The sequence below is a fragment of the Thamnophis sirtalis genome, unplaced genomic scaffold, assembly GCF_051295495.1.
Source record: "Thamnophis sirtalis isolate CommonGarterSnake01/CBP01778 unplaced genomic scaffold, rThaSir2_p1.2 scaffold_5, whole genome shotgun sequence".
Taxonomy (NCBI): domain Eukaryota; kingdom Metazoa; phylum Chordata; class Lepidosauria; order Squamata; family Natricidae; genus Thamnophis; species Thamnophis sirtalis.
Window position 1 is genome coordinate 72798969 of NW_028261385.1, and position 258687 is coordinate 73057655.

Below are 258687 nucleotides of genomic sequence, written 5' to 3' on the forward strand. Positions count from 1 at the left end.
TAGATGATAGATAGATAGATTGACAGACAGACAGACAGACAGACAGACAGACAGACAGACAGACAGACAGACAGACAGACAAATAGAACTAGTCATTTTTATTCTCAGATGTATGGATTACCAGCATTGTTTTTCATTGGGAACCTTTCTGCTTTTTTTAACAGCAATATCACCCTTCCCAGGAGGTGTCACTGTGTGGTTAAAAATGACATTTCTATAGGTAGGTGGAAAAAAATAAAGAGTAAGAAAGAAGTTTTCTGATTCTGGAATTGTTTAATAATATTTTTTTTCCAATAGGACCAACATTATTAAAATAGCATTAAAGTATACTGGAAAAATTAAAGGCTGAAACAATTCTTCTTAGTAGTTAAATAGTTTTTTTATATAAATTATTCTGGATTCTAGTCATTTGTTTGTTTGTTTATATCCCACCTTTATTATTGTTGTAATAAAAACGCACTCAGATTTTAAACATTTCAGAATAGATATTTATATAAATTGCATTTATAATAGAGGTAACTTACATTTGTAAATGAACATAATAGCTGACTCAGCTATATTAAATAGTCAATACTAGATACAGGACTTGTTTTTTTGCCAGCATAACGGATTCCCTTCCTATGCAATTTCCCATAATCACAAAAGTACTTCAAAATTGTGATTCTTAAAATTTAGAGGGTACACGAAACAGTGTAGGAAGAAAGCAGAAAACATCTCACGATATGTGAGATAACTGAAATGTCTCCTTGCACAATGCAGCATTCATATATGCCCATCAGGATATTAAGGACAAACCATGTTATGCAAGGTACAGAAAATAAGTGAGAAATAGTAGTTCAGCCAAATTAAGGCATGAGATAAGAAAAAGAAAAGGAAATATACCAATATTATTCACTATACCTCGCTATATCTTTCTATTCTTCCTAAATATTATTGTTTCTATCAGGGACCATTCTGTCCATATATCACTTTTAATGCACTTCCTTCGTTCAATTCACAATCTCTTCCGTTCCATCTAACCACAATTTCTTCTCCCCTTCACGCCATTCATTCTTTCTTTAAGTTTTGTGGTTTGATCATTTACTCTTTCTGACCAGATGATCTCTTGTGTCCTTCTTTCATGGTCACGCACTTGCATATTCAATCCATATACATTCTTGATCCAACCTCTTCTTGTTTTATCACACATACTTACTCATCTGATTCCCACTCCATTCAATTTACTTTTGTATTTCTCCTGAAGTCTCCAATTCTTATTTCCATATAAGAGAGATGACGCATGCTCACATATACAGCCGTTGTGCTTCTTTTAACAAACGTTCATTTACAAAAACTAAACTGCTTTAATTAAAAATATTGTGCTTTTGGGTTGTCCAAAGTACTTTTAAATCATAGCCCTAATGTATGTAAGAATTGATGAAGGATTCTGGATTCAACCTTTTATTTTATGCCCTTGTTGAACATATGGACAATCCTTATTAAAAGAGACTACCGGTACTTGCAGTTACAACAATGATAAAAAAAATAATTTTGCAACTAATCCTCAATGTGTACAACTTTTGTAGGTATTTAAAGCAGAGGAAAGCTGAAGTAAGATAGGAAGTGCAGTTGTGGTTTCACTTAATGACCACTTTGCAACCGAGTTGCCAGTGCCAATTGTGGTGGCTTAACATGGTGGTCACCTTAACATAGTGAAATTTTCCTAGATTTTGGCACTTTTGTTTTTGTAGTAATTGTTCTCTAGAACAGCAACCCCCCATAGACCCTTATGGCCCCCATCCTAGGTTTAAAATCTTTTGAAAATTTGGCTTTGTCCCTTGGACTTAGGATGGAGGGTGAACCTTTCTAAAATCTGATGTGCTATTCAGAAAATTTCTCTTCTGAAAGCACATCTTTCTTTCATTTTATAGTTCTTACTGTTCTTGATGTTGTATGTCAAGTTATAGAGTTGGGCAGCCTTCTAAATTAGGCAAACAAAATGTATTATAATGATGTTGATGGAGTCACCGAACCGGTAGGCATGAGCTTAAATGGACTCCAGAGGATGGTAGAGGACAGGAAGGCCTAGAGGAACATTGTCCATGGGGTCGTGATGGATCGGACACAACTTCGCAACTACCGTATTTTTCGGACTATAAAAAATGCACCGGTGTATAAGACGCACCAAGATTTCAAAGAGGTAAGTAAGAAAAAAAAGTTTTTGCCTTCCCTCAGCCCCAGCAGCACTCTGCAGACTTCAATAGGGCTGGGGCAAGGCAAAAACGCCCCCATTTTTGCTTTGTCCCAGCCCTGCTGAAGCCTGCAGAGCACTGCTGGTGGCTGAGGGAAGGCAAAAAAAGCCTTCGTTTTTGTGGGAAACGGCCCATTTCCCCCAAAAATGGAATGCGGGGGGAGGGGGACTTCAGGAGGCCAAAAATGGCTGTATTCAGTGTATAAGTTGCATCAACATTTCCACACTCTTTTATGTAGGAGGGGGAGGTGAGTCTTGTACTCCAAAAAATACAGTAACAACAACATGCTTATTTTCACAAAACTTTGGTAATATTCATTCATTATTTTTCTAATCCATAATAAAAATATTGACTAGACTAGACTAATTTATTGTCTTATTTAGAGCTCTGAAACTTCCTCATGATGTCCACTCCAAATAACAACGGGTCTAATCTAATCAAGAGAATTGGCTCAAGATCACATGGCTGGCTTTATGTCTAAGGGGAAACTAGATTTTATGTATTTCCTGGTTTCTAGCATGGTGCCTTAACCAGTCCCCAACATGGCTATCAATAGAGATTTAGCTAGAATTACATTGCCATGAGTCTGTTATTAACTTAGATTTTAGTGTTAGGTAACTAACCTTAAAAAATATCATTGAAAGTGAACATAATTGAATCAAGTCACATTTCAATAATCACCATGCCATCCATACATAGCAAGTTATTTCCTTAATTACTTTTGTGATACTTATGTATCTTTGTAAGTGTTAGGGTGTGAAAATACATGCAATTAACAGTATTAATTACAGGAAGCCGCAACATAACTCCAACAATGTAACAGTGTAATTCTGATAAAAACTACCCCCAAAATCACACAAAAAAGTTAAGCTTTAAAATTTGCCAATTTTTGTTTTGGTTGGCTGTTACGGAAAATAGAAAAAAAGGAAGGAAAAAAATCATTCAAATATGTTACTCAAAGGTGGTGCTAAGCAGTAAATTAAATGGGTTTAGTGAGAAGTCAGTTGGACCCAATGCCTTATGGAGAATTAGCAGTTCTCCTTTGGAAGATACAAGCTATTATTTTATTAATTTTAATTTTATTAATTTTAAATTGTTTTAGTAAAAGCATAACACTATTTTGATTTTAATTTATAATTTAGAGTGCAGTAAGAGCAATAGCACTTAAGACTTATATATTGCTTCACCATGATTTACAGCCCTTTCTATGCGGTTTACAGAGTCAGCCTATTGCTCCTAACACTCTGGGTTCTCATTTTACCAATCTCGGAAGGATGAAAGGCTGAGTCAACCTTGAGCTGGTGAAAATCAAACTGCCAAACTGCTGGCAGCCGGCAGTCAGCAGAAGTAACTTGCAGTATTGCATTCTAACCACTGCGTCACCACGGCTCCTTAGAAGGGACATTCCAAATCCTCCTAGGAATTAATTGCCCAATTCTTAGTGGTTGATTTCCTTTATCTACAGTGATACTACTATGGTTTCACACAAAATGTCAATAAAGTGAACCCAGACAGATGAATCATGCTCCCTGATCATATCTCCTTCTGGGAACAGTGAAAAGGGTTTTACCTACATCATAGGTTGACAGCACTATTCTTCGAAAAGAACAGTGATTCTCCTTCAAACAATACTTTTTGTTCTACTTTTGGCCCCTTGAACCAGGGAATATTAATAAGTATGACAATTGATTTGGGCAATATACCTCCCTATATTTCAGAGTATAAACGTAATTGGATTTCCAAATGTTCAATTTGGAAATAATAAACTTTAAATATTGTGCATGCTTTATGTGGACTGAAACAAATCATGTCGTGCTGTTAATTTTAAAATAGCTGCTCTTTTCTTGGAAAACAACTGTGAGAAAATACACCATGTATTTGTATCAGAGACTTACACTTTCTTCTGTAATCTATTGTTCAAAAATAGAAACGTTTCAAATATTTTTGTAACAAGAAAACAAATTTATTGATTTTAAAAGACAAGACACAATTTTGTTTTGAAAAACACAAGAAAGCTAGCCTGAGTTCAAGTCTGAAATATTCAGAAAAATCCTACTATCTTTAGTATGTTCCAGTCATTTGTTTAAACAACACACTAAAAGTTAATATATATTTTTATAATTATAAAAGTTCCCCAGTTATTGTACAGTACACAATACAAATTGCCCACAAACTATTATTTAGCTCTTGCCAATTTTGAGAGGACATGATATACTAAAAGATTTAGCATTTTCACAAAAATCACATCAGGAAATACGTATTTACAGAATCAATACATTATACAAAACCCATCACGTTATTCTGTAAAGATGTTTTCTTTAAATAATTAAAAAGTATATTCAACTGTAATCCAAAAACTTGAAAAGAACATTACATTATCTCACACATACAATCTACAAAAAAAGTTGCTTACCTCATTTACATTATATATCCAGTCAATTTAAAAATAAAAAGATCCAATAAGTTCTACTAGTGTTTCCTGCATTTCTGTGCTTGTGGGACTGAAAAGGATAATCTTCCACTTAACAAAATAAATGATGGCAATTAATCCACCCAGGAAAAAAAAAGAAGGAAAGTAAATATAAAATAAACACAAAAAAAGAACTATTAAAGTAAGAGAGCCCTGAGTGATAGTAAGGTTATTGATTGGTAAGAACTAAAATTAACCAATTAAATAGGCACAAACTTCCCAGGTTTTTAGAAAGGCACACAAAAGTTTTTTTTTTTTTAGTTTTATACCCTCACTAGTTAATTTTCAAAAAAAAAATCAGATTTCTAATGGAGAATCTATACTTTTTAAGGTTTAAGGGATAAGCCTGCTTTCATTAATTTGTTTTTCATATTCAACGTTGAAAATATTCCATATTGTTGTTTGAATTTCAGATGTGTACTCCAATCTAGATATAAATATAAAATTCTCAAGCTACCTGGAGTTTTGTACACAGGCAACTTTCACTTCCAGTAAATATATTCCTTCCTAAAAAGTCAAAATTAAACATGCACTTCAGTTTCCTGATTTAAAGATCTAGAACAATTTCTCTGTGCTGCTTTATTATTATTAATAATAATACTCTATTAAAGACTATGCAGGGGTGTTTTTGTGGTAAAAAAAGAGGAGTTGCTATTTAAATAGTATAGATGCTTTTTTTGGGGGGGTAACCTGATCATAAACGGGATTCACTAATTATGCAAAGATGCAGTCCAATTTGGGTCTGTGGATTAATCAGGCAAACTAACATTTGCCATGGAGTTTATTCCTGCAAGTCATGCTGGTCTGTCAATTGAACGGCAAATCACACAATCAAGTTACCTTATCCAGACCCTATCACGGTTAGAACAGATTCATTTCTTCGACTTCAAAATGCTACAGTGAGCACCCTAAAAGTACTCTGTTGTGTAATTTGTAATAATCTTCTCCAGATATATATATTTTTAATACACAAAGCTGCTCAGAAGCAGCTCTTAAACAAGTTGAAAGAGGCTACGGGGGTATGCAAGGTTTCTAACCAACCATGTATATTAGTGTGTTTTATGATAAATTATTAATTTAAATGAGCCATCCTTACCAATTATTACTCAGGGCTTCTAATCTCAACATAATTTAGTAAACAAAAGAAAAAGAAAGCTAAAAAGGCAAATAAAATTGTAGACAAAAATTCTTTAAAAACAAGGTATGTTATTTCTGCCAAAAGACCCTAGGTAGTCACTTTGAAAGTGGCTTCTAACTATTTAGTAAAATTGGTAACGTAAACTTAGTTCTACTGGCACACAGAATCACTAGCAGCAATGATCAATGCATGCAAACTGAGAAGCATTTACAGAAAATCATTAGGAATAAATTCATAAACCCTTTGAGTATTGCATTTATGTTTCATTGTACATTAATTTCAAGAGCTTGAAACAAAAGAAAGGTTTGCTTTTTTATTTTTTTGTCTTTGCATTGAACTAATGTCCAGTGTCTTTAAAATAAACATAGCGGGAGCATGGATCATTTACTGTTAACTGCTTGGGATCAATGCACTTGAATGCTGTACCATAGCATCTGCATTCTAAACTTACACAACTTGAGACCCACCAAATCAAATGCACAGTTGTGATCTAGGAGTTGCTACTTGTCAATTTACACAACTGCAATAATCCTGGGCAGGCAGCAAAACCAGAAGTTTTGTTCAGCCTAATTTGGGGTAGCATACATAACTTGTAGGCAGTTTCTGTCTTGGTTGGCTCCAAATCTGATCTAGAAAATGGTTTGATGTAGGCCTAATTCTTATATGTTTTAAAAATCCACTATATCACTTGTGGCTTATCTCAACCCGAACACTGCCTTAAATCTAGAATTCCATAAAAACATCCTTGTCTATGTTCAATAATAAACTTGGAAGTGGTAGATTATGCTAAAATAAAAGTATGATTCAACAGTTGCATGTGTAGTGGTAAGCCTGTCTGCGTACACACAAATAGCATGAGAACCTTACTAGAGGTTCTCATGCCATTTGAAAGGCAAGACACAACTTGCCTTTCAGTTGCAGAGAGTTTTGCAATAGAGTATCTAATTCACTTCCAAGTCCAGACAATTTTGTGACTATGGATACATACACGTCCTTTAGACTGCAGTCCTTGGCAACATCCAGTGGATGGTGGTAGATAACAATGGTTTAACTCCAAAGTTCAAGTCTTTGACATACAGGTTATATTTACATCTTTTGACACTAACTAATGATTTCTCAACTACCTGGAAATAATTTTTAAACAAACATTTAATTGTGAAATGTTTTCAAAGCCAACATCTTGGATCAAAAAACCTATAATGGTAGAAATACTTGCTTTTATAGGCAGTACATATTAGGGGAAGGAATCCTTTGGGCTTCCAGATGTTGTTGCACAACAGCTCCCACACATTTGGTCATCCAGGCCAATGGTGAGGGATGTCAGATATTGTGGCTCAGCTACCTGTGAACAAGCATATGTTCCCTACTCCTGGTAAAATGGCAGTGAATAAATTAAACTCAGATGCCTACCTCAAAGTATTTAATGCTGAGTGTTTGCAAGGAAATCAAAACACAGGAATCCTTAATAGATAATGCCTAGGATGGTTCACATTTACATTCAGATTATACAGGGAAATAATATGTTGTTTTATGGAAGGGGAGGTAGTCAGTGGTCTCTGGGTGAAGCACAAATCCTTGGGTTTCTTTGAAAATCAGACCTATATACTGAATCTGTTCTGGGGAGCGGGCATTGTGCGCTCAAACGATCTCAAGACTCTTAGAGATTCACATCAATTATATTTACTTACAATGCTCAAAGGGTTAATTCAAGGCATTACCATCAAAAGAATGTTCTAATACTAGAACTAAGCATTGAATTTATGCTTCTGTTCCAGTTTTTTTTAGTCACTAACAAATAACCTAGCAACAATACTAGAATTCCTTTTCCTTTAAACCATATACACAGAGACTGACCTGTAATGCAAGAATGAGGGCCCAGTTTTCAAAAACTGGTACTGCTTTCACAAATCAGCATTAAGTGTTCTCAAAGTGTTACATAGTGTTATTTGGCCTGTCAAATCTATGAAATGATTTAATATTTTGCTGAGAAATCATTTGAAAAAAGTGTTTCTAATGTTTGTGAATACCTCGTTTTTAAATTAAAGAAATTATATGTAGACCTATACATCCTCAGTACTGTTTCAATTGCTATCATCCATTGTGAACCAAATGTGGTCACATTGCACAGCAGTACTGTAGATTTTTTAATGGATAAATGATTTCTAAAGTAGTGTTATAATTACATGTCATAATACAAAAATAAGTACAAAGAAAAAAAATGCAGGACAGGACAAAAAGATTAAGGTGACAGCACCAAAGATTTTGCATTCCTGAAGAGATTATGAAAACTGGGCCCCGTTTCTGAATACAAATTTTCAATAGAATTATCAGTATTGATCACTGCATTACTTGTTCAAGAGCCAAAAAGTCTTAATTAATTTTAAAAAATAGTATTTAAAACAACTTTTTAAGACAAATTGTTCTCAAATATTATTAGTTCATTTTCTTGCAATGTTCCCCAAAGTGCTTCAATTAAGCTATTCCTCATTTTTTTTTGATGAGTACATATTCCTTGATTATTAAGATCATACTGGATTCATGGCATAATGTGAAACCATTTACGGAACCTTCAGTGAAAACTGTCTGGCATGGCATATCAAGTACAAAGAAGCTGCAACGAGAAGAAAAATTTGGGGAAGCCCTGGTATTTGTACAGAACACTAGGGCATTTGCATGGGATTATCTGAATCCCAGCCCTCATACATTTCATTTTGAAAAATGTATATAACACATAGGCACAAGTAGTACAGTGTCAGAATGCTATCTAAAGTGAGCTGGTTTATATTGAAGAGCTTCTGAAGATAATTCAAGTCAGTTGGCCATTTTGATTTATAATTCTTACTAGACAAAAAATATTTTAAAAATATTCAGGGACAAAGATGCACATGAACAATGATTATTCTGATTCATGATTAACAGAAGCTCTTCTAATGTTTTTTGTTATCTGTGTTGCTGACTTATTGGAGCATTTCGGAATATATTCTGGACACTGATAGGTTGTGAAGTTTCATTGTCTGTATGGTCCACAGCAGACCAGAATTCCAGGATATGATGTTAGATAACAATAAATATCAATCTTTTTGGCACATTGAATACAGTGATCAACTAGAAGGGGAGTGGTCTGGAAAATCTATCATAAAAATTTATAGCCCTGTCTCTCTCAGAAAAGTAAATTTGCATCATTTTCATTTTTCTGCATGAACAAATTCCAGTATTCAGGACAAAAGAAGATAGTGATACAGAAACACAGGTTTGTCATCCAGGAAGGATAGTATCAGTAAATAAATCATATTTAACATAGAACTTTAATAGACTCTCAAAAAAGATGCTGAAAAGTGTTTCTTTGTTTCTACATTTAATTTTACTGTATTTAAGTGTAAACATTTCATAATGCACAATGAGAGGGAGGAACTATCACAGCTTAGTTTTTAAAAAATTGGTGTGGGGTGTAGATGTGATGAATTTTGATGGGGAAAAATAAGAACATATTCCAATAGCAGAAAGAACAAAATTATAATGAAATGTATCAGCATGTTTAACCAAATGGCAGGAATTACTAGGCACAATACCTAGTTCGGCCCAATTTTGCAATTCTAAGCAATTCTTAAAGCTTAGTTTTGAAGTAGAAATAGTCAAATAAAAAAAAAAGTAAATATTTAGGTATTCTTGATATACGTAAAATCAAGGATGCAACCTGTATACTAAAAATATATCAAAAATTCCACCTGCTGTTCAAGCATTTGGTGATAATCTTGAAAATTGTCTTTCAAACAAACAATAAACAAGACACTAATATTTTATATAGGTCTTGCTATAAAACCTGTAAATCTTCTTTGTGCTTTCCTTCATTTTTGGTTTGTTTTGGTCAAACTAAGGAAAATCACATGTCTTTTAAACCAATAAAATGTGTAATGCATTCTAACTAGAACAGCTTCATGAGAATAAAAGGGAAACAACATATACTATGAATGAACCATTAAATAAAATAGCAGACTGACCCCCCCATCACCATATGCACTATTGAAACTATACGCTGCTTTTTTAAAAATGTTGCTTACGTTACTTTTTGAAATTAAAAGTAGATAAGGGTTTAGAAATATATATATATGCATATATATTTATATATAAGTATATAAATTCTTGTCTGGGAATTAGCTAATCTATTCTGTTGACCTTTGACACTGTTAAAGCTAGTTTGTTTTCCACCGTTTCCCCCCAATCCCACCCCACCCCAGAACATCTGATTAGTAATAAAGTGAAGTTCAGCTATAAATAAGAAAGAAAAAGGCTGTCACTCTAAGAGGGATAGTATATCTAATTTTCTTTTTAAAAAAAATCTTGATATCTGAAGTATGTAACCTGCCCTTACTGTTTAGGGAATCTGAAGGAAAGAGGGGAAGAAAGAAGAAAGAAAGAAGACAGGCACACTTTGTTGAATCAATGTAAGAGTTATTAACAAGAAAATCTTAGCTTCAGTTCTGTTTAAGGCACCATGTAATAGCCGAGGTACAATGATCCCTGATGTACATTCTTAAATGGCAATGGTCCATCTAGCCACCTATTCAAATTCTACGCAATTGGGAAATAAGTACAAGTGACATGTGCCAGTTTCACTGCCTTTAAAACATTTTATATAAAATGAAATCCACTTAAGAACCAGGAATTATTCTGAGCAAAATTACAATGCAGGTTGCTACATTCCTTGCATCCTATAAACTATCTTTAACAAGAGCAGCAGGTTGAACTATCATGAGGAAAAGGACATAGAATTAAAAAGTCATCTGAAAGGAATGGTTTCCTGCATGTCCAGTTCAGCATAAGTAGCACATACACTTTAAAGAAGGAATCAAGATGCTTTTTTTAAAAAAAACTTCAGTAGCCAACGTCCCCACTGAAGAGCAGAAAGCATCTGGGTAGTGGTCCCATATGTATAGGAGGTGCAGAACCCAGCAAATGCTTCTGTAACATGACCTCCACTCATTCAAAGATGGTCACGTTCTCACTGGAAATCAAAGATACGAATCTTGTAAAACTCTAATTAAAATGAATGGAGGTTTGCACAGAGTCAGTTTTTGGGCAGAATGTACCTGAAATCAGTAGTCTTATGAGAGAGGAGCTAGTATCCCAAAATTTGAAACTGATTTAAGGAAGCTTGAATTGTCCATAATGGTATCATCTGTACCTTTATTAAGTACACATTACCATGTGCTATCAGAGCTCTCATTTATCCTGCAAACAGTGAGAATCACTCTTCCTCTGAGAAAGAAGACAATCTATGTTCTCTAGAATTATAATAAATCTTCCAATATATCTGTTGAGCACTCTGAAATGTATCAAAATAGTTATTTTCCAGTTTTCTCCAACGAAAGCTGCCTTTTAATAATAATTCTAACGCAGCTGCTATCAAACGAGCGTACCTCCAGTGTAAATCAAAGAGGAAAATTCTTGATATTTCAGAGTGCAATTAATTAAAAACCCTATTTATACGAAATCACCATGACTAACAATTAACATTAAAATATTTTGTAAAAACTATGAAAAAAATTAAATTACTTTTAATTATAAAGAGGACAAAAACATTAACATTAATCTTCGCAAAAATGCTTCTTGACTTTTGAAACTAAGAAATTTTTTTATATTAAGCGGCCAGTGTAAAATGATTGTATTTACCTTCCCCACCCCACCCCAAATCTGACCAAATACATAGACCCATTCCATTTCACAACTCCAGCAAAAGTACAGATAAAATTTGACAATAGTCGACTTTCAGAAATCTTTTTTTTTTTTTGCATCCCTTCCATCCCCTATGATATGCCCAACATCAAGAGGGCTAATACAATCTGAAAAAAGAACTTTAAATATTTGTTAGACCGCAGTATATGTATTTCCAGTCGCACTACACTGTCTGATCGTTTGAGTAGCTGTGACAATGTGCTCATTGTGAAGAGGGTTCAAAAGGTTCTGCTGTACTCCAGTCTCAAGTACCGGTTGCAGGCAGCCCACCTGAAAGGCCTGGCTAATTTCAGTCTTCTCTCGCTTGGCTTGAGGTTCTCCAGAGTCATCCAGCTCTTCATCTATTTCACTTTCAACTTCACTGCCTTCATCTGCACAAATAAAATCACCATGAATCCTGCAATCTGAAAGAGCCATGTAACAATCAGATAGAAAGGCTTAACAACTCTAGCAAAGTGTCAAGTTACTGGAATTCTGTGTCCAAATCCAATCCTAGGTAAATTATGTATGTGCACTCCAACTTTCTCCTTATTAATTAGTCAGCCTTTGTATTTGTAGATGAATGCTTATTTCCCGGCAACATCTTAAGCTCCGATCTTTATATTTACTATGGAGGCTGCAAGTAAAGGAATCATCCCCTTTCTGTGACTAGAAATCGCGTGTTGTGTATATGGAAATGAATCCTTATGAGCCCAATTTTTTACCATGTTTTGTAACTACTTCTGTGGAGACTGTTCTCTTACTTCCATAATGGATCACTAGGACTTGAACCAGTGCACAAGTTCAATATTGTACATGTGGTCCTCATTTAACGGCCATTCAGTCTCAACATACAATGGCACTGAACAAGTGGTAATTACATTTGGACCTTAATACTTATAGCCGCCCCAGCATCCTCACAGTCACAAGATTGTGATTTTCAACTTTCTGTGCTGGCTCCTCACAAGGAAAGTTAATGGGAAAGTTTGCAGGGAGTCAGAAGTCATGGTCATGTGAAGTCCTTGCTCACAAAAAGCAACCAGGACCACCATCACTAAGTAATATGAACACATGTCTCAAAGGTGCTTGCCTTTTGAAAAAGCACTTTTGGGACAACCATGACCTGGATGACTGAAAATCTCCATAGAGAGTACGATCACATGGCTTTTTTTCCACTTTAAACTACACTGCTAACAATGGAGTTTCCAGTCCCAATTAGTGTTGCTAAGTGACAACTACCACTATCATACCAAATTCAGTTGAAATTTGTTCATGCTGTCAATAAATTAAATTGATATTATGTTTCATTGAGTGAAAGAACCTTTGTATAAGATGCTCTTCCTCAGAATCCCATTGACTGGATTCACGCATCATGCAAATCATAATGTGACTAGACTATGGGTTAGTATGTTATATGAGACCCTCATCAATTGCAGTTTACTTAATAAAACATAGATCAACTATAGTGATCACTGTAGTTCACTGTAATCTTTTTAAAAAGTCTCCCAACCTTCAAAGTAAGCTTTCAGATTAAGTAGAAATGCAAATGCAAAAGAATGAATAAGTTAAGAGAACAAGGAGTAGCATAGAAATCAAGTAAACAAATACATTTATAATTTCCTAGTCAATTTGAAGATATGTAGGATGTGTATACTAACCTTTGTCCATGGTCCCAGGAGACGCAGCATTTAAATCACCGAACTGTGGAAGAAAATCAAAATAGCAACTTTTAATACAATACATTATGCTAGCATTTTCCATAGTTAAATCCTCTGTGAAATCAAATCAGAACCATGTTTCCCAAGAAATATGACTACTTTTTATTCACAAATAGAATAATCTTTCAGATTATGCCATTCCGTGGAGGGGGGGGGGAAAGGGAGGTGTTTATGACAATTTGCTGCATCTAACTTGCCAAGGTAACCTCACCACAGCCAACTTGCTGCTGTGGCACAAGAGTTACACTAATATCAAAGAAATGGTAGAATAGAATCATTTAAAAAAGGATGCAAAAATAGGGACAAAATGAAATATGAATGACACAAAATAAAATATTTTTATTTCTTTATTTTAAATAATTAAATAAATTGCCCTGCGACTAGTTGGCCATGGCGAATTGCCCCGTGATGAGTTGGTCGCAGCAAGTTCTTTCCAGGATGGTTCAGGGATTTCTGGAAGTGAATCCTTCAAATTAAAAATAGTTTAGAACTTTTTCTTCACCACACACCCCCTCTTTAAATACCTTTTATGGAACTGGACCACCAAGACTTAACTCAAGGTACTCAAGATAACTCAACGCATTTAATGCTAACATTTTTTCCAAGCCTTTGCAGACCCCATGTGACAACATCATGGCTCCTGAGGGATTCATGGACCATAGTTTGGGAACCACTGGCTTAGAGTAGGTTGTAAACCACTGTTTTACATAAGCAATCTAGATTTGAAAGAGGCTTGATTCTTCTGAAATGCATATCCAGCTTCTGGTTTAAAAAGGAGACTAACAGGAATGGAACCAGAGCATTCTTAAGTTGGAAATCAATGACGTGGGCTCAGCTTTGGTCAACTCTAAATCATTTCTCCTAATTATTTGAGTTTCTTCCAAGGTGGCGCAGTGGTTAAATGCAGCACTGCAGGCTACTGCTAGATCAGCAGTTCAGCGGTTCAAATCTCACCGGCTCAGGGTTGACTCAGCCTTCCATCCTTCCGAGGTGGGTAAAATGAGGACCCAGATTGTTGGGGGCAATATGCTGACTCTCTGTAAACCGCTTAGAGAGGGCTGAAAGCCCTATGAAGCGGTATATAAGTCTACTGCTATTGCTATTGCTACTGCTCAGTCTCATGAAACTATTCTGTGCACTATGACAACAACAAAGCAATATGTATGTATGTATGTATGTATGTATGTATGTATATATGTGCGTGTGTGTGTGTGTGTGTGTATGTATAGGTGAAACTTGAAAAATTAGAATATCGTGCAAAAGTTCATTTATTTCAGTAATGCAACTTAAAAGGTAAAACTAATATATGAGATAGACTCATTACATGCAAAGTGAGATAGTTCAAGCCGTGATTTGTCATAATTGTGATGATTATGGCTTACAGCTCATGAAAACCCCAAATCCACAATCTCAGAAAATTAGAATATTGTGAATGAGCTAATTAAGCCACAACACCTGCAAAGGATTCCTGAGCCTTTAAATGGTCTCTCAGTCTGGTTCAGTAGGAATCACAATCATGGGAAAGACTGCTGACCTGACAGTTGTGCAGAAAACCATCATTGACACTCTCTATAAGGAGGGAAAGCCTCAAAAGGTAATTGCAAAAGAAGTTGGATGTTCCCAAAGTGCTGTATCAAAGCACATTAATAGAAAGTTATGTGGAGGGGAAAAGTGTGGACGAAAAAGGTGCACAAGGTACAGGGATGACCAAAGCCTGGAGAGGATTGTCAGGAAAAGGCCATTCAAAAGTGTTGGGGACTTTCGCAAGGAGTGGACTGAGGCTGGAGTCAGTGCATTAAGAGCCATCACACATAGACGGATCCTGGACATGGGCTTTAAATGTCGTATTCCTCTTGTCAAGCTGCTCCTGAACAACAAACAACATCAGAAGCTTCTTACCTAGGCTAAAGAAAAACAGACCTGGTCTGTTGCTCAGTGGTCCAAAGTCCTTTTTTCTGATAAGAGCAACTTTTGCATCTCATTTGGAAACTAAGGACCCAGAGTATGGAGGAAGAATGGAGCACACACTGCAAGATGCTTGAAGTCCAGTGTGAAGTTTCCACAGTCTGTGTTGATTTGGGGAGCCATGTCATCTGCTTGTGTTGATCCTCTGTGTTTCATTAAATCCAGGGTCAATGCAGCCGTCTACCAGGAATTTTGGAGCACTTCATGCTTCCTTCTGCAAACAAGCTTTATTTGACTTCATACTGCACACTGCCCAAAGCTCGAAAACCTGGTTCAATGACCGTGGGATTACTGTACTTGATTGGCCAGCAAACTCGCCTGACCTGAACCCCATAGAGAATCTACGGGGCATTGCCAAGAGAAAGATGAGAGAAATGAGACTGAACAATGCAGAAGAGCTGAAGGCCGCTATTGAAGAATCCTGGTCTTCCATAACACGTCAGCAGTGCCACAGGCTGATAGCTTCCATGCCACGCCGCATTGAAGCAGTAATTGCTGCAAAAGGGGCCCAAACCAAGTACTGAGTACATATGCACGCTTATACTTTTCAGAGGTCCGATGTTTTTATATACAATACTTGTTTTATTGATTGCATGTAATATTCTAATTTTCTGAGATTGTGGATTTGGGGTTTTCATGAGTTGTAAGAACTATCTTGCTTTGCATGTAATGAGTCTATCTCATATATTAATTTTACCTTTTAAGTTGCATTACTGAAATAAATGAACTTTTGCACGATATTCTAATTGTATATATATATATGTGTGTGAATGTGTGTATATATATGTGAGTGTGTATACATATACATATACATATACATATACATATACATATACATATACATATACCTATACCTATACCTATACCTATACCTATACCTATACCTATACCTATACCTATACCTATACCTATACCTATACCTATACCTATACCTATACCTATACCTATACCTATACCTATACCTATACCTATACATATACATATACATATACATATACATATACATATACATATATATATATATATATATATATATATATATATATATATATGTAGGTCTTTGGTTATTCGGGTTTTCTCCCGCGTAAAATTGGAGGTGTCTGGCGATGTTTCGACGAAGTCTCATTCGTCATCTTCAGGCTTCGTGCTTCCAGGAGCAATGTGAGATCTTGGCTGTTTCTTCCTTTTAACTGCCAGTGGGGGTTTGAGCTGATTGGGTGGGAGCTTGGCTGTGTTCTGATTGGGTGGAGGTGTGTTCTGATTGGTTGGGGGTTTGTGTTTCATGTAAGGATAGGAGGGGTTTAAAGTGGCTAATGGTGCAGTTGCAGTCTGGCTTTTGGTCCTTGGTTGTGCCTCATCACCAGTGTGGGTTTTTGTCTGCTTTCTTTGTGGATGTTTGGTGGTGACATCCTGTGTGGCTCTTGTGAGTGTGGGCCTGGTGTCATTCATCATGTTAGGGACTCGTTTATCAATAAGGGCAGGCTTCCAAATGGCTGGCAGGCGGGAGATATTGTCCCACCTGTTCATGCTGTGTCGCCAAGACACCTTCAATTTTATGTGGGAGAAAACCCGAATAACCAAAGACCTACATACTAACACCCGCGAAAAGCTCAGAACACACACACACACACATATGGATTTTCACGGGTGCAGGTATGCAGGCCTTGGAGTATTCAAGTCTTTTCCCGTGTAAGATTGAGAGTATCTTAAACGAGGTCCCACTCGCCATCTTCGCATCAGCCTGAAGATGGCAAGTGGGACCTCGTTGAAACATCACCAAGATACTCTCAATCTTACATGGGAAAAGACCCGAATATGCCAAGACCTGCAGTAGATTTTGTTTTCGTAGATTTTTACGGGTGTAGGTATGCTGGTCTTCTTGTATTCAGGTCTTTTCCCGTGTAAGATTGATATTGTCATGATAACGTTTCAGCGAGGTCTCACTCGCCATCTTCAGGCTAGTGTTTTCGGCTTCGTGTTTGTGTGAGTAAAGTGTGGTCAGAGTTGCCGCATTTCTATACATCTTGGTGGGGGTGTGGGGAGTGTTGGCTTTGTTTCAGTAAGAGGATTGATTGGTTGTGTGGTTGTATCATGATTGGTAGATTGGTGCTGGTTGGTGCTGGCTGTGTGTCCATTGTTGTTTCGTGTTGTAACAGCCTGGATGGTGGGTGGGGCTCGTTTGTGGACTAGGGCTGGTTTCCAGATGTCTGGTTGGCAGGAGGTATCATCATGTTTATTCATGTTGTGGGGGTGTTAATCTATTTCGATAGCTTCCATAATTATTCTCTTGTTGATGTATTCAGGTTTGGAGATTAATTTGGTTCCCACAAAATTAATTTCATGTCCTGTAGCTTTAAGGTGCTGGAAAAGGGAGGAAGTGCTTTCTTTTTTTCTTACTGCGTTCTTGTGTTCTGCAATGCATGCATTTATTCTCCTATTAGTCTGTCCTATGTATGTTGCAGGCCAGATTTTGCATGGTAATTCATAGACTCCTTGGTTTTCTAGCTGGATTTTGTCTTTGGGGTTTCTTAAAATGTTGGCTATTTTTTAGTCAGTGTTGAAGGCTGTCTCGATATTGTTTTCGTGGAGAATTTTGCTGATTTTATCTGTGGTGCCTTTGATGTAAGGGAGGAGGGTGATGCCCTCCTCATATTTATTTTCGTAGATTTTCAGGTCTTGGCGTATTTGGGTCTTTTCCCTTGTAAGATTGAGAGTATCTTGGCGACGTTTCGACGAGGTCCCACTCGCCATCTTCAGGCTGGTGCCTTTGGCTTAGTGCTTTGCAAGCAATGCATGATCGGAGCTGTCTTCTTTCTATAAATATTGGTGGGGATGTGTGGAGTGCTGGCTTTGTTGCTGTAAGTGGATTGGTTGCTGTGTTGTTGCATCTTGATTAGTTGATGGAGTTGATGTATGCAGATTAGTTGGCTGTTTCGTAACATCCTGTGTGGCTGAGGAACTAGCTGTGTGCCCATTAGTCTTTTGTGTTGTAACGACCTGGGTATTTGGCTGTGTGATGACATCCTGAGCTCTAGTGTACTGATATCTTGAATTCTGTGCTGCAACATCCTGGGAAGTTGGCTGCATTGTAATATCCTGAGACTTTGTATTGTAACCTCCTGAGTTCTGTGATGTAATGTCCTGGACAGATGGCTGTGATGTAACATCCAGGGCTTTGGTTTGGCTCCAGGTTTGCAGTCTGGCCATGTGTTCATGGCATGTGTCAGTTTGCTTTGTGTGGGGGTCAGAGGGGTGGGGGCAGCAGTTGGTGATGCCGTGGTTTGGCTTCTGGATGGTGATTGCATTTCGTCTATGGGATGGATTTGGGTTTGAGTCTGGTGGTGGCGTCCTGACGGCAGCTCTGATCACGCTTTGCTCGCACAAGCATGAAGCTGAAGGCACCAGCCTGAAGATGGTGAGTGGGACCTTGTCGAAACGTCGCCATGATACATTCAATCTTACAAGGGAAAAGACCAGAATATGCCAAGACCTGCATATATATATATATGTTGCATTTGTGCTGATAAATGTAACAAAGGCAACATAAAAAAATGGCTTTCTGCCTGGATAGCTCCTAGGGTGAATTTATTTTCATAATGCATACTCTTCATTTTGACTCAGAAAGCAAGATTAATGAAGTATATGAAGAAAGGATATTTATACATTCTTAACGTCTGTAGAAGATTAAACATAGTCAAATGTGTTGATGCTTCATATATGATATATTATTACTTTGTGCTCCCAAAAGGAACCATCACCTTTTCCCAAATTCTCTTGAAACAAGTTTATGTTGTAACAAAAATAAAAAACCTAAACATCATCTTCAATTAAAAAATGACAATTGGGTGACAGATTTTTTTTTACTAGGGATGAAATATTATTATTTGTTGTTTATTTATGTGGATATAAGACAATATGTTTAATTATTATTTTTTACTCTCTTTTGAGTATCAAACTGCTGGTAAAAAAACCAAGGAGAAAAGTTTGAATATTTGGCAATTCAGGAAGGTTACAAACTTAAAAAGAAGGACCATAGATTTCAGAAATGAGCATAAGATTGTAGAAATCTACACAGAATCTGAAAGGTAACTGCAAAATACTTGATTTAGTGTGAATAAATATAATCAGAATGTACAAACAAAAGAAAATGAATTTCTGCATGAGCTTTGTATAGATTCAGCTTAACTGAAACTTGATGACATCCATTATATCTAAATCTCAGATGAAAGGAATTTAATTATAACTGATCCACATTTACCTCCTAGAAAACACATTTACTTAATTAAGTATAACTTAATGAGATAATTACTACTTTTTGATGTTAAATTATCTGGTAAAGGATTCCAACTGTAGACTGACCTCTCCCATGACTGCAATAGGTGTCTCTCCTGTGGCTTGAGCAACTCGATGTTCAACTAAGTAAAACATATATTCATCATATAACAGACGGATCAGATGAAAAGAACCAAAGCTAGCAGCACTGCGTAGAGTTAAATCTCGAATCACCATTGAGCTATATTAAGATGAAAATACAAATGAAACACATTATCATCCAATAAATATGCCAGAAATTTCTGACACATCTAACATAATTCTAATGATTACATTATTTAAGCCAGGAGAGGACAATGGTTTTTTAAAAAGTAAAGTTAATTTTCTTGTCAGGAAAGAAAGGGGTGTTATACTACACGCTGAAGACTGGCCAAGCTAAAGCAAGTTGTAGGCAGGGTCATCCTTTTCTTTTCCATCTCCCTTTTTTCTCTGTCTCAAGATTTAGATAACTCTTGCCAGAAGTATAAACTAATTTCCCTAAATGGCTTTTAAACGTGACTAAGATCTATGTGAATCTAGGGCAGTAGTCTCCAACCTTGGCAACGTTAAGACCTGAGGACTTCAACTGGGAGTTGAAGTCCACAAGTCTTAATGTTGCCAAGGTTGGAGACCACTGATCTAGGGGAAGAAACTATGGCAACTTTGCTACCTGTGGACTTCAACTCCCAGAATTCTTGAGCCAAGGTGGTTGCCATAGTTGCCCACCCTTGTCCTAAGGAGAAGAGCCCCATGTGACCTCTTGATTATCCATCTCTTATTTAGGCATTACATTTAGAAGCACTTTAAAAATTATTATATAAATGGCTCATCATATACAGCTGGACTTAAGTAGCATTCTTATTATTGGTGGTGGACTGCATCTGTTTCTCTCCTTTCCCTTTAGAACGCAAATTCGGCTTATATGCAACAACAAATAAAATGAAAACATAACAAATTATATTTGTAAACTCAAAATATGCTTAAAATGTTTTCTGTCGGTGGCAGTAGCCCCTGAGGTTAGGATATTAGAAACTGGCTGAAGCAGGCTTCTAGGGTGGTCTTCACCTACTTTCTTTCTTCTTACTTTGGAGGCAATAGAAATGGGTTACTTTAAGCAAAGAACAGGATGAAAATATATTCTCACTAAGGTTTAATTAGAAAAGAAAGGAGTGGAAGGAAGAATGCATAAATCCAAGCTCCACTGCTGCTTATTGACACGACTTTCCCTCCCAACCCAATACTGCTTTTACTAGGGATATGATAAATTAACAAAGATATACAGCCTCATCTATTATCACTCATGGCTGAGAGCTATGATCCAGTTGGTATACATTCAAAAGCACATTGTATTTCTCTGTTACTTTAAAGCAGCTGTGTCTTTTCTTGAGACTGCATACCTGCTGCGTGATTCTGACAAAAGAAATGTTTAAAGACATGGCAAACAGGTGCTACATGCCCATTTCTATGCATTTCAGAGCACCTTTTGGCCTTTGAACTCAAAGCACTGCCCTACCCTACTGGACTGAGACAAAATATAACCTCTTTACTCAGGGCACTCACCTGTAGAAAGACCACTTTAACAGAAATTGGCGTGCTGCTTTAGGAAAACTAGGTCTTCCTTCATATGGTTTCAGTGCTTGCATCATTACATTGTCAAGCCAGGCAGCCCACTGCTCCAGAGTGCTCTGCTGCTGAAGAGTCATCTTGAAATCTGTTTCTAACCGTTGTACCATGTTGTCATCACACTGGCACACCCAGGAAGCCTGCTCCTGTACCAATTCAAAAAAAAGTTTAACAGAGGATCTTCAAGTGTCTGATTAAAATGTAAGTTAAAGGCACCTAGAAGGGAAAACAATGAGTAAAAAAAAGAGGGAAGAATAAGTACTCAGTGAACAAATCAAGGGATAGAGGACATCTGCATTTTCATCCAGATAATAAAATAACCCTCTGCATGTTATTGCTCTCCCATTGTGCATTGTCTGTGTGCATGCTTGTGTTCATCTGTGTACTAGGAAACTCTGGATAGGTTTTATCTCCTCCGCTTGAGGTGATGTGATTTGAAAAGACAAAGATGGCTTAGAACAGAGATGGGCAACTATGGCAACTTTTGAGCTATGGATTTGAAGTCCACAGGTATTAAAGTTGCCATAGTTCCCCATCCCTGGTTTAGAACAAAACAGCATTCCAAGCTCAATTACCTATCCCATAGGGATGCAAGGATGGATTTTTCCCCCCACTGGAATTGTTTTCTCAACAGATCCCAGCTCTCAATCTTATTCATTTTTCAGATTTGATTTTTTTCCAGCCACTTCTTTCCATACACTAAACCTGATCTAAATTTGTTTACTTTTTATTAAATCATTTGACTTGCAGATCCTATTACAAGCTCTCCTTCACATAATGCTTTCCCAACATTCTGTTGATTTGGAAAAGATTGAAAAAGGTTTCAAAGGTGGAACAGCCAAAGAAGAGGAGAAATGGAACTGCTGGACATTGGAATGTTTTAGTGGATGGGTTGCATTTTAAAAAATGGATCATTTCAAATGGGCTGCTAAACATTTCCTTAAAGCTTTGGCAGATATAGATAAATATAAGTCACAGATATATTAACATGGGTGTTAAGAAATACCCTTCATTGTCTACAAGTCAATAGGTGAAAAGCAGAATAGTTGGGGGGAGGGGGAGAGAATGAGTTACAGAAATCTCTCATGAATATTTTCTCGCAGAAACAAAAGATTACTGTGGCAGGTTTCCCCTAGACTGAAATTTTGCTGGCATCTTTAAAATTCAAATGCAAGGAGGGATTTTTAAATTTTAAAATTTATATTAGGTTTTTTTAATCCCACTTTTATTATTGTTTATAAATAACTCTAGACAGCAAACATATCTCCTTCCTCCCCCTATTTTCTCAAAAACAACAACAACCCTGTGGGGACTGAGAATAATGACTGGCCCAAAATTACCTGGCTGTCTTTCATGCATAAGGTGGGACTAGAACTCCCAGTCTCTTGCTTTCTAGCCTGATGCCTTAATGACTGGACCAAAGAATTACAAACAAAGCATCCATGTCATGTCATACCTGGACATTGGCAAAATCAACACGGTTGAGGTCATTGAGCATCTGGTTAATCTGAGAAGTGTTTTGCAAGACAGCTCGGGCTGCCTGAGCCAGATGATTAAGAGATGTGTATCTTCGCAGAGTCTGAGCAAAGGCACTTACAGCGGCAACCTGCGAAAAATGAAGAAAAAGGCCTGAGACTCCTATTCTCTTTTAAGGCTAGTGCTGGTTATAGCAACTTTTAAAAATAAATCATGTTTATTGAGAAATACACTTTATACCCAAACATTCCAATATTGCCTTATAAAGATATCTGATAAGAATATGATTTTTGGAGATGTGTGCACACATGATAACAATAATGTTAATAAAGCAAGTTAAATAAAAACAATATCCACAACAATATCTTCCCTGCACTGAATCCCTGGCTATCCTCCACACCCAAGCATACAAAGGAAACAACATCTTAGGATATTGTGGTACACAATTGTACCAGTTTGCTATGAAATATAAAGAATCTAAAGAATATGGCATTTATGCCATCTAGAATTCTTCAGTAAATATTTGTTAGATAGGCAAATCTCTCCTCAAAGACTACTACAGCAACATCAAAAGCTTTTACCAGTTAGATCACCACTTGAAGAAGTAGTTTAAAATACCATATTTTTCCATGTATAAGACACTCCTTTTCTTTAAAACATTTACTTGAAAATTGAGGTGCGTCTTATACACTGGAGCCCAGGAGAAGGCCACATATGCTAGATGAGCCTCTATCTTATATGCAGCTCTATCATTCCTCTCTATTGTAGTTGTTTCCTATATCACATTGACACGCTAGGTTTCATCTCTATTGTTCCTGTGATGTATTTCCTGTTCTTGTTGTAGTTCTCATTCTAACAAGATGGCGACTTCACAGTGATGGCTTATAGTGTGGTTACTACAAGAAACTACATGAAACATGGGGGTGTCTTATAGATGGAAAAATATGGTACCTTTTTTCACATATTCTTTGGTTGATTAGAATAAAACTGTATATTACAAGAGCAACTACAATACTTTGATTTTATGGTCTTGCATTCACATGCAAGTCCCAAATTTGCTTTCTCATCCAAGCAGCTTTTTCACTTCTTAAGAAGAACTGAAGAAGCTTCTTAGATGAGAAGCGAAATGTCTTCAAGAAAAAAAACAAAGTCTAGTTGTCTTTTGAAAAAGCACTTTGGGGACAACCATGACCTGGATGACTGAGAATCTCCATATTCACATGTAAGAGACAAAATCTCAGTTTGAATTTCTCCCTCAAATAATGGAAAAATCTCTTGTTTGGCAAATCCATCTGAACAATTTATGACAAATTATGCAAATTGTTAATTAGATAGATTCAGGTATAATGAAGAGTTTTAAAAATCCCCTTTCTGAAAGCAGTCTGCTAACCAGGGGTATTACTGTATTTTTAATGTTTATTATGCAAATATATTACATATATCACACTACATTTAGTGGAAAAATTATATTAGTACATTATTTCTTTCCCATGAACCATCTGGGGGAGGCCTCATGTGGACCACAAACTGGGAATTGGTGATTTAGATATGAGTAGATGAACTTTCTACAGCAAAATTTGAAGAACAGTATAGACTGGCAATATAAAATCAAAAGCAGATTCTATGCAATTTTAAAAAATGGTTCTTTTGTAGTGTCTTTTTTATAAACGAAACAGAGGAGGTAATGTTGAATTATTATTATTTGTAATACCTTTTTGTTGCAAATTATTTTGAAAGCAAGAGTAACTCTTTAGCTTACCTTGGTTTGAATCATTCTCTGGGGAATATTGTTCATGGCATTGGAAAGCCAACCTTCAAGGCTTTTTGCAAAATTGCGAATGGCTTGGGTCAAGGCACCTATGCATTAAAAGTAAGAACACAATAAATGAAAAAAAAGGTCAAGGCATGAATGTATTGACAGATCAATGTCCTTGAATATTACAACTAAATTGTAAAGGGAGAGAGCAAATGCTAATGCATGTTACTAATCAACACAGAAAAGAAATACCACATAATTATAATTATAAGTAACACTATTCTAGTACAACATAGCTATAGAACAGCAAATATTGAAGGCTGCAGTGACTGTTTTTACTGAGATGCTAATCGTGTGTCTATGCTGTGTAACTTTGGACTATAATCAGAAATTCTTAGTATAAAAGAGTATTTTGTCATATTGGACCCAATATCATCCTGAAAATGCGGGGTCATTTTTGCACTAAAATGTAGAACCCAAATCAGGATTAGTGACTTGTTAATTCTTCAATACACAAAGGAACACAAATGTGACAATCTTATTCTAGGCTATATATTACTTCAGGAAGGGATTTGATCCTGCTATTAAGTTAAAGTAAAAAATTGTTTGCTATTAACCGTTGCTGTGGTAGGAAATAAATGCTAATATTTGGAGGTGTTCTATAGCAATGTATTTTATTCTGTACTGCACATTATTATGCATCATAATTTGATCAACTGCGAAAAAAGAATTTGTTTGGTAAACTTTAGTTTTCACAATGCAGTGTCTTAAAATGTATTATTTGGTTTTAAAATGTAAGCATGAAAAGTAATGCTAAGCAGTCACTGAATGTTTAACTATTCTTTGAAAATAATATAGAGATTTTCATCCTATAACCCAATTCAAGAAGTTGTTTAGGTACATTGTAACGTTTTATGAGGAATGTGATCTTTCAGTATTTTTCTTTAAACAGCAAATCTTTACTCTATCCTCATCTATCTCAAATTTATGGATAACCTGAGATTTCTATTAGTGTATGATATATAGTGTTTATTTTTTTAAAAAAGCATTAGCTTCTTCGTTCCCCAATTCAGAGTCAATTGAGGCTTGTCTATTTAATAGCCACAACATACCGGCTGTTAGAAGGAAAAAAAGAAAGAAAAACCCAGGAATAGAGTATTCTGTGGGAAGATATGGCAAGCTAATGAGAATTGCAACCGATACAGCTTGCTTTGGTATTCCGGTATACGGAAACAAATTATATGATTTATGTAGTCAAATGGATTATGTTATTTACATAGTCAAAAGAGTATCAGACATACAAACACAGACAAAATTATAACCATGTTTTGGAGAAAACAAGCCTTCCAAAATTATAAAAATGCATTTAAAAATCCCAGGACTGGGGCAGAAGGGGACTTACTCTTTCTGATGGCCCAGTGGAGAAAACATGGACGACTGCCTAAACATCTGAATAGAAATACTGCAAGTCCCTCTGATATAATTCAGAAATCAGGAGGAAGCCAGTGGTACTTTTTCCAAGTAACAACTTTTACTAAAAGGCATAAGCTTTTGTGAGCTGCAGTTTACCCTTTATTATTGTTGTTGTTATTGAAAAAACTGCTACCAGACTCCTCCTGATTTTTTCCTCCTACCATAAATGGCCAAGGCTATCCTTTTCCATTTTAGCTGAGATGCCAATCTCCCTTTCCTGACTGCGGAGAGCTGGAGGATTCCCAAGATGGCTTTCAGAAGTACCAGAGAAATCTGGCCATGTGAAATGGCTTATACGAGCAAATAACCTGGCTACTTTCAAGACTCTATTACAGAAAGCATGAAAGCCACATTTCCTATATGCAGAAAATTACCTCTGTAAAATCATTGTTACATTGTCTTGGTGCCTTTTGTAGTAATACAAGATAAAAATAAAAGTTATAATATAAATTAAGAAGAGTAAATGTTTAATATTGTTTATACTAACAAAGACCATAGTTATTGCCCACAAAAACCATTCTTTAGAATAGTATGAATATTTCATAAGCTGAAAGCTTATTAATTTCCAGAGGTTTATCTGACATTTGATTTTAAACTGTAATAAATTGCAACATTAATGTGACGTATTTTCCTTTAAACCAAACTAGCTAAATGGATGGTTAGATTAGACTAGAGATTTCGAGATTATAAGAATAAACTACTTACCCTGGAATATAACATTAGAATAAAGTAGCAGCTGTACCATAATACTTTTATAAGGATTAATTAACAAGTTACAAAACAGCTGCTCATTCTTTAAAGGTACCAAAAATAATAAAATGCTTTATATAAACACATTACTAAAAATGTTCCAACTTTAAAATCAAACAGCAGAATTGGTAGAAAGATAATCAGGTAAGATAAAAAGGTAACAAGGTCAGGACCCATAAAATACTATTTTTAAAAATACAAAAAAAGTCCCTATAATAATTAATCATTTCAGAGGAGTCCCATTTCAAATCAATCAAAATAATTTTATTTCAGTCCCAAAAATACTTTTAGATTTATATGACATATAGAATATACTGGAACGGAATGGAATAGAGCAAAGCAGAACAGAACAAAATAGAATACTTTGTTTAGTGAAGTGTGATTAAAAACACAAGGAATTTGTCTCTGGTGCAGAACCACTCAGTGTACATACAAAGCAACACAACAACAACAACAACAACAATAATACCACCAATAAGAGGGGGTAGAAACGAAGATAAGAAGGTAGATGAGACAAATAAGAAGATAGACAGACAGTGATAATACAGGTAGTCCTCAACTGGCAACCATGATTGAGCCCCAATTTATGTTGCTAAGGAAACATTTGTTCAGTGAATCACTACAATGGTTAGGTTAGTAAGATGGTTGTTAAGTGAATCTGGCTTCCCGATTGACTGCTTGTCAGAAGGTCTCCAAAGATGATCAGGTGACTCTGGGATACCGAACCATAATAAATTATCATAAATATGAGTCAGTTGCCAAATGTTTGAATTTTGATCACATGACCATGGGAATGCTGCAACATAAGTGGGGAAAATGGTCACAGGTCACTTTTTTCAGTGCTGTTGTAACTTTGGATAGTCACTAAATGAACTGTTGTAAATCGAGGACTAATCCACTCAAGAATAGGGAAGGGAAGTTCTTGTTAGCTGTGGATAGCTCATTTTAGACAAACTTCAGTAGGCAGGACAAAGCCAACAAAATAGATTTGGGGGGGTGGGGTGTAGCCCATTCTCTCCTTCCTCCCTTGTTCAGATACTGAATAATAAGATAAGCCATAGAAAAAGAAACAAGATGGAACAACTGTTCAGAAATCGTCAGATTCTATAATCCCTCTGACTGTAGCTCTGTGTGGGATTGCACTGAGGGCTATTTTAATCTTGCAGGTCCTGCTAGTACTGCAGATGGAAAATGTGGCCAAGATGTTATTTGCCCAGCTGAATCTGAGGGCCAGCTCTGACCCTTTTGCATCAGGAGTTACTGGCAACAATAACTCCTGTCCTTGTAACCTTCCAGTTCAGATCGGATCGGGCAAACCAGTAGTGGCGGCGGGAGGCTCTGCCCACCCACCCGGATGCTTCTGTGCATGTGCAGAAGCAGTGAGCATGAGCGAACCAGTAGTGCCAGGATTTGCAACCCACCTCTGGTGTAAGCTACTACAGACATGACATTGTTCCACTGTGTTTGGAGTGTGTACCTCTCTTTATGGTACTGTCCTTGAAAGGCAATCTGGTAGGTTCAATTAGTCCAGAATGCCACTGCCTGGCTAGTACAGTGGAACAATGTCATGTCTGTAATAGCTTACACCAGAGGTGGGTTGCAAATCCTGGCGCTACTGGTTCGCTCATGCTCACTGCTTCTGCACATGCGCAGAAGCGTCCGGGTTGGTGGGCAGAGCCTCCCGCCGCCACTACTGGTTTGCTCGATCTGATCTGAACTGGAAGCAACCCATACCAGTTTCCAATATACTTCCAGATCCAGCTCAAGGTCCTCCTGGTTATAACCTGTGTAGCCCTTTATGATTTGGATCCTTGTTAGTTCTGAGACTGTTTGACTCAGGTAATAACTTTATATTCACTCTACTTGAGCCGAGATTCTCTTCCTGTGACAAATCAAGAGAGAGGAACAGCTTTCCCTCCCCTTCCTGCTCCTACCCCAGATAACAGTCCTTCAGGACAATGAGTACAGTTTAGTGGAAGCAGCTATGAAAGATGAAATCTGAAGCCACATGTGAGTTTTAATTTTTCCTGGTCACTGGTCAAATATTGCATATTTTTGCCCCTGATCAGAAGAGGTAGCAACAAGCAAATTAATGTCAAAATAAAATAACGAGTTACACTGGAGTGAAACATTGTGAAATGAAGAGTGATACAGCACAGATGGACTGATGCTAACTATATATAGCATTTGCAATCATAATTTCATTAGCAATAAATAAGAGAATATAATTCTGTTCTTGCATTAACAAAGATGACTTTTCCCCACAATATTGCTTTTCTACTGTCTTTTGTTTTTCTAATAGTTTTCACCAGCACAGCCATCACACCTCAGATTTTCCAAAACTAGTATTACACTGGCTACCTCCTACAGAATATATTGTTTAAAATTTGTGGTTTCTCCATGTTCATTTTGATACTCTATAATTTTCCTATCTTTTATTGTCTAGCACCCTATCAGTTCCTATAGAAGTTTCTGGTGTATTTAAAAGTCATCATCACCAACAACTTTGTTTCTAGCAAGGCATTTCTAAAATAAGAGTCTACTAACATTGACAAATATTTTGTTTAGAACAGGAATAGAGATATTTTTAAGCTACAAACTCATAAGCCCTCAAACAATATGACCAATGTTTAGAAGTTATAGGAATTGTAGTGCAAATCATTTTAAAGGCAGCAGAAATGTATGATTTGCCAATTTGAGGTAACCCCAAGTACAATTATTCTGTATACTAAGCAGTGCTCCTGACATAATATCAAAAGGTCACAACACTGGGGTACAATGTAGACTAGCCTCTTTGTGGTGCACCCTGAGCAATGTGACATTGTCACAGCTAAATAGTCTACATCCGTGATGGTGAAACCTATGGCACACCCGCCAGAGGTGGCACGCAAAGCCCTCTCTGTGGGCACACATGCCATCATCACTGGTTTCTGGTGCGCCAGCTGGTCTTCATGCCCGCCAGAGCACCGGAAACCTGAAGATCAGCTGGCCAGCACGCAAATGCACACCAGCCACCTGGTCTTCGGATTTTCGGCGTTCTGGTGCGCACACGCATTCCAGTTTGGGCACTCAGTGCCAAAAAGGTTCGGCATCACTGATCTACACATTCTGGCTGCAGTATCTCCCAGCAAGAAGCAGCAGCAAGAGTACCAAAAATAAAAACAGTGGTTAATGCTGTTTTTTATTACGCCATACAAAATAAAGGAAAATCACAACACTGTTTTTTCAACTGCAAAAATCCTTTACAAAAGAACCTTCAGAAAATAAGGAGTGTTTATGAAACATTGATTTTTTTATGATTAACACATTCCATATCTGCCACATCTTTTTCTGAGTGTGCGGAACTGCAACTGAAGTGTGCTGGGCTGTCTCTGCATGGATGGTAGATGGCTGTGCTTCTGAAAAGACATTACTATAGACATTACTGTTCGAATGATTCAAAAATGAATGTCTTATATGCCTTCCCCAGTCCTTTTAAAGGATGTGCACAATACAATCCTAGCACTCAAATATTCCTCAGTTTTATTTGAGAAAGCTTTCAAGAGAAATAGAACAAAACCAAAATAAAAATGGCCTTAATAATAAGGCTTGATGCTGTTAAAATGACTTAAATGTGCAATTTCAACTTGGTAAGTGTACTTTAAGATGGGAAAAGCATGAAAATCACTTTCTACCCTAGCAGATTCCTAAATGACACTTGTATTCATTTAAAGAAACATAAATTCAACTAAGTAGCTTTTGATTCTAATATTTTAAATGCCATACAGCCATCAATTGCCTGCCCAAATCTCCCCTGCTGAAAAAAATGGCTTCCAATCCTCCTAACTCTCGTGGCAACTCACATGTCACTGATCTTAGTTATCCCAAGAACTTATCAATTTTTTCCTTCTGTTTCCCCTCAATTATAAAGATGACAAGATTTAAAATACCATATTTTTCGGACTATAAGACGCCCTGGAGTATAAGACACAGAGGTAAATTTTAAAAAACGTTTTTGCCCTCCCTGACCCCCAGGAGCACTCTGCAGGCCTCCCAAATCCTCTGCACGCCCCAATTTTTGTGAAAAAGAGGCATGCAGAGAAATTGAAAGGCCTGCAAAGTGCTCCTGGGTGCCGGGGAGGGCAAAAATGTGACATGAGGGAGGTTCGGGAGGCCAAAAACGGGCGTGTTTTGTGCAAAAATGGGGCATGCAGAGAGTTTGGAAGGCCTGTAGAGTGCTCCTGGGGGCTTGGGAGGGCAAAAACAGCATTTTTTGTGAAAAACAGGCTCATTTTCACTTATTTTTGCCCTCCCCAACCCCCAGAATCACTTTGCAGGCATCCCAAGCTCTCTGCGCATCCATTTTTGCAAAAAATGGGATGCGTGGGGTGGGGTTTCAGGAGGCCAAAAATGCTGTATTCAGTGTATAAGATGCATCCACTTTCTCTTTTGGGGGGAAAAGGTGCATCTTATACTCTGAAAAATACAGTAATATCTCCAGCATGTTCCAATGAACTGCACCGTAGCTTATTGTCTATAGATTCTCCACTACAACCCTTGTTGATATCATTACTGCTATTTTAGAAACAAAGAAAGAAACAGATAATGACTTTTCTCTGCTATAAAAACATGGGCTTCCCATATCTGAATACATATCACAAACTAATGCAGCTACCATTCTTGATAGCAGGGATGAGTAAATACAGGGCCTACTTCCTCTACCCACCCCAAAATTTGAAATCAACGAAATGGCCCCAGTACAAAAGACAGAGATGCTTAGAATTGAAGTACCATTGTGCTCAGAAACATTTTTGAATGCTGAAAGAAATAGTGCTTATAATCCTGCAATTCTGTTGGCTACCCTAGTTTTTTTTAATTTTTGCAGTTTAATACAGAAAAGGGGATCATTTTATTGTTCCTATTGTTAAGCAATGGGTAGCCCAAAATTCTTCCAGACTCTCTTGAAAGCATAGAGATCTACTTAAAACTGTGCCTATAGACATCTCAGCAAACTATAAGTATGCTATATGCAAATCTCATATTTATGTAGCCTGATATTCCAACTCAAATAGATACATCATGCTTGTACTTTTGATCTAAGGCAACTTTGAACAGCTGACTGTATGTTTGAACCTCTGATGTCATTCAGAAGACTGTTAAAAGAAATGTTTTAATATGAGAAGAATCTTGCATAACTAAGTTATTACTTTCACCAATGAGAACTCTTAACAAATACCTGCTGATACGTTATTATGACTGAAGAGACTACGATCCTGTAAACCTTTTGATAGGAACTGAACCTTACATTTAATATTTTTAGATGAAGTCAATGGCTTCAAGGTTATGATAACCCTAAATAAAACACCTTTCATACTATTTTTCTTTTTAAATGCAACTGGGAAATTGTGAGTTCTAGTTCTGCCTAAAGCACGAAGCCAGCTGGGTGACGTGGGGCCAGTCATTTCTCTCAGCCCTAGGAAGGCGGCCATCGCAAATCACTTCTCAAACCTTGACAAGGAAATTGCAGGGACTAGTCGAGGCAGTTGCAAGGAGTCAACAATGACACAAACGTGCGCGCACACACAGAGACACACACACACACACACACACACACACACACACACAGACACAAGTATCAATTTAAAAATAAAATAAAATAATTTAAAATAAGTAAGAATTAAGTCCATTGAAAAATATAGGATCTGTTTAAAGCCTTTTAAAAAGCAAAAAATCACAGATGGCTCCCCTTCATTAACAGGAAAGTGCATTCTGGGGATCTGCTGAGACAGCTACAGCAAGACTTGACCTGATTTGCTATAAGAGAAGTCCCTTACAACACCAAATGATCTTCTTAAAATGATCTCAGGAAACAGAAAGGAGGTGAATTCTATTTGAGTGTTTCTTTCTAGAAGCTGGTCTTCTGCCGAATAGGGATTGCAAGGTAATAACCAGCGCCTCATGTCTTGCCTCAGTCATATAATATCATCTCCTTTTGTTCTTCAAGGAAAAGTCAGTCTGTTAAATTTTATACTACTTAAATTTTGCTCAAGGATTGTATCTGGCAATTGGGATGTTTTCTTTGGGAGGGGGGAGTGTTGAAACTACTCTTCCCTACTCTATGTTTTTTGACCAACTTCGGATTACTGACCACCATTAAAAAGAATGGTTTACTATCAGGACTTCAACTACCAAAGGGGAAGACATTAATATGGAATCACCCGTCTGAATTTTAGTATCTTATTCTGATTATTGTTATAAGGAACCTTCATATGAGACTTCAACATCAGATCAAAGTGTGCTCCTGCTGCTTGAATTATTCACTACTATATTTACCAGCGAGGAATATGGATTCCACTGTCCCCATATAATAATCTCTGAAGCAGAAGAGAATCTTGCATATGCAAGCCAAAAGAAATATTGCTGAAAGCAAGGCATATGGGGAGTTCGTTTAGTGACTTTTCGAAATTACAATGGCATGGAAAAAAGTGACTTATGGCTCTTTTTCACGCTTACAACCATTGCAGCATCCCCATGATTATGTGATCAAAATTTGAATGCTTGGCAACTAGTTCATATTTATGACAGTTGCAAAGTCCTGGGGTCATGGGATCACCTTTTTTTTCAAAAGTTTTTTTATTTTTAATCTCATATACATTTACAGATATACAATCTCATGGTTACCATTAACATTATGTATTAACAATTTCAAAAATTCATTTTTCCATATAAAAGTTAAAATATATAATCGGGAATTGCTTTGCTTAACATCCCATACATCTATTTTATTTTACCACAACCCTGCTTTCCTTTCCTTTTCTCCCTCCCTTCTTCTCTACCTTCTTCTTTCCCTTTTCTTCTTCCCTTTCCTCTCCCCCACTCCTCTCCTCTTCTTCTCCTTCATACCCTCTCTTCTACTCTGACTACCCCTCCCTACCTTCTCCTCCTTTTCTCTTTCTTCTTTCCCTCTCCTTTCCTCTCTTCTCCTCTCCTCTTCCTACCTTTCCTCTATTCCTTTCCTCTTTCTATTGTTGTGATTGCATATTTTCCTGTTCCATCTGGAATATTTTCGGGATGATGATCACCTTTTGAGAGCTTCTGACAGGCAAAGTCAATCGGGAAGCCAGGTTCACTTAACAAACGGGCTACTAAAATAACAGCGGCAGTGATTCACTTAACAACTGTGGCAAGAAAAATTAGTAAAATGGGGCAAAATTCACTTCACAAATGTCTCACTTAGCAACAGATTTTTTGTGTGGTCATATTGGGGTTGTAAGTCGAGGACTACCTCCAATGCAAGTGAGTGACTGAAGTAGAGAATGTAAGAAGCCACCCTTATCTCCTCTGCACCACAGAGTATGAAGAACAAATGGAGCCCCTTCAACTGGGGAACTCCATGCATTTTTCTAAGCTCGCATTCTTGGGGAGACAGAAATGAGAGTTGCGGTTTCCTCCTTTTCTACTTCAGTGCAGACTGTAACTTTCTACATTTAGAGGCAAGGAGAGGAGCTGGGGTAGTATGCTCTTATCCAGTGGGAAAATCCTCTAAAGTCTGCTACCAGTTCGGTGAGTCTGCTACCGAGCGTGCGCTTTGCGTGCATGAGGCGTGCCTACGCAGCCCTAAAAAGGAACATTTTGAAGCCTTCCAAGTCTGCAAAGGTAAATAGAATAGCGAGGGAGGGGAGAATCTGCTTTGCCACGCGATTTAGATTAGCTAGAAAGCAGGAAATCTAATGATTCTAGCTAATATAAATCATACGTCAGAAATACCAGTTTGCCCGAACCGGTAGCATTTCTTTTACTACCGATTTGGGCAAACTATTGGTTCGTATGAGCCAGTCCAAACCAGTAGCATTTCATCCCTGCTCTTATCCTGTTCCTCTTTCAATAGCAGCAAACTGGGTAGGATTAGAAGTCATAAGCGTTTCCTTATTTTACTCAATTAGCTTAGCGCTTATTAGTTTGACAAACATATACACCATGCACGTCATAATCATCTGAATTTTTAATCCTGACATTAACCATTTTTGAAATGTATTTTCTCCCCAGGGTACATATATACTCATATGTGTACACATAGATATATGTCTCATGCACAGATTTACTGAGGAGAAAATCTTCAGAATTAGTTTCAGCAAGAACTGGCAATCAAGCAGATATACAGGCAATCCTTGACTTAAAACCACAATTGAACCTAACATTTCTGCTGATAAGCAAGACAGTTGTTAAGTGAGTTTTACTTCATTTTACAACCTTTCTTGCCACAGTTGTTAAGTGAATTCCTGCAGTTGTTAAGTTAGTAAAACAGTTGTTAAGTGAATCTGGCTTTCCCATTGATTTTGCTTGTCAGAAGGTTGCAAAAGTTCCTCACATGACCCGGAGACACTGCAATCATTATAAATACATGCCAGTTACTAAGTATAACCTATATCACATATAGTAGATCTATATCACTTTTTCAATGCTCTTGTAACTTCAAAAGGTCACTAAACAGATGGTTGGATGTCAAAGACTACCTGCAGTAAGAAAGATGACTGTGATATAGATTTACAATATGTTGTCTCATTCTTCTTTTTCGATTTTTGGAGAACCATCTTAATTCATCTTACACTTCAGTAAATATGGTCAATTAATTATTTTATTAGAGCTACCATCATTTGAACTTCATGATTAATTTGGTTTTGTGTTCTGTATATGTGCATTTTATGAAAAGCACTCTTCCAAAAAGTTTAGCTCCCCTTGAAAGTCTGCTATATTCAGTCAACTATTCTCTGTTCTCATCTTGTTTAGATGCCAATTATGCTGGCCAAAGAGATCACCGAATGGGATTACTTAATCATTTAAGTAAAAGAGAACAGTCAAAGAGATATATCGTACTCGGGTTTGAGAAGCCAATGAAAAGGAAAGTGACCGAGACAATAACATTTTCCCTTCTCTTCCTCCTCCCCCCACTTTTACAATCATTGGTCTGAAATCCATTCTCTTAATCTGTAGTGATGCTCTTAAGCATCACTTTATGATATGATATCTGGATGACTTAATAATAGGCTAATTGTGGCTGCATAACACCAACAATGTAGCAAGAATGAAGGTATTGGTTTTGGATTATGGGAAACTAGTTTCAAGTCCCAACTCCACCACAGAATTCATTCTCAGTACAGCCAACCTAATAAGTTTATGTTGGGGGAACAAAATTAGGAGAAACACCATGTTCCCTATAACCCAGAGGTGTCAAACTCATGTTGTCATGGTGGCATCACATGACGTATTGGGACTTTCCTCCCCTTCATTAAACCGGGCATGGGCGTGGCCAGCACATGACACATCTGCCCTGCGGGCCAAAAGTTTGACAGCCCTGTTATAACCCATCTTTAGCTCCTTTCCTCCCTCCCTTTTTCTCTCTCTGTCTATAAAAATGAAGGATTTAAGTACAATGAATATTGGGGAGGAAAGGGGTGTCATGTCATATAATATTTCACTGATATCTGCAGGATCAATTTCAAAATATAACACAAAGGAACTGCATCTGGATTAGACAGTGCTTAAGGTGTAGAGTCTACAAAGTCTCAACATATCTTTCATACTCTTTAATATCTCTATGAAGCTGCTGGATGAAGTCACCTGGAGAAGGTGACTTAAAGAGGTCAATGAAACAAAGCTTCCTCTTTTGTCCTCAAATTCAGCAGTCAGAGTACACCAATAAACTGAATTGAATTTTGACAACATAGTTCTCAACAATTGGTAGTTTCTTGATAAATTACAAAACAAACAAATAACATAATGGGGAAAAATACCTGTTAATAGAACAGAATGAAAACATAAATCAAATTCTTGACTAATTTTAAATAACCAGGAAAAACTATCATCTGCAAATTGTTGTTGTTACTACAGTTAATATTCATTTAACCTCATAGATGTCATTCAGATTAATTTTTAGACCACAGCAAATGTTGGTATTTAGATTTCCAATGTTAAATAATGTTGTCTACTGCTTTCAGGGGTTAAAACAAGCAGAATTTCCAGGTGTTTGGTTACAGCAACTCTTCGTATTTTAGAACAATACAGAAGACATCATTGACATATGGACTGACTGTGATCCATAAAAACACATTATACGAAAAATAATAAGAATAGCAAGGTTTTATTCAGTCTCTTTCATAAGTGAAAATGGTGTACTCTCCTTCAAAGATGGATACACATTTTCTGAATGTTTGTTAACAATTACCATAGTAACATTTCTACTGGCTTCAAAAGAAAAATGCTTCATACGTTACAGATCCCTTGGAGAAACAAATGCATCTAACTGAATTACAAAATAATCATTCATAGAACACAATGAGTGTGCAATTACATCGATTTTTCCCCTCTCAAAACTATTGACTATTACTATTAATGGATGAAAATTCAATATTTATTATAGTGCTTAGATAATGTTTTATAATAGAAATATGTTTTGTTAAAAACCAGGGTAAATCAACTTTCTGAATGGAACAACAAATTACACTGCATTGGCCTAAATAATTGCCTCACTGAAAAAGAAACTTTCCTCTTAAATTTTTTTTTTCAACAATGGATGACTAATCAACCTGTAATATTGGAAGCAGATGTTGTATCAATGCTGCATTTTTAAAAGATTGAGAAACTAACAAAATTAAAGGTGAAAGAAAATATTAATGCTACATCTGTGGCAGGGTTGGGGTGGATTGAAATACTGAATTTAGATAAGTCACACCTTTTTCTGTAAGTATACTGACACAGATTTTGATATAACCATGCAAGGAGTGAAAGTACAGTTGTATCATTTGCCAATAATATACCAAAAAGCTTTCTTTTGGTGAGAAAGTACTACAGACACATTACACAGCTGGAGATTTACCACTATATATGCTAGCTGGTCTCCTAGTTGAAGTTGGAAAAATATAAAACAAATTTGACATAAAAAACCACAACTATTTGAATCCTCACATCTATTTCATAGACCAGGAAAAAAGTCAAGGAATATTTCTTTTGTTCCATAAAGCAAAGAATTTGCTTCATGGCACCCAAAAAACCCCAACCCCACAATTCAAATAATATCTGCTAGATGTTGAAATCTAGGTTTAAAAAGAGCCGTCAAACATTTATTACGGTATGGTGTATTTATTTATTATAGTATGGTGTGTTTTTCTACACTCCAGATAAAAAATGATTATACTCACACTATTTCTATAGCTTTGAAAATCACTCCTAACGGGTTCCTTGGGAGGTACAGTAGGGAAAAGATCACCAGTAGGAAAAAAAAAAAAATCCTTACAAGACGTCATCTATATTCAACTTACTAGGAATAGGTCTAAGGACGTCAGGAATGAGAATCTCCACCAAAGCCTGGTACATCACATGGTCACAGTTACACATCCATTTCAGAATTGACTCATTTTTGCACAGAGTTATCAGCTTTGCTTTCGGAAGTCGACTTTCTATTTCACTCAGATTGCTGGTGTGAACAAATGTATTAAATGAATAAATGAAAATGCATTTACATGAAGATTAAAAAAGAACAATGGATTTCAAAGCTTTTACAAATAAAACATTCGAGATGTCTGAAACACACTTAGTTGCCCTAAAGCGTTTTGTGCTGTAATGGCTGATACATGGCCTCCATAGTTTTAACCAAGGTGCACAGTTTTATGCAGCAGTGATAAGAATGGGCTTTGAATTTGGAATTATCCCATGAGAAAATAACTCCTATTCGCAGAAAATAAAGTGATATGCATACAACTATATGCTGCAGTCCTCATAATAAAATGAAACTTTTTATTTTAATAATTTAAAGGCCAGCATTCCTTTGGATGTAAAAGGTAGATTTTATTTTGTTTGTTTATAAACCGAATACCCAAGGTCTAAGGTAAATACTAACCTTGGCTCAGTGATAGTAGTGCCATCAGTTGTGGTTGAGGGAGAATAGCGCCAAAAAGTCTGCCACAATTTTTCTATTAGGCTAAACTGAAGGTTCACTACAACATCCAATATTGCCTGAAAATCCAAAGCAAATACCGGTTTGCATTTTGTCTTTATTTAATGATAAATACCATAGCTGCAGTTTATAAGAAAATAAACCCCAGCAAGCTCAGTGGGACTCATTTCCCAATAAAAATTTTTTGCACTGCACAATTATGCAGTAATTGGGTCATTTGATTGGTCATTTTCATAAACAGACTTATTACATGGCATTCAAAAGGATTATCCTTATAATAATTTCTGATATGAAGAAAAAATATATCCTGCCTTACACAGAAGTTCAGTAAAAATATAGACAGTAAATGACAATGGAAAAGCTGGCCTACATAAATTGAATGATGTCAGGTAAGTAATAATTTTAAAGGAGTTCCATAATTATCAACTGAGAAAGGAGACAGTGTTGATGTCTAAGTTGACACTGTCCACCTGTTAACAGTTGAGTGGTGTTTTAGACAGCAGAAGATGCTCTCCTCATAAAGTACAAAGTAATGCTGGAATCCATCATCTTCTGCAACAGAAATGAATAGCCTGATGTTATCCAGGTCTTTTGGATCATTCCCCAATCCTCTGGTAGTAGCTGTGCTTGATGTGCAAAGGTGAAAGTAAGTCCTAATAATAATAGCAATAGCACGCAGACTTATATACCACTTCACAGTGCTTTACCATCCTCTCTAAGTGGTTTACAGGGTCAGCATATTGCCCCCAACAATCAGGATCCTCATTTTACCCACCTCGGAAGGATGGAAGGCTGAGTCAACCTTGAGCTGGTGAGACTCTAACTGCCAAATTGCAGCTGGCAGTCAGCAGACGTAGCCTGCAGTACTGCATTCTAATCTCTGCACTACTATGGCTCCTGGTGATAGACTAATGGCATTGGGCTTCTCTCTCCCCATATTCTAGAATGTAAGCCAGGTCCCTGAACTATTCTCTAAATAATTCACGTTAAAATAATTGCTTCATCCAATAATCATATGCTTCAGATCTTTCAGCAGTGTTCAAGACAATTTTGTTTGCAACACTAATTTTGTTTCATATCTGGAGTCTTCCATTTTGCCACTGCTTAACCATGACTGATCTTTATGATGGCAGAACTTAACATAATGCAAAGAAGACTTTAAAAAGCAAAACCAGCTTTCTATTCTTTGGCTACACCCACAGCATTTTAGACATACAATACATATTATGTGAAGCATTATTTCACTTAGCAACATTTTCAGAAAACAGAAATGGGAAGGAATGGAGACAATTGGAATTTTGTATTTTATAAGAGAGACTCAAAGGTAAAATGACTTGTTTTGTAGAGTCCCTCTTCCTTACCTCACAGTGTTCTCGATAGAGACTCTGTAAAGACTTAATATCCTCAAAAGTAGTACCATCTGGCAGCGAAGAGATTTCAACTTCTCCAAACTCTGGAAGTGCTCGAGATGCATCTGTATCCATGACAACCCAATAGAAGAATTATATTGTGGACTGTGTCAATCATAATATAATTAAAAGAACAATGAATAATATTAAGAAATAAACACCCCAAAGGACTATGTGTTGAATTCAAAACCAAAAGCAGAAATATTTGGCAAGATGATGCATAATTTAATTTGTTTGCAATTTGAATTAAGAGTCTATAATTCTACATTAAATATTTTAAACAAAATAACCAAATTTGTTGAACATGTGCTGCATTCAGTGGAATAAAATAAATTTTGAAAGGGTATGATTTGAAACAGGAAATACAGAGTTAGAATATGTCAAAAGAGGGAAATGTTTCTCCTAATGTTCTATTACATTCTAACCTCTTTTAAATTCAGTCCATTGGAACTAGTCCAAATCTATTGGGAATTATAAAAAACATTTCTGCCTGCTATATATGTCCCAGTTTTCCAGGTATATGAACATTGGTCTTGTGCTATTCCTTTTTCCTCCAGTATAAACATATATAATTTCCCCCATTTTTCCTCATACAATTATGTTTTATATATAATTGATAATTTTCAATGACCTCATCTATCCCATTCTAAAGTATTTACATCTATTTGAAAGTGAAGCTAAAAGTGATTACATCACTTCAGATAAGGTCTAATCATTACAGAACAAAGCACAGCTTTTATTTCCCTTGAATTGAGAAACACATTCTAAAATTCACAGTTAAAAGTGCATTTGCTTAATTACTTCTCAATTGAGATACAGAAATAAAAGTGTCTTAAAGTCACCAATTGTAATCCTTTTAGTCTCTTCTTTATGCCTATTATCATATTTGCCTTAGTTAATGACTGCAAAATAAATGGATTTGATTTGAATGCATCTTAACAGTTGCCCTCAGCCAAACACAATAGCAGACTTGGTTTAGTAGAATTCCCATATATTTAACTAAATCCTCTCTAGCCAGGATGAATTTCTTCAGAGTTATTGCCTGCAATAACAGGTTCACTAAAATATTACTTCTGTGGCATGCCCAGTTTGTCAGATTCAATGCAACTGTAGAAAACCCTATCAATTCTTGAAAATATAGCCTCAAAGACAGGGAGCTTTAATTTCCTCAGGCAGTGCATTGTAGTTTGCCCTCTTCTCAAGTATAGCATCTTCTGACAGGACTACCTTATATCTCCATATGCCAGTTTTGGCTGAGCCAAAATATTCATCATTTCATTATCTCTTTCCCACTGCTTCTACATTTTATTAATGTGATAGATTTGACTCTTAAACTGTGAATTGCCCAACTGAAAAAAAATGCAATAGCCTTGAATGGTGGTGTTATGTGAAATTGATATTATTGATACTGATCAATAATTGTATATATGTATACATGTATGTGTGAGTGTACACACACAAATAGTGGTGAAGATTAATTGATTCAGAGAACAAATAATTCTGAAGTAATTCATGTTGCACGTATTTGTGCAAAGGCAATATTTTAGAAATAGCACTGAATATATCCTGTCTACCACTTGTTTTGTGTTTTTTAAACTATATTGGGACCATCTGATGCTACTAAGCTACTCTAGGAAAAGAACCTAGGAGTAGAGTTCAAAGGGGATCAGTCTAGAATCCTTACATAGCCACAACTGAACTAAGAAGTCCAACCTCTCTTGAATTCTGTTGCCCCTTATCTAACTCCAAATAGGTGCTAACCATTACTTGAGAAACTTTCTGTGCATAGGTTTTTAGCAATAAACCAGATTAATTGGACATCAGGACCTGAACTTTTGCTCCCAACAGCTTTAGATTTTACATTCCAGCCAGTGTAATCAGAAATGCTAGTACAGTTCAGCAACATCTAGAAATTCCCAGCCTTGCTTCAAATTAACATACCGTTTCCCTGAAAATAAGATAATAAGCCCAATCGGGCTTTTGAGCGCATGTGCTAAAATAAGCCCTCTCCCGAAAATAAGCCATCCCGAAAATATTGCAACACAGCAGCAGCCATGAGATGACCAGACTTGCTGCCTCCTGCACCTCAAAAATAAGACCTCCCCAAAAATAAGGCCAAGTGTTTATTGGGGGGAGAAAATAAGACCCTGTCTTATTTTTGGGAAAACACGGTATTTCAGAGGGTACAGTCATAGAATAGAGGAGTAAAACGGTCTTATTCTCCAGTATAACAACAAAAGGATGTCAGAAAATGCATTCAACCTACAAACCTAATGAAAAATTCAACATCTGTTTTGTTATCAAGTTGAAGCAATACTATTACATTCTCTAAAATAGTCCTATTAATTACAATGGATTATTGAAAAAAACATGCCCATTCTGTATTTTAGCTAAAGATGACCATGTTTCTTTTTCCACATACCTAAAAATTGTTGATGATGCTGACTTTGAGCTATCACAGTTTGTTCAACAGATGTGCCTGTTTGCTGACCACTTGTTGTAAAACCATCTGAGACTCCATCCACTTTCTGCATAGGTTTGTACCTGAAATATATTAAAGGCAACATAGGTAACATAGCATTTATAAGACTACTATAGGGTTTCTTCCCCAGAAAAATGACATATCTTCATATTGCTTTCAGAAATGTTTGTGATGCATTCCATGAAATAAGCAGTAAAAAGATAACTTCAGCTGTTCAGCATGTCAGCATTTGCTTTTCTTCTTTTAAATGTTTTATTCATTTTCATTTTCAATTTTGTACATTCACTTATATACTGGATATTGGTATTATAATCGTAAGAAAAACAAAAAACAAACAAACAAACAAACAAAAAAACAAACAAAAAAAAAAAAAACACCCCCAACCGAAAACCCCACCTATCACTTTCACACATCCCTTCTTCTCCCCCTCCAACTTTCCTTTCTCCCTCCAGCAATCACCCCTCCTACTTCCCTTTCCCCTCCTATCTTCCTTTCTCGCCTTTCTCACCCTCCTTCCCCTCTCATCCTCCTTACATTCCCCTCTTCCTCCCTCCCTACTTCTCCCTCTTCTTTCCCTCTACTTCTCACTGTGGTGCATTTCTCTATTCCTTACACCCAGAAAAAAAAAAAGGAAAAGAAAAAAGCAATAAGAAAAAAAAAAAAAAGAGAAAAATGAAAAGAAAAGATAAGGAACAGCAGTATACAAGTGTATTCTTCTATATATTGAAGCTATATCTCCACCCACCCACCCACCCCCAATAAACCCCCCTCCCTAACCCCCTCCGACTTCCCAGGTCACACGCCCGGCACAGTTCAGTACCATTCACCTTCAAAGTATCTTATTAACAATAATAATGAAAATAAAATAAAAAGAACACTCCGAAAAAGAAAACAAAAACAAAAAAGTAAATAAAGTAAAATTAAAAACTCTTTTGCATTATGCTCAGCCTCCCATTATTCTTCAAATTTTAAACAGTATAAATCATTCCATTTATATTTTGTCCTCGTCCCTTAGTTCTTTGATATTTACCCCGATCTTCCTATAGAGTCTCCAGATAGTCTTTCTTAAGCTTATATTCAAATATTAGTTTATACAAAAATCAATTTGTCTTCATATTTTCGCTGCTCATCTTCCTATCCTTCGTTTCACGTCTCTATTCCTCCCTAGCCCAGATTGCATAAGATTAGGATCTCGCTCTTCACTTTAAAATCCTGAGCTTTTTATATTATACTTCAGACTTGTAGATTCATAAAACATATGCCCAAAATTCATACCAGTTCGTTCAATCCCAAGATTCCTTCATCAATATCCCAATCCACCTTCCTTTCTGTTCCACACTCCATTCACCCCAAACCGCGATTCAAATAAATCTTAGTCCCCGCTATCCTCACAGAAAACACTTCGTGCGCAGTTCGGATTTAAACTCAAATAAATCTTGTAAAAGTCCCGTATCAGTACACAGCTTTACCATTTCATACCAAACAGAAATCCTAAAGTTTTAATCAGTCCAAAAGCTTAGAAAGTATTTTAAAAACATCACTGGGTCTGTATTCTTTACTCTTCTGTCCTTCCGGGAAGAAAAGGCAACCCTCTGCCTTATAACCACATGTCCCGCTGCTTTGAAGATATAACTGAATGCTCAGTTTCCGCTCTTCTGCCTCTCCAGTAGGGGGAGAGTAACTCCCTCCTTCTTGTAGTCAAATGAGTTGCTGCTTGTCTTTCCTTCACCTTGTTCTTCCGCATTTCCGGGTGAGTCAGGAAGCCCCGCCTTCAGAGTTTTATAATAAAAGTCCCAAGCTTCCGAAACAGAATTAATACGAAATCTTTGCTTTTCAAATGTAACTGTAATTCCAACTGGAGCCTCCCATTTATACTTTATTTGACGTTTTCTGAGTTCTTGGGTTAAAAAAGTATAACTTCTCCTTGCGTGGAGCATCTGAAGCGGAATATCTTTAAAGACGAGCAAATCGTGGTTCTCAATTCGGAGCCTGGTTTTATAAAACTTTTGTAAAATCGCATTTCTGGATTCTCTTGTGAAAAAATATATAATTATGTCTCTTGGAAGCTGTCGTTGCTCCGCCACATGCGAATTCTGGCGATAGATTTTTCGAATATTCCAATCCAAATTAAGTCCTGGGCCTCCCACCAGTTGGCTGAAAGTTTCTACAAAAGTCTGTTTCAAACTCTCTCCTTTCCTTTCAGGCAATCCTCTTACACGTATTGCAAACGCCTTTGTATTATAATTTATCATTGTAAGTTGTGTTTGATTATTAATAATCTCTTGTTGTAAAGCTTGAATATTAGAAGACAAATCAAGATTAGCCCTCTCCAAAGATTCCAATTTCGTCTCCATTACTTCAACATAATCTGTTAAAGTAGACGCGACTTCATACACATTCGCATTCATCTGGGCAATTTTGGCATGTATTTTATCGCATAAATCCAACACAAATTCTTGAATTTCTTTTCTAAAGCCATTAATTATTTGGGAGAGAAGCTCCTGTGTCAAGAAATCTCCAGTAGATGGCGTAGGAGACAAAGGCAGCGATTTAGGCACAAGGGGGGAGGGTTTTTTTGCCTGTTTAGACTTGGGAGGCATTATAGATAAAATCTGAGAATAGACAGATAAACAGTGTCTTCAGCTGGCCAGTTCTCAATAAATTATTTGTGGACTTTGCTCATTAATGAGTAGCGGTCTCCGGGGAAATAAAGCCAGTTAATTACGTCATCAATCACCAACACAGTAAAAACGCCATTTTGTGTCCCAATTGCGCAGAGAAGTTCAAAGGAAAAACAAGGCTGGTATTTAGATAGTTAAAAAAAAACACACACACACATCACAGAGGTGTGACCCGCTCGTATTATCTTAAAAGCAATTTGTCATAGTCCTGAGTGCGGGGGAGGCTGTCTAGTGCTGCAAAAAGGCAGCTGTAAAGAAATGGTTGGAGGAAAGCTCAGCTACGCTGGATCCATTCTCTGTTCGCAGCCCAAAAAAAAAAAAAAAAAAAAAGAAGAGGGCTATGAACTACGAATAAATCCTAACACCTGAGCTTCTGCCTGTCCCTTTCTGCCAGAAAGGGATGATATCTATTGATCTTAATTAGATATACAAACCAGATCTTTAAGAGGGGCTTCGTTGAGCTCCTCGTCGACAGGCTCCTCCCACAGGAAGCCCCAGCATTTGCTTTTCTATAGGTACCTCATGTAGCATGCGTGTAAGCTGGATGATTACAGATAACTTTGAATTCTTTTAACGTTATACGGTAAGCAAGTGGGTTATTAGATAATTATAGAATTGAATTAGCTTTAATTTTTCAGTGTGGGTTCAAATTGCACATATCAATTCCCAGCATCTTCCAGCTATTTATTTAAAATGAACAGCTTGCTACCCTTCATTATGTGGATTCTCTTAATTAATATAGTAGAGCAGATCCACAGTTTCACACCAGTGTCTTCCCCAAAAACACTTGGTTCTCTCCCTAGTTGTCAATTCATTTTCCACATGATCTGAAGAAGAGAAATAGCTACAGAAAGAAGCTCAGGAAGAAAGCTTGTTGAGAGGCCTGCTGGTCTTTTTTTTACATTCCATTTGGGACCATCAAGTTCTAACCAAGTTCAGCGAAATCCTATATTTCTCCATTCCTTCTTAAGGTAGCAACTACAGCCTTAGTTCCCTCTCAGCTAGAGTAGCATGCACATCTTCATGATAAATACAAGGAATCCAATCATTTGAGTTAATCAGCTACTAGGCAAACAAGAATATATTTAAAGTTCCACCTTTTATATTTCCTAGTTATTCCTTTAGCCCTTACCCGTTTAAAGGCATAATGGTATTGTGCAGTGTTAATGGCCTTTCACTATTCCTTGAGGAAGGTGAGCAGTGTAGAAGCATGAAATATAAACACATAAATAAAATTCCTAATTTTGCTTCTTTACCCAATTGGTTAGGCAGCTTTGGCAGCCAAAACACTTCAGTGGGAAAGCAGATATGTAGATTAAATGACCAATGAGAAATCAGTTTCTTTGGCAATGACTTCTCCAGTCCTCCATTCCCCCCCCCCCTTATTTGGAAGATCCTGATCTCACTATTCTATCACCTGCGAGGGAACGCTTTTCATGAACATCACAATATAGTTTTGTGGACATATGTAATGGGAAAATCCAAGTAAGTAGCAAAGAAATGCAGGAAAATAAATGAAGAAATAAATCCTAACAAAGGCAGAAATCTAATAGGTATAAAATGAATTCATAGTTCAGAGAAAGAAACCAGTATATTTTAAAGTGAGAAAGCACAGAAACAAAATCAATATATTGCTATAAGTGCTGTTTTAAATACAGTAGCTATAGTAGCTATGTTGACAATAACCCAGTTTCTATATCTGTCTATAGATAGTTAAAATGATAGTCATTTCATGGCAGCTTCAACTTGACTTCAAAAGCATAAATTGTACTCATTTCTTCAAGAGGTTGCCTTTTCTGGTTTAAATATTTCATTTGGTAATTCAAACCATAAATTTAACAATATCAAATCAAAGTAACAACTGTTTTAAGACTATACTTGTTTATTACAATAAAAATAATTCCAGAATTTATAGGAAATATTAAGAAAGTGTGTTATAGTAGTTTTGCAACCAAATACGGTAATACCAACCTTTAGTACTATAGAGTTGTAGATTAGAACTATTATTCCCATGTCTTTTGTGTTAGTGAGCATTTTGAAATTTGAAAAATTACAGCTATGGAATTGATCCCCTCCCTCCATACCAATTTTCTCTAACATACTTTTTCTTACTTCTTGTTTATCATCTTTTACTCTTCCTAGAAGCATGATACATCTTGGTCATATATTCAAAATGGTGGCCTAAAATATCCTTAACTCAGGTCTCAATCTGTGACTTTTTGTCTATCCAGTCCATGGTCCAAAGAATGATCTACATTCTTTCCATGAATCTGACTGGACTGGACTGGACTGGACTGGACTGGACTGGACTAGACTAGACTAGACTAATAGAGTTGGAAGGGGCCTTGGATGTCTTTTAGTCTGAACTCAAGCAACAGTAATGGAAGCAGTATTGCAATGCAAGCCTAATTCTTTTTTTACATGCATTATGGCATTACATTTATACCGAAATAAAATCTGCTGAACTAAAGTTTAAGCATGACTAACTTAGCTTGAATTTAAGCCTTCAAGTTTACAGGCAAAATAAATAAATAAATAAATGAAAACATTTCTACAAACATACTTAAGGCATAGTGTTATCTTGTCACAAATTCACATTCCATGCATGCATAATCATTTGCAGACTGATCATTCTTACAATGTCATATATATAGCTTACAGAGATACTCTACTAGTTATTGCAAAATAAATCAGTTGGTTTAAAAACTACACTCTAGGTCTGGATTGGACGCTAGGTCCAATCCAGACTTGCAAAATCTGAACTAATTGTGTTTTACCTTGGTTTCTTTACAAACTATTGATACGAAATTCAGCTTAATTTTTTTTATTTTACAAGTATGTATTTACTCACTTATTTTAGAAAGAGAATAGAAATAACTGGGTGATGATTTAGATCACAGATCTCAACCTGTGGTCTGTGGACCCCTGAGGGTCCCACAATGTTGTCACAGGGGGTCCGCGAAAGTTTGAAGAAATGTGATCATTTAAATCTTGAGTTAGGTCTTGGTGCACTGCCCATGGCTAAGGTGACCAGACGTCCCGATTTCAGCGGGACAGTTCCTCTTTTGAACAATTTGTCCCGCGTCCCGGGTTTTTAAAAAAAAGTCCCTTTTTTTTTTAAGTTACGAAAAAGCCTCCAGCCACCTTGAGGCTCTCCTAGCAACTGGGAGCGTATATTCTTTGAGCCAAGCGCATTCCTGCCCGCGCGTCCTTGGGATCTGTTGCCAATGGCTGAGGGAGGAAAAGACTTTACTCCATGTGGAGATTGCAGGTTTCCCTCACGGATTTTTTCTTCTTCTGTTGCTTTGAGCAGCCCTTCCCTCCCCCCTCTCTTTCTCTCTCTCTCTCGGAGCTGGCGGGCTGCCTCCGAGGCTGTCCAAGCCCCTCCCCATCCCCCCGGACTGCTGCTTCGCCTCGGCTGCTCGGGGCTTCTAAATTGGCATTGCGTGTTGTTTGGGGAGGGGATTACTGTGCCATAGAAACACAGCGTATGTCTCACATGGCTGATAACCTGGTCTCTATACAGAAGAGGTAATTTTAAAAACTTCGGAGCGAATCCAGAAAGAGGGGAGAAAGAGGCTGAAGGAGTGTTTGCACAGAAGGGGAATTTATAAACGGCCCAGGTGAATCCCGAGGAGGAGTGTGTGTGTGTGTGTGTGTGTGTGAGAGAGAGAGAGAGAGAGAGAGAGAGAGAGAGAGGCTGAACCTGTGCACAGGAGGGGGAATTTATAAACGGCCCAGTGAATTCAGAGGAGGTGTCTATGTGTGTGTATGTGTGTGCGTGTGCGTGTGCGTATGTGTGTGTGTGTGAGAGAGAGAGAGAGAGGCTGAAGGTGTGCACAGGAGGGGGAATTTATAAACGGCCCAGTGAATCCAGAGGAGGTGTGTATGTGTGTGCGTGTGTGTGTGTGAGAGAGAGAGAGAGAGAGAGGGAGAGGCTGAAGGTGTGCACAGGAGGGGTAATTTATAAACGGCCCAGTGAATCCAGAGGAGGGGTGTGTGTGTGAGAGAGTGAGTGAGTGAGTGAGTGAGTGAGTGAGTGAGTGTGAGAGTGAGAGTGAGAGTGAGAGTGAGAGAGAGAGAGAGAGAGAGAGAGAGAGAGAGAGAGAGAAGCTGAAGGTGTGCACAGGAGGGGGAATTTATAAATGGCCCAGTGAATCCAGAGGAGGAATGTGTGTCTGTGTGTCTGTGTGTGTGAGAGAGAGAGAGAGAAAGAGAGAGAGAGAGTCACTAAGGGTTGTAGCTTCTGATTCTTGATGAATGTATTCTATTTTATTTTTCTTATGTACACTGAGAGCATATTCACTAAAGACAAATTCCTTGTGTGTCCAATCACACTTGGCTAATAAACTATTCTATTCTATTCTATTCTATTCTACTCTATTCATTTCTATTTCAATTCTAATAAGTTTAGCTTCTCTCTCTTGAAAATGTAAGCTAGCATAAGGCATAATGCAAGCTAGCGTTAGCTTTCAAACAGTTCTTTTAGTGACCAAAGTTACAATGGTGTTGAAAAAAGTGACTGATGACCATTTTTCACACTTAGCAATGACCCCATATAATCGCCTTGTGTGACCTTTTGACAAAATATAAAAATTTTAATCACACACCCCACCCCCCCGTTGATGGTGTCCCTCTTTACCAATCTGAAAATCTGGTCACCTTACCCATGGCCTCAAAAGGTATTTAAAGGGGGTCCGTGGTAAAGAAAAGGTTAAGAACCACTGAAGAGCCATGGTGGTGCAATGGTTAGAATGCAGTACTGCAGGCTACTTCTGCTGACTGTCAGCTGACTGCAATTTGGCAGTTCAAATCTCACCAGGCTTAAGGTTGACTCAGCCTTCCATCCTTCCAAGGTGGGTAAAATGAGGACCCAGATTGTTGGGGCAATATGCTGACTCTGTAAACCGCTTAGAGAGGGTTGTAAAGCATTGTGAAGCAGTATATAAGTCAACGTGCTATTGCTATTGCTATTTAGATGATTAATCAGATATCTTTTTATGTTTAACAAAAATCTGTGGTTACTGTTAAACATGGAAAATGGCAACCTTCCTAGAAATGCTTTACTGCAAATGTTACAAGCTGTCCCTAGCTGCTTCTAAAAGATTCTTTGAAGAGAAGTTTATTACATGACAATTAAATCAACATGTTAAATGAATTATTTCAAAATCCAAATTTGTTGTGAAAGAGAGAGAGAAAAAGCAGGCTGCTCAGAAAATGCCCTGCATTTGTGCTACCGTCCTCCTGTCTCTTTAAGTCAGCCAGCACAGCAAAATTGGCTATGAAAGCTGAGTAGTTTTAAAAGAGGACAATTAGTGGTTTGGGGGGGGGGAGGAGGGGAAGGGAGGGGAGAGAGGAAAGGGTGTGTTTGTGTGTGGAACTAAAGCAGCCAGAAAGGTAATTTTCTGTAGCAGAATTCCCAAGGAGCAGTATTCCCAAGGAGTAGGAGGACTGATAAAAAATAGTAGGTGGAGAAGAAGTAGCAGCAGTAAGGAAAAGTGGAGTAGTGATGAGTAGTGAATACAGGTAGTCCTGGATTTACAACCACAATTGAGCCCAAAATTTATGTTGCCAAGCAAGACAATTGTTAAATGAATTTTGCCCCATTTTATGACTTTTCTTGCCACAGTTGTTAAGTGAATCACCAAAGTTAAATTATTAACATGATTGTTAAGTGACTCCGGCTTCCCTGTTGATTTTGCATAGCAAAAGGTGATCACGTGACTCAGGGACACTGCAACTGTCATAAATACATACCAGTTGCCAAGTATTTGAATGTTGATCACATGACCAGGGCGATCACTTTTTTCAAAGCCATTGTAACTTTGGTCACTAAATGAATGGTTGTAAATTGAGAACTGCCTATAGTAGTGTGTCAATGAGTGTGTACTGTGCTGACTCTTTTGTGTTTGAGTTGGATATACTTAAAAGAACCTATGTGTTGTGGCCTGCGGGTAGCTAGCGGAGTCGGGCAGTGGGAGGTTGGGGAGAAACATGGGCCAGTCCTGGGGGTTGAGGAAAGCTCAGACGAGGGCTCTGCGTCGGAGGCAGAGAGAGAGAGTTAGACCACAGTGAGGCAGAACAGCTGGAGCCTGTTCTCAGTGTGCGCATGCACAGAGCTGCCAGAAGACAAGAACAACTAAGAAAGCAGGGTCGACTTAGGAGTAAAGCCACACCTTGGAGATGATTGGCCCCTTCCATAGGAAACAAAAGAGGAACAAACGGAAAGTGGGCTTTTGCAGGAAACAATTCGTTCATTCAGTCAGTTCAAGGGTGGAAAGTTCTGTTTGTGACTTTAAGAAACTGTGCCAAGTTTGCCTTGCTTGCATTTGGAAATTAGTTATCTGGTAGCGTTCCAAACGAGATAAGGTGCGTGTGGATAAACATTCCTCTGAAAGACTGTTTACTAAGCCTTGCTAACTATGAATGAAAGGAATTCACAGCCATGTAAACAAAAGAGGTTTTGCAAAGACCAAGACTTTGCTTCTTGCTTTCTAAGGAAGCTTGGGTCAGAACACTATAACAAATTGGTGGCAGAAGTGAGATATCGAACAAAAAGACGGGATATCTATAAAAAGGTGGGGTATCGAAAATATGGTAGCAACCACAAAAATGGATATCTTTAAACTCAAAGAGTTCATTCAGCTCTCCATGAAAAGATAAACCCTTAGCTGCAAAAGTAACAGAGTTTGGTTCTTGCAGAGCTCAGACTTTGTAGGAAATAGCCAACACCCTGGCGGCAGAAACCAGACCTCTTACCAAAGCCCACACCAAACAGACATGGAGAAGGCAGAAGGGGCAGATTCTCCCTTGGAAGAGACAACTCCTTTGGTAGAGGCAGGTATCCACTATAGTTAATGCCTATAGTTAAACTAAATAAAGTAGATGAGCCAGAAATGGGACTAGGCTCAAATACAGTACTTGGGCCAATATCATTCTATTGTGATGATCCCATTGTAGCTTTGATCCAAACTAGTAACTATGGAAAAAAATATAATTACATTTGCACAAAATTAATTAACATGAAAATAATATCTACAGTAAATTCAAGGACAGCCTCTATTTAAAAACAAACTAACTGAGTAGAGCAGAGCAATAGTAAGTTAGGAGGCTTCAAAGATATGGTTGAAAGGATACTGCTTATAACCGTGAATTTTAAAACACATCACATATTACTATTTCTAAAGGATTTCAGACAGCACTGCAACAAATAACAGAAGAACCTGCCCCTTTTCCCAAACTGAATTAATGCTTTGTCAATGTTAATTCTTTTTCCAGTGCTGCTAAACAGAAGAAATGGAAAATGAAAACAGTACAGAGCAGCTGGGTTTGCTATTTTGGCTAATTTGTTCTAGTACAAAATATTTACTAACCTAACTACTGCAATCAATGGTCCTCTTAAGGAGCACAGAATAGACTGAAGCTTTTTGAGTATTCACCACTTAATTATAACAAAAAAGTGGCAGTCCAAAAAGAACAAATAAACTGAAATAATAAGCTGTTTTAAAAAATAAAGTCTTAGGAACACTGAGTCCCGGAGTCAGCATTCCTTAGAAAAAGGAGGATAATTGGGAGCTCATAACCAGAACATGCAAACAGAAATAGACTTTTATATGTAAAATTGTCACGATTGTATTGCACAAACACATTTAAGAGGATTATTTGGCTAACTGGGAGAGGTTGTGTGGTTTTTCCTGGTTGACTAGGATATGCACAATATATCCTCCCCTTCTGAGGCCCAGTTTGATGGAAAGAATACCTACAATTGCAGCCAACTAACTGGATGAAGTGATTAACAATTGGGCAGAATTTCTCAGCCAACAGTTCAGTCCCAGTCAAAGATCTGTACTGGGGTCAGGGCTTTTTCATTTGTCTATAAATTATCTTGATATGGGAGTATGCAATGAGCTACCCAAATCTGCAGAGGTCAGAGTGGCAAAAGCCCCCCAAAGGACCTCTTCAAACTCTATCAGTAATTAACCAAATGGCAATTCTAATTCAAGTGATGCACATTGGAGCAAAGACTTCAAGTATAAACTAATACAATTTGAACTGAATTTTAATTAAACGGGGGGAGGGGGGGGAATCTTGCCATCATGCTGGATAGCTCAATGCAAATGTCAGTTCAGAGTGTCGCAGCCAGGAAAAAGGCAAAATTCCAGTCTCAGAAAACATTTGGAAAGCGCCTGAAAATAGAACTGACAACATCGTGATGCTCATATAAAGCTACAATAAATCTGCGTCTGGAAAAGACACAAAACAAATGCAAAAGAACAATCAAAAGGATTGAGTGCTTTCTTATGAGAAAATTGTATTTTTATGGAATTTTTTAGCTTGTGGGGAATAAACAAGGATATGCTTGGAGCGTATAAAATTATGCATAGCATGGAGCACAGGGATATAATTTTCTCTGTCTTTCTTTTGAAATACTTGGGACGAGCTTATCTAGTGAAACTGAGGAGATTTAGAACAATCAAAAGTACTTTTTTCACACAGGGCTTGAATAGCCTCTGGAATTCTTGCAGAAAGGAGCACTGAAATATTTCTAGCAGGAAAAGAGTAGCAAGAAAAAAGTGTATCTCCATCTCCTACTTGCAATCACTCTAGATGTTTTTCCTACTCGCAAAACTGGGGTGGGCATGGCCTGCGCATGATGCATCTGGCCCGTGGGCCACCAGTTTGACACCCCTGCCCTAGAGGCATCTGAGGACAAAATAGAATCCTGGACTGGATGAACTTTGATGTGAACCAACAGGGCTATTCTTAATTTTTCATGCAACTGTTTCAGTGTTACATTCTGACTAAGTCACTTTTTCTTTGGTTAGACTGGTATCCTAAACCCGGAGTAGCATAATTTCTATATTCATTTAAAAACCGTCTCTTTCAATCTTCTAATCACATGAAAGATTTTGCCAAGATGAGAGGATTCCATTAAGATAAAATACTGAGAATGTTAAGAAATTCTTTTTATGGAAAGAATAGCATCATATATTATTATTGTAGTTGGTTGCACAATCAACCAGATATTTACACCAAATTTGGCATTTTTAATCCACCTATCAAGTCCTTCCCAAGAACCAGGGATAGTCAGATTAATATTATCAATTTCAAACAAGGCACATACTTCCTAAGCAGTAATATCTCCTTCAATTTAAACATATCTCTCAGTGACTCTATAACTATATAGAGTTGGTTTTTGGTTTTGTTTTTTTTTGCAACAATACACAAAGTTGGGGATAAAGGATTGCTAACACCTTGAAGATAGGCTCAGTTCAGTGGTGAGAAATGTAAGGAAAAAATAGATGCAAAGGAACAGAGCAGTAATGCTTGTGAGAAGAATCCAAATGCCCTTGATTAAGCATGAGCCAACAATGTGGCACTACTGCCAATAAAGTCAATGTAGTTTTGGGCTACATCAATGGAGGCACAGTGTCAAAATCACAGGAAGTGATAGTACCACTCTGCTCCACTGGTCAGACTGCACCAGGAATTCCATGTCCAGTTCTGATTGCTACAATATAGGTAGTAATCACTTAATAACCATTCATTAAGTTAGGTGCAAAAGGCCAACAGCTGCCTCAGCATGTCTTGTCAACAGCAGCAGAAGACGGCGAGATTTAGCTGGGAGCAGCAGAGGTAGGCAGTGCAAGACGGCCAACAGGGCAGAGATAGGAGGGAAGATAGGTGGGTGGGGCAACTGAAGTAGAGGCAACTGTGGCAGTGGGGGAAAAGCACGAGGTCCTTGCCTAACAACCGCAACTGGGATCACTGGACCAGCAGTTGCTAAGCAGTGCAGTCACATGCTATTTTGCTTAACAACTGCTTCATTTAAAGATAGAAATTCCAGGCCATTTAAGGTAGCTAAGCAAGGACTGTCTGTACATATCAAAAACATTCCACTTATCAAAATCCATGATTGGTAGTCCTGTCCCTCCAATTTATCTGTCATACAATTCAGATACTGCAATGTCCTCTCCCTACAAACATTGAAATCTACTAAATGCAAAGTACTTATTTTAAGAATACTTTACCTTTGTTTCTGCTGCATGGGTTGTTGTCTCATAGCCATATATTGCATGTCCTCTTGTAGTCGATTAAGAGGAGAGTCTGGCTTGACACGAATCCCATAGTAATGATATTTGGAATTCCCCCTTTGGGAAAAAGCAACCAACAATCAATAGACAACCACTGGGATGTTGTTGAAATAGCACAGATCCTGAGCTATGTTAGCATTAAGGCTGCTTCCAAAAAGGCAGTTATCAGAGCAATGGCTGATATTCCAATTCTCCCTTCTAAGCAAAACAAAAGGGAACAAGCAGAAGATACCATATCAGCACACACTCATACACATATCTGAGATTTATTTAGGTTACTAACACGCTTGCCTTTCATAGCCATCCAAACAAAGCTCCTGTTTGGGATTCCAACTACAGGTAGCTGGCCATGGTAATAAGTAATTCACATATTCTAACTGTACTACCATGGTACAGAGACCATTGAGCATATTCACTTCTCACGGGAACATTAAGAGAACATGAGAAAAGCAATACTAGATAAGTTTAGCATCCTGTTTCCATAGCAGCCAAAGAACTATCTACAGAGAAGCCATAATCTGAATGGTATATGAATGGTATAGAATATGAACATGAATATGAAGATAATATTTTTATCATTTATAGTTCTATATGAAGGCAATACTTTTTAACTTGCTTACTGTCCTGTTACAACTGACACTCAGAATGACTTGTAGTTATTAATAACTTATGGAATCCCTTGTTGGTTGTGTATAATATGCTGCATAATTCTGCATGTTGGCTGTCTGGATTTGTCATCTTGTTTATTTATTCTGGATTTTTCTTTATCCTATTATATTTTATCAGTTTTACCTGTACTGCAAGCTGCCCAGAGTCAATTTGGAGTCAGGTAGCACCAAAATAAATGGAATCAAATAAATAAATAAATGTACCCTCCATAAATTGATACAATGCTCTCTAGTACACAATGGGTCAATATTTTCTATAATCTATCTGCCCCATCACCATATCCTCTTTCCTATTCAGTCACCATCTATGGATAGCCTTAATCATCCAGATCATGGTTGTCCCAAAGATGCTTTTTACCAAAGGCAACTGGACTTTGTTTTATTTTTTCTTTGAAAACATTTTGCTTCTTATCCAAGAAGCTTCTCCAATTCTCATAGTCCATCACCGCTAGCTCGGGCATGTCTTGAAAATGTGGTTTTGTATGTCTGCAGTATTTCTGACCCTAAGTATATTTGAATGATTCAATTTCTGTTTACTACATCTGCAGATAGAGCCTTTCTATCATGCTTGAAGTTTATTTAAAACTATAATAACAGAAGCAGAGTTGAAAAGAATAGTTAGATCAAGATGATATTATCAATCCAAGATATTAGTACGACTACCTATTGGTAGCATAGCCAGAGAAGTTCTTAGACAAATTAATTCTTTTAAAGATGCATTTTACCCAAATAAAAACAAAAAGGATTCCAAAGAAGTGGGAAAAATACTTTATGAGGTATATGGAAAAGAATTATAAGACAAACATTTTTTAAAAAACAGTTTATATTTGTTGAAGAAAATTGAGTTGGGATGTAAATGAATTCTTCACATTCGTTGTTCTAGTTGCATCTGAATTGACCTGAATGACAAATGAAAAATAAACTAATCCCTAATTCTGGATAGTATACAGTGAAAGACATATAAGTAGTATGTAACAAAAAGTAATGACTCCCTAAAATTAGCACTCAGCCTCCAAAAGTAGAAAATGAAATAATGAAAAGCAGCGTATTATAGTCCTGACTTGCCTTAGAATCTGGCCTGGACCTCCATAGCTACTAAAACAATCATGATAAGGCAATGCCCAACCCTAACCAATACAGAAACATTTGGAGGGAGGCAAAGATTGAATGCCAATTTACAAAGTTTAAGACTTTGTATTTGTTATATAGAATTGCCATCAAAAACTTATTTATGTGGCTATATAAACTTGCACCAGTCTAGGAGGGGGTGGTGGTTAATCCAGGCCAGCAGAAAATATTTCTATTACAGGTGGTCCTCAATTTACAACCATTTGTTCAGGAACTGTTCAAAGTTACAACGGCACTGAAAAATATGACTTATGACTGTTTTTCAGACTTATGACTGTTGCAGCATTTCCACCGGGATGTTTGGCAACTGGCATGTATTTATGACAACTGCAGTGTCCCGGGATCATGTAATAGCCTTTTGCAGCCTTCTGACAAGCAAAATCCATGGGGAAGTCAGATTCACTTAACAGCCATGTTACTAACATAGCAACTGCAGTGATTCACTTTAAAATTGTGGCAAGAAAGGTCATAAAATGGGGCAAAATTCACTTAAGAAATGTTTCACTTAGCAGCATTGGGCTCTGTTGTGGTTGCAAGTTTAGGACTACCTGTAATTAGACAATTATTCTATATGTATTGGTAGAACATTATTATTAAAAGAATCAATAGGTGTGGATAGATCAGTTTTATAAGGAAGACATGTACAAAGTGACTCTCCAAGGATTTTTGTTTGTGACCACTGGAGTTAGGGGCAAGTAATGAGATTGCAATTTGTTTATATCAAATTATTCCTAAAGACTGAAGTAGCTGAATAAACTTAAAATAGCAGATGCAGTTTAATGTAATTAAATGTAACATGATCTACACTAGAGCATAAAACCCAAACCTCAAAAACATACTAATGTGCTTTGAACTAGCAGTAATTATCCCCCCCTTTGAGTTATGGGGAAAAGTTAAGTCAACTTTTAAAAAACTGCCAGGCAGCAATAAATCCTAAGTCACAAATCACTACAAAAGACTCTAAAAATTACATTTCCAATAAGTGAATCCATTGTGTAATGCAAACACTTTGGGGATATTGTGCACATTTTGAGCCACTAGGTCTCCAAAATAAAATAGTTGGAAAGCTGGTAAAGGTACATAAAGTGTCCCCAAATAATTAGATGTCTAAAATATTACACTACAGAAGACCATATTATCTGTAGCTTAGAAAAAGTTCATAAAGGGGAAATGAAAGTATGTTTAGGATAGAAAATGCAGACAATATGTTTCTCTCTTTCTCATATTACTCATCTGAGTTACATACTGAAAAAATATGCAATAACATTCAGGACAATTAAAAAGAAATACATTTTTATACAAGAAAAAAAAATTGCACCAATTTTTTTGAAAGTCTGTCCAAAAACAAATGCATGTAGCATACAGCTATCAATGACAATTATTCCCTAAGTGATTTTACTGCAATTGTAGACTCAATGCCATAAATACTATTTCCTCAAATTATAGTGGAAAAAGGCTATGAGACTTGTTGATCAGACTTTGATTTGACTTAATGAGATTCCTTTTATATGCTAATGTTGGCCTCAATGCATTACAGTTGCTCTTAGATGAAGTAATACTTATACCCCAAACCTTGATTTTCTTACACCAACCTGGTTCCCAATCTTCTGGTCCGTAGGCCCATGAAAATTGACCGTATTAGTTTTCCAAAAGAAGCAGCATTGACAGGGTCCAATTTATGCTCCTGACAGTGTCGCAGGTAATGGTTGTAGAGAGTGCTTCTGGGAAGGCTCACCCCTTCTGCTGTTTCATAGTTGTCTAAAAGCCATTGAAGCTATTTCAATTTTGGGACAAAGAAAAAAGAAGGCAAGTTCAAAGAACAATTAAGAGGCTTCATTAGAGATTAAATAATAGTTATTGTCTGAACTAGCTCCCTCTTCCAACTCCAAGATAATTCTTTCAAACTAAGTGTTTTCATTATAACGTCACAGATAATGGGAAAAAAGCAGAATCCACTTATGACCCCAGACAACACTAAATACTTCAACAAAATAACTGCAATTTCACTTAAAGTGAAATAATATATACTTAGAGAAAAAGTGTTAGCCCTTGAGAAAATGTGAGCAATACTGACGGTAGTTTATACAAGCCAAAAAGGAATGGTATTTATGAAGTGAATATAGTTCTATGTGGTATGGGATTAGCAAATTTAAGGTTATTGCACAATTTTACTGGAATAATAATTATATTTTGCTTTGCTAAAGAGCAAAATCTGTCCTAACATGTGATAAAGTATTTAATTTCTCTGAAAATTTCATTTGGCCCTATAAGCTATTTCTCTCAATGATTTTATTTATTTCACATGTGAAACAAGGCAGGTCTATGTTAATAATTGCATGTTAAGCAGTATATTTTACATACTTATGATATATATGGAGCAGAGTTCATTTATCAATGGAGAAAGCAAAAAAGTCAATTCCATAACATCTAAAATAGGCCACCTTTATGATGAGAGTGCAACAAAAAATATATTGTTTAATAAAAATCTCGTTAGCTATTTCATTGAAGCTATGCTATAGCTTTAATGAAATGGAACCGCTTAGAAAGGGTTAGGGTTCCTTGATTAAGCAAAACTCTAAATTTCCCAAAACTTTGAAAGTAAAAATGGCATGTCTTCAAATAGTACCCCCTCTTTCACATGACTCTGCAGAGTTACTGTAAAGATTCAGCTGACAACAGGTGGTTCTAGTGCATCTCTGTTTGGGATGTGACTGAATCATTTAATCACACTATCAAAAGAGACAAATAAAAATAACACATTTTGTAGCAACCTAGCCAGAATAAGGTGACATCTGAGTAAATCATGCACAGATGCAATAGAAAGCTTAGAGGTAGTATTAATTGCTGCTGCTGCTCTTGTTATTTCTAAAAGTTCCTTTGCCACCATCATCATGGAATAACACATTCATTTCTCTATTCCCAGTAGCAGCAGAGGAAAAACAATATATATATATATATATAATCTTGGTTTTTAATAGTGATGATGAGACTTCAAAAACATTTCCTACTTACTGTACATTAAAGCTGGGGAAACTGATTATTAGCCATGAATTTATTATAAAATTCCAAGCAATCTCATGTATAAGCAGCACCCACCAATGTTAAGTCCCTTGGAAAAGTGAATTACTGTATATAAAGCAATAGAATTTGCATTGCCTATAATGGTGATGAACTAGAGCTATTAATTCACTCTAGTCATCAGACAACTTTGAATGTCAAAACTCCCCAAAGCAACTAAAGGATCTCTCCTTATCAATCTTAACACTTGTTAAAAGTGTCACTAATGCATACGTTCCTGACTGTTAGAGAAAAAAATAATAATGCAAATATTAAAAACTTTTTAAAAAATCCAGTTGGCAGTAGAATTATAAATACAGTGAAATGATCCAGGCTATTAAGTACAAGTAATCCTAGACTCTGTAAACCGCTTACAGAAGACTGTAAAGGACTGTGAAGCAGTACATACTGTAAGTCCTAAGTTGCTAATGCTTTTATTTTATTTAATGATGGTCAGGAATTACAATGACCTTGAAAAGCCCATCATATGGGCTTTGGCATATGACAGCCCCTAAACACTTCCAGCTGTTGTACAATATTGTATCACCATTTCTATGGTTACATGATTGTGATCTGGGTGTTTGGCAACCTGTTCACATTTATGACCGGTTGCCAAGTGACCTGTGATCCTGTGATGTCACGCACACAATGACATCATCCACATAGAATGGAGCTGAACTCTTTTGGTGGGGTGCAGAAATAGAGCTCAAATCCTGAGGGAGGATTGGAATTCAGCAGGAAGGATTTCCAGTTCCTGAGGGGGAGGGAGTGTGATAAGGAAAGGAGTACAAGGTGCCATCTGACAGTATCCATTCAGGGACTGAAAAATTCAGTATGGATTTCAGCAGAGAGAATTTTCAGTGGTCTCCCCCATCCCTCATGTGACACCCTACACCCCTTACCTTGGATTTAGCCCATTTAATGACCTGTGAGGTTGCTTAATGACCTCAACCAGGAGTGCTAGGATTATGTTTGTTGAGCAAAGCAGTAACATGACATCTTGCTTAATGACCACTTCAGTCAACGACCAAGATCTTGGTTTCAAATGTGGTCATAAATCAAAGAGGACCTGTACAGCAAGCCTGGTAAAAATTCTGCTGCATTTCTGGCAATTATAATAAAAACTTATGTGGAAATCAGTGTATTCAAGATCAAAGAGATGAAAAAAGCTAATGAAAATAGAAAGGTGGATTGAAAGGAGTTCCATTTCTGATTTAGCATGCTGTGCACTTTTTCCCCATGCTGCTATAAAAGCACCACTTTAATCAAGTCAATGGAACAGAATAATGGGTGCTATTTGCTGTTGTATAGTCTACCTGCTTATTGCAGATCATCTTTAGCAGAGATACACAACCCCTAAGCTTCTCAACTGCTCTCTCTAATAACCAGCAGTATGAGTTTCCTACACAAAACAAGAATAGTTTTCAACAGTGAAAATGAAGTTTATAGAGAATAATCTGAAGGTGCCAATATACATTCTGTTAGCTTTATTGTAATTGAAAATAGTATTAAAATATACAAACATGATTTTGTTTGCTTATTTAAAAATTATTATAAACAATCTCATCGGTATCTTTCAAATACTAACAGTTTTAAGAATATGAGCAATGCTACACTGTCAAGCTCAAAAGTTTGACAATACTACATACCAAATAAACCTTGATTGTAATTTTGGAAGGGCAGCTACTGTGTTTCCCCGAAAATATGACATGTTCTGATAATAAGGCTATGCCACATTTTTCTGGTGGGCAAAAATATAAGCCCTCCTCCAAAAATAAGGCCCTTGGACAACCCCCCACCTCTGACTAGGCAGAGCGCCGCTCACCAACCTAGCAGTATCTCAAAGGTGCCAAGCCGCGGGAACGGGGGGGGGGGGGGCAAAGGTGATCACGTTGCTTGGTGCCTTCAGGATACTGCTAGGTTGGTGAACAGTGCTGTGCCCAGCTGAACAGGGGGGTTGCCGAGTGGCTGCTCTCTTGCGAGCGGGCTCTCAAAGATCCGGGCACAACAAACCCCCTTTCCAGCCAGGCACAGTGCCATTAACTGGCCTAGGGGTATTGCCAAGCCACGTGAGCACCTGTTCGCCGCTGCCTGGCTCTCACAGCTTGGTGCTTTTGAAATGCTGGTGAATGGCGCTCTGCATGGCTGGAAAAGGGGGTTGCGTGAGCGGCTGTTCCGCTCCTGCTTGCGCGCCTCCCAGCCTCACGATGCCCTGGCCCAGCTCTTCCTGCAGAGCTAGGGCACCTCCGCCGCCACCATCCCAGCATGGCTTTTTCGGCAGCTTCCAAACTGAGTCTTCCAGCAGTGGCCACTCTGGGCATACACTCTGTGGTTGTGGGCTGGCTATCGGCAGAGCATACAACCATAGAGTGTACGCCCAGAGCGGCCACTGCCAGAAGACTCAGTTTGGAAGCCGTGAAAAAGCCATACTGGGGTGGTGGCGGTGGTGGCAGCGGAGATGCCCTGACTCTGCAGGGAGAGCTGGGCCAGGGCATTGTGAGGCTGGGAGGCGCGAGAGCGGAACAGCTGCTCGCGCAACCCCCCTCTCCAGCCATGCAGAGTGCCATTCACTGGCATTTAAAAGGCACCAAGCCACGGGAGCCGGGCAGTGGCGGACAGGCACTCACGCAGCTTGGCGATACCCCTAGGTCAGTGAATGGTGCTGTGCCCGGCTGGAAAGGGGGTTTGCCAGGTGGCTGCTCGTGAGCGTGGTCACTTCATGGCTGTTATGTTGCGCTGCTGCGACAGCGCAACACAACCATTTGCCCATGAGGCTGTGCCCGGCTCTTTGGGAGCCCGCTCGCAAGAGAGCAACCGCCCGGCAACCCCAAAACAATAAATCCTCCCCTCATAATAAGGCCCAAGCCATATTTTGTGTGTAAAAAGAAAATAAGACCCTATCTTATTTTGGGGAAAACACAGTATTAACAACAGTTGACAATTTCTAACTTAGCTTACAGTTGGTAAGAAAATTTATTTACCTCCACACCACAATTCGGCAAGCTCTTTTCCATATCTTTCCTCTGCAACTAAATGCCAGTCTTTTTTTATCTCACATTCACTGACTATTTCATGTTTTCATTCTCTGTATAGCTGATCAGAGAATCTGATCTTTAATTGCTATCAGGATGATGATATGGAGCAAGGGAAATCATAATCGTTGTCTTTTATTAAATATACTAATGAACTGAACATGCACCACTCAACCCAGAAACTAAGAATATTTAATGCACATAATTCATTAAAATTAACCAGAAGGCGTTAAAGTATCTATGCTCTTCCTATTTGTGCCAAAATGAATTAATAATGACAAAAGAGAAATAATGCATGTCACTTTTTTTCATCCTCTTGGATCATGAAAAATAAAGCCTTTTCCCACTTTCTGGTACTTTCATGGCAAACTTGTCTGTATAGATTTTTTGGCTATGATATGGAAATAAGTTTACCACTAGAATTTTTTCTGACTTTTCTCAATCAAGCCTACAATCCTAGTTAAGAGCCATGGTTGTGCAGTGGTTAGAATGCAGTATTGCAGGCTGCTGACTTCTGATTGCCAACAGTTTGGCAGTTTGATTCTCACTGGCTCAAGGTTGATTCAGCATTCCGTACTTCCAAGGTCGATAAAAAGAGGATCCAGATTGTTGGGGACAATATGCTGATTCTATCAACTGCTTAGAGAGGGCTGTAAAATGTAAAATGTTCTGAAGTGGTATAAGTGCTATTGTTATTCCTTGGTGGTCTCCACTTACAGATTAACTAGAGGTACCTCTGCTTAACTTCCCAGCCTAGACAGCTGCTTTCCCAGATAGATGATCCATCTTTAATTCATTCTAAATTCATGTCACTTGCCATAAATATGGCTGACACAGCACAGTCAAGGAATCTTCTTAAAAATGTTGCTACATATTTCACTGACAAAGGATCTTCTGCACTAAATTAAACAGCAAGAAGTTCTATCACAAGCAGTACACTATTTTCAAGATATTAATATAATTAATTAATATAATTCCACATTTGAAACAACAACAAATCAAGAATTAACAAACAGCTGCTCTGTCACATAATTATAAGTGGATGCAGTACACAACAGGTCTGAGGAAATAGTAATAGAAACAGTTTATTAATTGATTAACCTTACGGCCATATGAATAAAATGAAATTAAAGTACATGATCTGATTCCGGGATAAAAAAGATGAAATGAAGTGCAGTGATAAAATACATGTGGTAACATCAAGAGTCAGCATTGCCCTTAGAGAGTACCCCCGTTTATTCAATGTATTGGGTTCTTACAGTAGTTCAACGGACCTAATTATAAACTTAGCAATTCTGCTTACAATATATAATGAGAGCCTAGGAGGAAATAAGGCAAACTAGGATTCAGATCCCAGTGGGCTGTTATTTCCAATGGGAATGATAAATACCAAAGCCTCAGGGAGGGGCAGTCAAACAAAACATGAGCAATATTTTCAATGGCTTAGCCTTAGGTAATACACATGTATGTACTATCATGATATAACAAGTGATGGAAGTGTCCATATTTGGCCCTGGAATCCAACAACGCAAATCTTGCTCTAGAATAAGCCCTTCTTAAAGGTTGTGTCAGTCATTGACATGCATTTTTCAAATTGCAAATTTGTTCTTAGACAACCAGTTTAAGAAAATATTTTTGACCAATAGCTCCATGTCAATCTGAGCACCAATATCTAGGACTCTGGTTCAAAATTTCCCTTGCCTGGGAAGCCATTGAAAGTAAAATCATGTTGTGATATAACTTTCATAAGTTATATCTAAGCAAATAGGATTCAAATAATCTCAAGCAAGAAACAAATAACTGACAGAGGTTGATGCAGAATTAGTTTATGGTTACCATTAGCATTGTAGCTAATCAGAATTCCCTTGCTCAGTTGTACTCTACTCTAACTCAGGTACCATAAATAAGGAGTGGACGTCAATAAAAAAGTCACAAAAAGAGCAATTATTAACAATATTTTTTAGGAACTAAACACATAATATGGTCTTAATGTCATTTAAGGTTTTGCTATTGGCACACTCTCCAAAACTGTGAATTAATTGCATGATTCATTATTGTGAAATTCTGTTCCAAAACAAATCTGCAACTGCTACAGTTGCATACAAAGGCTGACATTAAGTGCAATATTTATAATCAATAAAGATACTTCCCTTTCTACCAGTTCTGAATGTTAGTTTTTCATCCCTAATTTTTAGGAAAATGTACACAACAGAATAGCACAGTACAAAAATTCAATTTAAATCTAAAATGTTTTATGAAATGTAACTCAAGTCAGTGCAGCTGCTGTTTATTTATTTAGTGCTCACCTTCTCTAAATGATAATCTAATGCTCTAAAGTGAAATATGTATCACAGCAACAAGTTCATGTAGGAAAGATAGTTCTCTTCCCCACAAGAGATACGTTGGGAGATGGCAGACCTTTTCTGTAGTGGCCCTTGCATCACAGACCATGCCTCCCTCCGAAGTGCATTTGCTCTTCCTCTGAAGAGAGGTCTGAAATTTATTCTAATATTCTATTAAATTCCCCCACCCCTCAATTTATTGTAGTCATCTAACTTGGGTAAGGGCATATTCTATTTTTAAATTATGTTTAAATTTACAAATAAACAAAAAATCACAGGACCACAGTTTTATGATGCAGTTTTTCTGTTAGAAATTTTACTAATAAAAACAAAAAATAAAAATACAAACAGGTAGTCCTTGACTTATAACTATTCAGTGACCATTAGAAGTTGCAATGAAAGTGAAAACATGATTTTCCCATTTATGACAGTTGCAGTGTCCTGGGATCATGTGATCCCCATCTGTAAACTTCTCAATTGGCTAAAATAGGCAAAGTCAATCGGAGAAGCCAGATTTGCTTAACAACTATGGTAATGGGACTAAATTCACTTAACAACTATCCTGCTTAGCAACTGAAATTTTGGATTCAACTGTGGTTGTAAGTCAGGGACTACCTGTACATTAATATTCAGTGACGGCTGAATAATTTACAAATTATCTGATTTAGATAACTAAAAATAAATATTGTATAAATTGATTTATTTTTCAGATAGAGAAGTGTAATAAATTCCATATGTAAACAATGTAAATTATTACACTAACTTGCAATGACTATAAAATAAGGCAACTGACTTTCCAATTTAATATTTAATAAGCAACAGTAAGTGTGCCTAAAATGCCACAAACTAATTGAGAACATCTATTTTAAATTATTCAAGTGCTCCAGGGCACCAACCAAACCTCTTGCTGTATTTTTCTGTGAAGGAAGGTTAAAGCATAGCTATGTTATTGTCAGATTAATATGTGACATATTAAATATTAATATAATTAATTAAAATTTGGCCCAGTTTAGTGTAGGCTCAATAGAATCAGTGGATGGAACCTAACTTTTAGAGCTGCGGTAAAACTGTCTCAATCTTGAGCCAATCAAAATTGCTTTTGGTATCGTTTTGCCAAATATGCTCTTGACAGTCTGTCGAAAGAGATGACTCTACTGCTCCTTAAATGATATTCTCTATGGCAATGAGGAGTCTTTGAGGCTGTAGAAGAAAACCCAGTAACCAGGATCAGAACTTCCACTCAGCAAACCCAGAACTGACTAGAGGTGCTACTATGCCTGCTGCCAATTATCTATTTAGCCTATTGCAAAGCACACAAGCAAATAGAGTGATATTTTGCCTCCCACCAGCATTAACTGGTAACGTTTTTGGCCACCATGTCTTCTTGACCGCAGAGGCCAGGAGATTTGCCCATCAATTCTGACAGACCACCTCCTCCAGAATACAATGACCAAGTGTTCTGGCAAATGGGACCTAGGTGACACTGCTGGCTCACCTCTATCAGGTGTTTGGTCAACAAGGCAACCTGAAATATACTGTAAAGCCACCTACTAGGTGCATTGAAAGTCTGCCAGACTGAGTGATTTCAATGAATCCTGAACGTAGTTTTGAAGCTATGTAGCCTCTAAGCACTTTGACCTGGACTGTTAAAGAAGGTTAGAAGGAACCTTCTCCAATGGTATTTGTTGGAAATATTCAGCCTCTGAATCAGTCCTTGATAGAATCTTCAGTCCATCAAAGGAAAACGTGGCTGTTTCATGCAGCATTTGTACCTTGCTCTAGAACACCTGTCAAATAAGCCTAGAATACTGCACATAAATATTGAAAAGGTAGACATTTGTTCATACTGAAATTGTTTTCTCCATTTCTCTGTACACAAATTAAAAAGCAATTTATATAGTTTAAAAAAAACCACAGTGAGTCAGAGGGTCAAATTGGATGGGGCCAAAACTAAAGCAATAATTGATCAGCAATTTATCTATTTCTTTCTCTTACTACAATACAATGCAGTTGAGTGGACAAGGTTTTGCTTACATGTAACTTAAACTGTATTTCATCAGCATTATGAGATTTTTCTCCTTTTCAAATGATGATACAATGCCCATGACGCTTGACAATAATGCGAAGATTGTATTAACTTAGGGGTGTTGTGACTCTTTCTTCTGAATTGCTTTTAGCGAGTCAGGAAACTTAAAAGTAGCCTTCTAAGAGCAGGGAAATCAAACAATTTTGATGCACTAACATCTTGCATGGAAAAAAAAAGCTGCTATGAGAGTTCAAAAGTGGAAAGGAAAATTCAGAAGCTGGGGGAGGGTGACAAGACAAAACAAAACAAGCATTTAGAAGACAAGCAAAGCATGCAGAATAATCAAAGGATTAGCTTACATGAAGAAGAGGCAACTTACATGGCTGTTGAGAAGAGAGCTTCTGTGAGTGGACAGACCATCAGACTTTTGCAGTGTCTCAATCGCCATTTCAATCTGATAATAGATGTCATTAAAAAAAGGGCTCAAGACAAGATAGTAACAAAAGATAACTACAGAAATGTTGATAGATTGCCACAGTTCAAAAAGAAACCTTAGTTGAAGGAGATATTTTTAACTGATCACAGGCATAATGCCAAATGTTTACGCTAGCAAATTTTGTCTACAAAATTCTTAAGAAAGAACCCCTTTACCAACTTCCAATTCAGGAAAAAGAGGAAGATATTATTTTTTGTTAATCCACAATGCAAGCATCTGAGAATTGAGAGCATAGTATGCAACTCATATAAATATATAAATAGATCCTAGAAATAGATATGCAGAGAATGTGAAATACTTCAGCCTTACAAACATTCATCTCTAGGACACTTGATCTCAGCAGGACTCATGCTAACTAAATATGCATAAGAATAAACTGTAAGAGTCAACTTGTTGGACAGACAATATGCACTCAGCACCTCTTGCCATGTGATTATTTAAAAAAATAGTAAACAAGTAGTTTTAATTAATATTAGATCGTTAGCTATAGAGGGAGGGGGGAAATATTCCAGCCTTCTTAGAATGAATGAAGTTTATCAGAAAAAATGAATTCAAATCTTAACCTAGAATATTTTGCTGCAAAAGTTCCCATTAACAATCTCCACTTTTTTCAGTTGGAGAAAAACATACTTTGTTCTTTTAAATACAGCATATTAAACAACATATTAACAAAACATATAAATATTGGCTACAAGTATAGAGGACATGTGGATCCTAGTCTTTATGTAGAATGATTTTATCTAAAGTCCATTTAATAAAAAAGTTTTTATATAGCATAATATAAACATTCTGTTATATCATACATATTATAAAATAAAATTTAAAATTAAAAGTCTTTAAGAGAGAAGTCTAAAGAAGAAACTAGTGTCTGATTCAGAGTAAAAGAAAAAGCAGTTCTGAAATTAACTAATAACTGGGGAATGGGATTCCACAAAATAAAGAAAATAATATCTTTTATTGAATGGTTTTTTTCAAAGAGATTGCTTAGGGTATCAGACCATTGCTTTCTAGATAGTAAACTCTGAATTTAATAGATTTTTTAAAATGGAGATGTCAAGGGTTAACACTTGGATAGTAATGCATGGGGAAAATATGCCCTTCCATTGAACTACTGATTTATATATCGAATTGATAAACTTTAATAATGTATTCTTGAAGAAACCCCCCATATTTTAATATGTAGTAATCAGCTCTAAAATTTAGTGTCTCCAAAGTAATTAATAATATAAAAGGATTTTAAAAATTCTACCAATATTTAAAAATGTTTTCTCAAAATATGGTGGCCGTATTAAAACAAAAACAAATGGAAACTGTGGAGGGGGGGGAGGGACAAAATCCCAAAACAAAATCTCTTAAAACCATTTGAGAGGAAGGGGAAAATATGGTCATGCATGAAGCTATTCATTCTATTTCTAGCAGTGGAGTGTGGGGCATTTAATAAGTATCCCAACATATTTACTGGGCCATAATGGAGCAGAATATTTGTTATTATGGCTCCTGACATTTTAGAGTTTTAAATGTAAAAATCAACTGCTCTTTGAATCACAACTAGACACTTTCAGTGGCAGTCCTATTTAGAGTATTGCAGTTGTCTAATAAGTTATCCAAAAGGCAGTAAGATTCTGAAATTGCTATAATAAACTGCAGATTTGATTTGGGAAACAATGAATCCAATTTCCATTATTCTTTCATATAGACTGGGCAAATTTCCTTAATTTCTATATTTTTAAAGATCTAGGTACCCCTTCCCCCATTATCAAAAGAAAGCATATGACCTGTTGCCTAAAACACTTCAAAGAGTGGGTACGCTATGCATGTCCATAAGTCCCATACTAAAAATATCAAGAATGAAAATGCAATGTTGGGTATAATTGGCTGAATAAGATATGGTAAATTAAACCTGCTTTGTGAAACTATGAAATAAATGCAATTTAATCAAATACAAAGACACCTTCAATACTTTTCAGATATTATCCTTTCAGAATTTATACCAATATACTTTATACCTGTGATGGCAAACCTGTGGCACGTGGAGTCATTTGTCAGGGCACGAGAGCCGTTGCCTGTCAAGTGGCCAGCGCACATGTGCGTGCTGGTCAGCTGACTTCGGCCTTATTTTGAGGCCATTTTTCGCCCTCTGGAATATTCAAAAAGCCTCCGGAGCATGAAAAATGGCTCTACAGGCAAACCGGTTCACTGAAGGCTCTGGAGGACAAAAAATGGCCATACGGACAAACCAGAAGTGACTTCTGGTTTGATCATAGGGTCATTTTTTGCCCACTAGAGCCTTTAGGGAAACCTCTTGAAGGCCCCTGAAAGCTCTGGAGTGCTAAAACCCACCCTATGAGTAAACCGGAAGTCCATTCCCGAAGTTCCGGTTTGTCCATAGGGCCTTTTTGCATTCTGGAGGCTTCAGGGAAGCTCCCTGAAGGGGGAGGCTGTTTCCGCTCTCCCCGGGCTCCTATAAAGCCTGTGGAGCATGGGGAGAGCGAAAAAAGCATGCCAAATTTGGGATAGCATTGGTGGTGCGTGCATGAGAACTGGGGTTGTGTGCATAGCATTATGTGTGTGGCACACCCTCGTATGAGCCCCCTGTGCTCCCCCCGCTTTTAGCATGCAAGCCAAAAAAGGTTTGCCATCGCTGCTTTATACCTATAAAATTTCTTGCTAAGTTGGGGGCATTCAGTTTCCAAAGTTCACTGAGGAGGTGAACCTCCAGGAGAGGTAGAGCAAATTGAAGACAACTGTTTGAAAGCAAAGCCAGTAACTATGACAAGGACCAAGAAACCTGTGATAGATCGGTTCCTTGTAATCTCTCCAGTTAAAGAGATGATAAAGATCACCCACATGTGCTCCCCATGATGAGACTGCAGAGCAGTGGTTTTCTGCAGATTGGGTGCAGAATTAATATCTTGCTTGCAGCTGCAGTGAAGATTTTAATGACACTATGTTTGCAAATCTCACTTTCTAATGCCTTTCAGAAATTGCTGGTTAATTACGTGCAGGGGAAAAAAGAAATATTGTAACTTGTACAGTAAAATTTTGGCATTAGTTATAAATAACAGTTTTTGTGGGAAATAGATTCTGCTTTAGCTTTTGCAAGACAAAATAAAGATAAGCCATTTCATGATTTCAAAAAATGAACATTAGAGGGAATGGATATCTTTAGATAGGGAAGATTTACAAGTCTGTAGAATATTACAAAATATTTTAACAATGAAAATATTGAAGGACACTATAGAAAAATGGAAGCAGAAAATAGTAGCCACAAAATCAACAATGTCAGTAAAGGTATCTGCTTCTATGGGCAGACTATGCTCAAAAGACGTTATTAAAGAAATGATAGCTATAATACAAATTTTACCTGACAAGATAGAGATGGTATCAAAAGTGGATTTAAAATTGATAGGCTAAGGGAATATGTTAGAAAAGGAAGTTTCACTGGATTTACAAAAGAAACTGGCTGAGGTTTTAAAATGTAAAGAGGAAAAACAAAAGACAAACAAAGACTGACTCGGGAAATTTTTTCCTATTGGATTTACAAAAACTCTGTGATGGAACAAAAAAAAATAGCCTACAACAATATTTGAAGGAATTAAAGATTCAGACTATTAAAACAGGTAATCATATAAAGTTGGTTTATTTGATCAAGATTAAAACAAGATATATTGATATTTCTGGGTACTCTTTCTGCTAAGACTGAAAATATGGTGTTTTATGCGTTTGTTAATAGGTAACAGATAGGATAAGGGTTTAAGAGATAAATGTTTGCAACCTTAGAGAGAGTAAACTGAGACTAAATTTGTTTATAATTGTGATAAATATTGGAAATAACTTTGTAATATTTATTTATTTTTCTTTAGCATATTTTTACTTTCTTCCTTCTTGCACTTTTCTACTCATTTTTATTTCTTTAAGTATAGCTTCTATTAGACTTTACTATCATAATCAAAATTCTTTGAGGAAATAAGTTACATGAATTTATATTACACTTTCTGGTGTGTTTTTATATTTTATAATTATATGTAGCCTTAGTGATTTATTTTTCTATTATTTCCTACTATTTCCTTACAAAGTAATATAAGTCTTACATAAATCCACATATTCTAATCCTATAAAAGATGCCAGAAGAAGTAGGCAGGCTTTCATCAAGGTTAGATAGTTGAGATTTGTTGAAGAATTATCCAAATTCGTGGCTGCTAACTTACATATATGCAATCAAATCTGAATACCTAACATTTAAGTTTTCAGTGTCAAGTTTCTTTCTAGTTGCATACATTATTTTTGTGATTGCCAAAATTAATGCTTCAATACATTACAGTATAGCCACAATTATTTTAATTTAAAAATGTCACTTTGAATGTAACAAAGTAAAATGTGACTGATATACTAGCATTAGATATTCCTGCAGTTGCCATTCACTAGTTAGATTACAGCCTTAGGCTTTTTGGAAAAACTCTGGGTAACAATGTATTAAAAGTTTATGCAAATAAATAGTGAATGACCCACTTTTTAATGCCTTAACTCCTATCACTCAACACCAGTCTCTTAAACATTTTTTCAGAATGTCTTCATGGTTATCAATTTCAGAAAGTGGAAATTATTATTTTTGCTAAAATATTCACAAAGGATGCTATGTTATATACTAAGGGTGTATCGAAAGGACATAAATCTAATTTAAGGGAGAAAAGGATTGACAGAAAAGTGCAGTGGTAGAGGACAAAGGGGAAGGAGGAAACAAGAAAGAAATGTTGCGTCATATGCCCTGCCAGTCTGGCCAGCAAAATGGAAATTGGAAAGTGTGTGTGTATGTGTGTGGCAAGGGGTATGTTTGACATTAAAAAAAAAAACCTACCTCTCTACCCAGCTACTCCCAAGTTGGAAATAAATAGGCCAAAATAGACTGCAAAATTCAATTCTGGAATGTGTGACACATCAAGTTGCTTGATGTGAAGAGAATATTCCACACTCACAAAGTCCTAGCTGAAAGTGGTTGTTATATATACCACTAAAATATCAGAGAAGAATGATCAGGTTTTCTCAACAAATTAATATTAAACTAAAACAGAATAAACAAACTTTGTAAGTGAAAACTATATAGGAAGTTCATGCTGCAATTTTCTCTGAACCAACTCCCTTCCCAAAACAGCTGATGCTTAGGTTTTTTTTAATGGCTGTTTGTTTTCTTCAATGTATTTCATTTCAGCATCCATTAATTCAATCCTATCTGCTGCTGATTAGGGCCTACAAATATACTTGCTAACATGATTAAGCAAGTTCGTATGTATGTATGTATGTATGTATGTATGTATGTATGTATGTATTTATTTATTTATTTATCTTGCAAAATTAGAGAAATTGGGGCAATCTTTGTCCCTTCCCCATACAGATAGTCCTTGATTTACAACTGTTCATTTAGCAACCATTCAAAGTTACGATGACACTGAAAAAATGATCATCTTTCACACTTACGACCATTGCAACATTCCCATGGTCACATGATCAAAATTCAGATGCCTAGCAACTGACTCATATTTATGGTGGTTGCAGTGTCCCGAGATCATGTGATCATCTTTTGTATTGTTTGTATTTGTATTTGTTTATTATTTATAGCTGCCCTTTTCCCTGAGGGGACTCAGGGCGGCTCACAATTTATGGGGAGGGGAATACAAGACGAGACATGAGACAATACATAAGTAAAAGTAGAACACAACATTCATTCATCATTCGGGTGGGGACGGATTAGAATCTTTATCCCCAGGCCTGATGGGATAGCCAGGTCTTGAGGGCTGTGCGGAAGGTCTGGACGGTGGTGAGGGTGCGAATCTCCACGGGGAGATCGTTCCAAACGGTCGGAGCTTTGGAACCTTCTGAACAAGCAAAGTCAATGGGAAGTCAGATTTACTTAACAACCATGTTACTAACGTAACAATTGTAATGGTTCTATGACAAGAAAAGTCATAAAATGGGGCAAAACTCACTTAATAAATGTTTCACCTAGTGACAGAAATTTTGGGCTCAATTGTAGCCATAAGTCAAGGACTCCCTGTATTTGGAGGTCAGAAGTTTTATTCTGACCCTTCAGTGGCTTCAAAAGAACAAGGGAACTGTCAGGATCTCTCTGATTTTTCAGGAAATCCCATGGAAACTTGAGAAACCTCAAGATTTCTTGCTGTTTTTCAGGTTTCCAAGCATGATAGGAATTAACCACCAAAAAGGACAGATTACCTGAAGCTAGATATTAAGCTCAGCATTAAAAAAAAACTACTTATTTTGGGGACGGAGAATGAGGAGAAGCTCACATCCAATATTAAATAAAGCTAAACAGCAGTTGTCCCAAAGGTGCTTTTTCAAGAGGCAACTGGACTTTCTGGTTTTTCTTTGAAGGCATTTCACTTCTCATCCAAGAAGCTTGAGAAGCAAAACATCTTCAAAGTAAAACAAGAACGGCCAGTTGCCTCTTGAAAAAGCACCTTTGGGACAACCATGACCTCAATGACTGATAATCTCTGTAGACATTTAGCTAAACAGCTATTAGACTTATTCCATTATATGTTACATATTATGCAGTTATATGGAAAAGTAAATACAACCCACTGATATTTTTACTTTTTCAACACACTTCAACACAGATATTTGTTCTTTATTTCAACAATACTGATAGATTAAGGGTTTATAATACAAAAAAGTAATGTACCATTTACATTTTAGTCTATTGTGTAATTTAAATAAATATAAATGCACTATATTGTATATGGAAAAAGTAAGAACACCCCTACATTCATCAGGCTCCAATGTTTGAATATTGTTAGATAGAATCTGGGAGGAACATGTCTTATTTAACCCTCAGACGTTTAATTAGATTTGCTCTTTCCTGTTGAATTGTGTGATATCACCATAGCCTAGATTAAAAGAGCTCTCTGAGGCCCTCAGAAAGGAGGTTACAGACACTGGGAAGAAATTTTTAAAAGATTGCTGCCCAAATGGACATTGATCATCTCATTATCCAAAAAATCCAAAAGAAGATTTTTAAACAACTGTCAACTTGCCTAAGCCATGCCATCCCAAAAAGTTCAACCTGAGAACAGAATATAAGATGATGAAAGAAGTCTCTATGGATCCCACTATTTCATCAAGTGACTATAAGGTAGCTCTCATCATTATTGATGTGAAAGTGCATGAATCTACAATTAGGACGAAACTGTACAAATTAGTTCTACACAGGAGGTATGTGCTAGAAAGCACATTAGGACAAAAATGAAGTTTCAGTGAATATTTGTAGCTGAGGGTTGAAATGAGGGGTTCGTGAAGCTCTCTGAGCTTGCTTGTTTTCTGGCAGATATTTCATTACTCAAACTAGGTAACATCATCAGTGCTGAAATTTTGTTTATGGACACCTAGACAAAGACCAGGATTTCTGGAACAATATGTGCTGCACAGATGAAGTAGTTATTTGGCATTGTAGCAAAAGACAAGTATTTCATCACATTGATACCAATTGTAAATAAGAGTGGAGGACATGTTGTGGTTTAGGGTACTTTGCTGCCTCAGGCCTGGGCAGCTCACCATCATAGAATCCAAATTCCTCATTGTATCAGAGCGTGACTGAAGATAACATGAGACCATCTGTCAGAAGACAGAAGCTCAATCAAAAATGGACCTTGCAATATGCCAATGATTTTAAACATTCCAGTAAATTCATTATGGAATGATTGGTGGAAGGACATGAAAGATCCTGGAATGGCCAACTCAAAGCCCAGATCTTAATCCTACTGAGATGCCGTGGGATAATTTAAAATGGCTCCCCAGAAGAAAATGGTATATCTGTTAATTTTTAAAAAATAAATAATTGCAAGTCATTTTTCTTTTCAAAACTTACTTGTATTTACTTTTTCATATGGCTATATTTCAGAAACACAATAAACACATGAAAAATGTTTTTAGTAAAACATCACCTGGTAAACATTTATGCTGAAATTGCAACAGATATTAATATAGTTCTTTCTGATACAGCAAATTCTCAATTTAACCCTTCTGTTTGTGATCAAGGGTTTAATCCACACTCCAGGAAATCAATGATTAAAATGAAACCTTGAATAATTGTGATCTCGGCTAGTAGCCCATTTCAAATTTTGCATCATGAGGATTACCCCAGGTATTCCAAAAAGTGAAGCTTTTTCTGTAAGATAATAAAGATTTTGAAATCGAGGACTTTGCTAATCTTTAATTGTCTACTTGCGTTGAACCAGTTTTGTTGAATTAGGACAGCATCTCTGAATTACCCCTACTCTTTGTATTTTTAATGCTTCCTAATGGAAAATAACAATGCTAAAAATCTCAGAAAATATTTGTTTGTTTTCCTCTGAAAAAAAGAATTCCCATTTGATTCTCAATAGCATGATAGCAATGAAGTTCAACATTTCAAAATCTAATTTCCACATTTCACTTGTTATGGTTTGTTATGTAGACATGGAAACATCTGATGTTAGGATTTCTTTTTTAAAGGAAAAATAGAGAAATACTATCATCCACTTCACATTGGAGTCATCAAGTAATTGATGAAATGGGGATTAAAAAAAGAACTTGGCCGATTTATTTTCTATTTGTAATGCCATATAAAACTCATCACTGAGTAAGCTTCCATATCAGGTTGCAATGCACTACAGCCTTGAAATAGTTCCCTTTATTTCATTCTATAATGTGACTCATCATATTTCATGAGAGAGAAAAGTTTTTGTTGATGCAAAAATTATGAATAAAAGCAGAGCTAACATGCAGTTCAAAATAATGACTAATTCACAATTTAGAAATAAATCTAAAATTTGAATTTACAAGCTATTGTTTAATCATTTGCTATTTTAACATCTATTAGTCATAATATTAAAAACACACAAGCAGCTTGAACATTTCTATCTTGTTCAAGCTTTATAATTTTGTAATGATCTTTTTTCATTTCCCAAACAGATGGTACATGGAACAATTAGATAGGGTGCCATGTAAAGCAACTCCAATTGATAACTATATTCTAGAGATCGATAAATTAAAAAATCCAAAGTGTACTTTATAAGCTAAAGGTTTTATAGCTTCTATTGTTGAATAAGAAGAAAATGTACATATACAGGACTCACTTAAATATACTAAATAACACAAGATTTAGAATGCTGCTTCTGCATACCTACTAAAATGAAGAAATGCAACTAATATTAATAAATATATGCTTAAATAAATTATTTTCACAACTCAGGATTTGAAATTGTAATTTTATACAAACCATAATTAAATTAACAGTAATTTATATAGTGGAGGCAACATGACATTATGTACTTAATCTAAACTAGAAGTTTCAAGAACTCTCCAAGTTTAGCTATAACTCATCTTTGTTATTATGCTATACTATGGTTTAGCATGAAATGCATATGAAGCCACTGTTATGTAGCAATAAAACAATTTTAAAAATTGAAGTCATTATTTATTAAAGAACATTTTTTTTCCAGTTTTTAAAGATGAACTCAATTTCAAATATTTGGGAATCACAGTCGTATATAAATAGTTTAACATTTAAGATGTATTCAGAACTTCCTCATATTCAAAACTGCTTTTCCAAGCCTGGCTTCTAAAATCCTTGTAATGTTGAAAATTATAGAATTACCAATGTATTTATATGGTTTTTATTAAATGTATAAATACATTGGGAATTCTATAATTTTCTCTTTCAACTACAGATTCTATTCTTCTGCTATACAGTAGTACACCTTTTGTGGTAGCTTAACCCTCTCTTTCTTCACTGCCTATTTGGTTTAATTATGATGACAGGAGTTTTTTTTCATTCTTCATGCTATTATAAAGAACAAAAAGTTAAAGTTGGTCATTTCTGCCATACATTTGCAAAACCTGCTATTCAGACATAAAAGAAGCCAGTTCTGATACTAAAATTCTACTCAGCAATTTTTTTCAGATCTACTTATGTAGTGGGGAAATGTACAATTTAAGTGGAAACAAGCTTTATTTGAAAACAAAGAAACAAACCTCTGGGTAATAGAGTGTCTAATATACCTGGATAATAGTAAAAGTGCACATTATTTCTTCTTTGTATTGTTGGCAAATCATTTGATGTAAATATCACTGAACTCTGTTGTGTTGCAATTGTACAATTGGATGGCATCTCCTTAAGCAAACCTACTTCTGCAGCTGAGAACAAATACAATTAAAAACAAAATGGACAGAACTCTAACTATAAACATACATAACGATCTGAATGACTTACTGTAGCAGGGGATGCTCGTGTTGTGTGAGTAACAGAATGGCCAGAGTTTTCCATTGAATTGCCAATCAGGTAGGTACCTCCAGTGCTGCTGATGAGCTGTCCTCCTGTGACACCCATCTGAAGGCCTCCAGTGCCCACCATACTATGAGAAGAGACTACTGTGGTCACCTGCGCAGAACTTCCTTGGGTATCAAAGTAATTCCCCCCAGTGTTTTGGCTGTACATCTGAGTTTCTGTGTAAGGATACGTTGTTGTTCGTCTTAAGTAAAAGAAATGAAAGAAAAGATTACTTATGTGTTCTCTATATTGGAGGGCATCAATATTTTCATTTAAGCTGTAACCAAATCGCATTATCTTACAGCATTTCACTACGGTACAGTTGAACTTTGAAATCTTGTCTCATTTATTGTTCGTTCAGATTCATACCCTGCTTTTTCCTTAGGACTTAAGGTAGCTTACAGAATTCTTCCTTTCATCCATTACAAGAACTAAACCAAAAGGTAGAACTCACAAAGAACTAACTTGATGTCATCCATTGAAATTTCATTAGAGTAGAACCAAAGGTGCTTTATCAAGAGGCAACTGGACTTTTATTCTTTGAAGACAGCTGAAGAAGCTTCTTAAATAAGAAGCAAAGTGTCTTCAAAGAATAACACGAAAGTCCAGTTGCCCCTTGAAAAGGCACCTTTGGGACAACCATGTCCTGGATGACTGAGAATCTCCATAGACACTGAGAATAGAATTGAATGTCAGTCTCCCCATTTCTAGTGGCACTTCAAACATAGAAATGTGATGAAATATTACCAGGCAGTTGAAAAAGCTAGCTTTTATTCCCCAAAGGCTGAAATTACAAATTGTTTGTTAATAATGAACACAATATAATCATCCAATGTATAAGCAACATGACTTCAATGCTAGTAGCAGTCTTATGAAGTCCTTCTGACGCACAACATATGAGCAGGTGGCAACTAAATTCATGGAGCTTGGCTTGTTTACAATCAATGGCTCTTCCTGAGGTTTAGATGAATAGTCAAAGGCTATTTAGCTGTCTAAGGCTATGGTTAATATTTTGTTTGTGCAAGATTAGAAACCTTTTGGAACAACCAGGTAGTGAAATTATCCCAGCTAAGCAATATGGCACTGCAAGGGTAAATCTGCTATATTTTCTGAAGTTTCAAGGGTGGTATGCACATGGCACACACCCACACACTGACTTATTCCCAGCTGACTCTCTTAAGTTCTATGTAAATGTCATGACAATGATCTGTCGTCTTTTATAAATTAGTATTCCTGCCATCTCATCTTGTCTCAGCAAGTACCTGAGTTGAATGCGACCCTGAATTTTCTTTCATCTGATCATTCAGAAGGACTCATTTATCTGCAGCATACTGATCTTTGTCTGTAAGTTGCTATTTAGCTTAAAAACTATTTTACAGATAAATTTCATTCAAGCAAGAAAAGCCTCTTTCTTTTTTTACAAATATTCTCCACCTAAATGCTCATTAATTCCACACAGGTTAATTGCTAATAGATTTGAACTGAAAGAACCTTGATTTAAATACCCGTTCATTCTATATTTATTTTAAATTTCACTCTGCCAAACTAACATATCATTTAAAATATGATTTCAGTTACATATAAATGCTCTTCTAAATATATTGCTTGCGAATAATACAGTCTTATAATATTAATACATTTTGATAAATTTAAAACTGCTAATGATATATTGAGGCAAATTTTCTTTTTGAATCAAGAGTTTTTGTAAAATTAAACTCTGCTTCTTTTTCCGGAGCAAGGGACAGGAAGCTCCAGTAGTGGTATTATCAGACCCAATTGGCCACGAGACTGGGATGAAGATGAAGCCACGCCTCTGTGCTCCACCCTTGACTTTCCAGTTTCATCCCAGTCCGGCCAAAAACGAGACACATAAAAATTTTCTCCTGATAATTCTTCTACTGGACCCTCCTTGCCTCTACAGCCTCCTGGAAAAACAGCTCCCATCATGCCAGTAAGTGATCTGCGGTGGTTCCCTTCATGGGCCACCAGGGAGATTCATCTCTTTGCTGGAGGCTGGGGCGGCCCTGGTGGTGGCCATTTTGGACCACGCGGACCACGTGGACGGCTTTGCCTGACTCCTGGGCAATCGGGAGGCTTGTGGCTTGGGATTTCCAGCCCTAGAGCCTCCCGTCGGCAAAATTCGCTGGCTGAGGACTCCGGCGGCTGGAATCGAGCTGCGGAGGCACCAGCAGCGCTTGCAAGAGCGCAAAGAGTCTTTTAAAGCTGCAGAAAGGCACATAGGCGCTGGGAGCCGAGGCAGGTCTCGGCAGCAGCCTCCAAACCATACTGTGCTCAGTATTTGAGTGGAGGCTGCCTGGAAGCTTAGGAAACAGAGGTTTTTTTCCTCTTTTTTCTCCTTTTCTCTGCTGCAGCCAAAGAGAGAAGCATGGAGGAGGCTTCGCAAGGAGGGCTGTGAGTATTATATGTGGCGAGGATGGCAGAGGAGGTGAGAAGATCCCTTTCACCTCCATGTTTCCCTGGGGAGGGCCCATCTTCCAGCAGCACCCCACTGCCTCTGCCAGGGCTAAAAAGGCTATGGCTACCTCTCGTTCCTCATGTGCCACCCAGAGGGATGTGCTTAGGAAGCACAAAGCCATCTCCAAGACCTTCTCTAGCGCAGAGAAGTTGAGGGCCCAGCATGGTAGAGTAAGCGTGTGCTACTGCACAGGTTGAAGAGGGGGAGAGAGGTAAGGAAGGAGTGAAGAATGGGGCTGAGGATGGCACTACAGAGGGGACTGCTGTGAAGAAACCTTGGGCCCCGGTTTTCTCTGAGGCCAAGGCAGTTAAGGAGGAGATCCTGGCTCCTCACCTCTTCCTGGAGGTGTGAAGAAGCAATGTGAGAAGCCTGCTGCCTTCCCTAACCCTGGCAGTAATGATAGACTTTTTACAAAATTGAGCCAGATTTTTGCCACGCCTTACAGCTGCCCACTGTGGACCCCTGCTTCTCTGGTGGCCAGGGATGTGACTAACAACCTTAAATCGGATGACAGGAAGGTGGAGGTGACCCTGAGGAAGTCGTTCCAGTCTGCGGCCTGGACCATCAAGGCAGCAGCATTGGCTTCGTTCTTCAATCACACAGCTATCTTGTGGATGGAGAAGATCCAGGAACACATTCCCCAGAGGAGGTACAGCTGCACCAGAACCTAAACAAGTTAGTGGTGGTAGCGCAGTTCTCGATTGATGCTATGTTGAATGCCATGAAGTTCGCTTCCAGGGCCATGGCGTCGTCCGTTACCTCTCGTCGTCTTCTTTGGCTCTGGGGGTGGCAAGCGGACAACAAGTCAAAGTGGCAGCTGGAATCAGCCGACTACACGGGGGGGGGCTCCCTCTTCGGGGCCACCCTTGACTCGGTCCTCGTGGAGGACAAGAATAAGAAAAAAGTCCTGCCCATCTCGGCAAAGAAGGCGGAGCAAAAGTCTACTCCGTTCTACTGCAAGCCATCATACCGACCTCAGGAACAGAAAGCTCAGCAGAGCAGGTACTCTTCCCACAGGTCAAAGAGGCAGCCTGAGCGCAGTTACAACAGGGGCAGGTCTCGTTTCCCACAACAGAGCAAGTGTCCTTTTAGAAGGGGAGGTGGTCACCTCTACCGCTGGGGCAAATAGGTCAGGCCCGACCCCACCCATTGGCAGTCTCCTGGCTCTCTTCCCCGAGGCCTGGGCGGAAATTTCCTCAGATGCCTGGGTGCTCAGCATAGTCACTCATGGGCTTCGCCTAGAGTTCCTTTCCATTCCCCCTAATTTCTTCCATATGTTTCCCCTGGCCCAAAACGTAGAGAAAGGCAGGTTGATGCATCAGGCTATTAAATATCTGCTTGACATCACTGCAGTGGAACTGGTCCTGGAGGGGTTCTATTTGAACCTGTTCCTGGTGCCCAAGTCTTCAGGGGGCTGGAGAGCTATTCTCGACTTGAGGCTGTTGAACCAACATTTGGTTTACTGCAAATTCACGACCATTTTTGCAGGTGTCTGGGAGGGGGATTACATGGTGTCTATAGATCTCACGGAGGCTTACCTCCATATTTCCATACTCCTGGATCATAGGGCCTTCCTCCAGTTCTCCTACCTGGGGCATCATTACCAATATAAAGCCCTGCCATTTGGGTTGTCCTCTGCACCCAGGTCTTTCACCAAGGTGCTGGCTGTAGTGGCGGCGCATCTAAGGGCATTTCTCATTAGATTACACTGCTACCTAGATGACATCCTCATCAAGGGGACGTCCCTGAGTCAGACGAGGGCGGACCTTCTGTAGGTTATAGACACTCTACAACAGTTAGGTTTTTCTGTTAATTTTGACAAGAGTTCTCTCTCCCCATCCACTATAATCCTCCACTTGGGGGAAGTTATAGATTCCTGTTCAGGGAAAATTTTCCTCTCCTCAGACCAGAGGTCCAGTTTGGTTAAGATGGTTAAGCAGGTCCGCAGGGACCGTTATGTTCCCATAGTCCTTCTCTCCAGCTTGTTGGGGAAGCTCATATCCTGTATCGAGGTAGTGCCATGGGCGAGGTTGCACGCCAGGACTCTGCAGTGGTGACTTCTGCCGTTCCAGAGGGCCAACACCAGCAGCTTGCTGGCCAAGGTCTAGGCCACTCCTCAGATACTGATCTCTCTCAAGTGGTGGCTGTCCCCAGCCTTGCTCCAGGGGTGCGACTTCAGGGACCAGGAGCTCCTCATCCTAACCACGGACATCAGTCTGTTCGGCTGGGGGCCGACCCTGGGGTCTCAGTTGGTGCAAGTCAGTGGTCCTGGCAGGAGCTCTACACAATATCAACTGGTTGGAGCTCCAGGCAATTTCAGACCTCCATCGAGGGTCATCACATCCTGGTCCTCACCAACAATGTGGCAGCCAAAGCCCACATCAATTGGCAGAGTGGCACTCGTTCCAAGGCACTGCACGCCAAGGTGATGTCGCTGGGCAGCTGGGCAGGGGAAGACACCTGCAGTCGATCCAGGCGGAGCACATCATGGGGGTCGACAACCATCAGACAGACTGGTTGAGACGAGAAACGGTGGACAACGGAGAGTGGAGCCTCCCCCTGGAGCTGTTCCAGAGAATCTGCCAGAGGTTCAGATGACCAGTGGTGGATCTCTTCGCCACTCCGGCCAATGGCTAGCTTCCCCGGTTCTTTTCTCGGTTCCCAGCTCAGGGAACAGAGGGGGTTGACGCCATTTGCATGAGGTGGCCAGATGGGCTGCTGTATGCTTTTCCTCCCCTCCCCTTCATTCCCGGGGTAGTTCAGAAGCTAGTCAGGGAGCAGGCAGAGTTGATCCTGGTGGCACCTCACTGGCCAAAGAGGCCCTGTTTTGCGGATCTCATGTCTGGCCTCCATGGTGGATTCTGGAGAGGGAGATAAAATTGCACCGGGGGAAGCTAGTACACCCAGAGCCACACTGGTTGCAACTAGCCATGTGGAGATTGGGGGGAGCGCCTGAGGGAGGCTCACTTGTTGCTACAAGTGATTAGAACCATAGAAGCCTCACGCAGACAATCTACTACGAGGATCTATGACTCCACCTGGGCCTCCTTCGTGGCCTGGTGTCAAGCTATCCAGGTGGTGCCCACCAGGGCCTTAGTGCCCCAGGTCTTGGACTTTTTCCAAGACAGGTTGGATAACAGGCTTTCCCTGGGCACCATGCATAGGCAGCTTGCTGCCCTTGCTACAGTTCTCCCAGGCAAGGGCCTGGTTCCTCTCTTCCAATTACCCCTTGTTAAGAGGTTTCCTTGGGGGGTCTCCAAATTGCGCCCTCCAGTGGTCCATAGTTTCCCCACATGGAATCTCCCTACTGTGTTATGGGCCCTCATGGCTGAACCCTTTGAGCCATTGAAGACAGTTAGCCTGAAACTCATAACTCTTAAAGTGGTGTTTTTAGTGGCTATCACATCGGCTAGACGAGTGACAGAGTTGGGGGCTCTGTCCTCCAGAGAGGATTTGTGCCTGTTCCACAGCAAGAGGGTTGTGTTGAGGTTAGATCCGGTTTTTTATGCCAAAGGTATATTCTATTTTCCATCGTTCTCCCGGAGTTTTGTCTGGATCCGGTTAGGGAAAGGACGTTGGTCTTACCTGAACGTCTATTTTCTGATGGGAGGAGGGAATGGTCACACGTGCGTTTTATCACAGCCTGATTGGTCCAACACTGAGAGGAAATCTATAAATACCGGTGCCTGTCCATTGCTAGCCCAGATTCTCGAACATGAACGGTACAACTGAAAAACAAGAAACAACAACACAACAACCCCGGGAAACACCCCCCGGGCCCTCCCCTTGGCCCCAACAGACAGAACTCAGGGCGGGTTGTGACCATTCCCTCCTCCCATCAGAAAATAGACGTTCAGGTAAGACCAACGTCCTTTTTCCAGAGTGGGAGGAGGGAATGGTCACACGTGGGACATACCCAAGCTAAAGTCCCAGGGAGGGAGAACAGAAACTCTAGGGCCCAAGGGGAGCCTCAGCCGCCACCCCCTGTAGTACCCTACGACCGAAAGACGCGTCCGCAGACACAAAAGCATCCAGACGATAATGTCGGATGAACGAGGTTGGAGTGGCCCAGGTAGCCGCCCGGCAGATGTCTTCAAACGGGGCCCTCGTGGCTCACGCTGCCGAGGTCGCCGCGCTCCTGGTAGAGTGCGCCTCCTTATCCTCCACTAGGATGCGAGTAAGGGCCTCCCCAAAGAGATCGGGCCCCTTGAAGGGGGCAGCCGCCAAATCCCATTTCGCTTTGTTGTCCATTTGCCAATGGCGTAACCACAGGAGCCTACGGGAGGTGACCGAGGTGGCCAGGGCGCTAGAAGCAAACTTGACCGTATCCAAGGTCATGTCAGCTGAGAACTGACACGCTGCCAGAATCTTGACCAGATCCTGATGGATCCGGTCCTCCTGTATGGGAATGCATTCCTGCAGCTTCTTGAGCCACATGACCGTGGCACAATTAAAGTATGAAGCTGAGGCCGCCGCCTTAATGGCCCATGCTGTGGCGTTGAAGTTCTTCCGCAAAGTAAGCTCTGCGCGCTTATCCTCCGGCTTCATCTTATCTGCCGCATCGCCCGACACCACCGGGGAGGAGGACACCAATGCGGCCACAGGGGTGTCAACCGTCGGGAGCTGAATGGCCTGAGCAAAGGTTTGCTCCACGTTATAATGCCGACGGTCGGTACTACCTGGAGAAGAGAAATTGGAAGGTTTAGCCCACTGGTCAGTCAGAACCTCAAGGAACAAGGGAGGGGCAGGGATCTCTTCCTTGTTGGTGGCCGTGGCAGAGAACATGACCATGTCGGGATCCCTTGGGGGGGCACAGAGGGATCACCAGTGCCGACCTTGGTGGTGTGTCTCGCCTTATCCAAAAGAACTTTAAACAATGCGGGCATAAATAGGACCTTGGAAGAAGGCTCCTCCGAAACAGTGGTATTCTCACCATCTGAGAATCCCATCTCCTGGGGTAACTCCCCCCCACCCAGGAAGGAAGTCTCACTGATCATGGAAGGGGAGGAAGCCCGACACTGAGCCCTGTTCAGCCCCCCCATGCCTAGAGTAAAGGGAGCCTTTGTCCCGCTGGGCAATGCCCCGAGTGATGGCTGCAGAAATAAGCCTTTTAATCCCTTCAGGGAGATTATCCAGATCCTCCACATCCCCATAAGTGGAAGCCGGGCCCTGGGGGGCCAACCTTTGGGGGGAACAGGGGCCTCTGGACGTGCCCTCCAGAGGATCATCTATGGGGGATGGAGAACGCCCCCTCCTGGAGAAGGCCCGCGACCTACCAGGGGAGCTGCCTGAAGAAGCCTGGCTAAAACCCCTAAGGGGTGACCTCTCTGAAATGGGCCTAAGAGGGGACCTGGATCTGTCCCTAGATAAAGGCTTGGAGGACTGGGCCTGCCTTTCTGCCCTGGCAAAGGTCTTTTCCAGCGCCCTATGGCGAGCTGCCTCATCCCTAGAGACAGAACTGGAGGGGCGCCTTGAAGAAAGGGATCTCTGAGGGGGAGCCCCCCTCCCCACCTCCTGATCCAAGGCCTCCTCACTCCCAGATGGGCCCGCCCCCTGCCCCTGGGGAATCTCCGCTCCCTCGTCCATGCCCCACTCACGTGCCCGACGAAAAGGAGCAGGAATCGGCCTCCAAAGTCTCACCTGAGACCAGGGCCTGAAGCCTGTGGGGAGACCTAGGCTCAAGGCCTCTCACTAGGCCACACTAGGCCCGTTGATAAAGGCAAGGCCTCACGCACGTGGCAGCCTCCAAAATGGCCGCCGGAACTCCGTGCGCGGGAGAAAAGGGCTGGAAATAATCACCAGCAGCCCAGCCAGGCTTTTCTAGCCGGCGTTACTTTAAAATTAGCAGGGAGAGTCACACGGCACACACACATGCTCTCCTCACCCCTGCTCTTTTGTCCCCAGGCAACACAAACAAAGGAGCCTGCAGCGAGGCCCCCTATGGAGCAATCAGCTGTAAGGCGGGCCGCTCACTCCGAAGCCACTTGTAACTTTCCTGCTGCAAAAACGGCCACTTCTAAGCAGCTTAAAGGAGCCGCACCCCCGTTACCCGGGGACAGGCTAAGGCTCCTGGCCTGCGGGGGGGGGAGACTAGTTCCCCACTGGGCCCTCCCCCAGCCGCCCGAGGCAGAGATCTGTCCCTTGGGGCCACAGCAGATCAATTTAGAATTTAAAAGGATTTAAAGTGCCCAATTAGCCAAATAGGAATCAGATTGCATAGAACTCACCCAAAAGGAGAAAACAAGTAGAATCCTAACAAACTACTCTACAGAACTTGGACCAGACTGAGAGAGAATCTGGGCTAGCAATGGACAGGCACCGGTATTTATAGATTTCCTCTCAGTCTTGGACCAATCAGGCTGTGATAAAACCCACGTGTGACCATTCCCTCCTCCCACTCTGGAAAATGTGAACAGCAGTGGCACTGGTTGGATGTCTGATGGGCCCTGCGTATATATTTGAAGCGGACAGCCTCCTTCTGTAGGTCAGAGATGCTATTCCTATCTTTCCAACCTTCATCACTGGGTACGATGGTAACGTCTTCCACCATATTAGTGGATCTGCTTGGCAATTGCCCTGGTGAACGAATCCCAGAGGTTGCCTGTGCCAGCAGGGATTACGGCACATTCGACGAGGAGCGCTGCCACCTCCCAGCTTGGGCCTCCCAGGCTCCGATGGACAACATTTGCAGAGCAGCAATGTGGGCTTCACCATTGCCGTTCATTTGGCATTACAGGTTGGATGAGTTCGCATCGGCTGATATGGCATTCGAGCATAGGGTACTACAGCAGGTTGTTGCAGATCGTTAGTTCCCCCCCCCCCATGGGACTTAGCTTTGGTAGGTCCTACTACTGGAGCCTCCTGTCCCTCACTCTGGAAAATGGAAATTGGTCTTACCTGAACTGCTATTTTTGGAGATGGGACAGGAGGTTCCAGTTCCCGCCCTAGGTTAATTAGTCTAGCAGGGGTGGAGGGAGTTCTCCTTTGTGCCTTGTTTTCAGTCTCGGGGGAGCTCGCTTAGATGAAACTGGAAAGTTAAGGGTGGAGCACAGAGGCATGGCTTCAGCTTCATCCTAGTCTTGTGATCAATTAGACGTGATAATACCACTACTGGAGCCTCCCGTCCCAGCTCCGAAAATAGCAGTTCAGGTAAGACCAACTGCCATTCTCTTTCTCATTCACACAAACATTAAAGAAAAAGTGTAAGTATTAGAACTATTAACTGGTAAATAGATGTTATGGGTTTTTCCAACTGACTGTTCTGGAAATGAAATCTTCGAATTACATTTTTGTTTTGGAAGGGAGCTTATTATAAAAAGGGCAAAATTTTCAGAAATAGCTGCACAAAGTCATTTATATTGAAGCATATATAAAAGGGCCTGAGCTTGTTGTTTTTTTAAAAAAAATTCAATGGCCAAGATGCCATAAGGATCACCCTAGAAAGGGGTCTCTCTTCATCCTCATTACAGAAGCCCTGTGAAGTATGTTCAGCTGAGACAGAATTATTGTCTCATAATCACCCTGTGAGTTTCCATGTCTAAGGATGTTCCTGAACTTGGATCTTCTTTGGTCCGATACCTTAATTGCTACACATACTTGACAGAAAGTCCTACTGTTCTGAATGCCTTGCTATTCATAATTTCTAGTTACGCATTTAAAAATAATTGTGTTTCTTTTGTATCAGGGTTAAGGCTGCAGCAGGGAAAACTGTCAACAGAAGATATAACAGAATGCAGTCAAAGACTGCTATTAATGAAAGACAGCTGATTAATGAAATCATATTATGGCGGAAACACTGATCAACTTTTTTGTATTCTGTATAATTTCAGAGGAATAAGGATATAATACAACTAAGAAAGTCATTCAGAATTAGCAATATTTATAATTCAGATAGGATTTCATAGCTCAGAAGAAGAAGAAAAGAACTTCAGATATTTGCAATGCAATCTCAGCAAACCTTACTGGGACTGGTGGAAGATGTAGCTCAGCAACAGCTAGAGTATAAATTTCCCCCTCCTTCTTATGAACAATTAACACCGGAAGGCATAGATAATTACCCACTATTCTATACCCCTCTCCTCTGCCTCAATTTCATATGATATATTGCAGATATGTTAATAAGATGAACCTGACATAAATGTGTACACAGAAAAATATAAATGCAATAAAGAAGATTGACACATTGCTATACAATGCTACATGTTGCATAAGATCTTAACAATATTGTTTATTTAAATCAGTGGTAGTCAACCTGGTCCCTACTGCCTACTAGTGGGCGTTCCAGCTTTCATGGTGGGCAGGGTTTGCTGTAACTCTGCTTTATAAATTTTATAAAGTTACTTCCCTACTTTATAAATCACCATTACTGTGGAACTGGTGGGCAGTTAGAAAATTTTAATACTACCAGAAATATAAAAGTGGGTGGTAGGTATAAAAAGGTTGACTACCCCTGATTTAAATACTAGTTTTCCACATAGGATTATTACCATTTCATAATGTGAAAATGATTGCCTATCGATACCAATGTCAAAAGCATTTACTATGTTTTTCTCAACATATCATATATCAGAGGTGGGTTTCTGCTCATTTGCCCCGGATCGGGTGAACCAGTAGTGGTGGTGGTAAAATAAATTGAAACCCACCACTACCATATATGCTTATAATTCAATTATAAAGTAAATTTTATAGAATGTATTATAAAATTGACAATTACCAAAATCTTCCCAAAAACATTCTTCCTTATATCAAGGGCATTATTAGACTTCTTACATTCGAGCTCTGACATCTGTGATTGGCAGCATCTTTCCAAGTTTTCCAGTCAACAACTTTTCTCAATATAATAATTTAGGCAGATTTATTTAGAAATAAAGTTTAAAAGAACAATGTAAAATTTAGTCACCAGAAATGGTGCTGAATACTGCAACTTGAACCTTCTGCATGTAAACTTTCAATTGAATCACAGGCTATCAATGCCCTTTTCCAAAAGAAATTCTACTTAAATATGGAAATGTTGCAACAAGACTGGAGATATCAAAATTATTATAATCAAAGTACCCACAGTAGTACTCAACTTGCAACAGTTCATCTAGTGACCATTTGAGGTGACAACGGCACTGAAAAACGTGACTTATGACCATTTTTCACTCTTACGATCATTGCAACATCCCCAAGGTCATGTGATTTACATTTGGATGCTCGACAACTGGCTCATATTTATGATGGTTGCATAAGTTGAGGACTATCTGTATATCTTTATGAAATACAGAAAATTATATATTGTATAATTTTTTAAAAAATATTTTTCTTTTGGTAAATAATTACTTCATTTTTACTTTTGAAAATAAAAAAGCTTTGATCTGAGATGAAAAGGTTTCTAAAGAATGTTGAATACTGTAGGGAAAAAATCTGTTCAATTCTCTGTGTTGGGGATGAAAATGTTTTATTTCCATAGACATCCAGATGTTTTACTCACATAGCTCCATTTGTGTAGACCGTGTCACTTCCCTCCACATACTGCACCTGGGCTGGATATACATGTTGCACTTGTTGCACAGTTTGTACTTGTTGAACCTATAAATAAAATAGACTGTAAGACAAGCTCTGGGAGTTGGGGGAGGGGGAGATTTATACATTTCATCTGTACAGTTTTAAGACTAGTGAGGTATCATCAAACTGCACAGCAAATTTGTACCAAAATATCTACCACACGTAACAAAGATGCTGTTTTTCTCACAGGCAGCATATATTTACTTTTGAATGTACACATTGCTTTTCGGACTGCCTCCAGAGCTCCTCATTCAATGGATAAAGGGACTCTATTATTTACCAAGTTATAAATCACATGTTTTAATTTCAGCTGGAAGGGCTCCATTATTACAAGAAGTTGGAATAATAACACATTTAAACTTACGGTGACTATAAACTGAGTTTTATTTTGAAGTGTTCAATTGCACAAGCTGTTGTTTATAACACTAAGTCTTGCATGCTCCTTTCAGCAACAATCTCCCAGGGCAAGATTGCCCAAAGACAGTCACACAGAACCTGGCACAACGAAGTTGTCTGTGCTGTTAACACCATCTCATAATATGTTCTTTGACCAGATATTTCTAAGCTTGAAGAATGAGGGAACCTCTACCCTTTTTTTTTAAATTTAGGATCCACACAGCTGTTGAGGTAGCTCTGTTTCCCAGAAATTATTAATTTTACTAGAATATCCATGGCAAACGCACATGGACAGAATAATGATGCCACATGTTGTTACTTACCCTGTAATGACACAAATGTATTTTAAAACATTGAACTAGTACTACAAAGGGCTCTTGGTAATATTTCATCTCTCTTGACAATCACATTTCCCTTATCACATTTCCCTTATCATTTATGTACCACTGAAGTCAAAAAACATTTAATCATCATTATGTTTTCCAACTTTACCTGGAGCCAGAGTTTATTTTATTTGCTAAGTCAGTGTCCAACAAATCATATATGTAAAATAAAATGCTAAACAATCATTCTCTGGATTGATCAGAAACTGCAATATAAAAACTTCAATATATGAATCACAAAATTGATTTTAAAAAACCACAAAAACTATAATCCACTATTTTATCTTCCCTTATTGGTGGAACGTATCTAGGATTTTTTTTTCGTTTATTTGTTCCAATTGGACAAAAATAATATAAGCAATTTCATAGCTTTTAATTATTTAGGTAACTAATTATGAAATATAAAAGGTTCAAGGTTGTACAGTTTGAAAAACTGAACTGATAATAAGATATTGTTTAGCTTTTATCTCTCACTAACTAAAGCATCTTGAAATGTCACACAAGACATGATATAGGAGGCACTGTTCTCAACAATGACAAAGCACATTTTAAAATAGAGCACAAGTCTTTGGAGTTTAAAATTTTATGAGAATCCCTCTGGTACTTGGAAAGAACATCATAATTCAAGAGAGATTATCATGCAAAGCAGGAGTTGGAGGGAAAATAAAGCAGGAGATAGCATAAAAGACAACTTTTCTTTTTGTTCTCCAAATTAATGTACGGTTAAAATTAAAATGAGGAACAGCACCTGAATGTCAAGTCATAGAAAAATTATATGAAAAAAGTGACTTCCGATGACTTCCTATTCTAGGAAAAAATATGGCTTTGCCTGTTTTCCTTTTTAGAATGGATCCAGCAAGTCCCTACCATACAATCAAGTAGACTGCCTTGGTCGATGGCTGTTTTTTCCAACACAAAGCTTTGCAACTGTTCTCAGCTTTTGTTAGCTCTTTCTTCTCTTCTTGCACAGTTAAAAACTACTACTACTTCTCAGAATGTAAAAGAAAAATAAACTACCATCCATTAAACAGTAAAACTAATGTAATAGTAGTTTATTGTATTCCGAAGGTCTTTCCATGTGGGCTATATGAAAGTTCTTTTCAGTAGCGGAACTCATGTTATGCAATGCCTCCTCAGTCTGAATACTACGCTGATTTTCTTTTGATGCCAAGCGAAATTGTTTATTTTTCCTTGAGTTCTGTTTTAATCTGCATTTATTCTGAAATTACTATTTTTTATTATGTCTTTCATTGTTGCCAAATCAAAGCAAATCAGAACCAGACCAGAACGCAGTCCAAATATTGGTTGTTAAAAATAAAATATACAGTAGCCACAATATAATAGTCAGTCTAAATGTGGACATCCTGGCTCTTATTTTAAGTATCTTAGTTCAAATCAGTGCTATGGAGTTATAATCTTTGTTGCTAAGAGACAACATTTGGCAACTTAAAAAATGCCCTTAGACTTTGTCAGCTAAGAGGGATTCAATGTAAAATTCATTTATATGAAAAATAAATATATAGAGGGTGAATTTAACTGGCTGAGAATGAGGATAAAATTGACAGTGAAATGCCCATGGATGTGTTCATTTCAATCTTATCTTCAAAACTTGCCTTATAAAACAGCTGATAGTAGAGCATTAAATTGAGTTCTGGACAATGCTCATTAATATTTGGGATGATCAGCAAATGGAGCGAAGTTACCAGACCTGAGCTTTGGAAATGGCTGATGGCTGATACTCATACTTCTTAGAAGTTCCATTTTCATCTGTGACTTTATGTTCCACACTCTGTGTTTAATTACCACTTTAGTGTTACCTAAGCCTAGAGGTAAGAAATACTCGGCTAAAGGTCCCAAGAATATAATATATGTGTAATAAGAAGAATAAGAATAGTATCCACAACAGAGAGCATATGCCATTTCTGCAAAAAAAATGAAGAAACAGTGCACCACCTAGTTAGTTGTTGCAAGAATACTGTCCAGGCTAAAAACAAACAACAGCATGACAAGTAGGAACAATGGAAGATCTTTAAAAAATACTATTTGCCTGCAAAACAAAAGCTGGTGGGATCATAAAATAGTTGAAGGAAGAGAAAATGAAGAAGCAACATTGCTCTGGAACTTTAGAATTCAAACAGACACACATCTGCCACATAATCTGCTACACTCCAGACTTAAAGGTTTGAGGTTTGAGGTTTATTTTATTTATATGCCGCCCTATTCCCTGAGGGACTCAGGGCGGCTCACAAACCCAAGGGGAGGGGGGAGGTAAACACAAAGAAATTACAACAGAAAAGGTACAGGGCATTTAAAAAACAACCAACAGTCACACGATTCGAGAGGGGAAAGGAACTCATCAACCCCAGGCCTGCCGACACAGCCAGGTTTTAACGGCTTTTTGGAAAGCCTGGAGAGGTGAGGGTCCGAATCTCTGAGGGGAGCTTGTTCCAAAGGGCCAGAGCAGTCACAGAGAAGGCCCTCCCCCGGGTAGTAGCCAGATGACATTGGCCAGTAGATGGAACCCGGAGGAGGCCTAATCTGTGGGATCTAATGGGCCTTTGGGAGGTAATTGGCAGCAGGCGGTCTCTCAAGTAAAAATAATATCAATAAGAAAGAAAAGTAGATAGTGTACTTGGCAGAATTGCAAAGACTACAAAATAGAAGAGAAAATTACAAAAAAAAATCTGCAACTAGAAATAAAACTGTGGCAAAAGAAAGCAAAGGTAATACCAATAGTAATAGCTGCTTTGTGTGTTATGATTTCTTTAACACCATCAAATAACATCTGCCTACCCAGGTTCTTGGAAAAGACTTGATAGGTAAAAAAGAAGTCAAACCCAATGAAAACATCTGTGGGGGGTGAGGGGAAGGAAAAAAGAAATATTCAGCTCATGAAAGAAGATCACACTAGCTGAATATTCTTTATATAAAAAAAGATAGTGTGAATACCAGAGGAAAGCAAAGAAATGGAAAATATCTGAAAATCAAAGTCTAAAGATTATGGCAAAAACTAGATGTGATGGTTCCAGTGGTTACTACATCTCTACAGAAATAGAGGACAACAATGATGAGAACTATCTTGAATGCATTTGGGTCAATATTAAAGGTTGGGGAGGAAACGACATTGCCATAGGTCTATACTACACGCCACCCAACGAAGCAGAGGAGTAGATGAACTTTTTGCTAGTCAACTAACTAAGGTATGTAGGAAGCACACCACAATAGTAATGGGGGATTTTAACTAATCTGACATCAACTGGGAAACAAACTCTGCACCAAATGAAAGATCCAACAGGTTCCTAACAAACCTAGCAGACAACTTTGTTTCCCAAAAAGTAGAGAAGGGAACAAGGGGATCGGCCATATTAGACTTAATTCTCACTAACAGAGAGGAAATGATAGAAGGTGTTGAAGCCACAGCAACCCTGGGGGCAAGTGACCATGCAATACTGGAATTCAACATTATGCAAGCACAAGTAGTAGAACAAAATCAAACTAGAGTCTTAGATTTTAAGAGCTAATTTCAATAAACTTAGAGAGAGCTTGGGAAGAATTCCATGGATAAGAATCCTCAAGGGGAAAACAAGTCAAGAAGCTTGGAAATTTTTGAAAAATGAGATTACAAAAGCTCAGTCTAGCACAATACCAATGAAGAAGAAAAAATAACAGCTCCCAGAAGAAACCAGCATGGCTGCATAAAGAACTCTTTGGCAAATTTAAAGACAAAAAAGTTAAGAATAAAAAGTGGAAAGAGGGGGACATAACTAAGGCAGAATATCAGCAAATAGCCTGAACCTGCAAAGATGAAGTAAGGAAAGCTAAAGCTCATAATGAAGAAAGGCTTACCACAAAAATAGAAAAATAACAAAAAAAAAGCTTCTTCCAACATGTTTAAAACAAGAAAAAGGTTAAGGAAACAATTGGTCCATTGCTGGGAGAAAGTGGGAAGAAGGTGACAAGCAACAGGGAGAAAGCAGAACTATTTAACTCATTTTTTGCATCTGTCTTTACACAAAGGTATAAAACAGTCCAACCTATCAAAAACAGCACCACAAAAATCAGATTAGGAACACAAATTGAAATAGGGAAGAAAATGGTAAGTGAGCACCTGTCTACCCTAGACAAGTTCAAATCACCAGGACCAGATGGATTATACCCCAGGGTACTGAAGGAACTGGCAGATGAGAGCTCAGAACCACTGAATTATATCTTTCAGAGATCCTGGAGCATGTGGTTCCCATCTTCAAAAAAGGGGGGAAAAAATAGATCCAGGAAACTATAGACCTATCAGCCTGACCTCAATACCAGGAAAGATTCTGGAAAAGATAATCAAGCAATGAATTAGCGAACACCAAGAAGTAAACAAAGTAATAGCCAAAAGCCAACATGGGTTTGTCAAAAACAAATCATGCCAGACTAATCTTATTGCATTCTTTGACAAAGTGACAAAATTAGTGGACCAGAGGAATGGCATTGATATAGTTTACTTGGATTTCAGTAAGGCATTTGATAAGGTAGACCATACTAGATGAAGTAGAAGAATGTGGGTTGGACAGCCACCAGATGGATTCATAACTGGCTGACCAACCACACATGTAGTCCTCAATGGAACTGCATCTACATGGAGGGAAGTATGCAGTGGAGTACCCCAAGGTTCTGTTTTAGGCCCAGTACTCTTCAACATCTTCATCAATGATTTGGATGAGGGAATAAATAGGGAAACTCATCAAATTTGCAGATGACACCAAACTGGCAGGAATAGCCAACACTCCAGAAGATAGGCTTAAGATACAGAAGGATCTTGACAAACTTGAACATTTGGCACTATCTAATAAAATGAAATTTAATGGTGAAAAGAGTAAGGTTCTACATTTAGGCAAGAAAAGCAAAATGCACAGGTACAGTATAGGTGGTACAATAGTAGTAACTGTGAGAGGGATCTTGGAGTCCTAGTGGGCAACCATTTAAATATGAGCCAGCAGTGTGCAGCATCTGTCAAAAAAGCCAACACAGTTCTTGGCTGCATAAACAGAGGGATAGAATCAAGATCACGTGAAGTGTTAATACCACTTTATAATGCCTTGGTAAGGCCACATTTTGAATACTGCATTCAGTTTTAGTCGCCATGATGTAGAAAAGATATGGAGACTCTAGAAAGAGTGCAGAGAAGAGCAACAAAGATGATTAGGCAACTGGAGACTAAAACATATGAAGAACAGTTGCAGGAACTGGGTATGTCTAGTTTAAGAGAAAGAAGGACTAGGGGAGACATGATAGCAGTGTTCCAATATCTCAGGGGATGCCACAAAGAAGAGGGAGTCGAACTATTCTCCAAGGCACCTGAGGGTAGAACAAGAGGCAATGGGTGGAAACTAACCAAGGAGAGAAGTAACTTAGAACTGAGGAGAAATTTCCTGACAGTTAGAACAATTAATCAGTGGATCAGCTTGCCTACAGAAGTTGTGAATGCCCCAACACTGGAAGTCTTTATGAAAATGTTGGATAGCCATTTGTCTGAAATGGTATAGGGTTTCCTGCCTAGGCAGGGAGTTATACTAGAAGACCTCCAAGGTCCCTTCCAACTCCGCTATTATATTATATTGTATTGTTATTGGCACTGCACATTGACTAAATTTCTATCTGTCAGTTACAAAAGGCCTGTTTAGATCCACATATTATAACATTCTAAGTTCTTGGGAAGATCAACATCAGCTAAGGAACTGGGCAGCTATGATTAGTGTTATGTATAATATTAAATTAAAATTGTCAAATACTTATTTGGTGCCAGAAAAAATCTGAGCCAGGCTATCTAAATGACTAGTCAGACTTTGGCTTCAGTTTTGGGCAGCCTGAATTCAAACATTCTGCCATCTTAGAAATACACTTGGGGGACTTTAAAAACCAGACTCACCGTTTTTGAGGGCACAATGCTATTGTTTTATTTTATATTGTTTTATTTATGTGCAATAAATTTTGTGAATATAAATATAAATTTCTTAATAAATAACATTTAAAAAATTTCTGTGTAGCACCATGCAGTTGCCTATAAATACTATAAACAAATAGCAATAATAGTTTGATATATACCAAACAGAGAAATGGGAATATAGCAATAGCACTTAGTCTTATTTACCACTTCACAGTGCTTTACAGCCCTCTCTAAGCGGTTTACAGAGTCAGCATATTGCCCCCAACAATCTGGGTCTTCAATATCACACATTATTTTCTTTATTCTTGTATGACTTGAAGTACAGAATTTCCAATCCTGCTCAGGTCTAAATTTGTTCCCACTATTACATAAAGAGTTTGTTTTCAAAAGGGAAAAAGATACAGTGATTATTTTCTTTATTTTGTATATTTGTCTTGGTTATTGACAGTAGCCTGGAAGGTTGGTGGGGGGATAGAATAAATATTTGCACTCTAAACTTTTTTGCATTTTGTAAAGGAACAGTGCTAAATTAGAAAAATAATAAAAGTATTACTCAAGTCAAGGACTACTTGTAATACATTTCCATCACACATAAATGCCACTCTTTGGTAAAAAATTTAGCTGTTATTTGTCAGTGGTATAAACCACACCTTCAGAATTCAGTCTGTAAGAGTCATAAAATTATTTGTACCTCACGTGAAGTGGTGACCATGACCTAGCATGCGATGTGTGAGTCAATCAAATGCAGACAAAATCACACTGCTTTAAAATCTAATTTGTATATAAATGGAAAACTGCCAAGGAAGTGTGGCACAGACACATTAGAAAACTTGTTAAAAATGAAGAAAGTGATAAAAAGGAAACTCAAGAGGGTTACATCTCTGTAGAATGCTTGGGAGTTACTCAATCCATAATAATAGAAAGTACCAAATTCAAAAGTCACCTCCATGATTAAGACTCAAGGTCAAGAAAGTGGAAAAGGGGCTGTAATGAATAGAAGTCCTGCTCAAAGAAGGAGTATGAAAAGGAACAGAAACTTACATGAAAGAAATGCAAGCACAAATGCACAATGATGATGAGGTGGAGGGGGGAGGGGAATTAGTTAGGAAGGTAGGTAGCTGGGCCTTTGTAAAACAAGGAAATTAAAAGAGTACTAAAGGAGAATGTGGAGATTGTAAAGTAGCTGAATGAGAGCATACCTTCATTGCAGTGTATGCAAGACCACTGAGTTAACATCACCAGGAAATCACAGAATGACAGTTGGTCCTACCTGAACTGTTGTTTTAGGAGGTTTTGCAGGATTAGCCAGGATTGGGTATTGTGATGTCCAATTGGCCTTGAGACAGAGTTAATTTGAAAACATGCCTCTGTACTCCTTGCTTCTGGTTCCCAGTTTCAACAAGTCAAGACCACTGCAAAACACCTGAAAACAAGTCATAAGGGAACACACCCTACCCCCTGAACTCCCCCAACCCCTGGACCAACGCTAGGGAGGGAACCTGGCTAATCCTGAAAAACTTCCTAAAACAATAGTTCAAGTAGGACCAACTGTCATTTTGCGGGATTAGCCAGGATTGGGACATACCCAAGTTAACATCCCTCGGGGGGGCACTATTGGTCCTGGGCCCCCTCATGCGCTACTACCTGTTGCAACACCCTACGACCAAACGCCGCATCAGCTGATGCAAATGCATATAACCTGTAGTGCCTGATAAAGAGAGACGGGGACGCCCATGTAGCCGCCCTGCAAATCTCCCCGATAGGCGCCTGTGTGGCCCAGGCCACCGAGGTAGCTGCACTCCTGGTGGAGTGTGCTATGATGCCCTGGGGCACAGGAAGGTGCTGAACCTCATAGGCCAATGCGATGGCCAATTTGATCCACCTCCCTATAGCCGAGGAGGACACCCTCTTCCCCAGGGAAGATGGATAAAAGGAAACAAAGAGCGCCTCAGACTTCCTGAGGCCCTCCGTGCACATCAGGTAAATGCGCAAGGCACGCCTGACATTCAGCTGGTGCCAAAGGCGCTTCCTATCATGAGATGGGTCCGAACAAAAATCTGGTAATACCACCCCCTGCAACCTGTGGAAAAGAGAATTAACCTTGGGAACAAAAATCAGATCCAGTCGCAGGATGACCTGATTATTGTGGAATGTACAAAGATCCAATCTGGAGGAAAACACCCCCAGTTCAGAGATGCAACAGGCTGAGGTGACCGCCACAAGGAACACTACCTTAAAGGTTACGAATTTCAGGTCAACCTTCCTCAGAGGTTTGAATGGTGCTCCTGTCAATGCTTGGAGAACTGTAGTGAGGCTCCATGTCAGAAACCTGTGGACTACCGGGAGACGGAGATTCCCCACACCCTTCAAAAACCTCTTAATTAGCAGGACCTGGGAAAATGGAAGGAGCCCCTCTCCCTTGAATAATCGTGGAGAGGGCCACCACCTGTCTCCTGAGGGTGCTATGTGAGAGCCCCCTATCCAATCCATCTTGGAGGCACTCCAAGACGTGCAGTACCAAAGCCTCACGAGGATTCACTCCTGAGACCCGGCACCACTCTGCAAAGACCCGCCAGGTGGAATCATAAATCCTAGTGGTGGAACCCTTGCGTGAAGCCTCAACTGTGGAGATCACCCTCTGTGAAACTGGGCTGCCCTTAAGTGCTCCCGCTCAATCTCCACATGGCTAGCTGCAGCCACTGTGGCTCAGGATGCACTAGGTTCCCCTATCTGGGTCCACATCCCTCCCCAGGATCCTCCACGGGTGTGACACTGACAGGCACATTAGATCTGCAAACCATGCCCAGCGCGGCCAGTAGGGCGCCACTAAGGTGAGCTCCGCCTTTTCTGATATCACTTTCTGAACTATCCCAGGGAGAAGGGGAAGGGGAGGGAAGGCGTAGAGCAGGCCCTCTGGCCGCGGAATCCGAAGCGCGTCGACTCCCTCCGTCCCCGAGGCAGGAAATGAGATAAGAACCGATCCACCTGAGCATTCTGCGGTGTGGCAAATAGGTCCACCTCTGGATGGCTGAACCTGGAGCAGATGGCCAGAAACAGTTTCGGAGAAAGGCTCCACTTCCCGTGGTCGACTGTGGCCTGATTGAGCCAGTCGGCTTGATGGTTGTTCACTCCTGTAATGTGCTCCCCACCTGAGCAATCAAAGATGCCTCTCCACCCAGGTGCCAAGTGCCATCGCCTCAGTTTGAAGAGCCCTGGAGTGTGTGCTGTCTTGTCAGTTGACGTGGGCCTTTGCCGCCACATTGTCAGTCAGCACCAAGACATCTCGATCCCGAACATGGTCCTTGAAGTGCTGTAATGCCAAGTGAATCGCTTGCAGTTCCAGCCAATTTATATTGTGTTGAAGGTCCAACCAGGTCCAATGCCCCAGCGCCATCCGGGACTCCAAGAGAGCTCCCCACCCATACAAGCTGGCATCTGTTGTCAGGATGAGGCGCTCCGGCTCCCTGAACTCACAGCCCTTGTGTAGCACTGGGGAGAGCCACCACCTCAATGACAGCTGCACCTGTGGTGTCACTGGAACCTTTTCCTCGGAATTGCTGGAGTTTGACATCTGATGTGGCAGGAGATGCCACTGGAGCATCCTCGTGTGTAGACAAGCCCAAGGCACCACGTCTATGCAAGAAATGAATTTCCCCAGCAAACTGGAGAGCACTACCACAGAAACAAAATGTTGACTTCTAACTTGTCTAACTAAGGCTAACAAAGTAACTTTACAGTCGTGGGACAGGAACATCTTCCCCAGCTTAGAGTCTATGATGGTCCCCAGGTGAGGAATCCTGGTAGCGGGAATGAGAGAACTCTTATTTAGGTTAACCAAAAAACCTAACTGCTGTAGTGTGGATACCACCAACGAAAGATCCTCCCTCACCCACTGAAATGATACTGCTTGGACTAAGATGTTATCGAGATAGCATTGGACTCACGGAGGTAAACCGCCACTGCGGCTAGGACTTTAGTGAAGGTCCGAGGCGCCAATGCCAAGCCAAACGGTAGGGCCCTATACTGGTAGTGGCTACCTAAATAGGAGAACCTGAGATACTTACGATGGCCAGGGAAGATGGGAAGATGGAAGTAAGCATCTGTCAGGTCGATGGAGGCCATGAAGTCATTGTGTCTGACCCCCACCAAGATGGATTTAAGCAATGCCATCTTGAATCTTCTATAAACTAAGTGAAAATTTAGCAGTTTAAGATCCAGAATTGCCCTCCATCCCCCCAAACTCTTCGGAACGACAAATAGGTTGGAATAGAAACCTGAACACACTTGGTCCGGTGGAACTGGTTCCACCGCCCTAATCTTTAGGTGGTGTCGAATTGCCTGCCTCAAGAGAGAGCATTTATCTTTACTCTTGGCGACCGAAAACGTCCAAAAGTGGTTCGGCAGAATGGAGAGAAACTCTAGGCGCAGGCCAAATCTGATGGTATTCAGAACCCAGGCATCAGTGGTAATCTCAGCCCAGGCATTAGCAAACAGAAGCAGTCTGCCGCCTATAGGTGGGGTCGCTATTGACCTATCTGACCCGGCAGTAGGGACAGCCACCTACCCCCCGAAAGGGCCTCTTCCCCTGGGGTTGGAACCTAGACCTATCCCTGGTGTAGTGCCTATCTGACTGCCTATCTGATCTCAGAAAATACCTGCTGTGCTGCGTCTCCTGATGTGACTGACGATAGGACTGCTTCCAAAAGAAAGGCACAGATTTTTGCTCCTACTTCTTTACGGGTATAGGCATGACCTTCTTTTTATTTTTGTCCTCAACGAGGATTGGGTCCAATGGGGTACCGAAAAGGGATCCCTTGGAGTAAGGCAATGATGCCAGGTGCCACTTTGCCTTGTTCTCCGCTTGCCACTCCCTCAGCCACAGGAGACGTCAGAAGGTTACCGAGGCCGCCATTGCCCGTGAGGCATACTTCATGGCATAAAGAGTGGCATCCACAGAGAATTGAGCAACAGCAACCAGCTTGTTGAGATCTTAATGAGTACGCACCTCCTCAGGCGGAATCCTTTCCTGCATCTGTTGTAGCCAAAGGATAGCCGTGCGGCTGAAGAACAATGCAGAGGCAGCTGCCTTGATGGCCCATGTGGAAAACTGGAATGTATTTACAAAGGGTCAGCTTCGCCTTCTTATCCTCGGCCTTCAAGTAATCAGCCACATCACCGGACACCACTGTTAACGTGGACGTCAATGCCACCACTGGAGGGTCCACTGTGGGCACCTGCAACGCCTCAGAGAAACTAGATTCCAGGGACCTTTGCCACCATTGCGGGTCACACAGACCCCTTCTGTAACCCAGCAGAAATTCCATGTGAAATTGCAGAGGAGATAAACCTCTGAATGCATGCTGGAAGCTGCTCCATGTCTCTAACGAAGGAATCCTCCTCCTCCTCTTGTGCACAACTTTCAGACTGTGGAGCCAATGATGGCCTGATGGGATTATCCCCCTGGCCCCCCTGCACTGAAAAGGATCCCTTAGATAGGGACCCTGTTCCACAATGGAGAGTGGGGGGAAGGTGAAATGTCCTTGAGATACACTGGGGAATCCCCCCTGTGAGGAGACCTAGACTGGATCTAATGGGCGATCTAGACCTCAAGGGAGAACTAGGCCTACCCCTCTGTTCAGCCCTGGACACCTGCATTTCCAGGCCTCTGTGCCTCCTTTCCTCGTCCTTCTGCAAGGCCTTGGAGGATTTTTCAGCTGCTGCAGTTTTTCGCAGTCTCACAGAGGCTGTGGGCCTCACTTGGGCGCCACTGGAGGTCCCCTCCCCAGGGGACAATGAGGGGGAATCCGGCCTCTCCTCTGCATCTGCCATGGCACCAGGTCAGGGCTCCAACAGGCTCAGGCCACCAGAAACAGCAGCGCCCAAAAACCAGCTTCCTCCAATCACTCATGGCCTCCACACAACGAAATCAGCCTCTGGTAGACCTTTCCTGCCCCTTTTGCAAGCCGCACAGCTCTGGGCCTACTGGCGTCAATCTGGGCTTGCAGGGCCTTGCCTCTGCCACCACTGTAGAACGGATGGCCACCCAGGAAGGCAGGGATGAAAACAAGGCTCCATAGTAGCCTCTGTCCCAGTCCATGTGGCCTGCAGGAATTGAGGCCCCCAAAGGCTGACGTAATGGCGTCCTGCCTCTAAAACCCCAAGAAGCAACTTTTAAATCCCTTACTGGCGGCCGGGCGCAAGCCACACCAAGGGGAGGCTTCTAGGTATCAGATGGAGGCAAAGGGAAGAAGGCAAGGAGAAGGAATTTGCAGGATAGCACTGGATTGTTTTTTGAAGAATCAGGAACCAAAAGCAACCTGTCTTTCTTCGGCCAGACAGAATTGAAACTGGGAACCAGAAACAAGGAGCACAGAGACGTGGCTTCAAATAAACTCTGTCTCGAGGCCAATTGGACATTACAATACCCAATCCTGGCTAATCCTACAAAATTTCTCTGGAAAATGTGAGACAAACAGTAGTGTCAAGAGGAGAAGTTCTAAATCTAATTGACAAATTGAAAACTAACAAATTGCTCAGTCCAGATGGTATCTACCCAACAGTTCTTAAAATAACTCAAGGGTGAAATTTCTGATTTAATAGAGGAATATGCAACATGTCCCAAGGTCAGTCTCTAAAGCTGATCAAGTTCTAAAAAAAAATTCAGAGGGAATCCAATAATGTATAACAAATTAGCTTAACATTATTTCTAGGTAAAAAAATACATCATATGAAACACCAAATATCAAGCATTTTTTTAAAAAGTAACATTTGACTGCTACTGAAGTAATTTGTTTTTTGAGACTATCAGTAAGCAGATAGGCAAAATTGATGCAAGGTACAAATGAATGTCCTATTCAAAGAAAAAAAAAAACACTAAAGGAAATTTTTCAACCTGGAATGCTGTGCACCAATCTGATCACTGTCCTTCGAAAAACAATATTTAAAATCAGAAAAAGAATCACCAAAACATCAAGTTATAGTAATCTCGCTTACAGGAATCCCTGTAACCTAACTATCTTAGCTTTAAAAAAGGTAAGTAAGAAAGCACATTATAAGGATTTATAAAACTGTACCTAGATAAAGAAAGGGGATAGGTTCTTTTCCTTTTCTCATAATATTAGAAGTAATTCAAGGAATCTGAATAATAAGAGAAGCAAAATGGACAAAAAGTGCTTCTTCACAAAGTCACAATCAAATCACAGAACGTACAACTACTTTCACTATCTTGTACAGTGTAAGATGAAAGATTCATAGGAAATCATTAGTCACGATGCCACTGCAGCATTTTCAATATCAAAGAGTGGAAGACCGTAAATTTAAAAGTCTAGTAAAATGTTGTCAAAATAAGAATGTGAATATATTTTTTACACTGAAATAGAACAGCAGAGCAAATTGAGAAGAATGTAAAAAGAATTTTAAAAACCATGTAAGAGTAAAATCCAAAAGGAAAAAAAGTAAAGTCCAAGTATACAAGTATATATACAAGTATATGATTAATAGGAGAAAAAAAGACTAATGGCAAGCATACAAAAAAAAAGTGGCACAGAAACAGAAACTGCCAAATGAAATGATCAATGAATCATGCCCTCACAATCCTTAGGGAAAGTAGGATTTCAAAAAGGTTTTACAAAAGAACAAAGTGGCTTCTTTCTTTTAAGAAAACATTTTGAAATGAAAAAGAGAGAACGTAGATTTAATGCATAGGATATTACTCTGGGAAAAAAAAGCACCTAAAAGCAAAATGTGAAAAACTGACATGGAATTAAAGTGGGACAGGAATGATGGGAATGAAAATTAAGCAGAAAGAAATTATGACAAAATGTGTTTAAAATAATAAATGGAGAAACTAATACAAAACACACTAGAGATTTGAGAGACCTGTTGAAGTACTATTGAATAGATGTGTGTGAGTACATATATATGTGGACACAGACGGAAACACACACACACACACACACACATACACATCACTTCATTCCTCATATGTTTGAAATCTGAAGATAGTTTAGCCTAACCATGAATATCCCAATTGTTTACAAAAAAGAAGGGAGACTAAAAACGGGTCGTTTGATGTATGGTTTGGGGATGGAGATAATGAAACACAGTAGTGATCATGTTTATACTATTCTCTTACTCTTATTCTAAAGTAAGGTGACCAAACGTCCCGATTTTGGCGGGACAGTCACGATTTTTAAAAATTTGTCCCTTGTCCTGCAGCGTGTTCAAAAAGTCCCGATTTTCCAAAAGAAAGAAAAGACGCCGAATCATCAATTTTAAAAAGGACGCCGTTAAAAAAGTTTTTATTTCTCTGAAGTGTCGTTCCCGATGTGGCCTTCAGAGGGCAGTGATTTCCCTCCCTCTGCTCGCAGCACCTGACGAGGGGCAAGGCTTCCTCCCCTCCTGCCCGTGCGCACGCCTACGCATGCCGTTTTTGCGACAGCCGTCTGGTGGCCTCGGACAGGGGGGGCTTTCTGGCGGCGGCAGCACGGCGAAGAGGAGGCTCGGTCCCAGGCCAAGTGGCTCAGCCGTTGGAAGGGTTTTTTTTTTGCCCGCTTCTCTCGGGCGCTACTATCCCTGCAGCCATGCCATGCAAGCCGCCATCAGCAACCTGGTCCGGGTGAGCCAAAGGGAGGTAGGCGGGGATCCGGTTGGGAGAGGCTGGCAATGGGGGTGGCTTTTGAAAGTGTTTTTTCCATCCTGTAAACTGTTCAGAGAGGGCTGTAAATAAAAGCACCATGAAGCGTTATCCCTGCCGCTGCTGCCGCCTCCTCCACCGTGCTTTTGAAGAGCCACAAGGCCGCGGGAGTCAGTAGGAAGGCAGCGGAGAGGGCGGGAGCAGGAAAAAAAGGCCCCATGCTCCTCAAAAGCATGGTGGAGGAGGAGGAGGCGGCGGCAGGGGTAACGCTTACAGCCCTCTTTTTTTTTTTACAGCTCAGGTGCTCCGAGCTCCCCCCCCCGTCAATGGTGTCCCGCTTTACCCCTCTTAAAATCTGGTCACTTTATTCTAAAGTCAAATGCCTGAATGTTTACAAGAATCCAGATAAAATATTATAGACACAGAATTCACATTCTGTATTCAAAATGAACATTTTGCAAACCATTTTGCTAATGGAGTATTTTGTTAGCTTGCACTCTCCTCTTCCTATGATCCAAATCTACAAAACAGCCAACTTTCAGCCAAGTTTTAGAGTCAATTTCTAGCAAAAAAACTCCAAACCCACAATATGTTCTCCTCTCACTTACTGGGGGTACTTTAGTCACATGACCAAATGGTATCATAATGGGAAATAAAAAAGCAACAAAGAAGATTATCAGGAAAGTGGAAGTAGATATGTATAATATTGGGAGAAGCTCACTTACTTCAAAAGTAAGCTAACAAGAAGTACATGTTTACACCTAAGCAAAACAGAGTGACTATGATTCCCGCTAGAGCTGGAACAGGTGTTATTCATTCTTCCTATGCATACTAATGCCCCTTTCCATTCTAAGATATCAAAGTGAAGTAACAGTTCAACCACAGCACTCTTTTTCATTCAAACAGAAAAATGCAAAATATATGTTAATGCGATAAAAACAAAGCCTCTCAGATACTGTTTCATTAGTCATTATTTTCACTGTCATCTGCAGAAGAAAAGAATACCAAAACAAAGAATGTGTTAGTGTAAAATCTGTTGTTTCAAAATAACAAATGGAGCATTAATTTATACATGCTGATATATTATATTTGTCAACAAAAACAAAAGTAGATAAACACATCCACTACAAAAACAAAAGCCATCTTGAGTAATTAAGCACTTTACTTTTTTTTCCAATAAAATATATTTCTAAAAGAAGACAAACCAGTGTCGGATTTATTCAGATTTATAAAGACAGCATCTGAAATACACTTTTATTGCAACACTTTGAAATAAGGCATATAAAATTGCAAACATATGTAATAGGAGAAATTCATCTGAAATGCTTATGTTAATCACAGAAATCATGAATACACTGTTAGCTTAGGATAAACTTATAATTACATATATGACTGAGATTAGCTTATGTAATTATATATGATCAGATAGATTTTCAGTTTAAATTGTGAACAAAACAATCTCTTTGGTACATTCTTGTATTTATTTCTAAATGTTCTTATCGAAAAGAACAATTCATAGTCTATTTTATTTTTCAGGCATAAGCAATCTATGCTCAAAATTTCCAAAAGGACTTTCTTTTCCTGGATAGCCTCATCCAGTTTCTCTGAAAAACAAAGATGGGTTTATCTTAGGAATATATTTAACCATCTCTCCCATGTCATTTCCCTGACATTAACCCAAATGCACCTATAACCACTCAGAGAAGCTGATAGCTCTCAGGAGTAAAGAACCAAAACATAAGCTGTATTAGAATATTTCTTCATTTAAAAATAACTGTCTTCATATACGAATCATCAATATCCCATGTCTAACTTCCTGGTTTATAGAACCATTGTGCATATTATCTTCCCCAATTTCCCCAGGAAAATAGCTATTTGCAATCCCTAATGTCAAAAAGTTGCACAAAATATTTTGGGAACCGTAATGAGAACCTATATGGACAGCATTAGACTACAAAACCTGGATTACTCTAAACAAAATCATGAATGTATTCTTCGACCTGAGTAGCTTCATACATGTTGGCAGAAATATGATAATCATTTTGGACTTGTAGCGATAAGCAGTCTGATCAAGAACAAGGTGGACAGCTGCTCTCTTTAACAATACATAACAAAGTAATTTAAACTCCACAATACTGAAACAGCAGAACTCTTTTCAAGAAACTTATATAGGAGATTGAATTGGCACTGCCCAAAAAGTTCATTTTTTTTTCAAAGACAACACAGCACCTACCTGTTGTTGCACTGGTAATTGCTGTACCACCTGGGTAGGTACAGCTGCTTGGCTAGCTACGGAAGTCTGCAAAGTAACCGTCGAACCTGTATCCGACCCAGTCTCTGATGTCTGCATTCTTGTTGCTGTATGAGAGGTAAATATACACTCATTAAATTTATGATTTTGTTTTGTTATGAATACATAACCACTTTAAACTGCCTTTATCCTACCAACCTTGACTGATCCTAAAAAAGCTAAGCAGGATTGGAACAGCCTAAGATTGTTGTTGTTTTGATGGGAAATAATCAGAAAACACCAGTTTGTAGACTAGATTGGGAAACAAACTAAACACTTTCTGGAAAAGAAGACAAAGATAAAGATAAAGAGCTAGTTTGGTCTAGTGGTTAAGGCACCGGGCCAGAAGCCAGGTGACCGTGAGTTCCAGTCCTGCCTCAAGCATGAAAGATGGAGAGTAAGTTTAGGGCAGTCACTCTGTCAATCACCTCACAGGGTTGTTGTTAGGAGGAGCAAGGAGCATTAGTTATATTCGCTGCCTAGAGTTACAAAAGTAGACCTTGACTGACTACCACAATTGAGCCCAAAATTTATGTTGCTAAGTGAGAAATCTATTCAGTTTTGTCCCATTTTACCATTTTTCTTGCCACATTTGTTAAGTGAATCACTGCATCTGTTAAATTAGTAGTACGGCTTTTAAGTGAATCTGGCCTCCCTATTGAATTTGCTTGTTAAAAGGTTGCAAAAGGTGATCGCATGATCCCAAGACACGGCAATTGTCATAAATATGAACCAACTATTAAGCATGTGAATGTAAATCATGTGACTATGGGGTTGATGCAACGGTCATAAGTATGAATAATGGCCATAAGTACAATGGCACTTTTTTCAGTACCGTTGTAACTTTGAACAGCCATTAAACAAACTGTTGTAAGTTGAGGACTAAGTCATAAAGGCAATAAGTAAGTAAATCAACAAACCACTTTGAAACTGTTGCCAAAGTTCTACACCAACACATGAAATCAGCAGCTCAACTGAAGAGAGGTTGTTTTTTGTTCCCCACAGAACAAAAATGGACAAAATTGTGGCCATTTGAATACTGCTGAATTACAACTTCCAGCAACCCTCATTGGGCTGCTGAGAATTGTGTCAGTAGCATTTGGCTGGTTACAAATTTGCCATTCACAGGGTGCTTCATTTATTTTCAAAGCCTGCACAAACAGCATTCTATGTTTTAAAAAATCCAGAAACAATATTCTGCTGTTGTTCCATTTTTATTTAATTTCTTCCTCATACAAGTTATGATTTAGTCATTTCTGCTTGACTGTGTCCAGTGATCATTAAAATTATCAACAGAAGATCAATAATGTGCATTCATTATTTTCCTGTTCAAATTCAATGTTATTTGTTTCCTTGTTCCTGTAGCCTGGTTGGCATGTTACCTTGGGACTATCCTCCCCCCCCCCTCCCGCCAGGAGCTCTCTATTTACTACTTAGCTGGCTGGACACAAACATGGGTGCCTCCTTCCTCATAGTGGTAACTTCTGGAATCTGTCCTCCGCTAATGCTCTTCTTCACTTTTGACATTTTATTTAAAGGCCAAGTCTGCACCTTGAAGTCTGTTAGACCATTGGCCTTCCTGAGAAGACAAAACTAAAACTAAAAAAGAATTTCCTCCCAAGGGGTCAGAAAGGAAATTCCTCTTGGCCTTGTCTTTTCTCCTGAAAAATAATTCATCCTATGGAATTGTCTCCACTGTTCCAATGATCAAGAAATCACTGTGGATCAAGGCTTTGTTTTCTGTTACTGTCATAACTCTGACGCCTGTGGGAAGAACACTGAGCCAGGATACGACTTTCTGGACATCTAGCCATTCTATTTATGGATTGGTTTTTAGAGTCGTGGTTCCTGAGATGATTTTTCCTTTGTTCCACATGGAAAGACTAACAGAATCAATACAGATAGCCCCAATATTCGTTTAGTAACCGTTCAAAGTTACAACGGCACTGGGAAAAATGACCTATAACTATTTTTCACACTGTCGCAGCATTCCCATGGTCACATGATCAAAATTCAAATGCTTAGTAAGTGAGTCATATTTTTGACAGTTGCAGTGTGCAATTTCATGTGATCATCACGTTTTGTGATCTCCTGACAAGCAAAGTTAATGGGGAAGCCAGATTCACGGAACAGCTGTAGCAAGAAAGGTGGCAAAATTGGGCAAAACTCACTTAACAACGGTCTCGCTTAGGCACAGAAATTTTGGGCTCAATTGTGGTCAAAATTCGAGGACTACCTATTCTCTTTATCAGCAAAGAAAAAAAGGTAAATCCATTAAATTCCTTTCTGTGACAACCTTATCTGTCATAAGGGAATTGCCTCCAAGAAAAACTGTGTGGCAGAAAGTGCTGCTATTTAAGATATTGCATATTGCTTTGCCCACATTTACTCTAGATGGACTTTTTGGCAATTGCTTGCTCTTTATCCCACTGGTGCATTGTTTAAGGACAATTTGATCCACTTGTGAAGCCCAGCAACCTAGACAATAGTAATAAAAGCTGGCTGGCTACTTCGATCCACACAGCTTGCTAAAAAACCACAATGATGGAAAGATGGGAATATGAGTTAAATAAGATGATATCCTCCTGATTTTAAATCTTTTCTTCAGAATTTTGCCACCAATATTTTCCATATAATGCAGCTCTTGTTTCATATCACTTCTGTCCAGTAAGTCCCTACTGGCTCAAAAGATACCGTATCCCCACATCACCTTGGCTTGGGGGTCCTGCAACATGTTCCCTTCGTCAACTTTTTCTTTAACTAAACTAAATCATATATTTGCATTGTTTTTCTGTAAATAGTTTAGTATTGTATGTGTTTTACTTCTATATTCCTTTAAAATGCACACACATATATTTCCATTCAAATTTTTCATTGCTTTTCTTCCTTCTTTATCATTCCACTAGAAATAACATAATATTGTCCAGATTTTCCACAGGCACATCACATGTTTGTCTGTCTGTCTATCTGTCTGTCTGTCTCTCTCTCTCACTGTGTGTGTGTAACTCCTTATTTTCTTTCCCTCATGCAGTAGCATACGTTGTGTCCAGATTGTGTTCTGCTTGCAAACAAGAACTCTTGTTAAGAAAGGTGGTAGTGTATGTCGGTGTTTTGTTTGTTATCCCTGCCGTAACATTTAATATTAATATTTGCACTCCTTTGCAAAATAAAAAATCTTTATAATACAAATCCCTGTATTTTTTTTAAGGTATTTATTATAGATTTATAGGCCGCCCTTTTCCCTGAGGGGACTCAGGGCGGCTTACAATAAAAGGGGAAAGGGAGTGTAGGACAAATACAAAAAGAAATGTGAACGAGAATAAATTAAACAGTAAAACACAACATTCACTCGACATTCGGGAGGGGCGAAAGTAAAAACTTATCCCCAGGCCTGACGGGCTAGCCAGATCTTGAGGGCTATAGTGCCTGCATTTCTGTTTGAGACACCTTTAAACCATTCAAAAGGAATCGGAGGTGGAGTGGGAGACAAGATGGTTACAGTCAGACACAGTGAAAGGAATTCATGAAAATATAGCTTGGATTTAAGGACTATACAGTAATACAACAATTGTGTATGTGATCACTCAGAAGCAAAACATTTGGCATTCACTAGCTAAGTATAAGTAAACATAGCTTAAAATACTAAAACAGTGAAAAATATTTAAAAAAAGTTTTTGAAAGTAACACAAGACTTGTATATAAACAGTAGCAATAAATACAGATATTTTTATAGTTCCAGAAAGGAAAGGAATCATAGCTAAGACACTCCAGGATTCAGAAAATATTAGTGATTGAATTTATATAAACAATTTTAATCTATTTCCAAAAACTGAAAGACACCTAAACTTGTTAATTCATATCTATCTATCTCTATCGATGGAAACAATTTTTAATCTTTCACCCAACCTAACTTTTATCTTTTATACAAAGTCTATATTTAAGACCTACATCTTAGGGGTGTTTTTGGTGCTATATGAAACATTAAGTTAAACTACAACATAGCCAATATTTTACGGATGACATGCTTTGAAGTAATTGTTAATTTAGTATCTTTACAATGCTCTTTTAAAGAGATATTTGTTCTCACAATGAAGGCAGTCAGATTAATCTATTTTGAAAGGCTAAATAATCTTCCCTGCTGTTTAATAATCACCCTGTCTGTATGTTAACAAACTGTATGTGACTGCAAGAGAGACAAGTTGAATTTCAATCTGACTAGTCTTGCCTAGTGCAATTGTCACCAGCCACACCAGATACTTATCTGACAAAAGACCTTTGCATTCTGTCCAATTAAGCTGTTAGACACCCCTACCTGTTGTGGATCTGGGCTACAGAAGTAGCCATAAATGAAGGAATATAAATACACTATAGTTTGAAAGAAGCCAAATTAACTTACACAAGAGGAAAAGAATATTGTATTAACTTAACTGCTGATCATGACAAGATTAGCATTCCTTTAAATTAAACAAAAGTATTTCAATGTTCATCTTTTTTAAAGCAAATGTATTGGTAAAAAACACACATTATTTGAAAAATACCTTCAAGATGATTTAATAAACTGAATAAGTACAGTAAAAATCCTTTGGTCTTCTATTCTTTATATACTGTACCAGAATGGTTTACTGCATAATGAATCTGATGCATCCATTGCATAGCCAGCCACATGTTGTAAATATAGCATATTAATAATAAACTAATTTTAGCATGTATTTTTATCATGATTGCTGCTCTAAGTACTAAATTTGTGAAATCTCAATATCTACTTCAAATAATGATACAGATTTTAATTCAGTACAGAAAACAAAGGCCTGGAATTTTTATTCAAATGTACTGTTTTTTTCTCTACAGAAAGTAAAAACATATCTGTCTAAAAATTAAAATAACTTGATGAGTCACAGAGAAGCAAAGAAGCTTAATTATAAAAGTGAATGTAGTATACAAGAAATTTCAAATTACTATCATTTTCCAAAATATTGTAATAACATTTAGTTTCATCTATAGACGATCAAAGCATAATAGAGAACTATAGTTGGGTCACCTGTTGCCATAATTGGTGGACCTGAAGCTAATCTGATATGATAGAAAAGGAATATAGCAAAAAGCAATCCCAAAGTGTCAGTGCAATGCTGAATGTTACACGTATTATTTAATACTTTGTGCTACATTCCTATTCTATGAAGAAAATGTGAGCCAGTTAATACTGAAGACTGAGCATGAAAAGCTTTACAAGCACTGGGGAATTTCATAATGGTAAAAAGAAGAGACTAGATTTGCACTGAAAACAATTCCTTGTAACCTTTAGTATTTTATGAACTATAATAGTATTGCAAGATACATTATCTAGAGGTGACCAGTACATCTAAATAATTTTAAAACATCAGTGGTTTGATTTTTGGCTACGTTTCTCTGACCACTGTATGAAAATTGCTACTACTTGGGACAATCACAAAAAGTGTAAACATATTTTTTGTTCTGTTTTTCATATGGCTAATGTCATGGAATTCAGTTTTCCCAATGGCTGCTTGTTATTCTCTCTCCAAAAGGATTATCTAAGATAGTCAAGAAACATGCATTAAATAGGTTTTCAAATATAGCTAAACATATATTATCACTGAATGCAAATGAAATATTCCTGTCACCATATAATGTGTATCTTTCTGGCTTCTTGTGCAGCCTTTTTTATTTTTTGCTAAATGGTTAGCAGGAAGGCATCGAATTAATATTTTCAACCTTATTGGGAGGAAACAGTTAATGTTAGACACAGTTAACCAAATGTTATCCTTTGAGGTTCAAACCTTCTACCAAGAATTTAACTAACAGATCTCTGCACTATAACTGAATAGATACAGTACATTAGCTTCATACACTAGCTAGATCCTAGCACTCAACAGCTGCAGGAATGAATATATTAAAAGCATTAGCAAAATGGTACACAGTCAAGCTCCCTTAAGCTCTCAAAACAGTCAGATACTCATAGTATGTCATGTCATTTACAATATAACAGAATGGTGTTCTAAGAAGGAACTCCATCCCTCATAGAATTACTAACTTTTAGTATTATTTTTTATAGAAGACAGAAATATAAGACCTTAGCGTTTGATGACTACATCTCATTCCCAACATGGCTACCTGTGTACTAAGAAGGCACATAGGCCCAAGGAAGTCTTACTATTTTAATTCCCACATAATTACTGCACAACCAAACATTTCTCTTCCTGTTTAACTGTGGTGCCTTGGATTTTAATCTGGACTCCAGACATTGCAATCTGGCTGACTCAAATGTATGTGTTTCCGATGGAGAAAGTCAGATTTAAATCCAGATTGATCAATGTGTAGTCTTGAACAAATTGTTAGAGGAATATTTTACTTGTCTTTGAGATGCTCTCTAATGTTACATTAATTGATGGGAAGGTGACATTGATTCAATGCAATAGGCAAATCCAATAGGTTCCATACTAGATGGAAGTTTTGATGATGAATTACAGAGTTATATTGAAATACCTATATGTAGGTTAAGCGTGCTATTCTTGGAGTGGTCTTGTCTGATCACTCCCCATTCAAATAGGCATTAAATAAGGCAGCATTCTTGGTCTGCTGCTACCACATTTTCCTGAAAATAAGACCTATCTCAAAAATAAGACCTAGCTTGATTTTTTTACATGTGCGCCCAATATGCCCCTGGCCTCCGTTTGACCGTCAGAGGTCATCAGGAAAGGCCTCTTCAGCCAAGAAACGAGCTCTGGATGGACTGCTAGAGAAATAGAGGTTGGGGGGGGGGGGGCGTACATGTCAATCCAGAGCTTGCTTCTTGGCTGCAGAGGCCTTTCCTGAAGCCACATGGGCTCCTGCTGTATGGGGCTGTCAGTGCTGCCACCGCAAGATGAGACAGTGGAAGACATCTCCCAAAAATAAGTCCTAATGCCTCTTTTGGAGGACAAAAAAAATAAGACCATTTTTGGGGAAACACAATATTTAGTTCCATAAAACAACTTCTATCCTCCACTGTTCACTTTTTTACTTAGAGATCACCTGACTTCAAAATAACTCTCAGTGGCTTACATGAAAATAAGAACAAAGGAGAATGAAACAAAAAAAAAAAGGAAAACAATGAAGTAATATTGTGGAGCCATATAAATTATAAATCCTCGATTTAAAAACCTTAATCCCTCTAGTGTCCAGTTTTTAAAAACCAAAACAGAAGCTATTTTCCAGAGAGGCTGATTGTTCTTTATAATTAATTTCAAAATCTTTTTGGAAAAATGTCAACATTCCAATTTTAATACCTTTAGTCCATTTTTAGCTTTCTAAAATCAAAATCTTGTTTAATTTCAGAGTGTATAAATTCTTAAGCTTCTGATTACGTTTTTCTTTGATTTAGAATTAAAGGCAAATTCACCCAGCGTTTTCAGGTTTGATGGTCTGATGACCTCTAACAGCTTAAAAGTAGTTAATGAGCAAATTCCAAAAGTGATTAGAAAGTAAGATTTGCCTATCTTTAAAAGTCTCCTTTGTAGTTGTGAGAAAGATAGCTAACTCAAGTTGTCTTCCACCACTCAAACCTACTGTCCTGTCAGTCTCCTAAAGAGAAGCAGCTTTGTGAACACTATGCCCAATCTCACATCCTCCCCTTATCAAGAAAGGTTCCAAGGCACAGGTCATCAGTTTGCTCTACTTACCCTCACTTCTCTGGAGTCAACCCATTCTAAAATTGCTTCCTTATAATGTTTGTTGTATAGGTATCGTCTTCATTCAAATATAAAATGCATTTCTCCATTACTCTGATGGCAGGATTATGACTATTCCATGTAATAGTATTTAGAGATCAAAGGAATCAACTTCAGATCCATCTTGATCCAGTCACATAAAACTGACAAAACCAAAGGAAGGCTAAATCATAGTAAAGTAAATAAAATGAAGAATAATAGAAATCCACAACATTCTGGCTGTGGATATCAAAGGCCCTGGGCCCTAGGTTTTGCCTATTTCTCTCACTTGGATCTCTGTTTGGATATACAATTTTTGTCAACTGAAGTTTAAGACTCATAGCCTTCTGTGGGGTCCTTGCTACTCTCTGGGCTTGTTTGTTTTCTTGCAGATGTTTCATTACCCAATTAGGCTAATGAAGGGACCACCAAGAAACAGTTGCACCAACACTGATTGGGCAAGCCACTAGTACAAAAACAGAGAACAAACACCATTCCTTTCTAACACTGATATTACCTAGTTTTAGGTAATGAAATGTCCACAAGAAAACAAATAAGCTCAGAGAGCACCAAGGACCTCAGAGTTCAACCCTGAGCTACAAATATTATCTTCTATTGGTGTATAGCCATCTTTAGTCAATAGAAGACTACAATTTAACTTCTTCCTCCTCTATATGCAGACAAAATATTAATGACACTACTTGTTCACCATGTGACATATATTTTTATTGTATTACCCCTCTGGTACCAAAAAGCTTTATAGGATGACTCACAAAACAGCATTTGTTTTAATAGTACTATTACAGCTTACAGATACTCTCTTTATCTCATTCATTGAAAAGTGTCAAAACCTTTTATGTCATGCCATGTCATGTTTCCAACTGATGGGAACACTTATGAAACCATTTGGCTTTCTGCTCTGCTTATCTCCAGACAGATGCCAACATGTATGATATGTTAAGCAAAGGTTGCAGGGGTATTTTGTAAAGTGTTCCAAAGTAATGGCTATTTAAATGTTCCAGCCTCTCTGCTGGAGATTACATCTGTTAAGTGTATTCACATGAGTGGTGCCACCTGGATATTTTTTTTTCCCAGGCAAAAAAAAAATGACATTTTTTTCACACCCTTTAGGCTCAAGCAGTAGCCTTTATTCAAGTATTACAAAAATATCTTTCAGGCTCATATACTAGACCACTTTTAAAAACTCAGCATTGCTACTATGTGGGAAGAAAGTTTCACTGTCAATCATGTTCTCCTCTGTAGCACAAAAAGATTTTGTAGGTGTTCCTTGTCATTTCCATTTCCTGATCTGCAAGCAGCTAAAGCTAAATAATTTTAAAGAAGTGTAGAACTGAAAATGTATCTATATTATGCAGTTAGAACATGCTAAAAAGGACATATTTATTTTTTTAAATGTGCATGCCATTAGTTCCCATTTGGAAGAGACAGCTAATTCAGAAGACCAGTTGTTCAACCACACATATCAATATTTCTAAAGGATAAAGTAAAACACTAAATAGTTTGCACTGCTTCTTTCTTCTGTTTTGCATGGGAAAATCAATATAATCTATAATACTGATACAACAACCAATCTGTTGTTTTTGGATACTATGGACAAACTGATCAAAAAGGTTATGTTCTTTAATTTAAACTTTTTATAATGCAAATAAATATGGACCATAAAGTACCTTGAGCATAGGGGTTGAATGTAACCATTCTTCTGCAAACCATTCTTCTCTTGAACAAGTGAACCCTGCTATAATGTCATTTTTATGATAGGCCAAAACCTGTTTTCACAGAATTACTGGCCAGTTAGCGGAACTAGCTCTGCATGTTCTCAGTGTCACATAAACTGATGCATATTTCCTTGATAAAAGGAATTTCTATATAATCAATATGAGCCATAGTTATTATTAAGAGGGAAAGATTTCACCTTCAGAAAACATCCAAGCTGATGGTAGCCATTGTCACATATCCTTTCCTTTGTGGAAATCCTTTTAGTATTCTTCCTTTCTTCAAAATTAAAGGGTTAATAGACGGACTCTTTTTATGAATCCCTCTTTTCATCCAGCCTTCCACAAACCCCAATTCCCCAAGCTACTAAAGACAGCAATCACCATTATTAGACAATTTAATTGACAAAGTATATTTGAACTCAATTCTATTGACTTCATGGATGATGATATTATTATCAGCAGTTCAGACTGAATGTGGCATTTTTATCCAATTATTTATTATTATTTTCCCATTTAGCCTACATGACCTGCAATTTCATGAATGTCTCCCAACGAAGTTTGGCTCTGCTTAGCTTTTCAAAGTCAACCATGTGCCATGTTGCTAGGCTGATAAGATGTAGAACATTTTAAAATTACGTAGAAGATTCGCTGTAGCAATAGATTTCCAAGTTGACCTTTTATTGGCTACAAACCCCTCAAGGTAATTAGAAATCTTTTAAAAGTAAGAATGTGTCAACTGTTCATCATATTGTATAGTGTGCTAGAAAAACTCAGATACACTATATTTTATTCCTTAGTTCCATAAAAATATAGAAATTTACATCAGTTCCTATAGTCAATTCCCAATGCATACAGACATATCATTTTGAAGTATACAGTACTTTGAAAAATAAACAAAGGATAGAATTTATCACGAAGGATTTTGTAATATAGGTAGTTTTTGAGTCCAAAATTTCTGTTGCTAAGTGAGAAATTTGTTAAGTGAATTTTGTCCCATTTTATGACCTTCCTGTCATAGTTGTTAAGTGGACCACTGCAGTTGTTAAATTATTAACACAATTGTTAAGTAAATCTGGTTTCCACATTGACTTTGCTTGTCAGAAGGTCTCAGAAGTTGATCACATGACCCAAGGTACTGCAACTGTCATAAATATGAGTCAGGTGCTAAGCAACTGAATTTTGATCACGTGTTCATGGGATGCTGCAAGGACTGTAAGTGTGAAAAACAGTCATAAGTCACTTTTTCAATGCCATTGTAACTTTAAATGGTCACTAAACGAACTGCTGTTAGTCAGTTTAGTGTAGTCCCTTTAATACATCTTAATCAATCCCTTAATATGTACTGAACACTTAATATAAAAATAATATTCATTCTATTCAAATTTTAAATGAATCAACCTCTTTTAGATTAGATTTAAAATTGATCAACAGGCTTAAAATACTGTAGGCAAAAATTGTTTCTAAATAGAACCAAAAAAGTAAAATGAACTTTGCTTCACACTTTCCATTGATAACAGATTAAATAATGTACTAATAAAAGGAATTGCCAGAAATATTAGATCAGAATTTTTGCAAGCCCAAAGCATAGCCTGCATAGTCATTTTGAATCAAACCACCAGACTGACTCAATTTTAAAATAACATAATAGCTATTTACTGAATAGCATCTGGCTGATCTTATCTGGATTGTGCAAGGTTATCCCTGGTAAATTTTTGAGTGGGAGATGACCAATTATTACTAAGAGCTATGAGCTAGATTAAGAAGTTGAAAAACAGAAGTAAACCATATCCATATTCTTTTTGTCATTAATATTACTATACCCAGAATTTCAGCTTGACTCATAGGAGAATTTTAAGTCCTTAAAATTACTCTTCTAATCTAGCTGGAAATTGTTATATGAGTTTTATCATTGTTAGTCAGTGCTTCCTTTTGAGAAATTTAGGAATAGCAAATGTTAAACTTACTTGTGGAAGATTTTTATTCTACCTTCTTTATAGTTTTCATAAAAACCAAACTGATTAGAACAGAACTATCATTTATAATAGCACATCATCTGAATAAGAGAAGGTCGGTCAAAAGTTCTTTACAGTGTTTAAGTAGTGAAATTCTACCATAAAATAAAATATAAATCTTTCCACCGGGTGGCAGAAAAGAGGCAGCAGAAAAATTAGCAAAACTACATGGGGTATCAGACAGTCCTATTGACCATAATTCTGGGAAACATTTTCAAAATTAATGTATCCTTCAAAGAGTATATTGTTTGTTGAAACCCTTAAAAGGGGTACCATTCCTTTTAAATCAGTTTTAACTTGTCTACACAAGCATTAAACATTAAATCATTAAAATATCAGAAGTCAACAGAAGATATATCATTCGCATTTTTCATAATTTCCAGTATGAGTAATTTGAAACAATTTCAGAATTTCTGTTTTTCAAGAACAGCCAATAAATAACTGCCTTGTATATTTTTTCTCTTAATGTTTCTCTTAATTCAATGCATGTGATTTATGAAATTTAATGTAATAAAAAATGGCACAAGGCTAGAAACTGGAAGATTGTGAGTTCTAGTCCCGCCTTAGGTATGAAAGCTAATTGGATGACTTTGGGCCAGTCACTTTCTCCCAGACTAACCCACCCAACTAGAGGAAATAGGAAGAGGAAGAGGTATTGGATATGTTCACTACTTTATGTTATTTATAAAAATGAAGATGAAATATAAATAAGATAAACAAACTAATAGTATTTAAGCAAACCTGGGTACAGTTTTGTTGAACAACTTAAGCATTTGTGTTAGGTCCCATAGTCTACTTATATATGCAGATTAATACACTCATCAGATATAATATGTTCTGTCTGTCAGACTACACAGCCATGATTTTGTTAATGTTTCCCAGCTGGCTAATCTTGTGGTTTTAATACCATATTTTTCAGAGTATAAGATGCACCTTTTTTCCTCAAAAAAGAGGCTGAATATCTGGGTACATCTTACACATGAAATACAGCATTTTTTTGCCTCCCGAAGCCCCACCTCTTCACCAAAATGGCCATGCATAGCTTGTAGGAGGCTTTCAGAGAGCTCCTGGGGGCTGGGGAGGGTAGAAATGAGCAAAAAATGGGCTGTTTTTTGCTCAATTTTGCCCCCCCCCAGCAGCACCCTATAAGCCTCCATATGGTTTGGGGGGTACCCCCCAGGAGCACTCTGCAAGCCCCCCAAAAGCTATTCATGCCTTTTTGGTGAAAAAAGGGCCCGTTTTCGCAAGATTTGCAGAGTGCAAAAACTTTTTTTTTCCTTTCGGAAAGCTCTTTCATTAGAGTGATTGATGAGCATTAGACTGATCAAGTGCTGTGCCAGCAGAAACAAAGTCTTAGGTGCTGCAGATTGTAGAGCGATTTCCTTCTCCAGCACATGGATAAATACACCTGGAAACATCTATCTATCTACCTACTCTCTCCCTACCTACCTATTCTCTCCCCCCCTTTCTCCCTACCTACTGTATTTCTCTCTCTCTTCCCCTCAATCTACCTACATACCTACCTACCTACTCTCTGTCTCACTACCTATCTACTCTCTCTCTTTTTCTCTTTCTATCCCTCTACCTACCAACCTTCCTACCCTCTCTCTTCCTACCTATTGTATTTCTTTCTCTCTCTCTCTCTCTCTCTCTCTCTCTCTCTCTCTCTCTCTCTCTCTCTCTCTCTACCTACCTACCTACCTACCTACCTACCTACCTACCTACTGTATTTCTTTCTCTCTATCCCTCTATCTATCTACCTACTTTTTTTTTAATTTGCCTCTTCAAAACCTTGGTGTGTCTTATACTCTGAAAAATACGGTAATAAACTAATAATGAAAACTACAAACCTTTCTATCCATATCATACATTTCTTAGTTATTTATACCATGTGTGAAGTGCCACCCAAACCTTGGTGATAACATGAACTAACTTCAGAGCAAAGGAATATAGTCACTGGGACTATATAGAATTACTTATGATGAGTTAATATAATATATGTGTTAAGAATATTAGGTCAAAATTATAACACATGCCAAGTTGTTAACTTGAAGCCATAAAAAAATTAGGCAACATTGAATACTTTTTCACTGTAACAGTTTCTATAAACCACCAATCCTCAAACTACAGCCCGCGGGCCAAATATGGCCCACCAATGCAAAGTATCCATCCCGCGGAGTGGTGGGATTCAGTCCTGCCCCTTGCCCCGCCCCTCACCATCGGCCTTATCTTCCAGCGAGCCTCCACTCCAGCTGCACTTCTGGTTAGTTATTTCACCGGGTGAGTGGCATTTCTGATCATACCATTGCTGCCAAAGGTAAGGACTATGGGATGATCTCACCAGTGCAACCACGTGATCCAGGGTTGGTGGGTGAGCAGGGGAGGGGCTGCTGCTGGCTTGAAAAGCAGCTCTGCTGCCAGCTTGTAAAGTAGTGCTTTAAAAGTCTTTAAAAACGCTTTAAAAACAGCCTTTCAGGATTTTTTTCACAGCCATATGATCCAGAGCCGGTGGGTGAGTAGGGAAGGGGCAAGTACAGCAAGGATAAAGGCAAAATGGACTGCTAAATTGGCCATGCCCACCAGTCGTATGACCACCTAGCCATGCCCACTCAGCTGGTCCAGCCCCCCAACAGTCTGAGGGATCATGGCTTGGCCCTCTGTTTAAAAAGGTTGGGGACCCCTGCTATAAACTGTAGCTCAGTTCACATGTAATAGACTATACTTGTATGGCTCAGAATGTTATGTGAACACAGACAATATGATTAGCTAATGCAGATTACATATCTAGATTAATCCAGTAAAACAAACATGAGTCAACATGGTGTGTAAATACAGAACGTATGTAACAGTACATACCAGTTGCATTGTCCATATTGATGCTTCCCTCTTATTTGAGTATCCAACTAACATGCTATTTTGTTTTGTTTTTTATATGGTGATTACTCAAGACATGACTTGTTGGGTCACCAAGTAATATTTCTTTACCAGATACCTTAGTGCCTTCAACAATGACACAATGTTTAACACACTGCACTGGAAAAACTGGGATGCATTCAGAGATGACTCTACATTGAAAGTAGCCCACATTTAACAGTATGGCACTGTCAAATCAACACAGGAAATGTTTTATGACATTTTGTGTTATGTTATGTTTTATGATCATTTTTATATCATAAAATGTTTTATAAAACTTGCCAAATTTTAATTCTGTGGAAGTCATAAATCCAAGATTTTGGACATGTTCTGTAAATTAATCAATTTGTTCAAAAGTTGTTTCCTGGTAATGCACCATTTTCCCCAGTTAAAGATTACAGGAATGAGATATATGGAAGATAATGAAGATTTGGCTCCCCGTTTACTTACTTTTTAAAAAATGTCTGGCCACAAAGAACACAACTTAACTCTTAATGTAAATATATTAGGCAGTAGGAGAGGGCAAGGTGATTTGAGGCAGATGATGAGAAAATACAGGTAGTCCTTGATTTATGATCTTTCATTCAGTGACTGTTCAAAGTTACTGTTGAGTTTAATAAATGGTACTTATACCTGCTTGTCAAAGTTAAAGACATTGCAGCAGCATCCCTGCAGTCACATCATCAAAATACTGGTGCATGGCCATCCATCTACATTTATGACTGAAGAGGTGCTTCAACTCTCTCCATCCATCTATCTTTTTCCCATCTCTGACCTTTTGGATGCCCTGCACAGTGGCATTTCTTGGCAGTGGTGGCAGTGCTGGATCTGAAATAGAAGACCAGGCCTTCAGCTGGTCACTATGCCCTTTCCCCAGAACTTTACTTCAGACCTAGTGTTGCCATTGCCTAGCGCCATCTCAAACCCCACAGTGCTGTCAGCTGCCCTAGCACCACAGCACAAAGCTCCAGCCACCACTACCTGTACTTCTGGGTGAGGACCTGCCACATCCAGCTGACCTTCACCAACTTCTTCTTACTGCTGATGAGGGAGTCCGGCTTGGTCCTATGAAAGACAGCTGCTGGCTATGCCAATCCTTCCTCCTTGAGGCCATTTGAGCCATTCTTCAAATAGCACATTTCCTGACACTCTTTCCTGGATCTTCCTGCATTTGCACATACCATGTACTCTCCTTCCAGGGTCTTCCTATGCTCACAAACACCACACACCCGCTGTCCTAGGACTTCCTGGACTTGCACACACCTTGCAACCTCCTTTCTGGGCTTTCTTGTGCTTGCACACACCCCTTCCCAAGTGTTCCTATTTTTACACACATCCTGCAGACTCCTTGCCCAGCCATCCTGCGTTCGTACACATCGTTATGTGCAATATGTGCTGACCTACACAACCCCGTGGCATCCCATGGACTCCTAATGTTTCCCACTTAAAGATCTGTATGTCTTAGATTGCAACAACTGAGACATGGCCATGTGACATTAGAAAACCACATTGCTTAGGTGATAGCACTCCAAGTATCAATTGTCTTCAAGTTATAACTGCTTGTATGAAGGTTTTATATGTACTAAGTCAAATGACAAATGATTCTGAAAGAGAAATTAGCAAGTATGTACAAAAACATGAGGAGAAAGCAATTTGGGAAAACAAACCTGAATAAGAGGCCATTACAAAAACCAAAATAGTAGGCTTAAATTGTGGAAGTTTATATGCTTTATATCCCTGCTCTCTTGAGCAATTTATCTGTTACATATTTAACAAACTGCATTTTTATGAAACCTCACAAAATGTTCTGGTAACAAATGCCACAAATAAATAAACAAAACTCTTTGGGGCTAAGACTGACCCTTAATATGATGCTTCTTTCTTCACCATTTGTAAAGAATTAAGTATTTGGAATAAGCTGTGTCATAGTAAAAATCACTTAAAAACCGGAAGTGTGCAACCAGGGACACTTACTATAGCGTCATCTACAATCATTTACAGATAGCAGATATACTATTTTTCTAAGTCCCAAAGTGCCTACCAGAGTGGGGGTTGGGAGATGATGCAGGAGCAGAAGTTATTAGGCTTTATATTTTAAAAACAGATTTAGAAGAGAATGAAAATAAAAAGATATCTGTTGGGTACTTACATTTTTATGTATGTATGTATGTATGTATGTATGTATGTATGTATATGTATATGTATATGTATATGTATATGTATATGTATATGTATATGTATATGTATATGTATATGTATATGTATATGTATATGTATATGTATATGTATATGTATATGTATATGCATGCAGACTACTACCTTACAATTCAGTTAAGCATATTTACTGAGAAATAAGGACCCACATATGCATAGGATTAAAGCCTGTAATTTTTCCTAGTATTATTTACACTATTATTATTATACAATTGTATCACAGCGGCCAGTTGTTTCGCTGGATTTGGCATTGGTTACTAGTCGGGCCCCACCCAGGAGCCCAAGACGTCGTAACGTATTTTCGTAATATGCGTGCAGATCCAAGTAGTGCGGCTTTTTGCATTTGACTGATGGTGATTTTGTCAATTTTTAACTCTTTTAAACGTAATTCCAGTGCTTTTGGAATAGCACCCAGTGTGCCAATTATCACTGGAATTACCACTGCTGGTTTGTGCCATAGTCGTTGAATTTCGATTTTTAAGTCCTGGTATTTTGCGATTTTTTCATGTTCCTTCTCGGCGACCCTGCTATCACCTGGTATTGCAATGTCTATGATTGTGACCTTATTTTTCTCAACCAGTGTGATGTCTGGTGTATTATGCGCCAGTATTTTGTCCGTTTGTATACGGAAATCCCACAAGATCTTGACCATCTGATTTTCGGTGACTTTTTCAGGCTGATGTTCCTACCAGTTTGTTGCTGTTTTAATATTATAATTTTTGCACAAATTCCAATGGATCATTTGTGCTACTGAATTGTGCCGCAATTTATAATCAGTCTGCGTGATTTTTTTACAGCAGCTGAGTATGTGATCAACAGTTTCATCAGCTTCTTTGCAAAGTCTGCATTTGGCATCATCAGAGGATTTTTCGATTTTGGCCTTAATGGCATTTGTGCGGATAGCTTGTTCTCGCGCAGCCAGGATTAGTGACTCTGTTTCTTTCTTTAATGTACCTGATGTTAACCATAACCAAGTTTGTTCACTATCCACTTTATTTTTTATTTTTTCCAGAAATTGGCCATGCATTGCTTTGTTCTGCCAACTCTCCATTCTTGATTTTATCACATGTTTTCTGTATTCTTGTTTCGTCTGTTGGGCCTTCAGTAGATTTTTGTTCTTTACTTCGATTAATAGATGTTCTTGACTTTCTTTTAAATAATCAGCCAGTGCATGTTTTTCTTCTTCAACTGTTTGCTTCACTTGTAATAATCCTCTGCCACCTGATTTTCGGGGCAGATATAGTCTATCAGTATTACCACGTGGATGTAAACTGTAGTGCATTGTCATTAGTTTCCTGGTTTTTCGATCCAAAATGTCTAAATCAGCTTGTGTCCAGTTAACTATACCAGCTGTGTATCTTATAACTGGTATTGCCCAGGTATTTATGGCCTTGATTGTATTTCCACCATTCATTTTAGATTTCAAAATTTTCCTAATTCTGTTGGTGTACTCTCGCCTGACAATAGTTTTTACTTCTCCATGCTTGATGCTATCCAACTGCAGAATGCCTAAGTATTTGTAGGCTTCATTTTTGTTGCATTTAATTAGTTGGCCATTGGGCATTTCAATTCCCTCACATGCAGTGATTTTGCCCCTTTTTATGGATACAGTGGCACATTTTTCCATGCCAAACTGCATTGAAATATCGGTGCTGAATACTCGGACTGTGTTTGTCAATGATTGGATTTCTATTTCTGTCAATGACTGGATTTCTATTTCTGACACTATTATATTATTATTATTATTATTATTATTATTATTATTATTATTATTAACATTTGTGACTAGCAATAATCAAATAAGTTAAATCTCACTAGTTTAAATAAACCTCACTAGTTTCAAAAAACAGAGTTGATGCCATTCATACTATGGATATGGGTCAGAGATGACCATGCTGAGTCTGACACACATCCCAGCTGATAGGTAAATCTGCTTTATTTGATTTTATTTCTAATCCAAGGATTTTGACTGGACTTCATAGTCTACCCTACTATCGCAGCTAGCGCTGATCAGCTGCAATGTCTCCTGCTCCATGATAATATGCCCTTTTGTACCTGTTGCCTAGTAAACTGATTTTACTGAGGCGGCAAAGCAGATGGTGCATGTTTGCTGCAACACTTGCAGTGACATACTATAGCCTGTCACTGTTATAAAAGGCAGATATTCTGTGTCCCTCTGCTTCTATGACGTTCATAAAATTTCCCTTATGTCACCATAATTAAATATAGCTGTCAGCATATCACAATATTTGTAGAAACCATATAATTCAAAATACTCTTGTCATCTTGCTTGCTTTCTATAAAAATGTTTCTCTCTCTCTCTCTCTCTCTCTCTCTCTCTCTCTCTCTCTCTCTCTCTCTCTCTCCCTCCCTCCCTCCCTCCCTCCCTCCCTCCCTCCCTCCCTCTCTCAGCCCAACATAGCTGAAGGGTTATTGCTGTGGGGGAAATGTTGGGAGGAAGCAGAGGGAGTATTAACTATGTTCGCTGCCTTGAGTTAAGGTACCTATAAAAGTAATAAATGTGGGATAAAAATCAAATAAATAAATACAAATGAAAAACTCTCTGAGAATCTGTGCAGAGAAGTATTTAGAGGGAATGGAAGAATAAAAAAAAATGACTGGCATTCATGAAATGAAAAACAATCAGTGTGTATGGAATTTGCTGGATTCTGATTTAACAGAATTTGAAATGGCTTTCTTGTGGCCCTAATCTCTTACTTCTCACCCCAGGGCCATGAAAAATAGGTGGAATTATAATTCGTGATGACTGTTAACTACCACTCACCCTACAGATAAAATAGCCAAGGTAATAATAATAACTTTAAAATGTGCTTGCATTGCTTCCTTTGTAATGTACTTTTAAAACTCTTGCCTGAATAACATTATTAATATTACAGCAGGAAAAAAGGCTACATACTGCTTCAACCTCTGTAAAACACTGCAATTAAATAGACATGCAAAGTACACCCAAAGAACGCACCTGTGTGCCAAATTCAACAAATTATCCCATAAAAAATAACATCAATCTTCTACATCTTTAATCTCCAGCAGTATTAGTGGCTAGTTGGTCAGCCACTTGAAGCAATCCTGATCCTCCCTTTAGCTTGGAGCAAAATCTATTATGGCTCTTCAACCCTTCAATTAAGTAGATTTTGTTAACCAGGGAGTCTCAAATGTGTAGACCAGTGGTTCTCAACCTGTGGGTCGGAACCCCTTTGGGGGTCAAACGACCCTTTCACAGGGGTCACCTAAGACCATCGGAAAACACATATTTTCAATGGTCTTAGGAACCGAGACACCAATTTTATGGTTTGGGGGAGGGGCACCACAACATGAGGAACTGTATTAAAGGGTCGCAGCATTGGGAAGGTTGAGAACCACTGGTGTAGACAATGGGTAGTATATAGCATTTAAGTCATTTTTTGCAGCCAATATATTGAATCAATACAGAAAATAACTCTGTCTCAAGCTAGAAAACACTTCAACTTCATCATTCTAAACAATGATATCTAAAATAGGCAATTTTGTACAGATCAAAAGAGGAAGAAGCCCTATTGTGAACTCAATAGCCCCGATTTCAAGGTCCGGAACCTTTGAGGTTAGAGTATTTCACACTCTCCTCATCTGGAAGTCATGATCTGGGCCTGGCAAGGTTAAAAGTGAATTTTCAGTTAGTCACTGAAGAAGAATGAACGATCAGGATGTGAAGGGCAAAGGATCAAGTCTGGTTGTGCCACAAAAAGGTGTCCTGGTTCTCCTTCATGTGAATGTTGTGCTTTAAACATTATAATTTGAATTTATGTTACTTACTGACACTTTTATTATGTTTTTATGTTTTATATGGTTAAGTGCTTAGAGACTATGTGATTATAGCAATGTCAATTAATAATTTAATCAATCAACCAGGATTAGTTGCAGGTATGTTTGATTTTTGTTTCACAAAAGTCAGCCTACAACTGCTTGAGAATAAAGGCCATCAGTGTTATTGCGTATTAGATAACCCATGACCCTTTGAGTCATCATTTTAGAGATATTGCCTTACCAGATTCCTCAATGCCTTCAACAATGGCAGAACTTGTAATGTATCTGAATTTTTTTAAAAAAATTCTGGGACATATTCAGAGGTGTATCAGCCTTGAAAGTAGCCCATGTTGAACTGTATAGCATAGTCAAACCTCAGGAGTAGTATTCACTTACCTTCACTACTGGTTCACAAATGTGAGTGTGTGTGCATGCATGAGTCTGCGCATGCGCTTTGTCTAAAAAAAATGTCCTAAATGGGATGCCATAGAGCTGGGGCGGGTGGGCAGGGCCACCCGCAATTTCCAGTACCGGTTCGGGCAAAACAGTTAGAACCAGCAGAATACCACTCCTGATCAGGAGCTCACCATCGTAAATATTTTATGATGTTTTGTATTGTGTCATAAAATGCTTCATGATAAATTTATGGCATAAAATATTTTATAACATTTGTCAAATTTCAAATCTTGGGAGTCATGGGTCCCAGATTTTTCTACATGAAGTATCTTGGTTGAAAAGGTTTTGCTCCATAATGTACCATTTCACTCAGTTAAAGGCTACAGATGGAAGATTTTTAATAATATATAAGATACACCTCTGTCAACAATTGAGATTAAGAAAGAGGTGATGCTTTTTTATGAAACCAAAGGGAATACTCCAAATACTCCACTCTTATTGAAAATGTTCTGTTATTTGGTAAACCCATTAAGAAAAACTTCCATTTGATCATTTTGGAATCCTTTTAGAAAAACAATCCAGTTCTGAAATATTATTATTTTCCTTATGTCACTAAATTTAATGTAGCATTAGAATAACTGTACTCTTTGGTCTCCAAGAGTCCAAATCAAAACAAATCAAAATCTTCCTAAGAATTGCCACCCAGGTTACTTACTGTTTGCTTTGACTTTCCTAACTGTACCCCAGAAAATGAATTTAGCTATATCTGAATCCCTAATAACAGTTTTGGGGAAGCAATTGTCCCTTCCCTGTTGTAAATTGCTCTGCATATTAACTTGCTCCAAAAAGTTGACCTCATATCCTAGATTCTTAGCTAAACTGTATGACCACTTAACTCTCCCATTTTCCAGAGTATACCACCATTAAGAATTCTTGCAGTCCGTATATATGAAGGGTGCATCAGTTAGGAAATACTGCTTAAATTGAAGCATTTTATTTATTAAACAATTTATTGAACTAATTTATATAGCTGTCCAACATATACATAACCTCGGTGATTACACATAGGTAAAGCATTTTCTGTAAATCCTATTAATTCCCTATGAACATCCCCAGACTAAATTGGCTTTTGGTTCTCCTGTAAGTAAATCATTTTGATTGATTTCTACTCACCAAGTCTTTCAGTATCTCGAACACCACAACTCTCTATTTTCACTAGCAACAAAGCTTCACTTGGTCAACATAAACCAATCCACTTCTACCATTTACTTGGCATTCCTTAATTTCATAATTGATAAATTTTATTTTTCTTCTTTGTCTTAGGACAGGGGTCCCCAACCCACAGTTCATGGACCAGCACCAATCCGTGGCATGCCAGAAACTGGGACACATTAACAAGAAGAGCCCCATTCGCAGGATGCAGTCAACACATGAAACCACCCTCCCTCAAGACCAAGGAAAAATATCTCTGCACAGAACCCGTCCCTCATGCCCAAAAAGTTAGGAGCCTCTGTCTTAAGATATACAGAATTACTAGGCTAACTTGTGCTACAGGATTGGCATACTAGCAATTAATTTCTTTAAGGGAATGAGCATTTCTTTATCCTTTTATATATTGCATAAAATGAATCTATGAATTGTTTTTTTTATAGCTGCAATATTTTATACTGGCAGTACTGTATTTTGAATGTGAATGCTAATCTGATGTCATACAGTCTACCACTTCTGAATATATCTACTTGGAATAATAATACTCTACCGTTTGTGGGTTTAACTAAGAATCTGCAAGAATCCCTACTCAAATTAGAAACAATTTCCCCAGATTACTTATTATTTTACAAATCTGTGTCCTATTTTTGTGAAAAGATCCTTCATTCTGGCATCTGGTCATACATATACACAGTCTGTGTTATAAGCATATATCTTAAATGGATATCTGAAAACAGTATAGAAGACTTAATGGTATGAAGAACCAAACTAGGTTTGACAAGTGAGGCTGGAGGTTAAGAATAGGAGGACATGATGATAAACCAGAAAAAACTAGAACTAGGAAGAGCAGTAAAAATAAGTCAAGCCTCTTGCTATTGGATCTTCCTTTGCAATTAATGAAGAGAAGATTATCTACTTCATTCATGGCTTGCATTAAGTAGAAAATGATGGTAGGCTTCCCTAGCATCTTATCTACTCTCCCTTAGCAGGTTGTTCTTTAGCATGAGTTATCCCCAGCACCTCTATTTGCTAAGTGGAGGGAGTGGCATCAATAAACCACATCTCAAAGCTTTTTTTTAAGCTTCTTTTTAACTTGGAGGCAAAAGCAGATCTCAATTTTCTTTTGCTTTTGCACTGACATCAAATGGAGCAGCCAGTAACCAATGGAGGAAAATGCAGTGACTTCCCCTATCAACCCATTCAATGGCTTTCAGTATTAGCTAGCAAACAACTCAACCCAAACATAATTCCTCCAGCTCAAGAACATGCACAATACCTATTTTTGCAGAGAATATCTTCAGAAGTAAAAGGAAATTATACATGAATAATTCTTTACCTCAACCCTATTATTTTTACCTCCCCTACTCTCTCTGCATTCCCTGCTCTCTTTTTTTTATACTGACATTTTACTTTGTAAGGAATATTTCAGAATCCTTCTGGAGAAATACCACCGAATTTTGGAAATGAGCTTGTCTTTCATTCGCATCTGTCAAGTGACCTTATACTTGCTTCTTTCAATAAACCTTCCTTCCTCTGTTTAACTAAAGCTCAGGGTTTTATCAGAAATGCAGAGCAGATTGCTTCTTCCCAAGTCAGTCCTTATCTTTGCCATGTTTATGACTTAAAACCTCCAACAGCATATATAATATTAATCTTCATCACTTCATTTTTATTTTTGCCTTTGTATTTCTTGTTGATGGCATCTCTAAAATAAAAATGTCCAGTTTTAATCAGAAGTTTTAGAAACTGACTGTAGAACAATATATGAAGTTAAATTCTCTACTTTTTTTTACAGCTGAACCAGATGATTCTTTATCTAGCTCTTTGTCTTTCTATTCAGTGATAATAGTGTAAACATAACAGGCCTGAGATAGGGTTATAATTAACAAAGTGATCTGCTATATATAATCTGAGAACTAGTCTTCCTTGCTCATTTAATTTCCCTGGTTCATAATGTTCCACATGAGAATTCATTACTTCACCTTGACAGTTTTACTTTTTGTTCAGATGGAATCAAATGGAACAAATTGAATATAGAACCTATAGAGGTAACAGATGGGAGTTACTTCTTCCATTTAAATTTTACATCTTACAACTTGAATGTGTTCCTTGATTTGGCAATATTTCTAGATTCTCCAATAGCAGGAACATATGGATGCGTCTTCATCTACTATAGAAGCCCTGGCCTTTCCTGGAGAAAATGGATCTGATCAGATAATAATAATTCATAATCAAAGGATTACAAAATTATACAGAAAATGCCCATTGTTCAAGCTATCTTTGTCAAACTACCCAGATCATATTACTTTGGGCCTCTCTGATTTGCATCTTATCTGAAGCCCTATAATTTGGGACTTCAATACCCACCAGAACTCATCTTCTGTGATCCTTAAGCTTGAAGTTAATCCTCAACTTTGTATCCTCAACTTCGGAGCATGTTACCACCCTGAATATGCTCTCTTATTTTTCTAATACTGACAGAGGTCCTTAGTTCTTTCTATATTCTTAACCTTATTTCCTTTATTCTCCCTTTTCATTTTTTTCAAATGGCTACAAATACTAGCTTTTTTAAAACACAAAAATAATTGAAGTATTTTTTTTAAAAAAAGATCTGTGCTTCTTATTGTTATCTGACATATCCCAATTGCTGTAATTACAGATGTTTGTGATAATTGCTACCATCAATCTATGTTCACTGATTAGTACAAATGAAATGCAATTCAAGTCTTTCAAAATACAAAAGGAAGATGAGTGAGGAAACCTGCTGGAAGTAACAAAACAGTCAAGAGTGACATCATAAGGTTGCAGATAAAGGAATTGCATGACAAATTGGAGCCAGTTGGAAAGCTGAAAATGAGAAATTATAGAAGGTTCTACTACGTAAGTTATATCCCAGCAGCTGTATGAGAACTTGAAAGAATGAAGCTGAACAAGCCCAAGAGATTTGAGATCAGTGTTATGCCACCAATTTTAACTTCTGAAGAAATACTTCATAATACTCTTTATACATATTATGTCATTGTCATTATGTTATTTTTATATCTATCTATCTATCTATCTATCTATCTATCTATCTATCTATCTATCTATCATCTATCTATCTATCTATCTATCTATCTATCTATCTATCATCTATCATCTTCACTGAGGCTAAGGAAGTGTAGATTTGTACTACCGTAAATTAGTAGAGACTGGAAGCTATATAACAACTGCAAATTGGAACTTCATCCATATATTTTCTCTAGTATTCACTTTAAAATATTTCAATTTAAACTACCAACAGCCAAGTTTACACTATTTTTGTTCTCTTTTTCTGTATTGTAACCTAAAAACTGGAAGCTAATTCTCAAACTGAAATTCCTAAATAGCTTCTCAGAATCCCAAACATCTCAGGAAGAAACTTTGCAACACACTAAAGAATGACTATAATAAGGAAGATTTTAATTGTTTCATTTTAGGAGCTGCTTATATTATTTGCTTTAGGTTTTAGCTCCTTGTAGCACATAATTTTTCTATTTGTTATTTTTAAAACTTTTAAGTAGTACTAGGTATATAATTAAATATGGCACAAAAATAATTACCAATAAATAATTAAATTCTGTGTTTGTTAAGCTAATTCTTGTTGTTAAACTAATGTCCACATTTACTAATTGGCTTTTCTGAGTATGTTCACATATTATACCAAACTGTAGTTTAACCATTGCTTTTTATGTTATTTGGCATGATTTGTAAAAGGTATTAGCTAAATTCATACAGCATGCTGAACAACAAAAAGCTATGTTAAGGCTTAATGTCGTCAATAAATGCTTCCAGTAATTAAAGCTTAGGGATGCTATAGTTTTCTGCCTTTCCACTTCTCTCTCAGATGGCTCATGGATAGGCTACTTGAGACCCATTGCTATAAACAATCTTGCTCTTGGAGCTGCTGAAACATTTGTACTATTTTTCTACCAGTCAGCTTACGTATAAGAATGTACCAGCATCAAATTTTTTGTTTTGTTTTTTGTCTCCATAAAAACTTTGAATCTAAAAATTATTGCACTTCTGGAGAAAAATGTAAGTCTTCTGATTTCATATTTCACCAATACCTTAGTCATGCCAAATAAATGAGAGTGTGGCTGGAAGAATTGCACCTCCTCGGAAAGAATCCCTGTGATAAGATTCTTCCTGAAAGGTAATGTTGAAGTATCACACAAGTCACAACAGCCTCTCTTGAGAATTCTGGTTGCCCCTGGAGCTAGATGCCTCAGCTACTGGAACTAGACATCTAAGTGGTAGAGGATAACTGGCACTTTTGCCTTTATAGTCAGCAAGGCAGACCCAGATTCAGAAAGTGATATCCAATGATAGAAACCCCTTGCTGCCAATGCCAGCCACCATTAAGAGAGCTCTTTCTGGCACCAGATGAATTTCTTTATTAGAGAATGTTTCAAAGTACAGCTAGCAGGTAGGCTTTATAGCAGTCAATACTGTCCTCTGGATCACTAGGGCATACCTTGTGGAGTCTGATGTATAAAAATAATAAGCCATAACCTATATGCAGCATGCAAATCCTTTCCAAACTACAAAAGTGAAGAGGCAAATAAAATTTTATTGCAAAAAGAGGACAGAGATGTATGCCAGAGAAAGCTACAGATGCTTTTGATCACAACTTTCCTTGGCCTTCTACCACATCCCGAAACTGGTTTAAACAAATTTATATTCCAGAGCTTACAGTAAGGGTGAAAGAATGCAAATATGTCTCTGCCCTGACTTCCCTTCTGCCAACCTGCAAGGCTCTGGATTCTCCAGGGACCCTGACATGGTTCCACCACAAAAGCGCGTAGGACAAAATCGCGCTCGACAAAAGCGCGCTGTGACGTCATCACAGCACGACGAAAAAGATCGAAAAATTGTAAAAATAAAGCGAAAACCTTACCCTAAGCCCCCCAAACCTAACCCTAAACCTAACCCTAAACCTAACTCTTAACCTAACCCTAAACCTAACCCAAAACCTAACCGTTAAAGTAACGAAAAACCTAACGCTAACCCTTATCCTAACCCTAACGCTAACGCTAACGCTCTAAAGCTAACCCTAACCCTTAACCTAACCCTAACCCTAACCCTAACCCTAACCCTTACCTTTATGTGAATCGGCTTGCTTTAATTTAATTTTTATTAATTTTTATTTGAATTTTTCGATCTTTTTCGTCGCGCTGTTATGACGTCAAAGGCGCGATTTTGTCGATCGCGCTTTTGCCGTCCGCGCTTTTGCCGTCCGCGCTTTTGACGGGTCACGCCCTGACATTGGAGTACTGCGTTACACTATTCTGATCATGTAAGATCTCAGAGACTCCAGCTTGAATAAACTTCAAATTTATGCTTTTTCATCATATGAACTTTTTTCTCCCATAGAAACAAAATGCCAGTCTTCTAATTTCCAAATAATGAATTGGAATAATATGGTTATTTTTTTAGTAAAAATATTTACTGTGAATAAAATTATGGAAGTAATGATGTCAAATTTTATTTGGAGATTTAACAGGAAAGACACTTTCTAACCATTCTATTTAATAAATAATCTAAAATATAGCCCAGAATATGATATTAAGGTAGCCGAATGATAAGCAATTAAAAAGGAAATAATACTCCAGGTAGATAGATTAACAGAATTGAACTGATATGTTGGCCATGTAAGAAGCAGGCCAACCAAAAATATGTAAGCCTAAGAAAACTTCCATCAAATAACCACTCAACAACTGCATTTGAATCATCCCGCTGTTTTAACTAAAATTAATGAAACCAGGTTTTACATAATTATATATAATCCCTATTTCTTCTTCTCTGCATCTACACTCCACAAAATAAAGTATGAAGCAGTTCTTTAAACTGTTGGGCTGATTTCTAATAAGCATTTCTGGAGACAGAGTAAATCTACTACTTATAGTAACTAAGTTATTACAGTATGTCAACTACTTGGGCTACTGTATATAAAATGTGGAACTTAAATTCTGATTACTTTTTAAGTGGTGGGAAGGGAAAGGGAGAAAGGACATTATTATTAATTTAACATCATACTAATAATTATGGAAGGAGTTACTATAAGCATTCATTTCTTATCAAAAAAGTCCCATGTACCTATTCTATTTATACCTGAAAAAGCCACTTCTTTGGCTGTACTTTTCTTTTCTCCTCTTTTGGCAGATGTAGCCTTTGATTCAGAAATATTTTAATAGGAAACTTCTGTTATCTACTTACAAATAAAGCCAACACTGAAAAGTGGAATTAATGAGATTAGGCTCCTGCAGTCAATCAACCAACATACACTTCCTATAACAATGCAATGCTATGAGGAAACATATATTAAAACATAATATGGTTTCTTGAACCTGAGACTCTTCTGCCAGAAGAGCGCAAACCACTTCTGGAAAACGTTGCCAAGAAAACTAGTTGAGGCAGTCTCAGAGAATCAGAGAAGATAAATGGGGGGAAAAAGCCTATCCTAAACTAATTTTTTTGCAGTATTATGTCAGAGTGTGCACAGTGTGAAAGCATTTCCATTGCTTAATTCAACATTATTTCTAACAAAAAAAAAATTCTCCTAGGGATCAGAGACATTTAAGTTACATTTACCTTGAGGGAACACAAAGATTTTCACACACACACACACAATGAGAGGAAAATCTGAACAGAAGTTTACATACCCTGGTCATTCCCACCATAAATCTCAGTTAAATTAACAAATCTTAAAACATATCACGTGGTTGTATGCAAGACAGAGAGAAAGAGGGAAACAAACAAACAAATAAAATCCCCAACATTCATGTATGTATGTATGTATGTATGTATGTATGTATGTATGTTATGTGTGTATAGATAGATAGATAGATAGATAGATATAGATAGATAGATAGATATAGATATAGATATAGATATAGATATAGATATAGATATAGATATAGATATAGATATAGATATAGAGATAGAGATAGAGATAGAGATAGAGATAGAGATAGAGATATAGATATAGATATAGATATAGATATAGATATAGATATAGATATAGATATAGATATAGATATAGATATAGATATAGATATAGATATAGATATAGATATAGATATAGATAGATATAGATATATATATATATGAGATCTGATTTCTTTCAGTGTTTTAAAATCAAAAGTACCATCTTCTGGCCAAATATGCCCTCCTGTCCTGTCCTTAATCTGAACCCATTCCTTGCATGTTACCTTTGCTCAATCCCTTTTCACACCATCTAGGACAGGCACTTGCCTCTCATCCTATGCTGAGAGCAAAATCACCTAGTGGGGATCCAGGTCTGTCCCTCGAGCTACAGTTTCCCATCTCCCCTTCAGATGTGGGGTTCATTTTGACCTAGCCAGGCTCTACCTGCTGCAGCACCTGCTGCTTCTAGCCTACCAGTTTTTGGGCAGCCCCATCCCAGGGAGGACATTGCCTTCCTTGGCAAAGTAAGGACACCTCCTCTTCCTCTAGCCTACCAGTTTTGGGGCAATTCTGTCCGGGGGGGGGGAGACCGGGACTTTGCCTGTTCCTGGCAAAGTAAGGTTACCCTCTCTCCCTTTCACACCATTCTGAGGTTACCTACTTGGCTTCCTTTCTCTTCTTGCATACCATATGTAACTATCCTAATCATACTTAGTTTTACGTTACGAAGACCAGGATCACAGACAAAAAATAGAGATCTGACTGATAGGCTATTTAATGCAAAACATTGCTGCATTCCATTCATTTACTTTTATTATTTGGATCTTCCTACCAAGAAGTTATGAATGGGGACTTTAAACTAAAAACAAAACCTGGTGGTCATTTTGACCTATAATAGGTGAAATATATCATGACAATAGTTGGAAATTATCAGTATGCAAAGTGTCAAGACTGATTCCAAATTTCTCTTTATACTACAGTATAAGCTGCTCCCCCACCCCACCAAAAAAGAAAAGAAAGAGGGAAAGAGAAGTATGGCTTGAGTGCAGGAGCTAAAAACCTTGATTCACCTCTCATTAAAAGTTCTCAGGCAGTTTGGATTCCTTAGCTTAATTCCTTAACTTATTTGCAGTAAAAGAATGTGCTTTAAATTATTATAAAATGAAGTTTTTATGTTTATATCACTAGGGCAACTGTCAACTAATCATAACAGTTGTGCCATTTTAATATGAGAGCCCTATACACAAATAATACAAACAACACCTGCTCTTTACTATAATTGCCAGTCTTTAGACCTACCATTTTATTTTTTTTCTTTTCCAAAATTAAAGAACAGAAGCTGAACAAATGTTGTCCAAATGTTTATATCCCCTGGCTGTCAAAAACTTAACTAGTTAAGCTGGAGAACCACTCTATGTCAGAAACTGAAATTATGGACAGGTACATCCAAATTTCTAACATTTTTACCATTCCCATCCTTTCTCCTCAGCAGCAGTCTACCCACACACACACACTCTTCACACAGCATAGTTGATAGAACAGTATGACAGACTTCTGACACTGAACTAAATTTGTCTAGCTGCCACTGGCAACTTATTCATAGCCAGTGTCTCCAGAAGAATGTGCAATTAATAGCTACCAAGCTCTCCTCATTATGTAATCCTGGAAATTTCAATTATTCTTGGAGGAGTTTTTTGTGTTTCAAAGTACAACTCTTCAAAAAAAAATACTTAGTGAAGTACAAATGTTGATATCTTCTAAAAAAAAAAGTGAAATGAAATGAAATGTGCAGAAAACACTGAATCCAAAAAAGAACTGATCTAATTGTGGATAGATTAAAATGTCAGATTGATTTAAGGAAGCTTTTCTCCAAATCTGTTAATTGCTGGCTTATGTTCTACTGATATATAGCACTTCCATAATTCTTTTAACCTTTCTCTCTCTACAGCTTTTTACATCCAACTTTGTATTATTCCTGACATGTCATGCTTTTGAATCCATTGTGAAGTTGCATGGTTTGCATACTTGAGAGTTTAACTTTCATTTGTTTTGTTGCCTTGTACATAAAGCAAAAAAAAAAAAAAAAAAACTACCTAGGGACTTTTTCAGGATTCTGGTGCAAGGATTATATAATGCCTTATCTAAGCATTTAGTTTCGGGGAAATGAGGGGAAAAAAATCTGAATTCAGACAAGTTCACTGTGAAAACCATGACAACAATTTGTACTCTTGCTTTATTATTGCATCTGGCATGGTCACTCTTGGAAATTCAATCTATTATCGTTGCTAGGCATCAGTTGCTGTGCAACCTAAAAGGGTATGTTGTGCGTTCAGACTAAGAAGCATTAATAAACCTGTAGGCCTCTGTCTACAGTTCTAAACAGCATGGCCCAAACCTTAAAGTGCTCGGTGCATAGTCAGTATACTTCAAACTGTATACTGGGATCTAACAAAATGAGGATTGAAAGAGGAATATGGAATTTTGGTATACTCTAAACTATACAATTCTATTTCTTTAAATTCTTGTGATTTGCTAATATATCTGGGTTCCAAACCTTTAATATTGAAATATAAATTCCAGTATGCTTTGAAACTACTTTCACATGTGTATACATGTAAGCACATAACATACATGCACATTAGAAATGGCTATGCTCTATAAAGGGACACGGTGGCTCAGTGGCTAAGACATTGAGCTTGCTGATCAGAAAGGTTGGCAGTTCAAATCCCTAGCGCCACATAACGGAGTGAGCTCCCATTATTTGTCCCAGCTACTGCCAACCTAGCAGTTCAAAAGCACATAAAAATGCAAGTAGAAAAATAGGGACCACCTTTGGTGGGAAGGTAATAGCGTTCAATGCGCCATCAGCATTTAGTCATGCCGGCCACATGATCACGGAGACGTCTTTGGACAGTGCTGGTTCTTCAGCTTTGAAATGAAGATGAGCACCATCCCCCAGAGTCAGAAACGGCTAGCACATATGTGCAAGAGGAACTTTTACTTTTACCTTTATGCTCTATAAAGCAACTGTAAATCCTTCAGTTATTACTAAACTAGACTAAATATCATTTTTGCCTCACATGTGTTAAGTTTAGATTATTTTGGACAGGATGGGAGAAAAAAAGTTTAAAAGTTGTTTCATATATTCCAGCAACCGCTTATAATTTTAGATTAGAGAGATTGGCAGTTGATCTTACCTGAACTGCTATTTTCGGGGCTGGGACAGGAAGCTCCAGTGGATGGTATTAACACGCCCAATTGACCACAAGACTGGGATGAAGCTGAAGCCACGCCTCTGTGCTCCACCCTTTATGTCCAGTTTCATCCAAGCAAGCTCCCCCAAGACCTGAAAACAAGGCCCAAAGGAGAACTCCCTCCACCCCAGCTAGACTAACTAACCTAGGGCAGGTAATACCAACTGCCATTTTCCGGAGCGAGGAACAGGAGGCTCCGGTGGATGGGACCTACAAAAGCTAAGTCCCATGGGCGGGAAACTAACGATCTGCAATGTTTTGCTGTAGCACCCTGCGCCCGAACGCTGTATCAGCTGATGCAAACGCGTCTAACCTATAATGCCAAATAAACGGCACTGAAGAAGCCCACGTAGCCACTCTGCAAATGACGCCTATCGGAGCCTGGGAGGCCCAAGTCACCGAGGTGGCAGCACTCCTTGTCGAATGTGCTGTAATATCGGCCGGCACAGGCAACTTCTGGGACTCGTATGCCAGGTAATAGCTAAGCAGATCCACCGGCTGATGGTGGAAGACGTCACCCTCTTACCCAGCGACGAAGGTTGGAAAGAAAAGAACAGGGCCTCCAACCTCCAGAAAGAGGGCCGTCAGACATCTAACCTGTGCCACTGCTGTTCACGTTCCCTAACCGGATCTGGTCGAAAATCTGGAAGTACAACCTCCTGGGAACAATGGAAAATGGAATTCACCGGATCTAACCTCAACACAACCTTGTTGCTGTGGAACACACACAAATCCTCCCTGGAGGAAAGTGCTCCCAACTGTGACACTTGCCTAGCCGACGTGATAGCCACGAAAAACACCACTTTAAGGGTTAGGAGCTTCAGGCTAACCATCCTCAACGGCTCAAAGGGTTCAGCCATGAGAGCCCGCAACACAGTAGGGAGATTCCACGTGGGGAACCTATGGACCACAAGTTGGAGACCCTCCAAAGAAACCTCTTAACAATGGGTAGTTGGGTGAAGGCAACCGGGCCCTCACCTGGGAGAACTGTAGCAAGGACAGCCAGCTGCCTATGCACGGTGCCCCGGGAGAGCCCCTTATCCAACCCGTTCTGGACAAAGTCCAAGACCTGTGGAACTGAGGCCCTGGTGGGCACCACCTGGATCACCTGACACCAGGCCAAGAAGGAAACCCAGCTGGAGTCATAGATCCTCGTAGTAGATTGTCTGTGCAAGGCATCTATGGTTCTAATCACTGCAGCGACAAGTGAACCTCCCTCAGGCATTCCTCTCAATCTCCACATGGCTAGTTGCAGCCAGTGTGGCTCCAGGTGCACTAGCTTCCCCTGGTGCAACTCTAATTCCTCCTCCGGGATCCACCATGGAGGCCGGACCGACAGAGTCATGAGATCTGCAAACCAGGCCCTCCTCGGCCAGTGAGGTGCCACCAGGATCAGCTCTGCCTGCTCCCTGACTAGTTTCTGAACTACCCCAGGAATGAATGAGGGGGAGGGGAGGAAAACCATACAGTGGCCCATCTGGCCACCTTGTACAAACGGTGTCGACCCCCTCATTCCCCAAGTTGGGAACTGAGAAAAGAACCGGGGAAGCTGGGCATTGGCTGGAGTGGCAAAGAAGTCCACCACCGGTCGTCCAAAATTCTGGCAGATGCTCTGAAATAACTTCAGGGAGAGGCTCCACTCTCCGTTGTCCATCGTCTCTCGACTCAACCAGTTTGCCTGACAATTGTCGATCCCCATGATGCGCTCTGCCCGGATCAACCACAGGTGTCTCTCCGCCCAGCTTCCCAGAGAGGAAAACCTTCCCTGCATGGGAATCTATAACAGCCCCCAAATGGAGAATCTTGGTGGATGGGGTGAGATAACTCTTTTCAAAGTTAACAGAAAAACCTAACCATTGAAGGGTACCTATGACCTGCAGGAGGTCCACCCTCACCTGGCTTGGGGATGCCCCCTGGATGAGAACATCATCCAGGTAGCAATGCAATTCTAATGGGGAAGTCCCTCAAGTACACCACCACTACCGCCAGCACCTTGGTGAATGACCTGGGTGCGGATGACAACCCAAAGGTTGGTTAATAGGAGAACCGGAGGAAACACCTATGCAGTGGAAGAATGGGGATATGGAGATAAGCCTCCGTGAGATCTGTAGATGCCATGTAGTCCCCTTCCTGTATGCCTGCCTATATGGACTTAAATGAGGCCATCTTTAACTTGCGGTAAATGAAATATTGGTTCAAGAGCTTCAAGTCGAGAATAGCCCTCCAACCCCCCAAAGCTTTCGGCACAAGAAAGAAGTTAGAATAGAACCCCCAACCCACCTGATCTGAGGGGACCGGCTCTACTGCGGCAATATCAAGCAGGTGGTTAATAGCCTGATGCATCTGCCTGCGCTTGTCTATGTTTTGAGCTGGGGGAAATGGGCGGTAGTAGTTCGGGGGAATGGAGAGGAACTCTAGCCAAAGCCCATGTGTGAGCATGCTGAGCACCCAAGCATCTGAGGAAATCTCCGCCCAGGCCTCGGAAAAGAGAGCTAGGCGACCACCAATGGGTAGGGTCGGAGACGACCTATTTGCCCCAGCAGTAAGGGCAACCACCTCCCCCTCGAAAGGGGCGCTTACTCTGTTGTTGGAAACAGACCCTATCCCTGTTGTAACTTCTCTCGGGTTGCCTCTCTGACCTGGGAGAAGAGTACCTGCTTTGTTGAGCCTCCTGCTCCTGAGGGCGATACTAGGGCTTGCAGTAGAATAGACTTCTGCTCTGCCTTTTTTGCCAAAGTGGGCAGCACCTTCTTCTTATTCTTGTCCTCCATGAGGAGCGGTCAAGGGCACCCCTGAAGGGACAGCCCCCAGTATAGTCGGCTGACGCCAGTTGCCACTTTGACTTGTTGTCCGCTTGCCAACCCTGGAGCCAAAGAAGGCGACTAGAGGTAATGGACAACGCCATTGTCCTGGAAGCAAACTTCATGGCATTCAACGTGGCATCAGCCAAGAACTGTGCCACCGCCACTAACTTGTTTAAGTCCTGGTGGAGCCGTACATCTTCTGGAGGGATACGTTCCTGGATCTTCTCCATCCACAGGATAGCCGCAAGATTGAAGAACGAGGCAGAGGCCGCTACCTTGATGGCCCAGGCCAATGACTGGAACATCTTCCTTAGTGTCATCTCCGCTTTCCTGTCATCTGCCTTAAGGTTGCCAGCCACATCCTTGGCCACCAGGAAGGTAGGTGATGCTAAAGCGACCACAGGTGGGTCCACGGTGAGTAGCTGCAATGCCTGGGAGAAATCTGGCTGAATATTATAAAAGTGCCTATCATTACTGCCAGGGTTGGGAAAGGCAGTAGGCTTCTCCCATTGTTTCTTTACCACCTCCAGAAATAGATGAGGGGCAGGAATCTCCTTCTTAACCGTCTTGGGTCCAGAAAAGACTGGGCCTCTAGGCTTCTTTGCTGCACCCCCCCTTCCTTGGACCCCTCTTTAGCTTCGTCTTTAGTTCCTTCCTTAGACCCTTCAGCCTGCTCAACCTGAGCAGTGGTACGCGCCTTGCGCAAGAGGGATTGGAATAAATTTGGCAGAAAAGGGCCAGTGAAAGCTGGAGGATTTGGCTTGGAATCATCCTCATCCTCAGACAAACCACTGGGCCTTATCCCGAGACACTTATCCTTCGCTAAGTAGGGAGGGGAACACAGGACGGCTCACTGGAGCAGGAGGAGGATGTGCCTGAGAGGAGCTAGGCCTGGAGGACTTGCACTGGTCTGATGCTAAGGACTGGGCAGCCTGCTGCTGTAGGCCAGCAGCAATGCCAGAGGAAATGGCCCTCTCAATCAGATTCTGCAACCCCCTGGAAAGATCATTCCCATCCAACGAATCCCAGCTGGGATTCACTGGATCCTGAGCTGCCCCAGCCTGGGGAGCCAGGGTAGGCCTGGGCAAGGCCTGATCTCCACTGGGATCCACCTGCATGCAGGAATCCTCCAAATCTAAGTCATGGTCTTTCAAGGAAAGAGGTGGCAAAGGGGAAGCCTCCCCAAAAAACCTCCCAAGAGAGTCTGGAGAACCCGGGGGCTGTGGGGCGCCCCCAAGGGAGACCTGGAATGAGGAGAGGCACTTAGTCTGCCCTGTTGGGCCCTTAATTTTTCTGCCCTGAAAAAGGTCTCAGAAAGGGCCTTGTGCCTCCTAAGCTCATCCCTCTGTGTGGCACATGAGGAACAAGAGGCAGCAACCACCTTTTGAGATGTAGCTGAGGCTGTGGGACGCTGCCTGGAAGAGGGGCCCTCCCCAGGGGAGGGTGGAGGAGAAGGGGACCTTCACACCTCCTCCGCCATTTGCCACATGGCAATACGGCCCTCCAAGCGAAGCTTTCTCAATGCTCTCTCTCTCTCCCTCTCCCTCTCCCTCTCTCTCTCTCTGCTCCATTCTTCGGCTGCAGCAAGGCGAAGAAAGGGGAAAGAGTAAAAAGAACGCCATCTTTTTACTTCCCAGGCAGTTCCAATGCCAGCGCCAAGCTCGGCGGGCTTCAGGGACTGCCGCCGAGGCTTCTCCACTCTGCGGCTCACCTTGCTGCCTCACAATGCCTTCGCGTTCTTCCCAATGCCGCTGCGGCTCTATTCCAGCTGCCAGAGTGATCACAAGCAATGTTTAGCGACGAGAGGTCTTGGTCTGGAAATCCTGAGCCCGCAAGCCTCCCGATCGCTCAGGGATGAAAGTTGCAGCCACATGGCTGGCGCGGCTCCAAACAGCTGCTGCAATGGCGCCTGAGCCTTCCCAGCCCTCGGAAGGCAAAGAACTGTCCCTGGAGACCAGTAAAGGAAAGCCCCAGCCAGGCAACTTACTGGCAGAAGAAGAGAGCAATTCCAAAGGGAGGCTGCAATTGCCAGGAGGGTCCAGTGATGGTAGAAATGCAGGAGAGAAAAATAATAGGTCTCACTTTTTGGCCCGACTGAGATGAAACGGGACATAAAGGGTGGAGCACAGAGGCGTGGCTTCAGCTTCATCCCAGTCTCATGGCCAATTGGGCATGTTAATACCATCCATTGGAGCCTCCTGTCCCTTGCTCCAGAAAACAACTACTTCTGAGATCCTTGGCACATATCGAAGACTTGGTAAAATTAGCTTCTCAGCTGCCCACAGTACACTTAGAAGAAGCAAGAGAGGTCCAGAGCATTCCCAATCTAAGGTCAAATGCCTAAATGATCTTGTTTCTCCTGAGAAGGACAAAATCAGTTCATCTTTTTCCCAATTGTGGTCGTAAGTTGGGGGGATTATCTTTATAGGTAAAAGTGAACAGTTTCAGAAAAAGTCAGTGTAACTTTTGCCACCCAAGAAATAGGGGGGGGGGAGGGGAGAGAAAACTAAATCATAGATAAATCATAATTTCAAATTTTATACAAAACAAAATTTCTATATTATTTGCACAGAAAATGGAAGTAGCCACTAAATTAAATAGCAATTTCTTTGATTACTAGAGAATAAAGTACACATATCTTAAGACTGCATATGTATACAGTATATAGATTTTAATGCTGCAAATTGTGCTATATAAAAATCTTCTTTTGGTTGTATTTACCAAAATGGAAGACCAGTTTTTTCCCCTCAAATAATTTAATTTTAAAGAGAAAGGGTGTCTAGATTTATTGAGTATATGCTAATTAGAGTCAAGGTGTGTGTGTGTGTGTGTGTTCTGCTTAATTCTCCTTCAGAATAAGTAAAACATTGTCTTCAAAAACATGTTACTTTTTCCAAGGAAAAAAATATTTAACTGAAGTCATTTTCAACTACTGTAAGCACTTCCAAATGTTCAATTGGAGAAAAATTGATAGGTAGTCTTTGTTTAATAATCACTAATTCAGTGACCATTTGAGGTTCCAATGGTATTAAATGAGAGGATGTATGACCAGTCCTTATATTGGCCATCACAGCAACCCTATGGTCAACTACTGTTAGTTCACAATTATATTGACTGCAGTATCTTGTAGTCATGTGATGGTCATTGGTAACCTTCAGTCCAGTTTCTGGCAAGCAAAGTCAATGGGGAAGCTGGCAGGAGGTCACCTATAATTATCATGTGACATTGTGGCTAATAAGCACTCGGGGTTCACTTAACAACCACCACTGGAACTGCTGCAACTGCCATTGTACCTTAGTGCAGTCATGTGACTCATGCTCTATAACCACACCACTTAGCAGCAGAGTTGCCAGTCCCAATTACCATTGTAAATCAACCACCTGTATTGGAAATATCTTGGGATTTTTTTCAATACAGGGATTGGGAGGAAAGGAGGAAAAAAGCAGGTTTAAATATTTTTCTGGGGCTTTCTTAACCAGGTTTTCCCATCTCATAGTAATATTCTTTTCATGTTTATAACTACTTGTCTTTTATTTTTCACTATTTCACGAGTCTCCAGGTATGAAGCAGAGACAAATGGGTTGTGCCTCCAAAGGTTCTGAACTACAACATCCATATTCTTCACCCAGAATGACCAATAACAAAGAATTTCAATAGCTGAAATCCAAAACAATGGAAGGATGGATGTCAGGTTGCCCATAACTGATTAATTCAGGTTTACCAATGCTGACAGCAGATAAAAATACGTTAAAACTAACTGATTCTGTGCCTTTCTTTTCAGAATAGTGAGCAAAAAAGTATTGTTCAATATATAATAAAAAGAGTATAAGAAGAGAGTAAAACAGGCACATAAAAATATATTAATATCGGACTACTCCTTCATGAAAACAAATCAACAAATGACAAAAACAAAACAAAACCCCACCCTGGACTGCAGAAGGCTCCAGTTCCAATAATATCCCTTTATTAGAAATTGTCTTTTAAAATGCCTAGAAGAAAAGATTCCATCAGATCAAAGAAAATAAACTGACAGCATACATATTGATTAGAAGCCTTCCACATGGATTTAAGGAGAATAAATTTCAGACCCATTCCTCACCTAATTCAGAATGGTGGCTTTGAAAGAAATCAGAAATACGCTAGATTTAAAATACATTTTGATTTCATCAGAGCTTCTGATCGTTCCACATGATTGTACCACAAGTACATTGGAGAAAAGTAATTAAAAATGTTATCATAAGATGGGCACACAGCTGGCTAAGAAGCTGTAGTGCCCAAGAGGGCTAATTAAAGGATCACTGTCAAGCTGGGAGGAAGTAAAAAGTAATGCTTCAGTTCACAGGGATCTGTCTTAGGTCCAATGCTGTTCAACATCTCCATTAATTACTCAGATAAAGATTTGGAGAATACTTATTAAAATTTCAGGAGACTCAGAAATTGGAAAAATTGCAGACACTGCAAGGATGATAATTCATAAACAGATCTGATAGATTAGAGCCCTGGGCTATGAATGACAAACTGAAACTAAAGCATGTTAAATACTGGACATTAAAAAGAAACTATAAATACGACATGAAGAAATAATGACAATATTTGAGTATCCAAGAAAACAACTGTTTTTTTTAATTGTTTTGTATTCGTTTTAATCAGGGAAATTACATTTTCATAAATACATATAGAGAAAAAAAATTAAAAGTATAGAAATCAACTGTAATATAACTAAAAAGTTAACTGCTATACATATGAAAATTTGACATATATATAAAATATGCAAGAATTATAGTGTTTTGCTATTGAAATAAATCATAAAATTCATCCAAGTTTGATAAAATTGTGCTTTCTAACTCTTAAGTCTTATTAACTTAATTTTGAAATTTTTCTAATGCAACAATTGAAGAGTCCCTATAAATCCACAACTCAGTTGTTATGTTATCTTGAGTTTTTCATTGTTACACAATTAATATTTTGACAGCTAAGATTAATAAATAAATAACAAGTTACATTTCAGCTTTTGGTTTGGTCTGTAAAAAATGCAGTAAGCCTAAATCTGGGGAGTATTCAATTCTTTGATTAGTGATGGCACTTATCTTCCCCAAAATATGCAACAGTGTAACTTTATCCATAACCACTATAAATAAAAAAAGATCCTTTTGGTCAATCTTGCTAACATTTGAAAGAATAATTTATACACACACCACACAAATGAAGTATATATGTATACCAGGATAATATTGCAATATCGAATCTCGGTCAGTCATCAGGATCAGAAGTTTTGTCTTCCGAGTTTTTGGACTCATGTTGGAGCCCATTCTCAGGGAACTTCTCTCTAGCGCTAGAGAGAAATTCTCTGAATATGGGCTCCAGCACAAGTCTGAAAGCTTGAAAGACAAAACCACTGTTTTCCGTGACTGACCCAGATTGGATCCTGCCACACACATACCAACCTAAAAGGAATCAAATACCAAAAGATGTATAATCTTCTATTGCATTTCTTGCCTGAAGCTGAAATAAATCTGCCCAGATTCCATAACTTCTGCCAGTTGGTCTTCTTTATGGAATTACCAAGATCAGTTTCCTTTAAACCAGGGGTGTCAAACTTAAGACCTGTGGGCCAGATTCAGCCCATGGGGTGCTTACATCTGGCACATGCCTCCCCAAGCTCCATTTTTGCTGGCAGAAGGCTGCAGGGGGCCATCACGGCTGAAAATAAGTGATGTCGAGCTGGCCATGCCTCCCCCCTGCCCTCCCACCCTCCTGAAGTCAAACACTTCCCTGATGCAGCCCTCAATGAAATTGAGTTTGACACCCCTGCTTTAAACCATAGAGTGAATCCCCTATTCCAGTGGTTCCCAAACTTGGCAACTTTAAGACTTGTGGACTTCAACTCCCAGAATTCTCCAGCTAGCTCTTCTGGCCCTATTCTGATTGAAGTAATATTTAAATATTTTGGAAATTGTTCCTTTTGGCTATACTAAATAATGAAGTATTAAATTCTTGAAATTGATTTACAGCCATGTTGAATCTCTAATATTTCCATTGCTCAAAAGAGATTTAATTTGATAGCAGACAAGCCATGGTAACTTCTCACTTATGAATTGCTCATTCTGATCTTTATTAAAAGGTTTCGTATTATTATAAAAATTGTTTAGTTTAAAAATTATATTATCTTCTTATATATAAAAAATGCTGTGCAAAGATTTTTAAAAATCCATTTCAGATGAATTACCAGAAACGTCCTATGTCATATCAAACATGTTGTTAATCACTGAATGATTAGACAACTATGAAGGAAATAAGACTACTTTATAGTAATCAATTCAATCAAACTATAATCTACATTTAAAAAAAAAAGGTTTGAATGTCAATTATTTTGCTGGATCAAAAACTATTCATCCAACTGGATACAGATTTCCTCCTGAACTATAATGTTTGTATCAGAGACGGGGGGGGGGGGGGAATCACATGCAATTCTTATTTGTTTGAAGTATAAATGATGGCTTAAGTCAAGCTTTTGCAAAATGGGCCAAAGTGCAAATATGGTATATAAAGGAGAACCCTGGAGAATAAGGTCACACCTTTAAATACTTGGGAGTGTTTTTCCATCCCAAAGGAACCTGGAGGACTCATTGTCATTACGTCTCCCAGTTGACATGAAGATCTGCAACAGCCCTCAAGCGACTTGTTTTTAATGAAAGGAAGCGAATTGGCAGTCTTGACATTTTCTATGCTAAAAACTTTGCCAAGCATTATATGAAACCCAGGTAGATCTCTATGCAGGAACAAACTCTGTAGAGGTCATTTCTGAAGTCTATATTTGCTGCACCCAGAGGTGCTATTTAAAGCAAATGAATGAGCGAATAAATGCATACATGCATTCTCAGATTAGAGATAAGGATGAGTAAAATTGGAATTAGAACATGAAAACTGATGTTAAACTATTGGTTAAATGTCCATATGAATCTTGAGGAATGATCATGATGAACATACATTTCTGAAAATTTAAATAATATTGTGTTCCAGACAGAAGTAGCTTGGCCTATGGAAGCAGAACCTGGGTCATAAAGGATTTTGGAGAAATGGCTAACTATCTCCCCATTCTTATATTACCTAATAAAAGATGACTAGGTATATAGTCCTTTGTCTTCAGAATTATTACAAGAAATATATTCTGAGATATCATATAAGAAATGTCCTTTGCACTGGGAATAACAAAATGGTTCTGTTTGTGTTACTTTACTACATTATCTATAGAGGCATTTGCAATATATGGTCGTGAGCAGGGGGGCCTTTTACCAGGTTCGCCTGGTACGTCAGTTGAGCCCCTTCCTGGATCGGGATGCTCTATGCACAGTCACTCATGCCCTTGTCTTTTCTCGCCTGGACTACTGTAACGCTCTCTACATGGGGCTGCCCTTGAAGAGCACCCGGAGGCTTCAACTGGTCCAGAATGCGGCTGCATGGGTTATCATGGGGGTACCTAGGTGCTCCCATGTTACGCCCCTTTTAGGCAGCCTGCACTGGTTGCCAGTTGTCTTCTGGGTATGATTCAAGGTAGCAATAGCAATAGCAATAGCAGTTAGGCTTATATACCGCTTCATAGGGCTTTCAGCCCTCTCTAAGCGGTTTACAGAGTCAGCATATTGCCCCCAACAACAATCTGGGTCCTCATTTTACCCACCTCGGAAGGATGGAAGGCTGAGTCAACCCTGAGCCGGTGAGATTTGAACCGCTGAGCTGCTGATCTAGCAGTCAGCCTGCAGTGCTGCATTTAACCACTGTGCCACCTCGGCTCTGGTACTAATTATGACCTTTAAAGCGCTCCATGGCTTAGGCTCAGGATACCTGCGAGACCACCTACTGCCACCAGTAGCCTCCCACCGTCCAGCACGATCCCACGGAGTTGGCCTCCTCAGGGTGCCGTCAGCCAGACAGTGTTGGCTAGCGATCCCCAGGGGGAGAGCCTTCTCTGTGGGAGTGCCCTCCCTCTGGAATGAGCTGCCCCCGGAGCTTCGTATAATCCCCGACCTCCGATCCTTCTGACACGCCCTAAAAAGTTGGCTTTTCCAGCAAGCCGGCCTGGCCTGAACAAAATAAAATAAATGATTGATTATTGTTAATTTTAATCTATTTTTAAATGTTATTGTTAATATTAATTGGGTTTGTTTTTGGATACTCTATCTAATTTTCTTTTAACTTGTACACCGCCCTGAGTCCTTTGGGAGAAGGGCAGCATATAAATCCAATAAACAAACAAACAAACAAACAAACAAAACACAGCGAAACCAATTTGCTGGAGTAACTTGCAACCTTCCCTGTCTATCAGCTTCCTCATTGACCTTGCTTGTGGGAAGCCAGCAAGGAAGGTTGCATGTGGTGATCATGTGCCATGGCTAGCTGCAACCACTAAAAGTGTGACCCAATTGCCAAGCCTTCTGATTGCAAGCACAAGATCACAGGGGTGCTGCGACGGCCAGAACTTCAAAGACCAGTTATAAGTTATCATTCTTTTAGCACTATCAGAACTTTGAATGGACACTGAATGAGTGGTCATTAACTAAGGACTACCTGTAGTACTTATTTTTCATGCCATTTACTAGAAATTTGAAAACGTTCAATGAATATGAAAAAGTTTGAGGAAACATTGAAATAAATGTTAGTTTATTTAGCCAATGGATAATGAAAGAAGAATCAATGTTGAAAAAGCCCAGCTTATATAAAATTACTCTACCAAGTAAAATGTGATATTATATAACATTTTTATATATATATCTATATCTATATCTATATCTATATATCTATCTATACACACACACACACACACACACACACACACACACACACACACACACATATATATATATATATATATATATATATATATATATATATATTATTTTGAGATTTACAAGGCCATTCAACTCAAACCGGTGTGACTCTGGGCTGCATACAGCATTAAAATACAATAAATGACAATGGGGGAAAAAAACACAAAACCATAGACAAAATAAACAAGCGATATATAAGCATAAAATGTAAAATAGCGACCAAGCACACAACAAAACAACCACAGGTGCATTAGTACATTAATCAGGTGTTCCCCTGAGGGCTGTGGACTTAGGGTAACATTTGATCTTTAGGTGACCTTGTACTCCAAGAAAGGGAGAAAACAGATCAATGTGAATAATTTTCCACATCTATTAATTTGTAAAATTTGTTGGCCACCCATCTTGCCAGGGGTAACTCTGGTTTATCACATTAAACATGATCATTTGGTAACTTTTTATATGTTTTTGGCATCCTAAATCCTACAGGCTGCAGTTATCTATCCCAATTTTCCTCCCTGATGTCACAAAGTAGGCAGAATAGCAATAGCACTTCGATTTATATACTGCTTTACAGTGCTTTACAACCTCTTCTAAGCAGTTTACAGAGTCAGTATATTGCCCCCAACAATCTGGGTCCTCATTTTACCCACCTCAGAAGGATGGAAGGCTGAATCAACCTTGAGTCTGGTGAGATTCAAACTGCCAAATTGCAGACAGCTGGAAGTCAGCAGTAGTAGCCTGCAGTACTGCATTCTAACCACTGTACCACTCCAGCACAGTATTGCAATATTTGTGAGACACTGTGCAGAGGCTGAAAGAGCAATAGAATATTAATCATAAACAATCAAAAGTCAGCCATTCCCATTGGTTGCTAATCTCAAAAACAGGAAGCAGGTCTCGCTGACAAGAAACCTGGGAAACAACTATTCAAACCATTCCAAGATTTCCACCTCCATAAGCTCATCAATAGATGAAGATTGACAACTCCTTAATATAGCTTCCAAGATTCTGATTTTATCCTTAATACTGGGCTTATTAAGGACATCTAACAAAAATCTGTCATTCTTTTCCATAATGTTGTCCAGTAATGTGGGGCTTAACAAGATCCTATTAAAAAAAAACTGATTTCACTAATTTTCACACTTCATAAATCTTCAATTTAAAATAATAATTTTTGAACCCCTTAAACAAAAGCTAAGCCCTGTATTTATAACATACCCAAAAGGGCTTCATTACTTACAATTTTAGATTCATAGATTCATGATTGATAAACACAGAACTGAATTCATTAGCCACAGTAGTCCATTTTCCAGATACTTGGTTTCAGAAATGCTGTTCTAAAGCAGGGTGCCATTTCACTCCTGCACTAAGTAATAAAGTGACCACCAGTCACCAAATTTCCCTGCAATCTCACTTCTCTGCTATATTTCAATGTACCTCTTATGCATTTTTATCATTTTTATTCATTTTCTAGGACTCTGAAACCTAACCCTATTTCCACAGACTCTCAAGAACATGCCTTGAATATATTCACAAATTAATATACACATCTCCACCATACTGAGTCTTGATAATCTTTTACATCACCTCCTTCAATGGCTGTCATTTGACCTATGCCTTTCAGACATATGGAGTTATTACAAATTCCTTTTTTTCTCATTATGTGTACCACATCAATTAACCTTTGACATTTTTTACTAATTTTAAATCTATTGAACCTAAAGGTTTTCTTCCAAGTTCTAATCTGTAAATTTTTCGGTTGAAATACTTTGTTCCCCCTTTGATCTATCCAGTTTCCAGATTCAATTACTTTCTTCTATCTTTCGCATTTAATGCTATACTAAGCATTTAAAATCAATAAATATTCTGCAGCAAGGAATCTGCACTGAGAGGATCTATTTTCTGATTCTTTCTCCCTTGGTTCCTCACCTTGAGAATCCTAAAAGATTCTCAATTTCCTTTATTGGTAGGTGCAAATTCAACAGACAGATTCATATACAACCAGAAAGTCCTGAAGGTAATGAATCTGTAAAGAGCTACATAACTAATAACCAGAACCTTGAATTATCCTCAAAAAAATACAGACTTTACCGTACTTACAAACAGATTATGTTCCAAGAGTCTATTTGTAAGTCTGTTTTATTTGCAACTGAAACAAAATATATGCAGTACAGATTTTGCCCTGCATGGGCAGTGGTCCACTGGGGTTGGTGGGTGGCAGGGGGAAGTTGGGAAAAGTCTGGGTTGCAATTTTCTAGGATTCACTCAGTTTTTGCTAAGATGCTGCAGTTTGTGTGGGGTGAAAAGTACCATATTTTTTGGAGTATAAGACACACTGGACTATAAGATGCACCAAGATTTTGAAGAGGTAAATGTTAAAAAAAGTTTTTGTCCTCCTGGCCCCCCAGGAGCATTCTACAGGCCTCCCAAGCCCTCTGCACGCCCCATTTTTTGTGAAAAACAGGACATGCAGAGAGTTTGGCAGGTCTGCAAAATGTTCCTGGGGGCGGCGAGGACCAAAATGCGACATGTGGAGGGTTTGGGAGGTGGAAAACGGGCCCGTCCTGAGCTGTGGCTAACAAGGAATTCCTACCTGACCTAGAGAACTCCTGCCTGTCACATGGTGAATGTTCTAGACCACCTGGACCCGGAAGGCTCAGCCTCGAGAAAAGGCAGGTTGTTAAAGGCAGGTTCCCTAAATTGCTGATGCAGGACGATTTCCACTCAGGGGGGGAGGGGATTGTGCTGTGATTGCAAAGGCAGGGGGAAGGCAGGGGGGCATGGAAGATGCTGCTACACTGGGCTATGGGCTTTCCGAAACTCCAGGTGGGCTCAATCTTCCTAAATGTTAAGGCTTTTATTGATCTCAAATCTGCTTTTCTCTACCCCTCCCATGGCAGGGCAGGACTAAACATCTCTCTCTGCACTTTATTTTTTCCCCCTTCCCTCTGACTGGTGGCGATGTGGAGCCACTTTGCCCAAGGAGTGGCAGTTGGCTCACTTCTTCTCTTCAGCGAGGAGGGAAAGACGTGCATGGACTGCTGAATGGTTGCTGCTGCACTCGATCAGGAATGGCCTATTGGACGAGAAGGATGGGGATCCCTTCCTCTCGATTTAATTCCTCTTTCAGTATTCCACTCTGTCCATTTCCAGAAACAAACCAATCACCATAAATATCAGCAGATTTAATTTCTTTATGGTCATTTTCCTCTTCAGTTTTTAGAATACTAACCTCCACTTTTTCCACTTGATAAACATCTCCAACTTCTTCATCATATTTTACTGTTAGATGCTCTAAGTCTTCCAACTTCTTCTCTGTCCTCTCAAATGTGTTTGAATTTCTGAATTTCTAAGAATATCTTTTGCAGGCTTAAAGTTTCTTTCTGCTGTTGAAGTTGTGCCATTATCTCCAGCTAACAAACACTGCTGCTCTAGCTTGGAAGGTTTTTACAAGATTAAGCATAGATTCACAATAAAGTTTTATTTTCACTTTTCTCTGGTTAAAGATATACTTCAAAGGGACATCTGTATGCTTTTCTTCTTATCACTCTCTATAAACAAGCAGTGAGACCTTGGAGTGCCAAGCCACGATAATCAGTAAGAAAAGTAAAAGTGTTTCGTTTCCAATACACAAACCTCCAGCCTCCAAGTAGCAGTATTATTGTTGCAATTTTCTTTGTTTCTTTTTGTATCTTTTTTGTATTTCAAGTTAAAAAAAGATCTGATTCTTGAATTAGTTAGAAAAACACCCACAGTAATGAAAAAGGAGAATTTTAGTCCATAGGTTACAAAGAATAATAAAAGACAAAAAAAACCCAAAACTTAATCCATTTGTTTTAAAAGGCTTGCATAAATTCCATCCATTTAAAAAATAAGATAAGCCACTGTCCAAAACCATTCCAAACTTAATTCCCCCATTTATTTCTTCTATTCTCCAATTTAAATTAATTTTAAGTTTTTTATAGGCAGTCTCTTTTAAAATGGTAAAACTTCCTTACCAGCTGGAAACACTTTCTCTTTTCGTATCCTTCCATTTTGGAGCCGCCCCGACTTCATCAGTGTTGGCTGGATTTTTTGTCGCCAGCTTGAAGAACTTCTTTTGCATCGATCAGGGACATCGTGATGTCCCTGAGATCAGCAAGACGTATTCTTCCTGTTCATCGTCTCTGCGGGACGGTTTAGGTCCGATTGGACCACCCAGCGGCAAAAGTATCGGCTGCGGTCTCGGAGCATCGAGACCGCACGTCCGTATTGTCGTGACATTGGCTCCTCCCTCTGCAAGGTGTGTTTTTCAGTTTGAATCCAAAACATTGCACAGCACTATTAAAAAGGTATTTGGAAAACTGTGGTTCTGATATAGGCAATATTAAACTAATGAACCAGTTGCCTAGCTCAGTGTAATTTTTTTAAAACCCAGTACAGATGTTCTTTTATTGTTTAATTATATTATATCAGACACAAATAACCAGAAACAAATAACCAGGAACATGTTGAGTTCAAAGTATATAAGAATTTATTATTGCTACACATGAATCTAGTCAACTAATGGCCAAAGCTAAATTGGTGCTAGATAAGGGTTAACAGAGTTCAAGGAGGGATGCACCTGGGTCTCTTGTGGGAACATAATGACTCCAAACTGATGACATGTTTAACCCTGCCTTCTGGCTCAGCTTGCTCTTCTACAATCATTCTTTTTATTGAGAATTATTAAAACTGCTTTTGCCCAATTCAAGAGTAGCATGGAAGATGCCACGTGGCTTGTAAAGTACGTGGCAATAGTGCCATTTGTGTGATACCAATACTAACCAAGTTGAATAGTTTAAATGAAATGATGTCTGAAATGTCAATCTTATCTTTATCAGATTCATTTTTCCCTTTCCTCTTTATTAGTGAAATAGGATATATTATAGGCTATAAAATAGTAGCAGTATAATTAAACTACTAAAAGTAGTAGTATGTATTCTAGCTTAGTAAGACCTGATGACTAGTAATAGACGTTCATCAATAGTTTAAAGGAAGTGCCTTAAAATAATATACCAACAGGGAAGTAAATAGATAAAAATTGAAAAGTGCATAATGTTCTCTTGTTATAAGTGCTGAAAAGAATCTACAGTTCTCATTATGTGTTTGCATTTCTAGGGAGGGTAATGGAAAGAAATGTATAACAGACGGGTGTTTGTAATTAAGGACACATATAATAAAGAGAAATGGAAATAATTGTTGAAAGCGGTTGTAGTTGTACCTCAGTTGAAAGACCTTGGCACTTTGCAGCAAACAGGGCAAGCTGAGTCTTGTATATGTCAATTACCTTTAAATGTGTTACTGATGTTCAAGAAAGTTAAGTAGTAGAACATATGCTTAAAGAAAGGTTAAACAAAAATTAATGGTATAAAAACAGATTGGAAATATTAAGCTTGTGTTTTTGTGAAAAATATGACAATTAGTCCTAGTTGGAACTATTGATTCTTAAGCATAATTTATTGATCTCTGATACATGCTTGTACTGTTTCTGAGCTTGATGAATGAACAATCTATTTGATTTGGATATGGGGCTATTATGTTTTTTTCATTTCCATGAAATGAAGATGAATTCTAGAATTTGTGCTATCTTTTAAAATTGTTACTTTTGAAAAGAGATTGTTTGGATTCAGCCTGTCCACCCATAATAATAATGCCTGTCCAGGTCATTGGGAAGGACTTGATAAGTGGATAAAAATGCCAGATCCATCCTAAACATCTGACTGACTGTGCATTCAACCATAATAAAAAAGAAGCTAAAATGTCCTTGTGCTTTAGAATTCAAATAGATAAGCACCTGCCACACAACACCTCAGACTTAATTGTTAAGAATGGCAAAAGAGTCTGGATACAGATTGCAATATTTGAAGATAGCAGAAGAAAAGAGAAAAAACTGGAGAAAATCACAAAATATAAAAACCAGCTAATAGAAATAGAAGGGCTATGGCAAAACAAAGCAAATAGTAATTCAAAACATTTGGAGTACCGCATTGGCATTGACAAAATTTCCATCAGTCAATTGCAAAAGGGAGCTTTATTTGGAACAACTTACATCCTGCAACAATATCTTTAATGTTAAACAAACAACATTGTCAATTCTAGGTCCTTGGGAAGGACATAAGTAGATAAGAATGACAAAACCAATTTAAATATCTGGCTGACTCTGTGATCAACAAGAATAACATATTAAACTTGTATGCTGCCTGACTCAATGTCTTGGACAGCTTATAACAATTACAGAAATCACCATAAAATCAATAAAGCATAAAAATAAAGATGGCAGGTGTGATGAAGTGAAGGATTTCCTTCTCCCTTGCTGAAGACCTCAGAGAAAAGCCAGGTTTTCACAGCTTTTGTAAATAACAGCATAATGAAGGCCATCCATATCTCAGGGGGAACCTCAGAAAAATAAGTCAGTTGAAAATAGGTAAGTATAATATTTGAAAGTAGATGTGGTGAAACAATCATATAGTATATATTTGGACATGAAAAATTGCACTGAATTGCTAGCTGTTCAGAATATATAGCTAACATATTCATGGCTCTTCCTTAGGGATATGGTTGCATTGTTAAACTGATCCCTTTGGATTAGTCTTTACTCTGAAATTTAAAAAAGCAATATGATAAACAATAGCATGATGAAATGCTAGTTGACTATTGCATCTTATTTGAGGTAAGCCTTTTTGCATATACATAGGACACCTTTAAAAAAATATTGGACTTTCATATGAATGAATTTGATCTATTGAATGATTGCTTATAAAACTTATGTACCATTTACTTGTCATAATGAATTATACATTTTTGTGGCAGAAATTATTTGTTAAAATGAAATTTGAAAAGGATAGCATGTTGGCATATCATTATTGGTTGCTATTAAGTTTAGATAGCTTAATTGAGTTGCCAGATTCCAAACTTGAAATCATCCGGCCGGCTTTTATGATCATGTCAATTATCAGGAGTTTTCGAGTACATTGCAACTCAGTGATGGGAATAATTTTATTATCAAAATAATTCACAATCTAGGAGTCTTATTATGTTTAACTAATTGGAAAGAAAACAAGATGCCAGAAGAAGACAATGGAGAAGAGGCTAGCCTGATAAATGTTTTAGATGGGGAAAGGAAGATTTATTTTAAAGTGTTTCTTAAATAGATCAAATGTACTATAGATGACAGAAACTGCAAAGGATCTACACAGCTTAAAAAAGACTGTTTCTCTCAACAATCTTTGGAAGAACTCCATATCTAGGAAGACACAATTTGCTGATCCAGAGAACTTCCTTTATCTTAATAATGTAATATTTGTAATGTAACAAACTTGACTTGATCATTAGTCACATTTTTTAGCCTCCACATTTTTGTTTGTTTTATTCCACCAATATTTTTATAAATAACTCAAGGTAATGAACATACCCAGTATTCCTCCTCCTCCTATTTCCCCACAACAAGAACCTGGTGAGGTGAGTTGGGCTGAGAGGGATTGACTGGCCCAAAATCACTTAGCCAACCTTCATGCCTAAGGGGAGAGTAAAATCCACAATCTCCTGGTTTCTAGCCAGGGTTGCCATAAGAAGTAAGCAGCTACCCCAGATCTGTGGCACGGCTAGACACCCAACCCAAGCCCAGTTCTGTAGTGTGGTTTGAGGGGGCTTTTTAACATGAAGGGCCAGGCCAGGCATCTTTTATTAGGTGCAAGAAGATGGCAAAACTCAGGTGGGGTAGTGAAATGCAGAGTATCAGTGGCCCATAAATGGAGGTAGACATCTTGGGGAGTATTAAGTGGCGGAGAACTCCCAAGTGGCCAGATTTTGATCATGGGGCCACTGCAACAACTGCAACTGTTCAGCACCATTACAACTTCGAACCGTCACTGAACAAATAATCATAAATTGTGGACTACTTGTACCGTGATTCATGATCGTGTTACCTTGCACTTTTCTCTTGAAAACTATTCAGGAACTGCAAAGGTTTGATGCAACTATTTTCTACTGTCTAGTCGACACTGTAGAAAAGGATAATATAATTGTTGCAGAAGCTATGGTGGTAACAACACAGATATTATTTTATCAGTGAAGTTTTGAGTTGGGGACTTTTGCCAATCTGAACAAACCTGTCTACACTAGGAAGTTGGAAGAAGGCAGACAGTTTTGTTTGTATTGGCAAAATGTATCTAGTGTTATAGAAACTAACGCCCTCTTGCCCTCACCCAACCCCCAGGATCCTCTAGACTGGAGTTGCTGGCAGACACAACATACCATATTTTTTGGAGTATAAGACACACCTTTTTCCTCCCAAAGAGGGTATAAATCTGGCTACATCTTATACTCTGAAAGTAGGCCTGTCCACCCACCGGCCCCCACTCGCAACGGCCCGAGGAAGCATGGAGGTCGGGACTCGGTTGGTGAAGTTGGCACAGCGCAGGAGGTATAAGGCAAAGTGGCTAGCAGCTCTGCCTGCCCCTTCTCCTGATGACCTAGGTGGAAGGCAATCGGCTTTTGCTCCTGGACCAGGAGGAACGAGGTGAGTCTATGGAGAAGGAGGAGGAGGAGGGTGCGATGTGCAATAGGGAATGAGGGAGGAAAACATTTTCAGGTGGCAGTGTTGGCTGTATGCCACATTTTTGGATTTGGGGAGGGGATCGTAGTGCTGCCGCCTGAAAACACTTTCCTCCCTGATTTCGGCGGAGGCTAAAAAAGTGGCTAATTGCCCCAAAAACCCTATTCCAGGTGACGGAAAACTAGCATCGCTTTTTTGGTCTCTTAGCTCTGAAACCACTGCCCCCACATTTTCATGAGGACAAACGGCTCTGCGAATTGCATCAGGGAATCGGGCCAACAGGCGGCAGTGGTAGAAAGGAGAGATGTTTCGCTTTCAGGGCTCTTGCTTGGCTTGGCTCCCGGGAGGGCTGTGGTAGTGAGAGCAGCGGCTGTTCACATGGGGAGTGAAGTCATTGTGGCCATTGTCTCTCCTGAGCTGCCCACCGAGTCTCTGAGGCATCTCTCGCTTGTAGGAGGAGGAGGAGGGCACGTAAACCGAAGCCTCTGAGTAACTGGGAAAGAAAGCCATGCTTGGAACCTGCTGAAAACCGCCACCCGAAAAGCACAGCTTTCTTTCCCAGTTACTCAGAGGCTTTGGTTTAAGGTGGTGCTGCTTTACGCCACCCTACTCCTCCTCCTCCTCCTCCTCCTGCAAGCAAGAGGTACCTCAAAGATTTCTCAGGATGCTAGATTGGAAAGTTAAAAAACTGGAATGGAGTACAATCAAACTTGATTCAAAGGCTTTGGCTCCTGAGAAAAGCTTCACGGAGAGCAGATTGGTCCTCTTCCCTTCCTCCACCCACCTTCAATCCGTCTGCAGCAAAGAGATATGGGTAGCAGTAAGCACTGCATAACAGATCTGGGCAGATTGGGGAGGGTTGAGGAAGGGAAGAGGACCGATCTTCTCTCCATGAAGGCTTTTCTCAGGATGCTAGATCTCCACTTTCTCTCTAGAAAAAGCTATTGGCATCGTTAGGATCTTGGCTAATGGAAGAAGCATGGAATGGAAAAAAACTTCGGAAAATGGGAGTGCCAAGTTGGGAGTCTTCCTGGAGCCTGGCACCTGTTTTGCCCCGAGACTAAGGAAGCAGGATTGCAAAGAGAGCTGTGAACAAGTCTGGTTATTCAAGGAGGCAGTGTCGTTTTCTTTGGGCTTCCCTTTTGCCGCCCAAGTGCCGCCATGAGGAACCATTAATCCAAAGTTCGATTCCCAGCAAGGGTATGGCTAGCTGATGAGAGCTAAATAGCTTGAAATAGACCTATACTAGTCTCCCTTTATTTATTTATCAGCACAAATATAACAAATGTAACAAAAAGGGTTTCTGTCTGGATGGTCTCTTGTGACGAGCCGAAGGACAGAGAATGGAAGTGTGATCTTCCTCCCATATTTTGGGCTCTGTAGCTCAATGGTTAACACATCTGCCTAAGAGGCAATAGAGCACAGGTTCGATTCCCAGCAAGGGTATGGCTAGCTGATGAGAGCTAAATAGCTTGAAATAGATCTATACTAGTCTCCCTTTATTTATTTATCAGCACAAATATAACATACATACATATTTATATTTATATTTATATTATTTATATTTATATTATTTATATTTATATTTATATTTATATTTATATTTATATTTATATTTATATTTATATTTATATTTATATTTATATTTATATTTATATTTATATTTATATTTATATTTATATTTATATTTATATTTATATTTATATTTATATTTATATTTATATTTATATTTATATTTATATTATTATTTATATTTATATTTATATTTATATTATTATTTATATTTATATTTATTTATATGAGTTACAAACGCCGGTATGCTCTAATATGGAAGAATTTATTTATCAGCACAAATATAACACACACACACACACACACACACACGTATGTATGTATGTATGTATGTATGTATGTATATGTATATGTGTTTTATTTGTGCTGATAAATAAATAAAGGGAGACTAGTATAGATCTATTTCAAGCTACTTAGCTCTCATCAGCCATTATGCCTAGGACGTTTGCCTAAGATGCAATACAGCACAGGTTCGAATTCCAGTAAGAGTATGGATAGCTGATATATATATAAATATAACAAAGACAACAGTAAAAATATTGGGTTTCTGTTGTGATGGACTCTTGTGACGAGCCGATTGACAGATGATGGAAGCAGTTAGCTTCCTCCCATAATTGGGGCTTACCAGGGGTTGTGACACTAAATATATGTGTGTGTGTGTGTGTGTGTGTGTGTGTGTGTGTGTGTATATGTACAACATAAGGAAACTGGATGTAAATTGTAAACAGTGATTTGGAAAGGAGGATTAGAAAATTTTGTTACTAAATATTATGGATGTTTAGCTAGAATAGGACATAAGGATTCAGTGTTATTGGAGGATTTTAGAAATAGTAAATGAAATGCCAGTATGTGGTTATGTATTAAATCTTGGTATATTTTATGACGGATGTTTAAACAATTATAGTCAAATGAAAATGGAGGTATGATGATGGTAACATGTATAAATATCTGAGTTAAAATACTTGAGGAGTTAATATGAATTATGCTTGATGACTGTGGAAGAGATGCACGAAAGTCTTTTGTAACCAACTGATACACTTTCTACAGTATGTAAAGAAGGAAGATTTTTTGTGTTGTGTTTGTTTTGAAAATAAAAAATAAAAAAAAATTATTAAAAAAAATGTGCTTTGCAGTGAATAGGGATGCTCATATAGCACGTACTGGCAACTCATTAAAGCAGCCCTTATCACTGAGACCAAGACTAGAATGTGATGCCTTCTGTGACCAGAGCTTATGTTTATCACTGACACTAATTAGGCTAGCCAGGTGTCTGAATACTGGAACCTCATGTATAGCCCTAAAAAAAAGAGAGAGCAACTGCCCAGATTATTACTATTTGGATGTTCAGCTCTCGGACTCTGTAGAGATTTAAATTAATACTTTACTACATACGAACGCTTAGGTAAGATCACAGTTAAGGACACAGAATAAAAGATATAAAATTAAGGCAGAACAAGAAAAAATTATCAAATGCAAAGCAGAACAAGTTAGAAAGGAAATGGGGAAATCCACTTAAATTAGTCTTTGGTAGCCCTAATTCATTTTATGTGCCAGTTGTGCCGAAGCTCGGATCAGGATGTCCAACTTATGTTCCAAATGGATTACTGTAATGTGCTTTATACGGAGCTACCCTTGAAAAGTATCAGGAGTCAGCTGTTGCAAAATGCCATGGTGTGAGCAGTTCATGTGTGATCCAAGAACTGCATAATATTACACCTCTGCTGCACCAGCTCCAATAGTTGCCCATTTACTTTGCATCTAATTCAAGGTGCTGGTTTAAAGCCCTGCGTGGCATGGGATCAAGGTGTTTCAGGGACCACCTCTCCTCTCCCTTGTTATTTCTACCCTATCAGGTCTGGCAGGAGAGGCATGTGGCAGATCTATCGGTCAGGGTGTTTCATCAGGTGAGACCTAAGAGGAAAGCCTTTTCTGCTATGGCCCCTGCCTTGTGGGACATTCCCCCACAATGAGGCTAGCCCCAAACCCCATTGGCCTTTCAAAGGGCCTTTAAAACATGGATCTGTCAACCAGCTTGGGGGGGTTCCTGTGACAGAGTGAAGCCTACTAGCTGGCTATATGACAATGGAATATACTCTTTCTATGTTTTGCTGCCATTTTGTTTCTCTTTTAATTAAAATTGGTTGCTTTAATTGTTTTAATGTACTTTGTTTTATTATGCATGTGCCAAAAGTCATTATGGGAGATAGGCAGCTATACGCATGTGATTAAATGAATACATAAAGTCCCTAAGTATCTTAGCAGTACAATTAGTCCTAATAACTCTTTCAAACTGTTGACAGATTCAAATATTCATATGACTGCCTGGTTTCTCAGAGCCAATCTTACTCAGATATACTCTTAAAACTTTATCTGCTAACTCTGGTATACATTGCCTGCACTAGCACTTTTTGTAGTCATGTCAATTGATTTTTTGAATTTGACAAGAGCATGATTTAGAAAATTAATCCATGCACCAATCAATTACTTTTGAAATAAATAAATGTTTTTGGTAATACATAAAAACACAAATATAAAAACAAGTGAATTTTACATTTGTAAAAACTTGATTCTTATATTCTTGTGTTTGAATAATTAATAAATTTCTTTGCTTATGAAGATGTTTCAGGTATTGGAAATTCATGCAGAGGTATCACTACTAAGTGCAATTAAATCTTAATAATTATATATCAGAATAGCATCTTAAATTTAGTCATATTTATAGAACAAATGCAACAAAGGTATGTAATCAAAAACATCCTCTACCATCTTCCTTAAATTTCACTTAGCTATACCCCTGGATCTTTAAACAGTTGCACTACTACATTACTAACAAACCACATAAATTTTGAAATATACATTGAATAGTATTTTAACAGGAATTATCAAAAATAGGTTACATTAATTTTGATTCACAATTATCATTTAACTCACACTGAAGATATAGAAAGTAGTCTAAAACAATAAATACTATATGATATGTCATAGTCTGGCTAGGTTGTTCTTTTTTTTGGGGGGGGGGAGGGAGTTAACAAGTAAACCAAACTTTTATTCTATGTATCTATTCTGCACTGAAATAGTGAACACATTATGTTTTGTACCTTTCCAATACTATTTACTAATTGCCTTTTATTGTTTTCATTATTTCAGAGTTTTACTGGGGCTAAACAATTTTAGTATGGCTTGTGAAAACAGTTTCAAAATCCTGGTTTGTATAATTGATTTTTTGATATTACCACTATGGTGCTCAGAAAAAACATCAATCATGAAGACAGAATCAGGCTACCTGGACTATACAATCAAAGGATGGAGATTACTTGCAATTAAGACTCCTGAAACCAGATCTGAACAAGTATAATTTCACAAATTGGACTTGAAATATCATAAAAAAACAGACCAGAAAGAGTGTGCTCTCTCAGTGCATGAATGGAGAGCCCAAGATGTTTCAATTCAGCTTAAGGAAGCATTTGGAGCATTTAAAAAGCTTTTTGCATGACTGGAAAACATATTCCTATAATTGACTGTTTAAAGTTTTGATATGACTGAGATGAACCAAAAATCTTTTTTCTTAAAAATTGACACTTCAAGCTATAGTAATAAGGATTAAAAACTAAATATTGTTTACCAATTGATAATCAGAAAGGAAAATAACATTTATAACCTATTAACTAAACATAAAAAAACATGTAAAGAGCAGCTGAAGTATGTCCTGTGAGAACAATACCCATATACAAAACTGCAATTTGTTAGTTTAGTCTGTAAATATTTTAGTCATCTATCTTCAATTTATGAGGGACTACTAAAAGATGAAAGGAACACTCCATCACACATTTGCTTACCTAGTATGAGGAAAAATCCATACTAGACTAGGCATATACAACTCTTCTATCCTTAATTGATAGAAAGGGACATAGCCTTCTGCCTATCCAGTCATCAAAGTAGAAATGGTGCAATTTATTTGTCCCATGGTTACTTACTTGGTGTTATTGTAATAGCTATCCAGAAGAACTGAATGTCCTAAAACATGCCTTCTTCTAGATGACAAACAGATTCAGCATTTGAAGCCATATGTGGCAGAAGCAACAGTTAGGTACTAATTGTCCTGGGTGTCCGAAAGTTAACTAAATTTCATTAACAGATAAATGCAGAATATTTTTTCATTCCAAAAATACTAAATAGCAACGTTTTTTTTTAATCCCAGAAAATATACTGAATTAAGTAAATTGGTAAGGCAACTAAACAATTTATTTGTATTTTACTGAAATATTTTGTTTGCTTGACGTATTTTCTCAAGCAAGGTCCATTTCACATATTTTGTCCTCCCCAAAAGCAATTTTATTCATATTTACAGCTCAGAATTTTGCTCCTTAAAAGAATTGTGAAAATTAGCTGTATTGCAATTTACAATTCCATTTATAACATAATCCTTAGCATTAAATCCTCCTCCTTTCTTTTGACACAAGGACATTTAAGCTTATTTTGATTTTTAAAAGCCAGTAAAATTGAGAAAATGAAGCAGCATGCAAAAGAGTTCAAGTACACAGCCTTAGGAGCTCATAACAAACATTTTTAGTTTTTCTTTTTTGAAACACTACACCCACAGGGCAAATGTACAATTTCAAAATGGAGTAAAACAGCATTAATTTGAGCAGAGCTATTCTGATGCTTTTCCAGGTGATTTTATTGGAACGTTGTCTTCCAACTCAACACTAGATTTTTTTTAAAATAAAAAAATCCTATTCCACTATTGGCTACTGCTGAGTTATCTGCTGGGATAGGACTGGGCAACTGCAGTAGGGTATATAAATGATTGAGAAGCCATACTGGATTTTAGATTGCAGCTGATCAGATGCTGAGATAGGATGAAGTGTGCTGTGAGGGACCTGTGAATAGACTGGATTCTTGATGCAGTACAGTACTGGTGAGTACAGGGAGTTCTTACTTAACAATTGCCTTCATTAGCAATTGTTTGAAGTTACAAGAGCATTTTAAAAAGTAACTTTTCAACTAGTCCTTGCACTTATGACCACCTCAGCATCCACATGGCACATTTCAATTGGTAGGCATTTATGACCATCGCAGCATCCACAATGACTTCACAGCCGGCTTCCAACAAGCAGAGTCAATGGAGAAACCAGCAGTAAAATCTCAAGTCAGAGACACATGAGATTTCATTTAACAACTGTGCTGCTTAGAAACAGAACTGCTGTTCCTAATTTAGATAGTCAAGCAAGACTACCTGCATAGGTTTGACTGCCCATCTTTCAGACAACACAGACCCATTCCAAGCTTTCGGGGTTTTTTGTTTTGCATTTAACTTTAAAGCTATATAATAAGGTTTATTGGTTTGTTGTATATTTATTTTGTTCGTGTTCATGTTCTGTTGCTGTTGCTGTTGAGCTAAGGGTACATGGAAAAAAGCAAAAAAATCTTTTGGGGTTAGTAGGTTTATCTGGTGGTTTGTATGTATAGCACTTTTTTGGTTTTTAATTTTGCTTTCCTTATCAGCGGCTAGTGCACTTACCTGCTGATACTGATGACACAGCTGACAAAATAATGTTTTGCTTTATTCTTTTGTTCTACTGTTATATTTTAATGAAGGCTGTTCAGACTGTTAAACAACACCAGCCCTTGTTTTCTGCCATAAGCACAACCACTCCTAAGTATTTTCCAATATTCAGAAATATTTAAATTTATAAATATTTAAAATTCCCAGAAAACAGGACATTCAGTTTTGTTCCACCTAACCCTACCAGAAGTACAATCAACGCAGTTTCTGACATAATGATTCAACTGCAGTGCTTGGTTCCAAGTTTGAAACAAATTAAGTTCTCTATTTCATTTACACTCCTACCATGACACTTCACTATTTGATAAACAATGAACTTAGCGAATCTCATTTTACGTTTAGTATGTCAAACAGTTACCTTGCACAGTGGTTCCCAATCTTTCCGGCTTTGCGAACGGGAGGGAAGAGGGGATGGTTTCCTGTGCGTGCCTATCGCTTGCATAAATGGAGCTTTACAGGCTTGCACACTTGCCTGCCACTTGCACTGCCTGGTTCCCAATAGGCTGTGGACCAGTACTGGGCCGCAGACTGGGAGTTGGGTACCCCTGACCTATCATGTTACTTTTCAGTCCTTCTTTTCTGCAAACATTACTCCAATTGCAGACATATTTACATGCAAAATGAAATAACCCCACTGGAAACATAAGGAAATATTATGTAAGACAGAATATGAGTGAAATATATAGATTCAAGTTTAGGTGTTGAACGTATAACATAAACATCAATATCATAGTTGGCCCAATCCAATAAAATTTATATCCTCGGAAATGGGGCAAAATGCATTGAAGATAAACATTAAAAACTATGTCTTGGTTACACATGCTCAACCACAGACCTAGATATTCTTGCTTAAATTCCAATGACGCATAGGACTAAAAGTAGGCCAAACTACAAGTTTAGTTTGTCGCAGGAATAAAATTATTATGTTAGCTTCAGAGTTTTAAAATCTTAAATACAGGAGAAACCTAAAAATCCATTTATATGATGCCTTGCCTTCTTTTTTGACAAAGTAACCAGAAATGCTTCTTCCTGTGAAAATTATATACATGCTGGAGGATTCCATCATTGCAGCAGATAAAATTTTATCTGTGAGAAGAATATTTTTCAAGTGTTAGAGCTGAACTTGTTAAGATCTCTAGCATGTAGAATTCGCTTCCAATACACAGCTCTATTGCCCTTAGTGTTCATTAATCTACTTATTGTTTCTTTTAGTGCATTTATGCAATGAAAGCATCCCTTAGCAATTTACCACTAAAAGCAAAGCAGTTGAGGGCCTGATTGAACCACAGAAACGAGCCACATGGAATGCTGCATAGGTAAGCAATCTTAGCGTGCCCAGCATCACATTTCAATTGGACCTAATTCTGAGCAGGGAAGCCATATTGTTTACATTAGCTTTACATTCAGAAACAGCACATATATAAACATAAACCCGGACACAAACTAATACAAAGTAAAGAGAACAGAGAAAGGAAAAAGAAAAAAAACCTAAAGTGTGGAAAGAAAAGATTAAAAGAAATAGAAGCTTCCAATTTCCTTTACAGCAAATACAAGTATCATTACAAAGTTATCTTAGACTATGATTATTTTTAAAACCCTCATTTTTTTCTATTCATTTTTTTTATTATCAAAACAAGTTTTAAATGCATTTTTTCTTTTCCATGCACAAAGTCTATAAGGGGATTTCAATCAGCCAATAATATAGATGTTTTGTTTTTTCAAAGACCTTTGTTGCAGTTGTCATATATAAAAACAAAGTTGACTTTTTTCTAGGTGGCAATCCATTATTCTCAAAAGAAAAGACTCTGGTTTCAATTGTAATTTAGTTTTAAAATCTTCTGAATTAATGTATTTGCATCAAAATTTCTTTGTTTTTTTTTACACCTTCACCAACTATGATAATTTATGCTGTTCACATTTCCAGCAAAGATCAGAAGTATCTTTATACATGCTAGACAATTTCTCCAACAATACATTATTTCATAAAAATTCTCTTTCATTTTAGAACTTAATATAAATTTCAAACCTTTCAAACACTTATTTTCCCATTGATCCGTTTCAATATTGCAACCAAAAATTCTTCTCACTTGTTCTTCTTTTGTCTTACATTTCAACAAAAGTTCATACTGTACATTTTAGCAATCACATGTTCATCGTTAGTACATAATTCTGTTTAAATTCATTCTTACATTGTTTATAACCATAAATTCTTTATCCACTTTAAATCCTTGTGGTAGTTCTACATAAGAAAGCTATTGACAAGTATATCATCCTATTGGCAAATCTTCGCAAGTCCCCTTGAGAAAATATTAGCACCTTACAATATTTAAGTTAAGTACATTTATGTGTACTTAACATTTCTTGTCTATAAAAATGCTTTTTGTGCTGAAAATCATAAAGATGTTTTCAAGCATAAACTACATTTATAATTATTCCATACTCTAGGAATAGCCTGCCTGTGATGACCCAGGCACGGCACAGAGGTAACACAGACAGCTGGCAGTTCAAACCACTCCTTTATTGCTCCAAATTTCCCCAAACGCTCCCATGTTTCTGGCAAGACCCAAAGCAAAGTCTCAGTCCCCAGATGTGCCTTCTGAAGATGGGCGGAGTGCTCTCATCTCCAGTAATCGGGTAAGCCTGCGCTGTTCTCGCCTTCTCTTCACTCTCCATGAAGGATCAGGAGGGTGTGGTCCTTGCTCATTACCTGAGCTCCGTCTCTCATGTTCACTGCTTAGCCTCTCTTGGTCATCCTGCCCCCCTTTCTCCCTGCCAACAAACCATCCCAATCCTGAAAGGCCCTGACTGGGCCTGCTCCTCCCCATTTTCCTCTGAAGCCAATAAAGTCTCCCCCTTGATCTCTGTCAGCTCCAGTTCCTCCGCAGATTCAGGCTCCGACAGGGATATGACATTGCCTGACATAATGATTTTGGACATCTACATTAACCTTAGCTTCATCATACCAGAAATGTTCATGCCACCCAAATCTTATGTTCCTCTAATCCAAGGATCATCTATTTCTTAACAACATCCTCTCTTTCGATACAGCAGGCAGCAAAATATAATTTCAAATCTGACAGACCCAATCCTCCTTCTTCTTTTACAACTTATAATATCTTATAATTTACTTGTGTTTTCCCCCACAATACAAATTTTACATTTATATACACACATACACACACACACAATTGTCAAAATAGATATTCTCTGAAACAAAGATAACATTCTAGATATTGTATTCATCTTAATCACAGAAATTCTATCCAACAGTGATAATTGTAGTTATTTTAAAACAACATATGATTCATATTTGTCATAATTATACCCAAGAGTTTTTTTTACCCTTTTCTCAATCTTAAAACCCATTTTATTCCTCAGTTCTATGAACTGGTATCTTCAACAGTGGTATTACAATAGTGTTGAACACAGGAAGATATTACTTCTGCCCAAAGTTAGAGCTGTTGAAGCACCCCATTGGTCATATGATTAAAAATCCAAGCACTTGACAGTACACCTATTCATCCTTATAACTGCAGGGGTGCTGCAACTCTCCCCACTTATCTTCCCCATCTAGATCATTTTGCAGAGCACTACTCAGCAGCAGCAACCCTAGCAGCCCATGGCCCAGATGATCTTCACTACCTTGGATCTTTCTTTTTCTCTCTGCAACATGGCTTATCTTATCATCTGCAAACGGTCATCCCATTCCTTCTGCAAGCCATATCCCACTGGAAATTATCTGGTCTTGCCCAGATCTCACAAGAAAGGGACATCCAGCTTGGAAAATAGCACAAGCCTTGTTCTCTTCAAAACTTTCTTTCCCCAAATGATATACGTGCCATTCCTATTGCACAGTATGAGGGCTTGAAGAGGAAAAAGGACTTTTTAAAAATTCTTATTTGTGTCAGTTCATTTTAACAGCACTCAATAACTTCAGCCAAACAGGCATCAAATCTCCATGGCAACTAAAACTCACACTCTAAGTTCTTTACCTTATCTTTTGTTATGAATATTCCACCAACTAAATATACTTTTGAAGAATAAACAAGCATTCCCATGTCAAACTGGTCTCTTTAATTGAGTTGGTAAAAAATTTTTACCACTACACTTTCATCAAAAGTAAAAATGATTTTAAAAAACTGTAAGAAAAAAATGTCCCCTTATCTGTTTTAAACTTCTTATATCTTCTCTTAAGCTTTTTGCAAATAGGTCTTGAATATTTACATCAGTCTCTTTTTTTTCCTAAGGTTTATCTTTGCTAGAGCAACTTGATTTTCCAATTATATAACACTTGAAGCTGAAAAATGAAGCAGTAGCAGTAGTTACTAACATTAATTCCTTTTAAATTCGGAACACCAGACCAGCCTTCAAGTTTATTCAGTTCTATAGACTGTTTTTTTTCCCAAGTTTTGCTGCAAGATATGTAATAGAATAAAATATACTTCAATTCAAGGTTGAATACTTGTGAGTCGCCAAGTTCTTCCTACTTTTCTTGACAAGTATATGAAAATGCATCCTCTTGAAAAATTTCCCAGCTTAATCTACAATACAGGTATTCTTCAGAAGTCTTGCATCCTACATTTTGGTACCTTCAAGTTAATTTTTAACTCCTGGGCACTGCAACTAGTTGCTGCAGTTTTATTGGCAAGGTCTTTCAGAAGTGGTTTGTCATTGCCTACTTCTCAGAGGTGAGAGAGAGCGACTGTCACAAGGTCAAACAATTGGCTTTGTGCCTAAGGAAAAAGTAAAACTCAGACTCTTCGTTTGTAGCCCCATACCTTAATAATTACACAAACTGACTTTCCATCCTATTATTAGCCAGACTGAAGCTGCATAACAATCAAGTCCAGACAAGATGAATTGCTACATTCTGAGACAATTACATACTAACTGCCATGACAAAAGATGGACAGTAATACTGGTAGTTCTTGATTTATATGATGGCCTCAATAAAAAAGTACTTATAATTTTTATAAGCTCTTAGAGTTAAGACTGACGCATCACCCACACAGTCACTTAAGTGTATTTTGGGTTCTTGGAAATTGACTGACATTTATAAGTGGTTGCAGCATCGTAAGTCACACACTCATATTTTGCAACAAGACAAGAAAAAGAAATGCCCATTGGATATGCCAGATTCAGACTTATGATCACAAGATTTACTTAATGACAGCAGTAACTTGCTGATCATAAAAACAGTTCTGTTATTTAGTGACTCAGTTTACAACTGCAATAACTTATGATAAAAATTCCTCGTTGAATTGTGATAATAAGTTGAGGACTATTTCTATACCTGTGATGGCAAACCTATGGTACGTGCCGAAAGTGGTATGCAGAGCCATTTTTCCGGGCACACGGAACTGTCACCCATTGCTCTTCCAGGTTCCGGCGTGCCAGCCAGCTGGTCTTCACATGTTCGAAACTACCAGAAACCAAAAGAGCAGCCGACCAGTGTGTATGTGTATGCTGGGAAGATAATCTTACAGTTTCTGGTGTGCATGTGCGTGCGAAGGCCAGGTGGCTGGAGAGCATGCATGTGCCAGAAACCAGAAGATCATCTTCCCAGCGTCCGCATGTGAACTGGGTGACTGCCTTTTTGGTTTCTGGTGTTCCCGCATATGTGAAGAACAGGTAGCCGGTGCGCCAGAACCCGGAAGAGCAAGGGGAGCAGAGCTGCCAGCTAGGAAAGGCAGGTCGGGGCTTCCCTCCCTCCCTGCCCAAGCGGGCTTCTTGTGTGACCCCAGCCCTCCAGCTCGTGGCACTGATGCACATCCACGGTCCAGAGTGCCTGGCCAGCTTGGGTGCATGGGGCAGAAGGGCAGGGTTTGCTGGCAGGGCAGACGCCCACCCCACCCACTGGGACGATGGCAGGTCTCACACTGCTGCTTCTGGCCAGGATGCTGGAGCAGCTAGGAGAAAATGGAGGAGCCGCACTGTCCCAGGAGGGCTGGAGGAGAGCACAGCATGGGGATGCTGCCAAGGGGTAAGAGGCACACCAGCAAGGAAGCGACCAGGAAGGGGGGGGGCTACACTGGCTTGTTCTCAGTGGTGAATTGGAGGGGGCGCTTCATCCCGGCCAGAGTTGCGGTGAAGCTCTCTCACCTGCTGGTCTCCAAACCTGAGCCCCAGGAACACCAACACCCCTTACCTCCAAGGCCAGGAAGGGGCTCCAGCTTTCCAGCGGAGGGAGGTGACATTCCTCTCCCTGGTCTTCACGTGCACATGCCCGCCACAAACTGGAAGAGCATGCACGCACTGGAAACTATAGGATCATCTGCTTTTCCAGTTTCTGGTGTGCGCACTTTGCCCACATGCTTCAGCACTCAGTGCTAAAAATGTTAGCCAACACTGCTCTATACTATATTTTAAGAGGCCAGCTTTAATAATATAATACTGTCCTTTTTTAATGTGAATTCAATAGTATTCAGTGCAGATTACTATACAGCATATATCATTAAAACACATTGTAGCTATACTATTAAACAATCACAGCAAGTAATTTTAGAGGAACACCAATAGAGCAGTTCCAGGATTGCGTTTCAACAGGAAACTAAAACGGCATCCTCCCCCATTGATTTTAATAGGAACATGGTCATCACAATGGCTATATCCAGAATCAGAAATTCTCTGTCTAATGAAACCAGTCTACTTCCTGCTCCTTGGTCTTTTTGCCAATGGGCAAAGACATTTTTATTTAAATCAACTATTTGTTATGTTTGAATTTTATATTTTACATTTTATTGTAAAATGCTTTGAGCGCTAGAATGAAAGCAGGATCTAAACTTAAGATATACAACTTTCCTCACAGTTCCAATTCTACCTATTTCCTTTCCTTTGCCCCCACTACTGTTTCTATTAAGAGAATGGCATACATCACTGGCAGCAACTGCCTGTCCTTTCCAACTCCACTTTTTAAAAAGGCACAATATAAGAAATCTGCAGAATACTTAATATAGGCAATCAGTCAAGATTAAAGCTGGTTCAAGCAAAAGTAAAAAAATGAGGTCCAAAATATTACTGTTAAATAAAGCCCTCCATGAAAAAGATGAAAGCAGTTAAAATGCAGTCTAGGTAATATAGATACTAATATATTAACAACATTGCTGTAAACCCACTTGCATAAAAAAGCTCTGTAAGATTTGCAATGAAAATGGAAAGAAAATGGAAGATGTACCAAATATAATGAAATGATAAGGCTGATGAGTCAATTAAAAAATTAATTTGTAACTGGCACCTATAATGTCTGTATTGGACAGATTAATCTAGACATCTATGGTGTCAATTAGACACTGATACCTAAACTATTCCCTTTTAAAGTCTTCTGGCTTAAATATCAACTCTCAAGCTGATTAACATACATTAAAAATTAATGTTGCCATACTATTGAAATATCCTGTCAGATTTAAGTTCCTACCATAAAATCATACACAATATCTAAAATATCCAGGACAATATTGTTTCTTGGTCTGAAGAGAGTGATTCCCAATTTAAAAACCATATGTGGAAATTAATAATCATCAGAAATAATGGTAGATAAGGAAACTAGCAAAACATTACACAAAGAAATAGGCAATTTATGTGCCTAATAAAGAAAGCCATTGATGTAGCACCTATATGGGATTCGCGAATATTTTAATGAATACCTGTGTGCTAAACTAGCCTTTCCAACTCCTCCAAATAGTAAGACTACATTTCCCAGAATTTACAAGTAAAGCAGTTGTTGAAGAGGTATACTCAAACCAGATTTGAGTTAGTTGGATGACTAATTAAGGTTTAATAGTCAGGTTTACTAAAAAAAATTAATTGTATTAGAAGAATATAAAAGGAAAAAAATTCTAATCAATAGGAACTTAAAAATTACTGTAATTAATTTCTTGGCATGTAATGCTAGAATCAAAAACAAATAAAATATACATTTCAATTAAGTCATATGCATGCCAGTATATAGTTTCATTTTGAAATAAAAGGCTCAAGTAACAGCTATGCTTTTAATGAGAATTAAAACATAAATAAAGCAAGGTAATAGCACTATAGAAAACAGTTTGAAAACCACTTGCGTGAAACAAACAGTAAACTAATATTTTAAGTAGTAATTTAAGTAGTGTTTCCTAAAATACTTGGCAAAAGTTACCAGTTGACAATTCTGAATCAATTAACTGAGCAGTGTGTAGTGGGTATAACAGGTTACAATTTGTGATATTGAACTAAAAGCATATTGTACTGCATATCAAAAAGAATAGTAAAATTCTACAGAAGCGTATTTTTGGAAAAAAATATTCAAATATATCCAAGATCTACATTTCCATAATTTTCATAATGAAACTTAATTTAAGATGCCTTTAACTTACTTAATCAACTTACAACTATCAAGCACACCTTCAGGTCTACATCTGTGATATAGGATAAGAATATACTTTTATTCTTTTAGTATTTTTGCATGTGCTAAGCCCTATAACTACAGGAGTTTTGAGTGTAACTTTCCTTCTCACAAAGGAAACAAGATTAAATTTTGAACTGAGTTATTTATAAAAATAATAAAGATGTGACATAAATTAATAAATAAATCCAACTGGTAACAGTATATCCAATCGCTTTAAGTAATTCTTTCTAATAAATTAGTTAACGTGTAATAGATAATTAGATATGTAATAATTTAATACAAGGTTAGTTTTGTATTGATTTTTATTCCATTTTCTGAATAAATATTTGTGTTCAAGAATTCATTAAATGCTATAAAAAGAGACATAGGTCTCACCCTCAGCTTTACCATGCTTGCTGGGAAATTTTTTTTTATTTTGTTGGTGGATGAAAGCTTAAAGTCATGGGGCAGCCCTTGAAGAGCATACGGAGACTTCAGCTTGTCCAGAACGCAGCCGCGCGAGCAATTGTGGGTGCACCTCGGTACACCCACGTGACACCCATCCTCCACGAGCTGTACTGGCTGCCTATTGGTCTCTGGATACGCTTCAAGATGCTAGTCGTCACTTATAAAGCCCTTCATGGTATTGGACCTGGGTACTTGAGAGACCGCCTGCTGCCAATTACCTCCCAAAGACTCATTAGATCCCACAGATTAGGCCTCCTCCATATTCCATCTATTGGCCAATGTCGACTGGCTACCACCCGGAGGAGGGCCTTCTCTGTGGCTGCTCCGGCCCTCTGGAACGAACTCCCCATGGAGATTCGGACCCTCACCTCCCTTCAGGCTTTCCGTATAGCCGTTAAAACCTGGCTGTTCCGGCAGGCCTGGGGTTGACGAGTTCCCTTTCCCGCTCGAATTGTGTGACTGTTGATTGTTTTTAAATTTTTCTCTGTATTTTGTCTGTTTGTGTTACCTTGTGTGTATTACCCCCCTCCCCTGGGTTTGTTAGCCGCCCTGAGTCCCTCCGGGAATAGGGCGGCATATAAATGCAATAAACCTTTAAACCTTTTAAAACCTTTCCTCTGCTTCTTATGACTGTAATTGACCCCAACAGTCCAGTCCTATGTCGTGGTAGTCATTAAGTGGGTCACCATGGATGGTTTTCTTTTTTGTCAGAAACCAGATGTAAATGCTGATTTTCAGAAAAAAAATATGCTGAAAGCCATAGTCATATGACTCTGGGACACTGCAGACAGCTGTAAGTGTGTGCCAGTGGTAGAGGACCCAAAATGGTATCACAAGGACCATGGGGTGGGGTGGGGGGAGAGAACCATTGAAATTTCAAAATTGGGTTTAAGTAGATCCTCAGTGGTCTGTTGTAACTTCAGTCGCTATGTCATAAATCAAAGTAGTAAGCAAAGGCCTACCTGTTATTCCAGACAAGTCAAAATTGTTACTACCTTCTACACTAATTTGTTGCTTTCATTACCATTGAAATTGAAATGATTACACAGCAAGGACCAGTCTTTTGGTATGTGCATGGGATATCACGCTGCTTGCTTGCTTGACTATCATGAAGTCAGGCTTGATTCTTAGAGATCACTTAAACAGATTTTCTCTATGATGATCGGTCCCTAACTTGGTCTACTCATCGCCGTTATAAATGAGTCCATCCACTTTGCTGCTGGTTGTTTTCTTCTATCTTTTCCTTTCATCTTTTCCAGCCTTACAGCTTTGTCTAGAAAGCTTTGCATAATGTACAAAGTACAGTCAGATAATTTGAGCCTGGTCATTTGTACCTCAAATAAAAATTCTGGATTGATTTACTTGATTATCCATCTGTTTATTTTCTTGGCTAACCAAGGTATTCTTAAAAGTCTACCACAACAGCAATATTCAAAAATGTTGACTGAAGAGAATATTTGTAACCCAGGGTTGAAATGAGAGATCCTTGGTGATTTCTGAGTTCGACTGTTTTCTGGCAGACATTTCATTACCAAATACCAAGCTAGTAGCACTGATGACGTTACCTAGTTTGCAATGAAACTTCTTCAAGAAAACAATCAAGATCAGAGAGCACCAAGGACTTCTCATTCACGTGTCAATACATTTTTCCCTGCTTTTTTTGTATAGTGCACCTATACATGTAGTCCTCAACGTACGGCCATAATTGAGCACCAAAGTTCTTTTGCTCAGCAAGACAGTTGTTAAATGAATTTTGCCCCATTTCACAACCTTTCTTGCCACAGTTGTAAAGTTAATAATTGCAGTTGTTAAGTTAGTAACAGTTTTAAAGTGAATCTGGCTTCCCCACTGACTTTGTCAAAAAGTCACAAAAGGCGATCATAAGACCCCAGGACACAGCCATCATAAATACAGTTGCCAAGCATCCAAATTTTGATCATGTGACCACGGGGAAACTAGAACGACCATAAGTGTGAAAAATGGTCATATCAGTGCTGCTGTAACTTTGAACAGTCACTAAGCAAATGTACAATTTGTTGAGGACTACCTGGAGATGATCACAGGGAAAACTGTGGTCTATATGATTGTGATATGTATAGTACAGATACTGTACATTCCAGCATTGGATTATCTTTTCCAAGGCCTTTATGGCTGCTCTATCAAGGTGCTGGTCTGTTGTGCATTCTTGCCTCCTGGTAACTTTATTGTTCATACCGTTATTGTGTTGTAAGCTGCAGAGTCATTTTAATAATGAGAAGGACGGCATATAAATTAAATAAATAAATAGTCAATCTTAAAAGGCAGAAACTAAGTATCAATGTAATGTCTTCATTGTCAATTCTAGGTGTGACATTATTACACACATATAAAAACAAGGGGGCTTGTGTCTTGATAAATAGTCTTGGCTATTGCTGACTGATTCAAGGGATGTACAAAACATGGTACACTCGAAATGGCTCCCCTGACCTTGAAAAAATATATAGAAAAAAATAGAAAAATTGGGGAAAAATCTAGAATTATTGTTTTAGGACTGACAATATCTCACAGTGGTTTTGAGTTTTTCTGTGTTTCTAAAGTTCTCTTCTATGTGCTACAATCAATTGGCCTATTCTTTTGCATCTTATGATTATGTTTTCTTCAGTGCCAGTAAAAGAGCAGAGAACAGTTACATCCTTGCTGCTATTAGTTTATAACAGATTTAGAAGAGGAAAGAAGTCAGTCCCGGGGAAAAGTAGCATATGGCTCGGGGCCTGGAAAGACCTTTTGGAGTCTAGCCTGAAGCTGGAAGAGAGGACCAGGAGTGCTGTGATTGATCAATTGTGACTGGAGTGCTTAATGCTCCTCAAGCTTTGCTGATGAATCTGATTGCCTGCATCAAAGAACTATCCCTACTCCTGTTTTAGTTTTAAAACCAGATTCTTAATTTAGTGGGAAGAGGAATTCCATCAGAGTCTAGGCAAGATCTCCCAATCAAGAAAATGAGATAGTGTTTTTTCCTATGTTGCTCCTCTTCCTAAAACAACAATGGTGCTATCAGCTTCCTCGTGGATAAAGCAAAACTAGGTGCTCAGGACCAACTACCCCAGTACAAGTAAAGAAGATGGTGAGAGGCAGTCTAGTGTAATAATTAAGGTGAATTGAAATGAACTATGAGCGATTTTGTGGAGAAAATAAGAGGCAGGTGTGGTTTTTATTCTTTGAGTTGTACAAAATACAGGCAGGTTGGAAACAATTTGATTGCCATCATTGCTGACTGCTAACCCAGACAACCTAACTGCCTATGTTAGCAACCTTTAAACTAGAAGACACTGCCACTTCCTAAATATTATTCCATAGCTAGTAATGCTGGTATTGAAAAAGATCAACAGGCTACACCCCTCTTATGAAGTGAGAACACCCTAGCAAGTATACCCTCCAGGTTTATCTTGGATATTTGTTTGCTGCTGTAACCATTGCAAGACATGGGTTAACAGGGGAAGAAACTCTAAATCAGTGGCTTTCAACCTCTGTGCTGCAGCATATTGCTGTGCTGTGAAATGGCCATAGATGTGCCGCATCAATCAGAAACCCCTGTCAGGATTGCAGCCATCTTTTCTTCTGAGTCTTTGGCCTGCCACACTTTCTATATTTCTGCTATGCATTTTCTATTGTGGAAAAATGGGAGGGGGGATTGTAAGGAGTCACATACTACATAGCCACAACAAAATTCTTTCTAGAAAGCCAAGGTCATCCTTTGTCTCTGCACCTCTGCACCTGACCGGAACTGGATGGGTGGAACTGCCAGCATGGCAGTGGGAAACTAGACCATGTGAGGGACTTGTGGGCGTGGGGGCAAAATCTTGAACTTTCAACTAGGCGGGGAAAACCAGGAAGCTTCCCAGATGTGCCAACATGGCTCACTTAATAAATTGGAACTTTAAGCAATACTTTGCATTGGACTCTGATTTACTTTTGGATGCTATTTGGAACCCTGACAACTACCTCTTGTGACATCACCAGGAATGGACTACCTTCTCATGTAAGCAGTGATATCACAGAATTTCTAGTTTTACAACCTGGAACTCCAACTTATGAAATTTGTGGCATGAGATGAAAAATGTTTAAATTCTCTGCTCTAAATCAATATTGGGAACACTTCTGTAGGCATAGCGCAATAGTCCTTATGATTATTGACAGCACCAGGCAAACTATGTTGCTAGCTAATAGTAAGATTCCCAAAGCAGGCCAAGCTGCCGCTGCAATGCATAAACAGCTCTTGCTTTGTGTGTGTGTGTGTGTTTGTGTGTGTGTGTTAATAAAATTAAGTGATAAGGCATACTAGCGTACAGATGATGGGTTTAAATGACCTTCTTGATGCTGCTTGTCCCTAAGGTACAAAATCCCCTTGGTCAGTATCTTCATCAAGCAATGTAAAGAGGAAGCCCTGCAACTTCTGCAAGCAGAAGGACAAAAATGCACATCTCCTCAGGATATTTGGTCTGGTATATGTAGAGTGGGCACCTCTTTCCTCAAGTGTCTTTCCAGCCCCTGGGAATGGAGAATCTCAAGTTAGATTGTTACTGTAGTCCAATGAACCTTCTTCATTTTTACTTATTTAATTATCTAAAGGCACTTTCCATCAAAACTCCCATACTAGGATCACGCAAAGCCCTTGAAACCTTGTCACCCCCACATGCAGACAAGTAAAATCTACATTTTTCCTCCCAGTGGAACTTTGGCCCCAGATGATCTGACTGAAGCCATTTTTTAAAGTGATTTCCTTTTTCTTAGGCATTTTGATTAGTGGTTTTCTGATTATTTTTATGTTCTGGGTTGTTGTTTGCTGACTCCTTCAGGGGCAGATTATAAGCACTGTAAATAAATACTCTCAATCCTCCATCACTTAAAACTGTATTGATTTGCCGTCACATTCTGCTTTTATGTGTGTGCGCATTTGTTATCTTTTCCAGCCCATTCTCCTCATACATCAGAACCAGAGGAGAATTCAGTTCTGCTGTGAACCCCCTCCCCCTTTTTATTTTATTTTTTTAATTAAGAAACTGATCCACAGAGAGAAACATTGAACATTGGATCATATACCTTGGAATATGCTTTATTCCCTTCACATGGACAGGGATACAAATATTTTATGTGCTATGTAGACAACTTGGACCAACTTTTCCTAACGGAGCCCCATTTCATTGGGGGAGACATCTGTAGGTGAGGCCAGGGAAAGTCCCCACAGACACATAACTGTATTGTTATGTCTTGAAAGAAGGATTCCTGGAAGATAGAAGTGACGTAGGAGCCTGCTCAGCCAGATTGTTTTTCCCAAAAAAATTCTGAAGAAGAAAGTATAAGAAAGCTAGCAAAACCATTCCTGAAACTTGCTTGGCTGGAATCTTGCTTCCCATTTCTGAGCTGTCACCACTAGCTGTTTTGTGGGGGAAATCTTAGTATTTTTAAACTGTATGCATTGGTATAATCGTTATTCTAAATGACTGGTTAGAAATTCCTGTAATAATAGTGGAAAATAAATATGTACAGTGATTGGGGGCAGGATTTTCTGCCCTCTTTCCAGTTGATTAAATTAAGCACTAAGTCTATTGTAGGATCCACATCATAGTTTATTTTGTTCTGCTTCAAAAAAAGCAAGAAACTATACCATTAATTTTTCATAACCGCACCATAAAAATTCAGTGGCGTGAATTAAGCAGGATTCAAAGCTAAATTCAGCCCACAGGCTGCTCTGTTCTACATTCTGGAGGAATTTTTCATTACCATAGCAAGTTTTGAATCTCTTTTTTTAAACCTATCATTTATAGGTACTTTAGGCTGGTCTTATAAGCAAACTAATGACTATTATAACTAGAATGGAAATCCAGCATTTCTTTTTTCCTGTCAAATGGGCAGGTTATCACTTGGTTGGGCTGCTGAGTAATTAAAAACCTGCCATTCTGTGCTGTTTGTCATCCAAACTGAATTACTTATATGAAAAAAGTAGGGAGGCCTGGTGGCACATTGGTTAGAATGCAGTATTGCAGGCTAAGTCTGCCCACAACCTGGCGTGCGATCCTGATGGGCTCAAGGTTGACTCAGCCTTCTCTTCTTCCGGGGTCGGTAAAATGAGCACCCAGATTGTTGGGGGCAATAGGCTGACATTTATAAGCCACTCAGAGAGTGCTGTAAAGCACTGTGGAGCTGTATATAAATGTAAATGCTATTGCTATTGCTATGGTATTTTCTTGGCTGCTCACTTGGTGATTGTATATGGAATGAGTGCACAATAGATTTCAGTTATATCATAATGGCATTTCCATCTTACATTTTGATTTATGCCTTGGCTTATAATCATGATTAAGGGAAGGTAACGAAAGTTTAATTTTGATTAATGAGTGGTAGTATATTAGAATTGGTTCTTACATGAACCTTCATTCCTATTACAATACAATAATCGTGCTTTTGATTTTGCCTATGAATGACGATGTACAGTGAAATAATTCACCATGCAAGAGCTGGCATGACTGAAGTATACGATCTGACTACTTTGCTATAATTTCAAGCACATTTATAATATTGAAGAATTACTGAGACATATTTCTAGGCACAGATTTAAAATCAAGATAATCACCTACTTGATCAATTTTGAAAAAGGAAAACAGCAAAATTTGCATCAGATCAGCTCTTTCATGGGAAATTATACAGTGCATAGTCACATATAAATTCATAGGCCACACCAAAAGCACTATTATTACAATGCAGTAGAGAAGAAGGTTCATGTAAGAACCAATTCCAAAATGCCCCCAATCAAAATTAAAGCATAAATTAAAGTAATAAAACAGTTATAACTAGTATAAATGCTACAACTATTTATGTTATTTGTATTTGTTGTCATGGATTGCACCAGTGAGGCTAAAACCAATTTTGTTGTATTTATTTTGTACAATGACAATAAAGGCTATACTATGTTATACTATTGAGAACCTTATACAATTTTTACTGGTAGACCTTGCTTAATAACCATCAGCTTGGCAACTGTTCAAAGTTACTATGGACCTCAAAAAAGCTACTTATGGCCAGTCCTCGAAGCTATGGCTGCTGTACACATGGCTGATCATATGATGCTAGCAAGTACTTGGCACCTGGCTCACATTTACAACTCATTACAATATCCTAAAGTCAAGTAACCACAATTTGCAATTGTACAATTTTCCAACAGAAAATGGCAAAAAAAAACAAACCTTTGGATGTGCTAGATTTACTTAATGATCATATTGCTCATTTAACAACCATGTGATTTGCTTAGCAACCAGTGACTTAAAATGATCATGAAATCAAATCTGTTCACATGGCATCTCAACTTATGACCACAACGATCTCTGACTGAAATTCTGCACTACATTATGAATATAAGTTGTGGACTATCTGTACTTAGAAGTATATCCCATTTAAATGAGACAAATTGCATAAATTCATATAGAAGTGAACTGAAATGCTCCCATAAAAATATTTAAAACTATTCAACATCTTCCTGAAGAAATACATTTTTATATAAGAAATATATACAAAAAGGCCCAAAAGTTATTTGTTTGCTGAGTTATATAAACTATAGGACAAAGAAATCATGTACTATATTACAAACTAGAGTTAGTTATTATATTATCACATTCACGTTAGCCTGTCTTCTCCAGGCAAAGTCTGCAGTATCAATGACAACTTAAAAACAGGCTACAATTTTCCAGCTGCTTGTTATACTGGTATATGGAGCCAATACAATTTACTCCTTTAATATGTATTTAGTCATTTTTCTTCAGCTCATCTAAAGCTACTATAGGGTAAATTGCAATATTTTTTCAAAAATAAATTGAACTTGCTGATTCTAAAAATAAGTCCTTGCAGATTCACAACTGTGTCAAGTTGGCTATCAATTATGCAGAAGTATATCTAAGATAATGGGACTTTAATCACTGAAAGAGCAATAGAGACAAAATAACCAACGTTAACTACTATCTTAGAAACTTGTTTAAAACTAATGTTCTTATTCCATAATAATTCTGTAAAATCTAGAACATTAAAATAGATTTTTTAACATTAATCCAGTCCTAGAGCAACATGTCTTCAAAAAAATTATTTTATAAAAAAATAAATGCTAATGGGAGATGCAACTGTTACTTTATAAGCAGATTATTTGAATTATTTTATTTATACAAATTGAAACTCTATTAAATAACTTCTCCCCTATCCACACTCCAAAAAAAGCAATCCTTTTCATTAAAAAAAATTCCCCCTAAAAGGATTAGGAAGAGATATATAAAAATGTACCATGAGGTTTTAGATTAATAAAATATTCAATTTGGAGTAAAATGTTCTGAGGACAGAAGAACATAAAGAAAAGAGAAACATAAACTTATGTTTTGCTGCTGAAAAATATAGAAGAAGCCATATGCTTTGGATGGCCCTTTTGTGATCCACTGGAAATCCCAACACAAGAAATAAAAGTAACACCTGTTTAAAGCAGCCATCTGTCCTCACAGGCTGAAGAAAACGAGTCTTTCCACATAATCCTGATTTTCAAACTGCACCTGGGAACACTTGTACAAATACTGTTCACAACTCTGTTGCTTAAATGCTATAAATAAAGCCATCTATCAATGACTGTATATGCTGGAAAAATATGCATCTTAAATGCAAACATGCAGTTTTCAGTTAGTTTCTCCCATTATGTTTAAACAAGACTAATTGTTCTATTGATAATTGAAACATGCGTTTGCGGTTCTTAATATAAGCTTCAATTCCTTTGACATGGAACTTGAATTTTAAAAATGCACACTGACATTTAAATGAAAGTTTGCTTTAGTTCACTGTAGTATCAACATTCACTCACAATCTGTCAACTTAAATGCTGAACAATTTCTTCTAAATTATCATTTTTAAGGCCTTTTGAGGGAAGTCTGATGTTTTGTTTCATACCAATATAGATTGCTGTAAAAGTTCCTCTCCAATCCTAAATTTATGTTTAAATATACTGCTGCAACAGCTTTATTAACTGGGGATAGAAAATAGAAATTGGAATATGTGATTTTTATTAATGATAATCATCTTTACATTTTTACAAAGACTTTCAAACACATAGAGAATTCAATGTGTATTTTTATAATTCTTTAGTACCAAGGGGTGGTACTTTTGCATTGACTACATGTAGAGTTTTCTGCAGATTCTAATTACTGGCCCTCTTAATGTGTAGCTAGAAAAAACAATTAAATTAATCAGGGCACATCATATATTTTGGGCAGGGAGGTCTTTATTTATTTATTGTGGCTTGTTTTCACTAAACGTCACTAAACTGCTGTGACAATCAGATTTAAAATTTTGTAAACTGGCACTGGATATGTGCAATCGACTTGTAAAGTTTAATAGCTTTTAGCAGGCTTAGCTTGCAATTTAAGCACAAGATGCAAAGTTAAAATTTATGAAAAGACACGAATTCAGATTATTTAAAAGATGAACAACATCATAAATCTCAAATATGTTTCCTTTTGATGCACATCTTTGGATATATGCAAAATTTGAATATATGCAAAATGAACTGGAAATAACCCATTTTGAACTTGAAGCATCCAACTCAGCTGTTTCAATTAATAAACTGGATGTAAATACTGTAAAAGGGGCTTGAAAGAGTTCTTTTTAAACTCAAAATACAATTGAAATTGGGTGTTTTGCCCTAAAAGTGGGATGCTTTGAATTCAAAATTGGTCAGTTTAAAATGTTTTGCAAAACGTATGTTTATTTCTCTCATTATTAAAGAAATTAGATTGACTACAAAACTAGGGAAAAGGTAAAATCATTGTCATCAAGATTCTTCAGGGCTGGAAAGGTATATAATTTTGTTTTTTAATTTAACAATGAAAAAATTAGAACTGAACTTAGTGAGAGGTCAGTTATCTTTTCTTTCAAGACTAAAATGTTCAGAGTTTACATTTCTGATGAGGGTTTGTTTTTTTTCATTTTACATTCAAGTGAAGATACACAAAGTTGAACTCTGACAAATTATAATAATATTTTCCCCATGTGATTGAACAAAGGAACTAAAATTTTGGAATTTGTAATCATAGAAAAATTTGTGGCACGACAAAACCCCGGTCCACTAAAGCGCGCCCGATTAAAGCGCGTACGTGACGTCATCAGCAGCACGACAAATAAAATTAAAAATAAATTAAATTAAAATTAAAATAAAATTAAAGCAAGCCGATTCACATAAAGGTAAGGGTTAGGTTTAGGGTTAGGTTAAGGGTTAGGGTTAGGTTTAGGGTTACGTTAAGCGTTAGGGTTAGGTTTAGGGTTAGGTTAAGGGTTAGCGTTAGGTTTAGCATTAGGTTAAGGGTTAGGGTTAGGGTTAGGGTTAGGTTTGGGGGGTTAGGTTTAGATTTACGTGTTAATTTTAAGTTTACCGCTCACAGCGTGCTGTTTTCGTCATGCTGTGATGACGTCACGTACGTGCTTTCGTCGAGCGCGCTTTAGTCTACCACGGTTTTGTGGTGGAACCGAAAAATTACTCTTAAATAGTCATAGGATTTATAATCTGAAGTTTAATATAAACTGTTGAGACAATTATGTTTTGAAATTTAAAGCATATGAAGTGTTTTGAGGATACAAAAATAAGAAATCTCCTTCCATGTTCATGTATGAATATATTTACATTCAACTGAAATGTAGCATACATTTCTGTGTCCATCAATCTTCCCTAACCTAGTAACCTTTAGATGTGTTGCAGACCAAGTTTCAAAATATTTATTTATTTAATGTATTTATTTAAACAATTTATATAGCCACCCATCTCATAAAAGTTACTCTATTTTAGGCACTACATAAAAATTAAAAAGAAAGCATTACATAAAATATGCCCAGGTTTAAAATATTTAATTTTCAATCCACACAGACAAAAACAAATTAACCCATCAAATAGAGATCATATAGTTCAGAATTTTTAGCTTCAATATATTTAGAAGTGACAGGTTGTATAAAATAGTTCTAGACAAAATAGAGGTGTGCATTTAAATAAATGCTGGAGAAAAAGAAAATTCTAACAGTGGCCAAATAAAATAGAGCATGTAAACAAAGCAAGTTTAGCAGCATTTCTAAAAATGCCTGTAATACATCACTGACATTAGGCTACATTGGTACAATATATATTTCCTATCCTATTTAAATATTGTAATGTAATAGATTTTTAGGATTAGAATTTCTTTCTAATTTTTATTACAAGAATAATTCATTTAAATTTTATTTATTCTTTTTAGTACAAAAAATCTATTTAAATCTAATCAAAACAGTATCAATACCTACAGTCCATAGTTTTGAGGAGCACTGAGGCTCACAAGCTTGGAGTACTGGGCTGCCAATCGGCAGGCTTACATTCAAGACTCATCACTGCCATGGGGTAGGGTGAGGTGGGATGAGCTCCCATCACATATTCCAGCTCTTGCTGACCAGCCATTTGAAAGTAGGCTATCACAAGTAGATTAATGGGTACCACTTTAGTGGCAACATCATGGGGACATGAAAGGAGCCCCCAATTGGGCATCTCACGGGATACAGTGATATCACTGGAAAATCCTTTTGCCATGGAAGTGCTTCAGTTGAAAGCACTTCAGTGCTTCCAACACAAAAAACTCATAGTTTTAATAAGGTGAACCAGATGAATTTAAGAAAAATCTTCATCACACTTTTTTTCTAGTTGCACATTTTGTGTAAGAACAGTTAGGTGAAATTGAGTACAGCCAACTCCTGGCAATTGTATTGACAAATGATTGACTGATTGATAATTGATAATATACAAAGTATAGAAACAAGAACGTTTAAAAAGATACCAAAGCAATTTAAGAAAAAAGAAGATATCTCATAAGAAATTTCATAATATACTCAAATTTAATCTAATATAGTCTTTATCACCAAAGTCCACTACAAATAAATTTCTGCTATGTACCCACTTAAAATCAATCCAGAATTTATTAAAATTTATTAAAATTTTATTTATTAAAACAGACTACAGTGTTGTAGTACAATACAGCACATGATACGGATTCCCTTCTATAAAGACAAAACACTACATACCAACATACCATGCCATTCAAAACATTCTTCACCCCTTAAAAAGATTCAAATATCCACCACGCATAGTCCTCATTTAACTACCACAATAGGGACCAGCAACTCAGTCAGTTAGCAAAGTGGTCACTAAGTAAAACCACAACTGTGTTCATGATCTTACTTCAACTTTTTTTTTGCTTTACAGACTTGAGAAGGTGGAAATGTAAGGACTAGTCATAAAGTTACTTTTTCATCAATTTTATAATTGATGGTCACTGAATGGTCACTAAACAAGGCAGATGCTAAATACTACCTGTATAGAGTTCAGTATAAACACTATTGCCATTATACCCCAGACTGTGCTGCTAAAGACTGTTGTTCTATAACTATACAGATTTTTTTGTTTACAGTCATGGTGATTGTCCTTTTCTTAACAAGAGAATTCTAAAAATTGAAAACGCACCTTCAGCTTGCTACAAGTTTGGGAGATGGCTAAAACATCACTGCATAAAGTTCAACAAAAATGACAATGGGAAGGTGGGACTTCGATTTGTATCAGGAAAACAGTTCAGTAATGAAAGAAGACACCTAGCAACCCTGGATTTTTTTTTGTTCCTTTGTGATATTTAAGAAATGGGTGAACTGTCTTTTGAAAATGATCCAAGCATAATTTAAAATATCCTTTTATCAACAATAATGCAATCTGAAAAGTTATGCCTTGCTAGAGTTCTTAAATAATAACATTAGTTCATGCAAAGTAGTCTAAAGTAAATGAGGAGTCCTTTCACACACACACACACACACAAACACATACACTCCCTTATCCTGCATTCTTCTTACAGCTTCTATTTTCATTCTTTATTTTCCACAATTTCCACAGCCAATTGCAGGTATGCAATTCAGAGAATTCTTACAGCAGATGCAAGTGAAAGCAGCATGAGTTTCCCAGGAGTATTTTCCATTTCTATGAGCAATGCCCTCCTTGGAAACATGCTGTCAGTTCATAATTTACATCCAAATCATATATATTGGGTGTTAGCTAAAAGAAAGCTGAATCCCTCCCCTCACATTAATTAAGCTTTGAATGGGAAAGTTACCTTACATTTGTCGAATGGGAACCCATATTAACCAAAATGAGAGGAGTAACAGGATGTGGAAGCATTAAGCTGCAACATAAACAAGTGACCGTAATGGAGGCAGGAGAATGGGAGAAATCACCACCATTGCTTTTGCCCATTGACAGCAAGCATTGTAGAATAATATGTAGAATCAGTGGAGAGCATCTTTTATACATAGGGTCTACTGTATATATTCTTCTGGAGTCCTCCATTTAGTGAAGCAAAAACAAAAGCAGCTGTTTCTTTTCCTCTAAATTTAACTGCAACAACTCACACTCTACACTAGAGACAAGCAGGGAGTGTTCAATGTTCTCTCCTCCTCCTCCTCTCTTGAATGGGAATATTGTAAGATTTCATGATTTGACAAGAATGGGAAACCTAAGCTTCTTGCTTATTTATTTAAGAGATTTATTTAAGATCACTTCTCATCTGATGAGCCACAACTCTCACAGCCACAGCAATTAAGAATATTAGAAAACAATAAAAACAACACATACACACCCAAAAACCCAGAGTCCCAAACCAACTATGCCCTGTATATTTTTTTAAAAAAACCAAAGTCGTAGGTTAAGCTTCACCTCATCATAATGCTGGGGGTGGGTTGGGGCAGCCAGTGTTATCTCAATAAAGCAATTACAATCTCTGGGTTGGAAAGTGTAATTGAGGCTGTCCCAATTTCCATCAGAGCACATTAAGTGAAGAGGAGGGAACTACATCTCCAAATCATTTATTCTACTATGAAATGGCTCTTATTATTAGAAAACAAAACACTTCCTAACTTTCAGTATAACCTCAATCTATTATTCCATGTCCTTTCTAGAATAAGAGCAGGCCTCTTCTATGAGTTGTACTTTCACATGTTGGAAGTGTGCTATTCTACTGCTAAACCTTTTGGAAGACATTTCTATTCTTCTGGCTGACAAATATAACAGTTACTTTAGTTCAAATCCAGGGGGAAAGAGAGTGCAGAGTTTGGAAAAAATGCAAAAGAACACTGCAAGATTGAACAAAAGAGCAAAATTTAGGGGCTCAAATCCTTCATTATGCTCCAGAATAAGAGACCACACCATTAAATTCAGTGTAACTTATTTTAGAATAAGCATTCAAAGCTTTATACTTGCTGAGCCCAATACATTAACCTTTTGAACTTTCCAAAGTTTCTTTTTCCATCCTTCTTTTCTCCATCCTACTTCTGTTACATTTTATCCCCTTTCTGTACTTTTCCCCTTTTTTCTTTTTCCAGCATTGCTTCCATTTACCTCATTTCCATTCTCTTTTCTTTCTCCCTTTTTTCCTGTTTCTGCTGGAACACGTTTGAATGATACGTACATTACTTTTTTAATTATTTCACACTTAATCGCTTTTAATTAGCAAGGATACCTTCAATTAACTTTAATTTTTAGAACTCCTTTTGGAATGTAAGGTCTGATCAATGAACATATACACATGAATGTGCACACAAACAAGTGTGTCACATGTACATATTTGATGGGGTGGGAAAAAAATTTCCAGGATTAGTCTCAACAAAAGTTATCAAAGTGATAGGTGATTAGGTATGGAAGCTAGACATTTGGGGAGCTCTTATAATATTGTTATGTTTAATGTTTCTTTGAGATTGAACTTAGTCTATTTTTTTTTAGTTTTATCTTAAAGTCAAGGTCCATTTGGAGATGTATGGTAACTCTCATAGAGTTTTTTCCATATTTTTCCAGAAGCTCACATAGATAGCATACCTAAGTTTTGATGCTCTGCATTAAGGATATGTATCCTATTCCATTAAGCCCTTAGCTATCAATTATAATCATTTAAAATATATATGTCACTTATAAGGAAAGAGTAAGAAATCTCCAAATAAGTAAGACCTAGTTACCAACTCAAGAGCATGGACTAAGGACATGGCAGCAAACTGGAATTAAGGAGAAACTTCTTAACAGTGAAGCTTGCCTTCAGAAGTTGTGGGTGCTTCATCATTGTGAGGTTTTAAGAAAGACCAGACATAGTCTGAAATAGTACAGGGTCTCCTGCTTGAGCAGGGGGCTGGACTAGAAAACTCCAAGCTTTATTCTGATGGATGGGTTGATTGATTGATTGACCTGCAATAAAATGAGCCACTGTATCCACTTGATCGTCATCATAGCAAACAAAAGCAATTGAGTAAACTATTCAAATCTTTTTCATCTTCTCCAGATGTGATGGATGCTAGTGGAAATGATGCTGTCTGCCACAAACATAAGTTGTCTGGTAGAATGCTAAATAAAGCTACCAGTTGGATGTTGAAATATAATAAAGACTGAGATCTGTATATAAAATCTATAGTATGAAAAAGGGTCCAGTTATGTAACATGAAAATATTAGATAAATTAGCATTTGTGATTTTTAATTTGATATGCTCCTCTGGTTCAGTGAGATATGTCAAAAAAGGAAATATACTTTTCTTATTTTATTTAATAAGTCAAATAAGAAAAGATATGGAATTCCTGTTTCAATAAACTTACTAATTTATCTTCTGAACTACCCAAAGAACCTTTTCCCAATATTTTAGGTGAATATTGGAGATTAATCTTTTATTATCCAGGGAAATAGCTCATTGTAAAGCTTAAAAAGTAATGCTATGGAATCTGTTATTTTAAGATATGAAAGAATAAACCATAACAAGCTGATTAGTTGATCGCTGTTGTTGAGCAGAAAAAGGTTCACTATTTGCATTGTAAGTCTGCACCATATCGTAATGGTCATACTTTATTATTACACTAAACGACATATTCTGGCTTTGAGTCTATGGCGCATTGTAATCTTAGCTATTAGAAACTACACAGCTAGAAAAAATACTATTTTTCCTAAGTTTATAAATTACAAATATTAGTTTAAAGTAAGACAACAGGTGGATGCATTCAACAAAAGGAAGCAGAAATTTGCCACTACTGTAATAAGAATATAAATAGAAGCAACAATTAATTTGTACTTTGTATATAAAATAATTTGCAATGTACATATTAATACGTAATGAAATAATAATCTATCCATTTCTGTTTTTACAGTAGTTTTCAGAATGTTATAATATACCTTTCATATATGTGTGTTTGTGTATAAATGCACATAGGTACATATATACACCATAATAAGTTCATGAACTAAAATGACACAATACATGTCTTATTCAGAAAACAGCCCAAAATCTTAATAATCCTCTAACCTGCTTTGCAACTGACAGTCTAAGAAATAATATATCCTGATAGACTCTTCAGGGGTTGCTTTAGCAAATAAATCAATATATTTTTGTTGGCATTGTTACAAGTAACGTTCTATTCAATACAGATTTCACAACTATGAAAAAAATACAGTTAAAGCAGGCTCTTTTATAAGTAGTAGTCAAATTAATAGAACGTAATTAGAAAATATAGAATCTCTTCCAAATCACAATAATTTAAAAAAGTGAGCTGCAAGACATTTTAGTTGCATTCTAAATAAAATATGAACTCCGATGACCAGCATTAGTAATTGAGAAATGTTTCAATACCATGTTAAAAAAACTGGAGCAGAGGGGGTCAGGTGCAAAGTAACTGAATGTCAACAGCTTGTCCCACTGAGGTGTATAAGAAATATTACCTTTTGTCCAGGAAGAGCAAACAATTACCATATGCTCCTGGTAAAAACCTACAAGTCATAATTAGCAACTACAGTGATGATTAAGCATTCACATATTCCAATTCACAAGATTTGTAATTCTTTATGATCGACTTAATTTCCATTTCAGCATTTAAGAAAAATAAAGACACAAGAGTAATTAATATATGTAAAAGCTACTATAATTAAGAAGGTATCTGGATAAATATTTCCTACCACTTTCTTGTATCTTTTCATTTCATATACAAAACATCCTAAATAAATATAATTTTCAGACAAGAAAGATTACTTCCAGCTTTTACCCCAAGCTTAATCCAAGAAGAATCATAACAAATTGAAATTATACACATGCATTAAATTTGAATTAAATCACACCTCATGAATTTCTCAAATATTTCTCTTACATCTTCCAAATCAACACTGTGTGGTATTGCAGTGTTTAATGAACAAGAGAAAGATCTGCATCACAAAGATAATTGCCTATGAACGATCAAGCTAATGTCAATATGTAGGAAACAACCTGCTCATAATAAAGTACTGGAAGGTTAAAAAGCAAGTATGGTGAGGATGATCAGAAGCAAAAAAGAAGAAGAAAAGTTCACAAGCACGGTAAGTCTATCCAATCCCCAGTTGGGAGTCCAAGGCCCACACACAAGTTACAAACCCCTAAATTTTATATATCAAAATCCCAATTCCAAGTTAAAGCATGGGACTACCCAGAGCATGGACAGCCACTTTATTTCCCCTTCGTCCATTAACTCCCTAAAAATAAGAATATGAGGCACATTAAAACGAACAAAAAAATCCCCCACTCCTCTCCAAGCACCTTATGGGGATCATTAGGGAGCTCTCCCCCCACTTCACATCCAATTTCCTTTCCATTCTTAACCCCCCTCCCAGTGCAAATCAGACCCACTTTTCCATTTCAACTCCACCAATTCACTACAGCCACTATCAGAGAAGAAAGGAGGGGGATGAGAGGGGATATATAAAGAAAGCACAAAACAGGCCGGGGGAGGAATCACACACACATACAGTCTCACACATAAGACATATTACAGTTTTCCCCGCTTTGCACACATTCAGTGATTCAGCTCAATGGAGCAACTCCAGGCCGGTTTCTCGATGGGAAAAAAAGGGGGGAAGGGGGGGTGTTGCACATTACAATCATATTCACCTGGGCTGTGGAGGGCTGTGGTAGTGGTGATGGTGTTGCTCTTGCTGCTGGAGGTTGTTGTTGTGGGTGATGATGAGGATGGGGGTGAGGCTGGGGGTGAGGAGGAGCAGCAGCAGCAGGAGGAGGTGGTGATGGTGGTGAAGGAGGAAAGGAGCCGTTGTTGTTGATGGGTAACAGTCGCCAGGACTACGGTGACTATGGCGCTTGATTCACAAGGCAACGGTTGCTATAACTCACAAAAGGGAGAGAGCGAACGAGAGAGCGAGAGGAGGAGAGGAGGCGGTGGCCCAGCCTCACAGGCCCGGAAGAGGCGGGGCTTTCAGTATGAATGATAAGTCCTCTTCCCCCCTCCCTCCCGTCGGGCTGAAGAAGGGAATGGGGGGGGGATCTTACACGGCGGAGGGGGGGCGAGAAAGAGAGGGGGGAATTAATGTGGGTTTTCTTCAGTACATCTGCGTGTGGAGGAGGAGGAGGAGGAAGAGCGCGTGTGTTCCCGAGGAACAGTTGGACTGCACGCGGCTTCCAGAGCAACACGCTCGCTCGGCACAGCCGCTTCAGCGCGCGCTGCAATCAACTCCCTTTCAACGGGAGGACATCCAAGGGGCGGGGACTACGATTCCCGGCTCCGGCGTGCTGGTGGTGTTGCGGGGGGAGGGAAGCCTGGCAAGGATCCTTTTATTATTGCGGGAAGGCGGGGGGGGGGGAGAGAACTGTAGCCGCGCTGATTATCGAATATCCCGCCCGCGGAGAGCGGCTGAGCTGAAAGGTGTAGCTTTGCGGTTAATTTTAGGAGAAGGTCTTTTCTTTGCCCGCTTTGGCACTTCGGAGCCGCCCGGAAGAAGGCGCGTGAGGAGACCGTTCTCGCCTCGGGGCCTGGTTTCTCCCTGTTCTCTCTCTTTCTCTCCCCCCTTCCTGCTCCCCGCCCTTTTAGGGGCGTTAAAATGGCTCGGGTTGACTAGTGTCGCCGCCGCCGCCGCCGCCATCTTACGCGGGGAAAGTGCGGCAACCAGGAGGCTGGAGGTCTCCTGTGTGGTTCTCAAATGCGGGGGATGGGCAGAAGCCAAACCGCCCTTTTCCTGGCTGGGGAGGGTGGGGGCTTGAGGGAAGAGGCGGGGCCTCCGCGCTCGCGGCGGGGAGGAGGGGTTACCACTCGGCCCGCCCCTCCCTCTCCTCAGGGTGGCTGCAGGGCAAAGATGCCCTCGTGAGATGCGAGGCGACAAGGTCGCCCGAGCTACAGCCGGTGCTAACGAGGCAAAAGCACCAAGATAAGGCGGGGGATCCCTATTTCTCGGCCAGCTTTATTTTACTAGGCCCCCACGATGGGAGGCAGGAGCTCTTTTTGCTGTCTTTTTTTTTCTTGATACTTTTTTGTGCTGCTTTCTCCAGGGAAAGCAGCCCAGAAAAGAGAGCAATGCAGGTAGACCTTGACTTACGACCACAATTAAGCCCAAATTTTCTGTTGAGACATTTGTTAAGTGAGTTTTGCCCCATTTTACGACTTTCCTAGCCACAGTTGATAAGTTAGTAACTCAGTTGTTAAGTGAATCTGGCTTCCCCTCCAATTGACTTTGCTTGTCAAAAGGTTGCACATGACCTTAGAACACAACAACGGTCATAAGTATGAACCAACTGCCAAGTATCTGAATTTTGATCACATGATCATGGGGAATGCTACAATGGTGGTGACTGAAAAATGGATCATGTCACTTTTTCAGTGTTGTAACTTCAAACGGTCACTAAATGAACTGTTAAGTTGACTACTTTTAGTTTCTGGCATTTGGCATTCATCTGCCATCTCGGCAGTTTCCATCTCTGCCCATGTTCCAAAGAGAAGGCCAAAAAAAAGTGATCCAGGCAATATAAAAACTTGAAGAAAGGATCACTTTTTAGCTTCCCCTGAAATCACAATTTTGACATCTGCTCATTAATGTGAAATAAAAAAAGTATTACCTCCTATAGCTCAACTTGAATCACAAATACAAATGACCCTATTTTATCCATATTTCTGGATTTGGAGACTGGAATGCTGTGAAAGGCAAGATGTAGATCGGATGAGAATAAATAAAATAATACAACCAATATAGTATTGACTCTGTTTTTGTTTTTCCAGGAATGTTTACAGTAGTGTGAGCTGTGTATGTATGCATAACAATAAGTTAGGGTTGAGCATAAACGGTGGTATAAATAGGAGATATTCAAAAAATGAAGTGCATTTTTGCATAGCTGTAGGAGGATCTTCTCTCTTTTTCCTGGCTTGAGGCTGTTATTTGGACTGGATTTGGCTCTTGTTATCTGACTTCAGAAGGCATTAAAAAGAATCCAACGAAGAACAACTCTGCATGTTGTCACACTGGTGGTGAAATGTTAGGAAGAATTGGTTTTGTATTATTTTGTAAAGAAAGGAAGGGAACTTACTAAGTGTTCAAAGACCTGTGGTGTTGCGTTAAGGATGGGAACAAGCTGTTCTTTCTAGGGCATAAGAGGTTTTCAGATCAGACAAATAAAAATTCAGTAGAACAGTGTTGCTTTTTTGTTGAGAATAGTGAGCTTTGGATGCAAACTGGATCATTTGCTGCATTAATACCACTTTTAAAGAGCAGATTTTAGAAGTAGCTGATTTCTGATGGCACAGTTAGTCCTCAGGACAGAAGAGCTGTCTATGTTTTACATTTACTTCCAGCATGGTCTTCTTTAGCTTGATATTTGTTTATTTATTTTGTGACTATCATGAGTTTGACTAGATGTAAGTACATCTATTCCATGTAAAATTAATCTCATTCATAACATAGGGTCTGGTCCAAGCCTACAATACTCTGAAATATTCTGTGTCCTAAAAATCAGGATGACTTCCTCCCTGTTCATATTTTGGAGGGAATCAATACCACAGATTCTTCAGAGAATGAGTGTTTTAAGTGTACTTCTTTGCCAATTTTACCAAACCTAACCTTACAAAACCCTGGTAGAGCATTTTTCATAATCAGCTTCTCCTTAGTACCCACTACTAAAAACTGCAAAGAAAAGAAAAAGGGTCTTAAATTAGTTCCTACCTTTGCTGTAATGTCACCAACTTTCTGATGCCATCATGTGCTGCCTTTGAAATAGCCAGGGGAATGAATGTAGTTCCAATCTTTGGGAAGTTGATTACTGCTACCCTATCAGCACAAGCTTATAGAATATTTTATGCCTTTCACTGGGAAAACTAGTAGTACAATGCTCCACAAGGTTGGCAATGTAAGTTGGGGAACAGGTGTATCAATGTTTGTAGGAGTATGAAGCAAAAATCAAAATAATCTCCTGAGAGCCTCAATTTAGGTAAGTGGAGGGATATAAATATAGTAGTAGCTTTTAGTTTTGTTGTTTTCCATTCTAGAATAAAATCCAGCATTGTTCACAATACTATGCTGGGGCTTAGCAGTTACAAACGCTGAGCTTGTCAAGACTCGAGTGCCTCATGACAGGGTGAGCTCCCGTTACTTGCCCCAACCCCTGTCCACCTAGCAATTTAAAAGCATGCAAAAGCAAGTAGATAAATAGGTACCACTTCAGTGGGAAAATAACAGCATTCTATGCACCTCGGTGTATAGTTATTCTGGCCACATGACCACGGAAGTATCCTCATATAACGCTGCCTCCCTCAGCTAAGAAATGGAGATGAGCACCACCCCCTAGAGATGGACATGACTGGACCGGGGTCATTTTTACCTTTACCTTTTTATTGTTCATATGGAAGAGATAAGACCACTAGAGCACACAGAACCACTTTTATTGAAAAGATGCAGTCTTGGATTTAGTAGGAACAATCTCAATATTACATTATGCAGCATTTCTCATCATAATTAGATATCAAACCAATGTAGTGATTGGAAATTAGAGGAGAGCTATGGGGTTTTTTTCCATCTGAAAACCTTTCACTAACAATATATTGCATACATAGGTTATGCTATAACACAGTCAGATGGCAACAGTGAGATTCTTTAGTTATAACAGGCAGAATCCTACAGCAGGAAATAAAAAATGGCCTTTTTTCCCCTGCCAAAACTGCATTAATATCAGTCAACCCGTATTGCATGAAGCTACATATGCAGAAGTAGAGCTTAAATGGAACTAATCTGAACTTCTGCCTGGGAAGATCAGCACCAGCTGCATAGGGACAGCACTCTACATGGCTCACAGATGTTCCCTTCAGGAAACTGTAATCACTTTTGCCAATATTTTATCTCGTATTAGGATCTATAGACTTTAAAACATTCTGAAACTCTTATCATTAATTTATCTGCTCCTTTCCAACTGAATTACCATTGTCTTCATTGTATATTCTATTGTATTGTTGAAGCATAAAACCTCTCTTTGATTTATCAGATCCAGAATTCATCTTGACTATGACCTTGAGCTGCCAGAATTGAATTGTATAAAATTAAATGCATGCCCTATTTTTGTTGAAACAGTCATTTCATGTTTGAATAATGCCTATGTATAAAACCAATAACTTATGTTTCACAATGCCAAAAAACTGTCTTATGACATCAGCTCATTTATTCATCTGTCTCAGAATATCTACCTTAATTATTGTGTTTTTGCAATTTTAGATGGGAACCTGTACCAATATTACTTGTAGATACTAGGGATTGAACCTTTTATTCACATATGTCAACCACAGCCCTTCCTTCACCACTTATTTAATATGGAAATAATATCTAAATTCCTAATAATGTCCACCAGCCCAAAGCCCTCCCTCTAAAATATGTGCAGACTTTTAACATGACTTTTTTTCTTGATGTTTACTATGCATTCAATCAAATGGCATGGTTTGTCATAGCAAAAACACAACTGCAAATTTTTGTGATTTCCTTGGATTAAAAATAATAATTTTAGAGAACTTTTAATAATAGAGAACTTTTTGGTTTGAATAGAGCATACAAAAATAAAACAAGGTTCTAAATTTAAATGTGAAATCAGTAATGAATACTTAACGGAGTTTCAATTAACATGAAATAAAAGATGTGGTTAATGATTTTATAATTACTTACTAGCTATAGTTAAAATCCAAACATTTCCTTAGATAAAACAAACTTAAATTTACATTTTGTCAAATAAAAGCTACTTAATTTGGAGGAAATTGCATAATCTGATTAACATTCAGATGTCACAAGCACAGATTTTTTTCTGTCTTGCATACAAATAATGTAGTCTGCCTAAATCCAAGTTTAACACTTATATTCCCTGAACTATTTAGTTGTGAATTATCAATATTTTCATTCTTTGGAATAGTAAAGCATAGATAGAAAACCTCCAAATGCTAATAAATGTTATTTTAAGTATGTATGTATGTATGTATGTATGTATGTATGTATGTATGTATGTATGTTTAACTTACAGTATATAAACATACAAGATGTGCATACAAGTTGACTATAATTTTGATCAAACATAGCAAGATCCATGAAAGGAGGATTTGCAACCTGTGCGGCCCCCAGTGTTTCCACTATAAGACCACAATTGCCACCTTGTCATTGATGATGCTTCAGGTGGCTGCAAGTTTGCCATATATTGTTTTCTATAGATGCATTTTCTATCAGTATTATTTTGTATTCTGCTATTATTGATTAAAATATATTCAATCAAATGTGCTGTTTTACTGAGATTGGAAGTTAAGACCTCAATTTTAACATTTTTTGCTTTTTATAAAGTACCAACTCATTCCTTCCCTTTGTGTCTTATTTCATAAATACACAAATATAATCAAAACTGTAAAATGTACCATTCTGAATGCCACAGAAACTATACTGATAAATATATTTCTTCAAATTAATATCCCATCTAAATATATCATTACCATTACAGATAAGAACATTTATCACTTTTAATTTAAATGTCCCAACTTTTTTAGAATTAATGTGGAATCCTGTAAAGTAGTTGTGCCAACATATCTATATATCAGCCAAGATAGAATATTAAAAATCAGAAATACATCATATCTTAAATTGTAGAACACACACACTCATCACACTAATAACACATTTATTGGCTTAATATTATATTTGAACTTAGCCATTGTGACAATATATGTAAATTCTTGTGAAGGGCCATCAGCTTTAGAAACAAAATATTGGATTTTATAATATCTACATCCAGTCCACCAATTGTACTTTCCTTTATAATTAACTCCAAACTAATGATTTTATCCAATAATATCCCATTTACACTGAAACCTTCCTTTAAAAGCATGAGAGATGGTGTGGAGTAGAGGAGAGCACAGCTTACTAAGAATATGAACTGAATGGCTTCAGAAGGAATAATTTATATGATTTTTGAAATTAGATGTGTCCAACCCGTATGTACACACACATAAATAAATAAGACATATCTGCTTTGCTTATCATAATCCAGTAAAATTGTTGCTCTTTTAAACATAGTATTTCCTATAAATCATCAGAGACTGAAATATCCTGTTTCTAAAAATGCTATACTGAATTTAAGTCCTATTACAGCCTACCATGCATAATACAAATCAGTTTTATGTTGATCATGTATTGCATTTTATCTTTTATAGATATGGCTACATATCAGTGATATATTGCTTCAGCAATATATTTCAGGGGAATACTTTAGAAGAAATAATTTGCAAATTTCTTTGAACAGAATTTATTTCCCATGTAATTTAAACTAACACCTTTGTCACCTTTTAAAAAAATTGTTCTGATGGTCTTTCTTCACACATCTGGCCTTTTTCTCAGGTTGAGATCTAAATTTTCCCTTTGCTTCCAGTAACTTCACTCTAAGAGTTTCAGTTTAATAAAATTTGTATGCCGCCCACTCCCATTGGGACTCTGGGCGGCTCACAAGCAAGATAAAAGCATTTTAAAAATTTAAGAAAAGATACAATTATTAAAATAATACAACATCCATTCAGTCTAAGTGGGGCTGGATATAATCAACAGCCCTAGGCCTGCCGGAACAGCCAGGTCTTGGTCACTTTACAGAAGACCGCGAGAGTGGTAAGGATCTGGATCTCTACAGGTAGATCGTTCCACAGGGCTGGTGCAGCTACAGAGAAGGCCCTCCCTTGGGGGGCCGCCAGCCAGCATTGTCCAGTCGACGGCACCCGGAGGAGGCCCAACCTGTGTGATCTTATTGGTCGTTGGGAGGTGAATGGCAGGAGGCGGTCTCTCAGGTAGCCAGGTCCTATACCATGTAGGGCTTTAAAAGTAACAACTAGCACCTTGAAGCGCGTCCGGAGACCAATGGGGAGCCAGTGCAGCTCACGGAGGATAGGTGTAACATGGGTGTATCTAGGTACACCCATTATCGCTCGCGTCTTCGAACACTCTTCAGGGACAGCCCCATGTAGAGCGTGTTACAGTAATCCAGTCTTGAGGTGACGAGGGCATGAGTGACCAAATAAGCCGAACCATGAAGTAGGACAAAATGCAAAACTCTGTATTTTAAACAAATTTTACTTAATACTGTTAATTCTCCATATAATATAACTTTTTTCATATATTTGTCATATTTACAACAGTGGCAAGTCTCTAGGAACTACAACTAAATATGTGGGGGCTTTAAATTGTGTCTCGTTTTGATACAAGTATGTCCCATAGTCAAAATTATTAGGCTAATGCATATGAAAGCTAAGGACCTTTCTGCTATCATATCGCTATTTTTGTTCTATTGAGTCTTTAGAGACAGTTAAAGACTTTGTAATTCCAATCACATTTTGGAAGATTTTAAGGTTATTATTATGTAATGATCTAATTTTACTGTATATTTAATCTGAAGATGATTGTGTATTTCTAGTATTTAAGCTGCTCTGGTAACATTAACACACAAAAGGGAGATGTCTATAATCTATTCATTAAATAAAAACAAACAAATGTAAAAGTGTATAATCTGTTCAATAAATAAATCAAATTCATGGGCCAGTGGGATCCAGACAATCTTCACTAATTTTGCTTTGGTAAGAATTGCAAGTAACATTGTATTTTGCACTTGACGTGAAATGTTATTTGCAATTCTTAAAGCAAAATCAGTGCAGTGACTTATGATGAATTAATACTGTGATAGAAGATATACAAAATATGTGAAGAAAATGTTTTCTGTTCATTAAGAATTTGATGTATTCATAATTTGAGGTTGACATTATCCTCTCTCAAACCTTCTCTTTCTAGGATTGTTGATAGTGAGAGGTCACTCCCTAGGCCTCTCCTTTGTAGATTGCCAAAGTGCTCTTGTATTGAATGCGTACATGAAAACCCTGGATGAGAGGGCTTTGGTTTCATCAGAAGACCAAGAGAAAGATAAAAAGTGAAAGATCAGAGGAGCTAGCGCAAACCTTTCTGCTTGTTTGAAAAATTCAGAAAATTTGTAATGACTTTGCTGGCATATCATATCACAGACTCCTTGGATAAAAGAGAAACAATTCTCTATCTCTCCCTCCCCCCCCCCACACACACATCTAGCTACCCTGAATAACAGCACTTGGCAGCAGTGCCAAGGTGGGCCTGAAATAGAGGTCCAGATCTTGGGCAATGGGCTGACAGCTCTCCACTGCTCAGCATTCCCTAGAATCTTACATGTGCCATTTGTCTTCAGGCTGTGTTCGCTTTCTGTAGACAGATTCTTCAGACCACCTGAGGCTGCTTCTGGTCACCCAAGGCCTCCATGGTTGAAGCAGCTTTGCAGAATGCTCTTCTGTGGCTTTGGCAGCCTTTGAAAACAGTATGTCCTGTTTTCACACAATTTTTGGAGGCCTTGTGAGAGCACGCCCCATTCTAACGCAGCCTTAGCGATTCATGGGAGAACAGGGCATGCTTTCAGCAATAGTTCTTGGGTGTTGATGAATGCTGGCATGTCACTCAAAATGTCATGGCATGTCACCTTTGACATGCATGTCATAAGTTTGCTATCACAGAGCTAGGGTGTGGCTGCACAGAGGAAGAGACAGCACAAAATCAACAAAAATTGAAAACATCTGCAAACATTATAGAATTAAAAATCACATGCATTATTTAGGAAAAAAATGCACAAAGGAACCATTGTGCCTTCAGAGATCCACAACAGATAAATTTGTTCCATGCTATTTACTATATATACTAATGTTGATTTCAGGCTTGACTCGCCTATAAGAATTAGTTTATATAAAGGTAAATCAGCTAAAATCTGTCACTGATGCAAGTGACAGCTTTTTTTAGGCTATGATAACATTTTTAAGAATAGAGTCATGTGAGTATTGGAATGCTTTTAAAAATCTCATCCTATGTTGTGAAAAAGATTAAATATGTTTGGTTCATTCTTATATAAAACATCAGTTCCAGACCACCACAGGTTTGAATTATTCAAATATGTTTGGCTGCATAAGAATTAAGTAACCAGATCAGAGTCGCATAATGGTAAATTACATTAAAGGGGAAATCTTCCCATGGGATTGGTGAGAATATACTCTATGAGTAAAAAGAAATAGTATTTAGTATTGAGATTAGACTGAGATTAGTAACCTAACATTCACAGTTCCGTTAATTGACAATGAAAAGTTGTAATTGAACAGGCTGCTGATATAATCAGATTTTGGGATCTCATGCTGGAAACACTTTTGGAATACATTATGCCATGGCAGATATTTAGGTCTGATGCATGAATCAAATTAAATTTGCGCATTCCATTTTTAGCAGTATCAAAAGAATTCTGCCATTTGATTTGATAATTGCAATATGTGTTATTTTTGCAGAATAGGTCACAATTTGAAATGTAATTTTTCTAACCAAAGGACTTTGGTCTAAATAGCAACAACCATAACAATAACAATAATATCAGAAATATATGTTATGCAAAAGTATTAATATTAAACACACTAGCTATTGAAACTGTGAGATAACACGTTTCCACTCAAGATAATTGATTTGCAATGCTGGAATGCCTACAGTATTTGTAGGTATATTATATGATACCACAATTATAGACTATACAGAACATTAAAACATGATATCATCCTTCACCCATAAGAAATAACACTTTAAAAGATTATCAATTTGAAGACAAGTAGAATTAAGTGAGAGAAAAAGATTATATATAAAATAGTCATTCCTGACAAAAGATTTAACTGAGGTTAATTATTAAACATGTCTGTCATAGCCGGGGGGGGGGAAATATTCTGCCAGGAATGTGGTGAATCTGCAGCCTAAGATTCAGTCAGAAGATCAAAGCTGAATACAAAAAATGATATCAATAAAGCATTATAATAAAATTGGAACAGGTGAGTTGAAACAACTTTGTCCCACTTGACGAAGTACAATTCCCATCAATCTCAGTGCATCTAGAATAATCATGCACAACATTTGAAGGTGGGGAGATCACCAGACATATATCACACGAATGAGTCTACTACAAAAAATTAATCATAAATACCACTATATTAATTAAATGAAGTGGGGAGTTGAATTAGATCTAAGCCTGCAGCTCCCAATCTTTTGGGCACCAGGGACCGGTTCCATGGAGAGGTTTTTCTGTGGACCAGAGGAGTTATGGTTTCGCATGCTGTCAGCATCCCACAGATGGGGCTTCGCTTGTTTGTGTGGCCCATGCTGCCACCCAGTGCCAGTCCACAGACCAAGGGTTGGAGACTCCCCTGTCTTAAGGAGAAATTCCATTCTTCTCATAGGTGAGGGAAGGTAAAGCCAGAAGGCGTTGTTTTCTTATGGTAGTGCCAGTGGTCTGAAATAATTTCTTAGTGGATATCAAGCAAGCTTTCCTTTACTGGTTTTCAGGAAGATGTTACAAAAGGAACTATTACAGGAAGCAATTGAACTGAGGTCAAGTACAGCAGTGGTGGGTTTCAATTTATTTTACTACTTGTGCACACGCTCACATGCTTGTGTGATGCTTCTGTGCATGCGCAGAAATATCCAGGTAGGTGGGGGGATCCTCCTGTTACCACCACCATCAGTTCACGCAATCCGGGGCGAATCATTAGAAACCCACCTCTGATGCAATGTATCATCTTTTCATTCCTTTCTATTACGTTTTTTTCATATTTTTGTTTTTATTTTATTGGGTCTGTTGGTTTGGGATTTTAATTATTGTTATTGTATGGTATTTTTTCAATCATACGGTAAATATTTTACTTTTTTACTGTACGGTATTTTATATCATGTAAACAGCTATTGGATTGTAGTAGGATATTACATGCAATTAATAACTGTAATAAATCAGTTACCTCTGAGATCATTTCCAGGTTTGTGACTCCATGGCATGCATGAGAGCCAATCCAGTTAGAAGATAAAGGTGCTGGCCTAGAAACCACGAGACTGTGAGTTCTACTCCTGGCTTAAGTATGAAAATAAGCTTTCGGCCAGTCACTCACTCTCAATCCAACTCACCTTACAAGGTTACTGTTGAGGGAAAAATAGGAGAAGGAAAGAGTAGTATATATGTGTGCCACCTTGATTTACTAACAAAGCCAAAATAAAAATTAAATAAATAAATACATTTCCCATATTGACAATTTAGAGTAAAAACCTGAACCAAAAGTGAGCCTTGGGCCTTTAGGAAGGTTTTGTATACAGATAAATGTTTGTACAATGATTTTAAGTTTTTACAACCCTTCTCTTTAGCACTTTGGCTTTGGGTCTTCTACAAATCATTTTTTATTTGCAACTAATGTAAGACCATATGTCTTACTGTCTGTATTTTATCACTGATGCTGGTTGATCAGTTCCTGCTGCATAGAGTTGCAGAATCTGCCGAGGCACTGTTAGGAAACAAAAGGGGGGGTCCATTTTCTGCATTGGAAAAAGTACTTAATGACATGGATGAGTTTCTAGATAAGGGTGGCATTTACATAGAATGTGTAGGCTCATGTGATTAGTCAACTTGCAGAATTCAGAAGAAGGTACTCATCTCCTCAGATGCCTGTTTGAGGCATTCACCAAATGAGATGAAGAACAGAATAATGCTATCCCCTCCTCATCTTTTCTCAATGTTCCAGTTTTTGGCTGAAAAGTCTGGCAGGGAAGCATTCTCACATTTGCTGGAACAAGTGTGCAGCTCTCTGTCCTGGGTTGTTCAAAAAAAGCTACATTCTTTTAAAGAAACCAATAGATCTTCAAGCTGAATAGATAGAATTCAAGGATAACTGGGCAGCAAGACCAAAACAATCTCTCTGCTTTCAGGATAGGCAAGAATTTTCTGCGCTCAATCATAAATAAGTGAAAAAAATGGTTAAAACCTAGAATACTTCCATGATGGAAGAAATCACTGAGAGAATGTAGAAAGACAATGACTGATCTTGATTACAGTTTTTTCCTACGGTCATCAGTATTGTATTTTTTTCTGAAGATAGCCATTGTATATCTTTACAATGCCTAATGGAAGAGAAATTCCTATTTCCATTCTGGAAAAAAAACTGAGTTTAAGACAGTATTTGCAAAAGGTTAACTGCTTCAGACTCTCCTCTGACTTTTTAGTCCATTTCTCTGGATCTTTGAGCTATCTTAGCTTTACTCTGTTTTGCCAAAGCAAACACACCATTCTTTTTCATGTTTTAATATAGTAATAATAAAAATCAACATTAGAAAACCTTTCCTGACAGATATTGTAATATTCTATGATAAAATGCAAAAAGTTTAATCAAAAGATTTTAATATCTAATGTTGGCCTATTTGATTAAATCTGTAGACTTCATTTCTTAAGAAAACTACAATGATATTAGTTTACTTAGCGAAACAGTTAATTCCAGCTTATTATTATCTTTTCACTGTATGCCAAATAAATTTCATCTCATACCAAATAATTAAAGTGTGATTATAGACTGAAAGTGAAATGGTACCTTGGTACTGCAACTTTGCAGTAGTAATTTCATTTGTATCGTGCTAGGCAATGAAAAATTAGAAATGTATGAATACAGTAATATAGGCTAGTCAGATAACAAAGTGTCACAATGTTAAGGTAACTGTTTAGACTTTGGAATAATCAAAGCCAACAATAGCAAATATAGATGATCATGTATTAACCCAAGGATAATGATGATTAGCTATTATAAAAACAATAACATTTGGGAGAAATTTTTTTCTGTTTTCAACCCTGCCTTTTTGCAAGCAATATGACTAAAGTGGCTAACGAAAATGAGACGAAAACCATTACATTTACATCAACGTAATTAAAATACAGACACAAATGCTGAAGTTGTCCTAAAATCAAAGGGCTAGATTGAAGAAATCCATCTTAATTGGTTTTTTAAATATGGAGGAAACGCAGCCAAATACATTTTCCGAGACAATAAATTTCACACCTCAAAGCAGTGCAGGAGAAGACATTCCACATATTTAACACACCTCTTTGGAAAACATCTTGTAGAGAGCTCTTTTCTGCAGAGCTTTTGATGGATTCATAACCAAAGGATCAGCCATTATGTAAAGGGTCAACCAACTTTGAAATGTTAGACCCAATGTCTTAAATTGTTCCCAGGAAACTACTTTTAAGTGTTACAATTACCCTTTAAATTATGTACTTCTTAAATTTTGCAATGAAGTTCTGGGCTCGTTGTTCATAGAAATGTCATTGTTCATGAAACATGCATATAAAAAAAGATGTCACTAATGAAAGGCAGGATGCTGTTGACTGCATATGAATGCTTGCTTAGAATTAGTAGCATTCAGACAATAATGTGCAAGAATTCATAAAATCCAAAAAAGGAATAAATATTTTTAAAGAACTTGAATGTCCCTATTTCAGCTGTGCATATGATCATATGATTCCTATCAGGGTAGGGATTTACATATCTCACATTGGACACTTAAGAACATTTGTGTGATGCCCCACTTACTCACTCTTTCTCACACACACATATAACTGTGTTGTAGTGAGTTTATTAATATTCTCCAGCAATTCCTTTAATCAAAACCCAAAACTGTCCCAATTATGCCTGGCCATGAATAGACCAAGATGAGTCCACAGAGCAATGGCCCAGTAGTGCACAAAGCACTTGAAAGTTGCTCGAACAAAATAACTTCACCAGACAAACTTAAATCAACCAGGCAAAACTTAAATCCGTAAACAAGAGAGTTCACGAGGCAAGAAAAGTCCAGGGTCTCCAAGGCACGATTCAATTCCAAACACGGGGATCAATCCAGAGTGAAGCAGGAATCATGATGAGCAGACACACAGCTAGAAAACAATCATGTTTTCTCCCTCCATCCATCTGCTGTGATAAATAGCCAGCTTTCTGTACAGCCATCAAGATGGGTGGGGCTTTCTCTTCTCGAGTAGTCTGGATGACCTTCTCTGTTCCTGCCTTTTCTCTGCCCTGAATTAGTGCAGAAGGCGGTTCTTCCTCCTCTTTGCTGGTTGTCTGCCACTGCAAGCTTTCCCCAGCTGGAGCCTCAGCCAAATACCTTCTGGACAGCCGTTCAGAACCATCAATCAACCCAGTTCCTGATGTGCCAGGAACTGGCTCATCCTCCTCTGAATGGACATCTGAGGAAGTATCTGGAATCGTCCAAGGGAAATTCACAATCACAATCTGGGAGTTCCCTCTCTTCTGGCTAAGAGTAATTGTTCTCCATAGCCCTTTTAGCCTGAGCTGCTGGGCACCTGGCCTCTGCAGAAGCATCTAAAGTACTTTTCAGTCTTATATATGCTTCTTATAAGCATGAGTTTAATGAACATTTGAAAAGGCATTAGATGTAGTCTTTAAACACGGTTTTAGTGCACCTTTGAAATAGCACTAAAATTTTGTTTTTAAAAAAGCAAGACTCCCAAGCACCAATCCAGTGCTGCACAAGAGGTGGAGTTAAACTGGAAGGAGGAGCCAGGATCTGCCGGCTGCCTGTTGCTGACTTTGGATGCGTTACACGTTTTCTGCTTCTTCCACTAAGTATAATTTTTTTCTGCTTTTATTAGGTAAAGGCCCAACAGCAGCAACAAAAGAACTATATTTACTACCAGCACTGCCGTTTCCTTCCAGGGCCATCTAGCTCCCATGGCCTTCCTCTTTATTTGGGATCCATCAGACTGGCTATTTTGGATATGGGCCTATCGCTTTTTTTTTAAAGGAAATAGTCCTCTTGACAGATGGAGAGGATTTTTGAGCATGTGACCTACTAGACAGGAAACTTGACTGAGTGGCTAAACATACCATCTCTGCTAGCGGCCTGCACTATCTGATGACAGGAAGGTAAGCAATCGTTTTCTCCTGCTGGTAAGATATGCTTGGATAGAAGGGAAAAGAAGCTGGACAGAAGCCACCAGTTGCTTTCCTTAGCTAGAGGCGGTATTCAGCCGGTTTGGACCGGTTTGTCTGAACCAATAACGGAAATCATGGATGGGGGTGGAGGTGAGGTGGGGTGGAGGTGAGGTGGGCCTGCCCCGCCCTGCCCCGCCCCGCCCCGCCCCCGCCCTGCCCACACTCACCCCGGCTCTATGCTGTCCTATTTAGGCATGTTTTTGAGGCTGGGCGCATGTGCAGAAGGCATGCACATGCAAGCAAAGTGCATCTGTGGAAAGACGGGCGCATGCGTGGACAGGCGAAGCAAGTGGGCACGCACAGGGAGAACCAGTAGTAACAAAATGTGAAATCCACTGCTGCCTTGATCCTGTTGAAAATTTAAGATCAGCACAATCCAGGCCTTATTACTGTGGCAGAACAGAGTGAACAATTAGAACCTACTTAAGCTCTTGTTTGGTTCTCCGAGGACTACTTTTATTAAAGCAAAACTTATAAACATTGAGAAATGTCTGTTAAAAAATAGGAATTTTGAAATGTCAGGCACACTTCTGTAAATATTTTGTGGCTGGCCATTCAGATGCTGCCTAAAATAATGAAAGTATGCTTGTTAAAATGCCAAAGGATTTTGTTGTTATCCAGGTGATCAGTTCAGAATAAGGCCATAATGCTTCCCCACACCCTCACATAGGTGGATTGTCCAGCAAGACCTTCTTTTAAAGGTCTAATGCAGTGTTTCTCAACCTTGGCAACTTGAAGATGTCTGAGCTTCAACTCCCAGAATTCCCCAGCCAGCGAATGCTGGGAGCTGAAGTCCAGACATCTTCAAGTAGCCAAGGTTGAGAAACACTGGTCTAATGTGATATCGAACTGAAATGCATTGGACAGGCAGGGGATGCAGCTTCAGGTTAGGATGAAGTGTGGACATGCTATCAGTTCTCCTCTGTTATTTGCCTGTCTATGTACATGAAGAAGAAACAATAATATTTGAAAATAATCTCATTTTCTGAGCGATCACATATTGTAATCTGAAAGTTTGGAAAAAACCAATCTCTCTGACACAGGACTTTCTTCAAAGAAAATGTCTACTACAATTTCACACACAGAAATAGTTAAAGTATCTTCCAATTGAAAATTAGCTTGGGATTTTTCATTATAATAAATGATGCAGACCTTCCGTTTGTGCCTTAATCAGATCTATAAGTCTCTTCAAACATTTTCTTTTTCACTTCAATGTACCCATTTAATGTTTGTGATCCCTGTTTGCAGCTTTGCAGCTTGTTGTTCTGGATAAAAACACCTTAATTTTTTCCTGTCTTTTCTTAGCATGCAAACCCCGCAGTAAGAAATATCAATCTGTCATCTCTACTTATTGTTTGGATGCTGGCCTCTGATAGGAAGATAACACCTTCAGCATTTGATTCCAATTAACATTTTAGAGCAGGAAGAAATCAGGAGATAATATTGGATTGCCAGCTTTCAGACCCAAGCAGATATAGCTTGAGTGAACATTGATCCTTTGAATATTTAAGAGACAGGGAAAGCTTTGCCAGTGACCTATTATTTTCTGAGAGCTAAGAGAAATGAAGTATCAATAATCATATTGAGTCAAATCTAAACCAAATGGGTTTGTAGGATTCAGCAATAGGTATGATGATGAAATAGCTGATGTACATACAGCTAGTTATATATGATGTACATACATGTAAGCATGTTGTACATACATGTAAGTATGTTGTACATATAAAAAGATAAATGGGCATTCTGATAGTGAACATATTGTAGGGAAGGAAATGGGACAGAGATGGTATTCTGCTGCTTCTGACCGGTTCGTCTGAACTGGTAGTGGAAATCACATGATTCCGCCCATCTGCCCCAGTTCTACAGCTTCCCATTTAGGCACTTTTTTAAGGCAAAGCGCATGCGTGGAAGGCGAAGCGCATGCATGGACATGGCGCATGCGCTCACATTTGCGAAGCGGTATGGAAGGTAAGTGAATACCACCCCTGAAATGAGGTTACAATTTAATTCCGAATTTGGAACGGTACCTTGGAAATACAGCAATACAGTGTGTCTCTCCTCTCTTGGCCACATTGAGCTAATGTAGGATGAGCAAATTTTTTGACAAGGCTATATTTCCGGAGAGATACTTCCATATCCATGTTATCCATCACCTACTCTCAGTTGCCATCTTCCTGAGAGATATTTTGTTGAGGGCAGACAGTATGTAGGATTGCTCATTCTCTTCTTCCCTCCTATCAGGGCCAGCATAAGATATAGCTCCTGCAACAAAGAGGAAGAGATCGCTTTCAAAAATATTTTAAATTAGATTGAGGTTTACATATGATTCTAGAATCCTCCAGTTCCTCATCTCTGGGTAGGGAATTAAATTGGACTCTAATCTTAATTTAACCATTATAGATCTAATAACAGCTATGCTACTTCTTCTCCATCTGAGAAGCAGAGTAGCAGAGTAATAGAGACAGTAGGAAAGAGATTCTTTCTTCTGACAAATTGCAATAGTGATCCACAAAGGCTTAAGGTAGGCATGCCTCTTGGTTCTCTTTCCTCAAGAAAAAACAAACAGACACAGGTGTAAAGTACCCTAACGATGCCTGCTTCATAATAAGTGACCCAATATTGTAATACAAAAAGCAATGATTTATTAACAGCTTCCTTAGGCATTCTTCATTAGGCATTTCTTATTCGCAGCCATCTTTTCTTGCTTTCTTTATCTGCTTTTGAACTTTGCCTGTGTTTCTGTCCTCCCTTCAGCCTGTCATAAATCATGTTATCCAATAGCTTCATTCATTTCAACCCAGTTACCGTAATCTGAGATCCGGCTCTGCTGCCGCTCTTCATGGAATGTCAACACTGAGAGTTGACATCAGGCTTCCTTTGAAAATTATTTTGATAAACAAGATACTGTGTTTCTCTGAAAATAAGACTTGGTCTAATTTTTGGTCCAAAAGACGCATTGGGGCTTATTTTCTGGTTGAGTCTTATTTTAGGGGAAATACAATACTAAATGTATTAGTCTGGTTGACGATCTTAACTGGGTCTTATTTGGGGGGTAGGGCTTATATTATGAGCATCCTGAAAAATCATGCTAGGGCTTATTTTCCAGTTGGGTCTTATTTTCGGCAAAACAGTGATAGTGATATCGGTGATAGTGGTGAAATTTAATTTTTTTACTACTGGTTCTGTGGGTGTGGCTTGGTGGGTGTGATGTGGCTTGGTGGGCATAGCTTGGTGGGTGTGGCAGGGCAAGGATACTGCAAAATCTTCATTTCCACCCTGCTCTGGGGCTAGCCAGAGGTGACATTTTCTGGTTCTCTGAACTACTGAAAATTTCCACTACTGGTTCTCCAGAACCTGCCAGAACCTGCTGGATTTCACTCTTGATAGGTGAGTACCAATCTATCCATTGTACCAAAAGAGAAAGAAATCCCTATGGAAAAATCTAGCATGCCTTTCCCAATTCCGCTATCCAAAATTAACCAGTTATTGGATGCCACAGAGTTATCCAAGTTTGAATTAAGCAGCAGATTTCTATTTTAAAGTTGGGAACAATTTTTAATATGTAATTTTTACTAAAAGTTTTGTCAGAGAGAGATCAATAGGAATATCATTCTCCTTACATCTGTATAGTGGTCTCTCCTGTTTTTCAGTAAGAATCTTATGGGGAATACATTCAGAACTGGAGTAAAGGATTATATAGGGTCAGGTTCCTCACAGACCCATTTGATTTGTCTGAAATTTGTTTGTAACATTTGAAAAGTCCAAAACATGGAGCTCTAATTCCATTCTAATTGATTGAACAAAGCTGTAGTCTGAATGTATGCAGTATGGCAACCTTCAAACTGATTAAGTTACTTAGCAAGGTTGCTGTGTCTTTTCAGAACACAACTTTGTGACCCATACCTACCTGATATGGGAATCCTGAATGGAGGTGTGGGTGAATACTGAAATAATCAGCACCTATACTTACTGCTTAATGTTACCTAAAGTAATATTCATAGAATATTAATTTTACTTTAGGTGAAATACTATTAGAGTTAATAGTATTCAGTTTGTGCCTCATCAGTTCAGCTCCTGTTCAAATCATATCTTGGAGAAGACATTCTAAAACATCTCCTATCTTGGCTTCTCTTTAATATTCTCTTTTTATTAAACATTCCACATTTACATCATGGAATTAAAAGAAGCAGCCCAGGAATCATTGCCTATCATTCAAACCATGAAATCAACCAAGCTCAGAGAGCACCAAGTTCAATCATGAGGTACAAATATTCTCTTCTATTAGTATTATATCTTTTGATCTTTGGCTTCCAACTTCCAGGGACGAAGGCTGATAGAAGATGTAGATTAATCCTTGCAATAGAACAGTGTATTGTCTTAGTAGTTGTCCACATACAGAGATGAAGCAAGCAATTGAAGATGCAGTGCACTTTTGGCACGCGACAACAAAAAGGTTGGCCATCACTGTCTTAGGTTAATACTTTCCTCATGTCTCATAGTACTTTTTCACTATTCAAGGAGAGAAGCAACTTAGAACTGAGGAGAAATTTCCTGACAGTTAGAACAATTAATCAGTGGGACAGCTTGCCTCTGGAAGTTGTGAATGCCCCAACACTGGAAGTCTTTAAGAAGATGTTGGAAAGCCATTTGTCTGAAACGGTGTAGGGTTTCCTGCCTAGGCAGGGGATTGGACTAGAAGACCTCCAAGGTCCCTTCCAACTCGGCTATTGTATTGTATTATTGTATTGTATTGTGCTTGACTGCCATCTCAGCCTTCACACAGGAGACTTTTGTTGATTTGGAAACGATCTTTTGTTCTGTTTCTTATTTAGAGAACATCTCTTGATATGCCTTTAATATCTTTATTCTGTTATTTTTCCACAGGTTGTAGAATAGGATTCATTATGGGCTATGCTGGTAAGTTATTGTATATTGTTCTTGAGGTTATGGCAAGTTTTTTATGTTGCATAGAGTGGAAAAGATGTTACGTTTCCAGGAGTGCAGGCAATAAGAAGACTTCGGGCCCTACTGGGGCATAGATTGGGCTTTGATAGTGAGACTTATAATATGAACACCACATGATAGCCAATGTGTTGTCTGTGTGTCTATCTCTATGTTGTTTTGGATATAACATAGAGAAAGATAGTTGAGAGAGAATGTGGGTAACAGTATCCAATTTATGCTATGTCATAATTTAAGAGAGATTTTTTTAAATAAAATGATGTATTGTTCGTATATAATATCAGAAATATATAAAGTTATTTCAAATTAGTGTTGGAAATGTGAAAAGCATGAGGAAACATTTTATTACGCATGATGGACTCGTGAGAAAGCCAAGAAATTCTGGATACACATTTATATAATGATGCAAAGGATCTTAAAGGTTAATATTGCTAAAAGACTAAAACTTTTTTTATTGGGAACATATGGATAATGAATTAGAAAAGTCAGGGTAGGTTGATATTAAATACAATACTCGCAGGAGGATCATTGAATGCACAATAATGGAAGAATAAAGATATTCCCAATGTGAAGGAATGGAGTGTAAAATGAATTTTCAGAAATGATGAAAGCTGTTGGTCAGAGAACAAACAATATTTTTTTGATACACTGGAAATCTTACGGGGACTTTTTGCTGAAAGAAAAAAAATTGAAGAGATGATTTATGAATCTGAAGATTTAAAAAAAATGTTGAATTAATAAATGGATGGAGGTATTGGCAAAATATTTAAGAGAAAGGAGGCGCAATAAGTTAGTGATTATCTTTTGAAAAGAAAGTCAGAAGTCATTTACATATTTCCTATCTTTAGTTCTCTTTTTCTTTTCTTGCATTTTTTTCTTTCTTTTCCTCCTCGCCTTGTCTTATATTACACAAAAGCTCTTAAGTATAAATTCTAAAAAAGATAATGAGTTTCGTGAACATTTGTACTTTGAAAACAGGTGGTAAAATGTCTTATTGGAAAGTTTGGGTGGAAGCCAGGATTATAACTTTAAACTAATTAATGTGTAATTATTGTTTTTTGAAGTTGTCCTGACTTCAAATTAAATTTGGTCTTCAAAGTTCCCTCTCAAGCACCTCATTTTTTTATATATACTTTGCTGTGAAGGGATAAAGAGATGAAAATGTCTTGAGAAATGTCCTGTTTTTTTCTCAAGACATTTTCATCTCTTTTTCCTTCAAAGCCAAGTCCATCACTCCATTGCCCAGTGACTGAGAGCCCCATGGTATCCCCTGCCTGCTCTTAGCTAAAACTAGAAATCTTAGTCAAAGTTCTGTGAGGCTGAGATTGTCATCTTATTACACAATTATTCTAGATTATGGGTCCTCAAACGATGGCCCGTGGGCCACATGTGACCTGCCAAAGCCATTAATCCAGCCCATGCAGGACCTCAAGGCTGCCCTGCCCACATCGCCCCGCCCACCCTTTCACCGAGTGCAGGACTTACCTTCGTGAGCCCCATGGGCTGGAACTGAAAGGTATGGCCAACAATTTTAGCCTGCAGAGACATTCTGGAGTTGGGAGGGGGATCAAAAACAGGGTGCACAGACACCCCAGGAGGCCAAAAAATGGGTGAAAACAGCCCATTTTGGGCCAAAAAACTGGCAAAAATGGCATGTTTTTCACACACCCTGCCTCCAAAAGATAGTTAGTTAGTTAGTTAGATAGTTAGATAGTTAGATAGTTAGATAGTTAGATAGTTAGATAGTTAGATAGTTAGATAGTTAGATAGTTAGATAGTTAGATAGTTAGATAGTTAGATAGTTAGATAGATAGTTAGATAGTTAGATAGTTAGATAGTTAGATAGTTAGATAGTTAGATAGTTAGATAGTTAGTTAGATAGTTAGAGGATTGATAGATAGATGATAGATAGATAGATAAATAGATAGATAGAAAGAGGGAGGGAGGGAGAGAGAGAGAGAGAGATTTCTCAACCTCCCTGCGGCTGAGAATAATTGCTGCAAAACTGAGTTTCCTGAAGGTGACCAGGAGTACTCCTAAACAAATGAAAAAATGATCTAGTAAAAGGAAAAGGCAACCAAAAGAGCAACATGCAAACAAAAGCAAATAAAACACCTCCAGGAGCAAAACAAATTTGTATGCATTGTTCAATGGATTGTTAAATTGGCCACGCACACCTAGTCACATGACCCAGCCACTCCCACCCAGTCACATGACCACCTAGCCACTCGCGTCCAGCCAGTCTGGCCCCCCAACAGTCTGAGGGATCATGAATTGGGCCCGTTTAAAAAGTTTGAGGACCCCTATTCTAGACTGTAAGGAAGAGGCACATATGGCTTTTTCGTGTATGATGTAGCTTTGCATTTTGATGATATAGAATTTGCTAAATTTTGTTCGTTTTGCCAGGTATATGATATTAATTTGGGAAAAGCCACTAGCATTTAATGCATTCTGTAGGCATTGCTGGGAATGTCTTGATTGCCCTTCTGTATTAAAGTCTACATTAAGATGATTAAATTCAGTGCATTAAAGGAGCACCTGAAGGGTTAATATATAAGCCCATTGCTACCACCCCCAACTGCTGCAAGGAATAATCAGGGTCTATTTTGTATCTTGGAGCGAAGGGAAGGACGCGACAAGAAGTATGAGGAAGTGACTTTATTCAGCTCATAGTAAACTGCGATTCAACATGGCGTGGTTCGCGCCAAACATTTATACCCCCGGGTTTGAACGAGGAGCCAATGGGGCGTCGAGTAGCTCGACCAATCAGGGCGAAGATTGAACCGGCTCCGCCCGGGAACCAATCAGGAAAGGAGTCCTTTATTCGCGCGCTCGTATTTCCCGCGCTAGTATTCAACACCCCTCCCCCCCCCAGTCAAAGAATTCCTTTAGGAAGGGCAAACATAGTCTTGTAGGTAGGCGGGACGGTGGCGTTCTCGTCCCGATCTTCGTGGCTCCCCGGCGGCCGTCGACGGGGGGGAAACCGCCGGCGGAGGCGTGTCTGTGGTGGGGCGGTGAACCTGCGGCGCGGCCCCGTGAGAGAGCGCTGGCCCCGGGCCCCGTGCCCGAAGTCCATCTGTCCGGGGCGGTGTTTCCGTGGCAGCCGGAGTGTCCGGTAGCGGCCCCGTGCAGTCCGGTAGGGGTGTAGGTTCAGAGTCTCGATAAGGGGTTCGAGGAAGGGAATAGCCGGGTGAGGTGCGCCTGTCCGGAAAGTTCGCATCGGCTTGTCTCCCGTTCCCCGGTTGGAAACGGTCCGTAGGGAAAAGAGTCAACGAGGGTGGCTCCGGCTGAGAGCGGGTGTCTGAGGGACTCGGGCCGTCTGTTTCCGCGGGAAGGCGACGCCTTAATTGGTCCACGTGGCGCCTCCATTGTATTCCGTCGGCCAGACCGACCCTGAAGGAACAGGGGCCAGTCAGGGCTGTGATGGTTGCGGGAACCCACCGTGGATCCCCAGAAAAAGAGCGGGCCCATACAGGGTCCCCTAACTTAAACGCGTGGGAAGGGAGGCCCCCCAGGTTGCTCGGCAGATCCCCTGCGTAAAGTGGATGGAGCCTGTCTAGGGGGGTTCGCAATCTCCTACCCATCAAGAGCTCCGCGGGACTTTTATTAGTCGTTGGGCAGGGTATGGAGTGCTGGCTCAAGAGGTAAGCCGCCACTCTTTCTTGCCAGTCGCCCTGGCCCATGCGGCCCAAGGCTTCTTTCGCTGAGCGAACTGCGCGCTCCGCCCGGCCATTACTAGCTGGGTGATAGGGGGCTGTGGCCGCGTGTCTGATTCCTTGCTCGGCCAGGAATTCTTGGAACGTGGTGGAGGTAAACTGGGGCCCATTATCGGAAACTATCACATCCGGTAACCCATGGGTAGCGAACATCTTACGGAGGGCCCTCACTGTACTCTCCGCTGTGGTGGAGGTCATGATTACCAGCTCCACCCACTTGGAGTAAGCATCGACTACTATCATGAAGTTCCGGCCGTGGAAGGGGCCGGCAAAGTCGATGTGTAAGCGGGACCATGGGCCTCTAGGGATCTCCCACTCACGAGGGGCGGCTGTGGGTGGATTCGGCCTAGAGTTTTGGCAGATCCTGCATCGGCCTACGTAGTCTGCAATTTCCGAGTCTAACAAGGGCCACCACACGTAGCTACGGGCTAAGGCTTTCATTCGCGCTATGCCTGGGTGGTTTTTGTGGAGTGCGGGCAGGATTCGTGCCCGCAAGGCCGTGGGGATCACTACCCTATCCCCCCAGACAAGACACCCCCCGTGAAGGGCGAGTTCGGCTTGTCGCACTTTAAATGGACGGAATTCTTCCGCTACCTTTTCCGTGGGCCACCCCCTCAAAACCCATGAAGCAACCTGAGATAGGACGGGGTCAGCCTTTGTGCAGGCTGCAACGTCCGCGGCCGAGACGGGGAGGTCGGATTCGGCGATGGACAGAACAGAGAGCGCGGGCACGTGGGCTGTGTCCGTCTCTGGCAGAGGGCAACGGCTTAGAGCGTCTGCGTGCCCTAGCTGTTTGCCCGGACGGTATAACAGCGTATACGAATACGCTGTTAGGAACTCCGTCCACCGAGTCATGCGGGGGGACAAAATGGGGGGAGTTGGCTTGTCGCCCGCCAGTAGCCCCAGGAGGGGCTTGTGATCAGTGACCAGGGTGAAATTCCTACCGTAGAGGTAGTCATGGAACCGCTTAATGCCGGAGACTGCAGCCAGGGCCTCTTTATCGATTTGGCTGTAGTTCCGCTCCGTGGAGGAGAGTGTCCGGGAATAGAAAGCTATGGGGGCTTCTGAGCCGTTCGGGAGGATGTGGCTCAGGACCGCCCCTACGCCATAGGGGGAGGCGTCGCAAGTCAGAATTAGAGGCATCCTATCGCTGTACTGGATTAGGACTGCCGATGAAGTTAAAATATCCTTTATAGCCGCGAACGCGTGTGCTTCACGGCTACCCCATTTCCAGGCCGCTGACCGGTCAAGTAGTCGGTGTAGCGGCTCAGCTAGTGACGCCTTGTGGGGGATAAAAGGGGCGTAGAAGTTTAAAAGCCCCAGGAAGGCCTGTAATTCCGCCCTAGAGGTGGGTGCGGGTGCGTTTTTGATGGCGGCAACTTTGGAAGGAGTGGGGTGGATGCCTTGTGCATCAATGAGGAACCCCAAGAATTCGACTTTAGGAACAGCAATTTCGCATTTGCTGCGCTTTAATTTCAGTCCTGCCTCCCTAAAACGTGTGAGGACCTCCCGCAGTGTTTTCAGGAGTTCCGAGTGACTGGGGGCTGCGACCAGGACGTCGTCGAAGTAGGGAACGACGCCTGGGAGCCCATGGAGCAACCGCTCCATGAGGCTCTGGAAAATCCCAGGGGCGACCGAGACGCCGAATTGTAGGCGGCGGCAACGGAAGGCCCCGCGGTGGGTGACGATGGTCTGGGCTGTAGCCGCATCGTCGTCTACGGGAAGCTGCTGGTAGGCCTGTGCCATGTCTAGCTTGGCGAAAATGCGGCCCTGTCCTAAAGAGTGGAGTAGGTGCTGCACTACGGGAACCGGATACGGGTTTGCCTGCAGGGCCAAATTGATGGTCGACTTGTAGTCGGCACATATCCTCACCGATCCGTCGGGTTTGACCGGGAGGACTATGGGGGTTTCCCAACGGGCGTGATCTACGGGCTCGAGTACCCCCTGCTCGATAAGTTTATCCAGTTCAGCATCTACCTTTGCTCTCAATGCGAAGGGGACCCTGCGTGCCTTCAGCCTAATGGGAGCGACCTGGGGATCAAGGCAGAGGGAAATGGGGGTGCCCTTGTAACAACCCAATTTCCCATCGAACACATCCGCGAACTCATCTAGGACGCTATCTGCGGAGAGGGGGACTACCCTGTGCACCCCTTCTATGGTGAGGCCCAAGGCGGGAAACCATTCCAACCCCAGGAGAGCGGGCAGGTCGTTCCTGACGATTAGGACTGGGAGCTTCCCCTTAAAATTCCCGTATTCTACCCGGATGTGGAATATCCCAGCTGTGGGAATCCCATTTCCCTGGTAGTCTAGGAGGGAGACCCCGACGGGGCGCAATCTGCTCTGGGGAACCCCGGGACAAAGGCGGGAAAACAAAGCCCAAGATAGGAGAGAACGGGAAGACCCGGAGTCCACCTCCATTTGACAAAGCTGACCTTCGAGTCGGACGGCGGTGCTTATCTTGCGGCTACCAGCGGGAACGTGGGATGCCTGGTAGACCACGCAGTCGGCGCTGGAGGGCTGGTAGGTTGAATGGCAGTCCTCAGCTCGCCTCGCGGAACGTGGCTGTTGGCGGCGTTGCGGTTGCGATGCCTGGCGCTGGTCGCTGGGCTGCATAAACGATGGGGCTGGCAGGAGAGCCCGGCAGACCCTGGCGAGGTGCCCTTCTCCTCGGCAGCGGCGGCAGACGGCAGAACGGAACGGGCAGGCTGCGCGGCTGTGGCGGCCGCCGCATCCGCGGCAAGGTGCGCTTACGGCTGGTTGAGCGGGCGTCGGTGGTTGCTGGGGTGGCCTCCGCTTCGGCTGCGTCCTCATTTGTCCGACGATTTCCTCCTCCTCCTCCTCCTCGTCTTCGGCAGGGGAGAGGTCGTCGACGAGGTGCGTCTGGGTGGACGGCCCCGCGGCGGCTTGCGCGGGGGGGTTCAGCTGGAGGCGTTCCATGTCGGCCGTGGATTGTTCGGATAGTTCGGCTGCTCGCGCTGTCTCCACGGCTTGCAACAGGGTGATTTTGTGATTCCGGAGCATGCGGCTGCGCAATTGCACGTCGCGGACCCCGCACACAAACTGCTCCGCGAGGTTCTCCTCCAGGTCTGCAAAATCACACTGGGCGGCCACTGTGCGCAAAGCCTCCAGGAACTGGCTGATGGATTCGTTGGGCTTTTGCACTCGGCGGCGGAAAGCGAAACGGCGTGCAAATAGAGAGGGTGAGGGAGCGTAGTGGTTCCTCAGCCTGGACATCAGCTCGTCCCACCCAAGTTTGTAGGCTGGCCTCGGGGCGGCCAGGGCTCTCGCAGAGGCGAACATGGAAGGCTCACAGCAGGACAGGAAGAAGCTGCATTTCTCCTCGTCGGTCTGAGCCTGGTTCTTCGAGGCGATCAGGTAACACTCGAACCGCTCCATGAACCCGTCCCATGATTCTCCGGTGGCTACGCCGAATGGCGCGAAAGGAGGAAGCGACGATGCCATCGTGGTGTGGAGGCGGAGAGAGAGAGAGGAAAGGCGGAGAAAATTTCGCGTTCGCTGCCGGGGTTCTCAGTCTGAGATAGCGTTCGAGCTGGTTCAGACGCGGTGGCAGCTGGCTGTTCTTCTCCGTGGTCGCGGGAATCGGAATCCCATCCTCGTCGCCAGTTTTGTATCTTGGAGCGAAGGGAAGGACGCGACAAGAAGTATGAGGAAGTGACTTTATTCAGCTCATAGTAAACTGCGATTCAACGTGGCGTGGTTCGCGCCAAACATTTATACCCCCGGGTTTGAACAAGGAGCCAATGGGGCGTCGAGTAGCTCGACCAATCAGGGCGAAGATTGAACCGGCTCCGCCCGGGAACCAATCAGGAAAGGAGTCCTTTATTCGCGCGCTCGTATTTCCCGCGCTAGTATTCAACAGTCTACTCTTCAGATGTTTCACATATTTTTGCAGAATAAACATGAATGCATTATACTGACCTTTAACGATACCCCCATACTGTAACAGTAGTTAAATTAGTAAATGTCAAGAACTCACATTTAGAGAAAATAATGTATTGAAGGCATAATACTACACCTAGTCCGCAGTTAACTACGGCAATTGAGATAGGAACTGCCACCACTAATGATGGCAGTTATGATGCAATTATAAAGCACAATGTCACATGACTGTAATGCTTAGCAACAACAATTCCAGCACACCCAGTCGTCATGATTAAGCAAATCCCATGCTGTTATTAAGGGAGGATGTTACATTATCACTATTTGCGATTTCCTGCTGGTTTCCCCATTGTTTTTGCTTATTGGAATTGGGCAAAGAAGGTCCCAAATGGTGACCATTTGATGGTGGGACACTGCAATGTCATAATCATGAGCCAAGCATCAAGTGCCTGAATCATAATCACATTACCATGGGGACATTGCAACAACTGTAAGGCTGAGGATGGGTCATAGGCACCACTCATTCAAAGCTATTGCAAGTTTGAATGGTTTCTGAACATGTGGACTGCCTGTAACTAGTTAATGTACAACATACAATTTCCCCATCCTCTCTTCCTCTTTTATTTTCAACTCTCTCTTTTAACTGACATTCCAGCAAACTTCAATTTTAACTTCCTTTAACTCTTTTTTTTTTCCTGTCACCCAGTTTTTCCTTAATGACTTTCCAACACTAGAAGCGAGCACAACTAATAGTAGTACTATTAAAAGCAGAATACTTGAAGTGCATTACTCCAATAGCCATGAATGGTTGAGAATTTTTTTCACACAAAGTAATTGGCCACAAATCTGTAACACTTTTTCATACCATCCACATCATTTCCTTTCTGAAATTATTTGTAAATTCACTTCTTTCTTCTCCATGTTTAGATTTTTTTTTCAATGGTGCTATCCATGTGGAAGCCATTTACTTGTCAATGAAATGAAGGCCATGACATCTTAAATAGCTCATCCTGCTTATCACTCACCAGGCCCTCTGTTCTGCCTTTTGGAAATTTAGATTCCCGAAGAAAGTTACATGGGTAACTGCATATATATGTCAGCATTATCTTAATTTCCAAGAATTGGTGTGTGTGTGTCAACGGCCCTAAAAGAAAAACAAAGAGAAGCTGAACAACAGTAGACTCTAGAAGGGCAAAATTGGAAGTTACAAACTTTAACTTCCGGGAATTGGTTTGTTTTATAATTACCCACACCTGCCTTGGCAGTCATTTTGTGAATAGATCATATCTCACGCCACTCCCATAGCTGAATGCAAGCATGATTGCTAACATTCTCTTTATTATTCTCTCTCTCTCTCTCTCTCTTTGCCCCTCCCTCCAGTAAATGTGAGTAGCAGATTTAAACATGATCTAAGCCAGAGGTGTCCAACCTTGACGATTTTAAGACTCATGGATTTCAACTCCCAGAATTCCCCAACTAGCCATGCTCTAAACCTTTTGTTTTTCAAATAATTCAGTTTTGGCCAATGGGGTTTAGGATAGTGTTTTTGCTCTAATATACAAGAAATGTGGAGAAAGCAACACTTGTCACTTGGCAGAATCTGGAAAATATTGGACTGTGCAGAGATGGATAGATGGACATTGAAAATAAAAGATAAAGGGGACACAGAGTACTATTCAATGTGGAAAAGGTTTTATCAATGGTTAGAGATAAGAGGTAGAAGTTAGATGAAGAAAAATTATTGTTATATGTAAGCAAAATATGAATGGTGTCTTATAACTATAACTATGCTAGTACAGTTAATATGATTATAAATGTGCTAATATAATTATAAATATTGCTATAATTATTACATGTTTTATCACTATTACTATCTGTATATCTGTTATTTTTTTCTTTTCCAAAATGAAGTGTCTATACAATACATTGTCTTCAAAATATTTATACATAAATAAAACACTTGACTTTAAAAAATGATAGTGTTTTTGCTCTAAGATACAAGAATATGGAGACAGTAACACTTGTCACTTTGCATACAGTGGGGGGGAGGGAAGAAAGGAATAAACTGCATGTTTCCTATAGGCTTTCTAAAGATGAGGGTCTAAATGACTAAAGCGGGGGTATCCATTCTTGGCACCTTTAAGTCCTGTGGACTTCAACTTGTAGTTGAACATTGGGCGCTATCTAACAAAATGAAATTCAATGATGAAAAAAGTAAGGGTCTAAAAAAGCTGCCAAAAAAAGCCAACACAGTTATAGGCTGCATAAACAGAGGGATAGAATCAAGATCACGTGAAGTGTTAATACCACTTTATAATGCCTTGGTAAGGCCACACTTGGAATACTGCATTCAGTTTTGGTCACCACGATGTAGAAAAGATGTGGAGACTCTAGAAAGAGCGCAGAGAAGAGCAACAAAGATGATTAGGGGACTGGAGACTAAAACATATGAAGAATGATTGCAGGAACTGAGTATGTCTTGTTTAATGAAAAGAAGGACTAGGGGAGACATGATAGCAGTGTTTTCAATATCTCAAGGGTTGCCACAAAGAAGAGGGAGTCAAACTATTCTCCAAAGCACCTAAAGGCAGGAGAAGAAGCAATGGGTGGAAACTAATCAAGGAGAGAAGCAACTTAGAATTAAGGAGAAATTTCATGACAGTTAGAATAATTAATCAGTGGAACAGCTTGCCTCCAGAAGTTGTGAATGCCCCAACACTGGAAGTCTTTAAGAAGATGTTGGATAGCCATTGTCTGAAATGGTGTAGGGTTTCCTGCCTAGGCAGGGGTTGGACTAGAAGACCTCCAAGGTCCCTTCCAACTCTGTTATTCTATTCTATTCTAATTCCACAGCCAGCCATGCTGGCTAGGGAATTCTGTGAGTTTAAGTCCACAGGTCTTAAAGTTGCCAATGTTGGCCACTCCTGAACTGAAGGTTAAGCCCAGGTCTACAATTATCCATCTTTATCTATTAGAAGCCCCACAGTTCTTCCAATTTAAATTTGACCAAGATAAGCTATTTAGGCTTTATCCTCTCACTACTTTCAGGGTAACCTCTTCCATTCATCTTGCCATTGAAATCTGTTGGGACATTATGTGTCATTGATTTCAGCCTGAGAATGAAAGTGTCTTAGTTTTGAAAATGGCTGATGAGGGACAAGCAATAAGTTGAAGAGCTTCAATGGTGGGTTGCATTTTTGTCTTCCACAGTATTTGGGATGGAGTTTTTTGGGGGGTGGGACAAGCAGAGAAGCAGTCTGCCTGATGGGCAAAAACCTTGGAGGAAAAGATCTTTCGGTACGGAGTTGGAATTTTTATTCGTTCGCTGCATTTTTTTTCACCGCAGACCTCTGCCAACTAAGGCAGAAGCTATGTTTCATTGTAATGAAAGGAGAGGATATGATAGCACCCTTTTTCTTAACTGCAATTTTCAAATTGATTTTTCAACAAACCAAGACAACCATTTTGATTAAACTTGGCTTTTCAGCAATTCTGAATGAAAGCACTCCAATTAACTCTCCCCATCTGCTTTTCCATTGATAATTTCTGAATCTGAATAGAAATCAAAATGTTATATTCTGCACCAGTGACGATTTAATCCAAGCTTATTGCCTTACATTCATCTCTTCACTACATATTTTCCCCCACAGTTCCTCTTTTTTTAGAAATGAGAGCATCCTATCCATTTTAAAAAATTGAGCCACGGAACAGAAAAAAGTTTCACCATCATGACTTGACTGCAGTTCTGGAACAGCTGCCCTTGCAGCTCTGGATTTGAGAATCTTGCTTGACTTAACATGTAGGGAATCATCAACTGTACTCTTTGAGTTGCCATCTGCTACTTTATTAATATCGTATAGTAGGATGTCCAACCTTGGCAACTTTAAGTCCTTTGGCCTTCAGCTCCCAGAATCTGGGAGTTGAAGTCCACAAGTCTTAAAATAGTAATAAGAAAGAAAGAAAGAAAGAAAGAAAGAAAGAAAGAAAGAAAGAAAGAAAGAAAGAAAGAAAGAAAGAAAGAAGAAACCAAACTTTCTCTGATACTTGTGCCAGTACCCTGGCTATCAAATGAAGCCTCATACTATGGAATTGAAAGCAGCAGACCTTCCAAATCATATGGATTGCAATTCCCTTAAGTTTCAGTCAACATGAGGAATATCAAATGTTTATGGGATTTGTGGTCTAAAATGTCCAGGGAATACCATTTGCCAACCCTTGCTTTTCTGGTTGTAGTAAATGGTAGGAGTTTTAGCTGATGCAAGAAGCAGGGGTTGGACTAGAAGACCTCCAAGATCCCTTCCAACTCTGTTATATTGTTACTGCATGCTATCAAATAATTGGTCTATCTAACCTAGTATTGTTAGTACTACGACTGTCAGGGCCTCTCCAAGATTTCAGCCAGGGGCTTTATGGTCTCCCTCAAAACTGAAACTTTAAACAATGATACTCTTTACTTGTTCCTGTAGAACTAGAGTCTTAAGGTATTTTGTGGCGTGTTTGTATTTGTATGTGTTGGTTGTTGGAGCAAGTTTTTCTATACTGGTGAATTCCCCCTTTTAATTTCAAGGTTACTTCCCTGCAAATGACTTACTTGCTTCTCACTTCCAACAATGCTCTTTGGTGAAGAGCGTCTAAGCCTTATTACCAAAGACCTCTGTGTCGATTCCGAATATAAAAACAATTTTAGAGAAGGGACATTTATCCTCCCAAGATAATAATTTGAATCAACTTGATGAAATTCAAATGCATATGCTATTGTGGGCAAAAGTTTAATCAAGATATTTCAAAACATTATTCAAAATGGTGGGTGAGAGGCCAGATGGTTCTCAAGGTGATTTCAAGAATTGCACTGCATTGTTTCCAGTTTAACACGTCAACCAAAGAGTAGAGTACAATGACCTTTTCCTCTACATGTAACTGGGACATATATATGTTCATATGAGTGATTTTGTAACTTGTGACCCAGAAAGTGATGTGACCCATGATTAACCAATTCTTCTTGCAGACAATTCTTTTATAACTTAGAGATTCTTCAATGGTGGTATATGAAATAGGAACGTACAAATGGATTCTTTTTCAGACTTGTAGATTATGTGATTTATAGGCAGATAGGTTACTTTGTTTTTTAGGATTCTGTTTCTGGAGTTTCTAGAGAAAGGCTGAAAGCTAAATCAAGAAAAGCTACACTATTATACCGAATCAATAATAATTTATTTTCAAAGGCTCCACAGTCTGTTAAAATAAAGACATTAGAACTGTGTACATTGTAAGCCATTTTAGATGCTTAAAACTCTGTCTGATGGACACAAGGCGCTAGTTGCTGGTCGTTGAGCCCACAAACAAGGACAGGAGAAGTACTGGTGCTCTAGAACAGAGGTCCCTACTCCTGGGGCGTGGTGGGCACGCACTCTCAACCATCCTCTCTCCCCCCTCCCTCCCACACCACTGCCACAATTACTGTCCGCAGAGCCAGGAGGTTTGGGGCTCTGGAACATCTTGTAAAAGAATGCTGTTTTCCAGCTCCATCCCTAGAGCAAGAAAATATTATACCTCAAGCCCTTTTTTGCAGGCAGGACAGCAGCCCAGCCCAGCATTATGCTACAGTCAACTGGACTGCTGTTCTGCACATGTAGTCACAGAAACTGACCATATAGAATGACAGACAGACAGACTTTTTGTTTGTATGTACATGAATTACATATACATATTCCTTGGTATATATACACCAAGCTGTGTGGGTGTGTATCCCACAAGGAACCCTATTGGCAGCCAAATCTTAGTGGCTGAAGACCGTTTCAGAGATTAGAGGTAGCAGGTCTCTGAATACCAATGGCTGCTGGACATTATGATGCTACTTTCACCTTCCAAGAGGCAGTGTGTGTGGGGGAGGGGGGTGTAGGAGGAGAGGGAATGCCGAACGAGAGAGGCTGTTGGACTGATCAAACAGGACCCTTCTTATGTTCTCATGGCACTGGGTTGAAAACTTCTGCCTAGCCTCCTACACGCTCCCCTTTTCCTTTCTTTCCCAGCTCCGTGTTCTACCTCCTAACAGTTTCTCCTCCCTGTGCTTAATTGCTCCCCTTTTCAAAAAGATCTAACATTTGTTAATAAAAGGATCGCATTAAAAAAAAAAACCCCAAGAGATTGGCATCCGTTTTCTGAATGAGCGGCCTGCCCATCTGAGGTGTGTGGCTGGTGCCTGGGAGTCTTAATTTACGCTGCTCTGCCTCAATCCTGCATCTGATCACAATGAGTTCCTGCTCCTTATAAACGGAGGCTGCCGCGCTGTTCGCTGAGCTCCTGGCAGGCTGCCTTGTTAGGACTTCATTAACGCTGACGATTGTGAAGCAGGAGGTCAGAGGACCTCTGCTGCTGTCAGGCGGCTGCGCTCAGCCACTAATGGGGTTTGTGGCTGCTCAGTGACTCTTTGGAGGCTCTGCAGCGACCGGTTCCCCAAGCAATCATGGGCGGTGGGGATGAGGGAGCAAGAAGGGGAGTTGCAGAGGAATTGGGGATGGGTGGGTGGGCAGAAGAACTGGCCCATGGCAACGCAGCCTGCCTCAAGCTGATGCCTTGCCTGCCTTGGGGGATACCATGCCTAGCATGCACAATCATGGTTAATGAGAATTATAAAACCAGGGTTCAATGCCTGTGGAAGACCCTCAGCCAGGAGAAGGCTTAAGAGTTTCTTTCTGAAATAGCAAGCTCCCCCCCCCCCCAGCCAAGCATAGCATGTTGTTCAGAAAGTTACACAGCCTGTCCTTGCCTTCTGGAAGGACCGATCAACCCCCATTTCAGGAAACAGCAGGGAACACTGAAAAAAAATTCTGTCAGCCGGGAACAGGCTTGCGCGCCTCGTTCAGAGCACATTGCAAAATGCACCTAAGTGGTTCGGCTCTAGATTCCACTCAGCAAAACAACAGCTTGACGGCAAAGCTTGTGTCACAGCAATTCCTTCGAAAATATGCATAGAGTGTTTATTCTTGATGAATGTTTAAAAAAAACCCTCAGCTAGAAGTCTAATGTGAATCAGATCAACTGGGGGAGGGGTGGAGGATTAACATGTATGAAATAGGCTACTCTCGGCAGTCTTTCTGGTGGAAAGATGATACCCTGATTACTTACCTCTGCTTTTTGGGGGTTGTTGTAGCTGCTGCGGAACAGATTGCGGTAGACTGGTGCCAACATTGATATTAACTAGTTGTAATGATTTTTCACAGAAAGCTCTACATTGTGGCCCCAAAATTTGTTATGGGGGGAGGGTTTAAATGTCTGGCAGCTCAGAAAATGGAAAGATTTCTGCATCTTCTCCTAGCCAGCAGGTGCTGAACTGTCAGTAGTGGGTTTCCATTTTGTTTTACTACAAGTTTGCTCATGCGCTCAACGCTTCTATACATGTGCACAGAAGCATCTGGGTGGGTGGGTGGAGCCTCCCACCGCCACTACTACCGCTTCACCCGATCCGGGCCAAACTGGGAGCAACCCAGGAACAATGCCTTGAGCTCCTACATTATTTCCATTAGGACTGTGATTTTGCCATGAGTGCTGCAAATCTCCTATATAAGAGCTGGGAAATTTAAGAAAAATAAACAATGGTGCAAGAAAGATAAGGCTATGGTACCTACAGATCTGTGGGGATTTAGGCTTTGTTTTTCAACTAACTGTCACTCAGGAAGTAGCATTTCTGGATCACGACCATTCCCACTTCTCTGATTTTCGAGTAAGAGCCTTGTAGGCCCTCACAGAATCCCTTCAGCTGGCCAATGAAGGAGTCCCAAAATCAGCCTTTTCTCTCTCTGGCCTTTCCTTTAATTCCATTTTTGCTTTAGCATCATGTCAGAATTTAGCCCCTTCAGAGTCTGGTGCAGAAAAGGGAAGCACCAAGTGCTGGAGACTGAGAGAAATTCTCTTTAATGGGAAACGACCCATCCCTCTTTTGATATTTTGGGCCATCAAACCAGAAGAAAATAAGCTTAAATCCTATGCAGGGATGCTAGATTTTGAAAACGTAATGGCTAATTTTATCTGCAATCAGCCCTCTTCTGCAAACAGGGATGAAAAGGCTAATTGACACTTAATCCTTTTTATCTGGGCATCACAAAGATTAAGTCCTAGAGCATCATTGCAAATCTAGAGATGCCTGAGGAATTTCACCCACGTTTCCCTTTTTACTTCTCAGCATTTATGAACAAGAGAAGATATAAAACATAGGAAGAAAGGGAGGGAGAAATGAGCCTCTCCTAACTCTGTGCATGATGACAGCTCCTGTCAGATCACCACTAGGATTTCATTATTATTATTACAGGCAGTCCTCAACTTACAACCACGATGAGCCCCAAATTTCCATTACTAAGCAAGACAGTTGTTAAGTGAGTTTTGCTCCATTTTACAACCTTAATTATCGCAGTTGTTAAGTGAATCACTGCAGTTGTTATGTTAGCAGCACAGTTGTAAAGTGAAACTGGCTTCCCCATTGATTTTGTCAGATGGTCGCAAAAGGAGAATCACACGACCCTATGATACTGCAACCATCATAAATATCAGCCAAGCTTCTGAATTTTGATCACATGACCATGGGGATGTTGCAGCAGTTGTTAAGTCTGAAAAGCAGTTATAAGCGGTCATTTTTTTCAGTTCCATTGTAACTTCAAACAGTAATTAAACAAATGGTTGTAAGTTAAGAACTCCCCATATTGACTGATCAGTTATTTACAAGAAGTGGCTGCCAATTACTTAGGGTGTAACAGGGATCCCCTCAGAAATGGTTATTCCGTGTTTTACTGGGACGCTTCTAGTTACAGTTAAAGCAGTGATGGGTTCCGGATCACAGCGCAACCGATAGCTGCGATGGGGCCGGGCGTCCACCACATGCATGCACGCTGTGCACGCATGAGCACCACCGCCCTATGAGGCTCCAGCTGCTCGGCGGAGTGTTGCACAGGCAACATACGCTGCGTGTTCGTACGCAAATGGCTTGGTTGGATCAAATACGGGTAAGGAACACGGGCAGGTGGGTGGGCCCTCCGCAGCACCGTTCTGGTACGGTGCCTGCTGCTCCCACCGGGGCGTACCGGCCGGAACCCACCACTGCGTTAAAGGTCTACTGACCCACTCACATTTTTTTTTTTAGGCATATTTCAGGTTCAAGACATAAGGGTTAAATACAGTTTAAGAAATATGTTCCAGACGCATGCATTTTGATCTTGCAGAGGTGATCAAATCATACATTAGATGAGAGTTTGACATTATTCAAAGCGCCAGAAAATGAGTTTTATCATGTAAATTAGATTACAAGGACATTCCATTTGATGCGAGTCTTGTCCCATTTATTTTAATGGGCTGGCAGTATATTGAACAGAGAATTGCAAGGAGGGCTGGAGTGTAATAGATTAAGGACGTGTTTCAGGTTCTCTCATTCTGATAACTTGCTATAAGAAAAGAGCGACCAGTTAGGGTCCAACTTTGGCAACTTGACGACCTCTGGACTTCAACTCCCAATATTATCCCAGTCAACGGTGCTAAATCCAACGGTTCCAGGCCACTCAATCACAGATCACAAAGCTACACCTTATGTCAGTCATGGCGAACCTTTTTGTTGTCACATGCTGAAAGTGTGTACATGTGTGCCCACACCCATAATGCAATGGTCGTGCAACACCCCCGCGTTCAGTATTGGCCCAGTAGGCCTTCCTGCAGCCTCCTGGGACCAAAAACAGGCCACTGGGGGCCACACAAACACACACACATTCCCCACCCCCGTCTTCCCCCACCCCCGTATCTCCTGTGCATGTGCCTGCATTTCCCACACGCGTCCCTTCCCCATGCATGCGCAGCAGAGATCTGAAAATCAGCTGGCCAGCAGGAGGCACGTGCGCATGTGCGGTGGAGCTGAGCTGGGGTGACGGCTCATGTGCCCGCAGAGAGGACTCAGCCCGCTACCTGTGTCATGCGTGCCCTAGGTTTGGCATCACGGCCTTATGTTAATCCAGTGGTATTTGTTATTGCTAAGATAAAGAACACATTGAACCCAATTCAACACTTTTATTTAAATAAGAACAGAAAAAAAATGACATCTGGCCTAAAAGCAGGAGGGAGGAAAACATTAAAGAGCCAGCTGGAACAATGTGGCTTTCAAGAACATCTCTGCGTGAGAAGGTTCCTTGCTGTGCTGCCTTTTATGGGGCTGTGCTGGTGGCAGAAACAGGAGGCTACAGGTTATTTTCTACTTACAACCATTCATTTAGTGATGGTTCCAAGTTACAACGGCATTAAAGAAAGTGACTTATGACTGTTTTTCACACTTACAACCATTGCAGCATCCTCATGGTCATGTGATCAGAATTTTCGGTGCTTGGAAACTGGCATGTACTTGTGACTGTTGCACCATCTTGGGGGTCATGTGATCCCAACTTGTAACCTTCCCAGCCGGCTTCCAACAAGCAAAGTTAACAGGGGAAGCTGGAATGACAGTGTGATTCACGTAACAACTGCAGTGATTTGCTTAACACCTGTGGCAAAAATAGGTTGTAAAACGGGCCCCCAGTGTGACATCAGTGAGTGGATGGGCCCCTTCCTTGTTACCCACAAATTCTTTAATATTTTTTTACTTCAGGAATGCCTTTGGATTCTACATATATCCCAGAGGAGATCCCTTTTTCTGTAAATCTGAAAGTAAATATTCAGTGGCATGACAGCAGTGTTTCTCAACCTTGACAGTTTTAAGACATGTGGACTTCGACTCCCAGAATTCTCCATGTTGGAAAATTCTTGAAGTCTGAGCATCTTAGATACTGAGGTTGAGAAAATGGATTAGCTAATGTGTCATGCAGCAATTTCCTCAGTCCCCAGTCATGTGTCCTAGCCAGTGGTGGGTTCCTCCCGGTTTAACAACCGGTTTGGTGATTGCGCAATTTGCAGTGCATGCGCAGTTTAAAGGAATCTTCACTTCCGGGTTTCTTTGGAGGAGTAACACAGCTGATTCGCGATTTGCAGTGCAAATCGGCTGAGAAGACAAAAGTAGGGAAAAAGTGCGCGGGTGGGCAGGTGGGCCCATCCGATCATCGGGGAGAACTGGTTCTCTCCCAGCTGATCATCGGAGCTACCAGTTTGCCCGAACTTGTCTGAACCAATAGACATCCACCCCTGGTCCTAGCAAATCTTCTGGTACCAAGTAAGGAAAACTGCATGGCAAACGAGGGCAGCGCAACCACTACAGTCATGTACAGAACACAAAGGAAATAAGATGTACACAACACTGACAAGAGATTGGCATCCATTTTCTGAATGAGCAGCCTATGAATGTCTATATGGGCCAAATAACTTAGAGTCATAGCTACTGTTTCCTTCCCCTCCAAGTCATATGTTGTCAGCTTCATAATCTAAGAGCACAAGGAGACTCCTAAATCCTCCCTTGCCTTTGTGTATGTTTGTAAAACAGACAGAAAGAACAGAGATGGAAGAGCCATCTGGATGAGTACAGTTTGGGTCTTTGGAGCACACAAACAGATGCATTGACTGTTAACGTGGAGAGAAGGAAGGGAACATCAATAACATTGGCTGCCCGTGTGTGTTTTGTGTGTGTGTTTTCAAATATGCCTCCTGATGTTCCAGCAGTTCCCTCTTAAGAGGATGGCATTGTTTCTTCTTTTCTTGTAAAAGGTTCAGAGAGTGCTCCATTGATTTGCACCCACGCAGGGTCATTCATACGTCCCCAAGTCCCTGACATGCCAAAGAGGCACAATGCACGCTGGGAACACAGAGCCCTCCCCTGCACATTCTGTACTCAAGTACTACGCTCTACCTTCTTATAAGTCACGAAAGAAAATAGAAATGGATTTCAATCCTGACAATGACTTGTTTACCCTAATCTCAGCTCCTTTTTGGATAATGAAGAGTTCCCAAGGGTGGGTGACGAAGCCCAGTTGAGAAGTAGTGTCAATGTTTTATCAGAGCACAAATCAAGAGTAACTGTTCCTCCCCCTCGAATCGTAAGCTTCCGTTGTCTCCATCAGGAGCAGAATTAGCTGGTACTGACATTTGGGAAATTAAAAAAAATATGAAAACTCACTAGCTATTTTCTTCGGGATCACTAATTATGACAGTAAAAATATTATTATTTCTGTGGAAAATTGCAATCTTTGATTGATTGATTCATTAAACTCTGCTTCAATTAACCGAAAAGGACCTCTGCCAGTAAGTCAGACAATAATATTTATTTTAAAACTTGAGTTATTTTAAATCATCCATACTGGCCCCAATTGGACGGCAGTGACTTACCTTTATTCTCAGGTTTCTTGAAAATCAAGAGGAACACATGAATGATTTTCAACAGCGTTGAGAAAAGAAGGTTTTCAGAAAAAGCTAATGAGGACTAGATCTGCCCTTGTGGGGAGTGAAGAAATGGCGCCTCTAATCTTTCTGCTCTTTTAACAAAGACAGCAGATCTTCTTCTACTGCCCTCACAAACCACCAGCCCCCCACCGTCCCCCCTGACTGAACTCCCCAAAGTGCACTGGCAGCTTCTATGCATTTTATCATTAGCAGGTTATGTGTATCGTTGCTATATTTTGTGTTATTTTTACTTTCAGAAACTGATGATTGCTGTCCTTTATTTTATTCCTTTACTTGTAATTTAGGCTACTTAAGAGCTGCACATGTAACTTTTGATGGAGCTAGTTTTACATACTTCTACTAATATTGTTTTTTTTAAAAAGGGGGAGTATTCTTAGAAGAATAGAATATGGCCATCCCACTTTTTCTCTTGTCTGGGAAAAATAGATGATGATGATGATGATGATGATGATGATGATGATGATGATGATGATGATGATGATGATAGATAGATAGATAGATAGATAGATAGATAGATAGATAGATAGATAGATGACAGACAGACAGACAGAGATATAGAGATACAAACTCACATATAGATATACATATAGACATACACAGAGGTGGGTTGCTCTCAGTTCGGCCCAGTTCAGCTGAACCGGTAGTGGAATTGTGGCCTGGGTCACAGAACCAGCAATGACCGGCAGCAACCGGTAGTGACTGGTAACCCCCGAACTGGTTCCCTGATCTCTTATGCTGTTGCTGGCATGTTTCTGTGCATGCACAGAACAATATGTACTCAACTGTTCATGCACCAGCAGCATACGGCCTGCGTGCACGAAAGTGAAGCACGCATGCAGCGAACCAGTATTGACTGGTATAGAAGCCCAGCCCACCCCTGGACATACACACACACATCAGTGGTAGGTTTCAAATTTTTTTAGAATCTCTCCTGTAGGTGTGGCCTGCTTTGTGGGAGTGGCTTGCTGGCCATGTGACCGGGTGGGAGTGGCTTGATGGTCATGTGACTGGGTGGGTGTGGCCAACTTGTAAAATGTGGTGAAACTCATTTAACAACGCTCTTGCTTAGCAACCAAAATGTTGGCTCAGAAATTCTGGCATTTGGAGCACGGAAGTCTTAAAACTGTCAAGTTACAAGACCCTTACACCCCTAACTCTTTAGGGAAAAAAAACAAGGGTGTTCAAACTTGACAGCTTTAAGACTTGTGGACTTCAACTCCCAGAATTCCTCCTCTCGCTCTTCATCTTGATGATGTGCGGATGGGCGGGGGAGGGAGCTGGAACCGGTTACTGTAGATTTGTGGAACCTCTTCTATAGAAGATGTTAGAACTGGCAGGAACCCACCCTTGATATACATACACATATATTCATAAATATGTTATACATATCACTTGATTGGTTAAGAGCTTTATTTTAAAATAAATAAAAGGTTATGCATCACTACTGATTTTCACTTATCTTCAGACTCTTGGTATCAAACATGCTAGACACCAAGTATCTAAAATGGTAGAGATTTGGTATCTATCATATTATTCTAATCTCTTTTAAAAGAAGATTTAATAAATTGGAATAATGTGAGATAATACGTAAAGCTCTATAAACTACAATTTTCTCCTAAAGACATCTTTATTCTGGAAACATTTATTTAAAATACAGTAATATTATTAAAATGTCTTGAATAAGGATTCTACTTCATTTGTTTAATATTAACCAAATATATGCAGGTTTTGTTTTGCTGGTTTCCTTGCTTTATTTTTCAGTCCTTCTAGCATGCAACATTGTTAGTTGTTTCCATGGTGACTCTAATTGATTTCTTTCTACTGTTTTTACAGGATTTTCCAAGGTTTATACAATACATCCTTGTTGTAGTTATTTTTATCTTTGTAGGATACACAACATTCTCCTGCAAACACAGATTGGTAAGCATAACTATCCAGGGGTGCACAATTCCCAAATATTCAGGCTGGTTCAGCACAGGATCTCAACCACCAAAGTCAACCCAGTTGGTCCATATCAAGATGAATAAGTCATGCAGAACCTCTGGCTCTGGGAACAGAAAGGAGAACAAGTCGACCATCTGACAATACAAAATGTTCCAACTCCCAAATGAGTGTTCCTGAATCAGAAGTGAAAATAAAACACTGTTGTGATGCCTCAAACGGGAGAAAAAAATTCCAGAACGAAAATTGGTGCATCTAAGTGTTGTACATGCAACCATCCCTGCATCTCTGCTTTTTTATGTTCCTTTGAATGACAGCCTTCAGCATTCGTTGGGAACACTTGAGTTGATGTTTTTCTACGCAGTTCCAGCCCTACCATGAGGCAGAGTGGGATGACTGCCTATCATGGAAGATCACAGATACTGAATTTGAAATGGGCTGGAGAGACAGAGAATCACCATCTTGTTCTTCATCTCAGGCAACCAAGGTCATACGGTGATCAGAATCTCATAGCATCCCATCTAGTCCTCAGTTCAACTTCATCTTGATAGCACAAGGAAGCTAGTTGGTAAAGGCAGTCATAAATTATAATGAGCAATAGAAGTGATTTGAAAATAATTCATTGCAGTCTAGCCCACACTTTCTACCTGTATGCAAGAAAAGGAACAAGAAACTCATAAATGACTTTAAAGTTGCTTTAAATTTCATTTCTGAAGTTGTTACAGAGGTGCTTATGAGAACCTACCTATCAGACGTGGTATTCAGCTAGTTCTGACAGGTTCTGGAGAACTGGTAGCAGAAATTTTGAGTAGTTTAGAGAACCGGCAAATAGGCTGGCCCCGGTTCTGCTGCCTCCCAGCTGGTCGACCTTTTGTTGCCCTGAACAGGAGGATGAAGCTGGAAAGCAGGTTAGTGGGGTAGAGAGGGAATGAGGATTTTGCAGTAACCTTCCCTTGCCATGCCCACAAAGCCATGCCCACAGAACCAGTTGTAAAATTTTTGAATCTCACCACTTCTACCTATAATGCTAACTAGACCTTTTCACCATTATCCCCAATAGTTCAGCTAGTGCATCTTATTTCTGATGAAAATCTTCACACACACACACAAAAAAACCCCATGGTTTACTCTACTTTAATCTGAAGATTACCCTTGGCCCTAGTCGACACAGATGCTGAATGAAACATCTATAAAATTGTAATATTGGTTGAATGCAAAGACAAGGCATATTCTTCCCATTTTCTGCTAACAATCACCTGATGCTCGGAGTTGGAGAGAAGAAAAACCTCTTGACAGAACCTGCAGAAAGAATGTGGGAGCTCACGAACCATTAACTTTGAAATAGCTTTCCCCTGCGAAAAAGATGTAGAGGTGGTGACATTTCATGCCCATTCAGAAGCCTTAAGCACAGCTAGGAATCCTACACACTTTCTTATGTACATAAATCTTATATATGTGTTCCATGAATACCGATAGCCTAAGCAGACATTCTTGTGTGCATTCCGTGTGTGTGTGTGTGTGTGTGTGTGTGTGTGTGTGTGTATGTCTCTAGTTATTCGGGTTTTCTCCCGCGTAAAATTGGAGATGTCTTGGCGACGTTTCGACGAAGTCTCATTCGTCATCTTCAGGCTTGGTGCTTCCATTTGCTCCTGGAAGCACCAAGCCTGAAGATGATGAATGAGACTTCATCGAAACGTTGCCAAGACATCTCCAATTTTACTCAGGAGAAAACCCGAATAACTAGAGACCTACATACTAACACCCGCGAAAACCTCAGAAAACACACACACACACACACATACACACACACACACACACAAATATATATGTCTATAAATACAATTTTATACATGTCTATATATAATGAAAACCTCTCTAGAGAGCATCTCATGGCCTTCAGAAGGCTCTCTCTAGAGGTGTCCAACTTTGGCAACTTGTGGATTTCAAGTTCCAGAATTCCCCAGCCAATATATGTTGGCTGGGGAATTTTGGGACTTGAAGTCCACAGGTCTTAAGGTTGCTGAGGTTGGACACCTCTAGAGGGTCACAAACTTTGCAACTAATGATTCTCTATAGAATGCATGACTCTCCCAAGCAAAATCTGATTCCAAGCAACATTTCTTTATTTCAGAATGCAAATGAATCAGAGGTGGTATTCAGCAGGTTCTGAGCAGTTCTGGAGAACCGGTAGCTGAAATTTTGAGTAGTTCGGAAAACTGGCAAATACCACCTCTGACAGGCCCCGCCCCCATCTATTCTCTTCTTCCCGAATCCCAGCTGATCAGGAGGGAATGGGGATTTTGCAGTATCTTTCCCCTGCCACGCCCACAAAGCCACACCCACAAAGCCACACCACGCCCACAAAGCAATGCCCACAGAACCGGTAGTAAAAAAATTGAATCCCACCACTGAAATGAATATATCTAAATATTGCCTTTGGCCATAGGTGCATCTGAGTGGAAAGCTTTTCTCTATTTACGTTAAAGCTCTACTTTCAAAGGTTTCCAGCAATGCAGAACTGCACATTTGGGGACCTGTCTGTATTTCTGGTAAATGCACACAAATGCAGGAAAATGAGTTGCTTTATATTACAGTATCTCCCTCTCCTCCACCAGCATCAATTTAATGTGCATTAAGATGCATAAACAGTTTCTTTCCTTCTACCCTGAAATCCGATGTTCCTCCATTCCTATACTTCACATCAGTCCTGCCTGCTGGTTTCTCTTGGTATCAGTAGTACATTTTGATATTCACATTTCTTCCTGCATTTCCTTCAGCATTAAGGACTCCCTCCTCACAAAAAAAACTTAGCAAGGTCTTTTCTAAAAAGAGCTTAAATGTCTTAAAAATAAATCTGAAGTTTTAATGCTGTGTAATTATCTTGTCTGTATCTCATCTGCTGTTTAATCTTCCATTCCTTCCCTGGCCGTAAGAAGCCATATTACAGTCTTCCCCATATGGTCCCTTCCAGATGTGCTGATGCGAAGGTAGCCAGCAGGGCATACTGGCCAGGAACTCTGGGAGGTGCAGTCTGAACACATCTGGAAGGAGCCAGGTAAAGAACAGTTGTATTATGCTCATTTTTTATAATTCACAAATGTTGCCTCTGGCCGTAGGAAGCCATTCCCGTAGGCTCAACTCTCCCCACCAGCTGTAAAATCTACAGTATGGGAGATGTTGACTTACTTTAAGGAATTGTCAGGATCAGACTAAGACATGATTTAGATGTCTGCATCACTGCATGTCAGGGAACTTATACATCTTTCATTTGGAGATGGTTGCATTGCAGTTGCATTTATACTGCATTGGAGGTCTCTCCTCTAGCTGCTCCATTTTGTTGTTTGAATGTGGCTTGCCTTCCACCTGCCTCCCAACAGGAAGTCAGATCTATTAATCAGCATGCAGAACGCACATCTCCACACAACAAATCAGTTGAGATTTGGGAGGTGTCTGCATCAACCCATTGACAAACGTCTCTGCAACCTACACTTACTTATCAACCCCTTCACAGCGTAGGCATCCGTCAATGCCTACACACAATTGGGGTCAAGTCTAAAGCTTAAATCATCGCATGCAGAGTGACCTGAAGACTTCAGAGCATTTTTGAAACATTATTGAAACATTCACTATAGTACAGTGCTAAGTGGATCTCTTCAATGGGTTACATCTTGTTGAATGCTCTTGGTGGCAGGATCAAATTCCATTGCTGCAATCATTATCTGTGATGACCGTATGATCTACCCAAAGTTGGTCTTTGAAGAAGCAGGTTAGGAAGAATATTGGTGCCTTAAACTTTGGTTGGAGAAGACTTCTGAGAACAGGTCAGACAGTCAAGAAAATAAGCTGATGGAGCACTGAACAATTCAACCCAGAATTCTCACTTGAAGCACAAATTATCCTACCTTGGGCACATTAGACCTAACTTTTTTGAGAAGGCACTAATACTGGGAAAGGAGGGAGGAAAGAGAAGAAGATGAATTCAATAAAAGTGGTGATAAGTGCACTATTGGAAAAACTGAAGGACCAGGTTAGGGACTTATCATAGGGACATATCATCATGAAGAAAATCTATTTATGTTGTCATTAGGAATAAAATATGACTTAATGGCACGTAATTAAACAAAAATAATAATGTATGCATATGGATATATGTACTTAGTGCTGAATTAAAGAGAGAGGAGACTGAATTGTTACCCATCCTTGGGCAAAGCTGGTTCAGTGCCTTAGGGCCAGTTACTCTCTCAACCTCAGGAAGAAAACAATGGCAAGCCGTTTCCAAAAATCTTGCGAAGAAAATTGCAGACTTCTCCATGTAGTAACCAGAAATCAAGGCTGTCCTGACGACCTCCCTCCCAAAGGGGTTTGTCTTTTCATACTTGTTTTTATACTGCCAAATTTACTGGAACTATTTGGTTGCAACCATTAGTTTATATGTTGCATCCATCAGCAAATTGTGAAATTTGACCATACGTTTAACCGCTGATTGCTAGCTGCCAACTAACCTATATCTAATTCATAAGTAGGATTATATATATATTTTTTAAAAATCCTCCAATTAAAATGTAATTTGCATAACCACCAAGATTAAACACATATTCAGGTATGGTTAGTGTGTGTGTGTGTTGGAGAAAAGAATACTGTGTATGTTCACTGCCTTGCATTATAAAAATAATAAAGTTGGAATATACATTAAATACAATTTTAAAATATAATTATAATTATTTCTCCTCTCCATCCTTCTTTATAGTCCTCATTTTACAGACCCATGTTCCTCTAGGACAGGGGTGCAGAACGATGGATCATTTATGACTTGTGGACTTCAACTCCCAGAATTCCTGAGCCAGCCATTCTGGGAATTGAAGTCCACAAGTCATAAAGAGGCCATCGTTCCCCACCTCTGATCTAAAGCATCCGTCCCTTGGAGAAGAACCCAGAGAACATCAATCGGTACAGTTGCTAAGAGCTGACAGTGACTTGATGGCATACAATCAATCAATCAATCAATCAATCAGTCAATCAATCACAGTTCTGAATCTTCTGAATCCAGCTGTGATGGGCTGGCTGCTAAAGCAAGGTCATGGCACACACTTGAAAGTAAATCAAGAAGACTGTAATTGTGGGGTCTATCTAGAAAGAACAAAGAATGCTTATCAACAGGAAATAGGCATGTGTAAAGCTTGTAGAAATCATGGGTAGTTAGATAACTTGCAGACCTCAGCTAAAAGTTAGGGATGGCCTGCAGCAAATGAAATGTGTATTAGGGGCATTCATAAGCCAAGGCTTAGGAATAGGGACAGCTAGAGACCCATCGGACAAAATGTAGAATTATTACTAAAATGTTTATTCGATGATATTTTTTGTTATCTCACTTTGTCCCGCCTTCTCCTTTAGTGAAAATGTATAAAGCTTCCTTAATCCTTTGTTCTTGGTTCTTGGCTTTTAGATCAGGAACCCTTTTCCTTGGAGTACTCCAATAAAAAGCAATCAGAAAACCTGCACCTCGTGTCTGGCGTCCATCATTGGTTTCGGCACCAGGCTCAGACCCGAACTGGGGACAACAACGGCATAAGATTGTAAAATCGTTCTCCACCTGTTCTCTAGGATAGCTTTAACGTTTCTAGTTTGGGAGACTGTATGGGGCAGGACAGTGTGGTCCACATAGAGGAGTGTGAGGCTGTGCCAGTGAATGTAATTTGGGCCCTCTAACTTCCCTGCCATCCAGAAGGCTCCATGACTATGTGTACAATTTATGTTTTCCAGAAACCTAAAGGTTATTTCCTTGCACCAATGTGACTTACAGCTGGCGATTTCATGCTGATATGCTGGGGCACGGCAATATTTTGCTCATTCACCTTTAAAAAACAAAAGGAGTGCTAATCATATTTTCTACTGTCAAATTATTTTTTATATCAGATAAATGTCACACGGGTATATTTTTAGTGGGTTGTATGTGCTGCATTTTAAAAATACCAGTTTGCTAAAATGCTTCTCTGTAAAATTACTCTCGCACATAGAGCTTTGGTTTAAATGAAGACATTTTCCACAGAATAATACTTGAAGAATTCCAGATGCAAAACATCATGCTCTTTAGCAAATAAGAGTTATTACATAAGTTGCTTTTTCTCTGTAATAAACCTTTTAAATCTTCATTGAAAGAGTCTCTGTAGTTTTATTATCTGAAGAGCTATTGTTATCTCCAAAAAGATTATCTCTATAACCAGTAATCAAGACTAAACATTAAAAAGTGTATAAGCATCCATAATATTAAAAAAAAACATTCTCTTTGTTATATGACTCAGAGAATGTACAGGATTTCATTGTGAGAAGCATTTTAAAGCTGTTATCTCAATGCAGTGCTAAATTTATTCACCAGGGGTCATCAAAGGTCTGAATTTTCTTTGTCTACCTGTTGACTCAAATATATATATATTTTTTAAAAACCTCCAAGTTTCCATAATATAATAGCATTCAGGTCTTTTCAATGCCAATCAATGACAGTTCTATAGATACGTTCAAGAATTATTTTGGATATTCACCATATAGCGGATACTTTATTTGCACTTTGCAGAATATTCTTTAAGTGCAGCTACAAAAGATGATAATGGTGATTCGGGCAGAAAGTCCTTTTTGTTAAGCCTCAAATTATTAATAAAGGTGACAGCAATAAAGGTTGCATTCAGTGAAGAAAGAAGAAATGTGAAAAACAGCTTTTGAATCAAGCCACATTTCTTCATAGTTATACATCTACCTCTCAATATTAAACGTTCCAGGAGAAATAAGTTTAACTTATACAATACAATACAATAGCAGAGTTGGAAGGGACCTTAGAGGTCTTCTAGTCCAACCCCTTGCCTAGTAAGGAAACCCTATACCATTTCAGACAAATGGCTATCCAACATCTTCTACGTTTAAAAGGTCATCACCATGAACTACAGATAGCCTTTGACTTACAACGGTTTGTTTACTGACTGTTCAAAGTTACAACAGCATTGTAAAAAGTGATGTATGACCATTTTTCATGCTTACGACCCTTACAACATCCCCATGGTCATGTGACCAAAGTTCAGATGTTCGGCAACTGGTTCATATTTATGACGAACCAGCAGTGTCTCAGGGTCATGTGATCAGCTTTTGTGAGCTTCTGTCAGTCATGCCTCCTTCAATATCCAAGAAAGAAAAACCTCAACTCCATTTTATAAGTATGATCTTTATTGTCATTGTACTTAAATACAATGAAATTTTAATAGAGATAAAGTACTTTTACTAGATATGAAGTGAAAACAGCAAAAGGAAAGCAAGATCTGAGCCAGAAAGGCGGGAACATGTACATATCAAATGTTTACCCTGCACCCTCCCCCCCAATTCCCCAACCCATTGTACAATCTGCAACTCCCTAAGGTGTCATGTGGGGTGCATCTTCAAACAGCCTCATCAGGTTGGTATGCGAAAAGGTTGGCCTTGACCAAGTCCCAACATCAGCCACCAGCATGCGCAGAAGATGGCAAGAACAAGACTCCTCCAGTACAATATAATTCCCTTCCCAAATACTATGCTGTTCCTATGACAGCCGAGAGTAAGCAAGTGTAGCAAAACAGCTGTAGGCGAGCAAGCCAAACAGAGGCTGATAGCTTTTGGCAAAGTCAATGGGGAAGCCAGATTCACTTAACAACCGTGTTACTAACTTCACAACTGCACAATGATTCACTTAACAACTGTGGCAAGAAACGTCGTAAAATGGGAGAAAACTCATCTAACAAATGTCTCCCTTAGTAAACTAAATTTTGGGGTCAATTGTGGGCATTTGTCGAGGACTGCCTGCATAAATTAGAACAGATAAAATATTTCACACGGATGAAATTTTAGACAGAAATATTTATATTTAGAAGAATGTTGCAATACAGCCTATTATTTTAATTTTTTTAATGCCTGTATTACAAGTAAGTACGCCACCTTCTATCTTTATCGCGCTGCAATTTTCAAAAATGCAAACATTGAGAAAAGAAGTGAAGGAGGCATCTTGCATAACATAAATTACAGATATTATTGCATGTTTTTGCCAAATCCGTGAGCGGCGGGCTGAAAAGATTTCATCACATCGAAATAACAAATCTTGCAAAAGCAAAGCTGATAGACGTATCCATTTGTACCCTTAATCTATGATAAAAATTGGCAGAAAAAGCTAACAGAACCTAGATTTTCCTCCAGTTTGAATTCATTGTGACTACAGAATCAATGATTGCATACAAAGAAAGACTTAGTTTTATCTTATGTTTGGGCTGATCTATTATCTGACAATATTGTGACAAAGTCCCCAAATATTGCAATCTTAGAAAAGCAACATGGCTCTTTTCTTTAGGCATAGAGAGGAAAGAAATCTGGATATTTTATTTCCTCTGCCCTCTGTTTTAAGAATATATTCTTGATGCTGCTGGAAGATAGCAATGGCCCAAAAAATGATTTCAGAAAAACAAGAAACCTTTTACAGGTAGTCTTCATCTTACAACACTTCGTTTAGTAACAGTTCAAAGTTACAACAGCACTGAAAAATGTGACTTATGGCTATAGCTCACAGTTACGACTTTGGAAGGTTCTCCATGATCATGTGATCAAATTTCAGATGCTTGGCAACTGGTTCATATTTAGGACCCTTGCTGTGCCCCAAAGTCATGTGATCACCTTTTGTGACAAGCAAAGTCAATGGGGAAGCCAGATTCACTACACAACCAGGTTACTAACTTATCCACTGGACTGATTCCTTTAACAACTGTGGCAAGAAAGGTCATAGAATGGGGCAAAACTCCCTTGACAAATGTCTCACTTAAAAACAGAAATTTGGACTCAATTGTGGTCGTAAGTCAAGGATTACCTGTATTTGCCCTCTGTCTACATCAGTGGTGGGATTCAAATAATTTAACAACCGGTTCTCTACCCTAATGATTTTTTCCAATAACCAGTTCACCAAACTGTTCAGAAAGTTAACTACCGGTTCTCCTGAAATGGCACCAACTGGCTGAATCCCACCACTGGTCTACAGATCTAACAAATGGTTGAGATTTAACATGCTTGTCTCCAGCCATTCCTCGTCCATAAAGCAGATTCTACACCGCCTCTTTCCAATGAATAGCATTGGTCCACTAGAGCATGGGTCTCCAACCTTGGCAACCTTAAGACTTGTGGACTTCAACTCCCAGGGTTGAAGCAAAGCTGACTGAGGAACTCTGGGAGTTGAAGTCCACAAGTCTTAAAGTTGCCAAGGTTGGAGACTTCTGTACTAGAGGGACCTGATTGGTTGAACTGTTGTATTTTTTTCTTCCCATAACATTCGGCGTTGCGTTCTGCACTACTTAGGGAAAGCTGTTGTATCTCGCCCACGGTTTTCAGAATGGGAGTTGCATCTTCTAGTCCAGGGATCCCCAAACTTGGCCACTTTAAGACTTGTGGACTTCAACTCCCAGAATTCTGGGAGTTGAAGTCCACAAGTCTTAAAGTGGCCAAGTTTGAAGTCCTCTGTCCTAGTCAATCAATTGTATGTCAACCAAGCAGCACTGCACTCAAAATATCCGCCATAACTTTCCTTTGCCTAGTATCTGCTTAGAGAGGACTGGAAAGCACTGTGCAGTGGCATATAAGTCTAAACTCTATTGCTGTTGCTATCTTCCAGCTGCATTGAGAATTCTGGGAGCTGCAATCTCACCACAGCTGGAGACCAAAAACAATCCTGAAAGTTATCCAAAGTCGTCTCCCATTCCTACTTTACCAAAATAGGAAAGAAATGGCCTAGGTCTGGGAAACTGTCACATCCATCAAGGGTATAATGAAAAAAACTTAGGGTTGTGAAAGTGCCTCTATGTCCTTCTATTAAATTATGGTGCTTTCTTTAGCTGGCATAGAATGCAATTGTCAGGATGCTTGATGATCGATGAGATGTTTGAACCATGCTTGGATCACCAGTTCTGGGCCAGTCACATTGGTCAGTTATTTGTTTTCAGGTTGAATGCGAAGTTCTCGTTCTGAACTGTAACCTCAAATCATTTGGGAATAGTTTAGATGCAGAGCTGCATGGATTAATATGAGCCCACTTTTTTTGGTTGCACAAAAATAATTTAATTTCTTTTTTTTTTACAAGTTTTATTGCATTTTTTTTCCTTTTTCCAACATAAATACTTTATGGACAGAATGTTCACCAGGTCACATCTTATACATCACATTTATAATCATAGTTTCATTGTATTCTAATCTTCTCACTTTTATCAATATTCATTTCTTTTATATAATCCTTTGTCTTTTCCCATCAATTCATTTAATCTTACATATCACTGCTATTTCCTATTTCTTCTTCGGATTAATATGAGACTTGATGAGCTTTGGGATAAATCTCAAAAGACTGGCCAAGAAACACTAAATGGATATTATCAGGACATTTTTCTTTTCAGTGATGGGTCCACATCTGTGAGAGTCACCCCTTGGGAATTTGCATATGTCTTTTCATTCATGCTTTTCTTTAAAGCAGATTCCAAAATTTCTCTTCTGCCACTCAATTGCTTATTGATGTTTTAGTCTAGCATTTTCATTATCTCTGGCCAGCAGATCTAAAGATTAGTTGACCTGAGAGGCTGATCTATTTTTGTAGGATTTTTTTATTATGCAACATAAACATTAAATTTGTCCAAATCAGGACAAAGCTCTTGATATATCTATATATATATATAACCAGTGATCATAGACTAAATTTAAAAAGTTCATGATCCTGAGTGAAGTCATAAGCAAGGCTTATGGAGATGGTCATCTTCCCCAGTCCACAGTATCCCTGAAATACTTCAGATGTTTCTATTGATTAATGAGGAATTTGATTTCAGCAACTATCTGAAATTTACACTCAATATATTTATCAGACCATGTTATTTGGTAGAGATAGACTACTACATTTGGTGGGCAGCCAGTTGAAGAAACCCTTAACCATCATCTTCCTTATACAGATGTCTATGTTCATGGCTTTGTTCTTAAAGACTGGCAACATGTGGGCTGCAGTGACGTGCGGTGAGGTTTATGGCTGGTGAGGCAGCAATTTTTTTAGACTTGTGGACTTCAACTCTCAGAATTCTACAGCCAGGCATGCTCAGTTCCGATTTAAAGAGACAGCATTTGGTTTTCTCCTTTGCTAAATAAGTTTCCTTCTTTCTTTTTCTTCTCCCTTCCCCTCCTTCCTCCCTCTCTCCCTTCCTCCCCCCTCTCTCAAACACACACACACACACACACACACACACACAGTTGCACCAGGATTCAGAACATTTAGGTTTTCCTCCTCAGCCCATGTTAGCAATACCACTAGCAGCATTTTGCCTGGCAGGTGTAAGTAGAAGTGGAAATTCATTCTACTGAAAACATTGTTTTTGCTTATGATTGGAAAATTAAAATTTCAGAAAACCCAAAGACATAGTATTAGAGTGTTACATAGTGCATAAACTAAAGAACTGTTTCAATATGCTCCCTCCCCCCTCTCTCAAACACACACATGCACACACACAAAGTTGCACCAGGAGGATGAAGTTTGAACTCCTCCCCCTCCCTCCAACCCACACATACCTTTTCCAGCTGTTTCAGAGAGGATTTCAACTCTGCTCTTGCCTGCCACCATGAAAAGAAAAAAAAATGTAAAAGGAAAAAGGCAAGCGCTGAGGTCAGGCTGAGCTAGTTACTGCCAGAGTCACCATGGATGACTCTGCTTAAATGTTTTAAAAAGCCTCTAAAAAAGCACCCTCTACAGGAGGCAAGAGAACGACATGCCTCATCTACGTCAGGAATTTTTCAGCTTTTAATCCTTGCTTAACTCTGCTCGAGTGATCATAAAATGTGTGACTAGATGAGGCACGTCATTCTCTTGCCTCCTGTAGAGGGCACTTTTTAGAGGCTTTTTTAGCCCAGTGATGGCTAACCTTTTTGTCCTTCCAAAAGCGTGTGCACATGGCTGACAGCATGCATGCATATGCCTACACCCATAATGCAATGCGTGCATGACCCCCCCCCCACGCACCCTGTTTTTGGCCTAGCAAGCCTTGAACATGTGTCAGAAGGGTCCATATTTGTTTGAAAACAAGAACCAGACACCATTGGTTTAAATTACAAGGAGGTAGTTGGTTGGATATCAGCAGAAAAAATTCTAATGGTAAGATATGTTCAACACTGGAACAAACTATCTTATTTTTTTCTGGAAGTGTTCAGGGATACTGTGGTGTACTGGGCAGAGGATCAACTAGGTCAATGGTTCTCAACCTGTGGGTTGGGACCCCTTTGGGGGTCGAATGATCCTTTCAAAGGGGTTGCCTAAGACCATCGGAAAACACATATTTTTGATGGTCTTAGGAACCGAGACACCAATTTTATGGTTGGGGGTCACCACAACATGAGGAACTGTATTAAAGGGTCACAGCATTGGGAAGGTTGAGAACCACTGAACTAGGTGATATCCAATCTCCTTTCCAACCACTTCTATGTTTTATGATTCTATGAAAAGTGCTTCCTAGATAGGAGCCTTTATAACTTAGCCAGCAAGGGAAATTTTTCCAAATGCACATTTTGTTCCAAACACATCTTGCACATCCTGAATCAAATCAGTACTGTAATTCTAAAAGTTTCTCACATTGATTAGTCAGAGCTATCCTTTCTTCAAAATTATAGGGTCACACCTATGAATGAAGGGCCTTCTAACAAAAGAAGAATCATTTCTTGATTTAAAAATTCCCAGTGTTCAGCTACCCTTGCTTTATTTTATCCAATTAAAATAGCATGTGGCATACATTCACTGGGCTACTGTTGAGAAAAATACCTATTTATGCTAAAACAAATGTCCCATGGAAGCATGCATTTAATTTAATCAGATCCAAACTAGATTCATTTGTTGATATGTATCTATCAAGGAGATAGGCTTCCTCCTATAGGTGCATTTTTGTCCAATATGTGGCCTCAATGACAAGGGGACTCTCTTGGATTACTGTTGGGGATCTCAGGAGCAGCTAAAACAGAGAGAAGGTAACTTTTACAAAAACCCAAATTAGTATTAAAATTGGACATAACTCTTTTTTTCGTATTCTGCTTCATAATGGAGACAATAGTGATTTGGATAGATTTATGACATTTCTTCTTTGGAAAGAAAAGACTTACAAATGTTTATGGAGATTCTCAGTCAACTAGGTAATAGTTGTCCCAAAGGTGCTTTTTCAAGAGGCAAGTGGACTTTCTGCTTTTTCTTTGAAGACATTTCACTACTCAACCAACAAGCTTCTTCAGCTCTGACTGAAGAACCATGATCAGTGAGATGATGTTGATTCCTCACCATCCAGTCAGAACTGAAGAAGTTTCTTGGATGAGAAGTGAAATGTCTTAAAAGAAAAAAAACAGGAAGTCCAGTTACCTCTTGAAAAAGCACCTTTGGGAGAAGACATACATTTTACTAAATTATCCCTTTAAAAAAGTTTGAGGTATCTACAAACTAGATTTCCCCCATCGTGTCGCTCTCCAGTTGTGGTAGAGCTACAGCTCCTAAATCCCATCCAAATTCAACCCATGCTTACCGGGAACTGAAGGAATCAGAATCCCATCTGAACTAAATCTGAACCATCTTAAATGTGAAGACTGGTTGGTTTTGGCATGCAGTCCTTCATGATTGTTCATATTTCTCCACATTATGAGTCTGCTTTTCTTTTATTGGAGTGATTCAACGCAAGTTCAATTTTATGTATCCTTTCTTCCCATGGTTTCAAATATCTTTTAGAATTAATAGGTTATTACTCAACAATTCCAGTCTGAGAGTCTGCATTTTCTCGTGGCAAAGTATGAAACATTGTCATCAGCCTAGACCAGCGAATGCTGGCTGGGGAATTCTGGGAGTTGAAGTCCAGACATCTTCAAGTGGCCAAGGTTGAGAAACACTGGCCTAGACATTCATAAGCAGAAACTCAACAACTTTCTGTGCCTTACCTGTTTATTATATTAATTTTCATAACCCGTAGTCATTCTTAGGCCTGATCTTGCAGGATAACTTTCAAAAGTTTCAATGTGGGGTCTAATCCAAAGAAGCTTTGCAGTGCTGCTCTGTTAGGGAAAGAATTAACAAGCCAATTGTCCTACCTTGACTGCCATTAATAATACTGGGACATTGGAACATTCTTGATAAAATCAGATTTGAAAAAAAAACCACTCATTCCTATCCAGGGGTGTTATCCTAGGAACATCTAAGCTACAGTACAATGAATAACAATTGTTTCTTGTCTGTTATTTTTAGCCGAGATAGTTTTCACAAGCTTTTGGATCTCCTTTGGCATTTTCTGCTCAGAAAACAAGGTCCTGGTACCCTAAACCAAAGAAGAAAGTTGCCCCCCCCCAATTGTGCCATTAAAAAAAAAATTCTGAAAAAGCAGAAATGGCAGTTGGTGTATTTGAAAAGTTTGTCACATTTTGCTTATTTTCTTCTTCCTGTGGGATAAGAGAAGGGCTAAAACCCTCATTTCTTTTTTTGTGGATTAGAGAAACAAGCTCCCGGGTAACCATTGTTCTATTGTAATCTTCTGGCATACCCTGGAAATTCTTTGGGAGTGACAGAAAAATTTTTTTTTTAGTATATTGTGCTATACAATAAATCATGCACCCAAAACTCACAGCTTCTTTAAGCTGTTTTTTATTATTTTTATTCCCGACACCCTTTTCTTTTTTCTCTTTTCTAAAAGTAGAAGTTGGCTGTTTCAAAACAACAGCAATATTAATCTCTGGGTTTTCTTTTCTCCAACTTTTCTTCTCACCCTGTCGAAGGTAAATCTCAAGAGCCCTGTGATAGAAAATGAGTGTCAGGCTGTGCAAATAACGGAGAAACAAAATCAGCTTTTAAAAGAGTTGGCAGAACCTACATTTTCCCAAGAACTTTGACAATGAAGGGAGATCTTAATAAACCTTAATATCTGCGCTGAAATCTCAGTGCAGTGATAGAGAACCTTTTTGTCCTCATGTGCCAAAATTGCCTGTGCGCATGCAATAGCATGTGTGCATGTGCCCACACCCCTGCGCATGTGCATGCCCCCCTGTGCTCCCCCACATGCATGCAACCTCCTGTGCCCATTTTGGGCCTAGCAGGCCTCCCTGAAGCCTTCTGGGACCAAAAATGGGGTGCGGAGGGTGCTGCACCCCCACGCTCCCTCACCCTCCACACATGCATGCACGACTCCCACACATGCACACGCACACATCTCCCGCATGCGCAGAAGAGACCCAAAAATCAGTTGGCCAACAGGAGGCATGCGCACATGCGCAGTGGAGCTCAACTGGGTGACGGCTCATGTGCCAGCAGAGAGGGCTCTGAATGTCACCAGTGGCATGTGTGCCATAGGTTCGCCATCCCGGCCTTAGTGTTTCTCAGTTGTTTTCTTTCACAGGGATCCTGTGAGCTGCTGAATCCACTTTGCTGGACTTGAGATCAGAGTAAGGAATCCAAGTTCGATTACAGGTTAGAAGGGTGGACCTCATGGCTCCATCACAGCTCAGCACTTGAGCTAGGTCCCATCAGACAGAAGCTCCTTGAATGCCTGGCTAACTTGGGCTTAGGAATGTGCAACATCAAAAATGGATGGATGGATGGATGGATGAGAAGGAAGGGAGGGAGGGAAGGAGGCATTCAGCTTTTAATCCTATAGAAATGTATTGTAGAATTTGGCCCTACAAATGAGGTTGCTATTCTGGTTTAGTCGCTAAAGAAGTCATTGAGCCTGTTTCCCTAGAAAAGTACCTGATTAAGTTTTGAAACCTTCTCCCCTTATAATGAACATGGAAATTGCCCTGCCTGTTTGCATGAGATGATTCTTTTTTGGGGTGGGAATTACTGTCTGTGGGGTACTCTATTCCTGAAATCCCCCTATCCCCTAAGCAGGAAAATAAAGTACTTTATATTCGCCTTGGATAGGCAACAACCTTCTTTGTGTAAATAATCCTTGTTTCAGTTGTGAATCAGTGAAACCCCTGTTACAGGGTATTTGTTTTGATGTTGCTTCCAGAAAGGTCACGGATGGCCTCAGGGTAAGGGCAGCCTCCCACACAATGCCTGCTTCAAATACTATGATGAAATTGGAAATAATCTCGGAGGGCCGGTCTTTTTATACTTACTCATTGCTGGAGTAAAATGTGGGGATGTTCCATCTTTTTCTTCACCTTCTGATCTTCCTCTAACTCAGGGGTCGGCAACCTTAAACACTCAAAGAGCCATTTGGACCCGTTTCTCACAGAACCAGCACATGTAGTTGAATTAAACATTCTACTTTCTTCTGAAACTTTTCTTTTCTTGGATTTATCCATGATTGGCCTACCGGGGGTCGAAAAGCTCAATAAATCGCATGCCGGCAAGTATCACACATTGGTGGTTGTGACACATATTTTGAGTGGCAGGGAGCCGCAGCAGAGGGATGAAAGAGCCACATGCAGCTCCCGGCCACAGGTGGTTGACCCCTGCTCTAACTGAATCCCAACATTTGACAGTTAACCATGAAGAAGCTGCATACAACTAAATGTGTATTGTTCTTAGAGATACTAGGGATTATTTTAGTAATGGACAACTCCTTCCCACCCCCACCCTATTACATCTGATTGTGCTCTTTAGTACAGTTTCCTTTGCACATAAACACACCTGACCAATTCAATTTAATCTGAATTGGCTTTCTTCCAAGTGTTTCCCAAATTCCTTCTGGCACCCTTCTCAAGCCAATCTCTCCAACTAAAATGTCACTCTTGCTAAGGAGAGAGGCTTCCAAACTTACTTCAACCCATCTCTGGGTGTACAAATCAAAGCCAAATCTCTGGCACATTCAGAGAGACTTGTGTATGCGTTGGTCAGATCTTGAAAGAATTTTGCCTCTAGGATTTAGGAAGAATGAGGGCTGGGTATGAGCATCCTTGTTCACATGTCTAAATTGCAATGGTTCTATTCATTTCCATGGAAAAACATCTCAGGAGTAATGTCACTTCTGTAAAAAGAGGATGATGCCAGTGGGTTTAATGATTAGCTACTAGCTGGGAAATGCTGCCAAACCTGTTACTTGAAATCGTGCAATAAAGGACTTTTCTTTTATGGTGACATTAGCTGACTTTAACAAGTCAAGTCAAGATGCAGGGCTGTTAATAATGAAAGAGAGCCACGAGACACAACTCTTCGTTTTCAGTGAGAAATCATAATTAAGAGTTGCCATTCTAGCTTTCTGTGCAATGATAGCAGCTTCACAAAGAGCCAGAGGAACGCTTTATTTGCCCCCTGTTCCAGTAATGAGGCTGGGGTAGGAGTGGGGGTTGTGGGCTAGGATAAACCTAAACTTCAACCCAACAGAAGTCATGCATGCAGACAGGCCCAAACTACCCCTCTAATGTTCTGAGTCCATGACAGTCAAGTGCAATTCTTGTTTGAATCCTTAAATAGAAATCTAATATTAGGCTTTTGCTTGCCTTTCTTCTCTTGGTTTCACTTCAGTCTTCAGGTGTTTGGCAAAGTCAGAGAGCTGCTTTAATGCAAAGAAAAAAAATCAGTACAATTTCCTTATGTAGGAAATTAAGCAATGCCCAGAACATCTATAAACCCTTCCTGGGTTCCCTATTTATACAAATGGGCTATCTTATTGTGCCAGGAATCTATCTTCTAGTTGTATGTCATGTTGGTAACATGAAAGGGAAACCACTTCATCACAGTCAAGGTCCAGCTTCTTACTTTTCTTAATATGCATAAGATTCTTTGGAAAGCCTACGGCCAGGCAGAAGAACTTAAAAGTCTTACTAAATCTGCTGTGCAATGTCACACAGCGGCCAAAACACGTACAAAAATTTTTCTACAGCAATGCAGGTACCTTTTTTGGCCCAAAGTCCAAAGTGGTATTGATCAGAGACTTCACATTATCAAACAAATTTGTATAAGCATAGAGTATATCTCATAAAAGGATCCAGCCCTCCAGAACCTGCTCCAATGATGTTGAAGAAATTGGCTCTACTAGAAAACTTGACAACACTGAGGAAGCAAAAGAAAGCAAAGAAATGAAGACAAAGCAAAGGTAGACATTACTCCCATTTATTGGAGTACTGGGTACACTACTCCAAACTCGACTGCAGAAAATATGACTTCTGCAACAGAGTGGTCAATGCCTAGAATGCACTACCTGACTCTGTGATTTCCCCAAAACTTTAACCTTAGACTGTTTACTGACAACCTCACCCCATTCCTAAGAGGTCTGTAAGAGGTTTGAATGTCCCAATGTTCCCTTTTATTCCTATCCATTTCATGTCCCCAAAATCATGTTTATACTTATATATGTTGTCTAATAGGTGCTTGGTGAAATAAATAAATAAAAATTTATTGGCTCAGTGGCTAAGACGCTGAGCTTGTCGATCAGAAAGGTCGGCAGTTTGAATCCCTAGTGCTGCATAATGGAGTGAGCTCCCGTTACTTGCCCCAAGTTCTGCCAACCTAGCAGTTCGAAAGCATGTAAAAATACAATTAGAAAAATATGAACCACCTTTGGTGGGAAGTTAACAGCATTCCGGGCGCCTTCGGCATTTAGTCATGCCGGCCACATGACCACAGAGACATCTTCGGACAGCATCTTCAGCTTAGAAACAGAGATCAGTACCAACCCCTAGAGTTGAGAATGATGAGCACATATGTGCAAGGGGAACCTTTACCTTTACTGGGTCAAACTAAGCCTCTGATCTATGGATCTCCTCATTCAGGAATTTTGAACTTTCTTGAGCTGTGTGGATGCTTTAAAACCTTAGACAACTTTTAATCCTATCTTTGTATTATTATTCTTGTTCGCTGATAAATAGCTCAATCGCACGTTCATATCCTGCAGATCAATAGTAATGATGTTACTGGGTCTTTGGCTTCTGAAGCAACAGAGTTAGACATTTCTTGGACTTTGTCCAGACTGGGTAGAGCAACCATGATGGGGGAATCGTACTTTGCTTCATCCCTAATACACTCCCCAACGTTATTTTGGAGTTTTCATATCTTGTTCCTGATGGGTAAATCGCTGTTCAAGTGAGAGCAAAGGGAGAGGAAAGAGTTAGATAATATTAGGATCTGACAAGTAACTGATGAACGAATTTGCCTTTTTGTGTGGTGAATAATACATTATTTCATATTTGCAGCATGTGCTTAGAAATTAGCATCCCTAACCTTCCTCAGCAGGGCATGGTTGACACTCTACATCATACTAAAAACAATAGAAAGGCCCACAAAAGAATGTGGCCTCTTGAAGAGGCATGTTATTGCATCATTCTTTTTCCAGGCATTTTACTCCCCCCTCTCCTTCCTTCCCTGCCTTAGGTCCATTGCTAGTTTATTTGAGTCATGGTTCAAAAGGGCATGCCAAGAATGCATGCTTACAATCGTGAATAATAAAAACGGGAAGCCACCAATAGGTCCGAGGGCAGTCATGCGTTTTCTGACATCTACGTGACAAACATTTATAGAGAGGGAACCATAGAGGCTGGGAAGGCACGGAATGGGACCAGCGAGCCTAGGGAATGAATGTTGCCAGGGTTTGCTGCCTTTTATGCCATCTCTTTCTAAAAAGAAAGAGATTAAAGTCATTTTAAAAAGTGGTTTTCAGATTGGCTCTAAGAGCAGAGTTCTCCAAAGTGGTCAGTCCTGACCTCAACATTTGGCCAAAGGATCCAGGGAATTATCCAATGACTCGATGCTATGGGCTGCTCGGACAGCTAGCCAGATGTTTAAATTGGATTTGGTATTTACATGTACACTGAGAGCTTCTGCACCGGAGACAAATTCCTTGTGTGTCTAATCCCACTTGGCCAATAAAGAATTATTCTATTCTGTTCTGTTCTGTCCTGTCCTGTTCTGTTCTGTTCTATCCACCTATCAAGTTCTTCCCAAGGACCAGGAATAAGCAGATGTTGTAATGCCACCAGCCATAAAACAAGCAGCTGGAGCATCATTTGAACACTACTGGCATTGGTAAAATTGTCACCAGGCCATTGCAAAAGGCAATTTTTCTTGGAACAGCTTACATCCTCTGATAATCCTTTATCAAACAATAACATCTGCTTGTCCAGATCTTTGGAAGGAATGTGGACAAAATATGCCAAATCCAGTTATAGCAAGTAGTTGACTGTATGACCAACCATCATCATCATCATCATCATCATCATCATCATCATCATCATCATCATCATCATCATCATCCTTGATGATTGGAGGGTAATACTGACCACTTTGGAGAGCCCTGTTTTAGACCCAGTTGGAAATCACTTTTAAAAAAATGACTAACAAACACTTTAGGGCTCTGGGAATGGTAAAAAGGACAAGAGTGTTCTTGAATTATTTTTTTTAAAAAACCATATTATCTCCATTTTTCCATGACATAATAACATTGCCTGAATTACATGCTTCTATTTTCCCTGTATTATTGTGTATCTTCTTTTCATGATCTTGATGTGACACCATTCAGATGAAAATTCATGATCTATATTTGGGTCATTGCATGCAGAAATATTTAAAAAAATGTTTTCAAAATTAAATATATGGTCATGTTAAAGTTATTGTTAGCATCGTCCCTCTCATTTACAAATCACCCACACATACACAGATTGTACAGTTGAAATAATGTATGAGTTGCTATTTTCTAGTTACTTCAAAGGCATATTGGGAACATAATAGGGACATAAAAACTGCTTTGTCACAATTCACTAAACTAGTCCATTCCTTTTGTAAATCATTAATGATACTGATGATCTGAAAAATTTACTTTGGCTGTAAATCTATAAATGGTATGAAAAGATGTGGTAGAATGATTTCTATATCTGACTTTCAAATAAGAATGTTTGGACTGAATGGAAGGTAGAGGGAAGAGATGAATTAAGAATTGTGAAAAGGCTTGACTATGTAAAAGGTGAACAAAATTAACATTCCTATTCCTATAAAAATCAGTTGGAAAATTTGACATTAGCTATATTTAGAACTTCCTTCTTTTTTAGGAGGGTTGTTTTATCAAATATTATTTTTATCTCTTTTTTATCTTATGGGACTGTGGACATGATCATTTTTGTTTTGATATGGTTGTTGTTTTCTGATGTTTACAGTTTTAATTTTTGTGAGATAGGTGATTTTCAAATATGATAAATATACGACAAATTTGTTTAGGCTGTAAATGAATTTATAAGTGCAATAAATAATTAAATAATGGCTTAGTTACTCCATTATCATATATTTTATGCATTCAGATACGTTCTATTTGTCTAGGTATATAGCAGTTTATTATTTAGTATATGATGAGAACATGATAGAAGAGAAATATATATATATACACAGTCCATATAATTCTAAGCAAAACTTCTATGGGAGCATGGCAGTGGCATCATAATTGAATATCCAATTCAACAATCCAGGTTCTTAAATACGCCTCTGGTGTTGCTTCATGCAAAACGTCTAGAGAACCAGAGAATGTACGTCATGGGCAATCTTCCAAAATATATTTAAGAGTTTGCATAACAGCACCACAATCACAAGGTGAATCTTTCCATCCCCACTGATACAGGGCAGAGGCACCTCTTCTGGTATCTCACCTAATTTTGTTCAATTTTGACCAGAAAAAGTGAAGCTGGTCAAAACCAGGTAATTTTGTAGAAGGATCACTAATGGTCTCCAACCTTCACAACTTTAAGACTTGTGGACTTTAATTCCCAGAATTCCTTACCCAGCGAAGCTCCACAAGTCTTAAATTTGCCAAAGTTGGAGACCCCTGCTTTGGACCATTCCTCTCTCCAGACATTCTTGGAATTAAACTGGTTAGGTGTTAAGTGAATAGCTGTTTTCCAAGCTGGCCTATGGGATTTCAATCTTGTGAAGGATGGGCTGTGCATTGTCCTGATGAATAGAGACAGCCTTGTTGTTCAGTGTTCTTGACCATAGATGAATAAAAGTTTGTTGACTTTTAATGTGGGGGAGGTCTGATATTACTAAGTATTGGTAACCAATATGCAGGAGTGGGATACAATGTGCCAGCAATGATACACATGGTCTGTTGGAGTTGGACATCAACCATTTGAGTGTGAGTGCAATTCAACCACTCACTGGACAATGTTCAATTGTGGAATAAGCCAAAGCCAAGGCTGTTGTTTGTAGGGTGTTGACATCAGCATCCCAGTCTGTTCCAGCCAGTCTGTTCACTAAATTGTTGTAGTTTTTCAATTTTGCAGCTGTTTTTTTCCAGGTGTTGCTGGAAGGTTAGTGATCTGTCCAATGTTACCCCCAGAGTTATTACATTGTAA

The 258687-nt window shown here is 39.0% G+C and overlaps 1 protein-coding gene across 2 annotated transcripts; it reads right to left on the reverse strand.

Annotated features, from left to right (window-relative positions):
• Positions 1-4170: 4170 nt before the first annotated feature.
• RFX3 (regulatory factor X3) lies at positions 4171-194466 on the reverse strand. Of its 2 annotated transcripts, XM_014057937.2 has the most exons (17): positions 194284-194466; positions 107887-108011; positions 90237-90334; positions 78232-78490; positions 67851-67925; positions 58607-58788; positions 55156-55275; positions 42384-42505; positions 39914-40026; positions 38496-38611; positions 37918-38072; positions 24404-24501; positions 22625-22774; positions 21106-21314; positions 19594-19747; positions 13210-13252; positions 4171-11943 (listed from the first exon to the last, which is right to left on the reverse strand). In XM_014057937.2, the coding sequence occupies exons 2-17, from the start codon at positions 108001-108003 to the stop codon at positions 11705-11707; spliced, it is 2250 nt and encodes a 749-aa protein (XP_013913412.1). In that variant the 5' UTR covers positions 108004-108011; positions 194284-194466; the 3' UTR covers positions 4171-11704. The 2 variants fall into 2 exon arrangements, with proteins under 2 accessions (XP_013913412.1, XP_087572152.1); XM_087716026.1 differs by lacking the exons at positions 4171-11943; positions 13210-13252 and having other exon boundaries at positions 19594-19649; positions 194284-194464.
• Positions 194467-258687: the final 64221 nt, after the last annotated feature.

Coding starts and splice junctions, on each gene's coding strand:
- RFX3 (XM_014057937.2), bottom strand. CDS start 108,003: ATGCAGACATCAGAGACTGGGTCGGATACAGGTTCGACGGTTACTTTG. Junction 38,073..38,495: donor ACTACTATCACTGAGCCAAG/GTTAGTATTTAC, acceptor TGTTCACACCAG/CAATCTGAGTGAAATAGAAA. Junction 22,775..24,403: donor AGAGAATGATTCAAACCAAG/GTAAGCTAAAGA, acceptor CATTTTTCGCAG/GTTGCCGCTGTAAGTGCCTT.